General features: G+C 39.8%; 3 protein-coding genes across 6 annotated transcripts; 2 read left to right on the forward strand and 1 right to left on the reverse strand.

Annotated features, from left to right (window-relative positions):
• The first annotated feature begins 46,367 nt into the window (after positions 1 to 46,367).
• Positions 46,368 to 172,574, forward strand: GHR (growth hormone receptor). 3 transcript variants are annotated; one of them, XM_005151974.3, is made up of 10 exons: positions 46,368 to 46,502; positions 87,655 to 87,739; positions 100,965 to 101,044; positions 156,762 to 156,891; positions 159,184 to 159,344; positions 160,346 to 160,524; positions 164,251 to 164,422; positions 166,532 to 166,622; positions 169,468 to 169,537; positions 169,787 to 172,574. In XM_005151974.3, exons 3-10 carry the CDS (start codon positions 100,975 to 100,977, stop codon positions 170,741 to 170,743), a joined length of 1,830 nt encoding a protein of 609 aa, XP_005152031.1. In that variant the 5' UTR covers positions 46,368 to 46,502; positions 87,655 to 87,739; positions 100,965 to 100,974; the 3' UTR covers positions 170,744 to 172,574. The 3 variants fall into 3 exon arrangements, with proteins under 3 accessions (XP_005152031.1, XP_030907393.1, XP_030907392.1); XM_031051533.2 differs by lacking the exon at positions 46,368 to 46,502 and adding an exon at positions 47,140 to 47,158; XM_031051532.2 differs by lacking the exon at positions 46,368 to 46,502 and adding an exon at positions 47,251 to 47,268.
• A 12,773-nt stretch (positions 172,575 to 185,347) lies between these two features.
• On the forward strand, positions 185,348 to 195,493 carry CCDC152 (coiled-coil domain containing 152). Its single transcript, XM_005152102.2, is given in 9 exon segments — positions 185,348 to 185,434; positions 186,435 to 186,540; positions 190,308 to 190,376; positions 191,368 to 191,432; positions 192,917 to 193,019; positions 193,718 to 193,845; positions 194,764 to 194,847; positions 195,372 to 195,429; positions 195,432 to 195,493. Coding segments are annotated over 9 exon segments (762 nt in total).
• A 15,718-nt stretch (positions 195,494 to 211,211) lies between these two features.
• Positions 211,212 to 219,233, reverse strand: SELENOP (selenoprotein P). 2 transcript variants are annotated; one of them, XM_031051575.2, is made up of 5 exons: positions 219,079 to 219,233; positions 217,436 to 217,639; positions 215,606 to 215,818; positions 213,870 to 213,987; positions 211,212 to 212,990 (listed from the first exon to the last, which is right to left on the reverse strand). In XM_031051575.2, exons 2-5 carry the CDS (start codon positions 217,624 to 217,626, stop codon positions 212,346 to 212,348), a joined length of 1,167 nt encoding a protein of 388 aa, XP_030907435.2. In that variant the 5' UTR covers positions 217,627 to 217,639; positions 219,079 to 219,233; the 3' UTR covers positions 211,212 to 212,345. The 2 variants fall into 2 exon arrangements, with proteins under 2 accessions (XP_030907435.2, XP_005152030.3); XM_005151973.4 differs by having other exon boundaries at positions 212,364 to 212,990.
• Positions 219,234 to 232,399: the final 13,166 nt, after the last annotated feature.

Consider the following 232,399-nt stretch of genomic DNA (forward strand, 5'->3'; position numbering starts at 1 on the left):
CTTCATAATTTATTTCTGCCTTTCTTGGCATAGAAGATGGTCTATAGAAGATGAATTTTCTATAGAAAATGAAAATCAGTGTTATAGGGATGATTTCTGGGATTTTGTCAGGCTAGGGATGTTATTTCAACATTATACTAAATTAACACTTAAAGCAATAAAAGAATTTGGGGTTTCCTTTTTTTAATTCCTTCTTGCAACCTCCAAATTTTAGAGAACATTTGTGCAAAGACGTCCTTCCTTTCTTATTCTGCCTCCAACACCTTCAGTTTTCATATCCTCTTCAAAACTGTTTTATTTTCATAAAATTATTTTTGCCCTTCCCAGCTGTAACCCACTACTAATGATCAAACAAAAAATTTGAGATACTATGTTCAGACTTTTTTACCTTACTCTTCTCTTATCAATTAACTGTGGTTTATGTAAGGTCTGTAGTAAAAAGGGATCTAGTTATCATAGTGCAGAGCATAGTGGGTATCTGCTTGCAGAAGTATACTTCACATCTCAGCGTTTGGCTGTTAGTTTCTGTAAAGAACATGTAAAAACATTAAGATGCTTAGAAAATGCATCCAAAAGAGCCGGCGCACCAGAGTACTTACCAGATGAAGTCTAAAAGAGGGTTCATTAAGTTTTATACTTTCAGGAGGTAGAACACAAGTGTTTGGGTCTATCCAGGAATACAAAGGACTAAAACCAAACTTCTGCCTTCTGAATGTTGGTCCAGTTTTTGAGCCAAGCAAAAAGGGCATGCAACTGTTTCTTTAGGCCCTTTTTGTGTGAAACCTAATCTGGCAGGCACACATTATTGAGCCTTGGAAAAAGCAAGGACCAAAAACCTATCTCACAAGAGTCATATCTAGGAAAAATTCCAGAGAATGTTTTAAACCAATGAACAGAAAATGAGGCACTTCCAGGACTGTTCTGAATAAAACTGTAGGAAGCTTAAAGTTAAGCAGAGACATTGGCTAAGGTGAAAACTGTCTTCTGATTGTGCTGCCTCCTGAGTTTGTATTGTGTAGAGATTACAAGGATTATCATTTCAATGGCCTCCAAACAGGAAAAAAGTAAATACTAGGAGATAAATTGTTTAGTTCCTGCCTCCTCAGGATTTATTATTGTAGTGTCCTTGCAAAATGCAAGATGGTACTCATTTATGCTCAATGACAGATGTCTAATATCAGGACCAATAGAATAAAACTTAAACTGTTTATATAAATCAGATTTTTTTTTTTGAGTTATGTAAACCTTGCTGAAATCACTGCAGTGGTCTCATAACACTGGTTCCACTTTCTTTGGGAAAACCAAGCACCTTGTTGATACTTCTCTCTACATTGCGCTTTTATTTAAACCAGATTCATATTATTTACTTAACAGCTGACTTTTTTCAGCCACTTTTCATGATTGTATTTTTTGTTGAGAAATACTTAGTGTTTAAAGGTAAATATTTCTAATTTCTGATCTGTGGAGATGTTTCTTCATGTTTAGATTCTGGTGCTTAATCACTTGTTTAGATCTGAGAAATCTGAGACTAGTTGAATAAAAACTACTGTTGTGGGGGTAAGGGATTTGTGTGCGTTTGTTTCTTCTGTTTATTTGTTAGTTTCTTACAAACTCAGGAAGCGCTAAGAATGTAATTCCATACATAAACATTCAGTAGTCTCAAAACATAAAATCATAGAATCATAGAATAGTTAGGATTGGAAAGGACCTTAAGATCATCTAGTTCCAAATCCCCTGACATGGGCAGGGACACCTCACACTAAACCATATCACCCAAGGCTTCATCCAGCCTGGTCTTGAACAATGCCAGGGATGGAGCATTCACAACCTCCCTGGGCAACCCATTCCAGTGCCTCACCACCCTCACAGTAAAGAATTTCTTCCTTAGATCCAGTCTAAACCTCTGCTGTTTAAGTTTCAACCCGTTACCCCTTGTCCTATCACTACAGTCCCTAATGAAGAGTCCCTCACCAGCATCCCTGTAGGCCCCCTTCAGATACTGGAAGGCTGCTATGAGGTCTCCATGCAGCCTTCTCTTCTCCAGGCTGAACAGCCCCAACTTTCTCAGCCTCTCTTCATATGGGAGGTGCTCCAGGTCTACTGATCATCCTCGTGGCCTCCTCTGGACTTGTTCTAACAGTTCCATGTCCTTTTTATGTTGAGGACACCAGAACTGCACACAAAAATCCCAAAACAATACTGAACCCTACGTGTAATTAAACCAAGTTTCTGAAGTACTAAGCGTCAGCACATGCTCATGAGAAATCCAGAATGCATGGGAGTATCTAACCAATTCTGAGGCTTTCTTTCTTCTTGTAAACAAGTAGGAACACCTGGCATCATAACAGCTGCCTATATATGTTTCAAAGCTATAAAGAACAAGGCTAAAATCTATTTAACTTAATCACAGTTTTACCATTGACTTAAGGGGTTCCTGGATTTCATCACAAGGAAAGTTAACAATGAAATTCATATACTCGTTTTAACAAGAATAAATTAGGAAAGTGGGAAAGAAAAATGTGGACTATGAAGAAAGACATTCAGAACCTTTAAGGCCTGTTGTGCTAATGATTATTAAAACACACTGTGATATTCCTATTGCTGAGAGAGAAATGACCAGTAAATGTTCTTTGCAGGCAAGGAGGAAACCAAAGGATATTAGTAACGAGAAATGCAGTCAATGAGCTAATTCTTGCCAAATGAAGTGCTGTAGTGCAGCATTTCATTACAGTTACATAAGTTATAACCAGTCTTCCAGTCTACAAGGTATCTCTGGAAGATTATTCAGTGGTAATGTACAGACATACCCTATTATATTTCATTAGAGAAAAAAATGCAAGGCAGACATATAGAAGAGACTGAAATGAGATAGTACTTGATGAAGCAAATCATCAACGTTGTATTTTGGCCAAAACCACAATTCCTATTCTTCTTAGAAGGAAATGAACTTTCACAAGGAATACTGTTTAGTGCATATTAAAAGCAAATCTACTGAAATGTAGATTAAATAATTGAGTGGGATCAAATGTGGCCCCAATTCAGCACTTCTTAAGGCAGGTATGAATGGGATGAGAGTCTTCCTGTCCAGTCCCTGGAGCAATAGCATATCTGTTTTATGGTTGCTAATATGCAACACCTTACTCAGCTGGAGAGTGTTAAAATTCTTCCATAGTTCTGTTACCTCCATATTAACATGCATATTTCAAATCCTAGACACAACCTGCTAGTAGAACTTATCTTCTTGTCAGGTAAAATCCCAAGTCCCAGTAGTATGGGGCCTTAATAAACACATCAAATACAAGGCATTAATGGTTGTTTGAAAAAGGTAGTGCTCGTGTCAAAGGAAGAAGAAAAACAACACATACCTGTAAGAATGGCTTTATACTAAGCTTTAGAAGAAATTTTATAAAATGAATAATGACAGGAAAGTAATTATGAAGCAGGATAAAAAAACAACTGGAGTATATCAGTTTGGATTGTCTTAATATCTGTTTTCTCTGCCTTTCTAGGCAAAAATACAATAAACCTCAGAATGTGCTTACCTCCCCACTGGATAGTTGTCAATCAAAATACAAGCAATTCCTTGCCAAAAGGCACACGTGAACTTAAGGATGATATTGCAAAGCAGAAGGTGTATCTATTCTCATTAGTAAGTCAGACAGCTGAGGCAAATACAGGGTGTATTTCAGCCCATGAAAACACCTAAAAACACACAAAATTACTAAGACTGCCTAAAACCACCTTCTGCTGCCTTTCAGTACTCAGGCCAAAGAAACAGGAGACAGGAAACATGGTGGTATGCAGGGTTGTTTGCAATAGGAAGCAGAAGAAGGAAGAGAAACAAGATTTCAGAAGGGAGTGGAGTATATGACATCGTGGCAAATCTGGGACTGGAAATAGAGTGACATCATATGTTATTGTCTAAAAAGTGGGTGGATGTACCACATGGTGTTGTATGTGATCTCATCATCTGGTATTTGGGATTTATAATGGCTTACCATTTTGTTTCATTAGAGTGTTTTGGTTTTATTTGCTCAACGATTGCAAACACAGAGTTTACCTGCTCCTACTGTCACCTTCTGGGGAATTTCCCAGATGTCATGGTGGAGGACTTAATCTCCTTTATTTTTATTCTCTAATCTGCTGGGCATTTCCCTAGTCCACAGAAGATCATAGAATCATAGAACAGTTAGGATTGGAAAGGACCTTAAGATCATCAACTTCCAATCCCCCTGCCATAGGCAGGGAAACCTCACACTCTTTTTTGATCCTATCATTCAAAATATTTTTCTATTTTCAATAGCATTGTGTTAACTTCGTTCATGCTCCGTGTATTTTGGTATGTAATGTATAACATAGATTGAATCATAGAATCATAGATATTGAATCTTGATATGCTCATAAGCTCTCTCTGAGCATTTGGGGTTTGCTTTCAGGTTTTTGTTTATTTTGGGGTTTTTTTTTTAGTTATTTTGGTTGCCAGGTCTATGATATTGTATCAGAAATTCTATCCCAAAGTTTTATCTATATTCCTGTAAATGGACTGGTACAGAAACGATGGGCTAGTAGCTCAAAGATCATTAACACAAAGACATTTTCGATGATAGGTCCTTTTGCAAAACCTTCATTAATCTAACATTACTTGCCTAAACATTTCTCTGTTTTGTCTATATTAGGTGTAAAACCCACAGGGAAGGACTGCTTTCTCCACTTGTGTATTCCTGAGGTGCTGGCTGCAGTGAGACCCCAGTCTTGGCTATGGGGATCTGTTGTTATGTAAAAAACTAACATAATTGAGCAGTTATGTTTGTATAAATGTAGATACAATTTCCCTAGCAGAATCTGCATGCATTTGACATACATCCACTGTTGGATGAGTGGTTATTTTAGAAAAAAAATATTCTTAAGCCATAAAAAAACAACAGGAGACTAAAAATACATATTAAAAAAAAAGAAACAAACCATCCTTTCTTTTTCAGCTTTCAACTGGTCAATTTACCATAGATCTAAACAAATGAATAATGGAGTACCTTGAAAACCTTAGTTATGGGTTTAAGTGCTTCTGATTTTATTACCTACAGGTCAAAATGAGCTGTCTCATTAAGATGGAAAATAAAGAGACACTAAGACCATCTTCCTGCAATTTGGCATATGCTGGGAGAAAATCAAAGAAAATATTTAGTTTATTGTAGAGATGGCTGTGTAGGAGATGCAGATGCAGACCATCAATAATGTCAATATTATACCTTTTAACTGAAAGACTGTAGAACTGTTACAAACATGCAGTAAAAAGATATGGACTTCAGCCTGTAACTAAAATACTAAAGATACTGAACAGAGGCTGATAGCTTTCCTTCTATTCATAGCATAATTGCAGTTGTTTTCAAGCAAGCTATAACATGATAAAGAGTAAAATTCAATGTCAGTAATATAATTGGGTATCATATATCAGTGTTTCTTAGCAACAACCCATAATGTCCAGTGAAGGCCACGCTCAAATGAAGTAATAAATATCAGTGGAAAATGTTTTCAATGAATGGTTACGCTTCAGGTTTTTTCCCTCTTTGAAAAAAACCCTTGCTGATCTAGGCTGAAAACATGAATCACTAGATTGTTTTGCTTTGATCAATCTGTGTATAATTCAGCTGTGACAGTGTTCCATTCAGCCAGAACCAAAACTCACTTCAAAATAATTCCTTTACCTTTGTTGTAAAAGTAAATTTTTGTGCTGTCAGAAAGGCTGTCTTTCAGCCTCTAAGAGCTCTCCCTGTAACAGACTTGTGAAGGACCAGCAGTGTTGAACATGTGTACACATAAACTGTCACCTGAAGGAAGAAAAATGCTTTTTTTTCCAATGTTCAGGATATAGTTTAAGATATGTTAACAAGCCTTCTCTTCTGAAGTTAAAACCATTTCTGAAACCAGGTAAACTTTTAACATTTCAGCATCCAGACATGAATTACTGTAGTCAAATAATAAAAAACAGATTAAAGCCTAAGAATGAGGAATACGTGTTTACTAATACTATGACATTCTATGTTTATATTTTTAAAACCTTATGATTCTTCATTCATTACCCAAAAGTCAAAAACGAGTCTGACAGCAAGTCAGATCAGGATCAAAATCTCCTCTGCCAATCAGAGATGTGGTTTCATGGACATGTGCATTATGTGAATCTTTCACCCCTGGTCAGAACTCTTGAGAAAACCCATCTTCTGGGCTTTATGTCTGATGTACTCTGCTTTTGAGAGAGATTCCAAAGTGTTAAGGAGACACAGTCTTACTGCTTTCGAAATATCAACCTTTTGTGACAGGGGAACATGTAACATGATGTTAATGTTACAATCATTTAGTAAACGTTGGGGTTTTTTTGGAAGTGGACTTTGATCAAAGAATGAGCTTTCCCTTCTCAACATAAATGCTTTATATACATGTATACCATTCACTTTAGAAGTATTTTTCTAGTGTGTTAACAAGCATGTAAGGTCCAGCCAAAGAGCTTAGCCTCTGAAAGAGACTCATTTTGTGTTAAAGAGAAAAAACAGATGACAGCTGAAAATAAGAGTAGTGGGCAACTGACACACATTAGCCATGAAGCCGCTAGGTATCCCTGGAAGTGGAGATCTGTGTCCATTTTGGTCCAAACAAGCCATTCTCTACCTGACTCTCAGCATCTAGGGTTTCTCAAGGGTGTGGAAATGTTAAACTTGGCAGGGCAACATTTCTTTCTCAACAGACCACGGAAGGCTTTATCTGGAGTGGGAAAATAACCAAAACAAATAATTTTTCTCTACTGAGAGCCCTCCCCAAATAAAATTTTTGGACTGGGCCTCTGGGCCATTCTCTTTGCATTGACACTTCCACTCACAAGAGATAAAGCCCTGATGTAATCCAGAGAATATTCAAACACTGATTGCAAAGCTGACTGGATTTGTAAACCCTGGGAGAGAAATTACTTGTTTTTCAAAAGACAAAATAGGAGCAACCAAAGAAGAAAATAATTGCCTTGTGTCACACTATGCAGTCAATCCCCACTCCAAGGCCATGCGGGGAGGCATGTTGTTGACATAGGTGAATGGTGATAGTGCATATCTCCCTCATGCCCACTCCAGACAGACAGACACAGACCAGCTCTGGACAGGAACCCTTGAACTCCTATAAACATGCCACTGAGGCCAAGGCGATATACTTTATACCCTTCAAGATTTTTACTGTAGGTCCACCAGCACTCTAGCATTCCTGTACAGCTTCTGAATGAGAGCCAGCTTCCATCTGTCAGGCCTCAAGCAGGCACAGGACAGATACACAGCGCTGCAGTTGCTGCTGGAGGTATGCCATCGGACTTGCTCAGTACTGCATAGTTAAGGTAGGAGAATGGAGATTTCTATAGAGGCTCAGGCTACAAAACCTGAACCTAATGGTTGTCAGCACTGGAGGCTGCAGAGAAATCAGAAATTGGCATTTCTAAATCAGTGGACCCATCAGAAGTGCGTTCTATGCAGTTTAGCCAACTAAACCACTGCATTCAATCTGGTGTGCTGTTTGGGCTCAGGCTGACACACACGAGAGGCCTGGATCTGTCTCTCCCCTCTCCAATTCCCACATGCTCTTTTTCTTTTCTGCACTGCAGATGGTGAGAGGAGAAAGAGGTCAGAGGGGGAAATTTTTAGCAAATTTACAAACCACAAAGTATCTCCACAAATCAAAATATGCTTTCTGTTTTCAAAACAAGAGGGAAGATAGGAAGCTGAAAAAGCAGAACTTCACTTTTTTTTTCATTATAATTCTGCGGCATGCCTAGAAATCTGACATTTCATTTTTAGATTCTTCTTTTTTCCTTTTTGCCACTGGAGGTTTCCTTTTGGGAAAATAATTTTAGATTTATGTTCGCGCATAACAGCTTACTCTAGGATCATCAGCAAAATATGCAAATATAAATATGGTGTGGTACATGTGGTATTACTTTGAAAAGAAAACTAAATGAAATGTATACCACTTAAAATAGCATTAGCCTGTTGGGTAAACAGGCAACCTCTTAACTATCTCATAGTTGCATTCCACTTTACGAAGAGGCAATGGTGGTTAAATAGATGGTGTGACGATGTTGCATTTGAGGAGATAAATTTAACATTTTACCTGCTCATCATATTATGTTAAAATCATTTGCTCTAAAACAGTTCCTGGAGATCCTGTCAGTATTTGTTCCAAGACTTAACCAACTTGAACTATGCCAGTAACACACTGGGAATTTTGCTGCCTGTGCAAAGGTCCGTGGTGGGGCTATACAGGTGTGACATGCTTGACACAGAGTAAACCCAAATCTTTGAGGAATGATCAGTGTTGAAACATGAGGTGTGTCTGGGAATGCTATGAATTTATTGGCTCAATCAAACCTACTGCTCTGTGCGAAAACCCTGGCTGCACTACAGTATAGCCAGACATTTGTAAACACTGATAGAGTATTTACAGTTCATCTTAAGTATACAGAGATTGTAGTGTCTCTACACAGCAAAATAAGAGTTTCATGATGGTCTTGCGGTGGGTCAGTTCAGTCTATTGTTTCAAGTGTATTTTTTTAAGTCTTTTTAGACCTAAATCTCGCATTTTAATGTCTGGTTCATTCGACATTTTAAATATGACTTATTTAATCTGTTGGAGTGCCTTTCCATGTCAGAAAGAGATTTTGGAGAAGGAAGATTTTATTTGGATGAAACTGAAAAAGAGGATTTTCTGATTTCTTATACAAGAAACAAAAAAACTTTATTTTTATCAATATCAAATTAATCAAAATCTGTATTCACAAACTCCATTATTTATTTACTTTCCTGACTATTTTGCCCTTTTAATAAAATATTCTGTGGGTTTTTTTTCTTTTTAAAAAATTGTGGATCAGTTTGTTAACATATAATGTCATTTCAAATAAAAATTGAAAAGGCTGCTTTAGCAATGTTGAAATCAGATTATTTCATTTGCATCAATTTCAAAAGTTCCTCAGTTTTTCTTTTTCTAATAAAAATTTTTTATTGAATTAATCTTATTTTTATTAATAATTTGTTTTTTGTTTTAAATACTGTTAGTCATTTAAATGGTTTATCTATAATTTTAAACAATTGCCACTTTCTGTAGGAATTGGAAGTAGTTTTGGTGTAATGTCACTTAAGTCACATTTACCTCAGAGCCTGCTAATTTTTAGAAAAATTGAAAAGTCTGAAATGCTTGGGATTACTCATTTCTAAAGATTTACATTCTGTTTGAGCTCCTAATTTTAGCTGTATTTGTTGTTTCTCTGGTGATAAAACCAAATATCATAAACCCAAAAGTGAACTTTTCATGCACTTTATACACATTACATAAGTATACTAAAAACAATGTAGGATCATTGTCAGGCTTTTATAATTATTGAATCCTTTGAAAACTTTATAAACTCTAAACCAATTAATTTTGACTTCAGTGATAAATATTTTATTTATGCATAATCTTGTCTACAATGAGGATAAACTGGTGAAAAAAGTTATATAGATTCTGTAATCCCAACACTGCAATTTGTACAAAGTTCCTGAAAACCTTTAGTCTGCATTTTATTAGGCACCTTACCTTAAAATTTTGTCACAAACCTTAGCAATTGGAATATGCTTTCAGTGTGGCAGAATGTGAGAGATGCTCAGATGTGTGTCTATGAGCTATGAATCCTCACGTTACCACATAGTTTTCTCTAGCTGAGGTTTGGAAATGATTTTGAGAATTTGCCCAAAGCTTACTAACTACTTGAACAACAAGGTGGTTATATCAGATGATGATATTCAGGTTATTTAATGGAGCAATAATCAGATTATTGAGTGTCTAGAATATGAGCTCAGACATCTGTGTTTGATGTGCTTATTGCCTCATAAAACAGAAGTAGTAAGTAGGTTAATTTTTCCAGAACAATATTATTTACATTAAAATAATAATTCTCAGTTTAGCTAAACTAGAAGTGTAAATAATGCTATACTATTAGAAGACCACTTCCGGTTTTCAACAAGCTTATATGACATTTGTCACCAAGTGGTGACATTATTGTATTTCTGGTTAGAATTGCTAAAACATCAGATGTCCCTATTTGTGCTTCTTCAGTTGCTGTTAGCAAGTTAGGAAAACTGGTCTCCAGTAAAATAACAGTTCTGACTGCTCTATAGCACTTGGTTTCAGAAAGCTCAGATATGCCAAACTGTGAGGTCCATCCTTAGTGCCCACTGGCATCCAACATGAAGGAGAAGCATTGTGATAAGAACCTGGAGTAGAAGGTAGTCCCTTCCCTAAAATGCCTGTACTATAAGAAGAGGAAGGGAAGCACAGCAAGTCTGTGATTTATCTGAAGTAATTTAAGCAACTACTGGAAAAGTCAGGAGTTTCCCATTTGCCATAGTAACTCTTTTATTATTTTTAACTGAAAAATCATTGTTATTGCTATTTATAGTCATTATTCTGGAAGAGAAGTATCAGACAAGTGGAAAGGTTGTAGTGTTTAGCCTTAAGTGCTTTGTTCATCTCTTTAACCATATTTGACATGCTTAGTATTAAAATTGATATATAATTAAAGAATGAATATGTGCAGTGGAATGTGGACAGACAGAAAAGTTATCAGCAAATTTAGCAATGTACAAACTCTTGATTCTAGATTAAAACAGAACATTTTCTTCCATTTCAGAGGTGGAAGACAGCATAGAAATGTGATATATCACCTTTCAGTGGGGAAGAAACGGTGTTTTCATGTTACTGATTACTAAATCATTCTCATGCCAAAATCTGGGCTGTGACATTTCAGTATCTGATGCCATTCACATCTCTCTGTGTACATGTGCAATGCCAGAACAAAAGCATGCTCTCAATTTTTTCTGCTCTCTATAGCTGTTAGTGTCTGTGCAGTTATCTCTTCTGCTAACATTAACTAGCCTTTTAGTTCATTGCTAAGAACAAAGAACTGAGAAAAAAAGACTGATGAGGTGGACCACAAAGATCTGTAAGGCTCTGACTCTAATTGTAAGGAATTAAGAGATAAGAAACAATCCAGAAGCAATATAACAGGAGAATTAGAGAAAAGAGAGATAAATAGATGTTCATGTCACTTCTGGACAAAAACATTTCTGACTGCTTGCAGTGTTCAAGAAAATACTGTAACTGCAGCAGGATATTTTGAAGATTTAGTACTACTCACGTATAATGGAAAGGTTTTTATCACAAATTTCATGGCTTCCTCAATCTGCAGCTGCAGTATTATTGGTTACATTTTCATAGAAATAACACCTATCAGTCAACGTGGTTTTAATGTATTATGATTTCTGAATTTTAGAGGAATTTATAATCTTCTAAATTTGTCTGAATATTCAGAAAATAGTGTTATACCAGCCAAAGCCTAATCTTTGAAATAACAGAATTGGTAGGAGTATATTTATTTACCTATGTAATTAATTGATTTTCAGTGTTTATGCTGCTGTTGAGCAGCATGTATGCTACACCAGCAAATCAGCAACTGTGACCTAAAGACATGTTTTTAACCACCTACTAATGAAAGGATTCAGGGAAATAGTGAACAGAATCTTGATGATATTTTCCTATGTGATTCATTCAAATAAAAGTGTATATAAATTTATGATGCCTCTGAGTTTGCAGGTATTTGAGTCTTCTGAGGGACAGATTGTGATTTCATTCCTTAAGAAAACATAGTTTAGCGTAAAAAGTATCTGAAAGAAAGATCATATTCACAAGTGCTAAAATTTGTCTGGCAATTCTGGGAAGACCTGAAACTTTGCTCAATTTTTGCATCTAATCTCAGAGTACTGAAAACTATCACTTTGAAATGCTTGAGAATATTTATTGTTTTTTTTTTTTCAGAAATCTGCATGGATATGTGTTGGGTTTTTTTGTTTGGTTTTTTTTTGGGGGGGGGGGGTTTACCCTGAAATTTTAATTTTTTTATTTTAAATTTAGCATGCATGCATGGCCAATGGTTTATTAACAAACTGCTACAGCCAGAACCAGAGAGTGTAATGCCAAGTATCTCCCAAAACTTGTTTCCCAAAGATGCCACAGAGAAAGCACAGTTCAGAAGGAGGTATGTGAGGACCGTACAACCCCCAGGGTGACAGCTGAGCCATCCGGACACGTAGGGACCACCCTGGGAACATGGTCCTTCTCAGCACTCTCCACTCAGAGCACTCAGCACTCTCCAAAACAGGTCTTGCATGGCGCTGTCCATGCTATAGCTGAGGCAAGTGTCACCTGAGGCAGCTCCTTTTCAGCACCAGTTCTCAGCAGGTTTCCATCTATGGAACACAATAGTGCAAACTCGCTGTCCCTGGCTCATAGGGCTGATGAGACAAATCATGGCTGCAAACAGAATAGTCCCTGTTTCCTGCACTCCACCTGTGGACTTAACCTGTTCCTATGCAGTAACACCAGCTCAGGTTCAAAATTTCAAGGAACCTGGCAGCTTATGGGCTTCATGGAGTTTCTTCACGGAAGCCTTCCTTCCTACATCTTTCAGGAAACACAGCAGAATAGCCATGTTAGTCCAAAATGAGGTCCTCTTTACCTACCCTGGTTCTGGTGTCTTATGTGTATATAAGCCAAATATAATGGCTCCCCCTTGTAAGCCTGCCTGGACATGGCAACCAACAACTGAGGACCTTGCTACTGTTATTTACAAAACCACGACGTGAGATGCATTTTTAGGGGTCAAAAAGCTCACTAGATGTGACTTAGATATGACTTGAACCTTGCAGTCATATTTTTTTCTGAGTAATTGTCCTTTGTTTATGATTGTCTATATAACATTCCTCATTACATTTAAATGTAGTTGATAGGCTACAAGAAGTATACATTTAAAAATCACTGCATTACTACCACCAAAGCAACTTTGTCCAGTGTAATGGACATGCAAAACTAAAATAACTGATTCTCTGGTATCCTTCTGTGTGCATCCCATTGGGAGCAATTGCATTTCCGTTTTTTGTTGACTTGTATGAGTTACAAGGCAAGCACATCCAAGGTCCTGGGCTCTATCAATTAATTTAATTACTAGCCTAGCATTTTTTATTGTCCTAAGGTATTTTTCTACTGTTCTGTTATTCCTCAAGCCAGGCACTTTCTCATTTTGAGCTTTTACAGTAATAAATTGATTACAGTTTTTATGGCATTCTCTGTTGCTTGGAGACAAGTGTCTATAAAACACACCTAGAGGCATTTTCTTCAGTTATGCCTCCCTCGCCTGGCTCCTCTCTTACTCCTGTTCAGAAGCAGTCTGTATGACCAATGAATTTAGGGTGCTGCTTGGTCATGGTTTTGACCACCCTTAGGGCTTGCTTCAGCTTTCCTCTGATCCCACAGGGAGACACAGTAAGATGCTTGAGTTTTCCCTATGATGCTTTCCAAAGCTTATAGAATCATGCAGGATCAACTGTAGGAGCTGCAGTGTTTCACATCCATCTTACTAGGTAAATTCACTACATTTGAAAACCATTCTCCAGTCACAAATGGGTTAAGGTGTTTGCTATTTGGGGGCTTCAGCTTGTTTAGGTATGTGATTGAGCAAAGTCAGAGCTAGATGAAGCAGTAACATGAATTATTATGCTGAGAAAGGTTTAGGATTATGCCGGAGTTCAGAGAAGAAAATTCAGACTAACGCTGTGGTTCACAAGGGTAGTCCACTGGCTTTCTCCCCATGGTTGCATAGCAGTATCATGTGTTCTGGGACAAATACTCTTTTGGATTTTATATACAAAATGTGATTTTTTTTAAGGACAATTCTTTAAATGTAAATTAAAAAAAAAAAAAACAACACAGAGGAGAGTCTATCCCGTATTTCCAGACTTTCTACATGCTTGTAAAATGTAATACATGTACGTGCTACAATTTTACACATTAAATGGATGTCTGCAATATAGTTTATCAGAAACATAAATTAATGTTTTTTGTGATTATTTTTTGTAATGCAAAAGTCTCTCCAGCTGCAATTAAAGCTTTCACTCTGAACAATGGGTTAATACATTTGTATCTGTGCACCATTTTGACATCAGTTTAGCTGTTACCTGTCCTCATAATAGGCAAGATTTTTCATCCTCCTGACCTTCCCTTTTTCCAAAGACTATGAATACACAAAACTTAACCACGTTATCTCAGATAATTGGAGTAATTGGCTCCAGCGTGGCTGCATAGTTGAGAAGGGATATACAAGAAAAAAAAGATAAGAGAATCCAGCCTGCTCTTCCCTTTATGTAAACCATAGCACAAAATGACATGAATAATTCAAGCAGTATCCACAGTAAAAGAAAATTGTGTCCCTTGAAATAAGTTTAAAAATTTCTTTTGACTTTACTCCTACTATACACAGATGCGATCATCTATAAAGAAACACAAACAAATGTGTCCTGGGTTCAGCAGTAGCAGTCATTTTTTCTCCTTCTTCGTAGCTGGTGCAGTGCTATGTTTTGACTTTCGAGCTGAGAATGGTTGCTGATAGCATGTATGTTTTGAGTTACTGCTCAGATGTTTTGGTTTGTCCAAGGACTGAGCCTCATGCTCTGCCAGGGAAAGAGGGGAGGCCGGGAGGAAGGTAGAGACAGAACACCTGACCCAGGCTAGCCAAAGAGGTATTCCATACCACAGCACGTCATGCCCAGGATGTAACCAGGAGTTACCAGGAAGAGCTGGAGCTCTGGGGGGATGGAGGAGGTATCGGTTGGTGCTCGGTCAGGCAGGGTGGGTTGAGTTATGGGTTGGTGGCTGGTGAGGTGTTGTATTCTCTTCACTTGTTATTTGCTTTACCATTATTATTAGTAGTAGTAGTAGTAGCAGTAGTGATTTGTGTTATACCTTAGTTACTAAAGCCCCGTGGAGGCTACATTCTTTGGATTCTCCTTCCTAACTCTCCAGGAGTCAGGGGAACAAGCAGGGGAGTGAGTGAACGAGCTGTGTGGCTTTGAGTTTAAACCACGACAAAATGTTAATGTTTCAAATTTTTTGTAAGATAAAGTATGCAATCTGAAGCTCTTTATGTTTTGGGAGAGCTCAAGATAGCTTCAAAACGTGTCCAGGCAGTACATTAAGTACTTTAAAAACATATTTTTATGATGTACAGTGTGGATTTTTTAGCATCTATGAAGGACCTTAAGAGTAATTTTTAAAATAGCACAAAAATAGAGAATTGCATTTCGTTCTGCAGTTTCATAGTCAATTATTTTCTTTAAAAAAGTTAAGAAAATAAGTTAGTGCTTATATAACAGCACTGACTACATGATTGATAAGGTGCTTGTTTGGAGTCTGTGAAAGGCTTTAAGATCCCCTTAGCAAAGAAATTAAATCAACCCCATTCTACGTACATGGCCACAAGCATAGCCACTCTGCCTTCAAAAGAGAGGTCCATATGCCATAGCAAAGGGCAGCTAATAAAGGAGCACAAATGTGTTTCATCAGTCCATTAGCTACGTAAGTGTTTCACAACAGTGATGGACTGTTCTGATAAACTCTTCATGAAGCTTCTGCCTCCCTGGAGATTTGTACTCTTTCACCTGCAGCTGGAATTGATATGCAAGTTAAAGCCCCAGGTTTTCTTCTGCCTTACTTCTTGTATTTATTTCTAGTGAATACTATTACAGTGCTAACAACAGCTTGACTTTCAAATTTTCTCAGCTGAGATTTTAGAGAACATAAAATTTCCAGCCAGAACAAAAACAAGATCTTGTGCTTAATCTCACTCGCAGTAGTAACTGTCTTATGGGCAGCTCTCCTGTTGATCCTTCCATGAGTCAGACACTTATATGCATTGCACAGCAGTGATGATATCACACACGACAGTGAGTGAAACAGATATATCTGCAAAAGTGGCTACACCACACATCACAAACAAATTCTGACTTTCAATATTATATGCTCTGTGCCCACAGAATCTTTTGTGTGCAAAAATAAATTAAAATAAAATAATTTTTCTGGTCTTTGTAATATTTCTTATGTCTGAAACACATCAGCTGCTCACTGCACAAAGCTATGCTATGCACAGTGTAGGTTATGCAAAGAAGATATTGATAGCATGTATCATCCTTTTCTCCAGGGCTTATTTTACTCTTTGTGGTCGTTCAAGCTGCTAGACAAAAAGACTCTTCTGCAATATTGTTTTTATCAAGATGATAGAACGGAGAGATGCAAAGCTGTGCATTGTAATACATTCATAAGGTCCTAGTGATGCCATTGCTTAGCAATACACCAAACCTTCTGCCCTGCTATCAGCTTGAAAATTTCTTTCTTCCAATAACATGTAAAAATATTTGTCTGAATTCAAATATATTTTCATGTAGCAGGAGTAAAGGCAAAGGATCGGCAAGTGTGAGCTTGAAGAGCAGACCATGGCAATCAATTCTGTTGATTGCAAGAACCCTTCAGGATCTCTCTTTTAATTAACACTGCAGTTGTTCTACTGCCTTGAGGATTGTTATGGCAATATTTGTGGCTGTAATTGAGTAGAAAGCATTTGTAGTGGAGAAACACATACATGCCACAGCTGGTCTTGCACTACTTCTATTACATGATAATAAGTACCACTCAAGCATTTTCAAACTCTTAAAAGGAAAATATGCTCAAATGTCAAAATCCCAGTCATCTGGAGGGTGCACTTCTGTGCCACCGATATGCCAGCATATCTTCTCTGAAGTTGTCTCAGAATGCTTTTTAGCAAAAATGCAAGTCCTTTCTGTTATGCATGCTAGCAGAAAAAGAAAAAAAAAAGGACCAATGACAATTATTATCACACTTCGTAGTCAGTAATATTGCTTTGATAAATATGTCACTAGTATAGTTGGCATACATAGGCTGACATTTCTTCTAAACCTTGGATAATTGGTAAAAAGTTTTTAAATTCAGCATTTGAAGCTCACGTACTTGTTTTATTATTATTGTTTATTTAGCTCTATCTTGAAGTTCCCTCTTCTTGTTTTGCCAGGTGTTAATATTTTGCATGGTTACAGTCATGTAGTTACTGTATATAAAGATATGAACTCATTGTGATATTTCAAGGCCAGAATTCACCCTCATCATAAAGATTGCTAAGTTTAGACAAGATTTGTGTTTTAGGTGTAAATGGGAAGTAATTGTTCAGATTAACAGAATTATTGTTATATACATATAGAATTATACAATAGTCAGGGTTGGAAAGGAACTTAAGATCATCCAGTTCCAACCCCCCTGAAATGGGCAGGGACATCTCACACTAAACCATGTCACCCAAAGCTCTGTCCAACCTGGCCTTGAACTCTGCCAGGGATGGAGCATTCACTATCTCCCTGGGCAACCCATTCCAGTGCCTCACCACCCTCACAGTAAAGAATTTCTTCCTTATATCCAGTCTAAACTTCCCGTTTTAAGTTTTAACCCATTCCTTTTATCCTATCACTAAAGGCCCTGATGAACAGTCCCTCCCCAGCATCCCTATAGCCGCCTTCAGATACTGGAAGGCTGCTATAGAATCATAGAATAGTTAGGATTGGAAAGGACCTCAAAATCATCTAGGTCCAATCCCCCTGCCATGGTCAGGGACACCTCACACTAAACCATATCACCCAAGGCTTCATCCAACCTGGTCTTGAACACTGCCAGGGATGGAGCATTCACTAACTCCCTGGGCAACCCATTCCAGTACCTCACCACCCTCTCAGTAAAGAATTTCTTCCTTATATCCAATCTAAACCTCTGCTGTTTAAGTTTCAACCCATTACCCCTTGTCCTATCACTACAGTCCCTAATGAATAGTCCCTCCCCAGCATCCCTGAAGTCTCCACGCAGCCTTCTCTTCTCCAGGCTGAACAGCCCCAACTTTCTCAGCCTGTCTTCATACAGGAGGTGCTCCAGTTCCCTGATCATCCTCGTGGCCCTCCTCTGGACTTGTTCCAACAGTTCCATGTCCTTTTTATGTTGAGGACACCAGAACTGCACACAATACTCCAAGTGAGGTCTCCTGAGAGCAGAGTAGAGGGGCAGGATCACCTCCTTTGACCTGCTGGTCACGCTTCTTTTGATGCAGCCCACAATATGGCTGGCTTTCTGGGCTGTGAGTGCACACTGCCACACACACATATATATAAGAACTATCCATTTGAATAGATTGCTTTTTGAAAGCCTTGTCACATGAATTCTGTATGAGAATATTAGTGAATTATGCAGATGAATTTCAAAGAGAAAGTTAGAGAGCAAGAAAGGTCCTGGATGAGCAGCCTCTCAGTCTGACAATGCTCAAACAATTCTAGATCAAATAGCTGCAAGTAGGCATGCCCACCCTGTGAATATGTGTATAGACAATGTTTTCCAAAGAACCTTCACTGGTAAATTGACTTCCTTCTTTACATTTTCACTCAGTTGTATGTAGAGTAAAACCTTCTTTTTTTCCCCCACCCCAGTAAAATGCACTCTTACTGAAGCAGGAGAGTTCTGTAGACAAGGTGAACTGATTTTAGTATAACAACTTTTTATGTCTAAATGGCCTAGAAATAGTCTGATGGACTTGGTCTGTGTAGTCTTTGGTCTCTCTAGCACTGCTAGTTTTCTCTTGCTAGCTGCATTTAATCTGTGCATCTTTCAGATCCCACAAGATGAGCTTTTGGTTTTGTCACAATTCCTTTTTTATCACTTACAACTGTATGGATATTTTTTCTGTCTTTAAATGAAGGTCCTTTTAATGTTCACAAATAATCACTGCTGCAAACAGAACAGTAGCGTCAATTGAACATAACTGTTCAATTCAGTGCTGTAAAGTGTGTATTCCAGGAGGTAAACCTTATTAAGGAAACATGAACATGCTAATTAATATTTTACTTTCAGTCATAACTCTAAATAATATTATTGCCTTTCTATAAAAAATAAAATGACAGATAAAATTAATGTATGAATAGTGCATATTATATATATTACATGTCATATTAAATTACATAGCAATATAATTAGCAGTCAATTTATATGGCTGTATTAGTTAACAGGATTGGGTTAGGCAGTGTTATATGTGCAGCATTTTTGATAAGACATTGTCCATACAGGTCTGTCTCTCTTACTTCTTTATAATACTGATTATTTTCTCTGCATTTTTTAATCTGAATGGTAAAAGTCAAGAACAGTAAAAATGACAAAAATAAACCTGCCTCTTCAACCTCCATGTTACATAGTTTTTGTAATATAGTGATACAGAGCGCTTTGTGGCAGAGCACAAGCACCATTGTTGTTGAACTGAACAAGTCATTTAAATGCTCAGGTTAAGCCACTTGAGCCTTCTCCTTGGTACCCCAGACTTGATGGAAAATGTAAAGTAGATGAGATAATGTTAGAATATCTATTTTCATTCCCCTCATTAATCATGGGATTTTGTCTTGCTTATTGCATGCAACCTGAACCTTGTATCCACAATGAAGTAAGTTCTTTTATCTTAGGTTCCTCTCTGACGTTTGTTAGCATAGGATCAGAGTAGCCTACAAACACTCGGGAGCTGGTCATCTCAGTTTCCTGATATGGTATTTTGTAAATTTCATAAATATTTATGTCAGTATTTACAGAAGCAGCCTCTAAACTGAGTGCTTCATTACTTGCGTACTTCACTGGAGAGGTCGTTCTATAGCTAGCTACCAGCACTCATGGCATTTGCTGGCTTCAGCTGTACTGACTTGTCAGCATCTATGAAAGCAGACTCTGACTGTCTCAGTCTGAGGACCTAGAAAACAGGGAATATGTCATTAGTGGTCCAGTGTGGTTGTTTTCTTAGTATGAAATGAAAATCCACAAAGCTGCAGTCTGGACTCAACTTGCACCACAGTCTGCACTAATCCTCACTTTACTAACTTTATAGCTATCTGTTTAAATTCTTATTGTTAACCTCATCCTTTGAAATTATGCACATGGTTCTTTCTTTTATATATACATGAGCTTCACAGTGAAAATAGTAGTGCTATTCCTTCCAAGGGACAGAGTGTGCTCGTCAAGTTGAATTCTTTTACATATGTGTCCCAGTAAATGTCAGTATGTCAGTCTTCTCACATGGAAAACTCCAGAGAGATGCTATGATTAACATAGATTTATTTATCATGTGAAAAGAAATCAAGAAACAAATTTTAATAAAGATTTTTCCTGCACTAAACCAATGTGACAAGCCAGAACATTTGCATTTTTCTGTTAGAGGAATCATTTCATTTCATCTAGGCTGTGGTAGATGAAAATGCACTTGATTATAAAATATTATAAATGCTTGACTATAAATGAAACTTTTCTCATGGGACAGGACTGACAGGTAAGGAACTTTGTTTCACACCATTTTTCTTTTTAAGATTAATTAAATGATCCTTTTGATTTTTTATTTTGATAGTGATGGCACTTTAATCATTTTAGGTTTTTCTCCTGGTGTTCATTTTTGGTTTTACTTGACGTTTTGGTTTTTTTCTTAATACTCTGTCTACCCTCATAAGGTTGTTTTTTTGTTAACCTGAAAACTCCTAGAATCTGTGTTTCTGACAAGTCAACTACCAGTTTTCCGAATTGTTTTTTTTACATTACATGTAGACTTATTATTTATTTATTTACATTATTTACATTACATGTAGACATAGAATCATAGAATCAGAGAATGGTTTTGATTGGAAAGGACCTTAAGATCACCCAGTTCCAACGCCCCCTGCCATGTGCAGGGACAGCTCACACTAGACCATGTTGCCCAAGGCTCTGTCCAAATTGGCCTTGAACAATGCCAGGGATGGAGCATTCACAACCTCCCTGGGAAACCCATTCCAGTGCCTCACCATGCTTACAGTAAAATATTTATTCCTTATATCTAACCTGAATTTCCATTGTTTAAGTTTTAGCCCATTACCCCTTGCCCTATCACTACAGTCCTTAGTGAAAAGTCCTTCTCCAGCATCCTTGTGGGCCCCTTTCAGATACTGGGAGCCTGCTCTGAGGTCTCCACGCAGCCTTCTCTTCTCCAGGCTCAACAGCCCCAACTTTCTCAGCCTGTCTTCATACAGGAGGTGCTCCAGTCCCCTGATCAAACTCGTGGCTCTCCTCTGGACTTGTTCCAACAGTTCCATGTCCTTTTTTATGCTGAGGACACCAGAACTGCACACAATACTCCAAGGGAGGTCTCATGAGAGCAGAGTAGAGGGACAGGATCACCTCCTTCAACCTGCTGGTCACGCTTCTTTTGATGCAGCCCAGGATACGGTCGGCTTTCTGGGCTGCGAGCGCACACTGAAGCCGGCTCATGTTCAGTTTCTCATCAACCAACACCCTCAAGGCCTTCTCTGCAGGGCTGCTCTGAATCTCTTCTCTGCCCAACCTGTAGCTGTGCATGGTATTGCCTTGACTGAGGTGCAGGACCTTGCACTTTCCTATGTTGATCTTCATGAGGTTGGCATTGGCCCACCTCTCAAGTGTGTCAAGGTCCCTCTGGGTGACATAAGAAAGACTTTTCAGGTATGGCATGAATCAATGAAGGACAGAATCATTGAATACCAGGTTGGAAGAGACCTCATGGATCATCATCATCCTTGGCAAAATATGATCCAGACTAGATGTTCCAGCACCCTGTCCAGCTGTACCTTAATACTATCCAGCACTGGGGAATCCACTGCTTCCCTAGGGAGATTATTCCAATGACTGATTGTTACCAGTGAGAAAAATTTTCTTCTTGTGTCCAGTCAGAATTTCCCCAGAAGTAAATTGGGCCCATTGCTCCCTTGTGTTTTCCAGGTGACTCTTTGTTAAAAGGAAGTCTCCCTCTTCTTTGTAGCCACCCTTTAAATACTGCAACATGGTGATAAGGTCTCTCCTGAGCCTTTTTTCCTCAGTGCTGAACAAGCCCAGCTCCCTCAGTCTGGATACTGTCAGGGCCCATTGACGTGTAAGGGGTCAGGTTCCTGTAACAGTTCATATACCAGCTCTTTTTTCAGTGACAGTGGGTCTGTGTCTGCATAAACCTGGATTTTTGCTCCCAAGGCCTGGGGCCCAACAGTGTTGGTAAAAGCAGAGGTGAAGAAAGTATTGAGAACCTCTGCATTTTCAGTGTTGTTAGTGACTAATTTGACTCTTGCTTAAAAGAGGGCAAATATTTCCCTTCTGTTTCTGCTGTGGAACTCTTTCTTGTATATTTTGACATCTCTTGCCAATTTCAATTTGAGCTGATTTGTTTTTCTAACTGCATCTCTGCACACCCTGGCAATGTCTTGTAGTTCTCAACGGTTATTCATCCATTTTTTCCATCTCCAGTAAGCTTCTCTTTTGATTTTCGGCAGACACAGAATGCAGCACCTGGACCCACACTAGGTTTTGCATTTGCAATGTGTTGTGCTATGCCAGAGGCAACAAGCCTACCCAGAGCACCGGGGATAATACAGAAGTGCATTGTATTTGCTCTGTGCAAGACAGATGAGGTCAAGGTGAATTGTTTTTAAACCAGAGCTAAAAAAGCCTATTTGTTTCCTGGTGGAGGCACTGGGGGTGCTTTACACTACATTCTGTCTTACTAGCTGTCTGTCTTTCAGGCAGATCACTCCAGCATTCCTTTTTCTTTGGTCTGTAGATTCCTTTATAGAAGGTGAAGCTGCATAATCTGAATTTAGGCATCTAATTTAGGTGTTAAGAATCACTGTCAAGGATGTCTACATTCCTCTGCAGGCTGTTGCAGAGAATTTAGGCTCTTGGATGTAGATGTTGCATTCCAAGCAGACAAGGTAGTTGAAAGTAGCTAAAAGTAGATAGTATATGCATCTAGCAGAATGGGGTTCAAATCATACTGTGCCCTTGTATTCTATTACCCAGAAAAATTACTTCAGAAATAATTACCCAAAAGTTATTGTTAGAGAAAAAATTTAATGTAGAAACAAAATTTCAGCCCAGCCTACTGTTCTCCCTGGTAGACCTGGTCTTCAGTTCAAAGTAAATAGAAGCAGAAATCCTTTATAGCTACAAAAGTACTCAATGTGGGCAGGCAGCTGTCTGAGAGAAGACTTCTCTCAGTATCTGTTAATAAAAAGAGGAAGTAAACAGCTGCACCAGACATCAGTTATGTGCCAGATGTGCAATAACTTAGTATACTTTTATTAGAGAAAAAGTAAATTATGAAGTTGAAGTAATTGTAGGACTGCAAGTCATGTCTGGAAACTTACAGAAACTTAATATTTGACAAATATTCCCATAGGGAAATACCCTCACTGCAGCTGCAGCCAGTAATGTTAGGGTGAAAGAACTTGAGACAAGAAAATTATGGTCAATACTGTCCGTTTTTGAAGAGTAAGTTTGTATTCTCTATAAGAGTGAAGCACTGAAGGAGTCTCCTTGAGGGTCTAGAAGATCAACAGCAGCTGGGAAGTGCTGTGGTAATGATGACAGATGTCTGTTGTGAGAGAACAACATCCATGGTATAGCTGAAAGCAGCAGTACAAGTAAGAAAACCTGACTTCTACACAGCAATACATTCTCTGCAGTGCCACATACTTCAGATACTGATTATTTCATATACTTCTTAGATGGGATAAGGAGGTTAGCCTTCTTCAGACTTCCGCCCTGGACCTGTGAGAAGATTAGTAATCTTGCCTGCTGCTTTTTACCATGTAAACATTTTCTTTTTTCGTCTTACTGGTTTATTGGTTTACCGTGTTTCTTTATCCTCTTACTAAAGTTATGTTTGTTTGAATAACTTTGACCAGTGGACTCATCACTGGTCTGTGCCTTATTTGCCAGGTTAACAAGAGAGTCTTACAGCAGTTTCCTAAGTTTTCAGAAGGCACTGGTAGAGCTTGTACTGGCTTCCTGTGAGCGTTAATGAACACAGCCAGTTTATGATTGCTCTGCCTAGGCAGCCATAAACTTCCAAGTCATCTTTATCTTCTATGACAAGACTCAGAGTTGAGTCCAACATCTTCTGTGCCGAATTATTTCTTTGTATTTTCAGAAACTCTTATTGAATAGGACATACACAGAAAGTTCCTCTCTTTGCCTTTCTTCTTAGAGGAGATCTGTGCAGTGCAGAATGTAGTATTAGTCTGAGCTGTATTTTGACATTGTAGTACTTTCCCCTGCATTTGTAACTGCTCTCCTGGCTGTACAGTTTGGTGGTTGGATCCAACTCCACTGAAATCAGCAAAAAGGTTTTACAGCTGGTGGCAGTTTGATCTTGTCTTGCAGCCTTGAAACCAGTCAGGCAATATACATGAAAAAAACAATGGTGTTTTGAAGTAACTCCAAAATACTGAATTCATCTGAGAGGGAGGCAAATCTCTGACAAAAAGGTTAAGTAATCCCTTTGCAATACTCCTTCATGGCTTTTTATGGATGTTTTGTATCACCCCTATACAAGTTTTCCAGGCTCACCTAATCATTATTTACATAAATTGATCCTCCAGGCAGAGTACTATGGATGTGCTTAACAGAAAATGGGCCATGCTTGTATATCCAACCAGACAGCTACAGTAACATGGGGAAAATGAAATTCTGAAATAAAGCAAAGAAACGGTAATAATGAGCAGTAATAATGTTGGTCAAGATTGAAAGTGATTAAAATAAACAGCATATTTAGTGAAGACTTTTGGGAGAGTGTGTGCAAAGATACCAAAAGACAGCATCAGGAATTACTGTTCACCTCTTCGTTTGTGATTAAATCCTTGCTAATAACACCCTTGCTACAAGGTGTAGCTTATCCCTCTCCCCCCAGCAGTGTTGACAGAGGCTGTGGAAATTCTCCTTTTTCTCAAGATAAAATCTGCTTTAACTCAAAATTGTGCAAGGCAGTTTTTGACTTACATCATACTAATCTGGTGGTAATGAGTAGGTTTGTCTGTCCATGTTCTTGTAGCTTCTGACTGTCCTTGGAAGCATTGGTATAAGGGGAGGTAAGTCATTGGAAGTAGGCATCTGTAAGTGCCCTTTGAATCTCATGTGCTTTCTCATTACACTTTTTGCATTGCTTTTTTAGACTCAGAAGCTGGTAAAGTCTAGATTTGCAAGTGAGATTAAGAAAAAAGGCTTACTGCCTGTTGTCTCTAAAGCAGAAGTTTCTGTTCTTGCAATGCTGTGTTTTTCCTGTGGGGCAGATGTATTCTAAATCTGAACCTAGAAGCACCAGCAACCCAGATCCTCAGAAGATGACAGGAGCTGTAGATGTAGGGATTTTAAGGAATGATGAGGCTTGCTATCTCATTGGAAGTAGTGGGAATCAAACCAAAGGAAAATGAGAAGTCAGGAAGTTACAGTGTTCAAATGAGAAGACACGTGGATGGATAAGAACACCAAGACAAGGAACGAATAGTGCCAACTGGTAAAATAAGTTGTAGGTTACCTAAAGCATGTGCATTTTGAATAAGAAACAGTGGAAGGGTGTATAGATTAAGGCTAGGATAAAATGGTGAAACAATGGCACAGGAATTAGGGTTTTCTCTTACCACAGTTTTTAATGTCAATGAGTATTAACACGAAAATTTTTTATTTTCCTCTCATTAGCAAGATAACCAGGCAGACGTGCCCACTACCCTTCGCTAAAAAACCTGGATCCCTTGAAATTTGTATTCACAGAATTATTTTCAAATAGATTCTCGCTAGCAACTCATGGCAAGCAGACTGCTTAACAGGCTAATTTTTCCCACCATTTAAAGGTCATTTATCAGAAAGTTCTGAGATTATTGCCATATTAATCCAGTAGCTGATTTCTGAAAATTAATTATGCTGACTTGCAAGACTAGGCTCTCAGAACTATAGAAGCTTCAATTCACAGCATCAGTCTTTTTTTCCCGGCATTTTCAATACATGTAACAGCTGAGTCTGACTTGGATGAACTTTTAACTTCTCCAGAGTGTGGTTTGGGTTTTAGGGTTGGGTTGGTTTGGGTGTTGGGTTTTTTTTTTTGTTTTGTTTGGGGTTGGTTTTTTTTTTTTCTGTCAAAGGCGCTGAGATCAAAGTTTTACAATAACATAAACAATCTCTGTAATGTTTTTAACTGATTTTAAAGACTGTGTATGTATGTGCCATCAAATAAAACGTCCAAATGTCAAACATTGCAAGAGTTAGTCAAGTGCTTCCTCTTGCATACAGTGTTCTGTCTCTTCCAGCTGGCAACTTACAGGTTTACTTACTGAATTTATTTAATTAAAGGTAGTTTTATTTTGTGTTCTGAACTCTACTTTTCATTTGAGCAGCAGTATTCAGCATGGGTACCTCTAAAAAGAATTGTTACTGTACTGCTGTACTTTTGACTGATGGTATTTGCAATAGGAAATGCTTAGAATCTCTGATGGCTGCCCAAAAGAATAGTTTGCCCCAATTTGATCTTATGATCAGAAATAGACCAGTTCTGCTATCTTCTTTTTAGTCTGGGAAGATTATTAAGGTTCAGTCATGAGACCGACACTATTGATACCTTGGAAATTACTACAGTGATAGTTTTCAACAATAGTGTGGCAGCATGATGTCGGTGTCCCTGCCTGCCCAATTCCCTGAATCACTAACTATTTCCTCTGTGGTTTTCAGTGAGAAAGAAATTCAGGAGAGGATCTAACTCATGTTTACATATTCTAGTTTCTGCAGTTGTCAAGGGTTTCTCTACAGGCAGTGGGGATAGATAAACATGTCCAGAGGGTGAAACTTTTCAAGACTCACTCTCTGGAAGCCTCAATTCCCGTTTACAAGCAGGGATAAAACAGTTTTCTGCATCAGAAATGTATTCTGGGGATAAATGCATTGAAGAATGTAAGGCATTTGCACTTTGACACTACAGCTGTGTCAGTGCTGGAGACAGACCACATTGCTTCGCAATAAGAATGGTCAGAAAACGGAGTGTGTCAGAGTAACTGTGTAATAGGAAATGGAGTTTGGCTTGGTCTGTGCTTCTGAAATTCCCTTAGGCTTTTGTAATGACTGAAGATACAGAGGCTGTGAGGACAGTAATTATTTCCTTCAAATACAGAAGAACTGAGAGCATGATTTTTTGCTCAGAGCTGAGCTGAGCTCTGAAAGGGAAATGAATTCAAGCAGAACACTAAAATGGAAAATGAATGGTTGTGCCAACTGATCATAGGCACTAATGAGGGTTTACAGCAATAAGTAAGCTGAGTAGAAAGCACTATTGTAGAGCAAAAAAACAACTCTTCACTACAAAGACAAGTGCATCCCAGTGTAATGGCCTGAATCTCAGATGAATCTAGTGGGAATGTAATCTTTGAAGATTGTCTAAGAGATAAATACTCAAGAGTTCACAGGCTGACTTAATCAAAGTAAGTTGCCCATTAACACCTCCTTCCTATCCCAACAGCTTTGTACCTTACAGCAGTTCTCCTCCCTGGACACAGAAATGAAGGCTTTTTTCCATAATTTTGTTAGTCATGAGTGATTTTATACCAAATCTACTGTACGAAAGTAATTTATTTCTCACTACTATTTCGTAGGATTTTTTTGGTGTGTTGTGGATGGGGCTTTCTGTTTGTTTTTTTCTTCAAGCTGAGAACAGGACATATGTTATGGACTCTTGTATTCATTTCCATTGCCCATTCTGGTTCACTTTCTGAACCTTGATCCAGGACTTCTCTTCACCAAGGAGGTATGCTCAGACTAGCAGCATCCTACAGTAGTGAAATTACATACTTCTAGAACTCAGATGTTGATGAAGCATCACTCATCAAGGTGAAATGCTGTCAGTGGCAACCTGGGGCATGAGAGTTATAGGACACACCTCCCAGGTTACCTAACCCCTGGGAAAGGAGGAAAGGTGAACTGGATTACCCACGCTGATCGAGTCAAATCCAAAGGTGATGTCTGTTAAACAGCTCCTACGTTTCTGAAGCCTGTTTTGCCAGGAGAAATCACTGTATTCACCATTGCCCCACAGTAACTGACAGATGCTGCAGAACCACTGTGTAGAGTAGCTTCTAGTAGGGAAAAACAGGGAGATAATGAACAACTGGACAGTTGGAGGGATGAGGCTCCTCATTTAAATGACCTTGAGGTGTGCCAGTCACAAGGCAAAGTCTGGAAAAGACACATTCATGTTACTCTCAGTCTCTGCCCAGACCATAATCAGAGGTCATGCCACAAGCCCTGCTGACCTGGGAGCTCTGCTGGCATTTATCACACCAGCAAATAGTACACTTGCCAGCCCAACAAATTAAGTAGCTCTAAGGTGAAGTTGCAGCATACGAGGCTCATTAGTTTATTGGGAAATAAGCAGAATGTTATGGAATAGCACAGATTATCAGAAAAGTAACCCCTACTCTGCTCTCATGAGACCTCACTTTGAATATTGTGTGCAGTTCTGGTGTCCTCAACATAAAAACGACATGGGGCTGCGGGAACAAGTCCAGAGGAGGGCTATGAGGATGATCAGGAAACTGGAGCACCTCCCGTATGAAGACAGGCTGAGAAAGTTGGGGCTGTTTAGCCTGGAGAAGAGAAGGCTGCATGGAGACCTCATAGCAGCCTTCTGGTATCTGAAAGGGGGCTATAAGGATGCTGGTGAGGGACTATTCATTAGGGATTGTAGTGATAGGACAAGGGGCAACAGATTCAAACTTAAACAGGGGAAGTTTAGACTGGATATAAGGAGGAAGTTCTTTACTGTGAGGGTGGTGAGGCACTGGAATGGGTTGCCCAGGGAAGTTGTGAATGCTCCATCCCTGGTGGTGAGCAACCAGGCCAGGTTGGACAGAGCTTTGGGTGATATGGTTTAGCGGAAGGTGTCCCTGCCCATGTCAGGGGATTTGGAACTAGATGATCTTAAGGTCCTTTCCAACCCTAACTATTCTATGATTCTAAGATTCTATGAAAGTAAACACAGGATCAATGTCCCCTTTGTCCCTGCAGGCAGGATTTATCAGTTTATGACATAACCATAGCAAGTTGCTGCTTCCTACACTTACAGGTGCATAACTGCTCTAGACACCTTGTTTAATCAGTTCCGAGCCCCTGATTTCCTTGAGACATAGCTGCAGGTCCAATTTTTGATGCTTATGAAACAGAGTAAGGAAAAGAATGAGTACTGTGATAGTTACAGCAGGACTTAATTTCTGTTCTTCCAAGCTGCATTTCATATTCAGTACAAGTTTCTTAGATTGTACCTTTGAAGAATGCAGCCTCCTTCCCAATGATTAAGGTTTGGTTTAAAAAAGGTAATGAAAACTGTACATTAGTAGATGGAACTCAGATATTCTGCACTCTCAGCTGCCTACAGATGGCCAGGCCACTGCTAAATAAATAGCTAGCATGTAGGAATAAGGGAAACATTTCTCTTAATAGCCTAAAGCATTAAAAAATATGTTGTTAGGCTAGATTATGGGAACTTAGAGGACTTCATTTTTTTAATTATAAGGAAATAGAAGAGACAATTTTGATATGAGTAAAAGAATAAAACAGAAACACTGTGAAATGGAGTTGAAAAGCAGTAAGTGATACATCAGTATAGCAAAGGAAACTTCCAAGCCTAGTGTCCAGAAGGACTTCCATTATATCTGAAGATGCCTAAGTATTCTGGGGGAGAGGAGAAGAAGCGGTAACTATGAACTGAGCTGTCATCATTCAGAGGCAAAGGGAACAAAAACCTGCTCTAAAGAAGATAAATGAGACCTGAATATTAAGAATGCGAAGAAAGATAATGATCACACCAAATTTGTACTTCAGAGTATAATGATACAACACTGATAGGATAAAGGATGAGTGACACAAGTCTGAATGCTGCAAAGAGTCTAGGAAATACAGAGAAGTGATCATCCTTACTGAGAGGCAAATTGACCCTCTTCTCTTTGAGCAACATGAAGATGATCCAGGTTATTATAGTAGGAGAAAGGACTAAGACATTCAGTGCGTCTACTCCACTGCTATCAGTAAGAATCAAGTAATTCTCATCTGTTGTAATCAAATGTAATTAGGTGAAAAATGAGCAAATGAGTATATGTCAGGCTTAGCCTGCCAGCATTGGATTTTGATTTAGACTTGCTTCTGTAGTTTTATTAGCTTCACATGCCTTGAAAGAGGACATTTCAGTCTGTGACCCAGGGCTCTTTGCAGTTGTTTTTCATTCTGTTTTTGCAAAAACACAAGGTCTATGAATGAAACAGGTAGAAAAAACAAGCAGCAGAACTGTAACTAATAGAACTGATTCGCTCCTTCTGTTATTAATGAAAGCACAGTTTAACATCAATATGAGGTTTTTGTTTAGTTCAATGACAAATGTTCCCATTAGACTCAACTTCAACTCTTGCAACAATAATCATAGTTTTCATTTTGTTGGGAAAAAAAATAAAAAAAAGAGTGACAATTACAAAACAATGGGGACAGACGGGATTAGACTCTGCTATATACAATATTGTGTATATTTGTAAACTTAGCTCCTGTGTTTCAATAATTCATTACCAAGTCAGTCTGACTTGGAGACTTGATAGATACTATGTGAATGAGACTCAAAAAAAAGTTTTTGTTTCTTTTCCCTCTAGTCTCTATTGCTCTTTGATTTCAGAGCCTGCCCTATTTCTTTGCACTGTTTTGCTTATCAGACACAGTCCATTCTTGGAGTTGGTGCTCTTAGACCAGACCCAGCAGGTTGTGGAAAGAAAGTTCAAATGTTGGCAAGCAAGGACTCCTGTAATCATTTATCTCATTAAGTAAATGTCTCCGTGCTCAGTGATCTCACCTGCTTGAATTCAGGTGCTGTCTTTCTTGCTACAGCTGCTGTGTATAGCAAAGCTCTCATGAGGATGTGAACGGCCAGGCCCTGTGGTGTGGCCCTTATTTCAGCCTGGCAGATAAAAACCAGCAAATATTTTAAACGGCAGTGCTCAGAGCAATCTCTCCTAATGTTAAGAATTCATGGGGTTTATTTTAACTATGTAAATGAACAAGTCAATTCAAAATAACATTAAACATTGTTTCTGTCAAGTATCTTCACTGTCTCCTTTCCTCTAACATACTTATTCAAATTGATCTTTCAAGCATGTATCAGCAAAATACTTGCAAGAAAATAAATATATCTTGAGAGTGGGGAAACAAAGATAGTTCCCCCACCATGCAATAGGGAAGGAGTTAACTGACTTCTGATAACAGAAAAGCCTAGGAGTCCAAGGTACTGCAATCACAGGTGCAGATGCAAATAATCAGATCAGCAACCAAATAAGAGACTCTTTCTCCAGCAAATCTTTGAAATTTGTAGTTCAATTACAAGAGCAGGCTGGGATTGATTATAAGGAACCTCAGCCTTTTTGAAAATATTAAGCAGAATTGAATCAGAGCTGTGCAGCTGAAAACAGGGAAGAAGAAAGGTGGGATCTGAGAAGGCTGGCAAAGGTTTGGAAAGAATATTGATATACATAAAGGTTAACATTTCCTTTTACATGTAGCAGACTCCCAAAAGAGAGGCTTGATGTAGGATGCAGCAGCTGAAAGGGGCAATTGAGACAATGAGGACAACTGTTCTAGTACTTTTAATTCCATATTTAAAGTATTATTTCAGAAAAGTGTATTTCTGAACCGTGATCTCTAAAATCTATGTCTGAGTCCAGGACAGGAGGGTTGTGGTTGGAGATTACCATTTCGGAGGAAAACTCAGAAGTTCACAAAAAGCACCATTTAAAAGCTGAGTGCATTGGCTCAAAGCAAGCTTTCACCTGGGTTATGTAGGCAGAAAACTGGTAGATGTTTGGGTAGAGTATAATAAGACCTCCCTTGTTTTTACACTACTGAGTTTTAAATTATGGAAATTAATTAGAGACAGCCCAAGGAAACAGATGACCATGGCTACAGCTGTCCTATTAAATGAAGAGAACCAGTCACAGATGGGCAAAGGCCACACTACATAGCTTTTGGTCATGGATTTCCCCTGGGCCCCCATCCAGCTCTTGTATAGCATAAGGGTTATTTCTGTGTGGTGGCTAAAACTGTGTGAAGCCTCTTCTTTCAGTCTGCCAGATCACTGTCTTCATAGCATGAAACTGAGGGCATGAACTGCACACCCCTGACATGTACTACACCACGTACCTGGGGACTCAGGCACTGCTGGGACAGCACTGGAAGACTGTGTAAGGGTTAAGGGGGTTTACGCATCTCCATTCTGCCTACTAAAAGCAGTCCCCAGCCAGTATTATCCCTCTGACATTATTTAGGACTTGTTGACTCAGGTCAAAACTACGGCAAAGAGTGTGTTAAGTGATGGGGATGATTTAGAGCCCAGTGAACAAGCTTATTGCCTGGTCTGTTTTATTTAGCATTATGCTGAAAGTATTTTCATTAAAACAGAGCAAATGGGATTTAGATCAAAATGAAAAAGGGATTGCAGAACTGATGTCTGGATGCAGCCAGTGATGCTTAGGGAAGCAGAGTACATAGATGCACATACTCCTGTTAGGATTTCCAAAGGCACTGCATGTCCTGCTCCTCCTGTGGTATGGCTTCACTTCTTCCACAATAGCAACGGTCTCCAGCAACCACCAGCTCCACGCAGCACTGTAGTGATTGTGGGTTGCTCAAAAGGAGAGACTATGGGCGGAAAGATGTATCAGACAAGGGAATATGTATAGAGATAGGCAGTATTGACAAAACACAAAGAAGATCATTTACTGAACAGTGTATTTCACACACTGAAATATGTGATCTGTGCAGGCTCTGAGGAGCCTCAGAAGAACCCAAGGCATGCTTGCACTGCTGGGAGCCTCCCAGAAAACAGGCACTTAGCTCCACTATATTCAGCAGATGGACCACACAAAGGCAAATGCTTTGTGACTGGGATTTCAGATATTGTGACTCCAAGGCAGCCAGATCCACTATATGGGAGCCAAGCACCTGTATTTCTCCCCTCCAGTCAAAGCTGCAGGCTTCGGACCTTGGGTAGCAAAACATGGTGATCTCCATGTGGGCAGTTTTTTAATTTCATTTTCAGAAATTCAGTTCACTGGAAATATCAAAATATCCAGGGTTTGGTCCAAATCAAAACAAAGCAAACAGAAAGGAGTAGAAAATAAAAGTATTTCCATTGAACTGGAAATTCTCCTATTTGGTCAGGTCAGCAGCAGCATTATTAGGAAGTGAAGTACAAAGAAAAATGAGGAAAATATCCATTCATAAAAGAAACAATTATTGTGTCAGCATCCTCCCTGAGAGAGGACTAACGCAGCATGATAAAAGCAAAGTCGAAAACAAGAGGCAATAAAGTAACTATCAATATAACTAGTGAAAGCACTGGGGAGGAAGTGAGTAATTTCAGGTAAAAGACAATTCTGGCACACAAAAGAAACAGATTTTTGCAGGCTATGAATATATTTAAGTGTAAAATGAGATGAATAATAGCCATTACAGAGGCTGAGTTCCAATGACACAAACTCAATGCTGTGTTGCTTAAGATGGGGTTTGAGAGAGCTTGAGATGTTTACATGACACAACAGCTGAAAACAGTGAACTACATGGCTGCATATGAATGGCAGAAGATGTGTTGAAGAACATAATCCTTCCCTCTCTGCCCACAGCAGTGGGAGTCAATGGGATTTACCTGTATCTCATGACACCTGTCTCTCAGGATATATGTAGACACCTGATCCTATGGGTTGGGGATGTCTGTGTTTCACTTTTCAACACTTATGCAAAACTTTACACCCATTTCTGGTTTTGTTCTCTCAATAAATTCCATTAAAAACAGAAGACAGGAGGTGGGTGGGTGTGTTTATAGGAGTAAGACAGCCCCAACATATGACAGTATTTTGTTGGAACCTCTGAAACATGTACATACCAAAGAGTAAAACTACTGTTGTAATTCTTGTTCTGCCTGTCTTAGCCTACCCTACCTAGCTGTAAGTTTCTCTGAATTTTCCTGCTACAGATAAATGTAAGGGGCTTGGAAGTCCCAGTCCTTTAGGCAGCTATGAAAGCTCAACACTGAGCTTTCACTTCTTCTGCAGGGCATCAGAAACAGTATCTGTGCTCCATAAGTAACAGAATCTATACTTTCTTACGTGATATGCTTCCAGGATTACAAACTTCCCTTACAGTTCCCTGACCTTGAGAAAATCAATGGCTTGATTCATTATGTAAATTAAAGCTCAGGACCTAACAGGAATATTCCAGTGGCTCCCTGTGCACAGGTTTTGACAGGCATGGATTGATGTGGGAGTGAGGGCACAGGCAAACAGATCTTAAACCCTGTGTCCTTGTGTGCAATCAAGCCATGGCCGTGGCTGCTGGCCCTCTCATCAGTCAGGGCCATGACTGCCCCAGGGCTAATAGCTGAAAACTACTACTTCAAACGTATAAAAGGTTGAATTTATGAAAATGGGAAACAGCAATTCTGTGACAGTTTCTTCCTGGAGGAAGTGCATGTAAACACATTGTGTAATGCATATAGCCCATGTGAAGTCATGAGCACAATCACTAGGGTGAAAGTCAATACCCTTCTTGCTAAATAGCATGTATGCAAGTAGCACAAGTCTCAATGTTGCAGGGCCCTCCTCTTGACTGTGCCAAATATTTTATGGGATTATTTCTGCACAAGCTATTTCTAGATGTGGCCTGTGTCAGAGGTTTCGGCTGGCTGGCTATCTAAGCATCTGTTTACAAGCATCAGGACAGATGGAATGTTATCAAGTACAGTCAAAGGGAACTGAAAAGGACACATCTGCTGGTGCTCCACTTTGGGACTACAAGTGTTGTGATTAAAAATAAAATAAAATTTACAAACCACACATTGGGTAAATGTCACTGCCATTGTTTGAAGCCATTTAAACATTGCATTTGCAAATGACTTCAGCGCTGATATCTAAACTGCACTGGGCTCAAGTCAACAATGATAAATAAAAGCACAATTCAACTCAGAATTTGATAAAACACCTCTTACTCTGTTTGGCTCTTTGATCTTTCTGTTCTTTCTTCTCACCAGGTCAGCAATATAAAAATCCCTAAGAAAAAAGCCTTCAAAGAAAAAGTACAGGGAAGAGGTTACATGCTTAGCCTTAGTTTTATACACAATGTGTCACTCTGTATGTCATTCTGTATGTATCCCTGTGTACCACTCCCTATGTGAGAACTTCAAGTGCATAAAGCAAATTCGAACAAATTTAATTTTAATAAATTATGTGGGCAGGATCATGACAAGCCGAGTGAAAAACATGAGGAAATACTGCAAATTAACAAAAGAAGTGAGGATATCTAAAACATAACCACAACATGAACTTCTTGGCAAAGCACAGACTTACGAGTAAGATAACTCGCATAATAGGATTATCTAACAGTAAGGATACAGCTTTGCACTAGTCCTGAATTACAGACAGGGGAAGAAGCTGGAATCATTGAAAGCCATGAGTGCTGATGAAGTAAGAGGACATAACTGCTACTGTTGTTAGACCAAACCACTCAGATAATATCTGCTACGGAAGCCTTTTTATGAAAAACATGACAAATCATTCAATTCACAGGACCAGAGACTCATGAGAGAGTTTAACTCTCCAAAGAATGGGTAGAAAATGAAAACATCAGGACAGAGATTGATTAGCAAGCTCTAAATTGAAAAGCACTGGTCATCATTTCTGGTGCAGTGGAAAAAAACAGAGAGAGTGAAGTGCAGTTGTTTGAAAATACGATGATGAAAGGCAACTTGGAGATAGTGACTATGAAATTACAGGGTTCACAATCCTAAGAAATAAAATAAGGGAAAAGAAGAAAATCATGGACTTGAAGCAGGAACTTCCACCAACTCAAGTCAACAAGAAAGTCAAAGGAAATTTTAATTCAGTTATTGTGGCAGTAAACAAAAGCTATCCCTATCAGAAGGGGAAAGTACTGAGGGATGGTTTAGGTAAGCTAGAAGCTTTAGCTGATCTCAAGCTCAAAAAGTTCCATCTGGAAATTGGAAATCAGATCAAATTCTAAAACAGATAAAATAACAGCATATCTGTATAAATCCCAATCAGAAAACTAAGGCACAAAATCAGCATACAGCCAGGAAACACTTTGAAAGGTAATACGCATTAATAATAAGGAAAATTATTGTTTTTCTTGTCTATCTGGGGGAGTGGAGAGAAGGTGATGACAAAACTGATGATCCCAAGAAGGTCAGAGTATTCCAAAACATTGCATGTCAGCTGTAGGCACATGACTAGCGTAATTAACATTCATGACAAACAGTTGAGAACTCAATCTACAACTGGGAAGAAAAAGGATGGGAGAGCATTAAAAAATGTCCTCAAGTCAGTCAGACCAGATAGACCATAGTCTGGGATATTCTAAAAATTAGGTGAATTAGTCAAGTTACCCATTACTTGAAGATGGCTAAGATACATAAGACAGGAAAAGGGTAAAATTAACAGATGCCTTTTAGAAAAAGAAGGAAGACAGAGGAAGAAGAGCCTAGAAATAATAAACTTCAAGTCATCAAAAAAAAGTAAATCTACAATCAAACTATTTGTAAATGTCTGAAACAGAGCAGAAAAAGTAACAGCATAAAAAAGACCTAATTTGCTGATGCATATCTTTTAAAACCCATTTTTTATGAGTTTACATTTAAACCAAATACTTTGATACTGTCATATCACAAAATTAGGGGTTTTACAGGGACCTGTCTTTGCTATGACTTTATTCAACATTTTATTAACAATTGGGATAACAGTCTTTATACACTTGCAAATGAAAAAAAGTTGGAAAGTAGTGCAAGTATAAATGTGTTGGAAGACGTGATTCAAATTCAGAATTATCTTGACTAACTGGAGTAGTGGAATGAAAAGTGGATGCAATGCATCAGGGATCATGTTCTGCATTTAGGTGGGAATAATCAATTTTTTTAAAAATACAGGCCAGGGAATGACTTTTTAAGAATTAGTTTTCCAGAGAAGTACCTGGAGATAACAGGTCACAAATTGAAGATGTATAAAAATTAACAATCTATTGCAAATGCAATACACAAAAAAAAAAAAAAGAAGTAGTCTTCAGGTCCTGCTTTTAGTGAAGTCACTTATTTTCCTGGAACACAGCTTTATATTGAGGCTGCCCCCCACTACATGATACAGCTCTGGACTTCTATAAGAACACTGGTGTTCACAGACTCCTGTTCTTTGGCCTCTTCAAGGCACATGGTATGCATCACATGGCTTCCATCCAAGGTAAAACATTGTTATGCAGCTCCATTAATCAGAAAGGCTGGACACTCCCTGAACTGGATAACTCCTGAGGTAATTTCTCTGTCAGCTGACTTTTGCCTTCACTGCCTTTCAGTAGTGTTGTGAACACTGAGAATCATCAAATTACAAAAATACAGGATGAAAACAGTTTGAAGTAACTGTGTGCAATTTCACCCAGGCACTGAGGGCCAGAGGACATTCGATCGTGTGGATGGGCAGCCAAACTGTGTTCTGTGAATGGAATGGAAAGGGAACCCCATGGAGAAGGACTTGTCATGTAAGAACAAAAAGGTCCAGAGATCTGATTTTGACTGCAAGGTAGTTATGTCTTAATTAAGATTTCTGAAGGGAGATCTATCAGTGTAATCCCATCAGCAAAAAGGGCTCTATAATAAGAAAATCAGGGAACTACAGACAAGTGTGTCTGAGTTTTACTCCTGACTAGGTGAATGATACAGAACAGGACTGGACAACATGTGAGTGAACATGGTCTTTTTGAAGAGTCAAAGTGCTATCTCATATCACCTTATGAATTTCCATGTCTATAACAATAATCTGCCTTGAAAGACTCTGTAAGTATTTGAATGATACTCTAACAAAATAGTATTAGAACAATATTTCCCTTTGGTGATGGAAATGGAAAGCTGATGTAAAAAACAAAGCTCTCCAGAAAAAGGTTAATGTTACCGTCAACAGAAAGTGTATCAGTTCTGTATAGAAGACAGCACCACACTTTCTGTCAGCCTGTCTCAAATCCCTTGCTGTCACATATGCTTAAGACCTGCCAATTATAGACTTCAGGCTGAATCATAAATTAAAGGATGCTGCTGCTGCTGGAACTAGCAGACTTATGGAAACAACAAATAAAGTTACTCTGTGGTTTTGTTTATATTCTTCAAGGAGGCCAGGAAATTTAAATCTTATACTTTGTACACTGTGACCTTGGTCAAATTCTTGTCTGTTGTATTCTGCATGGTAACACCACTGTTTTAGATTAAAGTGAATTTGAGTACCCAAATAATCAGTGACTTTGAGTACCCAATAATCAAACATAGTCTCCTCTCTAGATTCTGTGATCTCTTTTCTACCTAAATCTGACAGACAAAAGAACCTGGGGTGGTGAAGGGGAATATGTAGTGAAAGTTGCGGAAAAATGCTCATAAAAAGTAGGTAGACAATGAGTGCGCCCTCTGAGCAATAAATGTAAAATACTTCTGAAAGTACACCAGTTAGGTCTCTAATATGTTGGAATTCAGGAACCTAAACACAGAAAAAGCAAGCCAAGAAAGCATTGTTTACTGTGTTTAAACCTCTGAGACATTTTAGACACTAGCATTTTAGACAGAAGCTCACTGGACAACTAAATTTGTAATATTGACAGAAGGAAATGGAGAACAGTGTGGACACATAGGTGCAAGAGGTGGTCTCAGGCTCTGGGTTCCAGTTTTGCAGTATGTGCCTGGTCAGTGCTCAATAGGAACTGAAAAGACTAAGGAAGGTGTTCAGTTAGGATGTACAGGGCAATACTCACACATTATTTGTCTTAAAATTGATTTACGTTTTTCAGTCTTCATTTGCAGTAGTTCTTCTAAAGGTAATATAATCCCCATTTTCAAGAAGGGGAAAATGGATGACCCAGGGAATTACAGACCAGTCAGTCTCACCTCTGTGCCTCGCAAAACCTTGGAGCAGATTCTCCTGGAAGGCATGCTGGGGCACATGAAAAACAACAAGGTGCTTGGTGACAGCCAGCATGGCTTCACTAAGGGGAAATCCTGCCTGGCCAATTTGGTAGCCTTCTGTGATGGGGCTACAGAACTGATGGACAGGAGTAGTGCAGTTGACATCATCTGTCTGGACTTGCATTGGACACTGTCCCACACATCCTTGTCTCTAAATTGGAGTGTCATCAATTTGATAGGTGGACCACTCGGTGGATAAAGAACTGGCTGGATGGCTGCACACAAAGAGTTGTGGTCAATGGTTCAATGTTGGGCTAGAGACGAGTAATGAGTGGTGTCCCTCAGGGATCGGTGTTGGGACTGGTCTTGTTCAACATATTTGTTGGTGACATGGACAGTGGGATTGAGTGCACCCTCAGCAAGTTTGTTGATGACACCAAGCTCTGTGGTTCGGTTGATACGCTGGAGGGAAGGAATGCCATCCAGAGGGACCTTGACACTCTTGTAAGGTGGGCTGATGCCAACCGTATGAAGTTTAACCATGCCAAGTGCAAGGTCTTACACGTGGGTGGGAGCAATCCCAGGCACAGCTACAGGTTGGGCACAGAAGAGATTCAGAGCAGCCCTGTAGAGAAGGACTTGGTCGTGTTGGTCAATGACAAAGTGAACATGAGCCGGTTTTCTGCACTTGCAGCCCAGAAAGAAAACCGTATCCTGGGCTGCATCAAAAGGAGCGTGAAGAGCAGGTCAAAGGAGGTGATCCTGCCCCTCTACTCTGCTCCCAGGAGACCTCCCTTGGAATATTGTGTGCAGTTCTGGTATCCTCAACATAAAAAGGACACGGAACTGTTGGAACAAGTCCAGAGGAGGGCCACGAGGATGATCAGGAAACTGGAACACCTCCCATATGAAGACAGGCTGAGAAAGTTGGGGCTGTTCAGCCTGGAGAAGAGAAGGCTGCGTGAAGACCACAGAGCAGCCTTCCAGTATCTGAAGGGGGCCTATAGGGATGCTGGGGAGGGACTATTCATTAGGGACTGTAGTGATAGGACAAGGGGTAATGGGTTGAAACTTAAACAGCAGAGGTTTAGATTGGATATAAGGAAGAAATTCTTTACTGTTAGGGTGGTGAGGTCCTGGAATGGGTTTCCCAGTGAGGTAGTGAATGCTCCATCCCTGGCAGTTTTCAAGGCCAGGCTGGACACAGCCTTGGATGACATGGTTTAGTGTCCCTGCCCATGGCAGGGCGGTTGGAACTAGATGATCTTAAGTTCCTTTCCAACCCTAACTATTCTATGATTCTGGCTAATGTATCATCTACAATGCAAGACAGCCTGTGTAGTGCTGGAAGGAAGACAGGATACCAGCTTTGAAATTCCTTACCTTAAAAAACGGAGCACTGCATACACTGGCTGAAGGAAAACATTCACTTCTACTGTCCTCCATGTCCCTTCTTTAGAAACAAAGCAAGCAAAATACCTCCATTGTCACTTTTCCCAGAGAACCATAAACTCGGTCTATTCATTACACAATCAGACTGGTCTTCATTTTATATAAGCTGTAGATAATAACACGATGGATGCCTTAGAAATAACAGAGAGTAAGAGATTGCAGGCTGTGGCAGGGTGCTCCTTCATTTTCCTCTCTCGCTTTGCCTGTGCCTTCTTATTCTGCATGCATGTTCATATAGATTCCTTGGAGATTAGTTCCTTAAAGAAAATTCTCTGTTTTAACAGATATTTGTTGGTTAGGTAATTATTCTGCTTTCATATAAAGTATTCAGGCGTGCTTTGCTCTGTTGCTTTAAAGGAAGTAACCCAGACAACCCACAACCTAAAATTTTCCACATGTTCAGAGGCTGAGAGCAGAGCTGCTATTAAATATTGTTTTTATTTTTGCATACAGCAAGCTCTGTGCATTCCCAGCTCTTGGCACAAGTCTGATCATGGTTGCAATATGCATTTTATTAGTGTGGTTTCTCTTCATGGCAAGCAATCGTGTGCCGTAGCAAAATAACCCAAATGATACTTTTCTCCTGCAATTCAATTTATGACGGAAATTTAGATTAGAGGAGTGCTCCTCTTCTCTCAGCTATTCTTATTGCTTAGATTTATAAAGAACATTAAGAAGGTGAAGTGAAGAAAGAGGAAGCATTAACCTACCTACTGCTCAGAATTTTGACTTGCTTCTATCCTATGAACAGAAATTTTGATGGAAAACACAGTATATGCTTAAAAGATTGATCTACTCCCTACAAAGGTTACCAATTTTCACACAGGACCAGAGGACTTCTTTTTTCCCCTAAGCTTTCTGAAGCTATGACATAAAGGGGAAACACACATCCACCTGAATCATTCTCTATCTTATTTCTAAAAGATCAACATGTTCCTTTTACATCCCCCATTTTTTCATCACCATCTAAATATGATCAGTGGCGATTAATTAATAAAAGACACCATATTACTAAAAAAATATGGATTTATAGTCCCTGTGCCTGGAGGCCAGTAACAAGTAGAGTACCAAGTACCAAAGGATCAATACTTGGACCTATCTTGTTTAACACCTGTATGAATTACTGGAGGAAGTAATGTGCATTCTCATCGAACCAAACTGGAGGAACTAGTCGATATGCTCAAGGGCAGGGCTGTCTTCCAGTGGGACCTACAGAGGCTGGATGAATGGGCTGATGAGAACCACACGAAATCCTGCCAGGACAAATGCAAAATCCTGCCCTGGCAAGAAAGAAGCCCATGCAGTAATACAAGCTGAGGACTGACCGTGTAGGTAGCAGTCCTATTGAAAAAGACCTTGTGGACTTGGTAGACAGCAAACTGCCAGGTTCCTCAGCAGCAGTGAAGGCTAACAGCATTATGGGCTGTGTGAATAGGGATGAAGAGAAGTGGCTATCCCCCTCCGCTTGGCAGTCATGAGATGGTATCTTGCACACTGCATCATTTTCCCCTCCCTCTACAAAAAAAGATGTTGCCAAACTGGAGTTAGCCCAGTGGAGGGCCACCAGGATGCTCAGGAACTGGAGCATAAGCCCTGCAAAGAGAAGCTGAGGGAGAGGGCTGTTTCAGCCTGGAGAAGGGAAGGCTCTCAGAGCACTTCAGAGCAGTTTTCTCCTTGCTACAGGTAGGTCATTGAGAGGACAGAGCCAGGCTCTCCACAGCAATGCAATGGTGACAGGAGGAGAGTCAATGAGCATAAGCTGAACTGAGACGGTCAGACTGGAGAAGAAGGGAAACTTTTATCCCCACGAGGACAGTGCAGCAGTGGAGCAGGTTTCCCTAAATATTGTGCAGTCTCCACCCTGGAAGTTTTTTAAACCCAGCTGGGTTAAACCCTGAGCTATAACGTCTGACCTCTTAACTGACCCTGCATTGAGCAGAAGGTTGGAATAGGGAGATCCCTTCCAAGCTGAGTTTTCTTGTGATCTTATGATTGATAAAAAAAAAAAAAAAATTGAAGACAATAAACAAGAACATAGATTAAAGCTGCAGGTAAGAATGCGGAATATGAATAATGTCTTGATTTAATCTCAGTCTCCTGCAGTTTTTTCACGCACTTTTGAAAAATAAGAACTGCTTCTGCAATTTCATATAAGGTAGTTCCTTATATCAAGGTAGTTCCTCACGTTCATACTCACTTAAACCACAAATTATGGTTTACGGAATTTTGAACTGCTCGGACTAGACTCAGAATATCAGGCCTCATATAAAAGCTCAGCAGGTAAAGCAGTATCAATTAAGAGTGCATGTTGCAATACTGTAGTGGCAGAATGCCCAGCAACAAAAAAGTCATTGTATTTCCTTCCAGTATAAACTCTTACTAGCGGAAGACTTCCTTTTTTCTGTAGCATAGACCCTGCACATGGACCTCATTAAACTGATTCAGAAATGTCTATATTAACATAGCTTTTGCTGACTATAGGAAATTATTGCCTGCTAAATCAAGCAGAGTTCAACTGCTGTAACTCCACCTATGGCAGGTTTTACCATAGCTACCTTTCTGCTGTACAAGCACAGACATAAGCCAGTGCTTACACTAGGCATTCACAGTTAGTCTTGCAGAAATTACTGCCAACCATAACATACTGTGCACTAGCTGTAGTCATTTTAAAGTGAAGGAACCTCTTCAAGATGAACTAGTATGAACTAGTATAACATACTGTGTACTAGCTGTAGTTACTTTAAAGAGAAGGAACCTCTTCAAGATGAAGAACTGGTATGAACTGAGCTGCTGGAATCCTATTCGGCATCCTGTTGATAAACACTGCCTTATGCAATAACATAAACAGAGAGCAATGCTAAATCCAGCTATCATTTCAGCTTCTGAACATGGTTCCAGAGCATCATGATCAGAAAGGAGAGCACTTTCCATACACTCTTTGGAATGGGCTTAAGTGGCAACTGTGTGTACAGAGAAAAGAGTGTTTACATTAGCTAGTGTTGGTATTACTGGATATCATGTAATAAGAAATGTTTCATGCCAGAACAATGAATTTGAGTAACTTTACCAAGTGTATTCAAGCCAGACTTGCTTTTTCAGGCTTTTTAAGGGGATTGGAGGGAATCTGGAAACTGTATAATATAGCCTAAATGAAAAAGTACATAAGCATAGGTGAAATAATAGTTTGATAAGTAGAAATTTCCTAACAGATGTACAAAGAATATAATGGATTTCTATATTGTTGCTAAGCTAAATTTAAGATTCATGCTCCATCAGATACCAAACTCATATATTCTGAAGCTAATTTCTGTTAATGATTAAAATATTACCACAGACCAGCAGCACAGAAGATTATAATGTCCTCCAAAATCCTTCAAAGAAACCGAGTATATTAGTTATTGAGACAGACTACTTCTTTTTTAATACGAGAGAAACCCAGATGTCACTGACCATTTATTTTGCTATTTACTTGCATTGGAGCAATGACGAAATTTTTTTTCCTACAGATGCTTAACACATGTGCTTTTGCAGCTCCGTGACTAGCTGTGGACAGTGTGGAAACTTAAATAATTAGAGGTGAAGTCCTAATTATTAAAATATTACATAAATAAAACAATCTAAATTCTCTTGTTTTACAGCTTGAGAGAATTGATTTCACAAACTTTCACCCCCTTCTACCTGTGTACTGATGACTTTCACTCCCCCAAATGCCCTCCTGCTATGCTAAGCCAGGATCCCATCACAGCACCTATCTACACTCTTACCTGTCTCACTTCTTCCCAGTCCCATCCACATCCCTACCAGCTTTCTGACTGAAGATTACTTTAGCTGCTTTTGCCTACATCTGGTCTTGTTGGCAGTGAACTGTTTCACATTAATGCCCATGGAAGTAAACCACTTGCCATGAGAATGTTACCTAGCATACAGAAATCCAGAGATGTAGAAATCCAGAATATATAATAAGTCTACTGATTTTTATATTATCTACGCTTAATTGCACATATAATGAGGGACTAGTAAAGTATTTTTTCTGGTTTATCTATGTGGTATTTCATACATTCAACTCTCACTGCTAGTGAGCCAATACAAAACTGTAATAATCTCAGAACTAATTATATTACAGGAGTGTTGTATTAAAACATGTCTGGAGCTGGAATACAAGTCTCTATCTCCTCACACAATGCTCCAACCACAAAACTACAGAGTCAGGATTAGGTTTGTGGTTACAATTTCCAACCCAATGAGTTACTAATCATGCTTTGTCACAGTTTAAGTAGCAGGAGGTAAGAATGAAAGGCCTGAGGAAGAACCACTTATTTGACAGCACAGGCATCTCTCACAAGATGTGGATGTGAATACCCTAGCTAGTGGTAAGAACCGAAACTTAATGTCTTTGCACGTCGATTACTGGAAAGGCTATGGTATTGGCACTGTATAAAGAGGGTAGAGCTCTGTTTCGTAATTTTTTACATAAGAAAAAGGCAAGAGATGGCTCTGGTGTAGGAATAAGAAAGATGTATTTGTGCCCTAGTTTAAAACCTCAGTGACTTCTGGCAGAGAGGTATTGACATGTGATGTTTAAATTCCATTAAGTCAATTGAAAATTGATGAGGTCACATCTCACGGTCCATTTCGTCCCAGCTACATGTTTCTACCACCCTCTGCACCCCCCAGTCCGTATGGTACTCGTGGGAGAGGCAGAGTGTCCGCCTGGCTGAGGACTGACACCTTGCTGTTTGCAGGACAGTCGAGGCACACCATCTGCCCCAGGCTATGCAGCGCCCAGCCACACCCCTCCTTGTGCAAGAACAACGGAAGGGCAGCACCCACCTCAGCAGTAAAAGCTGTTAGGGCTTAAACATCCCTGTAGCTCGGAACCCAGTAACTTCCATGCAGTGAGTGGCACCAACAGTCCTGTTCGTTGAGCCACAACAGGCAACTTGGGTGAGCTACAATTCTCTTCTGCTCCAGGTTAATTTCAGAGGGGGGGTTGCATCATAGCTTACCAGATGATTGTGAAATTTGCAACTTGTGTGGCTCTTATTCACCTCTGTTGTTGAGCCAGCATGAAGTGAGGGGTGAGATGGCTGCTGCAAAGGCCTTAAAGATTTGTATGTTACTGCTGGAGTCACCTTTGTATATGCGCGTCCACCTCTGCTATTTCATCAGCCTAAATGATACCTAAATAAACTGGTGGCACTATCTTCATTTGGACTCTTTTCTTTCCTAAGGTGTTTCTCAAGTGGTATCTTTATTATTGTAGAAGCCCAAGCAGCCGTTCTCCCTTTTGCCTAGGCTCATGCATGCGCTTACGCTGCTACGCCGCACACCTACTCAAGGAAGCCACTCGCTTTCAGCTGCTCAAAGCCGCTTCGTCTCAACCCAGCACTCGCGCGGGTGACCCCCTTCTCCTCAAAACCGGATTCACCGCTTTCCCCAAACCAAACTCAGGGTTAACCCTGCCCTCACAGCACACGCCGAGGCCGGGAGCTGGGCTCTACCCTCCCCTTACCCCCTGCGATCTCCTCAGGGACGCTTGCGGCGGCCGGTCCGCCAGACCGGAGTGACTGCGCGGCGGAGCCGTCGCCCGCTGACAGCTCTGCCCAGCACGGAGGAGCCCTGCAGTAGCCGCCACCACCCCCTAGACGGAGCCCCGCCGCTCAGAGAAAGCGCCCCGGGGCAGGGGGCCCGGCGCCCCGCCCCGGCAGACGCTTTACCCTGGAGCGGCGCCTGCCCCAACCCCCTCCCTCCCCTCAGCGGCAGCGGCGGAGAGCCAGAGCCGGCGGTGATTGGGGCGCGGCGGCCATGGGGGAGGGTGGAAGGGGGGGAAGAAGGAGGAGAAAGGAGAGAAGGAGGAGGAGGAGGGGGCAGACACTGAACTTCCCGCGGCCCGGCACGGGTGCTGGCGGTCTAAGGCAGCGCTGCCGCGGCTGCAGGGGGAGCGGAGTAGGGCGGGCTGTGCCCCCGACCTCCTCCGCCTCAACTCGGCCTCCCGTCCCGCCTCTCGCCCCGCCCCACAGGAGGGGTGCGGGCTCAGCCCGGCGCCCGGCCGCCCTCGCTCGGTGTTGTCGGTCGTTGCTGCCTCAGAAGTTGGGGTCGGCTGCGGGCGGACGCAGTGCGATGCCTGGCGGTGCCGCCGCTGAGGCGGCCGCTCGCTGAAGCGCTCTCATGGTGCCGGCGCCCGCCGCCGGGGGCCGCGCCCGCCGCCGGCCGCAGCGCCGCCGAAACTTGGGCGAAGTTTCCGAGCGAGTCGGTGAGTACCGGGTGGCGGCCCCGCGCCCTGTCCCGCCGCCCCATCCAGCGCCGGGAGGCCGTGAGGAGGCTTCCTCGCGGCGTCCGACTGCGGTCGGGCTCCGCCTGCCCCTCCCTGGCTCTCGCCCGGGGTTTGTGAGCAGCCCTAGCGGCCACGGAGCCAGAGGGAGCGCACGGCGTGTCCCGCTGGCGGGGCAGGCGGAGCCGGTGCTGGCCCCGCGCCGTGGCAAGCGGGAGTAAGCTCCGGCACGGCTGGTCCCGCGGCTGGGGATGAAAGTTGTGCGACCCGGTGTGCAGCGCGGGATGAAGGGGGAGGGAAGCGCGGCCTTGGAGGTCTGGGGAACGATGTTCTTCAGGGAAACCTGTCCTGTACCCGCTTGGACTGGGAAAAAGCAGAGCTTTTTTTTTTTTTTTTAAAAAGGTGAGCTGCCAGCCCCTCGGTCTTACCTATGCCACAGACCTGATCGGAGTTTCCCGTCTGTGTGGTTTATTCCAGTTTATACAAACTCTCCCTCAGCCTCCCCCCCCCCCTTCTTTTTAAACTTTTCATGTCATCACTAATTGATCGCGTTTCTTAGCGTGTGGTCTTCCCTGCGTGCTGCACGGGGAAAAACGGAGAGAATACTTTTAAAGACAAATACTGCAGATACTCTGAGCGTAAGTACGGAGAACAGCGGGTGTTACTGCACAGCAGTGACTGGTGTTTTCTCACAGCAACGTCTTCAGTGATGTCAGTTACAAACTCACGGGCTATTTCTCGAGATCGAGTAAGTGGATGTGCATTAGTTATCTTTTCAGTAGTGTGTATCTCTTTCAGAATCTCCTGTGTTATTAATTTAATGTATTCAGTCACAGCTCTACATTCCTTTTTGTGTGGCAACTACAAAAGATCCACACCTGGTCATACTTATGTTCATGGTTAAATCGGAAATAAGAATGAAGCAATTAAAACTGGAGCTGCCCGCTTGAGTTGGATCCTGTTCTATAAATGCTTTAAAGAAGTGTTTGCTGGTGGAGAAACTGAAGTTAGTTACCAGGTAAAGAGCAGCTTAACTTAAATCCGAAAGACTCTTAGCTGTAGCATACACTTGATTGCTCACAGCAACGATGAAAATGTAATTAGGATTAAAATCAATATAAGAAGATTTGTTAAGACTCATTTGAATACTGGTATTTGTTTAAAAGATGTTATTTTAAATATTGAGATTAGAGTAGATAGTTGAGATTTTTTTTGTGGCTGTGAGTGGTAGATACAAGTATTACTGAAAGTTATTCAGACAGCTTGGAATGTTTAAATAGGAATGTAGTGTCTTTCATCTCCACCACATCTCAGTCTCGCATTACTAGAATTGCTGCTTACTGTGTTAATTCGGGATGTTAGTGTGTTTTAATAATTATGAAAGACTGACAAAGCAGAGAGCTTGCAATGCATTTGAGGGGTAATTTCTAAAATTGCAGGAAATGGTAGTGGTACTTTAATTAAATATATGAAAATAACTGTTTAAACTTACTCAAATGTATAGTGAAGTCATGGATACCCCCCCCCCCTCCCCCCCCAGATATCTTGGAGTAAAATACTCCAAGTATGGTCAAGCATTGTTTCCATTACCATTGTCTCCCTGTGTTGATATATCTGCACAGCACAGGGCAGCACCATGCAAATACGTAACACGGGGGGTCTATAGGGATGTTATTTTCTGTAGCACCATGAAGCACACAGCAGCCCTTCTGGACTTGTGTGCCTGTGCCATGCCAGGTGTGCTGGGGAGATGTACAGATCTCGATTCTGCACAGTTTTTACAGTAGCACATGCTGCTTCAGTCAGTATGTGATCTGTTGTGCTCATTTCCAGTAAGGAAACCTCAAATTAATCTTTGATGCCATTTCCCTATTTCTGTGATGGTAACTTTCTTTTCCATGATCTCAAGATGGATGAAGTATGATAAATATATACCAATAAATGTATATATGTACCAAGATATATATATATATACATATATATATATATATATATATAGGTCCTTTAGGGTTTAACTTTCACTCATAGTGTCTCTTTCCCTTGACCATATGCACATTTCTGTTAATATGTATATAAACTCGAGGTAGCCCTTGCTCCTATTAAATGAAACTTCCTTTTGCTGCAGAAATTGTTTGGTTTGGTTTTTTTTTAATCAAAGCTAGTGTTTATCTTGCACTACTAATGGAAGCATCGAGCTGAATAAATATAACATCATGTGTCTTATTTGAAATACCAGATTTCCATCAGCAAAATAGAAGCTGTGAATATCTGTCATTGAGAAAGCAAAGTAGGCAGAGATGCTTTGATTTTTTTTTTATTATTTTTTCCCTGATTTTAAAAAACAACAACAAAAAATTATTAGGCATGCCAGGACTTGCATTGAGCCCAGGTGAAGCTCTTGCAATCTTAAGGTAGGTGCCAAAACATTTTTTTAGAGCTCTGCAAATAAATAAAAATGGTAGAAATACCAAGAAGAGGAGATAAAGTTGGTGGGGAAAGGAAGGGCAAGAATACTATCAGAGCAGTAATGAGTCTGCTTAGCCCACATGGGTGTCCCAAAATGATGGGTTAGCTTGAGGATTAGGTTCCTTTTAACTAAAAAAATTTTTTTTTTTTTTTTTTTTTTACCAAATGTTTATCAGATGGCAGGCCCAGCAGAGCTGGAATGGTAATTGTGGGAGGAGGGCAGTGTGAGGAAAGCAGGCAGAGAGGTGACAGGGCTGCCACTACAGTTGTGGCGAAGGAGAAAGGTTGACGCAATGAGATACTAGCTTGGCAGGAACAGATTTGTGTCAGGACTTGAAGAAACACTTTGTGCTCAAATTGTTTATCACAAGAGAAATTTGTCTTTATTATATATGAATCCCAGTTTAAATTTGTTGTATGAGGTGTTTGTTTACACATAATATAAATTTGTGAGCATCATTTTACCAAAGAGCTGGTTCTTAATATACGAGAAACAGTTTTATTCCCAGTTAATTGTAAAGGCTGTTTCCTGACAGAGATGGATGTTGTCCATATCACATTTACTGCAGATTATGAAATTAAAATTACTTTAAGCATGATATCTTACTGTTAGAAAACAGGTATTCAACTGAAACTCATCACCAGAAACTTCTTTAATTATAAGTTAATATAAACTTCAGAAACACTTAACAGTAGCAGGGTGGTTTGTGATAGGATGGGACTTAACTAAACAAGGTAATGTTCCTTATGGTTACCTGAGAATTTCAGAGGCACGCTGTTGTGAGCGTATAGAGAACAATTAAAATTATTTTACTGAAGGAATAATAACTGGAAAACACCATTATCTAGCTTTCTGCTTCAAGTCACTGATGCATGAGATACTTCTGTTAAATGTGTGGATGCATGTGCACAAAGAGTAACTTTTCAGGAGTAAGGCTATCCCACTTCATTTGTTACCCACTCAATAGCTGAAGGATTATAGTAGTAATCAAGCATTTGTGAACTTTAAAAATTCATTTGTCATGCTGTTCATACTTGTATGTAACTCTCTTGACTTTCCAAAAAACCTCTGACCATGATGCTGACATCTCTACTTTCTAAATTATGCTCTGTTTTCTAACTGAGTAGTTAAAAGACACCTATTTGTAGCATAATCTATTGTCCTGCTACATGTCCAAACTAGTGGTTACATTTTGTGGAAGGGATCCACTGCATGGGATGATGATCACGCAGGGAAAGGTCACATGGGGCTGCTGGAGAAGTGGTGAAGACCCATGAACTTTGGGGAATGCTTATGGGAGGATACAGAGCTCTGGTAAATTTAGCAGAAAATGTAAACTCTACATCAAGAGAGTAAACACAGCACCCATTCTCCTGATGTGAAGGGAGTTATGCTTTCCTATTTCTCCTTCTCTGTAGCCATTTAGAGGCACAGCATTAGGGTATCTCAGTGTAAAGGCTGTTAAGCCTGTGCATCAAGCACAGGTGACTACCAAAGTGGGTGTGTAATGTGGGAAACTGAACTCAGAATGAGCAAAGAGGTGATATTTCACCAGCTTTACACGTATTAAGGCAGAAGGTTTCTGTCTCTGATTGCTTAATAAGCTTACTGCTCATAATCCTAGAACAAAGATGGTGTATGAAGACATAAATGTGAATAATCGGTTGCATTTGGATACCATTTAAACACTGGGCAATAATAAGGATGGAGATAACTAACATATAGAACTTCAAAAGCTACCATAATACTGTCATAAATCCATTACAATCTTCAGACTCCGTAAGTAGTCAGTCCAAACATAAAGTAATATTTCAGATGTGCTATAGAGTAATTTTGTGCAATACAGATTTGTCAGCAGTTGACACACACCACCTCTGAGGGGTAGCTGGAAGAGTTCGGTTATTAGTAACAACCATCATGTTGCATCATTCAAGCACTTAAATTGAGTTTGAAGTTTGACTGCCTCAGGGGAAAATGAGATTGGGAAAACTTGACCCTCAGTAAGAGAATAATCAGATCCTGACATTACCAGGAGATGTTCCAGCACTGTGCTCAGTGGCTGTTAATTTGCACCCCAGGCTGTCATGGTGTTCTGGTGCTGGGCAGCACCATACAGTTGCTCAGTACTCTAGCTTTTGCCATGGTGCTGGTTCAGGTCTGGCCAACCTAGAACTTGGGGAGCAGTATTTTTAGCTGTTCTTCTCCAGTTAGAGACATCCAGTGGCTGTTTCTAACCTAGAAAATCTACTGCACCTGTAGAATCATAGAATCACAGAATAGTTAGAGTTGGAAAGGACCTTAAGATCATCTAGTCGCAACCCCCCTGCCATGGGCAGGGACACCTCACACTAAACCATATAACCCAAGGCTTCATCCAACCTGGTCTTGAACAATGCCAGGGATGGAGCATTCACTACCTCCCTGGGCAACCCATTCCAGTACCTCACCACCCTCACAGTAAATAATTTCTTCCTTATATCCAGTCTAAACCTCTGCTGTTTAAGTTTCAACCCATTACCCCTTGTCCTATCACTACAGTCCCTAATGAATAGTCTCTCTCCAGCATCCCTGCAGGCCCCCTTCAAATACTGGAAGGCTGCATGGAGACCTCATAGCAGCCTTCTCTTCTCCAGGCTGAACAGCCCCAACTTTCTCAGCCTGTCTTCATACGGGAGGTGCTTCAGGCCCGTGATCATCCTCATGACGCTCCTCTGGACTTGTTCTAACAGTTCCATGTCCTTTTTATGTCAAGGACACCAGAACTGCACACAATACTCCAAGGGAGGTCTCAGAAGAGCAGGTAAGGGGGCAGGATCACCTCCTTTGACCTGCTGGTCACACTCCTTTTGATGCAGCCCAGGATACGGTTGGCTTTCTGGGCTGCGAGCGCACACTGAAGCCAGCTCATGTTCATTTTCTCATTGACCAACACCCCCAAGTCCTTCTCTGCAGGACTACCATGAATTTCCTTTTTGCCCAACCTGTAGCTGTGCCTGGGATTGCTCCGACTCAGGTGTAGGACCTTGTACTTGTCATGGCTAAACTTCATGAGGTTGGCATCAGCCCACCTCACAAGCGTGTCAAGATCCCTCTGGATGGCATTCCTTCCCTCTAGTGTATCAACAGAACCACACAGCTTGGTGTCATCGGCAAACTTGCTGAAAGCGTACTCAATCCCATTGTCCATGTCAGCAACAAAGGTACTAAACAAGACTGGTCCCAGCACTGATCCCTGAGGGACATCACTAGTTACTGATCTCCATCCGGACATTGAACCGTTGACCACAACTCTTTGTGTGCAGCCATCCAGCCAGTTCTTTATCCACTGAGTGATCCACTTATCAAATTGATGACACGCCAATTTAGAGACAAGTATGTCATGTGGGACAGTGTTGAATGCTTTTCACAATTCCAAGTAGATGACATCAGGTGCTGCACCCCTGTCCATCACTTTTGTAGCCCCATCATAGAAGGCCACCAAATTGGTCAGGCAGGATTTCCCCCTAGTGAAGCATGCTGACTGTCACCAAGCACCTTGTTGTTTTTCATGTGCCTTAGCATGAATCTGCTCCCAGATTTTGCCAGGCCCAGAGGTGAGGCTGACTGGTCTGTAATTCCCTGGGTCATCCATTTTCCCCTTCTTGAAAATGGGGGCTATATTAACCCTTTTCCAGTTGTTTGGAACTTAACCTGTATTCCATGATTTTTCAAATATGATGGCCAGGTGCTTTGCAACTTCATTTGCCAGCTCCTTCAGGACCCGCGGATGGATTTCAAAAGAAGTCATTCAGAACCTCAGCCTTCTCCAAGTCCTGTGTAGCCAGTTCTCCCGAAAGCTTCTGGAGGGGGCCTACATTGTCCTTAGTCTGTTTTTTAGTCGCTACATACCTATAAAATCCCTTCCTGTTATCTTTAACATCCCTTGCCAAGTTTAGCTCCAATTGGGCCTTAGCTTTTCTAACTTGGTCCCTAACTACCCAGACAACATCCCTGTATTCATCCCAGGCCACCTGTCCTTGCTTCCACCTTTTATAAGCCTCTTTTTTCCTGTGAATTTTTCTCAGCAGCTCCTTATCCATCCAAGGAGGTCTCCTGGCCCTCCTGCTGCACTTCCTTCTAGTTGGGATGCAACATTCCTGAGATTGTAGCAGGTGATCCTTGAATATTAACCAAGAGTCTTGGGCCCCCCTGCCCTCTAGGGCTATATCCCATGGAACCTTGCTAAGCAGGTTCCTGAAGAGGCCAAAGTCTGCTCTCGAAGTCCAGGGCAGTGAGCTTTACTGCACGCTCTTATTGTCTTGAGGACCTCAAATTTGACCATCTCGTGATCACTGCATCCAAGACTTCCCTGGAGAGTCACATTTCCAATGAGCCCTTCCCTGTTGGTGAGCACGAGGTCAAGCAGGGCACCTCTCCTCGTCAGCTCCCCTATTGCTTGCAGAAGGAAGTTGTCTTCCACACAATCGAGAAACCTCCTGGATTGCTTGTGCCCGGGCCGTACTGTCCCACCAACAGATGTCAGGGTGGTTGAAGTCCCCCATGAGAACAAGGGCCTGTGAGTGTGAGGCTTTTCCCATTTGTCTGTAGAGTTCTTCATCCACAGGTTCCTCTTGATCAGGCGGTCTGTAACATATCACCACAGTAAACGTCTCCCATCACTGATTTCCCCTTAACCCTGACCCACAAACTTTCTGTTAACTGATCACCTGTCCCCAGACAGAGTTCCATACTCTCCAGCCTATCCCTAACATAAAGGGCAACTCCCCCTCCCCTCCTACCGAGCCTGTCTTTTCTAAAAAGCCTGTAACCTTCAATTCCAACACTCCTGGCTTTGTTTAAATCCCAGTGGCCTGGCCCCATATTCCAGGAAATGTTTAGGATGCACCGATAGCACCCTGGAGTTAGAAACTGTCCTGATACTAGTTCTGTGAACTGAAGTCCGTGTGCCCGACTAGTATGCAACAGTTTTCGGTTTAATTTGTACATCATTCATCTCTACAGTGTTTACTGATATAGCCAAATAATTCCTTTTTGTTCCTGTTGGAATTTGAGGATTTGGTAAGGATAGTTTGACCATGAAAGAGAGGCTGCAGGCCAGGAGAAACAGACTGAAAGAACCAATAATTTTTATTTCATCTGTCTCGGTTAAATGAGCATGTTTGTCAGTTTTTGCTTCACTTCACGAATGGCATGCGTTTATTCCCAGCTGCTCTCAAATGTTCAGCTAGCAGCCTGGTTTCTGCTGTAATTCATGTTTCTTCTTTTTTTGCCTGCCTTTTTCACACACATGTAGGAATTTATGGCAGTGTTAACTTGAGAATGAGTTGGTGGAAAGGGCTCTCCTTTATTGCATGACTGCAAATACTGTTTAAATTTGGTACTGAATGCTTATTAAATTGTATTTATCCAAGAACTATGTTGTGGACCTACTTTATAATTGTTTTAAGCAATGCCTTGCATACCGTTTTCATCCAAAAAAAAAAAGCTTAAACTAGTGTTTCGACTTAATGAGATTCCTAGTGGCTTTATGTGATGCTGTGAAAAGTAAATGAAAAGAAAGCAAGATTTCTTCTAGATGGTGGTTCTTGTCCCTTGCTTTGTTTGCATGAGTTGAAGACTTACTGCGATTACATTTGGGACCAAGCTCTTCTGTTCTGCCTAGAGTAAGGAAGGTCTGGGATGAGGATCGAGAGGAGAAAGGCAATCAGAAGCAATGAGCTGCTGTACCTCTGGCTTAGGTTACTTCTTGTGTCTTGAGCCCAGTAAGGTCTGTCTGGGGGATACTATAGAACTTGCAAAGAAACCCCCAAGAAATCATTGCTTTTGTAATGACTGCGACTGAATTTAGGCAGAGAGCAGCTCTAAGTCAGATGTTAAATAAACAGGGCAGAATAGAGCATGGTCAGGACTCCAGGAACCCATCTTTACTTCACAGCATGCACAGATCAAGACCAGTAAGCTGTGCTGGGGCTTTGGTCTACCAGGTTGAGCCCTGGCTTTTGTGGGGCACACATGAGGGGCCATGCTTGCTGCAGTGTGTTGAGCTTCCAGAAGGAATGATTTGCAACATGCAGAGGGAAATCCTGTCCATTTTTCTTGAATCTATTTGCAGGTTTTGGCTCATCCACACATGTAACTGAAACACATACAACTAAAACTTTCCAGACTTGTGCTTATTCCAAGCAGTGCCAGCCTGCTGGTCCAGTAAACATGGATGAGCTGTGTCTTACTCCTGGCCACAACTTCACTGCAATAGGATCTGAGAGAGTGTGCAAGGCGGTGCTTTATGCTTGTTAGCTGTGATTTTTGACCTTTGGAGAGCAGCAGTGAGTTCACTCTTGCTGGTGGTGGTAACAAACACTGCGCAGGAGAGATCTTTGTTACATGATACAGTCACTGCTGGCCGCCTGTATGCCAGCCAATCTTGCTGGTGCAGGACAGTGTGTACGGCATTGAGAGCCTGCAGCCTGGGATGAAGAAATGGCCCCTGCACCTCCCTGGGAGGAAGACTATTTTTGTGGAACCATGTGATGAGCTCTGGTATCTTTCTGCACTAAGGTGTATTTTATTAAGGGTGGCCATATCAGTTCAGAAACCATTTCAGAAAAAGCAGCCACTGTTGTAAAGCAGAACGTCATTACTACTGGTTCTTATTTTTTTGCTTGAAAAGCTAATTTCATTGAATAATAGGTATCTTTGAGAGAATTAATTTTTTTGATTGTACTGAGTCCAGACACTTTTTTTTCAGTGCATGTAATTTATCCACCATAAGTCACACAGAGGTGATTTAACTACGGTGGATACTGCCTGTTCATTCTTCAGGCTTTGGCTGACCACAGGGATGCTGGCGGTGATGACAGGAAGGATAGTATTCACTGGTTAAAGTGATACTAGGGGCCTGCCTAACTGACACTCAGAAGCAAGGAGGAAAGCAAGAATACTTGCATGAAGATCCTTTACACATCATTGATATTTCAGGCTTAAGGCGTATAACTGTGTAGAACCTGTATCTGACGTACAAGGTAACTTAGCAATATATTTTGCCCTTGGATGTTTGATACTGCTTGTGGCATAGGTGAATGCACTTAATGCTGTGATGAGAAAGTCCATGCTGTTTAATGCTGTACCCATGCATTTGTTGCAGCCTGTTCTGTTGCTTTTTTCCAATTACAAAAAAGTTAATGCTTTCTTGAAGTAATCAGAAGTAATTGTGAAAATAATTTCAGGTCTCTTTGCCTCTCCCAGTCTACTACTGAAGGCAGAGGGCTCTCTCTGTAAGAGCCCAAGGGCGCTTAATGGATCCAGTGATAAGTCCCATATGTCAAAAATAAAGAACATAAGATTTAGGAGGATGGATGACTCCTGATTAGTGGTTCACACTGACACTGAAGAAAATGGAAATCTTCATACAGAGCTTCCATTTCTGTCAACATACTCCTGCTTTGTATGCTGAGGTATGATTTCAGATGTAATTCATTTTTAAAGGAATTTTGGTCTTATCATTTGAATGTTATTTCAAGCCTAAGAAACCTGAGAGCCCAGTTAACCACGAGATCTCAGAGTAGAAGAGGAAAGTTTTCCACAATGGGTGAACATGTTCTACAGGTGTTTCAATTTGCTAAATCATGCAAGAAATGAAAAGGGGTTTTTTTATGATACAAGGGATCAGGAGCCAACGACTGCATACAGATTGTGGATAATTTATGGAACAAACAGAATATGTGTATGTAGAAAGACGAGGACATGAAGCCTGAAGAACTTTGGGAAGACTGGAGTTACAGACTCCAAACTGTTTGATTCCACTGTCTTCAAAAAACTGAACATAATGTGACCAGTAATCAAAAGGACGTGCTTAAGACCAAGTGTAATGATTTGTTTAAGGATATTTGAGATGACTGGACTAAAACACAGTAAGAAAACCAAAACCCTCAAGATGATTAAAAAATTAAAATAAAACTTGAATTGCACCCAGCAGTACATTCTCATACTGCCTTTTTTTTATAATAGACTTTTAATTAATACTACTGTAAAAATTATGACACTTCATGGGTAAAGCTGTGTTAGGAGTAGAAATGATTTTGGTAGCATAGATATACATTTTGTCAGAGGCTTTCATTGCTGTGCTTTCCAAATGGCATACTGGTTGCAGTGTTTTGTAGGGAGCCTGTCAGTTCAGCAGCTCAGAAAATACAGGGAACAGAAAAATTGTATTTTTTTCATCAAAAACTGAGTCTCTCATCTGCTAATTTTGTATGTGAGCAGTTAGTAGACATACTGTTTGTATTGCAACATTTTCATTTATTGAAGAAGTGTGTGGGGGGGAAAGGGTAAGATGTCAATAAAATGACTGGCACCATTTCTTGTTAGAAAATGAAACATAATGGGTATCTCTCACTAGTTATCTGGAGTTTTTAAACCAATTTTTAGAAGGTTCTTGCCAAGGAGTGACAGTAGGCTGTGGCTTGGTGATCCTGTTCATGTGAAGCAGAAGCTTACACTTAAAGGCAAAAGAGCAATAATTTCTCCTACTGTCTACATGTCAGTCACCTGCACTGACCAGATATCTTGGAAAGTGAGTACAAGAAGTACATTCATTCCTATTCACATTGAGCAGTGATACACCAGCAGCGACCTCAGCTGTGGCTTCTGGATCAGCAGGTCACACAGCTGTCTGTTCTTAGGGCTTTTTGTTTGCTCCATCAGGGGTGGCCAGACTCCTCTGCCCAAGGAGCCGTGTGCCAAAACCTTTGCTCAGCTGAGACCAAGAGCTAAATAGTCTTAGTCAATGGATTTCTTTAAGTTTGAACCCTTGCACACTTTCTAGTGTGGTACAAACTATTTTAGAAATTCCTTACATTTACAGTATATATAAACATACTTCATGATGTTATTTTTCATAGGCTGTCTGGCAGCCTGTGTCTCTGTAACCTACTACAGTGACATTCATTACAGTTACTGACTCTTATTCTGTGTAAAAGTTACCATGACCTGGCCTGCCAGAGAGGGTGCAGAATCAAAGATGGAGAGGGGAGGGAGGAATGCTTTTAATCTCTGCTCTGTCAGTGTCAATACTGGCCATGAGGGAGAAGTAGTTAGATTACTTGCAGAGGCTTGGATAGGAGGCTTCCTTATTTTCTTCTGGCTGTTCTTAAGCAGTCATATTAAATAAATGGCAAAGGCAAATAACAGAATGCTGTTCCACAGCTTACTGGGTGTATAGTCAAATTGCAGACATCTCTAACAGAACAGTCCCTAAAGAAGGAAAATGTATCAACTTGTGTGTTTTTTTATTTTATAGAATCTACATTGAGCCTTGTGTTATTGTTGTAATTAATACACCTAGTAAAGCTGTTTCCTGCACTTCGTTTTGGCTCTTCTGAATGGAAGTTGGCTTTCAGTTTTGGGTAGGATTTTCTCAATTGTGTGGCTTAGAGGAAGCATGGAAGCACTGAAATGGGATGTAATCCTAGTAGATTGTTATTCTCAGGATGGTCTGATTGCTTCCTACCTTAACAATACAGATAGGTGCTCTTCAAGAGTGATATTAAAGTTCCCTGTCAGAAGCAGCACACTTATTCACAAGCTGTGGCTTGTGGAGTACATTCAGACAACACAGGTCAAAGCCAGCTCAAGAAAAGTGCTGAGCTGTGCTTGGCTGGAGAATTTGGCAAAGGGGCTTCAATCATTCAGCAGCCTGGGATCATGCCTGCCTGTGTGCTGTCCCCCATTCCTCCCCAGTCCCTCTCCCTGAGATGCTGCTGAGCAGAAATTGAAGTCTTTGTGAGTTCAAGCTAATGTATGTGAACTCAGCAATTGGTTTCCTTTGATACCAGTGCAGGAGAAGCAGCAGATGATAAAGCCCATGTGTTAAGCGTGCATAAAAGAATAGAGCTGCAGAAGCTGGGGAAGTACAGCGCTGGTAGAGGTGGAGACTTGTTAATAGAGAATAGAACAAGCAACTGTATTCATTATGGCAGTTACTGGACAGTAATAAGTCATCTTCTGGGGAAGGATGAATGTTAATCTGTGTTTTGTTTGCTTGGTGCAGTTCATAGCTCAGGTGGCTGGTGATCATTTGTAGGTGCCAAAATAACACAAACAATATCAGAGGAATTCAGACATTTGAAAAGCAACAACAGAAAAGCACTGAAAGTATGCTGAACAGGCTAGCATTGATTATTTTGCATAAGCTTTCTGGGATGCATTAAGGGGCTGAGACATGGAAGTAGACAGCAGCTCTAACACAGTAGATGAAAGATGGAAGGTATGTACTTCTAAGTGGACACCATGGACCGTTTTGGATATTCTGCATTCTAAATAGTTGCTTATTGTCAGCTCTGCCTCTGGCCCTGACTTTTGACCCCTATTGCTTTTACCATTCATTCCTTTGTCTTAGAGCACTTCAGTTATAAGAAAAAGGACTAATGCCATTTATTATGTTGTTTTGTCATTCAAAACAGTAAAAACAGACAGAGCCACTCATATTCCCTCATTGTCTGCTTTGCAGACCCTTGTGAGTGGGTAGTGAGGGATGATGCTTTCAAAACCATCCTGGCAACTCCTTTTGAGGAGTGATGCAGTACCTTACTGGGCTGTAAGTAGGAAGCTTTCTGCAGATGGATTTACAAACTTTGGATGTATTTTATTTAGCATTAGTATTTCTGGCCACTGTTTGGCTTAGAAATGTAGCCATGGACATTAAATGAAGGCCGCTTTTCTTCCTCTTATTGCCAGTAAGTCACCATGTAGAATACAGTAATTTAATTGCAGTGAATTGAAGCAAATGTTGAAACTGTAAAGAAGTGCCACCATAGACTATTAAAATTAATTACCATGGGTTTAAGAAGACACACAAAAAATAGTGTTTCATCTTCAGCTGTTAATACAGTGGTGCATTGAGAAGTTGTGAAGGAAATTCAAAACAATCTATCCAAGTTTTACCAAGATTACACAGTGGAATCACATGTTGCTGGATGCTGAATGAGAACATCAGTCACCACCGGGGGGATTAGTTTTCTGAAATTATTCAAAGTGAAGTATCAGTTCAATTGTTGTAGGGGGATATTAATACTCTGTGGACTACCCTGCAGTTTGAATGACAAGTAAGTAGGTAAGTATGCTGTTTTGGAGGAAAGTGTTTCTCACCTATCCTGTTAACGCTGGGAATGCATACAGCATTGTTTATTTGGGAATTTAATGTAGCTGTGGAAAAGGGATTGTATCATAGAATGTAGGATCGGAGTGAAAGAATTGGGCTGCATTTCCCAAGCAGTAGCTCCTGGAAGCGATATGCAGCTTGTGGCTAGGAACAGGGCCATATTCCTGGCTGTGACAGCAAGGGAGGCTCTGCAGTGAGCTCAGAAACCTCAACCAGACATGAGCCTTCAGAGCCTGTGCTCATGGCACTGGTTTCCAAACCCTAGCAGAACCACTACAGCTGTTCTGTTTGGCATTTTTTGGTTTTGTGGGTTTTTTTTCTTTTGGAGAGGAGGTGTTTTTTTGTTTTTGTTTTTTTTTTTTCTCTGTTAGAACAGGGGAATACTTGGTTGAGTGTTTGGGTGTCGTTTTGAGCATTTTTATGTAGTCTAGAAATTAGTAATAAGCTAGGTGCTGTTTGTATTTCACGGGTGATGTATCCAATCCAAGAGTCCAGGGAACCTACAAACAGACTATGCCTTTTCTTCAAGCCATTCTCTTTGGCAGTGGCTTGAGCTGAAAGGTTTACATGAATTAATGATTCATAGCTGAATATGAAGTCAGGCCATTAAAGTTATCTGCAGATCAGATCCCCTTGTGCAGTTCATTAAATAAAAAGTGAAAATCCAGCACTATACTGACTAAATACATGCAATTGCTTTAATGGTAGGTGCTGCTGGGAGGAATCTAGCATCCTTTCTGGAGTCTGGTTTGCTGATGTATTGTATGACCCAGCTGACAGCAAGCCTGTCTTGTGAGGCACAGAACAGTAATACGCTGCACAGCTACTTTGCTAAGTAACTGAAATACAGTGCCAGCATTATTTAGGACAGATACATATTTGATAACCTGTTGCTACCAAATTGCATGATGGAAAGAACAACTTTTTTCCATCCTGAAACTTTCCTTTACTGTTCCATCAGAAACCTGAGCCTGAGAAACTCTACTTTGGGTAAGATTTAAGGGTGAGTTTCTAGTCCAGGTGTTAATAGGCATATTCTGATGCTCGCTAGCAAATCTGTTTATTCTGAAGTTTGCTATTCTGTACTAGAAACCTTGGCATTTACTCTATGTTCAGTAGAGTCAGATTGTGGTTGCCAAATTTATTTAAAAGTTATATTCATAAATCCAGAAAAACTTAACCAAGCACCTCTTAGATAATTTTAATTTCTAAAACTAGTCTCTGCCACATGATGAGCTATCTGCAGAAAACGAGGACTGTGCCAATCTCAGGATGGCTAAAAGCTTACTTTTTAGCAAAAAAAACAAAAGGAATCTGACAGGTCTCAAGTACAAACCAGTCTCTTTGTGGAGACTTGCCCACAGGCCCTCTGATGTGCTGGGTCTTGCCCTGCAAAGTTAATGTAGACACCTGGAGTGGTTAGTCTGATCATCTTTCCTGTTTAATTTTTCTGTTGTCTGAACTCTGCCTGAAAAGTAGATTGGCACATCTTCTCTTATTTTTCAAATTAGTCATGCCAGCTATGCATAAAAGAACTGGAGCAAAAGCGTTCCATATCATTGTTGTATTTTCCAGATTAAAAACTGAATCCTTGCAGCTCACAAGTCGTTATATGCTTGTTATTTCTAATTACTTTTTGGCATGTTCCTGGGTGTTTTATAGACAGGAAAATATATTTGATGATTTTTCTTTAAACATGCAGCTCAAATGCTTCCATAATTAGGCTAACAAAAAAAAATTCTGTGAGGTGGAAAACTGTTGGGAGGAATACATGTGCAGATGTATTAACTTGTTCCTCTCTGAAGGAGTAACTTGCGTTGTCCCTTATTATCAGCAAGCGTTTTGTCCTGAAGGAATAAGACTGTTAAATTTCATAGCTGGAAATTAGTCATTAAGCATATTTGGTTATTTCCAGAGCATGTAAAGTAAGTGTGTGATTTTCCCTTGCAAGTATTCTGTATGCTGCATTTTTCCAAAGGAAACTGGTGTTTGCATACCAGATTTTATACATACAAATTCATTAATGTACACAGAAGCAGATTTGCAGTTCCTATCCTTGAGATAAGCTACTGGTGAGCTACAATAACTCTCCTGAAGCTGCTGGTAAATAGAAACTGCATCAGTGAAAAAACTGCGAGTTTCCCAGCTGGCATTCCCTTTGTTTCTTGGGATTTTATTCTCTGTTGACTGTCAGTTGACTATTCCTGAAAATGTGCTGGAGTATCAGAAACCTGTTGTCTCCCAAAATAGCTGTGGTTCCTGACTCTGAAAGTAAATCTTCAGGCTCACCACAGTTAGGAGTGGTACAGCTTTGTGGAGCACATCTCAGTACACATGCATCTTAGGATAGATGAAATACATTAGAGGGCTGTGGCTGGAAATTGAAGGCAAGTCTTTTTTACATAAGGTTGGTTTATTGGGACACCTCTTGTTTCTCTGCCATGGGGGCTGTAGCATACACTGTGGTTTAGGGTGCCTGAGCTGCCTCCCTGGCTGGGAGCAGGTTTTTTGCTGGACTGATGCAACTTGTCTCACAGCTACTGGGGTAGCCAGAGTATTTGGGAGCCTGTGGCATCAAGAAGGGTTAGAGTGCTCCTTTTGGCAGCAGTTCACAGCCAGATCGGTTTTGGCTAGGCATGAAGCTACCTATTGACAGCCCCAGGTACCACATGCTGCCAGCCTTGCTGCAGGGCTGGGGCTGGAGGAAACCATTTTGGGCAGCTGGAGCCCAAAAGCAGCCATTAGGATCTGCTGTGTCACCTGCAAGGTGGCCCAGGTTCATTGTGTAGCTCAAAGGTTTGGTGTCATGGAAAAGAATCTGAGAGCTCTACAGCTGAGGCATTGCAATCGAAGACAAATCTTGTTGCAGGATTTAGTTGTAGCAGTAGATGGGAAATACGACCAAATGGTGACTGGTCTGTCCGCGTGATACCTCGTAAGTTTGTTAAAGTTGCTGAAGAATATTCACATGGTGTAATATTACATATCTGCACTAGATACCTGAATTAGTTACCTTCTGTAGAGATACTACTGATTATGATAAGCATAAGGCCTTAATTCAGCCACCTCAGTTTAGTGCCTGCTCTTCAGTACTGTATGTAGAATCTCCCTGGTATGTGCCATGCTGTGATAAAGGGGAGCAGACTTATGCCTCAGGGGACAGTAATTTATTACTAATACAGTGCCTTATCCATAGTTTGCGATTCAGTCAGCTATGCTAAATAAACATGAAGATACCTGCCCTGGAGAACTGTCGGCAGCATTCAGGAATGGCAGGATAATTTATAGCGCTGAACAAAACAAATACAGTCACATGGGGCTGCACTGTGTGCTGTTTACTTGTGCTTGTAATGCGTTTTTTGTTGGCTGTATGCCTGCTGAAATCTGACACTCTCCAGTATTAGTTACCTCTTTTTGCCCAGCTAAAATAGCTGTAGGAAAGTATTTTTATGAAATCCGAGTGTTTAAGGGAATTTTGAACACAGCCTGATGAGGTATGACAGTGAAGGAATCCTTGAATATTCAATTTAGAGTGAAGATAATTAGTCTCTTCTGTGAAGTATATAGGGTTTTCATTACAAGCTTGCCTCTGACTGAGTAAAGCAAAGTGGTATTTTCTGGAGGAAAAAAAAAAAAAGTGTTCAAAAAGCCAAGCCAGTTAAATCTTTGGGTTGAATTAGACTAATAGTTCCATCTCTTAGAAGCAGTTGGGACTACATAACTTACAAATGCTGGGCTGGTTAAATACAATTAAAAATGAATTTTTCAATCTCAAGCATAATTTCAGGGAACTGAAAACTGCTAAACAGAAGTAATTTCAAACAAATTCAGATAATAAATTTTAATATTCTCAAGTATATTCAAATTAATCAAAATACATTTTATTTTGTATTGCATAAAACAATATGAATTGACTAGAAATAAAAAAGAATCAGTCTCCTGTAGGATTATACAGCAGTATGAATAGAGCCAACTAGAGACTTTTTTTTTTATCACACAGAAAGGATCTGCTACTGAATTGGTTTTTGCTGTTAGGCTAACTGCTGTCAGTTTTCTTTTATAGCTAAGCTATTGTTCGTATGATGTTTATGAGGATATTAAAATACCTTGAAACGGATAGAATTTTACTAAATTATTATTTACTGATGTCAGATATTAACTGTAGAAGATAACAGTCTTGGTTAAGGATTACGCAAGGCTGGATACTGTTGATACCATGTTAGGCACTGAGTAGGGACACATCTCTCCTTGAAAGAGTGCGCAGCATGGTAGGGAAGCTATCACATCTCATGTAGGTGGGAGAGCAGAGCCCCAGAGCAAGCTGTGCCAGGTGAGCTCCACAGGGCCTGTGGAGGCTCTGCAGCTCTCCTGGGCGTTTTGCTTTGCTTAATTTCCTAGCTGGAAAGTTAATTAACAAGCCTTCACTGCAGTCAGCGCTCATGGCAGCATCACAGCCATAGCGAATCAGCTGCTGCTTCCTCTGCAACAGCCTCTCCAGGCTGCAAGGCTTTGGGCTTGTCTCCCTTCTCCTGCTCCCCAGAATGTCTCTCATCTCTTCTGTAAGCCACTCTAAACCTTTTTCTGCTGGTTAGGTTTTCCAAACATCATATGTTCACTGCCGCCTTCTGCGCACTGTTTGTTTGGCAACAGCGCTGGAAAAGAGAAGCAGCGCAAAGGGAAAGTGGTGTATATAGTCCTGGGAGTGGAGCAACTAATCACCTCTCTTGCGTGTGCTGCTTCCATTAATCACTATGGCATTCCTGGTGCCTGTGAGACAATGGGAATTTACCGTTGACTCACATTCAGTTTGTGGTTCACCACAAACACTTTTTTTTTTCTTTTTTCTTTTTTCTTTTTTCTTTTTTCTTTTTTCTTTTTTCTTTTTTCTTTTTTCTTTTTTCTTTTTTCTTTTTTCTTTTTTCTTTTTTCTTTTTTCTTTTTTCTTTTTTTTTCTTGGTCTTTTTGGTTTTGACTTTTTATTTTTTTCAAAACTGCTGTCTAGCCTATCAGTCCTTACTTATATTGTTCAGTGATAAAACATGACACTGACATTTAATCTTGTAATAAAGCAATGACAAAACTGTCTTGAATCATCAGAAATCCCTTTACGTAACCAGTTTTTTATTTGGGTTTTGCTTTTCGGGTGGGGGTTGTAATGTTTTTTTGTTTAAACACTGCCTAGATTAAACGTGACTTCGAAGAAGCTTCAGGCTGAAAAATGCTTCAGAAATACACAAAATCCATTTCCAGGTTAGGGGTGGGCATAACAGGTTTTGATTTTGCATAGGACCTGGGCAGGTCCTCTGGCTGCATTAGTATGGCATTAGTGTCCTGCTGCTGGCAGTGTCCTTTGTGAGAGCAAACGCTCAAAGTCCTGTTTGGTTTGTGGTCAGTAAAGATCCTGGCGCTGCTTTTTTCCATGGGTTAAGGGGTTAACTGTAGTGGCCAAACTAAGCTTCTGACAGTATAGTTTCCCCTTTGGCCCTAACTGCTACTTACAAAACTTTGCAAATACAGCTCCTAAGCTGAAAGGCTGGTTTTCTTCAGCTAAAGGGTGAGCCCTTCTAAGGGCTTCTACTCTCCCTGAGGTTTATTGCAAAATGAGAATGTTCCCTTTGTCTCTGGCATCAAATCAGGTTTGTAAATTTGTTAACCAAAGAAATACTGAGTTCATATTCCAAAATACTTGGAATCTGGTTGTTGACTTTTGGGTACACAAGGCCATTGCTCTCAGTGTAGTTTTGCCCTTAAGCTTCCAGATGATCCCTGTACACATTTTCTTGTTTATTCCCTTGTTCTGTCAGAGGGCTTGTTCTCAGAAAATCGAACATGAGCACAGTTTCCAAATTGTGCTCAGGGTGATCACTTTCTTTTGCTGTAAGAGCGGTTGATGGGACGGATTGTGGATGTTTTTACACGTTACTGATTTTTTAGCACTGCAGATGGGAATATTTGAATTACGAGAGACGATGAATGGATGGGGTGCACACCTAGAAAGGGAGATTGGCAGGTAGGATGCGAGTGTGGGGTTTAGCTGGGAGTTGCTGCCTGTTGGGAAAATGGGAAGGGGTGGTAGCTGGGAGGGACTGTGACAGACAGTACTCACCAGCAGTGATTTTCTGACCTTCACCCACTGTCCTTGGCACAGCTTGCTGCCCCTCTGTTCTCCAGCCCATATCCTTCCCTTGGACATCACAGCTTCTTTCTTCTTGTAAAGTTGACCTTGGTGCCAAAAGGTGAGCTCCCATTGAACAGCCTGCTTCTCTGTCTTGGCTGGGCTCCCACTCTGGGTGCTGGTTTATCTTTTAATTGTTATCGTCTTGGTTTGGAGGGGGGGATGGAAGGGACAGAAGTCAGTACCAAATTGTAAGGGCTGGTTTACGAGATTTTGAAGGTGAAGTGTTCAGTATTAAGGAATAATGCTTTTTGTTTGTACAGCGTTAATCAATTTTCATTCCATTTTCACAGTGTCAGCTCAGATACAATTACTGCACCATGGGCTGCTTAGATGAGTTCTGTATATTCAAGTGAATTTTTAACCTGCTAAATGAATCACATGGAGAAAATTAATGCTATTTATATTTAATTAAAAACTTACAAACCAAGCAGTAGCGTGTACACAAAGGCAGTGTTACCCTTTATGCTTAAGCTAATCAATGGAAGCCTTATGTTTTTTTGAGAGGTAAAGAATATGAGCTGCTGCTACAGACAATTCGCTGTAATAAAAGGTTGTTTTTTTAAAAAACGATGCTGTCCACTGGAATATTGTGAAATCCAGAAATGTTTAAAAAGTGCCTGAGCAGGAGTATAGCCTCTTTTTCTGTTTGGTCATGCTAATTTCTCAATAATGCCATCTTCAGAGGGTTGGGGGGGAGGGGGGCTGAAAAGAGTTGAGTGCATATCCCGAGGTTCATTCTGTCTGGTTTACTCCCTGTATAACTCTAGTCTGTGTAGGCATCTTGATAGAGATGCAGTCTTACACTTAGTGCTATAAAATGTCTGAAAACATTTCATTTTGAAGGAGGTGCAGTATACTTTCCTCTTGCTTTTAATGAAAGTTTATAGCCTGCCTTGTTGCCTACAGAATTTCTCAAATGTAACTCCTGAAGGCTGAGGCCCCAGAAGAAATAAGAAAGATCATTTTTAAGTGCAGTTTTAAGCCAAACTCATGAATGTTGAATGCCTGTGGTAAGCTTGGAGAGTCAAATAACTTAACACAGTCCTATTCGCTGCCTTTGGTGTATGAGTGCTTCAGCTACTTGAAGAGAGTGGAACAGCATCTTTTTCTACATATGCTTTTTCAGCTTGTGACCAAACTTACAGATATACATGTTGTGTATTCGTTGCTGTCTCTATATGGACACTGCTTAGGTTCCAGTCATGCAGTGAGATTTCTAAGCATAAGCTGCTGCTAAAATCACTGATCACTGATGCAGGATTAGATGGCATGCATGTCTCTGAACAGGGCTTGTTTCATGGAAATATTGGACAGGCTGTTTCAAGTGCAGGGAAGGGACAGGAAGTTCTTAGCAGTTAAACTACTGTGTAGGGCTGACTCATACTTGTTTATATATTTTTTAAAAAAGTTTTCTTGTTAAAATAAGCAGCAGTTAAAATAAATAGCAGTTAAATTATTTCAGGATAAAGAGTGTGCTCTTGATCAATAGGACATTACCCAAACATTACCAAAACACAGGAATTTCAGAACATTTCAGAATAAAGCTGCTTTTAAAAGTGAAGAAATCACCTTGCCCTCTGTTCTTTCTACTGTTTCTTTAAGCAACAGTTAAACCCTCTTGACTTTAAATGCCATTTGCCATTGAGAGAAATGTGAACACCACACTGGTAAACAGTTTTGCCCATTGCAGTTTATAGGCACCTTCAGGGTGGTGATAAATGGCTTCTGTTAAAGAGAGAGACAGTTATGTTTAGTTGATTGTAGTGGAGTGGTTATGCCTTTTCAACTGTGCTACCTAAAATGTTTTCCTCCTTGGATACTGTTACATTCATTTACATGTTCTTCCATGTCTTAGTGTAAATACTAACAGCATTCTAGAACATCCTCCGCTCACAGGGAATGGTACCAGTTATCTCCTTGTTATCTGTGGCTCATAATATTGTATCCAAACCCAAATCCTTCGTGTCCTGATAGCCCAGAATAGAGGTTTGGGTTCTTACTGTGCAGACTGTTAGCTGTAGCTAGTAGGCCCCCTTAGTGGGTTTGAGTTGAATGCAGCTACAGTGGTGCGGCCATATTTCTGTGTTTGTGTAACTGGCATGCTTTGTTATCATCAGGACAACCTTTTGGAAAGTATGGCTGACTTAATAAGTGTATTTCTGATGTTTGTGTCTTTTGAGGGCTTTGGAGAAGGGAGGAGAAGGAGTTACTGAGAAAGAGAAAAATGACTCAGAAATATTTGTCCTCTTTTCTTCCCTGTGTTTGGCTCTTTCCATCGTAAACTTTGGAGTGATTGATGCCTGTCTGAATAGGATTGAGGATGTGAGGTAACTCTCAGAAAGTGAAATATTTTGCAGTTTTTAACCTCCTTACTTAACTACATTTAAGCATGCTAAAGGCTGTCAGAGTTTATTAACCATAAAAGATGTTTGTCTAGTTCACACTGACTGGATTTATGATATCCTGCCTTTTTCTTCCAAGGAGAAAAAGAAACAACAATGTTTATTCTCATTTCTGAAATTGCTAACATGATTGTGTATATCCCACACTAGGTACTGAAGATGAGCTCCTCCAGACTATTAAAGTTGCTCTCCATTAAGAAATGTGTGCACTGCACTTAATGAAGCAGCACTTAGCTTTGCTAACATTGCTCTGAAGCAGTACGGAGGCTCTTTTAACACATGAGTGGATTCCCAGAACTCTTGCTTTGTAAACAAGGTCTGTTCCCAGCAAGTCCTAATTGATAATGACTGTTAATGTAATACCTGCTGGCTTTGCCTAGCCTTTACTAAAAGAGTTCTTTGAAACTTATTTATTGATTGAGGCAATCAATTTAGTTAAAAAAAAAAACCCTCAAAATAACAAAAACAAACAAAAAACCTCCCAGACAACCAAACAAAAAGCCTCCACAACATTAATTTGGCCTCAATTTTCTAATTTTTCTTTATTTGGTTGAATGAGTGAGATTAAAGTCTCAGAACCCTTGTCTGCCTTTTTATTTGTAAAGCAGTTGGTGGTTTTAGTTTTACTTCTAATGATGGCTCCAGGAATTACTATTATATGGATATTAAATAATGTTATTTTCTGTCCAGGTTGAGCAAAGGCTGTCCAGAAACAGATGAACAGAATTTGCTGAACTCTTTGTATCATCAGTTCTATATAAACTAATTATTGTTTATCTATTTGTCCAGAAGATGAGCTTTAGTTGCAAGGCTGAAATGGCATTCCCCTCTTGTTCTCAGTCGTTAGTACTCTGTATTTGCACAGTGCTGTATTGAACCCTTGTCTCATCATACTGACCTTAGCCAGGTCTGCTGCTGTCTACAGAAAGGATGGGAGCTGTGCTTTGATCCTTCTTACCTCTACTATTCTCTTAGAAACCTGAGGTTTGATTTGATTGCCATTATCAGAGAAAGGATGATGTTAAACATAGATCATCCAGTGGTGACATTCACCTAATGTTTTTCTGTCACCCTGTCTTCCTTTGCATACACGTCAGTAGTTGGATTTCTAGTGATTAATTACTTAACCATTGGAAAGTAATCAGGTTTTGAAGAGATACCTCTTTTTATTCTCCTTTTGTGTATTTTTACTTAAAAGTGATGCAGTTACAATTTTGCAGAACTTGTACTAGACACGGTACACACGCTCAGCAAAAGATAACACTTAACTACAGATGAGTTGGAAAATAGTAGTCTCTAAAAGGATGTGTGAGAAAAAAGTTGATTCTTAGTATAGGTTTTAATAATATATAATTATTATTCTCTCTTAATTGCTGTATGTTGTTTGCTATGCATTTTAGTGTCTCTTTTAGTTTGTATGGTGCAGTTTTATCTAGCACTACACCAATAAGCCATACAATTTAGCAGAATATTTTGGTTGGATTAATTTAAACTTAAGTAACAGTTTTTAGTGAATTAGATTGCGATTTTATGTGTTTTCTTACAAAGGGGTCATTTGTGCTACCTTGGAAGCTTGTTTGTGCCCTTACTCACTTCGTGTATCCCAGCTGTATTTGGCAAGACAGTTGTACTCTGAATGTTTTGTTACAAGTTTATCAGCTAGTTGGGATAATCTGTCAGTCCTGTATCTGAAGTGGACACAAGATTAGTGTAGTTCAAAATTTATAGCTCAGCATGTACTTTGCAAGTGACTAATCCAACCAACAGAGAATTGCTGCAGTTGTGAATGTTCTAAGGGACAGATAGTGCAATAAGATAATTAAGCCTGCAGCTGGTCCATTAAAATTAAACATTGGTATAGCATAGAGTCTTTTACTGTGTATGTAGTTATAAAGCCAGGAGAACAAATTACACAATGCACTTTTATTTTACCTTTGCTCTGTAAAAAAGAATAACCATTATTAAGCATTTCTTTCCCAGCTGTTGTTACAGACTGCCATATTAATCTGTAATGTATTTGGTGGGAAATGTGCTTAATAAAATATACCCTCATTTACAGAAAAGTGCTTAAAATATAATAGAAAATTATAAACATTTTGTAGTTCTTTTGAACATCCAATAGTGTCATAAACAGTTTTGAACTTAGGGCTTTTATAGACTGTTAAAAAAAACTGTAATATTTTGCAGTCTCAAAATTTTCCATTCTGCATATTCTGTTGTCTGTTATTCCCACCGTGCCCCCTTGTGGACCTCCATGGTTTTAGTCACACAATCACAGAATCACAGAATCCCAAGGATTGGCAGGGACCTCCAAAGATCATCTAGTCCAACCGCCTTGCAAGAGCAGGGTAACCTAGAGTGCATCACACAGGAACTTGTCCAGGCGGGCTTTGAATATCTCCAATGTAGGAGACTCCACAACCCCCCTGGGCAACCTGTTCCAGTGCTCTGTCACTCTCACAGTAAAGAAGTTCTTCCTGATGTTAACGTGGAACCTCCTATGCTCCAGTTTACACCCATTGCCTCTTGTCCTGTCACTGAACATCACTGAAAAAAACCTAGCTCCATCAACCTGACACCCACCCTTTACATATTTGTAAACATTGATGAGGTCACCCCTCAGTCTCCTCCAAGCTAAAGAGACCCAGCTCCCTCAGCCTCTCCTGTTCCACTCCCTTAATCATCTTTGTGGCTCTGCACTGGACTCTTTAGTCTTTGTTAATAGTTGCTGTTTGTTAACAAGACTGCATCTCTGCTGAAAATGGCTTGACAGCTGGTGTGATTGACAGCATTCAAAACTAGTAGAGAAATCTGAATTTTTCACATGATGTTAAATTATATTTGTTTCTTCCAACACTGCAGTTCCCCTTCATGTCACTAGGATCCCCTCTTGCCAGCACCATGGGGTTCTGCTGATGTTACACAGTGCCAAGCAGTACCTTTTAGTTGTACATCCTGCCATGCCAGGAGTATTTTTCAACAAGTGGTTTTGCTGAACACTTTTGCTCTTGATTTTCATCCTTTTGTGACTTCTGCATGAAAGCTTCCCTGGATGTTGTATTTTGGGAAGCCACAGGGTTATTGGGAGTGAGAGCCAGGAGAGAGAAGGCAGGGCTGAAACATTCCTGCTGTCATACCACAGTCACTTAAAAATGGCATTGCCACATCCCTCTGAGATTGGTGGAAGTGGCTGCCTGGGAGTGAAGGGTTGGTACCTTAAGGATGCCTGGGACTGTTCCCAGAACTGGGAACCAGCTAGTGCAGAATGGCCCACCTCTTTCCTATCAAGTTGTTTTGCTCTGAAGTCATGCTTAAGAATGGTTTCTAAGGGCTGGTACTTGATGCAAGCTGAGGGTTCTGCCAGACATCATAGTAACATTTTACCTCTAGAGATAACTGAAGTTAATGGGAAATGGATAAATGCACTTGCAGTGTGCCTGGGAGCATTCTTCTGCAGTGTTTAGGCCCAGCCCAAATGGGGAGATGGGGAGATACTAATCCTTTTCTCCTCTTCACCTTTCCATATGGAGGTCAGCATGGCTTCAGCAAGCTCATGATTAAGACATGGATAGACCTCTGACATTTTGAGTGAAAAGCTCCAGTCATCATGCACATCAGTAGTGAGCCATATTGATGGATGAGGGGATGTTGACATGGATACTAAGGCCAAACTGTCCAAGAATTTTGAGCAGGAGGAAGGGCTTGACTTCAAGGAGATATCATAGAATCATAGAGTAGTTAGGGTTGGAAAGGATCTTAAGATCATCTAGTTCCAACCCCACTGCCATGAGCAGGGACACCTCACACTAAACCATGTCACCCAAGACTCTGTCCAGCCTGGCCTTGAACTCTTGCCAGGGATGGAGCCTTCACAACTTCCTTGGGCAACCCATTCCAGTGTCTCACCACCCTTACAGTAAAATATTTATTCCTTATATCCAGTCTAAACTTCCCCTGTTTAAGTTTGAACCCTTTAACCCCTTGTCCTGCCACTACAGTCCCTAATGAATAGTCTTTTGCCAGCATCACTATAGGCCCCCTTCAGATACTGGAAGGCTGCTATGAGGTCTCCATGCAGCCTTCTCTTCTACAGGCTCAACAGCCCCAACTTTCTGAGCCCGTCTTCATATAGGAGGTGCTCCAGTTTCCTGATCATCCTCGTGGCCCTCCTCTGGACTTGTTCCTACAGTTCCATGTCCTTTTTATGTTGAGGACACCAGAACTGCACACAGTACTCCAAGTGAGGTCTCACGAGAGCAGAGTAGAAGGGCAGGATCACTTCCTTCGACCTGCTGGTCACTCTCTTACAGGTCTGTAAGTCGTTATACAACAATTTTATAATCACAGAAAACTGCTGTTTTTAATGACTTTCTAATAGAGACACTACCCAAGGATTTTCTTTTGTCTTTCTTGTTCTTACTATGTTGTATAATTGGTTTCTAGTAGTATCAAGCCACTAGGAAATTACTCTCAGCAACATAATTACTCTTTAGATGTTTTAATTCAGTCTTAGGAAGGTCTGCTTTCTCAGAGCCTCATATTTAACAGTGAGACGCTTGGAATCATGTATGTGCCTTGCTGAAATTTTGGCTGCTGATGCAGTGATGTGTTTGCATTGGACTACCTAGGGCTTGCATCACTTCAGCTTTTGATTACCAGCACTGTCACTGGGTAGTATTTACATCTAGATGTATATTTACATCTATCTATATGTACAGTTATAGATCATAATTGGATTCAAAAGCTTATAAATGCATAGGAGCTTTCTCAGAAGATTCACAACAGTCCAACTTCTATTAAAAATAAAATAGCATCCAAGGTAAAAATCTCCATGCTTGGCTTTAATTGTCAAGGACTTCAGTACCTGAGCTTTTGGGTTTATAATTGCTTTTATGCATTATGTATCAGTTACTACTGCTACTATTATGACTACTAGTATATGCATATGTAGAATTTATATAGAGGGGAAACCACAAAGCAAAACAACAAATTTTGACATATATTAAACTTAATGGGATGCTATTTAGAATATCATGGCTACATTAAGTGTGAGCTGTATTCAGCAGCATGAGTTTGCAGTAGGAAAATACCTGAAATCAGTCAAGTTTTTGGAGTAAACCTGTCAAAACTCCTCAGGAAATTGTGCAGAAACGTCACTGAGTTATACTGTCTGTAGGCTACTTCTGTGGAAGCTGATACACCCTTCATGCCTTCTCTGGCACCTGATGCAAATACTATCTCCCCATACTGTGGACCAGCATGCATCCCTAACACAGTCTAGAGAGAGGAGAGATCACTGTGCTGTGGTGCAGGTGGTGTAACTGTGGAATTTTTCTTCTAAGCAGCTTGGAGGATGGAACAATAATAAAGAAATTGTGGAATTCTTGTTGGACCTATTTGGTTATCACAACCCCAGTTTCTACAGATGGTGATAGATCTCTGCCTTTTCTGTAGATGGTGGTATATCTCTTCAGTAAGCAAATTCATGTTGCACAGTAGGTAAATATAAGGCCTGAAAGCTTTGAGTGTATTCATGCTGAAGACCCACACTTAAAGAAAAATTCTCTGTTTGAATGGGAAGAGTTTTCTTGTCTTTATTTAGTCCTGTTGAATGGCAAATTAATTTGCTGTTTCCTGTAAGTAGTGTTTTGCTTCTAAAGCTGGCAACTAGCAAGTAATTTGCTTTCAAAGTAGGATGGTTTAAATGGAAAGGACTAGCTAAATAAAAGAAACTGATTAATGTGGTGTAGAAAATACCAGGACTTTTTGATGGAAGTGAATATACCTGAAAGTAAATGTAGGTGATATTAAACCAAAGGATAATAATTTGCATCTCTGCGAAATTCTTTGCATATGCTTTAAAAATACCTGAAATGGATGATCTCAGCAAAGAGACCAAGGATTTTTCAGGATTTGGACTAGAAATAATCCAAGGATTGCAAGTTTTGCTCTGGAAAACCACTGATAGTTCTGTGGACATGAAGCCTTTGTCTCCAGAAACCTAAAAATGTTTATTTGTCAGGTTCTTAAGTGGTATCTAAGTTGTACGATGTGCACAATTTTGAGACATTCTTCTCTTTAATACTATATACTTCTATTTTTAGCTAAACACTGTATGAGAAGGTTGTGGATGCCTAATGTTCTCAGTCAGAATAAAATAGCTACACAACAGATACGTAAGAAAAGACAAGACCAACCAAGTACACACACTTTATGGCCTGATCCTGTTAATCTTAAACTAATGGAAATTCAGACATATGCTTTATCTTAACCCACTACTGCTGGTAGCTTAAGCATTCCACATTTTTCACAACTGGAAAAAACAAATGCCACTTTCTAAATAAGGGGACAGTAGTTAATTTTTTTCAGCAGTGGGGTAATAGATTATTTCAACTTTACTCAGAGTTCAGTACAGTCATATGATTGCTTAAATATCTATTAATGCAGAAATGTAATGCATTGTTTCTGCTCATGCATATTACCCATTTGTTTGTTATGCATAATTTTCTGTCTGTGCCTTTGCTGACAGGTCGTAGAAGATGGTATGCCTGTGTAGAAGAGTTTGGATTAATAGTGACATGTAACTAGGGATATTTTTTATGGGCATGCAGGTTGTTGGCTTTTTTGGGGGGTTTGGTGGTGGGATTTTTTGAGTCTGGAATTATGACAATACAATTTGACCCCCTTCAAAGCAAGGCCTAGAGTAACATACCTGGGAGACTTAGTGCTGTGCTTTTGATGTGTTTTTTTTATGGCGGTATTGTGTTAAGCACAACACATTCAGCATCAGGGCTAGCAAGCCTTGGCACTCCGGACAGACAGGACAGACCACGCACAGGAGAAGAGTGATGTGCAAATGAAGGCACCAGTGAATGTCTCAGTGTCACACAAGAGGTCATCACAGATTCAATTCATAGATGAGCCTATGTCCACTTGGGTGAATAGGCAGTGTGTTGCACTGCCACAGGCAAAGGAATATTTGGGTTTGAAAATGTATTTCTGATAGTTGCTCATAACTGTAACAGACATTGTCAATAACCATGCTAAATTGTTAGTCAGTATTGTTGTTTGGGTTTTGCATTTTTTAGTGTAGAACCATTTTATTCTGTAGTTTAGCAGACTATTTTAAATAGATATATTATTACAGGCCAGTTCTGTTGCTTAAGTTAGAACTTGTGCTTCCATGTTGTAGCAGAACTTTATAAGCAATTAAGCTAGTTTGTACAGTGTTTCTTCTGTTTGTGTTTCTTCCCTGAAGCAGAATTGCAAAGTTCGGCTTTAAGAGACAAACCTTCATCATTGGATCTTTTTCTGAATGGTGGATGTATTGTTCTTCTTTTCCCATATTGACTTGGTTTATTTAAAGCTGACATTCATATAAACTGCTCAAGTACTTATATAGGTAAGCTTTAGAGAAAATAAAGAGCTCTTCACTTGAAGACTGTTAATAGTCAGCTGGGTATCTATGATACTGCATTTCTCCATTGTAATTTCAGCTGAGTAGGGATCTGGTCATAACACAGATGCCTTCTAAGGTAAGCCCAGCCTGTTTGAGGCTTTTTTGAGTTAAAGCCAAATTCAGTATCTGATGCTTTGAAAGATAGCAGTACTCTTTAGATGAGCACTGTGCTTGTGATAGTAGTGGTTTCAAGTGGTTATTTGATTTTTATAGTAAAGCAGACCTGCAGAACCACCAGCTCATCGTTTATTTAATTAAAGGCAGATGTTTAAGAAACACAGTTACATCCGCATTCAGGTGGTAGCTAATGATGATACTGTTTGCAAAATCTTCAGTTTATTAGAAGACAGTTACAAGACATGTTCCTGCAACTGCATTTGCAAAAGAATTGGTGGTCTGTTTTAGGTAGATGTAACTTGGGCAAGCCACAAGGATAGCTGGATGAAATCCAAGCCCAGAGTAAACAAGGAGCAAATATACCCCTGAGGAGTTGGTGTTTCTTCAGGGTCAGAACCACAGTAAAACAAACCTGATTGTGAAGGCAGGATTTGAGCAGTAAGGGAGGGTCTACATGCAACGTTCATCTGACATTTCACCCACAGCACTGCAGGACAGCATGTAAACATGATTGGTGTCTTCCATTGTCATTATGCCATTTTAGGGTTCCTCTTGCTTAGATAGGAAAGGATTTCCTCAGCCACCAGCTTTCTTCACTGAAATTCTTAAATCTGTCATTCGTTAAACCTAAATTCCTTAGTAGAAGTCCTAAGTGGCACTTTGGTGGACCCTGCTTTTTTTCTTTGTAGTTATTTTACAGAGTAAATACTTCTAGGCTGCCCACTTGGTGTGATTCATAATTTTTTTTCCTCAAGATGATGAATAAAGAAACCTTTCTTGTCTATTCCTCTCGCTTCACTAGAGTGAAGTGATATTTATTATAACATTCTGTGTTCTTCAGAGCTCCATGTCAGTCATGTAGAATTAACTTATTAATTTTCCTGACAAATCTCGCCACTAAAGTGAATGTGAGAAGTGTAAAGAAAAGAATGATCTTTTAGAGTTCTGTCTGATTCATTACTCATGCTTACAAAGGGATCTTGCCTTAATTCATGATCCAAACTTGGGAAAGAAGCAGGTATATGACTGCTGTTAGCTTTGGCAGTAGGCATCTTTGTAGGTTAGAGGCTTAATTAAAGTTTTAAGAGCCCAAGGGATTACTTAAACATCCATGCAATTATCTTAGTGTTCAGGAGTTTTATATGTTCATTTTAAAAGCCTTTCTTCCTTAATTTCTCTTCTGGGACTGAAAAGAACAGATTGCCATACCAAAATTGTTTTTTTTTTGCATTAAATATGTATTACAATAAAGGACTTCTCACTGTGGCTCAGAATAGGAATTATATTCAGAATATTGTTGCTATTCTTATCCCCTGCTGAATTTCACCATCTGGTAATATTGCTGTTTAGGAAGTGATAACATATGCATGTAACAAGTTAACTGTAAAAGCCCAAAATGGGCAATTTGATTTTGCTACTAAAATAATAGTAGTCAAGCCCTCTGGTCTGCGATTGCCAGCTTTAAATTATCATGGTTGTTATAAATCATGCAAGGGGATTATGGGAAATAGAGCTTTCAGCTTTTCATTACAAATACCCCATTTTCTGTCCAGTGATCTAAGGGGGAATGACAAACAGCCAGCTATCTAATAGACTTAGAGCCCATTACCCTCAGCACTCCTGGGGATAGGAATGGGGAGAAAGAACATGCCTGAATTTTGCAGTATCTTAGGGATCATAGTGCTTCTTACTACACAGATTAATAGCTAAGAACTGAGTCCACCTCTCCACGTAACTGCTGTGTAAGGGGGCGCTGTCAGTTTCCCATGTTAGGAACAGTGCATATGTTACACGTGCATAATTGGCTAGGTAGCACTGAAAACAAAAAGAGCTTTTATATGTGTTCATCTTCCCTGTGCGAGAGATGTTTCTCCTTTTTACTTTTAAAAGTAGAATCAAACTCGAGCATTCCTCAACTAATGTATTCTCTGCCCCTTTGTAAATACATGTATGTACTGTCAACGGTGGGCCCATCAGGACTCTGGAGCTACCTATATGAACCCTTTGTATAATCATGGGGGAGATTGTCACAGTCTAAAGACTTCAAGCAGTGTGTAGAGGGAAATAAATATTAATTTTAAAATGAAGTTGTAATAATTTCAATTTTCAAACCTTTCATTTTACATCTTTAGATATTACCAGTGTTGTTAGCTGTAGGACTAAGGCACAGGCTTTTCCCTGGAGACCCTGTTACAATTGTAGATACTGTACACTTGCTGTCCACTGACTCTGGGGGGGTCAGGCTGCTTCTTGGGGGTTGTTTCTTCCCAGGGTGTTTAACAGAGTGACACCAGAAGATAGTTAGTTCTTGGTTAATGAGCTCTGAGCTAAGAAAAAGGAAGAATTTAGTTGGTAGGTGACTAAATCGTTGGCTCAACATCTAGCCCTGCTACATCTTTTTTCCTCTCTAAAAATGATGGGAGTTTATATGAGTAATGTTAAAATCACTATTCCTGTGGCTGAAGTTATTTGAGTTAGTTGTAAGACATTTCTAACACTTAACTCTGCCCTGATCCTTCCTGTGGCCTGTACTACTTGAGCACATCTGATTGCCATGTGTGCATATGAGGGTCAGGATTTCTGAAATGCCTGTGCCTACATCTGTCACAAGTATGTCAAATGTTCTCAGGTTCCTACTCTTGTTTCTGCCTACCACACTTATCTTGACTCTACTTTCTGCTTGTACTCACTCTTGTTGGGAGAAAAGTCACTGTGGCAAGAAGCACTCTCAGCTTCTCACACTGCTATTGCAACCTGAGCAGCTGGAGGCAGTTTATTTCTTTTTTTAGACCTCTGAGTAATCAGCTACCAAAGTAAGGTGTATTTCATAAAAGGGTCAAATCACTGATCGCTCAAAAGTTACAAGTCATAAATCACCAAAATGTACAGATATTTAAGATGTGGTCCGAGAACTTAGGGCTGCTTTAGAAGGAAACAAAGTGCTGTGGAGATGTGTAAGTCTTAGGGTATTTTTTGCCAGATCTGTGACCAAATGCTGATATGATACTTTTTCCTTTTATTGTTGTGAGTTTTCAGTCTGACAGTGATCTGTTATATGATTTGTGCTGCCATGGCAGTCTAACTGCTGTCCACTGTTCTGATTCATTATTTTTGGCAAGGCAAGGTAGCATGCACCAGACTTACGGAGAACAAGTTGAACTGAAATTTGTTTGAAATAGGATCTTTTTTTAAAGTAATGTTTCTTTTCAGTATAACTTTTTATTGTTGTTTATCTGTATAGATCACTTGTTTTCATTCTGAGTTTGGCATTTTATTTTTAAGACTTACATTCAGGTTTGATTTCTAGAAAATTTACTTTATTTTTCTTTATGCCTAATACAGAACTTCTTACAGAATTAACTGCTTGTCAGTAATCTTTTCAGAGACTCACAGAAAAACAAAATGAAACCCTTGATTTTTCTGTCTAGATTCTTGTACACTGACAAGATAAATTAGAGCTTCATTAAATTAATGATTTAATAATTTAAAAGGAGTATTCAGATGAAAGGCTCAGAAAAATGGATGAAGTATAAATGAACTCTGCATTAAACTTACCATTAAGCAGAAGAACAATGAATCATAAATTGCATCTGTATAAAGGCACATGCTTTCTGTGGGGAGACAGTAATTGTTATGCCCAGAAGCATTCTCTGTAACCTCCCACTCAGTTACTGTCAGCATCAATTAGTCCATTATGATAAAAACTTCTGAAATGATCTGAGGTTAAAGAGTTAAATTTACAAACACTTGGATAAACATATCTTAGAAATGCAAGAAAACTGAAAATCATGCCCTTTACCATCAAGATATAAGTGTTCCATAAGGAAGTTATTGGAGATTATCTGATTTGGCATACAGTGGTATCGTCAGAGATCTCTTGTGATATCTGCATACTGAAGTGGAAAGAGGAAGAAGTACTTTCCATTTCTTTTAACTGAAAATGTTGAGTGAATTTATCTGGTTCTCTGTTGCAATTACTCAGTACATTTCGTTATATGGTACTTTTCTGCCGTGTACTGTATAACCAAACATGAGAGAATTGCTAAGAAATACGTAAGTTTATATATGTAAACACAAAAGTACATTTATATTCCTAATATAGTCTTACACTGGCTGCAGGCTGGAAGCTGTTTGAATCCTGCCATCAGTGGTCATCCTGCCAGCGCCTGAAAATAGTCTTCTTTGGATTCCTGAGTCTGATTTAAGATTGTTGATTTAATATTTTTAGAAGAGAAAACAAGCCTAAATCATTCAAGACATAATTGGCTGAAAATATGAATTGCACAAGATGCATGTTCTCACTTGGCATCTCAGGAGAAACACACTCTGGAGGAATTCTCCACGCCGCTCCTGTGTTAATTTTGACCACCCTATGCCCCCCAAAAAATTCCTGTCAAAGATACTTTCTGTTGCCTAGTTAGCCACATATAAAGAAATCTTACATTTTGGTACTGATGCTCTTATACTGTAGTTGGACTCCATTTTGTATCAGATGGGCAGTGCATTGTCTTCTGACTTTCCTGAGGTGTATCAAAAGGACTAAGGAGGCTGTGTGGATGCAAAATATACAGGAAAATCAGAGACAGGACTTAAAATAAATGACAACCATGATGAGAAGTCACAGCATGAAACAGTTATGTGATACAAACATGTCATATGCGTATATCCTGCTTTTAAAATAGGACCAAAGAAAAATACAGAAGTGACTATATAGCCACATACATTAACAAATTCGTCACATGGGAAATATCTTCTGGGTTTCTGTTCCATGGGTTTTGTAGGCCAGTAATGGTACAGGTAGTGTTCATTTGAGATGAGGAGCTGGATTTCAGATCTCCCAAGGTGAAGTATTTGACTGCAATAAAATGCTGATTGCTTTCAGCTGGGAACTTAAGAAGTTTTTAGTTTCTCCTTTTCTTGTAGAGTCACTCTTTAGATTCAGATTTTAAAAGCCAGGAACATTTGAAAGCATGAAGAAAAGGGAGTCTGAAATCAGCACTAAATGTTTCTTAATTTGTAGAGTTTGGAAAATCACTATTTGAAGTCATAGTGTATATGTGGCTTCTGCAGCTTTGTTAAACAGAGTGCTCTCTAACATTAAGGCTCTTTGTTATTCAAAATTGTGGGGGGGAGCCAGACGAGAAATAGATTAAAGTATGAAAATACACAAAGTACATGTGTGTCTTGCTAACAGTTCATCACAGAAAACTAACAGAGGGTAATAGAAAAGCCATAACTAGCATGTAAATCTTAGTGACTCTTTTTGCCTTATATGAGACTGCATTAGTGATTGTTGGTGAACAAAAATAAGATCAATATTCGATTTTAATAAAATGTTTATCTTTAACATGATTATGACGTTCACTTACATTCCAGTAGTATTTGAATCCGCAAGTACTTCAGCATAATGCAGAAGCAGCTGATGAGGCTTGGATGCCTGACTCAAGAGCGTATGTCTGGGGATCTAGAATTCCTGAAGGGGCAGTGTTTAGCCCTTCAGCCCTACATGAGTGCATGTCTTCCACCTGCAGTTTTCTCTCCTGGCTGAGTTGAGCATCTTCCTTCTTAACAAACTGCAGTAAATCCCTTTGTTTAACACTTAACCTATTCACATGCAGTCTTTGTTGATGGCACCACTAAGCAGACTCAGAAGTCTGTGTTCTGGATATTATTCTGTATAGCCAAGTACATCCAGATTCCCTCTTTCTGCAAAAGGGCTAAGGAAGTGCAATTCAGGACTTCAAAGCTTAGAGCCATCTGACTTCAAAAGCAGGGAGAGAGGAGATCAGTCTATTTTGCTAAATAGTTTTGGGTGCTCCTCAAGAGTTGTATTTTCTTCTTGTGCTGGAGAAATATGACCCTTGCTAAACAGAAAGTGAACATAAACAATGATAAATGTTAGCTTTTTGGTGAAACAAAATGACAGTGTTCAGTGAGTAATCAGGAAGGCAGGAAATGGAGTAAATGTTTTGGAATTTAACAACAAACTGGGCTTTTTACATTTGCTGTTGAGTGACGAGAAGGTTGAAGAAGGTGGCCACCGTCTTAGTTCGTAGGTAATGCTTTGTTTGAATGCAAGCCATTTGTGGAACTTGTAAAGCCAGTTCTTTAAAAATGAAGTTCTTTAATTTTGCTTAGGATAGCAGCTGCAACACTTAATGGCCAAATTAAACTCAAAAGTACAAGTTATGGAGATTAGGTAAATTTGCAGCTATCCCCTAAATCTCCCTCCTTTGTTCTCAAAAACACTGTCTTAAGGTTACACCATTTCCAAAAGTGGGGAAGAAATGAGGAATAGAGATTTTAACTTTGCTGAAGTTACACACTGAGGCACCAGTCCATCTAAAATAAAATCATTGTGAATTTTAAGCCCTGTACTTCAAAGCAATAAACTGATCCCTCATGGTGTTGATTAGTCATAAGCTTTTTTGATCCCCTACATTTTGTTTGTATGTTTAACAGTTTGCCAAATCATCTCATATATTGTGTTTTTTCTCAGAACAGTGAGTTTTGGCAGCATGCAATTAATAGGTGATTTTCTTAGTATTTTCCTAATATTCTGTATTTCCTTTTGGAAAAATGTTTTCCTCTACCTTTTTACACCCTTAGTTCCTTGAGCTACAGTTAGTTAGTTAGTTAGTTAGTTAGTTAGTTTAACAGCTTTGTTTTTTCCAGATCCTTTTATATTTTATTTGCATATTTAGAAATGTTTAATCAAAAAGGAGTGGGAGATAGTGAGAGGAAAGGTATTCATATTATTCAAAAGCCAGGTTTTCCACTTTTGCAGAAGATCATCTGGAGCTGGCTGATTGTGAGTCAACAATGCCATCCTCTTGTGAAAAGACAGATATGGTAGGATGTATAAACCTGAAAGAGAACTATGTGGGATAGTCCTTTCATATTAGCTTTAATAAAACCTCAAATAGACTGCTGTTTCATACTTGGGGCTAACCAGGCGTCCAGAGGACAGCTATGAGAATGATCAGCAGTCCAGAAAACTTCGAGTTTGCACTTTATTTCAGCCTGTAAAAGGTTTGTTTTATTATTTTTATTCCTGTTCTGGATTTCTCTGTATCTCTTCTGCTTCATTAAAGAGCTTCTTCCATGTAGGGGTTATTATCAGTTTCAACTGAGTGAACCATTGCATATTTTTCTCAAATCAAAAAGATGTGGCAAGTGGGAGACTTCAAATAACATTTGTAGGTCCTTTCACTTCTGAGTTTTTTTAGTCTCTGAAGTGTGGACATGAGAACTGGCTACAGTAACCCAGTAATATATTCCCAGTTTATACTTGGTATTTCCCTGTTAATTTATCAAGAAAATTTCTCTTTTAAGTTACTGTTATGTCAGCAACAGTTTCAGCTAGTAGAGTTTTGGATTTCCAGCTGCCCAGATCTCAAAATACTTTATATATAAACATTGACTAAACTGTTCCTCATAACATTCCTCTACCTCATCTAGATAGTTGTAGCTGGGAATACGACATACTTCACTCATGGAAGACAGCCTATATTTCCGATACCACAAGAGCTACCTTATATGTGACGTGAAATTGCTGCCTGCTCATAAAGCTTGAACTTTTTGTCTGTTTATATCCTTCACAATGCTGATGATTCCTTTTAAAACCCAGAGAGGTGTATTAATGCCTGTGTTTAGCTTTGCACGGCAGTGCAGGCCTCCTGATCTATCCTGTCCAGAGATAAACTTGTAAGCCTAATGCAGTGGAAAATATAAATCCACCTTTCATCCCCACTACAAGTACCAAAACAAATGATCTGTTGTTAGCTTAGTGCTACAAAGAAAATGTTCTGGTTATTGTTATGTCAAAGAGGCAAAGAATGCCAAATCTATAAGGAAGAAATGTGGTTCAGTGAAGTATTTCAAAAGTGAAGGGCAAGATTTATTGTTACACTCCTGTGTATATGAAGAGATTGAGAGGGGGGGAAGAAGAGGCTCTGATTTGGAATTAGAATGTGACCTCTTGTCTAGAGTATGAACAAGAGCAACTGGTCAGGCAAGTGGGAGGATTAAAGGAGGAAAGCAGGTTAAAAGCCTTAGCTATCTGAATAGAGGAAAAAAGTGAAAGTTGATGGAAGGTTGTTTAACTGAAATGAAGTAAAATACAAGAGAAATACAATAAAGAGTAAACTAGGATTTCCTAGGCCAAATCGTACAAGATCAAACAACCTGGAAATAGTTTATCACAAATTCCAGTGGTCCTCTTATGCTAGTAGCCCACCTTGATGGAGGGGGTACTTCTAGGCAATCTGTAAGGACTTGTAAGTCCAGGTCATGTTTCTGCTGGAAATAATTAATCCTTCCTCAATGGCCCATGCAATCATAGGGTGTCCATTTTTTTAACATCTTCAAAGCATGCCATTTATAGCGTCTTCTTTTTTTGCCTGCTGCCAGTAGCTTTTCTGTTCTGTACCTAAACATACAGACTCGTGGAATCACAGGATCACTGGAGTTAAAAGGGATCGCTTGACATCATCTAGCCAAACCCTCTTGCTCAGAATGGGGTTTCATTAAAGCAGTTGTCCTGGGCCATGTCCAGCTGGGTGTTGAGTATCTCCAGATGCCATAACCTCTCTAAGCAGCCTGTTCACTGTTTCATTATCTCTTCAGTGAGGGTCTTTAATGAAGATATTAAACAGCATTTACCCTTGGGCTGCTTCACTAGTGACTAGCTCTCAGCTGTACTTTGTGCACTAATTGAAACAATGAGCCAGGCATTTCAGCTGGTTTTCAGTCCACTGTCTGCTTACTTGGTTTGTACTTCATCAATTTGCCAATGAAGTTTTACACAGTATCAAAAGCTTTTCTGATACCTTTTCAGCACTGGGCCTTACTTAGATGCTCTAGTGAAGATCAAAAGATCTTTTCTCATATTTGGGAACCTCTCATCTTCTCCAGTTTATTACTCTCTACCAAGTTAGCACAGGATGTATTGAGAAGATATAATGGGCATAGATCCCTATCAAGGGAATGATGGGTCTAAGTCGCTTTGTTTGTGAAACAAGCTAGTCCTGGATGGGCCCTGTCTTAACTCGGTGCTGCAATCCTTTTGCTTGAGTTTGGATTAGAATAATCAAATGTGTTTCGGAGAAAATGTTTCTGAAGAAACTCACCTTTATAGTTTATTCACATGAATCTGTATTCTCCTTTTGCTGAAGTTGCAGTTTTTCCAAGAATCATTTAAAAGGTGGCTGCTTGCCATTTAAACATCGAGCTTCCTACCTTGTGTGCCTCTTTTTCACACATAATGAAGTGTCAGAGCCAAGTGCAAATATAACTAACTCTCTTCATGCTTTTGTGGCTTGTTCTAAACTGGAGTATTGCAGATAAACAGTGTCACTGCATGCAGTTTGTGCTATCACCACTTGCTACCAAGAATGGAACAAAATATTCTGAATACAGTCACGTAATCAGAAGTTATGACGTACCCTTTTTGTTGCCCACAGAGTAGCTAAGAGATCTTTTATTCTGTTAAGCAGGTTTTCAGAGTATTTTGGAGAGACTACTGGAATAGTTTTCTCTGTTGCATTGTAGTAAGATTGTGACTCTCTCAGATGATCATTTCCACTTGCTAATATACTACTGAGTGTTTTGAAACAGGAATTTGTAAGTACTCCTTGGTAGCAAACTTGAGTCAGCAGCTGCCTTAAACTTCACAGCTTTGTTTCAGTCTAAGCTGTCCCTTTGTTTTTGGGGAAGAGATTTGTGGCTCCCTGGTCAATTATTCTTGCTGAAATTAAGAGTTCTTTTGAAAATCACCAATTAAGTCAACGTAAGACTCCTTGTAGAATATAGGTAAATGGGGCACACAGTCTGTTAGATTCTCACACTGAAGTCAACATGCTCTTTCTGAAAAGTGGGATATTAGAACTTGGCTGTCCATATTATGAGGTAGACTAGATAAAAATTTACTGTGTTTGGACCTGTCTAATCCTAATTTCATGATGTGAACCAGGGGAGAACCCTGCTTACAGTTTTCACTTCAGCTAGCCACACATAGAGTGATTTATTTTATGATATTGCATATTATTATTGTTTTTTTTTCATGGGAAAATGCCTTCTATTATTTTCAACTGCCTGTTTTCTATTTTTTTAATGTTTATTTTCTCTGTGTTCAGCTCAAGGATTTTCTCTTTTGGTAGTTGTAGAGGGTGTTCTGTTATTTTTTAAATTAAATGCAGAGGTGACAGCCTTTTACACATTGCACTGAAGAAGGGTTCCTGGGAAGTATGAAATTTTCACTCACAGTCACATTTTGTTTTCAATTCTTTGTTGTTTTAGGATCTAGCCAAACATTAACATGAAACACATAAAGGGAAGAAAAAACCTCTGGTAAAAATCAAGATTTGTGCTGCTGCTTCTTAAGCTAGTGCTCATACTTTCATCAAGGAAAACTCCCTTTAAATATTAGCTCCTCCTTGTTAAGGCCTGGGCACTATGGCCCTAGGCATTCAGTCTGAATATATGAAGCATTTCTTTAGATGTTACTTGTGGGGTTTTTGCAGACTGTTTTCTTTTCCTGGTTGTTTAAAGAGCCACGTACTGTGAAATCCAGTCATTTTTTCATTGTCCCACCCACTAGGAACTAAATCATTATGAGTTATTCAATTAATGTGGGCACCATGTCTGACTTTTCAAAATGCTTTAAAAAGCTGACTTCCATCCTTGAGAAGTGACCTTCCATGTTGAATTAATGTTATTTTTATTTAAATACAAAAGTACCACTAATTCAAAACTGTTTTAGATACTGCTGCTGTGCCAAATATCATGGGGAGTGATAATGTGCCTAGGAATTCTGAACATAACAAATGAATTCTTTTTTTTTAACAGCTTGCCATCTTCCTGGGACTTACACACTGTCCTTTTAGAGAAAAAGGAAACGCTGCTATCTTCAAATCACCAGTTTATAAGTTACTACACTGTAATTTATTAGTAGTGAGATACTACTCAGATACACCCTCTTCTTGGTGACTCAGAGTTTGCTTCCAGTTCAGCTCATTTCCACTGTGGATGTGCCTTGAAAATGAGTCTTGATCAGTCACCCCGACTTCTCTTTGCCATTTAAATCTGCCTTTGCGCATTTCAGTGTCAAGGTTAACATGGGATCCCACAGTTTGGCAAGCGCCTGGTGGCATGAGGTGTTTCAGGCAGCCACTGCCCTTTGAGTGAGAAGCCCAGGTGCTCCTACAGGCTGCCCAGCTGGTGGCCTTTCCCGAGGTGCCCTTTCCTGGGGGACAGCAGAGCCAGGATGCCTGATTGGATTTTGTTATGTTGCCTTCCTGCTGCCTGTGACCTTTGCCGATCTCTTTTATCTGTTTTCCCTGACTTTCTATAGGTGCCGGCATGGCTGGAGAAGGTCGCAATTCGCAGTTGAGCTGAGGGAGGCGTGAAGCGGCACACATCCCCTGCTGACATTTGAGGTAGTGTGATAACCTTTATCTTACCTGCAAGTGACTGTAGGGTGAAAGTCAGCTAAGTAGAGTGATCAATAATGTCCTATGGTGCTCTGCAGATAATCCTCACAGGTCTGTGATCCATTAAAGTGGTAACAATAATATGCAGTATACAGAATTCTGACTGGGACCCAGTAGTTGTATTTTAGTACTCCAAACAACAATGATATTTGAATTAAGGCAGTCACATTCAATCCCAATATAAATTGATGACTTCAAGCCCATTTCTACCAATCTGTGGTAGCATTTGAGACAAAGGGCTTGGCAACTCTTAGAAGTGCTTCAAAGCCATTTTTTCTTGTCAGTGAAAAATTATGCTGTATTTTAATGAGCTATTTGACGTATTATTTGCCTGACTGTCAAAATACACAAGTGGAGAAAAAAAATAATTTGTTTTTGCAGGGAGTGAGAATGTTAAAATGCATATGAGAGCATTGTCAATAACAAATCCTGGCTTAAATGACACTTAAATGATACCTAGTTTAAATGTATGTAATGTTTGAATGTAATTTGTATCTGGAATGTATTACTAAAAGCTTAATCAGATTACAGTAGGGTAAAATTCAATCAAACATCACACAGAAATACACTGTGGTGTAAGGGATTCAGACCTATGCTCATTCATGCCAGGGAATTGGAAAGCTGTTACCTGGTGTTAAATGGCTGCATGAGACTTTAAAGCTGCTATCTGTGTACTGTAGCACTTTTATGAGACTTAGCTGGCTGTTCCTGTCTAAGTGTACACAAATGTAATGCCATTAAATAGAAGTGAAATTGTAGAGATGTTTTGCTTTAGTTGCGATAACAAAAGGTAAATCTTGCTCCTCACGTTTTTAATGTTTTTGAAACCAGATGGTGAAATTCTAAGTGCATTCATTGCACCATGGATCTGTGCTTGGGACATTTGTCTAATGATATAGTAATTTCACTAAGAAAATAAGAAGGTAAGAATAGTGAAAAATTACTTGTAAAAATGCTTGTAAAGTAAGATAAGCATAACTTAAGAGTCATTATGGACTTCCTCAATCAAAGCTGCCTTTGTTGTGGTTACCATGCTTTCTCATGCAGAGTTAAGCACACCAGAAAAAACTAATGACTTCTCTAATTTTATAGCTGAAGCATGGCAACACAACCATACAGAAAGCAGCTTCTGTGGCCTGTTTTCCTGGCTTTCCATGCCCAGCAGGTCAGTCAATCCTTAGCTAAGCTGTCCCTGATTCCTCTGCAAGCAGCAGTGCAAGAAGCATGCCCAACTTGGACATGGGGTCTGGCCTTGCTTCTGAGCTCCACCATGGGCTCACTCAGGGGTTCTGCCACCCTCTGTAACCTCCCTGTATTTCAGCTTCCTATCAGTGAATGAAGGCTAAGAATTCTAAACTACCAGAAAGGACCAAAGCATCCCAATCCTTAGGAAATGCTGTTACTTACGCAGCATCTGTTCTATTTGATGTGATACTGCCACTGTGTTACCTGGGGAGAGCTCAAAACTTTTGCATTCAAGTGTGACCCTTTTTTTATTCTTTGTAGTATGTGGGTCCATTTGCCTGTTATCAAGTCTGCTGATGATAATCGTTATCAGCAGTCAGACTTACAATTAATAACTATTATTGAGAAAAACTTGTATGCAATAAATGAACTAAAAATCAGGACAGATTTATGTATCAGAGCAATTCAAAACTCAAACCTCTGTCTGCTGTGATACTACATAGTCTTAATAATGTTGGGAAAATTACAGTCTATGCAGAAGTGATTTATCTAATGTTGCCATACACTTTGTAGTAGAACATCAGAGCAATCAGTCCCATCAATGCTTCTTGTGAACATTTTTGCTTATGCAGGATTCAAGTATGGTTGGTGTTATTTATATTTTAGGAGCAGATGATACCATCATTAGTGACTTCTTAGAGGAAAAAAAAAGAAAAAATATTTTTTTATGTGCTAAGGTTTTCTAAAACCAGAACCCTTTATCTCTCAAAAATTAAAGTTCCCTGTGATCAGGGAATCATAAAATTCTATTGTACTAATAGTATTCATCAGAATATAATATTAAAGTTATTCAGTGTAAGAGCCATAAACAGGAGCCATCATACTCTGTCACTTCTACGTCAACACTTTCCACACATTCTCATGCATGTGAGACTAAAAAGACTGCAGTTTAGTCTACAGGGCCCAGTGTTGAGTGAGATGGTTACTGATGCACTGATAAACTGGAGAGAGCCAGTTGCTAAGACTTTTGCTGACAGGCCCCTGTGCAAACAGCCTCGCTCCCTACTTCAGTGTAAAACTGAGGGAAGACTGCTGGTCAGGCTTCCGAGGAATTGGGTATCATGCTTAGATTAGCAGAGCCTTCAGCAGGGTATTACAAAACTCTCTGTGGCTAGTCCTCCCCTTTAGTCTGCTTGTCTTTATTGTGCTGCATGTCTAATGTAAGTCCTGAGATCTAGCTTGGTGTGGGATTTATTTTTGAGGATAGCCCTCACAAAATGGGTTTGAGTATAAGAAATACTTGTGGTAGTGATGTGAATTTTATCTGTAAACATCTATTTTGCCACAGTCCTGTGGAAAAAAAAAACAAACCAACAAAAACAAACAAACCCCCCCCCCCACCAAAACAGCAATGGAGAAATGTGAATGCAGTAGTCTGTTTTAATAAAAGACAGTTGAGTCTGCTCCAAAATTGCACTTTTTAATCAGATAGTTGTAACGTGGTGAAGTTCCTATAGAGGATGGAGTCTTAGCATCAGTGGTGGTAGACATGCTTTCATCCAGCCAGCCTTGACTGCGCAGCTCTGTCATTTGTAGCACTTACTGCAGTGTATCCCACTTTGAGCTGATCCATTCAGCATTTATTTATTTTATCTATGATGTCTAAAGGCAAAGTTACAATGTAGAACTGTGATTGTTTTAGTCTCTGTGACATTTTAGGATTGGTGAATGTGGAGGGAGAGGCTTACATCCAAACTGTTAGGTTTTGAGTTCTTCTTTTTTTAATCCATTGTAGCCTTATTTAGAGATGCTAAGATGGCTTGCAATAAATCCACTCTGTAATGTTCTGTGGTAGGTAAGACATTGGAAAGGGTTGCAGTCCATGCCTTACTCTGCCGCTTGGCTGTGGTGTAGATGCAGGCAAGCTACTCCTCTTTCTAGTGTTTCCATCTTCCCATCTGCAAAATGGATGATGCCACTGACCCCACTGCACATTGTTTGAAGGTTTGCTGATGGAAAATATTTTCTGACAGCATTAAAAAACCTCTTTAAAAATAGTTTTGGCACATTACCTTTAAAATTAATATGGCTGTTTCTATTGCTTGTTTTGCAGACACTTCTTAATTTCTTGATGGATGGGGTTCCCTTAGAGCAGATGTTGGGCACTGAGACTAAGCTTTTTCAGGTTTCAGTCTGAATTTCTAATTGCAGTTTGGCGTCTTCCTTATCCCAGAAGATAGCTTTCCTTGCAGTGCTATGCCAGCTGCAGGCATCCACTTGCAAGGTTATACTGGGCAATTTTCGTCTTCACTAACTTAGTAACTGCTCAATGGGTCACTAAATCTACCAATTACCAGGCATGACTGGTCAGTTCATTCCCCTTAAAAGTCAGGCTGGCTTGATTGCCCACTGTGATCTTGCCATACTTACTCCTCATCAGATCTTGTCTTCTACCTTGCACTCACCTGCCTCATGGGGTGAAACCATGGTAAGTAATAGTAAGCTAAATGCCAGTTAAGTTACACCTTCAACTTTCAGCAAAAAAAAATGCATGTGTTTATGTTCTGTGTGTGCAAGCTCATGTACACAAACCAAACCCCACTGCTGTTTCTTCCTTGTGAAGAATTGCTTCAGGACCTGTGATAAATGGTGGAAGTAATGCCATGGTATGATTTAAAATGTGATCTGGGGGAAAAGTTGCTTGAAAGCATTAAAAAATAAAGCAGCATAACCAGTATATTCATTACGTTGACTTTGAATAAATTCAGTTAGTGGAATGAGCTGATTTATCTCCCTGTACCTTGAAAAGTCTCCAATTAAAACAACAACAGCATCTTTCCTATAGCTCTTGACTTAAAGGTGTCAACAGCTGTATCATAAAAATGTGTATCAGAAGTGATTGGTTCAGTATAAAGGTTCTAGAGATCCTGTTTGGAAGATATGTAAAAATGCTGATGTGTTTTTAAGTCACACTTTAAGTGTGGACATTGTCTACTTTTGTATGTGAAGTGCTTCATCAAAACATACTTTAAGCTTAAAAGTTGTTAGTTTCAATTTCCATATCTTACCAAGTGGAGAGAGAAGTTAACTGCCTTCGTAAGATTTTATGAAAGTTTTGAACAGAGATCAGCTTTTCTTCACAAATTGTTCCTTACCTCATGAAAACTTGTTTTGGTAATGCTGCATTTAAAAATACTGAATAATCTGCTACTGGTCTCATTTAGTATCTCTTTCAAATTAGCACTGATTTACATTAATAAAGATCTACCTTAAAATCTTTGTCTATGGCTATATAAAGTGGTTTGCAGTTGCTGAATGCAATACATTACTTTTTGGTAGGTGTCCACAGGTTTTATATTCAGATTTGTACAGACTTAAAGCATCAAATCAGCAGAGAAACAACACCAGGTATGATCGTACAGAGGGCATAGAAAAAGCAATTGCAATCTCATGTTTTTCATTAACAGAGACCTTAAAAAGAGATACTCACTTGCAATTATTCTGAAAAAAAGGTTTTACTGAGTAGACATGCTACTCTGCATTGGTTGGAATGAGATTTAAAATTAGCATCAATCTGTAGATTACAGATGCAAATTAAATCAATATAGTTCATATTTTAAACTGATGTGAGCTTCAGGACATGCAAAATTGCACCAATATAAAATGTCCTGCTTACTCTTATACCTTCTGTCTAGCTGATTGATCTTTGTATGCTGACCAAGGGATAGTAAATATGGGAGTACTTTGAGTCATGAGTGGCTGTCCAGAAATGCTGCACAAGTCCTTTGTCATTTACCAGCTTTCACTTAATCCGTTATTTAAGTTATTGACTTCATACGTGCATGCAGGCTTTGTTATGTAGTCTTTAGTCTGATAAGGAACGCATGAATAATTTAGCGTGCAGTTAAGCCATGTAATTAATTTGGCTCATGGTAGTGTACCATTAAGTGCTTCCATTACTCTAAGGTAAATACTAGAGTCTTGAACTTAAATTTACAGCTTCTTGAAAAAGTTTTTCCTTGAATAAATATTTTTTTTGTATATAAAATATGCTTAAAATTAAAACGCTGTTTCCCTCTGATTTCCTGAAATTGCTCTTTGAGATCTGAAAAGCAGGTTTGGCTTTAAGGTGAAGAAACTGAGGTTGCTTTGTTCACAACACTGGTCTATAACCAAATGCTGTTTCAAAATGACAAAGCTCCTGCTGAGCTCCTGTAAAACAGGGTTTGGTTGTAGCCCAGCATTTTGAACAAGTTAACAATTTCAGGGAATCACAGGGTGCAGGTGTTTCATGTTACATAAAAGCTCCAAGAAATCAGATGCAGATTTATGGTGTGTGCAGAAATGTAACTGACTATATTTGCCCAAGTTGCTAGGTAGTATGCTTTTTCAATTTGAGTGATGCACAGGTACTAGCACACAGGAGAAGGCTTGCAAAGAAAATGCCAGTTGGAACAATGGCAATCCAGCAGCACATATTAGAAGGCTATGTAATACTAAGCATGTGAAAAATCGTGTTTGTTTTCCATTGTGTTCTAGTATTACTCCCAGTAATGTCACATAGGTGGCTTTCCACTACAATTTCTGTGCTTCATCATTTCTTCATAGTTTCTGCAAGGTGCTAAGGACCCTGCTAGGGAAATTACTTTGCCATGTTCTCATGTCAGATATTTAACCTTGCCTGCTTAAAATTGAATGTCTTTAACTGCTTTGCTGGCTTGATACCACACTGCTGAGTCCTGATAGGATTTAAACTTTAATGCTAGAGAGACACTGAAGAGTTTTTTTGGTTTTGATCTTTTTGGATTGTGAGGCTTGTGGTTTTGTTGGTGGTGGTGCTGGTTTTGTTGGGGTTTTTTTGGGGGTTGATGGGTTTGTTTTTTTACACTGGCACAGAAATGTTTTACAGCACTGAAAATATGTAATCATAAAGTGTGAATAAATGTGTCAGTAAATTTTTTTTCTTTGAGTAAGAACACGTTTTTAGTACAGATTACGATGGGGTAGGTTTTGTTGTTTGGTTTCCTTTTTTGTCATGATACTTAACATTAAGTTAATGTATTATACTTCTTCAGACAAATTGGAGTATACTTTTTGCTTCTATAGAGAAATTCTCTTACTTTCCTTTGCAATTGATTGTAAAAATAACAAAGAGCTATTTTATCTCTTTTTGATGACTTAGCTAAGTATTAATAATAATAAAAAAAAGTGGTATAGGAAGAATTACTGCTAAAGTTGAGAGAAGTGTTTATAGCCTGAAAAAAACTACCACTCTCATAAACAGGCCTGCATCCTCTTTCTTAATCATACAAGTACATGTAAAGCTGTCAGCTCAGCAGTTCACATCTGCATAATAGCAGCTGAATGTTGCAGTTTCAGATGCATGTATTTTACTGCTTCAATGTGTTTTAGGGGCTGAAAGGCAAACAAGTCTCTTCCAATTTAAAAATTATGCAAAAGACAAAAACTTAAGATGGTAACTTCCATTCTCTTTTAGCAGTTTTCTTCTCATGGATATAATCTACTAGTCTTACAGCTAAAGTCCTCCCTCTGTTTACCTAGTCCCTTATGTTACTGCTGTCAAAGCATAGCAGATTTTATTGTAAGTAAAGAATTGATATGCCATATGGCACAACCATCCTTGGACTTTATAGCCCAGTTCTGGAGTATGACTTTGTATTTGGTTTAACGTAGAACAGCTTTTTTTAAGACCCCAGAGCAGTATCCAAACTCAGGATTCATTGTTGGGCTCCTTAACTACATCCAAGAACCGATAACTATTTTGCCTGTTACTGGCTTAAGTGCAGTTTAAAACAGAGTCCTTCGCTGACACATCTGTCTGCGGGGAAAAAGAAATCAGCTCTGGTAAAAACACTGAGTGTGTCTGTTACAATGGGGATACAAATAAATTTTAGTGTTAAAATGAAGCTTTCATATAGTCTCTATTCCAAAATTAACAGGTTGTTCAGGTAAAAAGCAACGGAGTTTTCTAAATCCAAAGTGAGCAATTATTTTATTAAATTCAATTTTCAATTTTAACAGTTGAAACTTGTAATTATTTAGCTTAAATAGAGCTTTAATTAATAACATAAAGTTGCCTTTTCCATAGTTTTAGTTAGTCAGAATGATGTACCTTTTAATAAACTTGAAATTTGTGTCAAACCATGCATAATAAATGCAGCTTTATGCCAGCATACTTCATTCTGTTCCAGAGATGCTGTCTTTTGTTGTTAAGCATTAGTTGGTTGCTTGGGTTTTTGTTTTTTGTTTTTTTCTGTTTTTCATTAAATGTGCCCTTTATAAGATCTGGTTTTTTGTTGGTTTTTTTTTGTTTGTTTTTTTTTTAATTTACCACACATCATTTCTTCTTCTGTGGTATTATTCTTGTTCTTTTCATATCCCAACTAACCTCACGCACTAGGTGAATGGTGTGTTATTCATGCCAACTGAGACAATTTGTTACTTCTCTTTTTTAACAAGGCTGAGTGTGTAGCACTGACAAGAGTTCTATAAAAACAGGCGTTCATCCAACTGCCACTGATGACTCAATCAAGCTGTAATATCAGCAAGCAGGGGAAGAAGTCTTTAGGTCTGTGGTGGTTTTAGATTGTGTTGATTGGAAGGGTTGTAACTCACTTCGTCTGCAGAATGACTATGTGCTGTTGGCATTTAGGGGGGTGAGGGTAAGCAGGCAAAATTACTTCAGCTATGCATGATTAGTCAAACCTGTGTGCATGTTTTTATGCAAGCACAGAAGATTTTCTCTTAGTGTCACTAATCATGCTGTGAAATAGCTGATAAGGAATATCCATGCTGAAAAATAAAGGCCTTTCACCCAGAAAAGTTCGGACATGGTATGTATGTATCTGTGTCTGTAATTTGTAGATATATAAACAAGATTCGGGACAGATCTGGAGAGCCTGCAGTTAAATTCCCTTCTCAGAACTTATGCTTACTTGCTAGTGAATGTGTGTATTGGTATGTATTTACCTGCATTGCAGTCTCCTGTGTTCTTGTCTGTGATCTGATGGAATGATGAAATGTATCAATGTACAGAAAAGCTCCTCAGATTAATTTTGTAGTTTGGTTTGCAGGAGGGAGGCCACTTTTGGTTCTGGACTAGCTGCATTTGTTCTGCTTTGGCAAGCAGTGCTAAACTGGGGGTGGTTACAGGGGAAAAAGTCTCTTGTATTTGGAGTACAGTGAGTTAATAAAGATGGCAAAAGCAGAAGTCCCTTCACAGACTCAGTTTAACAAGGTGTAATGTCCTTGTCCTTTCTTCAGGTCCTTTCAGGTTAAGGAGCTGTTTAAATGTCAAGATGGCACTTCAAACAACAGTTTTGTTTATAAGCAAAACTTCTGATGGTTTACTTTGAGTGTTAACATTGTTACCTGACCAGAGTAGATGCAAACTGTTCAGTATGTTGTGACTAAACTATTTCTTTTCTCAGGGATTTTCTTAACCCGGTTTCCCCTATTTATGCTGACTATGTTCATGTTCCACTGGAGAGATGTCGTGTTTAAAATCACTTGTGATTGGCCTTACTCCAGCATCACTATAGAAAAGGGCCAAGAATTTTTTTTATCCTTTTTATAACTCCTGGCTCCCTTTCTGTTCTGAAGCAATTAGCCTGAGCTGACCCCTAGCCAAATGTTCCTGTGGTCAAGTTTCAGCTGGCTTGAGGACAGTCAGCTGCTGTATTTTTTATTTTTTTTCCTGGTTTTAGCTCTCTTCATTCTGACAAACTGCTGGAGTTGGTAAGATACAGAGCATTATTCCTTAGAATAGTGTATTTCAGACACTGAATTTTTTTCCTATTAAATAACAGTGACTTCATTGGTGGCATGTGTCTTTCATTTGCGTACAGGAATAATGTTGGAAGGTAAATATGACTAGATTGTAAAAGGTCAGTTTTGTCCTAGAGCCGATAGAAAAGCTATTCCTTGCTAAATTAACAGTGCAGCTTCTGAACAATACTGTTCTTGTTGGCAGCAAGCTTGCAAGTGCCCTAGAGGAACAGCATTTGTGAGAACTGTGCAAGGCAGTAGTTGGCTGGTGGTGAGGCATATGGCACTTCAGAGAGCTCTTCTTTCAGAAGTTTTATTCCATACCACCAGAAGTTGCACATGCTAGGGCAGCTCCTGCTTTGTGCTAGGTTTTCTTCCATGATGGAGCTGTGGCTGTGTAGCTCTCCCTTAGCCTCTTATACCTCTGGATGCATAAGTTGTACCTGCAGCCCAGCAATGTGTTTGATGCAAAGCAGTCACAAAGTCCCTGGTGCTTCACAGCCCCTATAGAGTGAAAAAGATCTTGCCTATGAGCACTGCCCTAGGGCTTGTGGGTTTGAGCGCAAGGAGACTAGCACAACTTGCTCTTTCCAGAGGCTGTTGTACAAAGGGTTGTGTCCCATCCATATTTTGAAAGGAGAGCAGTTACCATTTTTGAGCTCATTCCTGTCCCTATTGGCAGGTTCAAAGTACACTGGTTGGATTTTTCTCACACATGCAACTTGTCTGGATGGATAACTCAGTGGAGGATGCCATGTGGATTTAGGGTGAGCAAAGACACTGTTTCTTTGCCTTGCTAAGGTAGTGCATTTGTGAGAATCCGCAGAAGTATAATTTGTTTCTATACCACATTTTACTAGTAAAAATGCCAGGAATTAAGCAACAATTTCTATCATCTTTGAGGTCTAGGAACACAAACTAATCCCATGCCGTGTTTCAGAGACCTAGGTGTTTTAACTGAAGTCTGGCTCAGCGAAACTTGTGCAATAATTACAGAATCCCTCTTAAACAAGTAGCAGCAGCAGCTGGCGGGGTGCTGTGTCTTCCCCTCCAACCTGGCTGCTCACTCTCATGCCTGTGCTACTCCTGATGTGCATCTTTGTTGACTCCCGATAAAGCTGGTCAGCAAACAGATTTGTTACAATAAATGTTTATGGATTAATTTCAGCTGGACCAATTTCGTGACAGTTCAGTGCATTCAGGCATGTAAACAAGTCTGCTAGCGCAACGGGAAGAGCAGTACTGGAATGAGATTGTTTTTATCTGCAGCAGCAAGACCTTTTTGGAGTTCAAACATGATTTTTGACCGCTGGGATGTATTTCCAGGCTCTTGGGTTGGTGTTCCAGCTGTCAAACTACTCTTCCTGGGAGGAAGCCAAGATAGTTGTTAGTCGCAGTGCTGTGCTGTGACAGCTGCACATGTGGGCTTATCCTGGTCCCACCACAGAATTGCTTGATGCTGTTATGAAAAAGGAGACAGTGTTCACAGATGTGCTTTGAATGATCGACTCTGTTGATGACATTTTTTTCTCACAGGAGAACTCCTGTGAAGGTTTGGTCTTTTCTTGTGACTGTTGTTAGGCAGGAAGAAGTAGGAAAGCTTGGAGAAGAGCAGTAGGAAGATCAGCAGAGGCTGCTGAACTTGGAGAACAAGGATATGTGAACATGGACCAGCAGGGGATGCTTGGGTATTGATACAGGGAGGGAGTGGGAGGGCTGTAGAGTGACCTTGTGCTTAGGCCTTTGAAAGAATAAACAAAACTGTAAGGAAAAGGTAGAAGGGCTGAAGGAGAGGGAGAGACTGTGTGATGGGTTAGAAATCATGTAGGAGGGGGGAACTGGCAAATACAGGTGAGCATTTCAGTGATTTATTAAGAAGAGACAATAAGAATCTTTTACACAGGAGTACAGATGGACCAGGAGAAGGATTGAGCTAGCTGAAAGTGTAGCTGATCTCAGGTGAACCTCATTCTGTGCGGGTGTAGCTGCTCTCGGAGAGCATTGTTGGCCTGTGATTGCTTTATTAGCTTTATTAATTCTTCCCAGCAGGTGCAGCCTTCACTGCTCCTGGTTGTGTTCCTCAGGCTGCCTCTCTCTCACACTGCCCCAGATCCTCCCTAACATGGTTCCAGCCACACCGTATCCCTCCCTTCCTCCCCATCCACTTGAGATTGTCACCTCTAGAGAGACCCATGCACTACTTGGCCAGGGAAGAGCCCTGACCAAAGTCTGTCAGGTCCCCAGAGCTCCCTCAGCTCTTCTGTCTGTGCAGTGGCCCTGTGCCTGCTCACACTGGGTGCAGGGTCCAGTGGAAACGTCCCCTGGCTTCCCTTTGCAGGTCTCAGTTAGACTCTGCCAGTCGTGAGCAGGTTCAGTAAATGCCTCTTGTGCTGGGCCTGAAACTCAAGAATTGTTGAACAGTTCCAGTAATGAGGATGTGAGAAATACCTTCTGATTTTCCAGCTTTGTACTAAACAGCATGAATGAGAAATCTGGTAACAGCTTTGTTTTTTTTTCGGTACTGTGATTCAATCTGTTTTCTTGGGGTAAGAAAACGAAGGAGGGAATTATCTTTTAAATGCAGTGTTAACACAGTTTTACATACTTAGTGTGCATGTGTTTTACAGTTTCTGACTAAATTCAAACTTTGTTGATTCTATGAGGAGACTGACTAGGTTTTGATACGCATTTTTGACAGCACCAGTTGTTAATCAGTAGCATCCACTTAGAGATTGTTACTCATCTGTGGGCTTGGTTGGTTGAACACTTGTGATTTAGTCACCTGTTAGATGGAAAAAGAAAATGTCAACTGAAAACACTCCAGTGTAGAAACAAGGTTTATCATACCAGGGTATCGTCAAATGTGAAAGTGGAGCTATCAGACTCACTCTCTGCTGCCTCACTGAGCAGGGGTGTCTGTACCTTGGCAGTTGTGTGCCACAGGACAAGAAACTGCTGCCTGATCTGCTTCAGCATTTGTGTTCATTTTGGTGTTGTAGCTTTGTTTTTTGAAAGTCTCCAGTAGTCTCTGTGCTCCACTGGCATGGCTGTGAAGTGGTCTATGTCATGTATGTTTTCCCCTACTACATAATGTGATTTGGTGAGCTTTTGGGGGCATGGGAAGATTTTGTGCAGAAGGCTGTACTGTCCACAAGTCTCGTGTATCAGATGCTGGTGGTGATGGTAGGAGCAAAGTAGTGATGGGGTTGTAGACTATGGGTGTGTTATCCAGGTAAATTAGAGAGGAGTGTGGGGAGCCTCTAAAGGCCTGTTGGGTTATGTTTGGGTTGTAAAAGTCTGTATGGATGTGCTCACGTCCATCAGAAGGTGCCATCCCAGAAGTATCGCAGGTAGAAGCTTCCAGTGTGAGACAGCCTCCATGACAGCCCCCAAAGAGCACCAGGGCCAGTGTTCCAGGTTCTGCAGGGTGCCACTAGGGAACAGACCAGAGAATTAGCCTGGGTAGCTCTCATTCTTGCAGTACCATAGCTTCTGCAGCCCTCCCCACTCCTGGCATGCTGCCTGCCATGGCCAGTGACTGTAGGTACTAAGTCAGTGTTTTGCTGTTAGCACTCACTTGGCTTTCTGGTGTGGCAACTGGCTTACTAAATTACCATCACTCCTCTCAGCTTTACTGTATGTAGTTAGTTCTAGATACAGGAAGAATTATACATAGCATAAAAGATGAATACAGCTTCAGAAGAACATGTGCTAGAAACACAGTCATCATATCATAGAACCATAAAATGGCATGGGTTGGAACGAACCTTTAAAGGTTATCTAGTCCAGCCTTCCTGCAATGAGCGGGGATATCTCTAAAGGAGATACTGTCCTTTTCCTACTTTGACATTTACCCTTAGTCATTGGAATCCATCCCACAATGACTGCTGGGGGAGAGTGTGGCTACTGCTTGGAAGCAGGCTAGAGATCAACAGTACTTGGGTTTTTTTCTCCCTGTATATTAAACGAACTAGAAACTCATAAAGCTTGTTCTTTTATAAAAATAGTATTTACTCTCTGTCCTAGACTGCAAGATGACTTACAACTTTATAGGGCAGTAAACTGTAAACTAAATACCCCTCTAGTTTAAATCCAATCAGAAATTCAATAAAACTAGATCATATTTTAAATGTCATGTCATATTACTTAGTAAGAGAGTTTCTTTATATACTAATATTACTATCTTCTTTTATTACAGAATTAGAGGTATGGATCTTCGGCATCTGCTGTTTGCTTTGGCACTGGTCTGTGCAAATGACTTAGTTTCTGCAAGTGATGGTAAGTTCTATCATACTTTTTGTGCCTTTGTGTGCCTACATATATATATTTTTTATATAAAAGTACTTTTATACTGTGTGTGTCAGGACTATGCAGGTTCCTTGATTTCAGCAACTTGGGTACATAATGTTGAAATGTGAAAAATACATCAGTTATCTTGGAAAAATAGTGGCTGCGATTGAAATATGTTACAGAATGAAGCTGAATTTCATAGACAGCGTTAGATGTGTAATGTGTGAACAGGCTGGATTAACATGGTGTTAGACACCTGGGTTTTCTTTTATCAGATACTGAAGTAATGAAAGAGCTGTGCAGGGTTATTTTTTTTTTAATTGAAACTAAAAGTCTTTTTAGTACATTCATATGTTAAATATAGAATCATTTGGGTGCACAGAGGAAGCATTTTAAGTCTGTACACTTTGGGTCTGAGGCCAATATGAACAAGTTTCATAAGAAATACACTTAGAAATTCTTGAGGAGAGGTTATAAAAGGGATTTGAAAAGAACATGTAGCCTCAGCTGGGGACAGCTGGCTGTGGGTAGAGAGCAGAAGCCTTTTTAGCAAGAAGCTTTGAAGGCACATCCTGTTGTGTCCATGGTTCAATAGATCTGCTCAGGGTTCACATCCACTGAACATTTCTCTGGTTTTCCACAGTTGTTCTTCGATCTTTATCCACCTCAGTTCTTCCATCTTCTGAATTAAATGCCAGGCTAGAAAGTACTTGGTTCAGCTGAGCTTTCTCATGTTTTTTTCTTGTAAACAGCAATGACTTAAAACCATTTTGGTATCATCCTGAGTCTGGTGGGTCCTGTGGGATTGGTCTTTTACTCATTTAACAAAAAATACCTGTTAACTCCTGTGGGAATTTTAGGTTGTGTTAAACTGATCTGCTTATGCTGGTTATGATCTGCTCCTATAAGCAAATGCAACTTAAGTCGGTCTGCTGTGCCTTGTTCTGGCCTATGGAGAGCAGTAACAGTTTCCCATAGTTACTAATTTTATGCAAGCATGTCACTGCTTCTCCAATAGCTATGGAGCAGAAAAAGTAGCTCCTTAAGCCCTTCCTCACTTCCTAACCAAAATCAGTGTGAGCAGAGAAAGGCGGTTTGACATGTAATTCTGGGAGAAACTGGGCTGGAAACAGCTTCCACAACAAACTGTAAGTCAGTGAGGATTTCTGACATCTCTCAGTGTTTGTTGGTGTTTTTTTTTTTTCTTTAGGTCCATACTTTACATGCAACTGAATGAAAATTAAATACCCGTAGAGTTGCAAACCATGTTTCATTAGCATTTTTAGTGATAGTTATAGAATATGTTACTAAACCAAACAGCTATGGCATAGTGGCCTGTAGGCGTAACTGTACTAGAGTTTAAAGGTATAATTGCCCTCCTTTGCACTGATACAGTCCTATATTTTCTTGGAGTTGTGTTTTTGAAACTTCTGTATGCTGATATTTGGAGAAGCAGTGGAGAGATAGAAGGGGTATTACCTCATTGTTAATGGAGATATTAAGCTGAAATAAGATATAATTAGAACTAAAATGATCAGTTTTCAGACAATTCTTCCATAAAGGTAATTTTGTTTATTAGAAAAGGGACTCGGATAGAAAACAGAAGTTTCTGTTATTTACTTCTATGTTATGTGGCTCAGATACCTGTCTTCTATGTTACCAGGAAGAGATTCTCCTATTAGGGTTAGGGTTGAAGTCTTTTTCCTTAACATTTACCAAATTTGATTTTAGTTTTTAATGTATCCATCCATTGAAGGCAGTGAATGAATCAGGTTTTCACTTTTGTTCCCAACTTCCATTTCTTACTTGCAGCAGGACTTCATTCTGGGAAATACGAAGAGTCTAAGGAAGTGTGGGGCAGTGTTTATTTTCATATTGTAATCAGGATGAAACAATATGGGGCCTTCAATGTGTTTTGAATCCTTCTGTGCCTTCTGATTAGGTTAAAGGAAGAAGGATTTTCAGATAGTAATTTGCAGAATAAAGCTTTTTCTCCCTTTGTGTAACCAATCTCTTTAGTTAGACCTATCAACTGAAATAAAATTTGCTAATTCCTCCTTGGTTCTGCTCAAATGTGGAAAGTCAGTATTTCACAGTGAAATATGATACATGTACCAGCTTCTATTCATTGCCTCATACAGAATGGTCAGTAGAACAAAAACGCATGTGTTCTGACTTGTTCCTTACCCCACAGCATCTGCATTTTACAGTACATTCATTCAAAAGACAAAAATAATCCCTGCCCAGACACAGTCTGCTGGACCAGTTGATTTCTCTCTCGAGGTTTAAGAGCACATGAGGATTTTCTGATCATTGGCAGATGAGGTGTGGTTCAGATGGCTTGCTTTCAGTAAAAATCTGTGTTATGAATAAAACTTAACCACAATGTCGCCTTTGCGTGACGTTGTCTGTACTGATGAAACCGTAATTTCCATGAGCTTACCTTCAGGATCAAAAATTGATGAATATTTCAGTTGTGTTCCTGTGATTAAATCTAAGACACAATCCTAACTATATCATGTCCTGTTTTGTTGCATTGTTAAAGAACTGTGTTGAAGGGAACTGAGGTTTGTTGTCCCAAGAATAAATTTCTAACCACTAAACTGCTTGTAATACTAGAACACATTTATTCGGAGTAGCAGAAATGCTCCACTGAAAAGTCAGACAAAAAAAGTGTAAGTTGAACAGAAATATTTGAGAGAACATCCATTTGCCATTCTTGCATGATTTAGTACAGTGTATTATATGAGATCTGTTTATTAGATGTTTTGTTATTTTTATCCTCTGTGTGAATGTGCTTGTACCTGCAAAAGTTCTTAAGAGCATCCAGCCTCACTCAGGTGATGTATTCTGACAATCTTACAGAGCTCTGCTCAGCTTAGTCTTGTGGAGGCCTTCCCATAAAACTTAATTAGATGTGCTCCATACCTTCATGATATCTGATACATTGCCTGGGGGACCGATCTACAGTCTCATGCTTCCCTAAAAAATCCACTTCAGTAGTTGCATTCCTTCTGGCACCACATGAAAAATTAAGATGTACTTGCTAATCTTCCACCAAAGCATGTTACTGAGACAGTGTACCACTGACTTGTACATGAAGGCTTTTATGTCTTGAAAGTAAGTAAAGCTTATGTGCAGCCTTATGAGAGCCTGTGCTTTAAGCTGGCTGGCTACTGTGGAGCTGGATCCAGCCTTGGCATACAGTGAAATCCCATACGTGTTTCCTCCTGGCAGGAGAGAGTGTGTGAGGCTAGCAGTTGGCCAGGCAACGGCACAGTGTTTGAGACCAGATACTGCAGATTTAGTCACCTGTTTGCTGTCCTCAGGCTTGTGCCAAGTTCTGCTGGAGGCTTTCCATAGATTTAGCTCGTTTTCATGCTCTCCTTTTGCAAAGAGCTTGACTTGACAGCTTCTTAAACTGAGGCTGGGGCTAGCATGAGCTGACAAGGGTACCCCCCCATCTCTGAGATGGTGATCCTAAATGTATCTGGTGCATGTCTGCTTCAGGTCCTCTGTAATTCAGAGCTGACCAAGTCTGGGACTGGCAGCATCCTATCAGGGCACGCTGACCCACACACTGTCCATGTCCTCAAGGTGCATGCTGCACAATGATTAAGAGAAGAACAGAGATAGTGGTAGAAATTAAGCGTAAAGGCCACAATAGCAAGAAGGTAATTTATAATAGGTTTCTATTACTATAGGTAAATGGAATGTGTGCTCTAAGGGTTCAAAAACCGTAAGGCCATGTTCACAGCTAATGAAAACATTTTTGTTAAGTCAACAAAATTTATTCTAGAGAGTTTAGGTTGCTTTGAAGATGCAGAATAGTGTGATTGTAAAATTTCATTTCATTTAATTAATTAGGTACATGAACAAGAAAGACTACTGCTTAAAGAGAGATTACTTACATCTATGCAATATTAATTGTTCAAAGAAAAAAAAAGCTTATATTCATGTACGCATGCACAATTTGTATTTGAGCTATTTATATTAGTTTAACTGTGGTGTTTCAAGTACATACCCAGTATACACCTAAGTATTTTGGTTTACTGTACCTGCTGACCTCAGACGTATTTGAGGGGAATTGCTTCAGACACAGATTGCAAAATGTTTAGGGAACAATTTTTGTCTGCTTGTTCCTTCTCTACAATTTATGAGTGTAGGTCACATAAGGACATAGAGGAATAATCTGGGAATTCGTCCCAGTTAATAAAACAATACATAAGCTCACACAGTTCTAAAACTAATTTTTTCCCAGTGAAAAGTGGGAAATGTCTTTTATCATTTTTTTTATCCTAGATCAAAGTTATTTCAGACTGTTACAGCTATGCTAATGCAGCCTCTGAAGCAGGTTTAGAGAGACATTCGTATTTAATATAACACAATAAAAATATTTGAGTGAACTGGTTTTGTACTATGATAATTTTAAGAGCTACAAGCCTGAATTTATTTTTTCACTTTATCTGATTATAGAAATGTATTTATTTTTCCATCACTTTTTTTTTTTATTTATTGTATGAAAATCAATTTTTGTTATGCTGGAATGTTCTATTTTCTTCCTTGTACATAAGAAGTAGGATTAATAATTTTCCCTTCTGAGACATATCAAACTATAATTTTTACTTCCATAAAAATGTCCTCGTGGCCCTCCTCTGGACTTGTTCCCGCAGCCCCATGTCATTATTATGTTGAGGACACCAGAACTGCACACAATACTCAAAGTGAGGTCTCGTGAGAGCAGAGTAGGGGTTACTTTTCTGATAATCTGTGCTATTCCATAACATTCTGCTTATTTCCCAATAAACTAATGAGCCTCATATGTTGCAACTTCACCTTAGAGCTACTTAGTTTGTAGGGCTGGCAAGTGTACTATTTGCTGGTGTGATAAATGCCGGCAGAGCTCCCAGGTCAGCAGGGCTTGTGGCATGACCTCTGATTATGGTCTGGGCAGAGACTGAGTAACATAAATGCGTCTTTGCCAGACTTTGCCTTGTGACTGGCACACCTCAAGATCATTTAAAAGAGGAGCCTCATCCCTCCAACTGTCCAGTTGTTCATTATCTCCCTGTTTTTCCCTACTAGAAGCTACTCTACACAGTGGTTCTGCAGCATCTCTGTCAGTTACTGTGGGGCAATGGTGAATACAGTGATTTCTCCTGGCAAAACAGGCTTCAGAAACGTAGGAGCTGTTTAACAGACATCACCTTTGGATTTGACTCAATCAGCATGGGTAACCCAGTTCACCTTTCCTCCTTTCCCAGGGGTTAGGTAACCTGGGAGGTGTGTCCTATAACTCTCATGCCCCAAGTCGCCACTGACAGCATTTCACCTTGATGAGTGATGCTTCATCAACATCTGAGCTCTAGAAGTATGTGATTTCACTATTGTAGGATGCTGCTAGTCTGAGCATACATGCTCCTTGGTGAAGAGAAGTCCTGGATCAAGATCATCACCCTCACAGTAAAGAACTTCTTCCTTATATCCAATCTAAACTTCCCCTGTTTAAGTTTTAACCCATTACCCCTTGTTCTATCACTACAGTCCCTAATGAAGAGTCCATCCGCAGCATCTTTATAGGCCTCAACTGTTCAGGAACAAGCTGTAGGCCTTCAGCTACAGCCAAGGTGAGGGGGCTTCTCACTGGAGTTACAGGATAGCAGTGGGATGAAGTGTCAGATGGGAGTTGTGTAAAGGCATAGATTTGTCTTTTGTGATACGTGGAGAAATTCTTAGTCTTAGCAGGTATGTTCCTTTGAATTGCAGCATATTAATCTGCTGACAAAGGGAAATTTTTCTATCTCTTCATGGAGTCAGGAGGTACCAGGGCCTTTGTGGCTTGGCTTGAAATATTCATAAGAAAGATCAATAGCTGTGTGGAGTCTGAGCTGACAAAATGTTGTATGATTAAGAAAAACTCAAGTTCTATAGATTGGAGTCAGTGTAATGACAAACTATTTCTCACACATGAAGAGCATTCTTTTATTTTTTTATTATTTTTGATGATCAGAAAGACTAGATATATCTGCATATGGAACAATTCTAATCTTGTTAGGAAGGGACAAAAGATAATGAAAAAGAGCAGAATATTTCTTAGCTTAAGCTGCGAATTCTTGCATCTTCTCAAATAGCAGCCATTTTTTTTATTGTGGTCATTTACTCATCTTCTAACTGGTGTGTCTTTGCTACAGCCTTTCTCTGTGTTACATATTTTCTCAAGCATAGGCAACAATCTAAGTATGAAACACAAGCCAAAGCAGACTTGGCAGTAAAACCTGAAAAGCTCAAAACTGTGATCCAGCGTAGTGCATCCTGGTTTATGTGGACAGGGATGGAACTGTCGAGAATGTAAATTTAAAACTTGTACCTGTAGACAAAGCCTTCAGAATAGTTGCCTTATTTCCAGAGGTTTCAAGCATTTCTGAGCAAGAAATACGTTCCATAATGTAGAAGAAATTGCTGTAGTCATTCCAGGAGGCAGGATCAGAAAGTTTGGCAGAGGGAGGTGTAAGTTATATCACTCTGCTCTGGCTAAGCCATTTCGGCTGGAGGTAAGATTCATTTTGGCAGAGAGTAGAGTAGTATTTCCATCATCACTTTCCACTGTGATTAGGCATGGCTTTGATGGCTAGCAGAAAAATCCAAGGGAAAGCTTTAAATCTGTGCACTTCTGACTTATTTTCACCACTCTTGCTTTCTAGCCAATTGTATATATTTCAAATAAGCCATTTGTCTGGCCTCTGTGATAGTATATGTACTCTCATATTGGTAAGAAAGGATTTCACTTTTTGTCTCTGTTGGGAGTATACATACATTAACAGGAAGGGATTTGGGATTTCTAAGAGTGGAAAGCGCATACTTCAAATTAATTACAGACAGGCCTATATTTTGTAAGAAAACACAGAAAAAAACAAAGCACTGAAATTTTCAGGTATAGTAATTTTAAATTATGCCCCAAAAATCTGTACTTAGGCTTGTAACTGAGTGGATCCAGTGTTTCAGATGCTAGCCTATATTGCCAGAGACTGATGTCTTTTTGTCAATTCCTCCAAATTATGTCTGTGACTCCAACATTTACTGAAGTTTCAAGCCTCTGGATATCTTCACCCACAAGCCTGCCAAAAGCATTTCATGAACAATCAACTTTAGTCAGACACCTTGCAAAATAACATACTTGCCTTAGTTATCCAATTCACTTGCCTCTGTTATCTTTAACATTCCTGCAATTGTGTTTATTTCCTTCATTGCTCTATAATTGCCATTATTATTTTCTTCTCTTTTGAACACAAACTTGCCAATTTGTTGTCTTTTGATTGCTAGGTTTTGAGGCCATCTGCCACACCTTTGTGGTTAGTGCCAGATGAAGTAAAGTCATTATTCTGCCTCTCAGCTGCAGTATTTGTAATCCCAGTGTACATCTTCACTCTCCCAGGCAAACCCATAGAATGCAGCCAAGCCATCAACATGTATACTGTTCCTCCTGTGAAACAGAACTATTCCTCCTTTACCAGTGATGAGCTGTACCAAAAACTGCTGGCTGGCAGTTGCCACTTGTGTCTTGATTTTTGAGAAGAAGCAGTGAGGCTGGTTTGAAATATGAACTTCTGCCCGTTGCCTAAGAAGCTAACAAGTGGGGAAAATCATAGTTTCAGTTTTTACTTTAACTTGTTTTAATTTTTAAAATGTGGTTGTATATTTAACTGATGGACAGGGGTAGAGCAGTTGATGTCATCTACTTGGATTTGTGCAGTGTTCATCACTGTCCCACAAAACATCTTGTCTCTAAATTGGAGAGACCCACTCAGTGGGTAAAGAACTGGCTGGATGGCCACACACAAAGAGTTGTGATCAATGGTTCAATGATTGGCTGGAGACCAGTAACGAGTGGTGTCCCTCAGGGATCGGTGTTGGGACTGGTCTTGTTCAACATCTTTGTTGGTGACATGGACAGTGGGATTGGGTGTGCCCTCAACAAGTTTGCTGATGACACCAAGCTGTGTGGTTCTGTTGATATGCTGGGGGGAAGGAATGCCATCCAGAGGGATCTTGACACACATGAAGTTTAACCATGACAAGTGCCAGGTCCTACACCTGGGTCAGAGCAATCCCAGGCACAGCTACAGGTTGGGCAGAGAAGTATTCAGAGCAGCCCTGAGGAGAAGGACTCGAGGGTGTTGGTTGATGAGAAACTTAATATTAGCCAGCTTCAGTGTGTACTCGCAGCCCACAAAGCCAACTGTATCTTGGGCTGCATCAAAAGGAGAGTGACCAGCAGGTCGAAGGAGGTGATCCTGCCACCTTACTCTGCTCTCGTGAGACCTCACTTGGAGTATTGTGTGCAGTTCTGGTGTCCTCAACATAAAAAGGACATGGAAGTGTTAGAACCAGTCCAGAGGAGGCCACGAGGATGATCAGGGGACTGGAGCACCTCCTGTATGAAGAGAGGCTGAGAAAGTTGGAGCTGTTCAGCCTGGAGAAGAGAAGGCTGCATGAAGACCTCATATCAGCCTTCCAGTATCTGAAGGGGGCCTGTAAGGATGTTGGGGAGGGGCTCTTCATTAGAGACTGTAGTGACAGGACAAGGGTAATGGGTTAAAACTTAAACAGGAGAAGTTTAGATTGGATATAAGGAATCAATTCTTTACTGTGAGGCTGATGAGGCACTGGAATGGTTTGCCCAAGGAAGTTGTGAATGTTCCATCACTGGCAGTGTTCAAGGCCAGGTTGGACAGAGCCTTTAGTGTGAGATGTCCCTGCCCAAGGCAGGGGGTTGTAACTATATGATCTTCAGATCCTTTCCAAGCCTGACTATTCTATGATTCTATTTCATGTGAATTATTCAAACACTTTGTACTGCACTAACCAAATGAACTTGGTCAATAAAGAGACTGTTCAGAAGGAGAAGGAAAAGTAGCTCAAGCAAACACTAATCCATATTATAAAAGCATATCGCATAGGTTACAATGAATCCATGCAACAAAACACACCAAGCAAATTGCTTTCAGTACCACCCATCTGTGCCAGGAAAAAAAATCCTTGTTACTGCACGTTCATGGCATACAGTGAAGTGACCATGGGAAGGAGGAACATTTTTTCATTCATTTAAACAATGATGCAGTTATTGTGCAGTAACTTGCAGTTTTTTAGAGACTTTTATAACCAAGAGGCTGCCTGCAGCATTGCACCTTTTCTTTCCATGTTGTGCTCTTCAAAAGTGGCAGTGTGACTGGGAATTGGAGAGCCATCATTGAGCAGACCTGGTTCCCACCAGTATAAATGAGGGAGTATTGTGTGCATCTCAGCAATATTTTGGCATACCTGGGTTCTCTTAAGGTATTCCAAGGGATCAGACGTCAAAGACATTTTAGCGTAGGAGTTCACAAGATGCCATCCTTGAAACACACAGAGTGTCCCTGAAAGCTTTGTGCTGGTCACCACCCCCAACAGAAACAGGTTTCTGAGGTTGCAGCAGCACTTCCAGCACGGTTGGATACTTCACGAAGTGCACCTTCCATTTGGAAGATGCCTGGGTCCAGCCTCGCAGAACATTTTGTCAGCCGGGCTCCTTGGAGTCCCGCAGTTGCTTGTTTCCAACCTCATCTACTACCCCAGTTTTCACTGTTGCACTCCAGCAGAGTATCGGTACCCAGGTGTTTATCTGCTTCTAGGGGTAGCAGAAATGAGAACGGTAACGAGATAGTGCTGGGAACTTGGCTGTTGTGTTTCTCTCCACAGTGGCAAGGTTCCCTGTGGGGAATAAACGTACTTGACCTAGGCTGTTTTCTTTTTCTGCTGTTGGAGAAGTTCTCAAATAAGCTATGATGCTGCAGGTGGGAAGCAGAGCTTCAGACTACCCATAAGGACTCTCCAGACTCTCTACTTTGTTTTCTGCAAATTAGAGCTTCTCTGCTTTGCAGAGAACATTCCCACCTATTGCAGAAGCATGCTGTAAAATTAAATAGTAACAGCAATGGTTAGTTTTCCGCAGAACTTCTAGAAAACACTCATCCTATTACGGATTTTGAATTCTTCTTGCATAATGTAGTGAAGACTCTTTCTCAGAATTATTTTATTATAGATAGTTAAAAACCTTCTACAAAGTAGGAAATTCCATGCTAAAGGGTATAGAATAGCCATAAAGTAGGGTGATTGGTCTGTTATCTAAAGAGCCATGCATTATGTCAATTTAGTCCCATATTTCATTCTCATTAAGTTGTTCAAGGAGATTTTCCTGGGATTTTCAAAGAAAGCAACAGGAAACTATTAAATATTGTGTAGCTGGGAATTCATATTGTATCAGCCTTGCATCAAAGAAGTGAGATGCCGCAAACTTCGTACCAACTTTAAAAAAGGACTCAAGGAAATCACACATCACAAAATTTGTACTCTGGGCAAGGCAAGTTGGAAGAAACTTGACAAAAGCTTATATTGGTAAATTAATTGGCAAATATTATATATTTGGGAGTCTGTGTAAGTTATGGTTCTTTCAAGACACTTAGTGTCTGTCACTTGTAGCTACTGACTCAAAAAGACATTTCAGCATTCACACAGAAAGTGGTGGTTCGATCAATATGGACGTTCAGAGAGCCTTTGATACAATACCATAGTAAAGGTTCCTTAAAAAAAATCCAGGGGATAAAATGGAAGGATTTCCATGGATTAAAAATTAATCAAAAGGGGAAACAAAGGACCAAATTATGAGCTCCCACTGCAGGAACACTGAAGCATGTTGCCCTTCTGTAGATCGTACAAGCAGAAACTAAATCAACAGAATCTCTGCTGCCCTGATCATCCTCATGGCCCTCCTCTGGACTTCTTCCAACAGTTCCATGTCCTTTTTATGTTGAGGACACCAGAACTGCACACAATACTCCAAGTGGGATCTCGTGAGAGCAGAGGAGAGGGGCAGGATCACTTCCTTTGACCTGCTGGTCACACTCCTTTTGATGCAGCCTAGGACCTGGTTGGTTTCTGGGCTGCGAGCACACATTGAAGCCAGTTCGTGTTAAGTTTCTCATCTACCAACACCCCCAAGTCCTCCTCTGCAGAGCTGCTCTTTATTTCTTCTCCACCCAGCTTCTAGCTGTGCCTGGGATTGCCCCATACAGGAACATGTTGAACAGAATCAGTCCCAACACCAGTCCCTGAGGGACATCATTTATTATTGGTCTCCAGTTGGACATAGGGACATTGACCACAACTCTGCATGCGGCCATCAAGATAGTTCTTCATGCACCAAGTAGTACATCCATCAAATTGATGTCTCTCCGATTTAGAGACAAGGATGTTGTGCAGGACAGTGTCAAAACGCTTTGTACAAGTCAAGGTAGACAACATTGACTGCTCTGCCCCTGTCCACCAGTTCTGTAGCCCCATCATAAAAGGCCACCAGATGGATCAGGCATGATCTGCCCTCAGTGAAGCCACGTAGGCTTGTCAGCAACCACTTCGTTGTTTTTCGTGTGCCCTAGCATGGTTTCCTGGAGAATGTGCTCCATGGTCCTGCCAGGCATAGAGATGATATTGACTGGTCTATAGTTTCCCGGGTCTTCCGTTTTCCCCTTCTTGAAAGTGGTTGATGATGGGGTGTAAAGCTATCATAGTTATGTACTGATATTTAGGGTTCATCCCAGTGAGGTGTTTGGAAGTATAACTCACTGCTCTGATTATTCTCCAGCACTTACTCGAGTCCATTTATTTCACAAGGGAAAGATGAGTGGTTTGTTAGAAAGGAGGTATAAAATACATGGTGAACAATGTGGAAAAAGAATTTATCTTCTAGTGAGATATTTCATTTACCAGTGTGTTCTTCAGTGGATTTATAGGGGATATTTCATCTTGCTGACTAGGTGAGTTAGCTTTGAATGCAACTGCCTTAACTATTTTAGTTAGAAATTTCCTTCTTATCCAGGGATGCCTCCACTTGGCTCCAGACCTCAGCTCTTCATGCTGTGAAGATCTATCAAGCCATTTCACAAGAAAAACACTTGCATCTAGAGCATTTTCACAAAAAAATGTAATGGATGTGAGATCAATAACCTATTATCTTTCCTTTCTGACTCTGTAGCATTTGCACTATAGGAAGCTGTGGAAGTTAATCAAAAATACCCAAGGTATTTATATCTTACTCTTGGCACATGCCTTTCAACACACCTAGGGCCCCTGAGAATTAAATTAAAGTTCTGGCTGGACTATGCCATTCTTTACAGAGGTAGAAGGCAAGACTTGGCTCTTGAAATTATGCACTTGGGAGCCCTTCATGATATCCAGCTGCCACAGCTGAGCCTGTTTAACTTACCATTCCTGACCAATCCAGTTAAGTAGTTACATCCTTGTCCACAAAACTCCTTACAATAATATTGCAAAACCCTTCTGACCAGCACTTCATGTTAAGAGAGGTAGCAATGACAAAGCCAGCAAAAGTTAATGTGATTGCCCAAAATATCCAGCTGCTATTATATACTTTTCCAAGGCCAGGAACACTGCTCATTGAAGCAGGTTTTTCTCTGGGTTGCACTTTCTTTCCTCCCAAATCAAGAAACTTTTTTTTTTTTTTTACCAGGAGGAACATGCGTTACAGAATTTGTACATTTGCATGTGGTGTGATCTTGTGAATGTTTTGTTGAGATAAGTGAGTGACAGCTTCCAGTCGTTGTTCTGCAGGAGGTGATGGCTTCTTTGCAAAAGTGCAGACCATCTCAATATTACCAAAATAATCATATTGTCCTTGCAGATCTCCCATCCTGGCATGTTATCTTATCCCCTCAGTACAGCAGGTTTGATATTCTGCCATGCCAGTTTATCTCACCAATAAACTTAAGTGGCAGTTCTGGTCGCAGGAAAGACTGTGCAAGGATTACATCTATCGGAGTTAGTGCTTGGTCTATGTTGTCCAACCTTATAACAGAAGGCTTGATTGCAAATTTTTGTTAAATGCTGTTTTTCAGTTAAGATCTTCTTACCACTGGAATTCAGCACGATTTTTTTTCTTCCAATTTGTTAAGTCAAAAGTGCAACTTTTCTTAAGAGAATGAGGTTGTTTTCTTGCTTAGAGAAGTGTCAACAGTTAAAGTCTTGCTATTTAGTTTCATTATATCCCCTTGAAATCCCTTAAGAAAACCCTTAAGAAACATGACCTATGACCATACCAGTGATTCATGGCTTTTACATCTCAGCAACATGAAAAGATGTGTGAAATACAATTAAGATCTACAGTAATCCCAAAATACCAGTATACACGCAGTGGCTTTCTAGAAACAGCATAATTTTTTCACAAAGTCATAGCTATCCCTAAAATAGAATATTAGACTTAGTATGTGACTCAACCCTCTTTAAGGACAGAAGTGTCCGATAAAAATCAGTAAAAATAATGTATGTCTTACATCGATAGGATTCCTGGATTTCATGAGAAATGGTCTCTGTATGTTGTTCTACTTGTCTGTGGCAATCCCATCACGCATTCAGTTGCTGTTTATGAAAAACTTCTGTAGTGTTCTTCCAAATCACTTTTAGAAAAGCTCTGAATCCATCATATATCTGCTATACTGGGGGTAAAGTAGAGGTAAGGTGCCCTGACTTCTTGTACCAGCGGGAAAGTCCCATAGCATTTCCCTGTTGTCAGCATAATACACTGTAGCTTTTAAATGCAGCACATTAGAAAGATACCTTCCTTTAAACCAGGGCAAGGCTTAGGTCATAGATAAGGAATAAAAATTGTTTCATATTTGGGATTACTACAGAATGGATGTGTCCCTGAAAGGAACAGAGCTGTCATATTCAAATCCTTGCAGCACAACATATGGGATGTGTCAGGAGAGCTGCTGTATGGAATGCTTTGGTTATGCTCAGTTCCCAAGTGCTTATTTTGGTGCTAAAACGTGAGATTTGTTCTACTGATTAAGCCTATTTTGTTTGGGATTCTTTTTATTTCCCACACAAGTGGTGTGAAATTGGCATTTTCATTCTTTTTGTTTCCTAGAGGAAGCATGCTCCAGTTACCGGAGTTGTCACTAGCACTCATACCCATCGCGGGTCTCAGCAGAAAGGCAAAGGGGTGGCAATACGCAGAGCTCTTGAATTGAGGCTGAGGCATGTTGACAGGAATGGGTGAGCTTCCAAAGCCACTTACTTGTCCTAAAGTAGGAAAAATCCCTGTGACTCCAGGCAGGGTAATAGTTCTGTAATAACGGCATTGGACTGAAACAAGCTTTTAGCGTCTGGCTGTGCCACAGAAATTCCTCTGTGTCCTTGGAAAATTGATTAATGTTTGTGTCCCTAGCTGTAAAGTGAGAAGGAACTTTAAGGATAAACTCCTTAATCAATTTGAGTTTATCAGATATTATGGTGATGAAATTGCCGAGGTTGTGCAGTATCCTCTGTCAACAGATTACGTTTGTTGTGCAGAGCAAAATGATAGAAAAATATCTCCTCTTCCAGCACTCACAAAGCTGCCACAATGCCTCCAGGGCAATGGAAGGTGTCAGTGTGGCTCTCATAAGGCAGGGGACACCACCAGCAAGCAGAGAAAACATTGACATTTGATCAGCACATATTTCTCTGTATAATTTTGCATACTTGCAGAAACTGTGAGTTTCTTCCAACAGGCAAGAACTTGTGCTAAAGTGGGCCCATACTGATTGTTGCCATGGGAAACTCTGAAACAGCCACCCACACACTTTATATCTGAATGGAGCTTGTGTTCAGACATAGTCTTCAATCTGTGTGTCAACAAATGCACATAGTATATGTGTGTGTGTCTTCGTTTCTTCCCTGGTTGTAGCATGGTTAAGTTACAAAATGTTGCTTTTGATGTTGAAGATTTTGCTAGTGTCAGCAACACCTGGAACACTGTGAAGCTGCCGAAGTGGCTTAGATGCCCTTAGTACCGTTTTGTATTGCTTCCATTTATTGACGTGCTCTTAGCATATGGAAAGGCACAACCAGTTCTAAGAATTTAGTTTTTCTTTCTTCAGCTGTGTCCTGTGTGGTTGTCCATGTGACCCTGAAGCCCTTCTCCGCACAGAATAACATGATACAAAAAATTGGAAAGATGGAGCTTTTCAAAGGACAGAGTATTTTATTATGAATTATGAGTCTGTTTTCTCCTTGTCTTGTACTCAGAAAGGCTGTATTGTCTTCTGTGGTGTTTTCTAAAATACTTCTGTCATGAGACATCCACCTGATTTAGAAAATCTCAGCTCCGGTTGCTAACGCTTGGAGAAGGCATGAGTGGCCCAGTTGCCCACAGCAGCAGGTAGTGACTGAGACATCTCTGCTGGGACAGGAGAAAGGGTGTCTACAGGTCTGTGGTTTCTGCTAACTACGAGTTAGTGGAAGTGGTGCTTGTGGAAGCTGCTTGTACAAGAAGATGGTGCCTGTATCAATTCTAAATATCCTTTCTGACATGTTAAATTCTACTTATTTTTAAGCTGCTTGGTTTCTGAATGTTTTTAGATATGCTGTTGAAGCCAAGCTGCTTGCTAATAAGCTGCATTAGAAAATCACTAGGGTCAAGAAATACAATTGTTTCACTATTATGTGTCAGCAGAGCAAGGACTTCTCTAAGTGTAGCTGCACCCTGAGTTTAGCTGCACCACCATCCTGTCAAGATCTGTGTGAAGCACATTAAGACGTATTGATGCAGTGTTGTGGAGAAGACTGCATTGTCACTGGCTGAGCTGCACATTTGTTTTGGACTGTGGATTTGGCACCATTTATTGAGACAAAAGAAACACCAGCACTAGAGTACAATGCTTGGCTTCCTCCCTGCCTTCAAAACAGTCTAACCTGCCAGTTCCTTCTGCGTACCCAAATACTGACTGGATTAATATAAATGTCATCATTTAGGACAGCAAGCAAGCACTGGTTCCTTCCTGACATTTCTGTGGTGTGTGGGAGCACCTTTAGCACCAGCAGGTCCTTTGCTAAATAGAGGATGAGCTGCAGTTGTCACACAAGCATAGACATTAGTGATCCCATAACTGTGCGGCTTTATGGCTTTTATTAGGTTGTTCAACTCCTTTCGTCCCTTCTTTATTTTGAGGGGGTATTTTTACTATGAAAGGATGGAGACTGTACACATTATTAATCTGATTTGATTATGATGGAGGTACTACCGTAGCCTTTGATTTTTAAAAATGAGAAGATGACTACAGATGACTAGATGCTTAGTGTGATTTTGAGAAGTGATAGATATTTAACTGTCATCTAATGGTTTGTGTGCTTATATTTCAAAAAATCATAGAAAAGCATGGATTGGAAGGGACCTTCAAAGGTCATCCAGTCCAACCCCCCTGCAGTGAGCAAGGACATCTTCACCTAGATCAGGTTGCCCAGAACTATATCCAGCCTGGCCTTGCATGTCTCCAGGGATGGCGGCACATCCACCACCTCTCTGGGCAGCATGTTTCAGTGTTCTACCACCCTCATAAAGAATTCTTTCCTCACATCCAGCCTGAATGTCTCCTCTTTTAGTTCAAAATAAGCATCCTGCATCCTGTCTCAATAGCCCCTGCTGTCTCTCCCCATCTCTCTTAAAGGCCTCTTTTAAGAACTGAAAGTTCACACTAAAGTCTCCCCAGAGTCTTATCTTCTACAGGCTGAATGAGGAGATCTTACATTAGATAAAAATTCTTTACATATCATTGTGAAAGTAACATCTAACAGTATTGAAAGTGAATGTAAGAAATTAAACATTTCCTTATGAAACTGCCTGTTGCATATTACCTCACTTTCTGAGTAGTTTACTAATGAAGAAAAGATATTACTAAATTCATGCGAATATAAAACATTTTATTAAAGTTCTACACTTTTTAAATCGTCTTAAAGAATTTTAAGAATTTGTTAAACTGAATTGCATAAATGCAGGCAGAAGAAAGTTCAAGTTACAAAAGATTTTAATAATCCTGGAAAGTATCTTTCTCAGTGAAAAATCAATATTGTAGTTTTCGAAGGAGAATAATTTTAGTGGTCTTTTCCACTTTCAAGGTAACTGTAGTAGTAATAGTGTAACTGTTATCTACGTTTTGATGAGTTACCTTAATATTTCGTATGTGCTATGTGGCCCACTTGAAACACTTTCCTTTTTACAGATCTCTGAGTAGATCAATCTCTGCTTTCAGTTCCTTGAAATTACATAAGAATATCCACATATCTGTCATCTTACAGTTGTGATTGTAGAACTGTGGGCAAAATGGATTTTCTGATTGACACCATTTTATTCTCACTTTGTAAAATACCTTCATGAAGAAGACAGATTCTTAGGAGCATGGTTTACTTTAAGCATTAAATTTAATACATAAGAACATATTCTAGATGTCATATTTAATCCTTATGCAAACTTACCTTTTGAAACATGAAGAAGACTTTGTAATCACAGAATTAGGGCTGGAAAGGATCTGAAGCTCATATAGTTACAACCCCCTGTGATGGGCAGGGACATCACACTCTAAACCGTGTCTAAACCAAGGCTGCATCCAACCTGGCCTGGAACACCGCCAGTGATGGAACATTCACGACCTCCCTGGGCAACCCATTCCAGTACCTCACCACCCTCACAGTAAAGAATTTCCTCCTTATATGTAAACTTCCCCTGTTTAAGTTTGAACCGGTTTCCCCCTTGTCCTGTCACTACAGTCCTTAATGCAGAGTCCCTCCCCAGCATCCCTATAGGCCCCCTTCAGATACGGGAAGACTGTTATGAGGTCTCCACGCAGCCTTCTCTTCTCCAGGCTGAACAGCCCCAACTTTCTCAGCATGTCTTCACATGGGAGGTGCTCCAGTCCCCTGGTCATCCTCGTGGCCCTCCTCTGTTCCAACAGTTCCATGTCCTTTTTATATTGAGGACACCAGAACTGCACACAATACTCTAAGTGAGGTCTTCTGAGAGCAGAGTAGAGGGGCAGGATCACCTCCTTTGACCTGCTGGTCATGCTCCTGTAGATGCAGCCCAGGATACACTTGGCTTTGTGGGTTTGCAAGCACACACTGAAGCCGGCTCATGTTCATTTTTTTCATTGACCAGCACCCCCAAGTCCTTCTCTGCAGGGCTGCTCTGAATCTCTTCTCTGCCCACCCTGTAGCTGTGGAAACCAGTCCTTTTTGATAACTGAGAAAATTTGACTTAGTTGTGTTTTCAACAAGAAAAATTCTGCAGATTTACAGGTTTGGAAAACAGTTTGAAATTTTTGTTGAATCATGTTCTGTTTGGTTTAGGGTTTGTTTCCTTTTCATCCTTTACTGTGAACTTTAATCATGTTCAGTTTAGCCCAAAGGTTTCTTTGTTCTAGCTTTTTAAGCTGCCTAACCTGTGTAAATACATTAGGGCAGTTCTAAACCATTAAAAACAAGAGGAGATGGATGTGTACAAAGTTCAAATGTGTTCTGCTGGCTTTTATCATCAGTGTGAATCATGTGGCAATTTAGATGCTTAAAATAGTTTGTTGTTCATAAAACACAGTAAAATACAGCAGGTGAAATCTCTGTAAAAGAGACAAATATATATTGGAAAAGTATATATATATATACATGGTATTGTGGGAGGTTTTATACTGGAAGGGAGTAGGGTTTTTTCCATTTGTGTGTTTTTATTTATATTTAAAATTGCTTTTGGTATACTTGATATGGTGTGTGTTGTAAGCTGTAAAAACTGAAATCTCTCTTTTGTCATCAAAAATGAAATAGTATGGGACGTTCTAATTCTTCCATCACAGTGTTAAGTCACAACTATTTCATGAAACAGGGTTCAGTATTCCTGCTGAATTGGTTTCTCAACTCTCTCTGTTATTTCCCAGTACCTGCAGCTTAATTTCACATTGCATGCAGAATTGGTGAACAAAAATGGTTAGAAAAATCACATTTCTTGGGCCAGACACACAGCCTCCTCTCTGGATGCAGCCTGACAGCCCGTCCTTAAAAACAGCAGTCAAAACCAGTAAAGCCTTGTGGGAGAGTATGAGTTCAGGCAAGTAGATAGATTTTAGTTGATTGACTGTGATTGACTGGAATGTTTTTTCATCTTGAATTATCATTATGATGCAGACATAAAACAATAGGTACTTAAGAAACAAGCATAGTAAGATGGAATCCATCCAAATCCATGTAAGGAAAAGTTTATCCCTAGACAGAGTAGGCAGTACTTGCATGGACAAGCAGGCTAGGAGACAGCTGGAGGCATCTGTGCTGGGATCTGTTCTTTTCTACATACTCAGAAACAACTCTGCAAAGGAGCTGAATGCTGAGGTTTGGAAAATAAGAAGTTTGCTGATGCTCCACTAAACCATGAAGGACTAGCTGAAGAGCTGCAGAAAAGCCTGACAAGGCAAGTGCCTGGGTAGTAAATCAGTAAATGATATTTCGTATCAATAGAATAGTAAAATAAGAGAAGGCTCAGGGGAGACCTTACAGCAGCCTTCCTACTCTTCGGTTCGTACAGGAAATCTGGAGAGGGACTTCTTACAAGAACATGTAGTGACGAGACAAGGGGTAATGGCTTTAAACTGAAAGAGAATAGATTTAGATTAGATACTAGGAAATTAATTCTTCACTATGAGGGTGGTGAGGAACTGTAACAGGTTGTCCAGAGATGTTGTGGCTGCCCAACCCTGGCAGTGTTCAGGCCAGGCTGGATGGGGCTTTAAGCAACCTGCTTTAGTGGAAGGTGTCCCTGCCCATGGCAGGGGGTTTGGAACTAGATGGTCCTTAAGGTTCCTTCCAACCTCAACCATTCTGTGATTCTGTGAAATGTAGAACAATGCTTGTAATCAAAATACAACCTTAACATGCCATGTAAATCTGCAGGCTCTGAAAGTTATGTGTCAGAGCTGGGATTTTGCCATTGTGGCACCCTATCCCCTGAGGTCAGCTCACTGCTTGTTGCAGCTCCGCTCGTCCCCACCCCAAAAACATGTAGCAGAGCTGGAAAAAATGCAGAGGTCACCAAGGATGATCAAAGCTGTGGAACAGGTTCTGTGGAGGTCTCCCTCTGTGTGTCCTTCCTTAATCTGTTACTCCTCAAATGCTGCTATAATTGATGTTCTGATATGAAGAACCAACAGCCTCAACAGCAAAGGTGTCTCCGACATACACTCTGCTGGGATGCTGCATGCAGATACTACCTGATGGCAGCACGCAGGCTGCATCAAGCCATACACTGGAGGGAAGAAGCCCACTGGTGTAGTTAATTTTACACTGTGTTCCAGTGTGTGAGGAATAGTGAAAGTAATTCTGGTTGGATCTAATCAGGTTATACTAACTATTGCATCAGATATGTTACTCCATGTTTTTGGAGTAACACATTTAAAAATTGTTTCAATTGAGATAAAGACTTCACAGCCAGTTTTTAAAAGAAAGCAATAAGCGCATAAGGGTCTCAGAAGTCTTTCTTTTCCGTGGATCTTTCCTTTGTCTGGCAACTGTGTGCTAGAGTTTAAAGACATTATGCCTAAATGAAGGTTCAGTTGTTGAGCAGGGGTAATAGAAAAACAGTGCAGAATAAGGGCAGCTCCTGTGTTGGTATGTCTTCCTGCTTTCTGGTATTCGTGCTATTTCCACAGAAAATACTGGAAGTAGTTGGGTCTGTAGTCAGCATGAGGGAGTCCTTGGCTCCTTTACCATTCCAGTTAGAGTGAAAAAAAAAAAAAAAAAAAGAGGGACAAGGGGAAAAACAGCACAAGAAAAGCTTCAGAATATTTCAGAACAAGAACGGGCAGCCCTCAGTCACTCTTCTGGTAGATCCTTCTGCAGCCAAATTTTTCCAGCTGAGGAGGCTTTGTCCCTCCTCAGGAATTGCAGACACGTCCAAGAACACACGCTCTTGGCAGTGAGCTTGTGCCATCTGATGTAGCTGGAGAACTGGAAATAATTTAAGGGAAAAACTTCAGACGTTAAAGATGTCAGGCATGCCTATCCAATGTTATCAGATTTTAGTATATTTTGTGTGTTTAAGGGAATTGGAGGCTGAGAGTGGGGTTTTGTTTTGGGTGGTTTTTTTTCTTTCCTCTCAGAAATAAGCAGCTGAACAGTTTGCCCACAAATATAATACAGGGCTTAGGGAATCGTATCAAACCTGATGTCACTTGTGAAATCAGATTCTCTCTCTGCCTTTTTGAATAATGTAGAAAAAAAAACCAGTTATTGAAATAAATGCTCAGTCTTTGCTTTGTACTTCTTTGTAAGTGCAATTAGCTTATTTTCCAGTTTCTTCATTTGTGTTAAAAGGAGAGTTGTACAGCTAACCATAATGTTGGATAAATCATTATCAGTAAAGCTTTAGCACATCTGGCACAGGGAGAAAAAATGTAATTGTGAGGTTTGAATCGCCACATTATTTTAATAGGGAGAGCTGCTTTCAAATAATTGTTTGCAGTGCCCATTAATTTAAAGCAATCTCACCAGCTGCCACTCTCGGGGGATTATGACCTCGTCACCCATACAAGGCAAGTGCAGTGTATTTGAAAACAAAAAATCCCTAGCCTATACTAGTGTTAAAATTTGATTTAAAATAAGTGAAATCATTTAGCAGCAGCAGCGGTACTACTATAGCATGTTATGGTAAATGATCTTTAGAAAGCTCTTGATGTCTTCATATGCACTGCAGATTTGGAAACAGAACCATATATATAAGTTAAAATATCCATGGGTATGCGGCTTGTGTTTTGAGAATATCAAAATACTTAATGGAGCTTTAAGATAGAATCACAACATGTTTCACAGTATTATTTTCATTTAACTGCTGAGGGGAACAGAAATACAGAGAAACAGTAATTTTCCATAAACCATAAGGAGAATGTGGTTGAGAAAAAATATAAAATCCTATAGTGAGAAAGCTCTCTCATTCGGTTTTGCATTTTCTATTATATTAGCACTAAAGGTGATGTTTTTTATAGTATGCATTACCCTAATAGATTGTAATCCAGTAATAGTGTGAACAACCTTACTTGACTTTTCAGTTATTGAAAGGGAAGATCAATAGAACCTTGTGTATACAAGTCAAATCTGGTGTTTTGGGAAGGGGCGGAACAAAATTTCTCATGTGTTTCTTTTTATTTTATGTTTTACTTAACTACACATACTATTCCTCTCACTGAAAGCATGAGATAGAGAGATTTTCTGTGCAGTGCTGGTCACTCTTCAGATTTTATTAGCTCTTAGTCCACTGAGATCAGAAATTCCTGGCAAGTAGTACCTGACAATTTCATTTAATTACCATATATAATTTATGAGAGTACTTCAGCATTTCTGAGAGAGATGTGTTTATGAAATTATGTGAAGGATGTCTGAAACCTGAAAAAAAAAAAAGAAAAAAAAAACATGCAAAGTGTGCAAAAAAACGAGTATGATACAGATCATGCTATATATATTCAATATTGGCTTGGGAAGGTCCTTAGCAGCCTGATCTAACTTCAGAGTTGGCTTTGAAGGTGCACTAGATAGCCACCAAAGAGACTTAACATTTTAATTATTCTGTACTTGTGTGATCCCAGATGGGCTGAGATGGAGTGCTCAGAGGTGACCTCTGTTGAGTACCGATACCCAGCCATTCCATAATCAGAAAGCAAGCCCATTGTATAAGGTGGTGTTGTATGTAGGTATGCCCAGGTTGCGATACTCTTTTATTAATTAGACAAATACATCATCTTATATATATTGCATTGAAATCTAGGAACAGCATATCTGTGTTCTGAGAGAACAACATTCAGAGTTTACTGAGTTTCAATTACATTAGCATGTAAATACTTGTTAGGAGCAAGACTTGACCAGTGCTCTGCACTGCAGTTTACAGTCCTAACAAGGTAATTTATTAATCTCAGACAGAACATTTACATTTCAAAGGACTAAGTATGGACTGTCAGGCCCTAATTTCACTCAACAGGGAGCTGAGAACCATCTGCACCCAGCAACACTCAAAAATTAAGGGTTCTTCTTGGGTTTATTTTCCTGTGTGGGAGGAAATTGCAAGGATTGTTCAGTGACTCAGAGAAGCTAATGCTAGAAAATGGTAAGCTATGCTGAAGGACATCTATTCTGCCAGATCCATGGTTCTGAGTGCTCGCTGAGCAAAACATGGAAATACAAACAGATAAAAGACTGGAAGGCCAGAGGAGTTTAAAAAGGTGAACTGAGTATGGAGGAATATGAGTATGTAAATGTAGTATGAGGAATATGAGGAATACATGAAGAAGGGTGATACTGGGGTTTCCTGCATATGAATTGAAAAATGGATTCAGCAAAAACTGTTTTAGGCTTTTTTTTTCTAATGAAAAAGAAATCTGTAGCAACTGCATCTTTTTAACTTAGATCACGATAACAAGGTAAGCAATATTTTCAGTTGATGAACATCCAAATATATGAACTCCATGAATACCACAGTCAGCATAGGTACCCATTTCTATGCTTCTGAAATTTGGGTTACAAGACTTGAAATGCATTGATGCTTTGAGTTACATTGGCTCCAGAAACAAGCAAACAAATTCTGTTCAGGTTTAGGAAACAGTAAGTTTCTTCACCATGCTGAGTGATTTGATCTTTCTGCCTGCAGTCACAAGCTGGATAGTCTTGCTTACAGTTTGGAAAATGATTAAGCATCTTTATTAAGATGATTCTCTAAAAAGTAGACATTCGACTCTAAGAACAAATCATGGCTTAAGTCCATCAGGCTCATGATTCTTTAATGTGATATTAATGAGCAGACACAACTAGAATCTACATGCAGCATTGTCAGGGAAATTGGAGATGTTTGTTTCTATGTCAGACTAGTGAACCTTAAACCTCTGCCTGTCGTAACTAACTGATAATTTATTACATTTGTCCTGAACATGACAAGATGTTCCATTTGTCAACAGGACTTAGTTCTCCTAATGATGGCCTTTCCTTCTGTGATTCTTAATGAGCTGGCACCACTTTATTGCTGACAGAGGCAAAAGCATTTAAAATAATGTTCTCCAGATTTGTTTTCTTTTGCAAGGAATAGCAAGATGTTCCAGAGACACGTAAGTTTTACTGTTGGAAACACTCCTCACGGGTTTAGAGATGTGCAGCTATCATTTTCCCAGTCTTGCTGCCAGATGTCTAAGGAGACTGTTTCTAAATGTTATAATGGTGAAAAACCTGCAGTGAATCACCAGAGTTTCGTAAACGGTTACACAAATACCCGTTTTCTAACTCTGTTGTTAACTGTGTAAAACTCGAATAAGACAAAAAGTAGACTAGTGTATGGAAGATGAGGAAAAAACAAGCATCATTTGGCCACTAGATGGAAACAGTAGCAGCAAGTGTGTATATGTGTGTTAACTATATGGGTTTGCATTTCACCTGGATATTTTAATATCTTCACATGAATATAGAGAGAGCAAGTAAAGTCATTTTTAGTATTGCTGTTCCAGTAAAGAATAAACTGGACAGCAAAGTATAGCTGGAGTAGGTTAAAAATGTGTAAGATTGAGAGCCAAAGTAGGAAGGGTAAGAATACTGATCTGAGAAAAATCAAACTCAGGGAAGCTCTACAAGAATGTTGTATACCATGAGAGCTACATGATGCTGGCTCGTCAAGAGGGGCAGCGTCTGTAAGATTGCTTTCTCCTTTTTTTTCTTTTCTTTAGAGTTTTACCAATTTTGTGTTCCTTTGCAGCAGCAGGGAAGAAATCATCTTGGTCTTCGAATGTTTCAGGAGTGACTTTATGTGAGGAAACCTTGCCCTTTGAAAAAAGCCCTACTAGTTCTCACTGTGTCTCCAAATATTACTGTTTCCATTAAAAGTTGAATTTTTGAAACCCTGTATTATTAAATTGTGGAACCACAGCCTGCTTAGTTTACAGTTAAGCAGCTGCTCTGCATGGTCCCTATTGAGTCACGGAATTATTTGGTCACAGAATAACTTAGGTCAAAGAAAACTCTCCAGGTCTCTAATTCAACTGACTGCTGAAAGCATGGTTGATTTTTAAGTTAGACCAGGTTGCTCAGGTTTTGTCAAGTTTTGAATGTCTCCAGCAATGGAAACTCCACAAACTCTCTGGCAAGCCTGTTGCTGTCCTTGACCACTGCAGGCTAAAAATCAGTCTTATGTCTACCAGAACTTTACTTAGCACAATTTCTATCACTTCCACCAGCTCTGAAGTTGCTGTAGAACTTCACATTTCCTATGAGCTCTTCCGCAATTGCAGGCCTTGCAAAGTGTTTCCATCAGTTGGCCTTGTCCAGTGTATGCAGTAATAAGGTGTCACGATGGGAGTCAGTTTGTCGGGATTTTGAAAGCAGTGTTCCTTCTTCAACATTTCTGGGAAATTTGAGACATCTGTAGCTAGAAATGCTTTAAAAGGTAGATTGACAGCAACACAAGAATGATTGGCATGCTTCAACCCTGTTTCAGTTCATCTTAAAAGTAAATGACCATAAAATGCTATGTGAACTGCAACTGTTTCTCTCCACTGATCCTAAGGCTGCTGACTTTGCTGTGTACATCATGGGTGTCTAAAACTGAATTAAATGAATCTCACCTTTGCTAACTTCAATAGATGACCACATCTTTCTGCTGCTTGTGGACATTGAGATCCGTTCTGCAAGTCAGGATTCAAACTTCATGAATATCATAAATGCTGTATTTTGAAGTACAGAGGAATGTCGTGCATTAACAGCATCATATTTACTAATTTAACATTCAAGTTAATTTAGCATTCAGTAGAATGTACTCTGATGTAGCACGACACTTTTATTGGCACTTAATATCCTGTTCATTTCCTCCAAAATATTTGCTAAGCATTTTACATTAATGTGGGCTCACATTTGCTGGTGTGTTGGTAACTTCGTGTCCTGGTTGTGTTCCACAGTGACACTCTACAATTTTTGGCTGGATTAGGCAGAATGAATTTGTTGTTCAGTCTGTGCAAGCCTAGACAGAGTTTTAACAACTGTTGACAGAAAAGGTCCATCATGGACAGGTATGTGGAAAAATGCCAGTGTGACTGGGAGTTCAAAGGAAAGCAAAAAAATTCACTTTCCAGCATCTTGGGAAAGAACCTGAATCTGTTTGCACAGATACTCTGGCCTTCTGGAAAAGGTTCATGTGTGCTTTTTATTGTTTCAGTGTGTATATAAATTAATAGAGATGGAATGAAAATTTGTTTCTAACTTGCAAGCTTCCTTTTCCTGCTGAAGAGCCCCATTCTCAAACCAGCTAAATATCTATCCCTAATCAGTAGCAGATGCAGCAGTACGTGCACAAGTGTGTGTCAAGAGGACATTTGGAAATCATAGCAGAAGGTACCATGCCAGATAGGAAAGGAGTATGTGAAGCTGAAACAGGCATTTGTTAGGAGAGCTTAACAGTTGTTTTGTGAAGATAGGCAGGAAAGGGGGAGAGCGGTTATGGGCTTTTATGTAACCTAGGCACATAACCCATACTTCTCTTCAGCAGAAGTCTTAATCTGTTATTTAGATAAGTCAGAAATGCATAGAAGAGACAACTCCACGATTCATCTCAAAAATATGTTTTAAACATTTACAGATTATCCTCCTGTCCCCAAATCCAGAAGCCTTACAGAAGTGTATTGTTCACATTTCAGTTTCCTTTCTTGCTATCACAATGTGGTGTAAAAGGCAGACCAACTGCAAAGATATTAAATGTCTGTCTTGTTATGACCGTACCAACACAGACACATAAACTTCCTGCTACAAAGAACAGAGAGGCAGACAGAATTAAAAGAGTTCTGTGTCACCTCTTTTAGCAGTGCTGCTACTATACTGTTATTTTTGTTACTTCTAATGCTGTTAGAAGTGATTTTCATTATTTCTAATGCTGTTAAAAAATAAATTAATACAGTATATGTTTAACTGAAATTGTTATTGAGCCCTTAAATGTACCTGCTCCAGTCTCAGCATACATAGCCCTTCAATTTTAAATACATCATAATGCGAATTCTTGTCAGTGGGTTTTTGGGGTTTTGCTTGGGTTTTTTTTTTGTTGGGTTTGTTTTTTTTGGTGTTTTTTTTTTATTTTAGGGTAGTACCACCAATAAATATTTGGAGTTACATTGCAAGGATTCCATCAGTCTCACTCAACACCATGACTACAGTCCCTTTACATACCAGATAGACTGTGATTTACAAATACTGATGTTTTCAGTGTATTTTTTACCACCCTTTGTAGCCTTACCCAAAATAGCTTAATTTCATTATCTGAAAAAGAGATTAAAAACGTATTTTTAAACACAGTTGGAAAAAGTAGGATCAATCCTATGAGTCATGAATGATAATTAGAGTGCAGAGCATTTGATGGGCACATTACCCACACAGCATAACCAAGAGTGTCACCTGTGGTGTCATATAGGTAAGTAGCATCAAACAGTATTGATGTCCGCTTCCCTTTCTGAAGTGCTCTGTGGAGGAAGATGCTTGCAGGAAACCTGGTCTTGCATTTCCCCAAACGCTCTAACACAGTTTTGGTGTTAAGAATACAGAATCATAGAATCATAGAATACTTAGAGTTACAAAAGACCTTAAGTTCCAAAACCCCCTGCCATGGGCAGGGACACCTCACACTAAACCATGTCACCCAAGGCTCTGTCCAACCTGGCCTTGAACACTGCCAAGGATGGAGCATTCACAACTTCCTTGGGTACTGAAAACAGTTTGCTCTGTGTGTGTGTTTTGCTGCATGGAAGAATTCATTGTAACCTATGCAGTAGGCTTTTATAATATGGATTAGTGTTTGCTTGAGCTATTTTTCCTTCTCCTGCTGAACTGTCTCTTTATTAACCAAGTTCACTTGGCTAGTGCAGTACAAACTGATAAATTCACATGAAATAGAGTCATAGAATCCTAGAGTAGTTAGGGTTAGAAAGGACATTAAGATCATCTAGTTCCAACCCCCCTGCCATGGGCAGGAACACCTCACACTAAACCATGGGCACACAAGGCTCTGTCCAACCTCACCGTGAACACCACCAGGAATGGAGCATTCACAATGCAACCCATTCCAGTACCTCACCACCCTCACAGTAAAGAACTTCCTCCTTATATGTAAACTTCCCCTGTTTATGTTTGAACCGGTTTCCCCTTGTCCTGTCACTGCAGTCCTTAATGCAGAGTCCCTCCCCAGCATCCCTATAGGCCCCCTTCAGATACGGGAAGACTGTTATGAGGTCTCCATGCAGCCTTCTCTTCTCCAGGCTGAACAGCCCCAACTTTCTCAGCGTGTCTTCATACGGGAGGTGCTCCAGTCCCCTGGTCATCCTCGTGGCCCTCCTCTGTTTCCAACAGTTCCATGTCCTTTTTATGTTGAGGACACCAGAACTGCACACCATACTCTAAGTGAGGTCTTCTGAGAGCAGAGTAGAGGGGCAGGATCACCTCCTTTGACCTGCTGGTCATGCTCCTGTAGATGCAGCCCAGGATACACTTGGCTTTCTGGGCTGTAAGCGCACACTGAAAACCGGCTTATGTTCATTTTTTCATTGACCAGCACCCCCAAGTCCTTCTCTGCAGGGCTGCTCTGAATCTCTTCTCTGCCCAACCTGTAGCTGTGCCTGAGATTGCTCTGACGCAGGTGTAGGACCTTGCACTTGGCATGGTTAAACTTCATGAGGTTGGCATCAGCCCACCTCACAAGCGTGTCAAGGTCCCTCTGGATGGCATTCTTTCCCTCCAGTGTATCAACCGAACCACACAGCTTGGTGTCATCAGCAAACTTGCTGAGGGCACACTCAATCCCACTGTCCATGTCACCCACAAAGGTGTTGAACAAGACTTGGTCCCAACACCAACCCCTGAGGGACACCACTCATTACTGGTCTGCAGCTGGACATTGAGCCATTGACCACAACTCTTTGAGTGCGACCATCCAGCCAGTTCTTTATCCACCAAGTGGTCCACCTGTCAAATTGATGCCTCTCTGATTTAGAGACAAGGATGTTGTGCGGAACATGGCTCAATGCTTTGCACAAGTCCAGGTAGATGACATCAGCTGGTCTACCCCGGTCCATCAGTTCTGTAGCCCCGTCAATGGAAGGCCACCAAATTGGTCAGGCAGGATTTCCCCTTAGTGAAGCCATGCTGGCTGTCACCAAGCACCTTGTTGTTTTTCATGTGCCCTAGCATGCTTTTCCAGGAGAATCTGCTCCCAGATTTTGCAAGAAACAGAGGTGAGACTGATTGGTCTGTAATTCCCCGGGTCATCCATTTTCCCCTTCGTGAAAATGGGGATTATATTTCCCTTTTTCCAGTTGTCCGGAACTTCACCTGACTGCCATGATTTTTTCAAATATGATGGCCAGCTCCTTCAGGACTCGCAGATGGATTTCATCAGGTCCCATGGACTTGTGTACGTTCAGGTTCTTAAGATGGTCTCGAAGCAGATCCTCTAGTACAGTGGGCCCAAGGTCTAGGTTTTCACCATGCCTGCATCTGCCTTCCAAGACTTGGATGGTGCGGCCAGAGCCTTTGCCAGTGAAGACCGAGGCAAAGAAGTCATTCAGAACCTCAGCCTTCTCCAAATCCCGGGTAGCCAGGCCTTCTGATAGTGTTCGAAGAGGGCCCACGTTGTCCCTACTCTTATCTTTTATTCGCAATGTACCTATAGATTCCCTTCCTGTTATGTTTCACATCCCTATCCAAGTTGGATTCTAACTGGGCCTTAGCTTTCCTAACCTGGTCCCTTGCTTCACAAACAACATCCCGTATTCTTCCCAGGCCACCTGTCCTTGCTTCAACTTTTTATAAGCCTCTTTTTTTCCTCAAATTTTCCTCAGCAGCTTCTTATCCATCCAAGGAGGTCTCCTGGCCCTCCTGCTGCACTTCCTTGTAGCTGGGATACAACACTCCTGAGCTTGTAGCAGGTGATCCCTGAATATCAACCAACAGTCCTTGGGCCCCCTTGCCCTCTAGGCCTATATTGCATAGAACCTTGCTAAGCAGGTTCCTGAAGAGGCCGAAGTCTGCTCTCATGAAGTCCAGGACAGTGAGCTTGCTGCACGCTCTTCTCACTGTCCTGAGGATCTTAAACTCAGATATGAGAGGGATGTTGTTGGCCCTGCTACTTGCAGTGGCAAGTATTGTCAGAAATACATACTTTTTATTCTTCTTGGGGAATATCATAACTGCTGCTACATGGTCCCTGCTTTCCCCATCCTTTCTATGCATAATGAAAATAGAGACAGGCTTCGTGATGGCAAGAAAAAACTCAACTGTGACCTGGCCAATCCATAAAACCGTATGTGAGGGCTACAGGATAATGCCATAGGATAAGCTAACTTCCCTCCCTGTACCAGAGGAGTTCCCATCAGTTGCAGTTTCCCAAGGTTGGGGTTGAATAATAACAGAAAGGAATTGAAACTGAAAATGTGTAACCTGTACTTACACCCAATGCACTGTCAGTTACTTGCTTCGTAAAGTTCCCAAACTCCTCAGTGTATTTTCTACTGAATATTTATATTGTGACAAAAGCTTTATTTTTTAACCTTTTTGTAGAAGATACCTGCAGAAACTGCTCTGTGCTCTGCTCTAATTACTACCCAGATCTACTACTTTGCTAGCAACCATTTTCTTTAATGAATCATGAAGGATCCATAATATGTATTCTTAATACTCATAATAATATTCATAATAATATTCATAATAATCATAATACTGCTAAGTCAGTGCGTTCTTGTGGGACTGTGCCATTTGGAGAGCTTTATAAATACTTACAAATATTGCTGACAAGCTGGAGGCAGTCCAGCGGAAGGCAGGAGCACACAATACACAAGGGGAAACTGGGCTTATTTTGCATCACCTACAGGGCTTTTGGACAAGCTTGTTTCTTTTGAGATGTACACCACAAAAAGTAGCGAGTCTCAGACTGAAACAGAGGATGAACCATTTGAACATAAGGAAAAGAATTCTCCCCCCTGCAAGTGAAGCAGGTTTTGCTTGAGACCGTAGGATTTCCATCTTCTGGCAAGGCACTCAGCAGCTTGATCTAATTTTGAAGATGGCCTTGTTTTGACTGTGGGGTTGGAATAGATGACACACAGAGGTCCCTTCTAACCTAAATTATTCTGCCATTCTCATAAATAAATGCATCATACTGTCCTGGGTTCAGCAGTAGCAGTCGTTTTTTTCTCAGTGTTAGTAGCTGGTGCCGTGCTGTGGTTTTGACTTTCAGCCTGGGAACAGCGCTGATAACACCAATGATTTTAGTTGCTGCTAAGTCATGTTTAGTCTGACCAAGGACTTTCCGAGTCTCATGCTCTGCCAGGGAGGAGGGGAAGTCAGAAGAAACCGAGACAGGACACCTGACCGAAAGTAGCCAAAGAGGTATTCCATACCACAGCATGTCATGCCCGCTGTATAAACTGGGGGCAGTTACCCAGAAGGGTTAGATCACTGCCTGAGTCGGGCTGGGTATTGGTCAGCGGGTGCTGAGCAGTTGTATTCTCTTCCCTTGTTATTTCCCTTATCATTATTATTATTATTATTATTGGTGGTAGCAGTAGTGGTTTGTGTTATACCTTAGTTACTGGACTGTTCTTATCTCAACCCATGGGAGTTACATTCTTTAAATTCTCCTCCCTGTCCCTCTGTGAGTGGCTGGAGGAAGGTGCGGGGGTGGGGGGCAGTAAGCAACCAGCTGCGTGGTTCTGAGTTGCCATCTGGGCTTAAACCACAACACGTACATAAGCACATCTTTGTGTGCATATCTGTGCTTCCAAGCTCACTGATGATAGAATGACTGCAGGCAGTGTTGCTAACGCTTTGTGTGATTATGATTACCTAAGTTATCCTACTGAAATGTTCCCTCCTGCCTGTAGCTCACTAGGGAATTTTTTTTACTGTGTTTGTGAAAATATGTTCAGATTTTGGTACTCCCACAGGAATTCTGAGGTTTGTGTGTGTGTGCTCAGTAGAAACTTGCTTGCATTTAGTAACTGGAATCTCCAAAGATCCTGACATCACAGTTTGCTTAGGCTGTCCTAGCAATCAGTGCTGATGAGCCTGCGTGTGCCACAGATGGAGGGTGTCTGAGCACACACTGTCCCAGGGCTGCGGAAATGAAGCAGAGTTTCTCTCAGTGGCCACAGCCACAGCTGCTGCAGGCTGGGTTGTGGCCAAGCCCTTGAAGCAAGAGCACTAAGTCCATCTCTTGTGTGCATTCAGTGATCCCCTTGTTGATGCCAAGGCAGCGGTGGAGGAAGGAATAGGTTCAAATTTAGTGGGGACAAGAACCAAAGTGGAGGAAAGGGATACTGTCAAGGGTTATGTTTATGCAGCTGTTTACACATGAGCTGAAGGAGTCCCAGTGGTCCTGTAGATGCCTGTCTGCATTATTTACCTGCCTGCATGCCTCTTGCATGAACTTCCTGGAGTGAATTTCTACATACTGCAGGGGAAGCTTCCTGAAAGTATTGAAATTTTGTTTGGATAACCTTTAGAGTAAGCTTACCTGTCGTGCAGTTGGATCCAGCTCTCTGTACAGGCTCTACCTGAGTTATCTGTTGCTGGCTTGTTGGCATCATGCAGATATTCCCTAAAGGTGATCTAGGATTATGAAACTTACAGGCAGATGAGATTAGAAGCAGACAGGGACTGAGTTTTTAGTATTAACGAGAGACATGAAGTACTCCATCCAGGGGCAGTGCAGGACAGCAAATGTGAAGGATATGCACCCAAGGAGCTAGGTTGGACTGGTTTACATAGGGTGGGAAAGAAGGCGCCTGTAAAGCATCTTGCTGTGTGCTAGAGAACCACTGTGCGAATGGAAAAAGTGGGGCTGAGCACAAGTTCTTGAAGACTGGGTCCTGTGGTAAGGACAAGTCAGAAGCAAATGAGATGTTTGTGATACTGAGACACAAGGGATCACACCGGCAAAGTGTTGTGGTTTAAGTCCAGCCAGTAACTCAGAACCACACAGCCACTCTCTCACTCCCCCCCACCCCCCACCTTCTACCCCCCCATCCCTCCATGATGGAGAGGAGAATCGAAAGAATGTAACTCCCACGGGTTGAGGTAAGAACAGTCCAGGAGCTAAGGTGTAACACAAACCACTACTGTTGCCACCAATAGTAATAATGATAAGGGAAATAACAAGGGAAGAGAATACAGCTGCTCAGCACCCGCTGACCGATACCGAACCTGACTCAAGCAGTGATCTAAACCCTTCCAGGTAACTGCCCCCAGTTTATACAGTGGGCATGACATGCTGTGGTATGGAATACCTCTTTGGCTACTTTCGGTCAGGTGTCTTGTCTCGGTTTCTTCCGACTTCCCTTCCTCCCTGGCAGAGCATGAGACTCGGAAGGTCTTTGGTCAGAGTAAACATGACTTAGCAGCAACTAAAAACATTGGTGTTATCAGCGCTGTTCCCAGGCTGAAAGTCAAAACCACAGCACGGCACCAGCTGTTAACACTGAGAAAAATGACTGCTACTGCTGAAGCCAGGACACAAAGAAATGCACAGAAATGTTCTGTATAAGCCCTACAGCCTACTTTCTCCCACAGCCTGAATTAGAACTGGATTTCTGTGTCTTATCAGTCTGCTGCTTCATACCAAAGAGGTGCAAATTTCACTGGCAAAGCACATGTGCAAGCCAGCTATGGAGCGCCAGCAATTAGTCCTTTCACATCTGGGCAGTGTTACTGCAGTTGACATTCAGGAAGACTGGCTCATATTTACTGCGTATTTTCTTCCTCTGTGCGTACATCTCTTTTCCACTGTGCACTAGAGCTGCAGGAAAAAAAAAAAAAACATAAATCTGCTGGTGACTGAGATTCATGTGGGCACAGCGCTAGACGTGCACCAGTTTGGTCTCATTAGAAGTAACAGATTAGCATTTTAAGGCATTAAAAAGGGAACATTTTATTACAGTTATTTTTTCAGTTTAATCTGAACAGGCCTGTACTACATTTTGCAGAGGGTGCCATGAGGGAATTGTCTAGGTACACCCTGTTCAGCATGAGTAAGCATGGTAAAGCCAGTCCCACCCTCTGTTCATTTCATCATAAATTAGTCTCTTTATTAGTGTGAGTGATAGGACTTAAATTGCTCAGAAGTCACTGGGATCCTGGCATTTTTAATTTATAAGCCAGCTTTCTAAAAAGCTGCTGAAATGTTAATGGCTATTCAGTGTATCATTGATATGAACTTAAAAGATGGGTTACACAGAAGAAGTTTGCCATTGTCTGTGTCAAGAAGAGGTTTCTCACCAGAATGATTGTGTCAAAAACTAGATCCATTTGTAAATTCTGCAACAAATGGCTAAATGCTCCAACAGCTGCATTGTACAAGGCTTTTAGAAAGGATGACAAAGATTCTGTGTCAGCAGCTTGGAGAGAGCTTTGCAGGATTTTAGGGACTTGGTGCCTTTTCACTTACAATATTTGTGATATTCATTTGATGTTTTTAGTGTTGCGCTCTTTAAGCAGGCTTCAGTAAGTGTTCATGGTCACGTACCAGAGCTGTAGTTCTCGTGGGCCTTTCTGGACTTCAGAATGCACAATAAAGTTCACACAAATGTTCACCAAAATTCTGACTTTTTAGGAACTGAGTTTTGTTGTCTAGATAGTAAGGCTCAATGGTTTCTGTGGAGAAGGCAATACAGTTGTCAAATTGTACTGTTTTTTATACAACTGTACAATTGCACCCTAATTGTACTACATCAAGATGCTAAGGTAGATCCCATCAAAAATCTTTGGGTTTGGTTGGGTGTTTTTGTTTCCCCTGGACTGAGCTGAACTAGCCTATTTCCAGCCTCCCTCTTCACGAAGTTTGCTGGGAACTTCTGGCCCTGAACAGAAAACAGATCTGCACCCTGGGAGGGTCCCAGGGTCTATACCTTGGCAGCAGCCTGCTCTCCTGGGCATTCAGCAGTAGTACATCACACACTGCCAGGGGTGAAAATCAACTCAGAATCACAGTCAGGAAGTGTGGGATGTCAAAAAGAAAAGAAAATAAATGTAAAGGGAAAACATTGGGAAAAGAGACAGGGAATTCACTGGTGGAAGCAAAGAACTCAGGGAGGGAAAGAGGGAACAAGAGAAGACAAAAAGGAGGAAATGTAAAGTGCAGAATGATTTCTGCCACTAGGTCAAGTGATTAAATCTGAGATCTTCACTGCTCTGGAACAGCTTGAAAGGGAATTTGTTCTCTGATCTTCCCACCATGTGAATGTTTGTTACTCTTTTTTTGCAAACTGGACTTAAAAATTGCCAATGTTGCCTTTCATTTGACTCTGGCGCTCCTAGGAGGCTGGCACCAGTTTCAACTTAAATGCATAAAAGTTAATTGAGTACTTAGATTAGGTTATTCCACTAATCACATTTCCTTACTAGTGTGTGCTTGGCCCTACTGCACTATCACACATCACTCACAAACAATGCCATATATTTGATTCTTCAGAGATTGAAAAGAAGAGGTATTTCTGGCTCTTTTCACTATTTTATAGACTTACAAGCCACAATGGCCCCTTCCCTGTGTTAAGCTCTCCTGTTTATCTCTCAGACTGATAGTGGTGTATCATGACTGACTGGATCCCCAAAGCTATGCATCCTTTGCCTTACCTTCACATGTAGTGTTGAAGTCACAGAGAGAGTTAATGCTGCATGAACTGCTCCACAAGATTTACAGGGAGGCTGGGGAGGAAAGACCATAACCTGCAATAAATCTTTTTCTGACTTTTCTCTGGTGCAGTCTCAGCAGCAGAATCAGTGCATGGCAAAGTTCAGGAAATAGTTACTTCGGTTCTTCAAGTCGCTTTTGCTTTTCACAGTTCTGCATAGGCAGCAAGCTAAAAATCACCATGAATGTTGTATGAATTCTGGTAAGATGACAAATTAGCTTTGTTTTTTTTTCACAGCATCAGGAATACCAGCCTTGTTAATGCTAAATGACTAGATGTTGAAGGGCTTTATTAAGCTGCCTCTCTGTACAGTTTGGTATGTCATCGCTTTTGGCATTCTTCCTTCTTTTATAAAAAAGACCAAAGAAATTACTTTTGCCGATGGGATGAACACGCGGATGTGGCTTAGAATGCCCCATGCTTGCCTACACTGCCCGAGCAATGTTTATATTGTAACTTGGAAGCAAGCCTGAGACAGGGTATAGTTGAAGAGGACAGGACTCCACATCTTTTAAACACTTAACTTCACACTATCATTGCCATACTGCTGTTTGTCAGCTCTCTATATATACATTATACATAACGCAGGTTTCCTAGCAGCAGTAAAATTGCATAGCAGGTTTTGGCAGGGAAGTATGGACGGATCTGAGCTTGCCCAGTAATTTCTGAATAAAAGTAGAAAAGAAAGTTTATATCATGTTGGTGCTACATAACAAATGTTACCGAGTTTGTTACTTACTGATGAGGGATGACAAAACTAGGCTGACTGATGAATGTGTAATTCATTTTGTACCAGAAAAAATATTTTAAACCACTATATACTCATATCTGTCTTCCTGGCAGGCTTCTCTTGTCAAAAGCATTGTAAAACAGTAATAGCTGTGCCAAGTAAAACCTAAAATTCTTTCAGCCTTGTAACCTATCTCCTGTTTCTTCAGTGGTTGCTTACCAAATGCACACTGAAGAGCAGAAGAATAGGTCAGGCACTGAATATTCTGCCTTCCTCCAGTGTTGTGTGTTCAGGTAGGGAAGGCTGGAACCAGAGATGGTGCCTTGATATTTATCACCCACCACCTGTGAGGGTTTTTTCCTGTGAAGTTGACAATTGTCCTCTTGAACATGCAGATGTATAACATTTTAGTATCCCAAATGCCATGTCATAAGGACTTCCACATCTCAACTACAAGTTGAGTGGAGAAATGTGTCCTTTTTTCCTTTGAATCTGCTACTTACAAATTGCATTAGCATCTGCTTTTTTTTTATTTATTTCAAGAAACAGTGAATAGGCAGTCCCGGGTCATCTCTTCTGTTCCTTCTAAAACTAGAAAGATCTCCCCACTAAGCTATCTCTTTTCCAGGCTGGAAAGTCCTAGCTTATTTAATCATAAAAAGTCTCTTCCTTAGCTTTTTTGAACACCTTGTCTGAAAACAGTTCAGGATAGGAAATAATTTTCATTTCCAGCAGTGCTGAAAGAAGTAAAAAGAGATATGTATATGTGACCATGCATGGGTACATACACTCCTGCTCTCTGCACCATGGTGGTTTCATACTCACAGGTTAATACCATTGTAGGACTGACACAGCACAAGTGGGTGAGGGCAGACCAGAGCACAGAGAGCCCAATTGTGCAAATCCACTACAAATACAATGGCAGCTGTCTGAACGTTTACAGGCTTTCTTCAGTGATAATGGGTAATGGCTCTTTGACTTATCTTCTGCAAGGCAACATTAGAGACATTCCTTTGTAGTGCTGCCTCCCTAAATGCTTAAGCAACTGATACTTTAATCTGCTCATCAGTTAACAAGTTTTGAAAAGGTCTTGGCACTTTTATGAGAAAAAGGATCTTGATTCGAGCTCAAAATATTTGCTGAGTGATTTCTAAAAGAAGAAAACTTGTAAAAACATATTTCATTTATAGCTTGGTGAAACTTACTAGGTATGTTTGGGGCCAGGTGTAGATTAATCTGTCAGCATTTTGCCACTGTTGTAGGAATTTCTGACATGTGCCACCATGTTCTGTGCCCTCAGGGCTCAAAAGGGATCATTCCTGGGCTTGGTTTCCCAGCTCAGATAACAACACAAACATCTCACCAAGAGACTGAGACCTATACTGACCTACAATAGCATTATATAAGCAGTCACTTTAATAAAAGTAATAGGTATGTCTGCACCTTTTGTTATAAAAACTATGCCCCGTGCAAGGGGAAAGTGCAAATCTAGGCACGCTGTGAAGCTCTCACTGTGGTGAATAATGGAGTTGGGTTTCCACCAGATGATGGTGTGTTCCAAATTGAAAAGCTATTTTCAAAATTAAGAACACCTAAGTACTTCCCATGAGCAAACCACTTTCTCTGATCTGTTTACGATTTCCATAAAAAACAGATGCCTGATACTGAAATTGTCATCTCAAATGAATAAATTATACCAAAACATCAAGCAGCTGAATACAAGATTCTGTAGTGGGATGTGTAAGGAAGACTTAGCAGATGGCGTTGTTCTGTCACTCATACATATTTTAATATGTTTCTGGCCTCTCATATCTCTGTCATGTGGACACTATGTCTACCATGCTAACTATTCCCATCTTCCTGTTACTACTCTAACTACTCTTCCCATCTTACCATTTTTCTCTGTTCTGCTAAGATAAAAGTCCAAAAACGATGGAATTTGAGGAGTTTTTCACAATTATAGCTACAGTCTCTTGACTACCATAATTCTTCTTTCTTCTCCTTTGAAGTATTATGATTTAATTTGGATGCTTACCTCAAACTTAGTCATCTAGAAATAAACCTGTTTTTAATACATCAGTATTTCACATGTATTTGCCATGTTCTTTGTCTTTGTTGGAGCAATTTATACTTTGTTATGTATCTTTTAATGATAATTTGGACATTTCCGTTTATTCGTCCTTGTGTAGCTAAAAAGTATAGCTAAAGAGTAAGAAAAACTGTAAGAGTGAAAATAAAACCCTTCAGTTTTTCATATTTCACACAAAGCAAAGCTGGGTAGTAAGCTTGTATAAAACTTGATGCTGTTGTTATCTCCTAAACTGACTTGCTTATTCCTCTTTAATGCACATGTCTCTCAAATCTGTTGGAGTCAGAATTGCTGGAGCTGGTTATACTGTCAACACAGACCTGTTATCCAAAATTTCAGGTTCATTTGATCATTATAAATTGCAGTCCATAAGTCCATGTGTGGAAAGTGCAAATCATGCAAGCTAATTTCTTTTATCTCTTTTTGCTCATTCCTGCTGCTGGAGTCACACCATTAGTCAGGACAAGGGACCACATGGATTTCTGCTTGAGCCTCTTACTCCATACCATGTGCCTCCACATCATTTTTAAGCTGGCACTCAGCTTAAGGCACCTCATAAGGAGCAAGGGTGGTTGTTGGCTTTTACCCCAGAATGAGCGAGTGAAAGAACTGGGCTCATCTGTTACCTGGCTGCTCATTACCAAACCTTCGCTGGTGCCTTACACACATGCTGGCACAAGCCTTTTTGCAGTCACATGGGAGGTTGGTTTGAGGAACCGATTTGGCTGAAAAATATTCTTTTTTTCCCCCTTAGTGTTAGCTGTCACCTGCTTCCCTTCCCTGGTCTAGCATACCACCTGGTCAGACAAGCTCTTGCAGCAAGAGAGAGTGAGTGGCCCTGGAGCCTCCTTATTCCAGCCCTCTTTCCACAGCCAGCCATGCCTACAGCAGGAGTTGACTGAAGTCAAGGAGGAGAGATCAATGTCTGCCTGTGCAGATCAGAGCACCTCAGCTCCTGCCTTAGGGGCATGAATTACAGTCTTTGAAGTTAGAAGGCAGGAATCCATGTCTTCGCACCCAAGCTTAGAAGGAAAGGTGGTAGATCCCACCCTGACAAGGAAGGCTGTGGGAGAACATTCATGGCATGTGTCCACAACACCCTGGGAGGCATTCAGTTGAGGGAGTTTTCACAACACTGTGCTGGGATTGTTAAAGAAACACATGTCAGGCTTGTTTGTAGAGATCAGACTCAACAGATTGGAGCATGGAAAGATCCCCTGTGCTCCTTTGCTTTGATAGTAGCAGGAAACCCACAAAGAGATTACCTAGCCTGTAGCTGTTGTATATACTATTCCTCCTGCCTTAGTGGAAATACATTATTTTAGGTCATGATTTAATTTACTGTTTAGGTTTCTTGTCTTCGTATGTTCAAGAAAATATATGGCAGCATTGGATCCCAATCAAGGGACCAAACTGAGCTAGGGCTGCATAAATGAGGTTCTTGGGAGTTTGACAAAATGATAAAACTGCATCAGACAGTTGTGTCAAATGCATCACTGGTCCTGTAAGCACGAAGAAGAGCTTTGTGTGCTGTGGGTCATAATTGCACCATTAATTTTAAGTTTACCACTGCCTGGGAGCAGCAGCATGTACTCAGAAATCCCTTGCAGAGCCAATCCTGGCCACCCATGCTGCAGCACAGAGAACACTGCTCCTGATCACTGTCATCAGGATCACAACTCTTTGCAGCTCAGTTGTCCTCTCTTCTCACAACTGTTGTCATTTCTTTTCCACTGTAACATCTGGAGACTTTCAGCAGAAGAAAGCATATGAAGACTGAGCTGTGTGATTGCCTGGACACTGCCACATAAGATCCATGGTTTTGCTTTTTCTAAGAGCAGCTGTAGAAAGAAAGATTTTCATGTTTCTTAAATTGTCAACAGTTTTTTTGTATAAGTAAAATAGTATTCTTTGTATTTTTATTGTCTTGAGCTTGACTCTGCTGTGCTAGGTCTACACACAGTTGGTAATCATACATCCTAATACTGTATTCTGTGCAGATATAGCAGAAGTGGTTTGCATTTTATTTCAGGAGTAACTATCAGAATGTGATGGCTTATGTCATTCACTGTGATGTTGTCTTGGTCACTGAGATAAACAGGCTGACAGAAACATTAACGTTTCGCATAAACTCCAAACTGCATATTTCGGTGCTCATTTGAGCCTTAAACAGCCCCTGTGCAATTTGCATATTCCCTCACAACATTGGTCTTTATATGTAGCATGGTGCTGAGTGTTTCAGAGTAGGTAGGAGCAATCAGTATGGCCTCCCTTGGCATTATTATTTTTTCCAAAACATAAATGCATTCCTGGTTCTAGCATTACTTTTAGCCCAGCTATAAAAGGAGGGTGATGGAAGTCACAGGAGGGGCCTTGCTCAGGGACTTCCAACTCAGCTTTTGCAGGCCGTGGGGCAAACCCTCTTACACTTACGTCGCTAAAAGCAGCAGGATTGCAAGCTGAAGAAGAATTTGCCTCTAGAGAGAAAGCATCCAAGTTTGAAGTGCTGAGCTCAGCTTTCCTGACATTAGTCCAGCACTGTGAGCGGCATTTAACACTAGTGAACATCTGCCGAAGAAGATCTTTTAGTGGAAATATTGTTTTTCTTTTGGTAAAGTCTCTACTGCAGTGTTTCAGGAGACAAAGCTATGTTTTTCACAGTCTGCAGGGTTCAGTATTAATGGTTGATATAGACCTGTCTGACTGTTCGGAATCATTCTAGCCTCACAATCAATGATGGAGAGCAAACATTACGGGCTTTTATTGACAAGTTCACTTTTCAGACATGCCAGTAAGTACAAATGAGTCTGAAATGTTGCAACCTATACAGACTGTTTGTTCACTTATACCATCTACTTTGTGTTCTAAGCTTTTTGAGGTCTAATCTTCTGCTGTAGATAATCTGTTTGTGTTGTGCTTCTTGAATGTCAGCCTTCCACAGAAATACTTCTTTCTGTTTTCATTGAAAAATAGTTCTGTAGTTACCTAGCATAGAAAGGATTGAATTTTCTGAAGGAACCAGCATTTGTTTCAGATGAGGATTTTTTTGTCTGTCAGTGGTAGCTTGTGCGTGAGCTTAGGCTGATTCTTAAGGCAAATACCAGTTTGTGTAGTTTTTACTTTTTGACTTTTTTGGAAAAAAAAACAGAATAGGCATTACCTGTGGCTGTAATACAGAAGAAATTGGTATCACTGTCAAGTTCAGTTGAATAGCCATATGTGCATATTTGTGCATGGGCTTTCTGTCCACAGGCAGGTGCAGGTCACTGAAATCTTACCTTCTTCTTATGTAAAATTGTTTAGCCAATCTCCTTTTATAGCTTCTGGCTCTCTGATGCTTACTCAAGCACTCAGCCAAGTGTTTGGTTTCACCAAGTAAGGCAGCAGGAAGAGCTGGCCTCTCTTGTGCCATCAAGTTTGTAAGAGCCTCTCTTGCTGTCCACAGCTGTAAATGGCTTAAAATCTCCTACCCTTGAAATCAGCTTGGCACCAGGCAGCCATTCCACACTGGCTGAGAAGCATCACCTTGCCCTGCTCCGCTGCTGTGTGTGGTGAGAGACAGCAGAATTGCTGCAGAGAGCTGCAGCTTGGTGCCTGGGGCAGGTGGCATTCACACAAACGACAGGGACAGGGGACAGGGAGACTGCACAGGCAAGTAAACATCCTTCTAGTGCAGGGATGGGGAGCAATGACCCCCCCCATCAGGCAAAAGCAAACATCTTATTGCAAACGCAGCTCTTTGGGATACAAAGAATCTCAAAATTTACCTTCACTTTTAGCAGTTGCTTCCTATAGCATACATTTAAAAAGAAGCAGCTTCCAAGTATAGGTGTCAGAATTTATAGTTCATGGTTGCTATTTTTTTGTCTTGCTTCTAAGTGCCTTTTTTTTTAACTCTGCCTTTTTCCACCTATTTATTCTGGGCTGCTTGTAGCTCAATGTAACCTCTGAAGTAACTGAAAATACAGAGTTATTTAAAGGTTAGATGAGGGGTTCAGCACTATAATTCTCAAGGTGGAAGTTCTGCAACTGTCTCTGACAAATTCTGTTGAAACATGGCCCATAATGTATAATTCATCTCACCTTTCCAAACTTGTGCTGGCTCTGCAGAGCCATCAGGGTTTAGCATTTGCTTAAATAAACTGAGAGGGTATGATTTAGTGTATAATTAAGAATTGTAGCTAAGTAAAAGAGTGACATTTCACAAGGTCACTCTTTTAACAAAAGCAGATGTCTGTATAGTGTAAGAATGGCAATTAATGAAGACTTGAACCCAGTTAAAATTGCAGTCACGAAACATAGTATAGTTAGACGTCATAAATGTTAGTTTTCCCCTCTTCGTTTACTGCTTTGTCCTTAAAATCTGATCAATGAACCTATGCTTATTGTAGATTTTTAAAACTCTACCCTTTAAAATTTTGGAAAATACGCTATAAAAATCTTCCTGTTGAAAAAGAAGATAACATCCTCCTTTATTGAGGTCCATTGCATTTGGACCTACCAGGACTAATGTGAAAGATCTGTGCCTTTGTGGCATCATGATGACATCTGTGAGACTTCCTTAAAAATACATTCCAGGGCAATTTTTTAGAGAAATTTAAAGATCCTGAGCAAAATTGGTAAATCACATGGGATATTAAATCGGGCTGCCAAAATTAAATGTAGTAGAGTAGCCTTCTACCCAAAAATAAACTATCTCAGTTTTGTCTCTGTTTACACAAGTGTAAAACACTCATGTAAATCCATTTTACCTGCTGATGTTGGTTCATACAATTATAAATCCAGCACCAATTACAGAGGAATCCTCCACCAAAGTGGAACGGTTTCCTAAAGTAAAACCTCACATGAATTATCCTTATAGCTACTTTCATTTATTGTTTTAAAGACTAAGCCTCTTGCACTCATCAGATGTTTCTCCTCACCTGTAGAGGGGGTGAATCAATCACTTACTCCCATGTGCTTCAGTGTGCAAAAAATGTAGTTTTGGTCATTTTGTATAACTACAGCTTGCAATTGTTGCTGAGGAAATAGTGTGATTATAACTTTATTCTTGAGACCTATCTGAATAGTAAAGTCTTTCTCTGTGCAGGGAATGCAGATGGAATTACACTTGCTGAGGCCGTAGTCAAGATACCGAAATCTGGCTAAATGCCAGATTTAGGGGATTATGGGCTGATGTAAGCTCAATTTTCTCTTACTAAGGCATTGGAGCAAAATCAACAGATAGACTGCCAGCTTAAATGATTCATTTGTTGACACTTACAGAATAGCAGAGGGATACCAGAAGAAAAATTAAGAGAACAAGGAAAGGTGGGCCAGAAGTGAAGTGGCACAGTCACAGTACTTGCCCTCAGGCTTTGCAAAGCTACAGGGTCTCCAGAGCCGAAAAGGTGTAGCTCACAGTAGTAATACCTCATGCCAATCTATAGCACATATATCAGTGATTAACATATGGACTTAGAAACCTGAACGTAAATGGAGCTTCCTAACTGATTGGCAATGCAATTCTAACACACCAAAGCAACTTGTTGGTGCCAGGATTTTCTGAGTAATCATTTTGGCTTTGGCTACGGTTCTTTCTTCCCACTTTCTAAGCTCAGTTTGGATTCATGTAATGAACCTCTCTTTTTCCCCCTTTTTCCCACTGCAAAAAAAAAAAACAGAGAAATGCCTGTCACCATATTTTAGGGAGATTATGTGTGATTATTTGAATGACAGCTTGAATGAGGACATGTACAAAGCTCTTAGTGTATTGTGTATTGAATGTCCAGAACCTGTTGACTTCAGTGTGTACTGGAAAGTTCCTAGAGGATGACTATTCTATGATTCAATGATTCTGTGATTCAATGATAAGCAAGTGCTATTATAGGTGGTATGTAAGATGAGTTTTTGACTCACCTATGTTTCTTTGATTGCTTGAAACAATCATTAGTTGTACCCTTATTGACAGTGTCTATATAGTCTTTTGCTAATTTAAATAAACTGTGAAAATTGTGTTGCTTCTGCATGAATGTCGCTCAGGTGAATGAACATAATATCCTTTAAGTCTGTGCTTTTGTCAGAAGTGAAGTCTTCTTGGGCATGTAATTCTAGAAACCTAGGTTGGTCATTAGTTAACTTGAATGTTTGCTCTTTATTTTGTCCAGTAAGGAAATGGCTGTTTATTCAAATGAAAATCAGGTCTTTTCTCTACACTCCTCCTACAGTTATTTGAAAAGACTAGTTTATGAAAAGACACTGGAAGAAAATGAGAAACAAATCAAATGAGAAATGCCCATTTTTTAATAGTAATAAAACTTCAAATCTGTCCCTGGAGCCTCAGTTTAAAACACGGAGAAGAAAAGCCCACACCACCTCTGCCAGCGACTCTTCCCTGGCTAATCTCTGAAGCCCAGGACTGACAACCCCTGGGTTCTCACCAACAGGGAGTGGGTGTTAGAGAAAGTCAGGCTCAGCTGAGGATACATACAACTTAAATCACTTTTGGCAGTGTGTCAGAAAAAAAAATGATATTTCCTTTGTACATCACTGTGCTTTTGAATACAATTGTTTTGTCCACATCGCCTCTGCAATAGCGAAATGAGTCTGGAGGCTTACTTCTGCGCACTCAGCACTGAACAGAGGATCAGAAGATTCTTTAGACTTATAGTCGGATCATAGAAATAAAAGCTGAAGGAAAATATGTATTATTCTGTTACGCTCAACTCCCTTCTGAGTCATGAATCCTCCCAATTTGCATTTTCTCTGGTGCTGTGTTCATCCTAGAACTGAATCGCCAATACTTCAGGGGAGGAGGGATGAGTGTTGTTTTTCCACTGCTAGCTTAATTCCATCAGTCTAATATCATTGGCATGGTTTCTCTCTCATTTGGTATTTACATCATCCTGGATTTCAGAGTAAGTTAAAATGTATCCAGCTCAGCAACTTTGCCATTTTGGGAAGAAGGTCAAATACTCCCTGTTTGTAACTTTAAATGTGTCAAATACATTACCTTTCATGTGCATGAATCCAGCTGGGATCCAAAGTCATGGCCAAGAACTGATTGGTACTCTGGTTGGTTGGTGGGTTTTACCTAGTTTGTAAATTAGCAAGATTTTTACATGATATACCACAATTCTGGCTTAATTTCTAATATTTAAGAGTAGAGATTGTGCTTTATAAATAAAATTAAAAGGACAGTCTGGTCCCCTCCAACCCAAACCATTTTATGATTCTGTACGTCTGTTTAAACGGGACAGAACTGTTGCGACAATCATTTTCTTTTTGAAACCCAACTAGGCAGGATGCTCTTACAAGAACACTGCAAAATGCAAAGAAGAAAAATAAAGTGGAGAACAGTGCTTTTGCTCTTCTCTAGAGTGTTTCTAAAATTTCACTGGACGACTGGAAAAAAGGGAAAAACAGCCCCCATTTTCACAAAGGGGAAAATAGATGACCCAGGGAATTACAGACCAGTCAGCCTCACCTCTGTTTCTTGCAAAATCTTGGAGCAGACTCTCCTGGAAGGCATGCTAGGGCACATGAAAAACAACAAGGTGCTTGGTGACAGCCAGCATGGCTTCACTAGGGGGAAATCCTGCCTGACCAATTTGGTGGCCTTCTATGATGGGGCTATAGAACTGATGGACAGGGGTAGAGCAGTTGATGTCATCTACCGGGACTTGTGCAAAGCTCACGAAGATACTGGGAGGGATTCTCCATTAGGAACTGTAGTGATAGGCCAAGGGGTACCGAGTTCAAACTTAAACAGGGAAAGTTTAAACTGGATATAAGGAAGAAGTTCTTTACTGTAGGCGCAGTGAGGCACTGGAATGCATTGCCCAGGGAAGGTATGAATGCTCCATGCCTGGTGGTGTTCAAGGCCAGAGTGGACAGTGCCTTCCTTGCGTTATATGGTTTAGTGTGAGGTGTCCCTGCCCATGGCAAGGGGGCTGGAACTAGATGATCTTAAGGTCCTTTCCAACCCTAACTGTTCTATGATTCTATGATTCCTGGAAGCTGGTAATTTATAGTTTATGATTTATTGCAATAATAAAGCTATGAATTACTGAAAGAGTAAATATCCTGGCTACAGTAATAAAACAGACACTCTAAAAAGCACAGGAGAAATACTGCATGCCAGAATCCTCTAAAATATTAAAATCAATTCAGTTTTCTTTGGGATCCAAGAAAAGTTATTAAGGTCCAGACATGCAAAACCAGTGAAAATACCATATAAGCCCCATATACTTCATAGTCTCTGCAAAGATTAAATTGGATGGTTCTTATCATGAAGAATTCTAAAGATTCAGCATGACTTTCGGTCTTCAGGTATTGAAAGCTGGATAATTTTCAGTTGTCACTGATCAGAGTATGGGAAGGAACTCCTCTGATTGCTTTGGGGGTTCAGCTTTCATTCAGTGCACATACCCTTGTTGTAGCAGGACTTCTCAGAGGAATCTCTGAATGACAGGTCAGTGATGTCCATTGGAGTTTCACTCCACGTTTGGAAGGTAGCAAATGATCCTCCTGATAACAGCTCCTGCATGTTTTTTGCCTCCTTAGTTTCCATATTGACTGTATATATGTGGTAACTGTAACAGGGAACTTAACCTCTAGACTGAAGGACAAGATAGCTGCTGACTTTTGGGAGAATCCTTCAGAGTCATCAGATAGTTGTTCTGTGGATAAAACTGCCATTTTTTCTTTCATTTATTTCACTTGACTAAAAAGCACACAAAATTGTACTACTTCAAATTCAAATGGAGATTGATAATTTGTACGCCATGACAGTCTCTGTAGAGTATTGGGTACGATTCTTCTGTTGTGTGTTATTGCACATAATTCAGCAGCCATTGTTTTGAAGACTGGTTAAAATCTGCAAAAGCCAGAAGTAGCTTGAAATTTCAGCAATGGGAAGTACAAAAATCTACAGCTTTATACCACTCTTCCAAAAGCAGCATGAATTAAAAGACCAAATGTCAAGAATGAGACCAGGCTGAGGGCCAGTATCTTTGTGAGTTACTTAATTCAAATGTAACAAGGGGGGGATAAATAACCAGAAACATCAGTATTGTTTCAGTCATAAAATACAGAGTTTGATATGTGGTGTCACTGTAATTGACAATACACAGCTCCTTCTGTCTAATGAAACCTGGCAAGTTCATGGCCCTGTTTTTGTGGAGCACTGATTACAGGGCACCTAGATATTGAAAACTTGTTAGGTTGTGAAGAAAACCTCAGTGTTTCTGTGACACAGCCATTATTCTAAAGGTGTCCTTAAACAGCAGTGCACTGCGTCATTGCTTGCGTGTTTCTTTTCACGTTGTTACAGCCACCTGCTTTCTCCTCATCTCTTACCTCAGAATCTCTTTTTGATGATCCCAGATACATGCAGTTTATTCTCTGTGCTATCAGAATATGTATGTGCCAGGCCAAGAAAGTGTCATCTTCACTATTCAAGCTGACACTGTGATTGCAAGCTTGCGTCACCTTACACGTTTTAATTGCAGTTTGTCAGTATTAAATTTCTTCTGCTTTTTACCTTAAGTCTTTTGCTACCCTTTTCTGTCTCCCTCTCACACACACTGACGTGTGCTCTCACAATTTTCTTTCCAAACAGAGTCTTCTTTTCTCATCCTTTTTCTTTCTGTGCCTTTGTTCTGCTTTACCTTGTGCTCTCTGCTGTTGCTCCCTTTGTCCACTCCCACCACAGATGTTAGTTGTGCTGTAACTTTTCCTTTGTAAAAACACCTTCCGTGCAGCTGTGCCATTGGCAGCCCCAGACCCACCTGCACAGGCTTGGAGCTGTCTTGTCCGAGGTCAGACTGGAGCATGGCTGTCCTGTGCAAGCATTTGTACCAGTGCTGTTGAAGTACTCTGCGCAGTTCTTGTTGATAGCACATGGAGTAATGTTAAAACAAGGGAGCTGAGTTGTCTGATTTAGCCAGGACCATCAAGAACTGCCCTTGCATGAATTTTTCATGAAGCTGGTGGTAAAGCTGTAGCTCTTAACCTGTTTTCATACCTAACAGTCTTCCCTCACCCCACAAGTCTGGGGTGGTGAGTGTCAGCTTGGAGACCAATTTGGAGATGCTGCATTATACTTAGGCTTGTCTTTCTGGAAGAAGGCAATCCTGGTTCCAAGTACCCATACCTGCCAGCTTTAGAGGGCCTGTGTCTCAGCTAGGACATCCCCTCACCACTGGGTGGAGGCTTCATTGTGAGCAATGGGTTTGCTTTCAGGCAGCTCTTATCTTTGAACTGGGCTTCAGACTGGGAATGCTAGTACATGTGCAGAAGAAAGAAGGTTGCTGGAAATTTTTGTCAGTACTGTCATAACTGTTTCACATTTTACATATTGCTAATTCCCCTCTTTATGTTTCCATTTCCATCTTTTTCTATTATGCTGTAGCAATGATGAGTTCTGTATGCTTTGAGAGTGCATATACACTGTTGCATACGGGTCATTTTGCCATTGATATGCACATTGGAACTTGTTATTCTTCTGTAAGTTTTAAGTTTGTGCTAGGTTTGATAGGTATCCTACATAAAATCATAGAATAGTTAGAGTTGGAAAGGACCTTAAGATCATCTAGTTCCAACCCCCCTGCCATGGGCAGGGACACCTCACACTAAACCATAGCACCTAAGGCTTTGTCCAGCTAAGGCTTGAACACCGTCAGTGATGGAGCATTCACAACATCCCTTGGCAACCCATTCCAGTACCTCACCACCCTCACAGTAAAGAATTTCTTCCTTATATCCAGTCTAAAACTCCCCTGTTTAAGTTTTAACCCATTACCCCTTGTCCTATCACTACAGTCCCTAATGCAGAGTCCCTCCCCAGCATCCCTATAGGCCCCCTTCAGACACTGGAAGGCTGCTATGAGGTCTCCATGCAGCCTTCTCTTCTCCAAGCTGAACAGCCCCAACTTTCTCAGCCTGTCTTCATACGGGAGGTGCTCCAGTCCCCTGATCATCCTCGTGGCCCTCCTCTGGACTTGTTCACAGAATCCCAAGGGTTGGAAGGGACCTCAAAAGATCATCTAGTCCAACCCCACTGCAAGAGCAGAGTAACCTAGAGTACATCACACAGGAACTTGTCCAGGCGGGCCTTGAATATCTCCAACGTAGGAGACTCCACAACCCCCCTGGGCAACCTGTTCCAACAGTTCCATGTCCTTTTTATGTTGAGGACACCAGAACTGCACACAATACTCCAAGGGAGGTCTCACAAGAGCAGAGTAGAGGGGCAGGATCACCTCTTTTAACCTGCTGGTCATGTTCCTTTTGATGCAGCCCAGGATAGGGTTGGTTTCTGGGTTGCAAGCACACACTGAAACCGGCTTATGTTCATTTTCTCATCGACCAACACCCCAAAGTCCTTCTCCACAGGTCTGCTCTGAATCTCTTCTCTGCCCAACCTGTAGCTGTGCCTGGGATTGCTCCCACCCAGGTGTAGGACCTTGCGTTTCGCATGTTTAAACTTCATGAGGTTGGCATCAGCCCACCTCACAAGCATGTCAAGGTCCCTCTGGATGGCATTCCTTCCCTCCAGTGTATCAACCGAACCACACAGCTTGGTGTCATCAGCAAACTTGCTGAGGGCACACTCAATCCCATTGTCCATGTCACCGACAAAGTTGTTGAACAAGACCAGTCCCAACACCAATCCCTGAGGGACACCACTCGTTACTGGTCTCCAGCAGGACATTGAGCCATTGACCACAACTCTTTGCGTGCAGCCATCCAGCCAGTTCTTTATCCACCAAGTGGTCCACCTGTCAAATTGATGCCTCTCCGATTTAGAGACAAGGATGTCATGTGGGACAGTGTCGAATGCTTTGCACAAGTCCAAGTAGGTGACATCAACTTCTCTACCCCTGTCCATCAGTTCTATAGCCCCATCATAGAAGGCCACCAAATTGGTCAGGCAGGATTTCCCCTTAGTGAAGCCATGCTGGCTGTCACCAGGCACCTTGTTGTTTTTCATGTGCCTTAGCATGCCTTCCAGGAGAGTCTGCTCCAAGATTTTGCAAGAAACAGAGGTGAGTCTGACTGGTCTGTAATTCCCCAGGTCATCCATTTTCCCCTTCTTGAAAATGGGTGTTATTTTTCCTTTTTTGCAGTCATCAGGAACTTCACCTGACTGCCATGATTTGTCAAATATGATGGCCAGTGGCTTTGCAACTTCATTCACCAGCTGCTTCAGGACCCCGCGGATGGATTTCATCAGATCCCATGCACTTGTGTACATTCAGGTTCTTAAGATGGTCTCAAAGCAGATCCTCTAGTACAGTGGGCCCAAGGTCTGCATTCTCACCGTCCCTGTGTCTGCCTTCCAAGACGTGGGTGGTGTGGTCAGAGCCTTTGCCAGTGAAGACCGAGGCAAAGAAGTCATTCAGAACCTCAGCCTTACCCAAATCCAGGGTAGCCAGTTCTCCTGATAGCTTCTGGAGGGCCCTACATTGTCCCTAGTCTGTTTTTTAGCTGCTACATACGTATAGAATCCCTTACATTATAACTGATAATTCTACAAAAAACCGTCTACGATTACCACAACCAGAAGTACTGCCTTTTGTTCAGGAAAAAAAATATCCTCTTTTTTATTTTTCTGTTTAGTTAGCTTGATTGTTTTGGGATCATTCATATACTCATTCTTGTCTCAACTAAGTGCCATAGTAATAAGAGACATTTCTGTACAACTTGCATACTTCTCCACCATTGCTCCAGCAGAAGTACTAGAGCCTTGGTGACAGTAGGACTTTCCCCAAGATAATGATAACCTATTTTGTTACACCCTGGTTATAAACCTCAGTTCCTTACTCTTCCACTCTCAAGGCTAGCTTCCTCTGAAGTTAAATTTTACTAGAGGGACTTCAAGAAAAAAAGACTAAGGGGACTTAATCTCTACAGGAATTAGCATTTTGACACATCTAGATTATAGGGGTTTTTTTGTTTTAAAGTCCCTCTCAGTAAGTTCCAGTAAGCTACAGTTAAATACTGTGTTACTTAAAAAAAAAAAAGATAAAGAATATATAGCTTTGAAACTGTGCTAAATGGAAAACTGCAGTCTGGTGACCCACAAACAAATGTAAGCAGAAGAGATGGCACATCTGCATTGCTGATTCTTTCCATAAACCGCACTATTGTCTTAGCTACTGTTCTGGCAAAGTTTCTTCTGGCTGAGCTGGTGTTCAGACCATGGCTAATCTGTGGTCATAACATAATGAGAGCAGAATGTGAAGAGATTTTACTCTCTTGCAGCACAGTTGTGGCAGCTGAACATTTCCTTTCAGGCAAACTGAGGCACATGACTAGGAACCTTTCTACCTGTCCTGGTTTCAGCTGAGATAGAGTTGATTTTCTTCCTAGTAGCTGGGTACAGCACAGTGCTGTGTTTTGCATTTATTATGAAAATAATGTTGAATACAGCCAGGAGGGAGCACAGCCAGGACAGCTGACACAAACTAGTCAAAGAGATAGCACAGCATGTCAAGTCCAGTATATGAACTGGGGGGGAGCTGGCCAGGAGCCACTGATGACTGCTTGGGTAAGAGCTGGTCATCAGTCAGTGGATGGTGAACAATGTATTGTGAGTCACCTGTTTTTTCTTAGGGTTTATTCCTCTCACTCTTTTTCATTATTATTGTTATTATGTCTTAATTTATTTTATTATTAAGCTGTTCTTTTCTCAACCCACGAGTTTTACCTTTTTCCAGTTCTCCCCATCCCACCATGGTCAGGGAGGGACTGAGCGTGCAGCTGCATGGTGCTTAGTTGCCAGCTGGGCTTAAACCACAACTGTACCAGTCCTTCATTGTAGTCACAGTGGAAACCACAGGTTTTCCCATGTGTTCTACTATTGAATCTGCATATTCTGCAAAGCTATTATCTTGATTAAAGTGAGTGGTCTTATTCATGACAATTTGACCGGAACATATTGGATCAGGTAAGAAAAGAGCAATTGTGTATCCATGTTTTGTTTTGCTTTTCTAGCCTGTCTAAAATCTCAGTTTGACAGCCCTTACTTTCCATAGCCTGCTGCCTTTATGCCTAAATAGATTCAGCTGTGTGCTATTGTGTTCATTTATCACATTCTGGCACAGTTTGCTCAGGAAATGGAGCTCACACAGGGTCCTGTACAATGTTGGTAATTTACTTGCATGAGAAAAAAGGAATTCAGGAGTTCTATCCCAAAAGTGCCAAGTGTTATATAAGTCAATATGACAAAAGTTTTCTCCAGTCAGTCACAACAGCCTGATGTTTTGGAGGCTAGGAACTTGTCATAGATACTGGAAACAAGCCATCAGAAGATGATTTTTCTTACAAGTGCAACTGGTCATAAATATATATGAATGCATATAAAAAATAGTAGACCAAGAGTACCTGAATCCCAAGCAAACTGCTTCCTGCTCAAAAACTCTTGCGCCTATTGAAGGAATACTTGTGAGACAAAGAAAAGTCCTGTCATGAGGAAGCGGAAAATAGAGTTGGACCTCAAGGATACATTCCTCTGACTTTAAAGTGTAAGAGCACAAGTCTTGATCTGTATTCTGTGTGCATTGATAACCCTCCCCATTGTAAATGATGCCAATTCTGGCTGTGTTATATTTTCCTAGAAGAGTTTATACATCTTGCAGTCCTTAATTTGAGTATGAAGCTGATGAATTCAGCAGAATTCATTATTAAGACATTGTGGAGCTTAGGTCTAAGATCCTGCTGAACCTCTCCAAATGTAGGAGAAGTTTTATTCTATTCAGTTCATTTCATCATGTAAAAAAGTGACAATGTGACATTATTGATCCCTGGAGATGAGAACATGGTCTTCATGGGCCTTAGATACTTTATATTCTAGCTATTATATGGTGCAGGCATCAACAGAAATACTCTAATTTAGGAGGGTTTTTCCAGTGTATCATTTTCTCAAATACTTAACCTGTTTCAGTAAAAATAGCTATATTTGGTTTTGATGCATGTAGCTGAGGATAGAAACGGGAAAACCTGTAACATGTACTTCCTTGCACACTATCTATTTAGAGAAAAAGGGAGAGACTCCTGTTTTGTTGATTATAGGTATTATGCAGTTGAGGCAATTTTACTTATGTTTTCAAAGTAAAGGCGCAAAATTGAGTTTATTTTCCTTTGTTTTGTTTTTAAAGAAAGTTTAAGTTGAAAGCTGAACATATTTTAAAGTTACAATACTGTTCTTGAATCTTTTATTCTATTTTGGATGTATGTCATGACAGTTTGTAATTTCATGGTCATGTCCTGGTTTTAACAAAGATATCTACCACATGAAAATTGTTTAATAAATTATGTAAAAATGTGTAAAAGCTCAAATCCAGGTCAGTCAAAAGCATTTGGGATTTAGGCCAAAGCTGTTAAGTGCTGAATTACATATAAAAAAAAATCATGCGTAATTGTAAATATTGTCACAATATTTTCTGAAAAAGAATTGTAATATTTTTTATTTTGATGCAACACTTGTTTTCAAAATTTGTTTCAATTCCAAAAGTTTCTTTAAAGTTCAGTGAAGTGGCACATGCTGACTAAGAAAGACTAAAAAATGACTGTTGAAATCTGTCCAAGCAAATATCAGTTATTTTAGGTTGGCAAGAAGAATTCTTAAGGCTTTGGGGGTGGAGGTGAGGGGTATAAGCCGCCACCCAACTCATGAAATGAGTTAACATGTGTATGTTTAGGCCTTGTGAAATGTCCAGGGTGTGAAATGAGGCAATAATATGGGATGAGCAAAACAGAAATTCATAATATTCATATATTTTTTGGATGCTTGGCAGCACATAATATAAAGCACATCATTTGAATCGCTTAGCTCAAGAAATCCAGATTGCTTTGGTGTGGAGTGACTGTGTCTGTCTGAGCTGTAAATAAAAGAGTAGACATGCAGGAAGGCTACAAAATCCTTATGTGTAGGAGGAAGCCTCTGGTGTGGATATCTTCACCTTAATACTTTTTCCAACTCTGAGTGTAAATATTTTGAACCAAACATTGTCAAAATATAACCAAATAGAGCCACAGAATGGTTTTAAACGACAGGGTTCACACTTCTATGCATGTGATCTCTATCTTATCTATCATCTATCTCTATGCACGTGATCTCTATCTCATCTTCTACGCACATGATGCCAAATAGTATCAGTTGCTTCATGGCCCTCCCTCACTGCAGTTCTGACAGACAGAAATTGTGAATATAGAAGTGACATGTTCAGAACAGGCACATGCTTAGAGCTTCCCTTGTCACTCTCAAAGCAAGGTTGTATCTACACAATGTTATATACACAAATCTAAACTCAGTTCAATGTAGCTACTCTAATGAGTAGACACATTGCAAAACTGCTCAGCTGTGTAAATACTAAGCTGTGCTTAGTCCTAAAACCAAACTCTGCAGTACTATGGTTAAATCAAGTGCAGGGCTAATTCAGGTTTATCTGTACTGAACTAACCAGACACAGCATCACCAGGTGGTCAACAGAGGTGATTCTCCCACTGTGTTCAACATTGTTTCAGCCTCACCTGGAGCACTGTGGACAGTGCTGGGCCCCACCATTTAAGGAGAATATGAAGGTCCTTGAATGTATCTAGAGGAGACAGCAGAGCTGGTGACAGGGTTGGAAGAAAGGTCCTGTAAGGAGTGGCTGGTGGCTTTGGGCTTGCCTAGTTTGGAAAGAAGGCTGAGGGGTGACCTCCTTGATCTCTTACAGCTTTCTCAGGAGGCAAAGTGGAGAGGGAGGTGCTGAGCCCTGCTCCCTGGCATCTAGTGACAGGACACATGGGAATGGTTCAAAGCTATACTAGAGGAGGTTCAGACTGGACATCAGGAAGCATTTCTATACCAGGAGGATGATCAAACTTCCTAGGGAGGTAGCTGATGCCCCAAGCCTGTCAGTGTTAAGAAGCCTATGAAAAATGCCCCTAACAAAGGCTTTAACCAGAAGCTGTCAGGCAGCTGGACTAGATGATCATTGCCGTTCCCTTTCATTTGAAATAGTCTATGCTGTTCATCCAGCTACAGTGATGGGATTGGCAGATCCCCATGCTGTGTGTCAGGCTGTGATACTAACACTTCTACACTGCACAATAAAGAGCTTGCCCCATCTTTCAAATATGGCTTCCTACAGGTACCGTCATATACATATATGAACGTAAGAAGAATTTAAGTCCTGACTTACATATAAAATTTGGGGAAAAAATGTTAATTATTCATAAAAAATGCTGAGTCTAATTTTAACAGCATGTTAGTCAGGCTTACAGTTTTGTTTAATGTGTGTGCTTCTGTCCCCTGCCGTTTTTTCCTTACAGACCTTTCACGGTGGCCACAAATCAGCAAGTGCAGATCACCTGAACTGGAGACATTTTCATGTTATTGGACCGATGGCAGCTTTTATAACCTCACTGCTCCAGGAACAATACAACTGTTGTACATGAAAAGGTAATGATATGGAAAAAAACAAAAGAAAAAGAGAGAGGTCATGCATTTTGCTTTGCCTATTAGCTCACTGCCATTAATTTTTTGCTATGGCATGAGTCATATTTTTCTAAGGGCATTAAGTTGTGTTTTAAGTGCATATTTTTCAATGTCAAAATTTGTTGTTAAGTATTAAATTATTTGTGGCAACAAGCACTACTTGGAAGATAATTAAGAATATGATCATACTACACTTAGGTCCAGGTTGCAGAATCCAAAACTGAACACTGTATGCCTTGGGAAATGAGATTTTAATAGGGAGCTTCAGTTTATTCCTTATCAACCTAATGTAGAACTGTTAAATTTGTTGTATCTGTGCACAGATACAGAGTTTTGATAACAAGCCCATTCCAAATTTTTATTTAAGCTTTTTTAAAGCTCCTATTGATCAGTGTCTATGTGTGTAGGTCCAGGTGAAAAGGGTGCTTTGAATCTGGGGATTGTCTTCCATTGAGCTCTGTTCATCCCTGATTCACATTCTATTTAACTTCTTGCAATTTTCAGGTTGTTACAATGATTAAACTGAAAGAGGACATTGACATTACCAATAACTATTTAGGAAAATACCAATAGCTATTTAGGAAAACAGGACTTTTGTTTACAGGAATTGTGGAGACAGTGTTCCCACAGGAGAATGAATATTTGGTACATGAGCTCTGAATAACTGAAAGATACAGTAAGGCCGTGAGAGGCCCGAGGAAGCTTAAGCAAGCAAGATAAGAAGAAGCTGGAATTCACTGAGTTTGGAGAACTGTGGACTGTTGGCAAGCTTTGGAGGTCAAGTTCTCACACCTGTGCTTAACCAATTATATGTTAGTCACTAAGGGTCTTCAAGACAAGTACCCAATCATGATATGCCAAATTGCTGTAGGTGTGTGTAAGCAATAGTAGATAAGGAGTTAATGCTTTGCAATAAATGGCTTTTTGTCTGATCATATTGATCTCTGACTTGAGCCCATTCCGCGGCAAGGAATAGCAGGATGTAAGGTATTGTTCCCTCTAATGGCCAGAGTTTCAGGCTGTTTTATCTACAGACACATACTACTGGTGATGTTTTGAAGTTTGCCTGGCAGACTTAAGCCTAAAGGCAAGGATGGCCTTAATTTTCTGGGATCTCTCAGAGATAATAAGGATCCAAGTTAGAACCACCATTTAAGTGTAAATGTTCAGCTGACTGTTGTTCAGACTTTAAAAATTAACTAAACTCCATGATAAAGCAGTACCACATACACTGAGCAGATCACATATTTCATCTTTGTACTAGAAATTAGGGTAGTTCAATGAAAGATACAAATAGAGGATCCACATTAAAAGTATTTACATTTCAATGTGCAAGCAACATTTAAGGCTCAGGATTGAAGTCTTGTCACCTAACCCAGTCTCCTACTCAACACAAGCCATAGTATCTAACCACTTACACCCTTACCAAGTCTTGACTCTGCAGAGCATTCCCTTTAGAAAAGTGTCTGGTCTCATCAACTAAGCACAGGATTGGTGCTTACTGGCAGAAATGCTTCTTACTCAATTTATATAGCATCTGCCTTTTTACTCCCTAAGCACCCACTCCACTACTGAAGGCTGCACTTGGCATAATTGGTTTAGCTTAATCCTCCTCCTGTACAGCTTCAATTGCTCTTGATAAGAAAAGGCATTTATAGTACATTTTAACAAACTAAGACTGAATTTTTACAAGGTTTCTGTTCAATCTGTATTTTGGCTGAGAGATAGTATCAAGGTAAAGAACAGCAATAGCAGATCTGTTTGCTACTAGATTTGTTTTCTAAAGTGATTTTAGAAATACTGAATAAATATCTGTCACTCTTCCATTTATTTCTAACAGTTTGGTCATTCCCATTTTGCTTTATCTGAAGACATTTTTGGTTTTGAACCTGCTGAGTAGTTTCAGCTTGGCTGCATTAAAATGACCCTACGCAAGTAGCACTTTTTCTCAGTCTGAGAGTTCATGCCACTGTTTATACCTTTGGTATCTGCAAGATACGTTTTCTGAATGTTTTTTGGAAGCAGCATCCAAAGCAGAGAAGTGCCACTTACAGCACATGAGAACCTAAACACATTTATGCAAGTTGCTTACATAGTGGTTTGGTTTCATTGTAAACCATAATCAATATTGACATGTTTTTCTCACTTCCATGGAAATTATGAGTTACCAATGTGTCTTGTGACATCTATAATTTGTACTTTGTAAGATCTATAAGTCCCACTCTCACGTATATTACATTTTTGTTGTCATTCTAGGAATGATGAAGACTGGAAAGAATGCCCTGATTATATCACTGCAGGAGAAAATAGCTGTTATTTCAACACATCATACACCTCTATTTGGATACCGTATTGTGTTAAGCTTGCCAATAAAGATGAAGTATTTGATGAAAAATGTTTCAGCGTTGATGAAATAGGTATAATTCCATTATGTATTTTACCTCTATATTTTTATATTGCAATAGGTGCTGTAAAGCTTTTATATTATTTCATTTAAATTTTCCACTGCAGAAAGCTTAGTTTCTAAAAAAATATATATAGGAAGGGATTTGTGTTTGTAACAAATGTAAGGTGATCCACACCAGAAAATACTGCCCAAATCAGAAGACAGCTAAAAGGATAAAAGTAAATATATGATTTCTCTTTATGAACACCAGTGATCTCTCAAATGTGTGCATATGAGCTTGCCTTTGTTGTCTCTCTGAGCCATTCTAAAGGATGCTACATGCCCTTCTTCAGTTTGAGCAAGGGTAGCATGAAAATCTTGATTCTGCAAAGTTCTGGAACTAAACAGTTTTTTGTTCCTGAATCACCACTAATCTACAGAATCAGGATGTTTAGCATGTATAAGCTAGAATAAGCAATGTGAATTGTAACTCGCTGGCACTTTACAAATGTTACTGCTTTTTCAGAGAAGTGGTGTACATATTTGTAATTGATTTATTCCTGCACATGACTAGAATACCCACTGCTCTCTTCAATTGAGCAAATTTAGATTAATTTTCCAGATACAAATGTTTCCGTGTACATTTATATTAGTTACTAAATATTTATCTTACTGTGTTACTCCAATTACTGTTTTTATTTCTAGTGAGAACCCTAAGTTTAAATTTTGATGAAGAATTGTTTATGCCTTAGTGTTTTATAAGCTGCTATTAGGAAATGTGGCCTAACATTCTTAGTCTTCTTTATTAGTCACTCAAGTGAGATTTATGCAGAACGACTCTACCGCCAGTGGCAGGGTGCCTTCTTGTTATCAAACCTGTAGTGACTCATTGACTCATAGCTTTAGGTTTTAATCAGCAAATACATGCTTAGTATGCTTTTTTAGTCTTTGAATCATTTAACAGTTTATAGTGAAAATTATAATTTCACATTGAAAACTGGCTGGTTTATTCCAAATACTCTGTTTGAACAGTACTACCTGATCCCCCTGTTCACCTTAACTGGACTCTGCTAAATACTAGTCAAACTGGGATCCATGGGGATATCCAGGTAAGATGGGATCCACCGCCAACTGCAGATGTTCAGAAAGGATGGATTACTCTGGAGTATGAATTGCAGTACAAAGAAGTTAATGAGACAAAATGGAAGGAGGTATGAAACAAATATTTATTATGCAGTAGTCATAGTACAGTGAAGGTTCGTTCTGTCTCTAACACTTCTGTACTACTATGAAAAGTCAAAGGCTTTGTAATTGCTAATTAGATGATAACCTTAAGTCTTACACAATAGACCCATGTTCCTCTGAAGTTTTCTAGCAAAAATTATAACTTCATGTCTCAAGATAGTTGGCATATAGGATAGTAACAACAATCCCTGAAATCCCTGTGTTGGATTAGAAGGTATAGTAGCAATAGTCAGGTATCTATGATTTTTTTTGATAAATTGTTTTTTCTGAATCTCAGTTGTTTGAAACTGTGCTTGGTAATTTTAGTAGTTGGAACAGGAATATTTTGCTTGGAAAATGTCACCGTATCAGTCCAGATTCTTTGGGATACCTGTAAAGTTCTAGTATTTATAATAATCATTTAGGTAGATTTAAAAAAAAATCGTGGGGTTATAATTTAAAATTTAATACAATAATCAAATAAAAATAAAGCAACATGGATAAGATATACAGATTTCATACCAGATAGCAATGGGAAATTTCTGATTATATGGATAGTCCATGAAAATATAAAATGTATATACCCCAAATCTTTTCAGTTTTCTCTTTGAAAATATCTTAGTTTTTTTATACAGCTAGTTTTTCTATATGGGGAAGAAATTGCACTCAGCAATTTTCAGGCCAAGTGCCAGAGTGTCATGGCATATTTACATATGGATAATTCTTCCTGAATACCAGTTCAAGGCAGTAAGAACATAATTTTAGAACAGAACCCTTCCTTTGCTTTTTTAGCAATACGAGCTAACTGACAGAAGGAAGGCAGATAATACTGTTATGAATTTGTCATAATCTACAAAAGGTAAACTTACCAGTTGAAACATAAACTGGTTTGCTTGCATTCATCTCTGAAAGGCCTTGGACCTCTCCTTATTTCTGATCCATCCCGATGTTAGCACTTTCTGTGATAACTATTCCTTCTTAGCAAGTCTACAGCCAAATCACCTATAATGTCTGTAACTTTTTCCTAATGCTTGCCTGAATTTCTCTATATACTAGTTTAAGCTTCACTTACTCTATCGTCTCTGTATTTTAAAACCCTATAAAATGAGTTAAGTTTAGGCAGTAAATCAGTACTCCTTAAGAACTTGAAAATCTGCAGAATATTTATAGGATTTACAAAAGCAAGTGGCAATATGGAATACCTCTTAAAAATGTAATTTTTTACTTTTTTATAAGACTTTAGGTATCAGTTGCATAAATACCCTAATAAAGCTTTGTTCTTGCTCCCACACCATCAATAATTCCAGCATGCCTTGAGAATAGCTGTTCTCAGGAGAGCAAAGGTTTGAAGTTAAGTGTTTTTCTTTCAGAAAGAAGATAATGTTTCAGAAAACAGATAATGAATTGCTTAGTACTGTACTTGCCTCAAGAAGAATAGTACTGTAGATAGTGTTATACTGCAGCCGTATATATTGTATGTTATTGTGCCTTCAGTTTAAAAGCGTAAACGTGGCATAATTCCCTTGGACACTATCAGAGCACAGAAGAAATTTCTGAACAAAAGCTTGGCATGGCATAAGACAATAGCAGAACTCATTTAACTCTGCATTTTTTTCCTACAAGTATCTTCTGTAATGAGCATTGAAACAGCAAAGAGATGTCCAGTTATACTCTTATTACTATTTTTTTTACAGAAATTATAATCTTTGACTGCTTAAAGACACCATAATGCTTTGTACATATAACTGATAAAAAAAAATACATAGTACTTAAAATTGTACTAAGCCTCATCATTACTGAGAGTTGATTGCAGTTATTTTAGATGTTTTGGAATGTCTCTGATTTTTCATTTATATCATTCATTTCTTTCAATACACTTTCCAACTGAAAGTAACTTATGAATTGAAAGTAAAGTATTATAATAGTAAGTTATAGTGAGTGTTAAGAAGATCTGCCTACCCAGGGTACCTCTGAACCTTTCTGTGGTAGTGGCCATCTACCAGTTTTCCACATTTTTCTGTTAAAACTGGTAAAAGCTATTGCCTTTGGCTGCTGTGTTGCCTGTCATGCCTGGGTCAGCCTCTGCCTCTCATGCTCCCATACCAGTGGGCATTGTCAGCATCCCAGGGGCTCCAGTTGACTAGTGACAGTTGTTCTGCAGTCTGCCTTAATGCGCTCTTGCAGGACTAGTCTCACACAGGCAGTGCAGGAACACAGCTCAGTGTGGCAGCACATATGTCACACACATTTCTTGAGTATGGCGATCACAAGCTATGTACACTGACTGAACAGCCTGCATTAAGTCCAGCAACCTAGCAGTCTAGTTCCAAGCTCCCCTTCACATAGTTTAAATGAGTTTGCTGTTTGCTGTTGTGCATTTTTATTGGTTATCAGTTATCTTTTAGCATGTCTTCCTCATACGGCTTTTAGTTGATTTAATCCATATGACAGATGCCATTAATCTATTCAGTTCATGGGGAACCTTTCCCAGTCTGTGCAACTTGTTCCATCCAGGTGTCTTAACGTGAAGTTTAGCAAGTTCATTGATGGTCTAAGGGACATCCTGCCCATTAATCAATCATCTGTTCTTTAGCAACACTTGCAATTTCAGATACGCAGCTACAATAGTTTTACCTCTTATTCTTCAGGGCTGTAAAGTAGCTTGCTTACTGCTTTTTCAAAGTGCTGCCATTATTTGGGTTACATAAAATTTTGTATTGTCCAGCATCCCTAAAAACCCCCACTAATTGTATCAGGAAAAAAAAAAAGGAGAAAAGAAACAAAATAAACACAAAAAACCTACCTGTAAAACTTTAGGTTTTGTACAATTTCTTTGTGGCTTCATAGCACAAAATATGAAACATTTTTAATTCTTAGCCTATGACAGGTTTTTGCCAGTGTCATCCTTGATTAAAAAGTAGAATATAACATCTGCAACAAGCATTTCTATATTGAGCACATCTTTATTTTTACATACATTTGCTTGGGTCTTGGAGCTAAAATACATGTTATCAGAGGAGTTATAGGATAAGAGAGGTTTCACAAAATAAGACCTCTAGTGTAACTTCCTGTATAGTTTGATATGTGGCAGTGTCTAAGTATGTTGCAGTTAATATAAAAGTCTTAAAACTGACAGTTGGATGCCAGAAACTCACAGAGCTTCCATTATCATATTTTATTTATATTTTACGTTTCTGGGAGCTATGCAGTGCTCCTAAATGAACACATTTTTGTAAGATGCAGTACATCTGATTAGAAGGGCTTTTCAATCATTCTTCTCTTAAAAATTAGTTCAGTAGTTGAGACTGCACTAGTTTTAAGACTCCAGTGTTATTTTAACAATGATCTTGGCATTGTGAAGTCAGTAGCATTGTATTACAACAGTAAAAGGGATTTACAACTTGATAAGTGGGAGAGGTTCACACCAACTACTTAGGGCAAGTAACTAAGCAGGGGCTGCTGTCTTTCTTCAGTATTTACAGAGAGCTTGGATTTTCCGCTCATGGTCCCCTTAATCAAAGCAAAATCTGATGGCTAGTAAGTCAAAAGTAAAGGGTGTGAATGTTCTCTGAACTCTTCTTGTAATATACGTACAGTTCAAAGTAGCAAAAACACCTTCAAATGTTTATTTATGAGGTAAAGAAGCAGTGAAGAATTGCCCAGTACAACTCAAACAAATAAAACTTCTCTAATATAAAACTCTTTTTTTACAGTTAGAACCCAGGCTCTCAACAATGGTTCCACTGTACTCTTTGAAGATTGGAAGAGATTATGAGATACGAGTCCGATCAAGGCAGCGTACCTCCGAAAAATTTGGGGAGTTCAGTGAAATCCTTTTTGTATCTTTTTCTCAAACAGGCCTTGAACTTGTTCAGTGTGCTGAAGGTAAATAAGTGAAGTGCTGCAAACTGTTCTTATAATGGTACTGTCCTTTTGTCTTTCTGCTGGTGGTGCTTTTCTTTTTACTGTTGATGTCGTATGCTTGAATAGGTTGATAATTCAGCCTATTACATGAAAATCATTTGGTGAGATTGAGAATGTCCAAATTCAGAAGTAAATTCAGCAAGACTGTTTCACAGCTCATCAGAGAGCAAAAATAAAGATGGCTTAAAATGGCTTAAGTATCAGAAATAATAACTGCTGTTGCACATCTTATAGATCCTAAAATGCCACTGAATCTCATACTTCATTTAAAATAAGTACTGATAGTGAAGAGAACAGTCACTTCTAATAAAGTGCTATACTGTTGACTAAGTATGTTACCAGAATGTTGTGCTTTTCTGATCTGACCAATGCTATCAAAAACAGTGTTTTTCTGATTCTTGTTTCTGCCTTGTACTTGTTTTTAAAGTGCTCTTCAACACAGAAGAAGCAGCCATTGAGCGCCACATTTTTTTTCTTTTATGAGTGAGACAGTGCCTTTTCCTAAAGCATTCTCAGGTCTGAGTAACTAAATTAATTCATTAAAATATGAACTCTTCAGCAAATTATTTTAACAAGCTGCTTCATTTCATTTTCCAGGGTATTAGTCAAGGTATTAAATAAAACCACTCGTAAGCCTTATCTTTACAAGTCTCTTTGGATTCCCCTTTTTTAAACTCTTCTTATTACTAGTTATCATTCCTAATTTATATGAACAGCTAATGTTCTCAACATGTGGCATTATTTTATTAACCCCAGCTGCATTAAGTTGTCACAGTTTTCATATGAACAAAATTAAAATACTGTGAAAATCTACGACCATCATACAGGCACAGTTTTCTTCAGTTTCTACAACCCAGATTCTGCAAGTTGATGCATATCCATCCATCTCACACAGCAGCAGTGATGTAATTTGTTTGAGAATTTATTCTTGCTTGGTTTGTATATCACCTCTAGGGACACATAATTAAAGTTTTAAATTTTCTGTGTATTAAAAATTTAAAGTAGTTAAATGCAATGTTCTAACCTTTAGAAGCAGCTGGCCGTTCACAGGTCTCACATGGCAAGGTGTTAATGGTTCTCCATTAAAATAGGGGCCTGTCTAACACAGACATATGCAGATAGGATTTTATTTATGCCTGAAAACATATGCAGTCAAAATCTAAGCTGGGAGCACAGGTGTAAAACTGGTACCTAAATTTTATTTAAGTTTTTTTCCAAAAAACTTACATATTTTGATGTTCATGTATACAATTCTAAAGCTTTTGGCCAGTATTCTTTGGACCCAAAATCAAGTGAAATGTTAATGGAAAATTTAAAATGGGAAATAAATGAGAAGAATCTAAGACTACAGCCAGAATAAATTTCTCTATACATTGTATTCTACAGTCTCAGCTTAATCTCAAAATTGACAGTTTTTAAAACATAAAATACTTAATTTATCAGCATTGTTCTTCATACCTACCAAACTGGATTTCTCAAGGACTTAAATTCTTTGTAATGACCTGCAAGGTAAATAAAAAGGAGAAATCTGTATTTTTTTTACTTGGTAGTTCATAACATAGTTCATGTTCAGCCTTTATAAGGAGGAGTAGTATGCTTTTTGACATAACCGTATTTTAGACATTTTAGTTTCTGTGAGAAAATAGTAGTTTGCCTATGATTTAGTACGCTATTAATAATGTTTTCTCAGCTTGGGTGAACAAGCACTAACATGGTCTGCAGCATTATATGCCAACAGGATTACAGGATTGCATGTTCCAAGCAGGCAAAGTGTTCTTGATGGCTTGTTTTGCTACATATATTGTTTGTACTAAGATCTTGTTTGTATTTAAAAACTCATTCTGGTTTTGCAAGGAGTTTGAGTGGACTCTCAAGTGCAGTATGGAAACTGTTAAGATCAAAAGGCTATTTTTATCTCTTCTTGAACCAGAATTTTCAGTTGAGTAACCAAAAGTTCTCCTGTCAGTTTTTACCACTCTGGAATCCTCAAGGGGTGAAAGAGGAGGTTGAGATTAAAGGTGCAACAGAGATGCAAATTCCCACTAACATGATTTTGTTCTGTTGTTTCAGAAATTGAGTTTCCATGGTTCTTAGTTGTTATCTTTGGAACATGTGGGCTGGCCATAACAGTGATCTTGATCCTGCTGTCTAAACAACCAAGGTAGAGAGGTTTTATTTGTCAGAATTTATGTACTTGTAGCCTGAAAAATAGGGGGCTTCAGTTGTTTCAAATCTGGGGGACTAGAAGCTATTTTGAGCATTGTAGTCCACTTCCCTAAATTACATGGATGCTGATATATATACATTCTGGGCCTTCAGTGGTGGGTATCTGATTACATTGACATCTCCTTTCTGGGTTACAGAACATTTTCTTCTACAGCATTTATGTAGTTTATTTACTTAGGCTTTGAAGAGGATTGTTTTTTTAGCTCATTCAAGTTTTGTAAATACTGGTTTTACCCACATACTGTTCAAAAGTTTCACACAAACTTATGTCTATATATTTCTTTTTATTCCTAGACTATTCTACTAATCTCTATTTCTTCATTGAGCATAGGAGAAGAGCTTGAGGCATAGGGGAATATCTGGTCTCTGTGGATAGCCTGCAGCTTCTACAAAATCGAAGGAATAAAATAAAGTACAGGATTGTGTTGTTTATGAAAATTACTAAATTGTATCATTTATAAAAATGAAACAATGTCACATATATAAAAATGACAATATGGTCTCAAAGTGAATTCATCCCATAATAAGTGTGTTCAAGGATAGGTTTTGGCTGAATAACTCAGCTTGGATGTCATCCCAGGACTGTCCCAGACTATGGAGCAACACCATGGTCAAGTCCCAGTGCGTACATGCTTGTTGTCAGTGGTCTTATATATACACTTCAAAAATTAACACTAAGGTGGTCTGCAGCATAAGGACAAGTCATTGAAGAGAAAACAATATGGTACAATTGGAGCAGCTCTAAAAAGATAATTCAGGCAAGCAGCACTATGCTTCGGCAGAGCTTCATTTCAGGAAGCCACTCCCTGCAAAGGCATCCCAGTCCCAGAGTTAAAGAACAAGGCTTCTGATACAATGCATGACAAAAGCTTGATGTGTCAGAATAGAGTAAGAACAACCGGCACATGGGACCAGAGCTCACTAAGGTCAGCCGACTGAGCTTACAATATGTCAGAGATCATGACGGCTGAAGCATGTCTGTGATCAGAGTTTATTAATATATTCCATGGTAATCACGTCTGCTGGGGAAGGCTTTCATCCCCTGAGGGTGCTTCATCTCAAAAGTTTTTCTGGACCTGTGGGCCTGCACCCTTTCCTTCAAACTGGTGCACATTGTGATAGGAGTGGCAATGCCTTCTGCAGATGAGTGGGCTGTGTGGGTTTCCCATCATGCAAAATATTCAGGTTCAGTTTGCTCCTGTACCTCAAAATATAATATCTTCCTTGATTCTAATCTCACAAGATCTGAACCAAGCGCTGTAGAACAGGTGCCATAGAGTTAGGTTAGGTAATCCTCTTATAGATTTGAGATGCAGGCTTGAATTATGCAAAGCTAAGAAGGGAGCAGAGTGTATTTCTCCCTCCTGACTGATTTCTCCAGGTAGCAACTGATAAAATCCTGTGTCTGTTTCATTAGCAATGCCCAGTTCTGTCAGAATAGCTGGTTTGTGGATTCAACTGTAAGTGCAAGTCTTCAACTGGTACCCTGAGAGTCCAGCCAGTGCACAGCTAGCACAGTGCCTCCAGGAATTATGTGGAAAATTACCGGATTTCTGGCATTGAGGCTTGCTGGGCAGACCTTCAAGGCTCTGCCCAAAACAGAAACAGCTGGGGAATGTTAACCTGCTATAGTCATGCAGAACCTGTCCAAATTCCTCTCTAGCACTCTTTTAAGACTTCTCTGATCCTTTCTGGACCTTGCCAAGGTCACTAACAATGCAGCAAAACTAATACTTGGATTTGGATCTACCATTCCCACAGCTTACTTCCTAGTATAAGCTAGTAACCCACTATAAAGAGAATGTTGAATTTTCCTTTTAGGAAACTACTGTTTATTCAGCTTGCAAAAGAAGCAGAGAAGTAAAATGGAGGAGACAGGCATGACCTGCTAGTGTTGGATTATTATTTAATGGAAAATCATCCTTCCATTTGGGTTTTTTGTTTTTTCCCTCAGAGAATTAGAAATTCACTTCATGAAGAGTTAGGACAGTATGTATTTTCACAGCACGCAAATGCATAAGCAAGTTACTAGTCCTTGCTCCCCAAAGATAAAAAATATCATTCTTATATATTACTTGTTATGCTAATAATTCAGAAAACATTTCTGTATTTGTCAGAATTTATGTACTTGTGGCCTGAAAAATAGGGGGCTTCAGTTGTTTCAAATCTGGGGGACTAGAAGCTATTTTGAGCATTGTAGTCCACTCCCCTAAATTACATGGATGCTGATATATATACATTCTGGGCCTTCAGTGGTGGGTATCTGATTACATTGACATCTCCTTTCTGGGTTACAGAACATTTTCTTCTACAGCATTTATGTAGTTAATTTACTTTCTGCCAACTCTCTTTTTCTGACCCCTTGTTTAAATTTATTTGGTTTATGCAGGACAGTATACTGTATCCCTGAAAAAATAATTGGCAAAGTCAGTCTGCACAGTGCATTATCAGGTTCCCTTCAAAATTACGTGGAAAACGGAAACTATTGACAGAGCTCTTGGAGTTTGCTGTCTTCCTATGAAGTATTAAAATATCAAAGACTGACTACAAAATGGATTCCCCACATAAATGTATGTTTTCAACAACAAGGAAGGTTGCAGAAAACATGGTTTCTTATTTGCCATGAGATAAAACAATCATTCTTTCCTTAGGACTATTTGAAATTGAATCTGCAAGTCAGTTTTGAAGAAATTCAGTACAAATGCAATGTAAAGCTCTCGTTCTCTAACTTTCTCAAAAAGGACCTCTGTCAATTAAAGCTGTCATTTATTTTTTTCCAGGTTAAAAATGCTTATTTTTCCTCCTGTGCCAGTTCCAAAGATTAAAGGGATTGACCCAGACCTCTTGAAGGTAATATTGCACTCTGAAATCTACAATGGAGATCACTGTAGTAGTAGCAGGTGACAATTGTTACCTCAGGCAAGAACAGTTTTGTAGGAAAAAGTTATGAACATGGGGGGAGTTGCCACAGAACTTGTTTTCATTAAATAATAAAAATAAACCTTGCAGTGATTGCATCATCTGCAGTTACCTTCATCATAAAAAGCATAAGCATTTTTACTATTTCCTGTATAACACTTATTTTTTCTTGCTTTATAGAAAGGAAAGCTAGATGAAGTGAACTCCATCCTAGCCAGCCATGACAACTACAAGACACAGCTTTACAATGACGACTTGTGGGTTGAGTTTATTGAGTTGGACATAGAAGATCCTGATGAAAAGAACAGAGCCTCAGATACCGACAGGCTCCTGAGTGAAGATCATCTGAAATCACACAGTTGCTTGGGAGCAAAGGATGATGATTCCGGACGGGCCAGTTGTTGTGAACCAGATATTCCAGAGACAGACTTAAGCGCAAGCGACACATGTGATGGCATCTCTGATACTGATCAGTTCAAAAAGGTAACTGAAAAAGAAGATGATCTGTTGTGCCTTGATAGAAAAGATGAGTCATTTGCAAGCCTTGCCGACACAGAAACTGAGCATCTGCATGTGAGTGCCCAGTCCGAAAATAGCCAGCCATGGTCCCCTTTTGCAGACAGCATTGATTCAGCTAGTCCATCTGTCCATACCCAGCTAAGTAACCAGAATTCACTGACAAGTACTGACTTTTACGCGCAAGTGAGTGATATTACTCCAGCAGGCAGAGTTGTACTTTCACCAGGCCAGAAATACAAGATGGGGAGAGCACAGTGTGAAGGCTGCACAGAACAAAACTTCACCATGGACAACACCTACTTCTGTGAGGCAGATGTGAAAAAATGTATTGCTGCGACTTCCCAGGAAGAGGATGAGCCACGTGTTCAGGAGCAAAGCTATAATGAGGATGCTTACTTCACCACAGAGAGCCTTACCACTACTGGTGTCAATCTTGGAGCTTCAGCAGCAGAAAACCCAAGTTCAGAGTTGCCTGTCCCAGACTATACATCTATTCATATTGTTCACTCTCCACAAGGCCTTGTGCTCAACGCAACCGCACTGCCTGTGCCAGAAAAGGAATTCAACATGTCTTGTGGCTATGTGAGCACAGACCAGCTGAACAAAATCATGCCATAACTCTTCTTCAGCTAGATGTGTGCAGTATTTCACGGCAGAGAGTCAGCTTGGGCTTCTGTGCTGAAACCAAATTGAAGTCTAAAAGTTTCTCGTGGTTCTTATAATTTTACCTGAAATGTTGCAACATAGTCATCAAAATATTCCTATTGTGCTCTGTAAATATCATCTGTGAATTTGTCTTGAGACTGTTTTACTAGCAGTGACTGTCTTGTTCTTGTGGGTGTTGATTTATGTGATACTAAACATTGAAATCACTATGTTCGATGTACAGTAAATCATGCATTTTGATAAAGCTAAAATTCAGGTGGTTTAAAGTCTAAGAACTTAGTAAAAAACCATGCTGTTGGCAGAGATCTTTATATCAGTAATTGGGAACTGAACATACAGGTGAAGAACACAAAAGTAGCTTGAATAAATAACACACCTATTTTGATTTATATAAATTAATAAAATATATTTTAATATTTTAGTCATAAAACAAATGCAATTACACTACACACTAATCCAGTTATGATAGCCATCTAAGGAATGCAGTTGCTGCAATCTTACAGAGTTTTCTGTTTTATAAAAGTTTTCTTTGCAGCAAAAAAAAAGATTTTTACAGAGCCATTTTATACCTCCAAAGAAATCTGTAGAGAAATTTTGAAATATTGTAGAAATAAAGTAACTGATTCTATTACTTTCTTATGATAAGTAAAATGGAATTACACATTCAATTTAAAGTTTTGTAGAAAACTTTAAAATACACAAAACGTGGGCAGATTATTCTGTTCTTCATCAGATTCTGATTAATGCAACTAATATACCTTTTTATAAGCAAAATCTTGCTGACCACAGCATTAAACAGTGTGCAACTATATTTTCACTGAAAATTTTTGAGAATACATGAATAAGCTCCAGTAATTTAGCAGCATAACCTCTTCACATTTGAGCAACTTGTGAACCCCTACTACAGCCAAAGGTATTGCTACCCTTACTAGTTTGTGCCAGATAAAAGACTTGATTAAAAAAAATAAAACAAGGACTTCAGGATTTAGCCAGCAGTTCATTTTTAAAGATACAGCAGGATTAAAATACTTCAGTGGAACAAGGGGATTGAATACAGTATTGTTCAAAAATGTTTGTTTTTGCAGCCTAACTGCATCTCCTCTGACAGCGTTAGGCAGACTGGCAGAAGGACAGGAGAGAAAACTGAAACTCAGTGGGAAAACTCCCTTTGTTCTTGTGTTTATAAAGAACTTAATGGAGCTTTGCAATGAGCTATTACTGCTTCAGAAGTTGCCTTCCTATGCCGTGTCTTCATCATAGCAGGGTTATTTTTAGACAGTAAATAAGGATGTTCATTTCCTTTCCCTAACCCTAACAGAAGTGTTTTGAAGTGCAGCATATGCAGGTCTTGCTCATGTCTCCCACTGAACTCACTCATGCTCTCTTTGTGACCAACCGCTACAGGACTGGGCCCAACCATTGGGTGGGGTTTTTAAGTTTAGCACGAACTTTATGGTAAATGTGCATTAGTCTGCTAATTTGCTGCTATATTTTTCTAACAGCTACATTATTTAGTTTCATATAAAATTTCATAGATGATAGACACTAATGCAAGTAATGCCTATGTGTGTGTTTGGAAGAAGTTTCTTACTCTGTTTCTATTGCCAAAAATAGTTAAATACCTCAGTCAAACTCAGAATGTCATTTTGGTACTTTACTGGTCACACAAGCCATTATACGCCGGTCAGAAGATGTATCTTTTGGTTTCTATTTAACTTCCCTTATGTCAATGTTTTGTTTGTTTTTCTCAAAGTTTAATAAATGTATTGTCTTTGATCTGTCCTGACACAGTGTGTTTTATTGCACATAAATTGTTTCTTTTTTATGGAAAATAGATATTTTACTAGGAGACATCAAGTATTTCTCATTGAATAAAGTAAAATGCAGCTGTTCTGGGAATAGAAGCAATGCCTATGAGATCAGCGTTTTCACTGATTGATATGTATACTGTTAAAAATAGAAACATGACCTAAATTTGTAGATAGAGACAGGACATGGTGTACACAGAATGGCCAAGGCATGTGTTACTAACTTAGCAGACAAGTTTACCTTCAGCTAGAACAGCCTGAGGTTGCAAATAAATAAGCCACATTAGTTCAAGATCTACACACACGGTTCAATCCACAAATCAGATACTCTCACAAAACTTCGCAATTTCTTGCATTGAGCATGTGCATCTTGCTCCCATTCAGACACCAAATACATGTGTTAATTAAGGCATCTTGATGGAAATTTCACCTTAACTGTTGGACAGGATAAGGCAGAGAGGGGTACTGGTGTTCTTTTATGGTTTATACTGTCTGTAGAAACAACTCTGTAGAACTCAGTGTAAATGAGCAATTACTGTGAATACATATGCTTGCTTATACCTGCCGCTTGCAGAATTAAGCTTCTTAAGCTTATGCCTTTAATAAGGCTCTGAAAATACCTGAGCTCGAGTGGGAGTTGGGATTATTCAGAGCAGGACTTAAAGAAATGGCAGGAACACCAGCACTATGTGGGGAACTCCTGCTCCCATTAGTCTCGCCTCTGCCAGTTCCAGTGCTCTCTGGCAGTGCCCTTCCATGAGCTGATCCAACTTCCTAAAGCCTGCAAAAGCTGTGACAGTATCAGAAGTTACATGGTGTTGAATAATGAGTTAAACTGATGGAACAAAGTGTCCAATGAGCATAAGGAAGAAAGGCAGGACCACATTGCCAGGAGCAAAAGAAGGGTGAGCCAGACTGATCGTGCCAAGAGTTACCTTCTTGGTGAAAAGAGCTCCCTCATGCAGCTCACACATGCAGACAAAAACCAGGAAGAATATGCAGCTCAAGGTAGGTGTGTGTTTTCAGGGACATAGTGTAATTACCTCTTTTTATGGTAACTATCACCTAGCTCAGCTTAAAGGGACTGTGTAAAGCCAGCTTGAGCTCCCTCCCACCTTCAGCAGCAGTGCAGCTCAATAATCTCATGCCTGATGAGTGCAGTCTCTGTACAGTTCATATGTTGGTGCTTAGAAGAGAAATCCAAGTGTCAACCTCCAGTTGTCTGTGAACTTTAAATTTTATGCCGGCAAGCTACTGTTTTCCTACAGAACACAGCAACTTATTATTTCAATATATGATGCTCTCACCAGACACAGAAAAGCTTGAATTAATATGGTTCCAAAACAACATATTTATTTACTTTCACCTTTTCTTTGAACTGGGCGAATAGATAGCTGCTCTACCCATTCCAGTAAATTTTTTACCTTCTCTCTTATTCACACTTTTAAATAATGCTACATATTGTCCCACTACCACACATATGAGTCAATGTAAAAGTGACAGAATGCATTATTTTAGAAATGCCTACTAAAACAGTACTTTCAAAGTAGAATCAATTATTAGAATATTACAAGGTGAAAAGAAACAGACATCACAGAAGGACGTTGAGTTTGTTGGGGTTTTTTAGTTAGCAACTAACCGAATTGAAGCTTTTCACACGTAAACCGGACACGCTTCTTCCCATTCTTGGAATGATGTTTTATTCATATATCACCTGGCAGAGGCTAGATGCCAAGCATACGCATATTCTGCCTATAGAGATGTAGGTATATCTCCATATACAGGAGATATATACATATATGTATATGTATGCAGATCTGTATTTGGAAACCATGTTGGTTATCAAAAGCAAGGAGGACTCAAGTTGCTCTACTGGTTGCCTTTTTGTGTCATCAAGAAGGATGCCCAATTTAGAAGAGCCTCTTCTGGCTTTGAGCTTCTTTTTTCCATCAAAGAAAATGTGCATTTTCAAGGCTTCAAGTTACTGTTAAAAGAGAATGAAATAGCAACATCTAGACCAGTTTCCATTAAGATAAACAATTCTGTCAAACATAGTGACTTGTACTTCACTCTTTACTACTTTGAGTTGAAATATTTTTCCTGACTGATGACATAGGAGTGAGATCAACAGATTATGAGAGCTGTTCACTCTTTCTGCCTCAAAATTAGCATTATCAAAGTTATATTTTGTATGTCAAAATAGCAGGAGTATTAAAGAAGTGATGAGTGTTCTACCGTTTTAGAAATGCTTCACGTTAATGATGGCAATCTGTGTTGGGAACACTATTGCAATTCACCGTGTATGCACCAGTACAGTTGTAAGAACTCGAAAAAATGCTCTGCTTCAAAGAGAAACTTAAAACCCTTTGACATGCAGCCACAGGCAAACATTTTTCCTGCACTGACATGTGCTGTCTCAGGGGTTCATTAGCAGATACACTACAAAAAGGAGTGTCTGATCTGAGAGGAAATGGACGAAAACATTTAGAGCATGTTCCTGTATTTATTAAAGAAGCAATGCAAACTTAGGGGCAAGCAAAGAGGTAAACACTACAGAAAATTATTTTTTCATGACCTATTTTTCAGTTCTAATTCAGAATATCCTCGTTCAGCAGAACAGTGTTATTGGCAAGAATTTAACTAGCTTTTATAGCAGGTTGACTTTGAGGAAGTATCAGTGGATGTATTTCTCTCTTGGAATTGCTTCTGTTTAAATGTAACTTTACAGTACAAATTCTTCTTTCTGACTAATCACTATTAATTTCACACAGCTGGTGCTTTAACTGCCATAGAAAACATGCCCTCATGCCACACAGAACAAAGATGCAGCCCAAATCCCTTTCCATGATCTGCATATTACTTAAACACACTGGCATAATTCTCTTGAGCAAGCATTTCCCCACCTTCTCTAATCAGGGCTTCTAGAGAGAGCAGGTGACATTCAGAAACAGATGGAAAAGAAGAGAAACAGCAACGGTGGTTACAGAGCCAGGTGCAGCAGAGTAGCTGCCAGGACTCAGCTGTAGGTGGAGCTGTGGGAGTGCTGTGGATGACAAATGCGATCAGTAGCTATAGTGAAAAGCATGTAGCTGTTAAAATCGATGTATCTAGTAAACTGACACAACTCTCTGCCAGATTTAATCTTTTTTACTACAGGCTTTGGCATTTCTTTTGTGTAACATGAACTTTCTTATCCTAAGATATGAAATTTAGATGACTAATGATACGTTATCTTCCTGAAATTAGTCAAGAGAAAGCAGAGGATCCTTACACATTGTGCTACACATCGTTTTGAGAGAACCTAGCTGAACATCCCTCCTCCAAACTGGAAGGAATAAAAGTCTACAGAAGGTTTAGTGGGAGTAAAAGCAAAGCTGAAGAGCTGACAACTTTCTGTAGCTTCCCTTCACAGATGCTGTAAATGACGCTTCCACTACTGTCCTTGCTCTGCTTTCAAGCTCATGCTGAAGGAAATAAAATTTGTACCATAAGAGACACCTGAGGCCTAGGCATGCCAGGAAACTGATTCCTCACACCTTTTCTTCAGTAGTAAAATTAATTAATAGAACATATATTTTCCTTTTTTTATTTTTTTTTACTTGCATCTGAAATCTTAGGACATTATACCACAAAGACATAAAAGTATGGAACCATGCAGTGTCAGGTACGTTTCTCATACTAAGAAAGAAATTAAATTTTCTGATCTGTTTCACAGCAGCTGTCTGTGTAGTATGTACAACGCTACAGTCTTGAATTACAAACAAAGGAAATGCCAATCTTCCCCTTCTGAATGGAAAACTTCAGGAACTAATCCTCTGAGCCAACTGAATGTACTTCACTTAAACGAGTAAGCACAAGTTTGGAAAGTTACCAAAGACAACATGATTCCTAAAAAAACTGTGCTACCAAATGAGTGGGTCCAACCCTTCTTTGACAGTTCTCTGCCATATGCTTGTTACCCAGAGATGTTGCAATCATTATGAGCACCCTGACCTTCATCTGTAGCCTAGCTGTCTACGGTTCTTTAGGCTAAGTTTTTAACTATATGCTCGAATTCTTGCTTTGTCATGGAATATTTCTGGATGGAATCAGAAAAATTTGCAAGTGCCTTGAAATGCCATGAAAACTTTTAAGTGAAATATTCTGAGCCAGACTAACAATGAAAGAATGTCAAACTCTGGGCAAGGACCACTGTTGACTGAAATTACATTTGTAAACCAAGAGTATTTAAAAATGCAAGATTTTACTCAAGTGTGGTTCAAACAATTTGTACCATAGTCAGGCTACAAGAACAGACTAGCTAAAGAATGACCTATATGATAGTGTTCATAAACCATGTAGACAAGACCCTTAGTAACATGGGTTAGTGGTGGCCTTGGCTGTGCTGGGGAATGATTTGATTTAGAATCACAGAATCATAGAGTAGTTAGGATTGGAAAGGACCTTAAGATCATCTAGTTCCAACCTCCCTGCCATGGGCAGGGACACCTTCCGCTAAACCATGTCACCCAAAGCTCTGTCCAACCTGGCCTGGTTGCTCACCACCAGGGATGGAGCATTCACAACTTCCCTGGGCAACCCATTCCAGTGCCTCACCACCCTCACAGTAAAGAACTTCTTCCTTATATCCAGTCTAAACTTCCCCTGTTTAAGTTTTAACCCGTTACCCCTTGTCCTATCACTACAGTTCCTAATGAATAGTCCCTCTCCAGCATACTTACAAGAACCCTTCAGACACTGGAAGGCTGCTATGATGTCTCCATGCAGCCTTCTCTTCTCCAGGCTGAAGAGACACAAACTTTCTCAGCCTATCCTCATATGGAAGGTGCTCCAGTCCCCGATCATCCTCGTGGTCTTCCTCTGGACTTGTTTCAGCAGTTCCATGTCCTTTTTAGGTTGAGGACACCAGAACTGCACACAATACTCTAAGTGAGGTCTCATGAGAGCAGAGTAGAGAGGCAGGATCACCTCCCTGATGACTTGATGATCTTAAAGGTTCTTTCCAACTTGCTTGATTCTATTTCATGAAAAGCTGTAAGGATACAAGGTCTTTTGCTTTGATGGTGTAATGGCACTTTCTTCAGAATGTGATTAGGTTTAATGATCTGGTTTCTACCAGTCAGCAATCAATCAATCATAACAACCTTCTGAGTTCACTTCACTGAGGAATGTATTAAACGACTGTTTGGATGTAAAATGCATGCTTTAACCTGGCACTGACAGTTGAGCACTGCCACAACAAATACAACAAACCAGAAGCACATGTGTATTACAAGTTGGCATCCTGCTTCCTTAGTGTAGCAAATGATGATTTAGACACAAGAATTCCTTTCTCACAAGACTACCCCTAGCTGTTTAACTTCCATAGAAGAAATTAATGGAGAGAAAAGTAAAAAACAAAAACAAAAAATCCAAATGAAGTAAACAAAATACTGTCCAAATGGACTCCTTAATATAGGATTAATTAGATCAAATTTGCTAATGTTTGGAAAATGTAGTGCCTAACACAGCAGTATGTTCTTGTGGTGTACTAGATGTATTTAAGAAAACATGCTCCTTGCCAGTCTGACACATATACACATATTTGTGTGGTTCAAACACTCACTACCATTGTGATATTTTTTTTAGGACTACAAGAAAATTAGGTCAGAATTTCAGCATTATTTTAAAAGTACAAGAGATCCAGAATTACAAATAAATTATAAAATTATAACTAGAATAATTGTGCTTAAGAATGAAATTACAATAGTTTGACCTATCAGTATGTCAACAGAAAAATCTGATGCAAATGGGAAAGCAAAGGAATTCTGGCTAGGTCACTTAGGAAGCCAGTGGAAGCAATACTACTACTTTTCTTGACTTTTTCTTTCCCTATTATTATTCATCCCTAAGGTTTATCAGTCATCTTGTCTTGTCCTATTTAAACTGTATAGGAAATCTATCTGTTAAATGCTTCCAAGCAAAAAAATTTTTTATAGGCTCACACCATGGCTGTAAGGACTGAGCTTTGTCACAGCTGGAATGCTGACATGGCTGCAGCATAATTAGGGTAAATATTAATAGTAAATATTTATATGTAAATAGTAATAGTAAATATTAATTTGTAAAGTGAAAATCTTCTGAGGAGAAAAATGTTCTAGAGAATTCAAGTTTTACAGAAGCAAACTATCAAAACCAACAATCTATTTTTGCATAATTACATTCTTTCTGAAACTAACTCCATGTAAATTATATTAATACACTCTAATGAAGAGCACAGGGCATAAATATACTGTGCAGATAGAAATTTTCTTACCTATGGCATAGGCTAAATTTCTGTATTAATGTAATTAAATTTTTTAGTCTATGATTTCTGTTTAGGCATAGATACCTATGTATATCCTTGAGAAAATTTAAACAACCTCAACACAAATGATCCTCTGTCTCAAAGGGCAAGGAAGCTGTGCTACAAATTAATGTTTTCATAGAATCACAGATTGGTTGGAAAGCACCTTAAAGATCATTTAGTTACAACCCCCCTGCCAGGGGCACCTTCCACTACACCATGTAGCTCAAAGCCCTTTCCAGCCTGGCCTCGAACAGTTCCAAAGTCAGGCCTTTGGAAGTCCAGGGCACTGAACTTGCTGTGTGCCTTCTTCACTGCCCCAAAGATCTTGAACTCCACCATTTCATGGTAACTGCAGCCAAGGCTGCCCTTGAGCTTCACCTTTCCCTCCTTGTTGGTGAGAACAAGCTCCAGCATAGCACCTCTCCTCATCAGCTCCTCTATTCCTGGGAGAAGGAATTTATCATCAACACATCCCAGGAACCTCCTGTATTGCTTATGCTCTGCTGTGCTGTGCATCTGACAGGTATCAAGTTGACTGAAGTCCCTCATGAGGATCAGGGTCTGTGAAAATGAGGCTGCTCCCATCTGTCTATAAAGGGCCTCATCTGCTTGGTCTTCCTAGTTGGGCGGCCTGTAGCACACCCTGATTATAATGTCACCTGTCCCTGCCCTTCCTATAATCCAGACCCACAAAATCCTGGTCAGCTCCTCAACCATTCCCAGACAGAGCCCTACACACTCCAGCTGGTCATTGACACAAAAAGTGACATCCCCTCCTCATCTCCTGTGCCTGTCCTTCCTGAAGAGCCTGTATCTTTCCATTCCAACATTCTAGCATAACACAGGAGTCACCCAATCATGTCTCCATGCCAGCAAGACCATAGCCCTGCAGGTGTACACACATTTCTAACTCCTCTTGCTTATTCCCCATGCTACATGTGTTTGCATAGAGGCATTTAAACTGCCCCCCCCCCCCGTAAAGCAAATTTACTGGCTGGAGTGGCTGGATTTCCTTTGTGCCACTCTTTACTCCTTGTGCTATTTTTACTCTTGCTTGAGTGATGGTTGAGATTTTTAACACAAAAATATTGTTCTGACAAGCTAAATGACTGCAAAGATCTCTTAGGCTGTAATGACATACGAGGGCCTTTTCTCCTCTTGGAAATGGTACATACTAGTATGTCTATGCAACAAAGCACTGGAACATGATGTCTACCTTCAATACCATATGGCTAAATATTTTCTTAATATTTATGCTGCAGACAAACACAGGCTACTCCAGACAAAGACATGTAGGCATCATAAAACAGTGAACTGTTTTTCCACCTGTAGTAATTGATAAACTTATTTCAGAAGGCAAACCAAAGACATTTAAAACTGATCATGTCATACAGCTAACACAGAAGATCATGTCATTTTTATAACAGACCCTGATCACTCCTGGAGATTACAAAATCCAGGTTTTTACATAGTCACAGAATGATACACATTTAGAAGATTTCATTTACAATTTACCTAGTTTTTACCTGCCCCCCCTTTTTTTTTTTGCTTCATCCTGCATCACAGAACACTCCTGTTGAGATTACAAGAATATGCAATTCATATAAGCAGCATCAGAAATTTACTGCCTACCAGTGTTCTGTTACAAATAATTAAACCTGTATTTTGATACATATCATAAATACTAATGCTAAGACATTATTTTTTCAGTTACTGAAGCTATCAAGAAAAGATTAGGTCATTCTTTGCCAAGCAAAAAGACACAAAAACATAAGAAAAAATAATTTGTGGAAGAACATTTCAGTTTTGTTTCTGAACAAAATAACACCTCAAGCACATGCTGAAAGTAAGTAGCCTTTTATGCTGTTTGATGACTCCAGTTATGAGGATAAGGTCACATACCTAGTTTTTTTTTTCTTTCCTAAAACCTTCAACTCCAAAGAAACAAACATGCATCAATGATGGTAACATGCAATCAACTGTTTTTTCTGAGGTCACTTTAATGGCTTCAGTTATTATTTTAATAGATTTATTTGTCTACACAGCTATGTATCTCTATATATTTAAATATCTATACTTAAATGTGTTCCAGTATATTAACCTGCTTACAAAAGATGAATTGCTACGTATTTGTGTATATTTCTTTTCATTGTTTGGACAAATACAGAACATTTAGGACAATGAAACAGAAATGGGTGCTTCTGTACCAAATACCCTTCCTGACAGACAACTTTCATCTCCTAAACCAGAAGAATAAATCTTTTTAGCAAGAGGAATACAACATAGCAAACAGCATTCTGGTGCCCAAGATGCACAATACTACAATTTATCCCAGTTTTGCCAAGCTACTCTGCAGCCTGATACTATAGGGTTTTAAACATGCTGATGACTGCTCTAGCAGTCTAGAGCAGATTAAAACCTACAGTCTTGCTTCCATGTGCTCTTCAGAATAAGAGAAAACAATAATTTTGTAAACTGAGTTGGATCTTGGAAAACCTTAACTCTGTAAATGCAGCTGTCACATTCTCCTGGCATGGCTGGGGTTGTAAGGAAGGGTATTAAAGACCATCAAAATGTAATAATAACATAAAGATCAGTAAAAAATTGCTCAAGCCTGTGCCTAACCACAATATTTTAAAGGTACACAGATGATGCTGTTTGTGAGAAATTGAATAGGAAACATGGCTAGGACTGCCATCTCATAGGTCTTTGGCACATAATCCTCACAAAGCTGCTCTGTCTTACTGCCTTCAGAAAATGAAACATTTAGAAAGGAAAGCAATAAAGGGAAGAAACCCACAGCTCTGTACAACTTCAGTACTTCAGATCTGGAGGCCTCCTGGGTTAATGGTTGACTTGATGATCTTAAAGGTCTTTTTCAACCTAACTGAATCTATGATTCTGTCTTGGAAACTTTTCTCAGAAGCCTTTTGTGGTAATTTCCCTCAGGAAAAGGAGTGATAGACCAGGGAGTATCACAGCTTGGTTGCCATAGTTACATGCACATTATAAATACTGAAAAACCTGAGCTAAAAGGAATCGATTGATTGATTTATCTACCACTCACAGAAGTGCTCCCATCCAGTGCCTATTTGCTGCTGCTCAAAGGTACATTCACTCTCACACGAAGTTCCCCCTGAGCTGAGGTTAATGTCGATGTGAGGAACCATTTGATAAAACAATTCACGTACTACACAGAGGAGTGAAAACAGAGCCTCAACAGGTGCTCTGCTGGGGTACTTGAGGTCTGTGTGGGTATTTTGGTGAGGCAGGGAGCAGCTCCACTGCCCTTGGGGCTGTGTCAGGACAGCCTCGGGGCGCACTCCCCTAACCCACCTGTCACTCCGGTCCGAGGACCCCCCACCCGCTCTGCCCCGCCTCTCCTCAGCGCAGCCCTGAGACACTGCCGCCTCGACAGCCTCGAACAACGGCCCACGGCGGAAGCGCTGTCGAGCCCACCAGGGGACTGGCGGGGAGGCGGAGAGGGAACGACCCCTCTCTCCCCCTTTGCGGTCGGTGGTGGTACGCTCCTTTGAGCAGATTTCCTGCCTCCCGGTGGGTGTGTTGAGGTAGTGAGATGTTGCGTTTGTTGGTTATGCCATCGGACGGGGGAGAAACAGGCTGTATTTTGGCCACACGGTGCTTTTGAGGCTGTGAAAAGGTGTTACTTCTACCTAGGGCGCTGTCTGTAGGCTCATTTCAGAAGTGGGAGAGGGGAAGGAAGTCACCAGGGATTCGTGGGCGGTGGAGTTTGCAATGGTGCCGCTGATGGCTCTGCTCTGTTGGGGCTATCTGTGAAACCGCATGAGGGGATGGGTGGGGCCCACATTAGGTGCCACTTGGGTGGCAATAACGTCAATGTGTAAACGATGGTTTAAGTGTGCCCAGGGTCTTCGAAGAATAGTTAAAACTAGGTTATAATCAACGCAGATAACTGTCTTAAGGAAGGGTAGAGTCCAGAGACTATTGGAGTGCCTGTTATTGAATAATTAAGGTATTTGATTGAGATATGCAGTTAAAAATTAGTTGACGTTCTTTTTATAAATACAGGTTTCACTGTTACATGAATTAAAAATGAAACCTTAAGTTTCAAAATCAGATAACCAGCTACAGTACTTAAGAGAGGTTTCTTGGAGAGCATGGACAGCAAGTGGCTAAAGAAAGATTAAGTACAGTTGTCCATTTTATGACAGACAAAAGTACCTTTTAAATCCTTGCTTTCCCCCTAGAGAAATAAATGTCATAGTTCAAAGCAGGGGTGGGAGGCTTAGCAAAAATTTTGGAAAATATATGCAATAATTATGTACACAAAAATAAAAGTTATTAATTTTCCTGCTGGAAGAAAGCCAACATTAATAGGACAACAGATTGGGCTCTCCATCAGGAACAGTAGTGATAAGACAAAGGGTAATGGGGTCAAACTTAAACAGGGAAGATATAGGTTAGATATAAGGAAGAAGCTCTTTACTGTGAGGGTGGTGGAGCACTGGAATAGGTTGTTCAGAGAAGCTGTGGATGCTCCATCCCTGAAAGCATTGAAGGCCAGGTTGGATGGGGCTTGGGGCAACCTGGTCTGGTGGAAGGTGCCACTGTCAGTGGCAGGGGGGTTGGAACTAGATAACCTTAAGGTCTTTCCCAATTCAAACCATTATATGATTCAGTTATATAGTATTACAGTTCAACAGGAGTTTTCAACAACTGGCACTGTTGCCTAAAATTCTATCTCCTGAGAAAATAAATGATGTCATGGAACTAGGAAATATATAAACAAAACAGCATGCAACATGGTTGCTTCCATCCTCTGTCAAAATTTAGAGGGTAAAGGAGCATGACAAAAAGAAATGGTGATTGACAGATCACATACTGACCATGAAAATAACTGGAAAGGTTAGGGCTTGGCATTTATAGTGTGAAGAATAGATTAGATAATTTATCAACTCATAGAATATTAAGATATGTAATTGATTTGCAGAATTGAATGTACTAAATATTTTAAAATACACTTTAACAAGTCATTAATATAGTAATAACAGAAGTCAGTAAGATTGCTAACTTTGTAAAAATGTCCCTAATTTAGCTTAGAAATGTGAGTTCTTGAATGTTATAGACATTCTTAAAAATTACTGATTAAAACAAAGATAGCCTTATCTAATGAATTAGTTTTAAGCACTCTGGGGAAACAGTAGATACAAGAGAAAAAACAGTATTAAACACACAGAACTGACTATCTTCATATTACTGCTTTGGTGAAAAAGTTATGTACACATGAAGACTTATAAATATTGAATGACTAAGAAAATTATTCAGTTACGTAATTTTGGTTCCTGCTTAGTACACGTTAATTTACAGATCTATTTCCTCCTAACTTTACTGTAAGTATGCCTGGAAACCCATTCAGTTTCTGAGTAGTGCATGCTTTCTGAATTCTGCTCCATCTCTCTCATTGCAATTTTTTCTTACTTATAAAAGGGGAGTTCATACATAAACACATAGAAGTGATGATTTTATCTGGAATATGTTGTTTGCCTGGCATTGGGTTTTTTGCTTCATGGAGCCTGATGCTCAGAGATAGTTTCGCTATTCTTAGGATTCATATTGTGTCTTTCTGATCCATCTTACAAATATATGTTGAGGATTCGGTAAGTAGAATGTCTGCTAAAAATAGGGATTTATCTGGAATATATGGGTGCTTTTCAAACATTTTGTCTATTTACTCATATGGTAAGGTTTTTGTGCTGCAGTGTCTCATCACTGGTATTAATGCAAACTGTTTCTAAGAAAATGTGTAACTAACTTGAAACCTGAGTAGTTCACTATTAAAGAATCTACACACATAAAAGATCCTGCATTAATGTGTGCCTGGTGAAATCTTATTTGCTTAAGCAACATTTTTGAAGTTAATCAAACCTAACAAAATTTCATCTGTTGTCTACAAATTATGTACAGTAGAGAACAAGTAATTGTTTCTATTGATTTAAATAAAGTGAGGGCAGGAAGACAAATCTGTTTTAATAGGGTAGCTAAAGAGAAATTAGTCACATGTGCACACCACTGATATATTTGTGTAAAATTGCATCCAGTATGGAAGTGAATTCAGGTTTACTTTTTAATTGCAGAAAAAAAATCCCAGTTCATCTGTATCATCTTACAGTTTGGTATATGTTCCTTGCACTTTTTAATATTCATTATGTTTTCTAGAAATGCAAGATCTTAGGTTCAAGTTTAGCTACACATGCAAAAATCGTATTTTTTTAAAAATTACTCTTTAGAAGTTTTAAATTTGAAAGTTTTAAATGAAAAGAAAATGCTATTCTGATCACATTTGTGCACATGAAATCTTTTCACATCATGTGAATAAGAAATGTGTGAATTCATAGGTCTTTTTTTCACATATGCAGTGATCACTGGTCCAGGAAAAAAATGAGTCACAGACCTGAAGAACCTATGAAGAGAATCAGTGTGGTCAACCTTGATAAACTTTTAGATAACATCTCAGAGATAGAAAAGGTAAGTGTAGAAGGCAGAAAATGTTGAAACTGCTAACTATAAATATTCTGTGACACTTCAATAAGCTTTTTGAGTGAAACTACTTCTAAATGGTATCAGCTTATTCTTTTACTATAATGTCTTGTAATACTGCCTTCAGAGTGTTTATATTGACTGTCTTTCAGTTATGAATGACTTCTGTGGAGTCAGAGAAGCCTTTGTTTCTGTGCTAGAATTTTAATGTGCAGAGGCCAATTTAGGCTTCTCATGAAAAGCGTGAAAGTGTACCCTTGTCTCAGTAGCTGCTATTGGAGATAACAGTATTGTTACTGGGGATAACAGTATTGTTATGGAGGTAACAGATAACAGCTGGACTACTCTGTCAGAAATTATTCCTTATTATTGAAAAATGTCACTGCCATAGCAGGGACATCTGGTTTTTTATTCTTCACTCATTGAGCTATCTTTATTTTATATACATGTCAGTTCTGAAAAGATTGATCCACTGAGGAAGATCAGTATTGTATTTCATGTTAGACACACGCTGGCCAGCTCTCTGGTGATTTCCTGATCAGTAAGTCCGTGCTAGAGATAATATAAAAGGGGCATCTGAAATAAATTTTGTATTTCTCATGGAAAAAATATACCAGTTCCTGTTCACACCCATTACTTACGTTGATGCTCAGTTAAAGCACTGACAGCCTCATATGCAAAGCAGTAAAAAGAACCTTGCCAAGGACTGATCCAGACTGTGGACTACCAAATTGAGAATAACTCCATTTGTAACTAGTGATATGAGTTGGCATTCTTAGTTCTAAAGAGTAAACTCCTAATAACACAGGTTCTCAGGTTGAACATCATTCTTCTCTATAACAGAATTTCCAGAATGGCCAATGAAATGGGTTTGTGACTGCAGTGTTGCAAAACTATTAAATTTTATATTAATGTAAAGCTCACGATTTAAACTTTAAAGATATTGTGTCATTTGTATAATTAGTATATTTTTCATCTAATTTTCTAGAAAATAACAGAAGTTAATGATGTAAATAACCTACTGGGTTTTAAGCTGGAAAAATGTAACAGATTGTTAACATTAAGCCAGTCAAAGGAAGAATCAGTAAGAGAAGGTAAATTATTTTTTAAAAATCTGTATGGTTTTTGCATCTATTCAGGAAATTTTATTATTTTCAGCCATATAAAACACGAAAATAAAATAGCAAGGATCTAAGATACTGTGTGAAAACCAGTAATACTTAATCCTGATTCATATAATAGAATCCATGTCGTTTGTATAAATCAGATAACTTTAACCCACAAACATGCCTTGAGAACTTCATTAAAGTTACTAGTTTCCACCTGATGTTAATATCCATCCACTTAAAGAGATTTTTGAGTGCATGCAGTACCTATGCAATAAAAACTTTCCTTCTGTATCTTTTTCATCTTTTTTCTTTTGACTTTTTGCCTTTCCCATTCATGCAGGCCCCTTGAGCTTCTAGTGAACTTCCACAGTTTACAAAGGCAGTATGTTTAAGCAAACTATCATTGGCAGTTTTACTTCAAATGCTAGCCTGTGAGTTGGATTAATCTACAAGCAGCTCAGATGTCTGTGTAGAACAATAGGGCCAACATTTGGGAAAAATAAGGGCAGGACTGATGCTATCGTGCCTCCAGCTGATCTGTTCTAATGGTATCAAGATGACAAATGTTATGTTTCACTTGGTCACCAGAAATGTTTTGCCCAGTGAGAAATGAGCCAGGTGCATTCTTGGATGCATAATTTGCTTCCCGCTGAAATGTCAAAGATTGCCTGTAATTGGAGATGGCATGTCAGGCTGGTGGGGCTATTGCTCTGAGGTAACACAAAGAATTATGTTTCTTAGTAGCTTGTGAGATTTGGTTTGCTTAGGGACAATCCAATAGTCCAGATTGCCTGGGAGTGTATTTTCCTTGTACCATGTTGACTGGTATATTGAAGTTTTAGTATTCCTGTCTGAATTCCATTCACATAAATTGGTTATGTAAGGACGCTGGGTGTTGGTGGAATCTCAGTGTCTTCTGCCTATACAAATGTTTAATCTCTAGAGGACTAAAAAACTGGCCCAAGTGATTACACTTTTTATCTGTGTGAGATTTAATCTCTGAAGAGGTCAGATTAAACAATGTGACAGTGCATTTTGTGTTTTTAATGTCACTGTCAAGATTTTGTCTCATTTCCAGTTATGAAGTGTAAGGAATTGTATATAGTCATGTAAGGCTGATTTCAGTTATCACTGTTGTAAGTTTATTCCACAGGCTGCACTTGTGTTACGGTCAGCTTTAATACAATCAGCTGGGGCTCTGTCTTGCTTTGTATACCAGATGTCATTATGGTGCTAAATAGTAATGAGTGGCACTTGTAACAGTGTATATTAATATTAAGAGAATTCAGACTGCTCATAATGAAATAATCATTTAGCATTTACTATTTCATAGGTGGAAATTATAAGCCTATACATCATAATAAAAAATATGTATCATTCTGCCAAATGAAGGAGTATTTTTATTATTGTTATTATAGAAGTATATTTTTTCGGATGAGTATTTGAAAAGAGAAATAGTATCTAGTACTTAGCATACATTTGTGGTTGCTTATTCTTCTCTATAGAGTTGCCAGAAGATGTGTCTTTTTGTAGAACTTTGCTAAGTATTATGGAACAGAATAACACAGAATAAAACTTATAAGTTTAAGAATAAAACTTAGTTTCGTGCTGGAGTGAGGTTGCTAGTTGGTTTCACTTAGAGATGTGATGGGACTTACATAATTTAGCATAATAATAAATTAATTGGAAAAGCTATTGCGTAAGTAAGTGAAGTTTGCTCATGATGCCAATCAATTCTGTTACACCAAGAATCCGGTACACAATAACAAGTGATAAAAAGGGATAGGAAAACCAGTAACAGTGCATATGGGAGGTATTTTGTGCAGAGTGGTAGGCCCTAGTTGGCTCCTTTTCAGGGAAGACATATTGGTGTGTTTCTGGGTGGTTCTCTGAAAATGTAAGTGATCAAAGAAGCAAAAACAGTGATAGGAAAGCTTATGGGAGAGGCAGAGAAATGCATATCATGTCCTTGTAAAGTCTGTAATTTTCATGTAACGTTCTGAGCTGGATGTTTCAAAATGGACATGCCAGAACAAGAAAAGATGACAGAGAAGGTGGCAAGGTTTGCTATTGTCAGGGAGGAGCAGGGGATGGGCAATCAGGAGCCAGTCATGTAACAAGGCCCACAGAAGCAGGCACTTCAACAACTAAGATTCACTCCCACCGTACCAGTACAGGCCTGGCCCAAGTGAAAGCTGTCAGGATCAGCCAAAAGTCCATCTTACCAAACAAGTATGTAGTGATGGAACAGGTCCAACGTCAAGGCAGGAGGCTGAGGCAGGATCAGCTTCAGAAATAGTTACAGGGGTCATACACCGTCTGTAATGAGGCAAATTTCAAATCAAGCCAGGAAGTCACTCCATAGGTCATGAGGAGGCTCTAGATGTACATAGTATGTAGATACCTGCAAAACAGCTGTGCCATAAATCAAGGTAGGCCAAAGGCAAAAGCCTGAGCTTAAAGGCAGCTCACAGAGGAAGGAGGGACAAACCCTTTCTGAGTCTTCTGACAGCTTTCTTCAAAAAGCTTTTTTGCAAGGTCACCAGAGATACCTCAGTTGGCCTTGAGCCGAGCCAAACACCCAGGAGGTGCGGGAGGGAGAATGTGCTTCGGGTACTCACAGGTTTGGTCACAATTTTGGAACGTTTCTGTGGCTGTTCGTGCTCCCTCCAGTGGCTTCTTGGAAGCGTGGACAGGGAGAGTGCAGCTGACTAGCATAGTGTGCTGCATGAAAAGCGGAGTCGATGCAAGAGCAGACTAAGGGTCAAAAGACTGAGTGTAAAACTGAATCTCTGAGCTAGGATCTCAGGTCGTCTTCCTGACTCCATTATTTGTAATCTAATCTTTAAGTATATGATCTACAGTTTGGTCTCATGAGACAAGTAGCTGTTATTTAGCATTGTCTATCCGTTGCAGAAACCAGAAGTCCCTTAAACTCTGGAAACAGAGAGAAAGGTTTTAAGAGTAAAGCAAGAATAAGTAAGCAACCTCAAGTTTAGTGTCCCCAGTCTTCCCAGTCTTTGAATGTTTTGCTACTTTACTGATAAGTTTACAGGGAACAAACATAAGGGATAAAAACAGTATTTAATGGAAACCAAATGTTGTATTACAGGCAGTCAGGGTGGTTTTCAAGTACTAAAAATGCAATTACAAAATAAAATAATTAAATACTCAAGTATTTAAACTGATAAGTGGCATGTATGTGCACACAGACATAATTATTTTGTTTGAAATGAGATAACGGGGTTATAGTAGCATGTTCTGAATCTCTCCAAGTTTATGTTGACCCAGAAGATGAAGTTAGTATGCTCTAAAAAGGGAGTGAGAGACTGCAATAAGTGGATAGTGCTGGTCTTGTGAAAAAGAATCCTGGCAAAAAAATGCTATCAGGAAAGTAAGCCTCAGTTTCATTAATTACATCAAATTGCTGGAATGCTGATATGGAAGACTTCCATTATTGCCCAGAAAACAGTAACATCTCTGTTTTCTGGCTAGGAGCAGAAATGTAATAGCTTTATGAAACTGTTCATATTGCTTGACAAAATTGTTTTTAATCTCTCATATACTGAAAGCTAAAATTAAGCAGTAACCGTGTAATAATAATCTTAGTTATTTCTGTAGTCAGTAAGAAGACCTAGACTAATGTTTAAGCAAGACAATTATAAAATGTTTGAGAAAAGTTTATAAACAAAATATAAAACTAAAATTTTGAAGTGATTATGTAAACATACTGGATTTTTAATTTCTTTTAGAATGTGCTACTCTACAGAATGTGGTGAAGGGTTTAACACAAACCATTGAAAAACAGTGTAATGTGAAAGGTAAAAGCAAAAATGTTCCTACGTATATACAGTAGCGTAATTTTGAATGAGCAGGCATTTAATTTTTTGTCACTATATTTACTGTTCTTTTTCAGGGAGAGAAACTCACAGCCAGCCAAGCAGAAAGGGGGGAAAATTACCTAAAATTAGTCTTGTGCAGACTTTGGTGGTCTGTGGTGCTTAATGAATGTCTGTTGCTATTATCTTACTTAGAATCCATGTGTAAGAGAAGTTCTGCCTCAGTGAGGGTTTTTTTTAATCAATAGTTGGACTTGAAATTTACTTCAGCATAGTACTGGCACTTTTACAGAAAGCGAGATGTTATCGTTCAGCTATTGGACTGTAGTGTACTGAAATGGTTATGCATAGTTTTTATCACTTGGTTAAAACAAAAGGTCATCTTAATCCTCAGTAGAATGTTATTAACATGTAGCTGTTATTTCTACCATGTAGTTAATTTTATACCTATTGTGTTTTCAAGGCATATAGGCATAAATATTAGTAATACTCAAAAAATGTGAAGTATATGGTTGTTTTTAATACTCAGAGAGACATTTAATAATACTGAAAAAAGAATAATACGCTTTTTCTAAATTCTAGTAAATTAGATTTTCTAAAATCTAGTAATTTTAGTTTTGGAGAAGTTGCATCTTCCACTTCAAACCTGTTGTAGTCATGGTAATAATCTTTTATTTTCTGAGCCAAAAAAAATTTGCATCTAGATTTTCTGGAATGTAGCAGTTATCAGAAAACTAAGGACAGTTCAATGTAGTAACACCCTGTAGGTATTATGATTAAACTATTAATTTTCTCTTAAAGAAGAAAATGGAGGCTATGTAGTTCTGTAAATGATGATTAGCATGTCTACACAAAAGGTTTCTTAAAGGTTAGGAAAGTCAAAAAAAAAAATTGATTCCTTATTCTGGTTTCCTACTAACAATACTGTCAGAATGTACTTCTTAGTGTATCATATAATTTTTTATTTACACAGATGAGAATGATAGACTAAAGGGTACCATTCACATCTTGGAAGAGAAATTGAAGACTTGTGAACAAGTACGTTGCAAGTACCTTTACACAGAGGCATGTTTGTATATGTCTGTGTTAGCAGTTCATATACCTTTATATTCTTGGATTTGCTACTGATACCATTATTGTTGCACTTTTTCTAACATTTATGTAAAAAGAGTTGTTCTCATGAAATGTCAATATGAGAATGTGTTAGAGGTACTAAGAGGTCAGAACTCCTACGAGCTGAAAATTTTGGCTCAATCTAAATTGCACTTTTTTTTTCCTCTATTTAGCTTCAGATTAAACTAAATTCATTCAAAAATCTAATCCCTTGAGCAAGACTACATTTTTATGTGGAACTAAGGTTTTGATATTCACAATGCCTGCTTTACTGCTGGACAATCAAGAACTGTCTGAATTTTGACTATAGTTTCTTTTGGAGTAAATGCTACAAAGATAATGGGCCTGTACTTTTTATCTGTATGTCATAATAAATTCCATTTGCCATCTCTGTACTTTTTATCTATGCCATTCATTTTTGGTAAGGAGGTTATCACCAGCAGTGCTAATTACTATTTGTGTTAGTTCTCTGTGCTAAGATTGAAGATCCATTACCGCTATAGGATTAGGAATCCCACTGCTGATTTTCTTTGCCTGTGTTTGTGCTAACCATGAGTCAAAATTAAATTTTTATACCAATAGAGGTGTCATCTTGACAGCTTGAGAATAAAATAAGTAACACCTTCTGACAGATGTGAGAAAACTATGATTCTGTGCATTATACAGATGTATGGCATGTGAAACTTCCAGCTGTTTTCCTGAAGGCACTTATTTGACTATGTCCACATATACTATTACCACTGAACTGCCTTTCTGAGTGTTTCTGAGTATTGCTCTGGTGAGTGGCTACCTAGCTTGTCAGAAGGCTCTGACAAGTGTTTTGGAGTAAGTACTTCTATACTGGCAGCTGCTGCCACTTCCTTGATAATTCTGGTATAGTAATTGGAACAGACCTAACAATAGGCATGCTCAAACTCTTCTACTTGAGTATCAGCGCCACAAGCATCACTGCTGCTGATATCGTTGAGTTTTGGACTGCTGCCAGTATGAAGTTGTGAAATCCTTGGGATAAGCAATACCGAGAAAATTCATACTTTAAATACAATTTTTGTTGTACAATCTTAGAGTCAAATACCCACAAATATAAAACTGTATTACTTGCCTAACTGCAGCACTGTATCAGATCCTTGGGGAATGTTACTTCTTCATTTACCTGTTTTCCTAATGAGTACAATTTCTGATTTTATATTAACTGATAGCTGCAGTGCAAAGAAGTGGGCTGTATTTTTTGTCTGTGGACCTCAGCCAGATTGCATAAGAAGTAATTGGGCATTCTGAATTTACTAGATGGAGGATAAAGCACATACTGAATTACAGAGTATTGTATATTTCACATGAATGCTGTGCTTCACAGAAGACTGAGAGCACAGAAAAACTCAATATTTTTATGAAGCCTTTTATGTTCACAGGAATATAAAGGTCAGATTGAGAAACTTATGAAGGAAATTAAAACCAAAGAGGAAGACCATAAATCAGAAATAATGAAGCTGAATTGTGATATGATGAAAACAAGTAAGTTCTCTGTGGACTGAATGCTATGGCATTAGGTAAAATATGTTGTAACCTGTAGGAGCTACAACTTCATCTATAAAAAATACAAGTTTTGCTTCATTGTGGAAATATGAAAGCTAAAGATGTATAGTGTTTAACTGAATTTTATTTTAGCTCAAGAGCAGACAGTGGCAACGAAGTGTTAGTACAGCAACACAGGAAGAGCAGAAATTCCCAAAGAGGTAGAACAGACAATGGGAATTTGGACCTAAAACCCTAAAGGAATTAAAGTTTGGTTTAATTTGAACTATTGCTTTGAACTATCAACTAGACTGCTGTTAGAGTGTTCCAGCTATGCTCAGGGAATTACGAGCATATGAGCAAGTGAGCCATGCTCATTTTCACAAATAAATAAGACTGCAACAAGAAAAAAAAATAATCTCAGTATTTATTTTTCCCATTACTGACATAGCCTTGAAAAGGCTCATCCATATAGCTGAAAAAAGCCAAACTCATTGTAAAATACGATGCTTCTTCAAAGAGACTTCATGTTACTGAGATAGGATAGGGGGGTTTCTTATGTTCTTGCTTGAATTAAATTGTTCTCCTGTAAAATGTTGATCTGCTATTCATTAAGTTTTGAATATTTGAGAAATTACGTAATTTTTCCATCTAAATGTCTTCTGTAATCATCGTATTTGATATTACTCTGTTACTAGTTGAAGCAAAAGAAAGGGAATATAAAGAAGAGAGGGAGAAAAAAGACCTGGAAACACAAGAGATAACTAGACAGCTGAGAATTGAAAACGAAGAGAAGCAGAAAGAAATCATTAAACTGCAGATAGAGGTACACATTACAAAGCTGAGTTAAGATCAGCTGGGCTTTGGGTAAACCTAGAAGAGACTGTTTTTTGGAAAACAGTAATTAGTACTTAACAAAGTAATATCATGGTATCTGGGAAATTTCAAAAAAGATTGTGTTTACAAAGCTCAGTGGCATGTGCTCCCTTCTATAATCTGAGTAGCTGAGTATGTGAGTTGCCTCTGCTCAGGAATCGAGTTCTGCCTGCTATAGGGGAAGAATGAAGTTTGCTGTGTTCTTGTGTTAGATCATTTTGACAATTTTGCTAGCTTTAGAGCTATACAAAAAATGTTTTGCTTGTTTTTATTCTTTTTAACTTTTTGGATGCTAGAAAGATATCTTTTTATATAAACTGCCAGGAGCTTAACAACTTCTAATCCTGTGGTGATTTGAGTCGCAGAATTCAACACATATTTCATGGCTCAGATTTTAAGTCACTGTCATTACAGAAACAATGAAGGAAGTACTTCAAACATTTTGCATATCAAAAAAGGAATAAGGTGTTAAAGTGTTTGGGCTGAGCTTTCTTTAGGACATGAGGGAAAGGTAATGGTTCCAGAGGTTTTTAGTATCCTCTGTATTTTCTCCTGCAGACATGCATCGTAGAGACTTCAAATATTTTAGTAATCATCTCCCTTATCTAAATGTATTTAGTTTGCATTGTAACTGTACTATTTACTTTTTACAATATTTTGAGGTATTTCTTAAAGAAGTATAACTTGTAATTACATTCTTCTTTAAAATAAACTGAATTAGCTTCATTTTCCTTGTTTTAAATAGTAGATAAGCTTTCATATACAAAATCCAATTTTTTTTAAAGTGAAAATTATATTTTTATTATGTAACATACTTTTTTTTTCCTGTTTGTATTTAACGTTCTGCTTTTTCTTGATTTTTTTTCAGTTCAATGCTAAACTAGCAACAGTTCAGGGTAGAAAAAGATCATTTTGGGAATCTTCTGCATTTCCACAAAGTGTCTATAGAAGAGTACGTGTTTTTAAATATCTATATTCTGCAAATACTACACACTGTTAGAGCCTGTTTGAAATAGAAGCTCCCTGTGGTTTTACTGTGTTTCTTCTGCAACAGAACTTTGAGGATTGGGGATCTGGGGGAGGGTGCAGTTTCATGTCTATCTTCCTGTCTACATTCCCTCCCACCTCTAGACAACTGATTTTATATCTCTCTGCACTGATGTTGATAAAGCTCAACAGCAAAAGCCCATATGTGAAGTGGGTTTAGTACAGAATTGATAACCTGGAAACCTAAGATAGGAGTAATACAAATTACTGTGCTTCAAATTATATATGTGCATTATTGGTTTTGTAGGCTTGGGACATTGGAATGTCACAAAAAATAGGATTTTGTGGAAGTCAGCTTTGTGATTTTGTGACACAAAATAGTTAGAAAAATATTCTTACTAGAATATTTCTCATTAGTAACAGCATATTGTGTTGGTACATAATTCTATGTGATGTTTAGCAATGAAGCCTTTGCTTGCATTTTTACAGAAGCTACAGAATTTCCAGGAGGAGAAAAACCAAGAAATTGAACGTCTCCGAAACACCATAAAGAATTGGAGAAACGCCTTCTTAAAGAGCAAGAGCAGCACTTCAGACAGAGGCCATTCTGAGTAAATGACATGATGTATTTCATTACTACAGATAATGAGAAGTAAGCTCAGTGTATTTCAAAATGTTTGCATAAATAAAAACAAAATAGGAAGAAATGCTGAGTATTATTTTTATTGAAGACTCTTGTCAAATATTCCAAAGCCATGCATTCTGTGTACATTCAGGGCTACTTTCTTGCTCATCAGCATTCACAATAAGAAGATTCAGGTTTCACAGGAGTAATAATTTCCCTATTAAACCATCATTAATTATCGTGTACACTTTCAGAGCACTTTTGCTTTCTTGACTAATCTCTTCTTCATCCAGGAATCCTTCAAACAACTTTAGTTTTACTTCAACTCAGTTAATCAAAGGTTAGGAATGCTAAGCTACAGACAGAGAAGTTATACAAGGTTAAGTGGTATATTATCTTACCAATCAATACAGATTTATGAAATTCAGCATTGTTATAAATGAAGATAAACATTAAGCCAGGATGAAATTTGTCCTGGCTCTCCTCTTTTTGATACTGTACTTGATTCTGCATGAAGAGTTCTTAACACTGTTTTTCACTTTAGGCATGATCTCAGCAAGTTGGTTGAATTTCTAAGTTGTTATAGTAAGCACTAATGGATCCTGATACTGTATCTAAGCCACAAAAGTTAAGCATATAAATCTGTTAATTTAAAATAATGCAATTAGTGCATGTATCTTACGTTTGTGATAAACAGTTGTTCTGTCTAAAGAGCAACCTTTTCTCATACATAATCTGTATCCCCAGGTTAGAACAAAATGAAAAAATTTGGAATATATTGTTTTCTTAATAAAAAAAATATTACAATGCCTTTTTTTGTTATCTCCGATACTTGACTGCAGATTGTCAGATCAGGAGCCCTTAGGTCATAGTTTACGCTCCCATCCTCACAAATGCAAGCAGGATGTTAGAAGAGAAGCAAGAAAGACAAATTCACCATTACCCCTTGTCCTATCACTACAGTCCCTAATGAGGAGTCCCTCCCCAACATCCTTATAGGTGCCCTTCAGATACTGGAAGGCTGCTATGAGGTCTCCATGCAGCCTTCTCTTCTCCAGACTCAACAGCCCCAACTTTCCCAGCCTGTCTTCATATGGGAGGTGCTCCAGTCCCCTGATCATCCTCATGGTCCCTCCTCTGTACTTGTTCCAACAGTTCTGTGTCCTTTTTATGCTGAGGACACCAGAACTGCACACAATACTCCAAGTGAGGTCTCACGAGAGCAGAGTAGTAAGGGCAGGATCACCTCCCTCGACCTGCTGGTCACTCTCCTTTTGATGTAGCCCAGGGTACGATTTTCTTTCTGGGCTGCGAGCGCACACTGAAGCTGGTTACATGTTAAGTTTTCTCATCAACCAACACCTTCGAGTCCTTCTCTGTGGGGCTGCTCTGAATCTCTTCTCTGCCTAATCTGTAGCTGTGCCTGGGATTGCTCTGACCCAGGTGTAGGGACTTTGCACTTATCATGGTTAAACTTCATGAGGTTGGCATCAGCCCACCTCACAAGCGTGTCAGGTCCCTCTGGATGGCATTCCTTCCCCCCAGCGTATCAACAGAACCACACAGCTTGGTGTCATCGGCAAACTCCTGAGGGTGCACTCAATCCCACTGTCCGTGTCACCAACAAAGATGCTGAACAAGACCGGTCCCAACACCGATCCCTGAGGGACACCACTCGTTACTGGTCTCCAGCCAATCATTGAACCATTGATCACAACTCTTTGCGTGCAGACATCCAGCAGTTCTTTATCCACACGAGTGGTCCACCTATCAGATTGATGTCTTTCCAATTTAGAGACAAGGATGTCGTGTGGGACAGTGTCGAACGCTTTGCACAAGTCCAGGTAGATGACATCAACTGCTCCACCCCTGTCCATCACTTTTTGTAGCCCCATCATAGAAGGCGACCAAATTGGTCAGGCAGGATTTCCCCCTAGTGAAGCCATGCTGGCTGTTGCCACAGCATCTTGTTGTTTTTCATGTGCCTTAGCATGCCTTCCAGGAGAATCTGCTCCAAGATTTTGCAAGAAACAGAGGTGAGACTGACTGGTCTGTAATTCCCTGGGTCATCCGTTTTCCCCTTCTTGAAAATGGGGGTTATATTTCCTTTTCCAGTGTACGGAACTTCATCTGACTGCCATTTTTCAAATATGATGGCCAGTGGCTTAGCAACTTCATTTGCCAGCTCCTTCAGGACCCACAGATGGATTTCATCAGGTCCCATGCACTTGTGTACATTCAGGTTTTTAAGATGGTCTCGAAGGCAGATCCTCTCGTACAGTGGGCCCAAGGTCTTCATTCTCACCGTCCCTGCATCTACCTTCCAAGACGTGGGTGCTGTGTTCAGAGCATTTACCAGTGAAGGGCAAGGCAAAGAAGTCATTAAGAGCCTGTCATGTTTTAAGCCCAGCTGGCAACCCAGAATCACGCAGCTGCTCGCACACTCCCCCTCCTTCCTCCACCCCTGCTCCAGGAGGGATGGGGAGGAAAATCGAAAGAGTGTAACTGCCAGGGTTTGAGATAAGAATAGTCCAGGAGCTAAGGTGTAACACAAACCAATACTGCTGCCACCAATAATAATAATGATATGGGAAATAACAAGGGAGGAGAATACAACCCACTCACCTCCTGCTGACTGATACCCAGCCCAAACCCAAGCAGTGATCTAGCCCTTCGGGGTAACGGCCCCCCCAGTTTATATAGTGGGCATGATGTGCTGTGGTATGGCATACGTCTTTGGCTACTTTGGGTCAGATATCTTGTCTTTGCTTCCTCCCGGCTTCCCCTCCTCCCTGGCAGGGCATGAGACTCAGAAAGTCCTTGGTCAGACTAACCATTACTGAGCAGCAACAAATTAAAAACATTAGTGTTATCAGCATTGTTCCCAGGCTGGAAAGTCAAACACAGCACTGCACCAGATACTAACACTGAGAAAAATGACTGCTACTGCTGAAACCCAGGACAGTATCCACCCTTTGTTCCATACCATTCACATCATGCTCAGATCCCACATTTTCAATACACCCATTAACTCTTATATATATACATATATATATATACATCCACGGAGAGAGAGAGATTATACTTTAGTGCATGGCCCCAATCCCTATAAAGCTGCTGAGTCCATTCAGTCCATGATGTCAGGCTCCATCTCTTGTAACAGTCTTTCAGAGCAGAAGAATCTATGTGCGTGTTGGATCGTTGCCTGCTGATGCTGATTGTTCCTTTACCATAGAAACTCACCTGGTTTCATCAAAGTTCATGCTTTGTTGGGATGATGAACAAAGGGTAGACAGGGCCAGTCGCTGGTGACCTGAAGACATCTAGTTGGTGGGCTATGAAAGTGCTACATAGCAGGCAACAGCATACAATTGAGTTCATTGGCTGTTTTCCCCTAAAATCAGATCCCTTTGAAGTAGACATTGGAATTCCCCCATCTTTCTGCATTACCCACCATGTATATGCAGGTCCCTGAGCAAAAAGCAATCCCACGAGTGGGTTTGCCTTTACCTGAAGCAGGAATAACCCAGACTGTCTCCCCAGCAAATTCTTTATGTGCACCACAGAACTTTATCCCCTTCTACAGTATGTAAAAGTTCTGACTGGGCTGGGCCAGTCCTGTTGGCAGAACCCCCCTAGTGTTGACCAACCAAGGTGGCTTTTTGGTAAATGTGTATCCCAGCGTTTGAAAGTTCCCCCACCCATTGCTCTCTGTAGTTTTTAACAGCCCATTGTACTGTTCAATTTTCCCAGAGGCTGGTGCATGGTAGGGGATATAATATACCCACTCAATGCCATGCTCTTTGGCCCAAGTGTCTATAAGGTTGTTCCATAAATGAGTCCCATTTTCTGACTCAGTTCTCTCTGAGATGCCGTGTTGCCACAAAATCTGTTTCTCAAGTCCCAGGATAGTGTTCTGGGCAGTGTTATGGGGCACAGCATATGTTTCCAGAATCTGGTAGTTGCTTCCACCATGGTAAGCACATGGCGCTTGCCTTGGTGGGTTAGTTGGAGTCTGATACAGTCAATCTGCCAGGTTCCCCCATATTTGTACTTCAGCCATCGTCCTCCATACCAAACAGGCTTTAACCACTTGGCTTGTTTAAATGAAGCACATTTCACAGTTGTGAATAACCTGGGCAATAGTGTACATTGTTAAGTCCACCCCTCAACCACGAGCCCATCTGTATGTTGCATCTCTGGCCTAATAGCCTGAAGTGTCATGGGCCCACCAGGCCAAAATAATTCACCCTTATGATGCAAATCTAAGTCCACCTGAGCCACTTCAATCTTGGCAGCTTTATCCAACTTGTTGGTTGTTCTGGTGCTCCTCAGTGGCCCGACTCTTGGGTACATGAGCATCTACATGGCATACCTTTACCACCAGGTTCTGCACCCAGGCAGTGATACCTTGCCACAGTGCAGCAGCCCAGATGGGTTTACCTCTGCATTGCCAGTTGCTCTGCTTCCATTGCCCACAACCACCCCCACAGGGCATTTGCACCATCCAGGAGTCAGTATAGCCACTTTTTCTCCTTCAGCAGTGTCCAAGGCCAGGTTGGATGGCTTTCACCTCAGCCAACTGACTCAATTCACCCTCTCCTTCAGCAGTTTCTGCAACTTGTCATTGAAGACTCCATACAGCTGCCTTCCATCTCCGGTGCTTCCTAGAATACAGCAGGACCCATCAGTAAACACGGCATATTGGTTTTCTCTTTCTGACACTTTATTATATGGTGGGGCCTCTCCAGCATGCATCACCTCCTCCTCTGGTGACATTCCAAAATCTTTGCCCTCTGGCCAGGCCATGATGACTTCTATAATGCCTGGATGACTGGGACTTCCTGTTCAAGCTCATTGTGTAATTAGTGCAGACCATTTACTCCATGTAGTATTGGTTGCATGATGTGTAGTGGAGACCCTGCTTTGAACATCCAGCCCAGCATGGCAACCAAGGTGCCAGGAGAAGCTGTGCTTCGGTGCCAGGCACTTTCAAAGCAGCTCAAAGCCGTTCATAGGCTGCCAGTATCTCTTTCTCAGCTGGGGTGTAGCTGGCCTCAGGTGCTTTGTATCCCCAACTCCAAAAGCTGAGGGGTCAACCTTGAGTCTCCTGTGGAGTTTTCTGCCAGAGGCTCCAGGTAGGACCATTCTCCCCAGCTGCTGTGTACAGTACGTTTTTTACATCTGGGCCGGTCCAGACTGTCCAAGGGCTACTGCATGAACTGTCTCATGTTTAATTTGCTCAAAGGCTTGTTGTTGCTCAGGGCCCCATTGAAATCATTCATCTTCCTGGTCACATGATAGAGAGGGCTTACAATCAAACTGTAATTTTGGGATATGCATTCCCCAGAACCCTACTGCATCCAAGAAAGCTTGTGTTTCTTTCTTATTAGCTGGTGGAGACATTGCTGTTATCTTGTTGATCACATATGTGGGGATCTGTCTACATCCATCTTCCATTTATTCTGCAAAATTGAATCTCCTGTGCAGGTCCCTTGATCTTACTCTGTCTTATGGCAAAAACCAGACTTTCAGCAGGATTTGGATTATTTCCCTCCCTTTCTCAAAGACTTCTTCTGCTGTATCACCCCACACAATAATGTCATCAATGTATTGCAGGTGTTCTGGAGCTTGCCCCCCTGTTCCAGTTTAGTCTGGATCAGTCCATGGCAGATGGTAGAGCTCTTTCCACCCCTGGGGGAGTCAGTTCTAAGTGTACCTGGACACCCCTCCAAGTAAAAGCGAACTGTGTCCTGCACTCTGCTGCCAAAGGAATTGAGAAAAAATGCATTGGCAATATCAGTCATGGCATACCACTTGGCTGCCTTTGACTCCAGCTCATACTAAAGTTCTAGCATGTCCAGTAAGGCTAGCACTCAATGGTAGTGTGACTTCGTTCAGCCACACGATAGTCTACGTTAGTCTCCATTCTCCTTTAGACTTTTGCACTGGCCATATGCAGCTATTAAAGGGTGAGTGGGTCCTGCTGATCACTCCAGTCTAGGATCAGGCCTATGGATGGGAATCAGGGAGTCTCGATTGGTGCGATATTGCCGCCGGTGCACTGTTGTGGTCACAATTGGCACTTGTAGTTCTTTGGCCTCAGCAACCCCCACAACAGAAGGATCCTCTGAGAGACAGGCACGGTGGACACCTGCTCAATTTCCTCTGTCTCCAAAGCAGCAATATCAAAAGCCCATCAGTACCCCTGAAGTACCCTCTCCTGAGGTAGTCTATGCCGAGGATGCATGGAGCCTCTGGACCATTCCACACATGGGTGCATTTGCCACTTCTCCCAGTCAGGCTGATTTCAGCCTCCAGTACAGTCACTCTTGGGATCCTCCTGTCGCTCCAGAAATATCGATGGGTTCCACCCCTTGACAGCTTGATGACATCAGTGTACACTGTGCACTGGTATCTACTATAGCCTTATACTTCTGTGGGACTGATGTGCCAGGCCATCTGTATCCCTACAGTCCAGTAAATACGATTGTCCCCCTACCTCCACCTGGCTTGAGGCAGGGCCCCTCTAATAGTCATCACAACGTTGGACACTTAAGTCGTGTTGAAAGGGGTTTATTCTTCATTATCACAGGAGCTGGAGTAAAATCAGCTCTTCTACTCCATCTGGAACCTGCTCACCAGAGACTTGAAGCTGCGTGCTTTCATGGGATGTTCCGCCTTGATCTTTGTTCTTCTCTTCAATTCATGCACCCCATTCCTCCAAAGACTGAGTGTAAGTTTTTCCATCCACTTCGTCATGTTTTCTCTATGATCCTGCAGGTAAAACCCTAGGGTGGCCCATGGCGTATACCTTCTATATCTTCTCTCTTGAACAATAGGAGGCCTTTTTTGTTAATAGCTGAGATGTGCGTTGGTACAACATGAGGAGGCTGGATAGCTCGTCTCTCAATTGTGATAGATCAGTTGACAGATAGATCGTCTCTCAATTGTGATGAGGTTTCTGGGACAGTTTTTTCCACAGCTGAAATGATGGAGGGGGTGAGATTGTCTTCAAACTCTCAGAGTTTATGAATCATTTCATCCACTGTTAGTGGTACTATGTCATTCCAGGTTACTGTTGCCAATGAATGGGCATATGATGACAGTGCATTCCATGTAAATTTCCACCACATGGGTCGTGTACACTCGACTTCATCTGGATCTGGTGGGTACATCCCAGTTATTTGGCTTGATGTCATAGATCACCTCTACAATGGCTGATCCCCTCAGAGACTGGATGGCTTTCTCTAGAGTAGTCCACTTGGCCAAATGACTCATAAGATCATCCTTGTATGGAAACCTTTCTTTCACAGCTGCCAAGAGCCACCTCCAAAGGCTGAGGGACTGTTTCTCTCTTGCAATTGCTCTGTCAATTCCTTCCTTCCCTAGCAAGTGATTCCAGCTGCTTGGCTTACCTTCCTTTTAGTTCATGACTGTAGGCCCCATTGTCCCAGCATTGGAGCACCAGGTGATGATGTGCTCCCCTGGTTGACAGGTAAAATCTTTTCGCATATTCCACAGCACTGTTGAGGTCTGAGGTCGAGAAATCACCTTTTCTTCTTCTTCTTCATCATGTGATGATGACTCTTGATTGGATGTTGCCCCAGATAGTAAGTGCATTGCCATTGCTTCTTAATCTTGTTCCTTCATCTTTCTTGTCTTTTTTTTTTTTGCTTTTCCCCTTGCTTACAGAAGCAACTCATATTTATAGGAATTGGTCCTCTGGTTTAGCTGCAGTATCTGTTGGGGTTTGGGTAGCTGCTGTACTTGTCACTGGGGCTGGTGTAGCTGCTGCACTTGGAGTTGGAATAGCTGGGCTGTCTGTTGCAGTCGAAGTTTCAGTAGCTGCTGTACTTGTCGCTACGGCTCATGTAGCTGCTGTGCTTGGAGCTGGAGTAGCTGTGTTATCTGTTGCTTTGTCATCAGATCCAGGGACATTTTTTACATGTCAGTTCTGAAAAGATTGATCCACTGAGGAAGATCAGTATTGTATTTCATGTTAGACACACGCTGGCCAGCTCTCTGGTGATTTCCTGATCAGTAAGTCCGTGATAGAGATAATATTAAAAGGGGCATCTGAAATAAATTTTGTATTTCTCATGGAAAATAATATACCAGTTCCTGTTCACACCCATTACTTACGTTGATGCTCAGTTAAAGCACTGACAGCCTCATATGCAAAGCAGTAAAAAGAACCTTGCCAAGGACTGATTCCAGACTGTGGACTACACAAATTGAGAATAACTCCATTTGTAACTAGTGATATGAGTTGGCATTCTTAGTTCTAAGAGTAAACTCCTAATAACACAGGTTCTCAGGTTGAGCATCATTCTTCTCTATAACAGAATTTCCAAGAATGGCCAATGAAATGGGTTTGTGACTGCAGTGTTCCAAAATTGTAGGTAAGCCAATGAAAAAACCCTCAGCTTGAAAAGTAGGTCCCAGAGGAAGGAGGGACAGCCCCTTCTGAGTCTTCTGACAGCTTTCTTCAAAAAGCTTTTGCAAGGTCACCAAAGATACTCTTTCTAAGTTGGCCTGTGAGTCCCAGCCCAACACCCAGGATGTGGTGGGAGGGAGAATGCGTTTGGGTGCCCACAGGTTTGGTCACACTTTTGGAACATCATTGAAGAAAGACTTAAATTGACTGGGTCCTTTTAAATCTGAAGAGAGTAAAGCTGGTATGACTTTACAGCTGTAAAATTATGAACATAAAGCAATAGGAAATGGATACTCACTGTTTAATAAGAGAACCTTGTTCATTGATTTAAAGCAAACAAAAGGAGGAACTTTTCCATATATTGCAAATAAATTTGTTAAGTCAGTTCCACAGAAGCTTGTGGATAACAGAAGAATAGAATAGTCCTGAATGATTTTATGGCAATACCTCTCATTCAGGTCTCCCTTATTTTTTGTGAAACTGTCAGAACAGATTAAGGGTAATGTTTACCCAGCTTTTTCCTTCTTTTCTGAAGTATTCTTCCACTGGGTATTGTGAAGTGGGATAATGAACTGGGTTGAACTTCGGTTTGATTCATTAGAGGCATTTGTTTCTCTATTAAGCACAAAAAGACAATGCAGGACAGTCATTCAGAAACAGACCAAGAGTCTTCATCGTTGACAAAAACAGAGAGGAGGGGGATTATACAGTAGAGATTTTTACAAAGGGGAAAGGAAAAGGTGGACAAGAAATCTCTTTTCAACAGAAACTCTATGGATAAAAGATAGCAGAAAAGTGAAAACAACAACTCAGGAAATCAGAGAAGCTGTGATGAGTGAAACAAGGGTTGTGCAGTAGGATGAACTGAGAATGCTGTAAGGTCAGGAGAGAGATTGCAGCATTGTAAACAGTAGTGCCTCACTTTGTTGAGGTAAGAGTGAAATGATTTGAGGAGTTAGTTATGTAGATACAAACTGAAGAAAATGACCTCTGGATCTGTCTTGAAAACACATGATTGGAAAAAAAAAAAAGTGAATAGCCGAAGTCCAAAAGAGAAGAAGCAGAGCAATCGGCATGGAAAATTAGTTCAAGTTTTAGCAGCGGGGATAGGCAAGAAAAAACAAGTCTCAGTAATACTGAAGCCATAGTGGTTGTACAAATTAGTACGGATGTAGACAGGAGGCAAAATTAATGGAACGCAAGGATTCTGGTCAATGAGGGAAAGAGATAGCAGAGCTGTTAGCAGCAGTAACAAAACAAAGTGAAAAGCAGGAACTTTAAATAGATGGAACATCCAGGAGGTAACCCCTTTTACCTCAGAAGGTAAAAGGTAAGTAAGAGGTGCCAAAGGGACAGAATGCATTTAGAAATTAGTTATTGAGGCCTGTTCTATTAGGTTAATGTCCTTACCAATAAGGCAGACACTTCAAGTATCATGTCATGAAGTGTTTACAAGTTTGTATGCTTTAATTGCATTCATTTTTTGGTTGCATTCATGAACGGTGTTCAGAAAGCAGATATTCACAAAACATTTTGGGCAGGAAATTGCAATAATCTGCAGCAGATGCTGTCAGAGGAAACTTCAGGTAAACAATTCCCATTTTACGGGACATCAGCAGTGACCGTAAAGTCAGAAGTATTTCACAAGGACATTATGGTTGGTGTAGTGATTATAAACTTATAGTACGTATTTATAAAACATTTTAGATTTGTGGGAATGTTTTCATTTTGAAATGGATAGAAATGGGCTTTGCACCTTCATCAAAATCACCTGCAACATTGACCCTTCACAAGGGATAATGGTATTCTGTGTATTCAGAATCAGACCACTGCAATTCCTTGTAAAACCTTTTTGAAAGCCAAAGCACTGTGGGATTAAAACACACTCACTAGTATTGATGCAGTTATGAAAGGATCCTCTGCAGAACTGGAGAAGCTATAAGGGGCCACACGGAGCACTGGTACTTCCATCCTTACTCTGGCAACAGCTATCATCCCAGACTCCAGTTGTGCGAATATGCAGGATAGGTAAACCACTCCTTTTTTGGAATATAAGGTTAACCAGCAAACCACAAAGCAATTCACAGAACAGCTAAGGCAAAACACATGAGAGACCACACAGTGATGAGTGGTTCACATACGATTCCAGATAAACATGCTACTTACAGCAGAGGAGCAGAGTGAAAGGGCATTATGGCAGGAAAAGCTGTTTCATTCTGTCCTGAGGGGTTTGTGACTGTTAGTGTTGGTTGGGTGGAATTTTATGCTGCCTAAGAACTCTTTGTTAGTATGAGAAACAGAAATAGCACCCCGGAAAGTCTCCAACAAGTTTCCAACAAGTATAAGTGAGAACCTGAGGACCCCGGTGATATCCTTGATTGCAGGAAGTGTCTCTCTGAAACTGTTTAAGGTAAAAGGAGACTCAGAATCCTGAAGGAGATGCAAAGGAAGAAAGAAAACTTCTAAATCTCAAGGGAGGGGGGAGAGTGAAACACTTGAACCAAAGATAAGATGAGAAAAGATGAGCAACTGGGCAAATGTGTACATGTTCTGAATGGTCATAAATGAGCTTTTCTGAGAGATTGATCAGACTCCAGTGACCACTGTCTCAAAGATTGGCTGAAGCTGAGATAAGATTCTCCCTTCCTTTACCTTAAGGATTGGTGTGAGGAACTGAAATGAGACTCCACCAAGCATTGTCTCAGAGATGGGTGAAAGGAGTTAAGACTCCAATCTATTGGCTGGGAGAAGGGTGGGAGGAGTTAAGACTCTCCATTGCCTCAAGGATTGGTGTGAGAAATTGAAATGGGACTCCACCACCCATTGCCGCAGGGATGAACGGGAAAGAGCTGGTAAGACTCTTCATTCCCTTACCTTGAGGACTGGTGTGAGGAATTGCTGTGCATTATCCCAAGAATTGCTGCAGGACATGTGTGTGGTGCAGACGTTGCAGTTGAAGAGCTGGCTGCAAGACCTGAGAAACGTCCACAAGGAACGTGTAATACGTGACATGAAGAGCAGAGGTACTTCCCCCCAACTCTTTACAAAAGGGGAAAAGGACATCACCAAAAGACACATCACCAGGGAGCCATTGCCATGAGGATGACACCAGAAGGACACCTCAATGAGGATGCTCTCTGCGGATGACTACTACAGACCCTGAGGAACACCCTTGGTGAGACATCACCAGGAGAGCACCTCCATGAGACACACTCCACGGGGGTACCATCAAGGGGACTCCAGAAGGATGCCTCCACGAGGACAAGCCACCACCGACAGACTTTTGGGGGACACTGCTCAAATACTACGAGACTGAGGAACTCCCACCGCCAACGACAACACTTACAACAGATCCCCAAGACACTGCTGGATCCACAGTGGTGACTATCTTCCTCTCTCTTTCTGCACCCCAAATTCTTACTTCATTTTCTGCCTCTTTTCCGATCTGGCCTGTCTCTCCCCCTTTATTACAGTAATTTCCCTCTTTCTTACAATGACTGTCTTTTTGAAATGTGCAATAAAGAGTCCGATTACAGTACTCGACCTTGTTTGCATCTTAATTTCACTGTTGGGATCACAAACTGAAACAGGGTTCAGCACTGGGATTTTTCTCCAGTCGGACCCTGACAGCTTTATTTTGCCTTGATATGTTCTTTGCTAAAGAAAGGTGATATTCCGAGCTGCGGTTTTTCTTTAGAAGTGAACCGTTGCAGAAGGGCTTACAACAGACACAATCCTGGAATTCTTGTTTTTCTGCCCCTACATCTTTTCCCTGGTGACTGAATGGACTCTTGTGGTTCAGCCTACAATTCAGAACTAAAATCTACTGTAGTTGCACAAAGAAACCAATCACATTATTGCCTGTGAATACTTAAGGTGGCTCTACTTAGCATCATATTAGGACTGCGTATTTCTTGACTTTGGTGTCAATGGGCATCCTAACTGCCGCTTACGCCTTCGATCAGGATTTTTCCACAAATGCTTTTCGAGTCAGTGCAGGAACTGAGGACAGGCAACGTTTCTGTGCTGTTCGTGCTCCCTCTACTGGCTTCTTGGAAGCGTGGACAGGGAGAGTGCAGCTGACTAGCATAGTGTGCTGCATGAAAAGCGGAGTCGATGCAAGAGCAGACTAAGGGTCAAAAGACTGAGTGTAAAAACTGAATCTCTGAGCTAGGATCTCAGGTCGTCTTCCTGACTCCATTATTTGTAATCTAATCTTTAAGTATATGATCTACAGTTTGGTCTCATGAGACAAGTAGCTGTTATTTAGCATTGTCTATCTGTTGCAGAAACCAGAAGTCCCTTAAACTCTGGAAAACAGAGAGAAAGGTTTTAAGAGTAAAGCAAGAATAAGTAAGCAACCTCGAGTTTAGTGTCCCCAGTCTTCCCAGTCTTTGAATGTTTTGCTACTTTACTGATAAGTTTACAGGGAACAAACATAAGGGCTAAAAACAGTATTTAATGGAAACCAAATGTTGTATTACAGGCAGTCAGGGTGGTTTTCAAGTACTAAAAATGCAATTACAAAATAAAATAATTAAATACTCAAGTATTTAAAACTGATAAGTGGCATGTATGTGCACACAGACATAATTATTTTGTTTGAAATGAGATAACGGGGTTATAGTAGCATGTTCTGAATCTCTCCAAGTTTATGTTGACCCAGAAGATGAAGTTAGTATGCTCTAAAAAGGGAGTGAGAGACTGCAATAAGTGGATAGTGCTGGTCTTGTGAAAAAGAATCCTGGCAAAAAATGCTATCAGGAAAGTAAGCCCTCAGTTTCATTAATTACATCAAATTGCTGGAATGCTGATATGGAAGACTTCCATTATTGCCCAGAAAACAGTAACATCTCTGTTTTCTGGCTAGGAGCAGAAATGTAATAGCTTTATGAAACTGTTCATATTGCTTGACAAAATTGTTTTTAATCTCTCATATACTGAAAGCTAAAATTAAGCAGTAACCGTGTAATAATAATCTTAGTTATTTCTGTAGTCAGTAAGAAGACCTAGACTAATGTTTAAGCAAGACAATTATAAAATGTTTGAGAAAAGTTTATAAACAAAATATAAAACTAAAATTTTGAAGTGATTATGTAAACATACTGGATTTTTAATTTCTTTTAGAATGTGCTACTCTACAGAATGTGGTGAAGGGTTTAACACAAACCATTGAAAAACAGTGTAATGTGAAAGGTAAAAGCAAAAATGTTCCTACGTATATACAGTAGCATAATTTTGAATGAGCAGGCATTTAATTTTTTGTCACTATATTTACTGTTCTTTTTCAGGGAGAGAAACTCACAGCCAGCCAAGCAGAAAGGGGGGAAAATTACCTAAAATTAGTCTTGTGCAGACTTTGGTGGTCTGTGGTGCTTAATGAATGTCTGTTGCTATTATCTTACTTAGAATCCACATGTAAAAGAAGTTCTGCCCTCAGTGAGGGTTTTTTTTTAATCAATAGTTGGACTTGAAATTTACTTCAGCATAGTACTGGCACTTTTACAGAAAGCGAGATGTTATCGTTCAGCTATTGGACTGTAGTGTATTGAAATGGTTATGCATAGTTTTTATCACTTGGTTAAAACAAAAGGTCGTCTTAATCCTCAGTAGAATGTTATTAACATGTAGCTGTTATTTCTACCATGTAGTTAATTTTATACCTATTGTGTTTTCAAGGCATATAGGCATAAATATTAGTAATACTCAAAAAAATGTGAAGTATATGGTTGTTTTTAATACTCAGAGAGACATTTAATAATACTGAAAAAAGAATAATACGCTTTTTCTAAATTCTAGTAAATTAGATTTTCTAAAATCTAGTAATTTTAGTTTTGGAGAAGTTGCATCTTCCAGTTCAAACCTGTTGTAGTCATGGTAATAATCTTTTATTTTCTGAGCCAAAAAAAATTTGCATCTAGATTTTCTGGAATGTAGCAGTTATCAGAAAACTAAGGACAGTTCAATATAGTAACACCATGTAGGTATTATGATTAAACTATTAATTTTCTCTTAAAGAAGAAAATGGAGGCTATGTAGTTCTGTAAGTGATGATTCTCATGTCTACACAAAAGGTTTCTTAAAGGTTAGGAAAGTCAAAAAAAAAATTGATTTCCTTATTCTGGTTTCCTACTAACAATACTGTCAGAATGTGCTTCTTAGTGTATCATATAATTTTTTATTTACACAGATGAGAATGATAGACTAAAGGGTACCATTCACATCTTGGAAGAGAAATTGAAGACTTGTGAACAGGTACGTCACAAGTGATCGTTCTTTACGCAGAGGCCTGTTTGTTTACATCGGTGTTAGCAGTTCATATACCTTTATATTCTGGGGGTTTCTTATCCTGTATTTAGCTTCAGATTAAACTAAATTCATTCAAAAATCGAATCCCTTGAGCAAGACTATATTTCTATGTGAAACTAAGGTTCAGGGTAGAAAAAGATCATTTTGGGAATCTTCCGCATTTCCTCAAAGTATCTATAGAAGTGTACGTGTTTTTAAATATCTATATTCTGCAAATACTACACACTGTTAGAGCCTGTTTGAAATAGAAGCTCCCTGTGGCTTTACTGTGTTTCTTCTGCAAAAAAACTTTGGGGATTGGGGATCTGGGGGAGGGTGCAGTTTCATGTCCATCTTCCTGTCTACGTTCCCTCCCACCTCTAGACAACTGATTTTATGTCTCTCTGCACTGATGTTGATGAAGCTCAACAGCAAAAGCCCATATGTGAAGTGGGTTTAGTACAGAATTGATAACCTGGAAACCTAAGATAGGAGTAATAAAAATTACTGTGCTTCAAATTATATATGTGCATTATTGGTTTTGTAGGCTTGGGACATTGGAATGTCACAAAAAATAGGATTTTGGGGAAGTCAGCTTTGTGGTTTTGCCAACACAAAATAGTTAGAAAAAATATTCTTACTAGAATATTTCTCATTAGTAACAGCATATTGTGTTGGTACATAATTCTGTGTGATGTTTAGCAATGAAGCCTTTGCTTGCATTTTTACAGAAGCTACAGAATTTCCAGGAGGAGAAAAAACCAAGAAATTGAACGTCTCCGAAACACCGTAAAAGAATTGGAGAAAACGCCTTCTTAAAGAGCAAGAGCAGCACTTCAGACAGAGGCCATTCTGAGTAAATGACATGATGTATTTCATTACTACAGATAATGAGAAGTATCTGTAGTATTGTATTGTATTGTATCTGTAGTGTATTTCAAAATGTTTGCATAAAATAAAAACAAAATAGGAAGAAATGCTGAGTATTATTTTTATTGGAAAGACTCTTGTCAAATATTCCAAAGCCATGCATTCTGTGTACATTCAGGGCTACTTTCTTGCTCATCAGCATTCACAATAAGAAGATTCAGGTTTCACAGGAGTAATAATTTCCCTATTAAACCATCATTAATTATCGTGTACACTTTCAGAGCACTTTTGCTTTCTTGACTAATCTCTTCTTCATCCAGGAATCCTTCAAACAACTTTAGTTTTACTTCAACTCAGTTAATCAAAGGTTAGGAATGCTGAAGCTACAGACAGAGAAGTTATACAAGGTTAAGTGGTATATTATCTTACCAATCAATACAGATTTATGAAATTCAGCATTGTTATAAATGAAGATAAACATTAAGCCAGGATGAAATTTGTCCTGGCTCTCCTCTTTTGATACTGTACTTGATTCTGCATGAAGAGTTCTTAACACTGTTTTTCACTTTAGGCATGATCTCAGCAAGCTGGTTGAATTTCTAAGTTGTTATAGTAAGCATTAATGGATCCTGATACTGTATCTAAGCCACAAAAGTTAAGCATATAAATCTGTTACTTTGAAATAACACAATTAGTGCATGTATCTTATGTCTGATATAAACAGTTGTTTTTGGCATGTTGCTAAAGAGCAACCTTTTCTCATACCTAATGTGTATCCCCAGGTTAGAAGAAAAAAAAAAGATTTGGAATATATTCCGTTTTCTTAATAAAAAATGATTAAATTGTCTTTTTGGTTATCTTCTATTCTTGATTGCAAAACATCAGATCAGGAGCCCCTAGGTCATAGTTTACGCTCCCATCCTCACAAATGCAAGCAGGATGTTAGAAAAGAAACAAGAAAGACAAATTAATCAAGACACCTTTCCACCACAACTGAAAAACAAACAACATGCCAATTAAGTTCCTTGAAATTATGAAGCTTTTCACTGATGAGATTTGACAGGTATTGTGTAATTCTACGAGCACTGCTCCAAATGTCTATCTCTTTATAATATTTTAATTCTACACACCTCTCTCTAGTATAATTTTTTAACTGGGGGCAATAAAAATATGTAACACGTTAATTTTTTCTACTCTATGAATTTAGGTATTAGGATTCCCTTGCATTTTTTTAAGGTGTTTAGTTTGTTTTTCAGGTTCAGTTTCTCTCCTTTTCCTCTCACTTTCAGGTGTCACTGGTTTCACTTGCTCCTGCTGCTGGCAACTGTCAGGCAGCAGTGAGCAGACGTCACTGTCAAGATTCAGTGATGTCTTCTGCTGACAGCTGGCCATGTCACCTGCAGGAATTTGGAAGTGCTCCACGACACTGTCAAGTGACAGAATTCCCTAGCACTTCAAACAAAAGGTGTCGACAATGACAGCATCAGCTCCTAGAAGTAGAGCCTGATGCTGTCTGCCAATTTCAACTTAACTGGTTTTTACAGGTGGTTTTCCCCTTTTTTCATAGCTTTTTATCTTGTGCAGTTTCTACACTTTCTCCTGGAGGAGCAATGTCTACCTGCTCTTGACTGCCTGTCTCATTGTGTCTGTTATGGCCAAAAACTCTATGACGGCGACCACCATGACGATGACGTCTTTGAGCTTCAGAAGGAGCTTCGTGGTTCTCATTTTTTGAGTGACGACTGCCTTCATGATGGTGGTGGTCTCTGTTTCTGTGCAGGTTGTGGTGATGAAAATGCTGACCACTTGGTCTGGGTTCTATCTCTGCTAGCTTTTCATCTGCTTTCTTTGTGGTGTTTTCACATACAACATCAGTACCAGCTTCCTGTAAAACAGGAGTTTGCATTAAATACAAAGCATTATATTTAATGAAACTAGTTGTAAAATATTAATTAGCTTAACATTTTTGCTGAAGAGAAAGCCCAATTTTACATTATTTGTGCTACTTTGCCAAAAAAAATGAATGTATCAAAAAGAACCTTGTTTTACAACACCACTAATGACAAGACAGGGCTCTCAGTGCAAACTTACAGGAATTTGAATTCAAGTAATTGCTAATAAAAAGCAACCTTTTTGTAAGATCCCACATCTAGCCTGTCTTAGAAAACTCCATGATGGGATCAAAAATTGTTCATATCATTGAACTTTCATGACTACGTATGAGCATTTCTTGATAATCCTTAAAGCAGTTCTGATCTTCTACTATATGTAAAACAATGCTATCCTTTTATAATGGTAACCTTCTATAATTTGTCACCTTGTATTATCACTTTTTTAAAGTAACTGTTATGTAAAGGAATGTTAACTATTATATACTTCAGTTTAAATGTAAACTAAAAAGAACAATAACTCAAACCAGCTTGGATTTGATTCCGTATTTTTAAAGACCTACCTGCCCCCAAAAACTAGAGGAACAATTGCCTATTAGCTGTATGTAGGAGACAGATTATCCTCCAAGACTGCATTTAGACTTCTGAAAATTATTTATATTTCTATCAAGGTCAAGAACTCAGATAATCAGTGTATTAGGAATTAAATCTAATTCACTTTGAAAAATATTTAAAAGCTCTATGTAAAGACACATGAATTGTGTAAATTCTAAATCAGGTCTTATTTTGATTAATCACCCTGAAATATATATTTTTTAACTACCAGTCAAATCCAGTTTCCTTACTAGTACATACAGAATGAAATGAGAGAATACCGTGTAAGTGCAGTTTCCACACTTCTTTTCACAGTATGCAATTTTAATTGATTCTTCTACATAGTCAAAAGACAGGAAGGAGTAAGGCAGACCGAGATGATACACCAGACGGCCACATCTAAGGAGAGAAAGAACTTTATGATTATATATAAATAAACATAAATATCTCATTGTACTTTATTTTATTCACTTCAATCAACACATACTGTACAACCCCATGGTGAGTGTTTCTGGCAAATGAATTTACAAGCAGAAACAGTATGTGCTTGAAGAACATTTGCCCACTCAACTGCATTGGTCAGCAGTGTGTAGCATGATTTCTGGCTGATGTAATAACTCTACTGGATTCACAAGCCTCTAGTTTAGTAGCATTTAGACTAGCAAGAGGACACATTACAGACCAGTCCTGCTAATGAGAAGGGCTATCTGAATGTTGGTACAAATCGCCATATGTTGTTGCATCCTTACAGACAATGCTCTATGCAACATAACATGTATTTTGATTGGAATGTTCATTATGGATCATCTGCATTACTGATTTAGTGTGCATTAAGGGAACTTTTATGGTGCCTACTTGCTCCAGATCTGTACTTGAGCTACACAACTGGTACTGTGAAAGGCAAAACTTGTGTTCAAGGGCACCTGGTGAAGTACCCCACCTGCAGTGTCAACACACAGTCCTCAAACCTTCTCTCCCTACACATGTGCAGTGCATTACTAGAACCAGCAACAGGCAAAAACTGCATTGCCAGTAAAGGCACAATAAGATCATGTACTCCTAGAACCATAATGGACCATGGCCATACCAGTTCATAGTGCAGGGGTACCCTATGCGTCAACAGCACAGAACTGCTCAACCTTTCAAACGCTATGAGCCAAACATCAGCTTTGGAGTCCCTCCACAGACTCCATACTGCTGCCTTCTATTTGTCATACAAAAGGAACCTCCCATACTTAGGCATACTTGCTGCTGTAGCACACAATCACTTTCTAAAGTTCATTGCAGTGCTAGTTTCATCCCACAGAATTAAGCTAATTTGTTCCATTCCATTGTATTACTCAAAAGCACTTAAGTAACTTTCTAATTCTGTATTAGACTTAATTGTGCTTCAGTATGAGCAGAGAATGTTCATTATGGTAATGTAATAGTAATTAGGATGAAAGTGTTAGAAGTGCAGGACTTGTCAAATAATTTCCAACACAACAAGGCTGAAAAATCAGGATTTCAATTAAAGAACTATTACTGGTTCTGATAAAAGGTACATGTTCCTATGATCAAAAAGAGACTTTCTTCTGAAGTCTTAAGTTTCATCTAAAGTCTAATTTTTCCATATGACTACAAGACATTTTCAAAAACTTTGGTCAGAATGGTTTCATGAGAACTCAGATAGCTCTCCTCATCTGATTCTGCTTTCACATGCACAGATGTAATGAAGTTGGCTGAAAACAAAAACCAGTGTAAGTCCAGAATCATGTTGTCAATTTCTACACTCAGTTATGTTCATCTAAATCCATGTTAATTATAAAGAAAAAAACATTTATCCCAAGCTTACTTAAACAGATTTGCCTTTATAGCCACCTTTCTGCAAGCACTTTTCTTATTGCAACTTAGAAATGGATTATTGTCTTTTTTTTGTGTGGTGTAATTTGCACATCAGTGAAATAATCCACAGATTTACAAAGCATTACCCTATAAATATATGCAAATATTTCCCTGAGTTCCCTTCTAAACAGACCTGTCATAAATGAGAAAGTCATCTTTGTTTCCATTTAATTTAGTCCAAACATCATCTTGCTGCTCATCTTGCTGGTAGACAGTAATGTATTCTGAAACGCTTTCTTGCAGTAGGTGAAATTTCCTCTGGGAATAGGACCCCTGATGATTGACAATGATATACGAGATGTTGAGCAGTCCTTCATTCTCTAATTTCACTCGCAGGTCTTCCAATCTAGTGGAGAGTGTAAAGAAGCAAGACCATAAATCATTAGAAAATCATAGGATTTACCACATTCAGTGGAAGTTTGCATGCTTCATCTTGCTTCTATTACACTGAATGTTATTTTCTCCTAGTTTAAATGACAAAAATCTAACACTACAAAAACATTCTTACCATTTGCCATAACTACCAACTATGCTGTCACCAAACAAGGCTCTACAATAGCTAACATGCCCTGGGTCCAGTCCTTGGAAGCAGAATGCAGTACTAAGTAAAGCAGACATCTGTTTTCAGACTGAATTCAGTGTTAGTTTTATTTCATTTTTTTTTCACAGTCTCCATGGTCTAACACAGTTAGTTTATCTTAATGTCTTTATTTGAATGCTGAGGTTTCGGTCACATAGTTGGTCAAAGAATGCACACTGTAAATATAGCAGGTAGGTGAATAATAAAGAAAGCAAACCTCCAGTAAAAGCCCAATAGCTCTCTCACTCATCTTGGCATAGCTATTTTCTATAATAGCCAGGAAAAAAAGGATATTACAGGAACAGGGTCAAAAGGAAAACTGTAGAATATGTGCACAACCTGGCCGGCAGCTGCTAGTCTTTCCCTTTGGCATCCAGCCATAAAAGTTGTCTTTAGTCTACAGTACAGAAAGCTGCTTTCTAGCTTTACAATGCGTTGGGGGTTTTATTGTTTTGGTTTGGGTTTTTGTTGTTTTTTTTTTTGTTGTTTCTTTTTTTTCCGTTTCAGGAAGTAATCTAGAGTTTGAAAGAGTCTTTAAAACATTCGATAAATATACAGAATCAAACCTAACTACCTTGAAAGCCAACCACAAAGCCCACTTCTGACTTTGATAGAGCCAGAGATTTACCACCATTTTTTTGCATCTAGTTCTTCAAAAACTAGTAAAGATCATTAAATGAATCAAAGATAAGGACTGTATGCAATTCCTGTTTGGGTCAGCTCAGAATTATTTTCTTGCTGCTGTTACTCTCAAGTAAGCTAATTATTTGCACAGAAGTAGCTTCTACAAAACAGAGCCCGAGTCTTGTATGAAAATGTAACACTGATGGTTCCCCCAAATGCTTCATCTCAGCCATGACCGTATCTTTTTTAATAACTAGGACCTCTGAAGAGGGGAAAGCACATAAAAAACACATGGGTTTATGTGCCTTCTCACCTACAGATCTCTCATGAGAGTGATCATGGATCTCTGTTTCAGATGTTCTAGCCATGTCAAGGAATTACAATGTTTGTTGCCCTCAGCATCTTGGCTACATTAATCATCTGTGGGTGACTGAAGTGAAGTCTTGAGAAACTGTTTCTTTTGGTTTTCATTAAAGTAAAGTTGATCATACTTCTGTGAAAGACAATCTGGAGAGACTATCTGTCAGTCAGGACTAAGTCAAGAGATCAGGAATCTGAGCCACTGGCACAGAACATTACTGCTGAGAGTTAACCTGGTCACTGGGGTCCTACATGCCGGCTAGGATGCCAGTATTTGAGGAACCTAGAGTTCATGGAGTGCACACGTATGTAGTTGGACACATGTGTTATCCTCAGATGGCATTAAAACATTGACCAGTTCATGTTTTAACAAAACCCAGGAAAAATATTTACACTTACCTTGAAGCCTGCAGCACGCACAAATATCAGCTAGCTTGGAGGAGAGCCACCACTGTCACCGACCCCCTAGAATTCAGCATTGGATTTTCCTCCCCAATATGCCATTCTGGGGGCTCCTTGCAGTACTGGCTCTCTGTCCCTCCCCCTGGGAGGAGACAGAGAGCCAGAACTAGCCCCAGCCCTGCCCACATGGCTGGGCTTTGTCTGAAAAGAGAAAATAAACAAAATGAGAAAAAGTTCAGGCTCTTTCAGGAACAAAACACAGTGGAATGTTGGCTCCATCCAGTTAAGAAAAGTAAAATAAACTAAATGCAGCTTCTCTGTTTCCTGCTTGATGTATCTTCTTTCTCTGTTTGCAATGGAATTCCCCGATAATAATTAGGTAGTATTTTTTATCATTGTTGTATATAAACAGCTGAAAAGTAAGTGTTCAGAATGACTGGACTTTCTTTTAATGCTACTATTCAGACTATGCTTTTTTCCTCTTTGCAACTTTTCTCTTGACTGCTTTTAACATTTCCGTTATTGGAAAGTGGTCCCACTACTTGTGTTTCAAAATCAGTTTTGCTAAGCCCGTTTATGCTACTAAGAATCTAGACTAGTTCACTCCAGATTCCAGAGTAGTTCCAATGACTTAGAAGTACTTGCATCAACAGGCTAATGTGGTGCACAGCACCACAGAACCTGGCAGAAGTTTATAATGAAAAAAAAAAGCTTAAAGATTTTTACAATTCAATCTGTGGCATTCGGGTGCCACCGAGAAAAGTCTTGGAAGGACTCAGGCACTAGAAACAGTTCTGCAAAAACAGGGAGTGAAAACAGAGTTTCAGGATTCCTCAGACCTCACAGAATCTCCTACCCACACTCAGCGGGGATTTACAAAATGTTTATGAAAATCAAAGCATATGAGAAACCCTGTAATTACCTTTTCCTTTTATTCCATTAACTAGTAATTTTGGCTTAATATGTTCATTAAAAAATCATTATTGAGAAATATATAAAACATAAAACTGCTCCCCAGTGTGTCCTAGCTTGTGAAGCTGATAATTTCACCACTTGCATCAAAGTCTCACAGTAAACACAGAATGTTTTGGAAATACTGATTTCTGATAAAAAAACACTTGTGCTTACATCAATCTTGTTATGTTCTAAAAAAAAAAAAATCAAACATTTTAATAATTTTTTTTTAAACAAGAGCCAGCTTCTGCAGAGCCAACATAATTTGTGACATCTGTCTGTCCCTAAGCTTTCTTTCCTGCAGTTGTACCAAAAGCAGTTTAGGTACAGGACTTTGAAAATTAAACTGTGGTCCAACAGGTATCAACGCAGGCAGTTTTTCACTCTTTCCACACATCTGGAAATCTGCCCACCTTTACACCTATCATAAACACACGAAACTCCTGTGACACCTTGAGATCCTTCTATGTCCTTATGGTCTTCCGCAGCACTAGCATAGGCCACCCAGCAACAGCTGTCTCACCCCCTGAGTGAGATTCTGAATTATACTTCCCTTCCCGTTTCAACTCTCTAGCTGGTTTCCAATGGGAATTTCAACAGTCAGCCCTTTCAGCCAAAGAAACAAGCAGACACGCTGCCAAACCTTAAGTCATGGAGTTACTTCACAGCAAAACCAGCACACTTACCCGCTCCTCCTCCCCCTCCTTGGCAGCTCTGCTTAGCAGAAGAAAACTGTGTGGAGAGAAGGGCTGTGGTATTTATACTGCTCTTGTTTATCTCACTTTGCAGATACGGTTCAAAGTTCAGGGAGCTCATTCTGCATGACCTTGCAAGCAAAGCAAACGCCTTTAGCAAAAGTAGCCAAAATACTTCCCTATTAACTAATTCCACATGGAGACTGTTCCTGTTGCAGAACGACAAGGTATTTTTAATACAAGGACTTTGAATATCAGCACATGTATTTTGTTGGTCTCCCCAGCCACCAGGAGTTAGTGGTACAGTCAGAGGAGGGGCGTGGGGCAAGGACTCATTATTTCCCTAACACAGTGGTAACCACAGTGAGGGGGGAAGGGACTTCTCTATTTATAAAGATGCTGAGCTAGAAGTTTTTTCCCTCATGTTCTTTATCTAGTATTTACCTTAGAGAATGGCATGCCCTGTCTGACGGCATGTGCAGTACAGAGCTCCTTTTGCCCAGCTGCTCTTGGTTACATCACTCAGCCTTAAAACTGGTTTCTATAGGACCTGACAGTTTTAACAACTCTGGTTGAAGCTTGGAGGCTGGATCTTCAGCCATTGAAATCAGTGTAGCTACATGAAAGCCATGAAGCTCTACCAACTGGCAACAGCTACTTAACTCTGTATTACTCTGTCATGATTCCTTAATACCCCCATCACTGAGGTCTGTGCAGACATTCAGGTTAAACTGTTTCCTTATTCTCCTTCCTCAGTGAGAGAATTGTTTATGCACGGAGTGTTTTATTTTGGCAGCACCTTGCTTGAGCTAATTTCCTTTAATGTACATGTTATGTGTGTTTATAGAAAAATAAATGTTTAAAAACCCAGTGTGATCAGAGTTTAAGGTGGTGAGATTTATATTGCTTAGTTCTATGGCCTGAGACTGTTTCCTGCATAGCTGAGTTTTATGCTTCTGGTTGGGTGTGCGAAATGGAACTGCCACTTTGGGGTTTTTCCTGTAGAAGTCCTGTGCTCAAGTCAGTGGAAGGAAAGAAGAAAGAACTGAAGTTTTATTCAGTAGTCTCAGAGGACATGTTACAGAAAACAACACATCAGAATGGGACTGAATTTTTTTAAAGGGTAGAATGTGTTCACATTCCTCATATTGTTAGGGAAACACATCCTTATATTCTTTGCCAGGTTGGGAACAACCCCTCGTAACTGTGATGTATAACTAGACTATTTGCTAGGCCTCCTGCCTCAAGATATAGTGTTGATTTGCAGTGCCAATAAAGCTCTGCAAGTCTGGCTGGAAGTAAGTATTTGGTATACATCGTATCTGTCAATTCCTAAATAAGCACTGACAAAGCCAAAAAGAAATGAAGCAGGTACAGATCCATTAATAGTGTGAGGAATATAGTGCAGCTCAGTAGTGATCAACATATTGTCTCTTGCCAATTGCTGCAACACAGATGGAGGTACTACCAAATGCAGAGCAATAGCACATTCCCATTTCTTTTTCAGCATTGTAGAGAGGGGTGTGCACAAGACTTGATAAGTGCTGAGCCTACCAGCTATATCTAATAGCAATAAGGCTGCCGAGATTAGCAGCTCACAAGCACTGAAGAATGAAGAGTCCAGAGGGAGTAAACTGAGCAGAAAAAGCTAACTTTAAAAACAGCTACCTTGCTATGGAAAGCAAATTGAGGATGGAAATGTACAGTGGTCACTACTGAGAAGCTGGTATTTCCTCCCATGTAGTATGCAGAGATACCTGCAGACCCTTGTGTCCTTATGGAGAGATGAGAAGCAGCTGTTGTTAGCAGTTATCACTGGGCTGATAGATAATATTTATTGTATTATTTATTATTACCTTATCTTTACTATAACTTATATAGTATTAAGCAGAGCTTAACTACATCCATTGTGTCATAAGCCATAAGCATCTTGCTTTATAACATTCACCTTACCTTAGATCACTGTTCTGCTTCAAGATTCATTGAGGGAAAAAAGTTTCTTTGTCTTAAAGCAAATATTAGGGATTTTTATAATGTTGGCTGTGGGTGTAGATAGATCTAATTCAGCAGTTTTTGGAAATCCATAAACTCTAAATAGGTTTAAACTTAGGTCTGATGCATTACCCATTCTGAGTGGAAAAAATACACTTGTTTTACAAACAGTAGAATAAAGATGTTAACAATTGTTAAATTATTACAGACTACTTTTAAAATTGTCTGACCATTACAGTTCTTATATTAACACCTCTTAGATTTGTAGGCCTTTGTAGCCCTTTGTCCATAGCTTCTAAATGAATAGTTGTCTTAACTCTTAATTTTGCTTTCCACTGCAAGTATATTCTGTGTTGTTGAGTATGTTCCAATCTCACTGAAGGATGTAGTTATGAGCTCTAATATGGACAAGTCTCCGATTTTAAACAATAATATTTATAATTATCATCTTGTTTTACTCACTTTCTTATCTGGGAGTAGTAATGATCCTGGTGGAAATAACAGCCCCTTTCCCTTCCTGCTGAACATGAATTATTCCCTTTTTTGACACGATTCAAACTGTTCAGAGCATCACAGCACAGAAATATCAGTGACCGTGGAAATTAACTGATGTTCATAATTTGTGTTATCTAGATTGGTAATGTATACGTTTCTTTAAAAAAAAAATCAAATGGATACAGAATTATGAGGCTGTCAGTAATTGTATGCTGGTAATGTCTTCTGAAGCGATTTGCAACATTTGCAAATAATGAGAGGACAGAGATCCAGCTTGAATTTTATCGTAAGACCTTAGAACTTCAGCATCTGTTTTGCTCTTGTGACTGAAGGATGTCACAAACAGGGAATTCTAAGTCCAGTGGCAGATCTTAAGTCTCTACTGATTCTCCTCATGTCTTCTCATTTTATAACTGTCACTGAGTCAACTCAGTAGAGTTACTCATTCTTTATTGTGGAACAAGAGCAGGCTGTGGAGGTTTACTTTAATGGCTACATAAGCAAGTTTCCACTTGTTTATGAGGCCTTAAGCTCTTGATAAATGCTGTAAATAAAAGTGTAATTTAAGTGAAGACCAAGAAGATACATTAAAGTAAATACAGCAAAATAATCCGAACCAAAAGTTCATTAGTTAAAGTAACTCCAGAAGGAAGGGTCATGGTGCAATATTGGTCTCGTGCTCCCGTCATGTGAGATCTAGGATAGCGTCAGATAAATAAATGCATACTTCTCTAAATTCAAAGGAAGCAACAAAAGCTGACATCCTCTGATACAAACCTGGAGATTGTTTCGGTGAATGAAAGAATAGCTGATACATCCAATTGGCTTCTTAAAAACAATGTGAGACTTAACGGAGTTCTGTTCTGTTAGATAAACATTTTGTTTTTTCTGTTTGGAAATTCCATCATAATAATGAAGTATCTTCTCTCTTTAAAGCAATCTGAAGCACACTGTAATTAGCAAGGGAAATATGGGGGTTTTATCAGACATGTCTTAAGCCATAAACACTAGACAGATTACAAATGCAAACTGACCCTAGTTGCTGAACACCTATGTGTATTCTGAGTTCCTTATTGGCTCTGTTTGTTCCTTGCATTTATCCTGCAATCGCTCTATCTGCCTGTAAGTTCTCCATGTCACCTCAGTGGTCCTAAAACCAATGGTCCTCTTATCATTTGAAGGAAGGACAAATCAGCTGATGATACCCAACAGATGGTTAAGAAGATCATAGCTGTACAATAGTTTCTGTATTTTTGTATTTTTCAGTGTACTCAGTTACTACTTGGCAGTCCTGTGACCTACAGAAGAAAACTGAAAATTCCCTCATTTTGGTGTGATTCTGCTTAGGCTCCTAGTGTTGGGATAGTAAAACAGGAACAAACAAATGTAACCATGCAATGCCTAAAGCAGGGTATCTGTACAGGTCTCCTGTATGCATCCCATACCCCATACAATGATCAGTGATCCCTCCTACAAGAATAATATAGTTGCACCAGGAATCCAGCAGGCAGCTTTAGGCTTTCCAACATGGTGCCTTGAGTCAATGCATAACTAAAGTGATTAAGGATCTGGACCAATGAATACAAGGTAAGTTAAACAAAACCTTGGGTTTTTTTCTGTATTCTCTTCACATTAACAGAGCAAGTCTTTAAGAGAGTGTAACTATTACCATAACTTCAGCAATGCATACAATTCCCATTAAAGTCTTTATACCAAATAACTCCTTTACAAAATGGGAATGAAAATGATTCATCAGCAAAATCCACAGCAGTTCATTCCAGGTGACTAGAAATGCTTCTCACCAGAAATACCTGTACAAGCAAGTTCTTGTTAATGATTGGTAACAGGTCATGCAAGCATAGTTCACCGCATTGAACCCTACCCATGGAATGGAAGTCAGAACATCACAGTACATGGGATTCAGTGACAATATACAGTGAACCTTACAGGAAGTTCAAGTCTGTTCTTTGATATGGTTTAGTGTGAGGTGTCCCTGTCCATGGCAGGGGGGTTGGAACTAGATGATCTTAAGGTCCTTTCCAACCCTAACTATTCTATGATTCTATGATTCTGTTTGTAAAATACAAGAAAACTGAAGTGAAAAGTGGGTCCAGCTAATGAATAAGAGGGTTTTGTATTAAAAAGTTCTCTTTCAAGAACTGTTGAATTGTAATTAAAAAGTGGATTACATACTTTTGGTTAAATTTATTTTTGTGGCTCTACATTGCTTTGTTTTCCTGAGAGTACAGCAGTGGCTGCAAACATCATGGTCTGCAAGAAATGCTAAGAGAGCTTAAGGACAGATTCAGATAGCCAAGTGCATGGTGGAGATTGTTTTACATTAAATTGGGTCTGACAAAATAAATAATTATGGCTTCAAATACATGATATTCGGGGTTACCTGTTGAGACTTTTCAGATAGCATAGTCCTGGAATGCTGAACTGTGGAAAAAGTCTTGTGTGTCCTTCTTGGGACAAGAGTAGGTGAGTGTGCCACCATGTACAATGAAGGTACATCTGGCTAAATCAACAACTTCCTACTGTTCTGTACATCCTAGAATTTCAAAAGCAGCTACCACTTCAGCATCAAAGCATTCTAAGTAGTAAATTGTGAACCCCTGAAACAATTTGCAGATTAAGTAAAAAAGTAGATAAGTCTAAAGGGCAGTTTTTACTCAAAATATACTTTGCTGCTGCAGCACAAAGGAAGCTGAGGCTGACAGCCATCTACTCCCACCATGAGTAAAAACCACTCTCACAAAAAGGGGCCTCCTAGCGCAGTAATAAACTCCAAACACAAGACCTCATATGGTCTCTGTAGATAAAGAAATATTGTAAGCCAATACTGGCCTTCTGAAGACTGGTAGAAGAACTGAACTGTTTGTGTTATACATAAAAGCAGAGGGAGAGCTGTGCTTATACATATGCTTGCAACAATCAAAGCCTGAACAGACTGGTTGTCTCCTTCTGGTCTTTTAATGCTGGTAGAAATCTGGAAGAGGCAGATCTTTATCTGATTTCTATCAGGAAACATCATTTGATATGTGAGGAGGACCTCATACTGCCTATCTCACAATAACACCTTTCCTGTTGTTTCTCAGTTCCATTATTTAAAAGTCAGCAATAGTGACTAGTATTCAGCCCTGCCTAGATTTTATTTTGTTAACAAAGCTATACTGGCTTACAAGCTGTACCTTCAGCAGACAGTACTTCATTAAACATTCAGCAGCCACAGTCCAGTTACTGCTATATAGCTATTTGGTATCTGCAACCCACACTCAGACTGTAATGGCTATGCCTATAGCCAGCTGGATAACTGCACACATCCTGGAATAAAATCATAGAATAGTTAGGGTTGGAAAGGACCTCAAGATCATATAGTTCCAACCCCCCTGCCATGGGCAGGGACACCTCACACTAAATCGTGTCACCCAAGGCTTCATCCAACCTGGCCTTGAACACTGCCAGGGATGGAGCATTCACAACCTCCCTGGGCAACCCATTCCAGTGCCTCACCACCCTCACAGTAAAGAATTTCTTCCTTATATCTAGTCTAAACCTCTGCTGTTTAAGATTCAACCCCTTACCCTTTGTCCTATCACTACAGTCCCTAATGAAGAGTCCATCCCCAGCATCCCTATAGGCCCCCTTCAGATACTGGAAGCCTTCTCCTCTCCAGGCTGAACAGCCCCATCTTTCCCAGCCTGTCTTCCTACGGGAGGTGCTCCAGTCCCCTGATCATCCTCGTGGCCCTCCTCTGGAAGTGCTACATTCTCACTGATTCAATAGATTGGAATAGTTTTAATACTAGATATAATGTACCAGTAATAACTTCATATTAACTGGTCAAAAAGCTAAAGTCACCAGCTTCGTATTTCCAAGTATTTCCTATTCTCCTGCAGAGTTCACATTTCTGTTGAAAATTAGTCATTAACACACATTTCTTTTTGTGTGTTTTGAATGGCATACGTATAACAGAAGTCCCTAATCTTCAGACATTACAGTCCTACATTTTACTTTCTGCAGGTGCTGCTCCTGAAGGTAACAATGAAGAAAAAGTAAAATCTTGAATATAGGTATTATTACTGTATTACGCTGACAGTGGACCAGCAAGGCTGGAGACCGTTATATCTGAGCTGCCTTTACACTGTCAATCTTCCTATTTTTCCTACAGCTTTGGTCTCCTAGGGTTTGGCTGGTTGAGGGAAAAGTCAAAATCATAGCAGAACTGTAACAGCATTCCATAATGAAGGGTGCAGAATGCAACACAAAGGAAATAACTCAGCGTTTGAAAGAAAGATAAGTGAGAGCAGAGAACATACGATGACATTTTGCCTGAGGACACCTTTAGAAGTCACCTGCACAAGCCACTGCACTAATCCACATCACTGCAAAGACATGAAAAAATCTGCCCTGCAAAATTCAGGCAGCCACAACTGGCTGCTGCTGTGAGATTCCCTTAATTCGTATGTTCACATGTGCTTGGATGGACCTCCTGGCTTGTCTGAGAATTCACACTGAACTGGCTTCATATCATGTTCTCTAATTACAGGCAGTAACAGCAACACCCACATTTGAGTCTCCTTAGCCCCTTCCAATAGCGCTGGTTCAACTTGTGGAACTAGAAAAGTGAGTCCTGGTCCTGACAAGAAATAGTCATTATGTTGTGCCTCGACATCTCTCCAGTCAACAAAAAACTTTCATGGCTGCTCATTTGTAAGGACTTTTGTAGAACTACAGGAGAGATGAGTACCAGGTTGGCATTTTACTTTGGTTAAGTCCTCATCTCTAACTGACCTCTATTTCACTTTTTTAATGGTTGTCTCTTGGCAGAAGACATGTTCAAAACATTACTCATTCATGCCTTATATTATTTACTAGCTATTATTTACACATCAGGAAATAAAAGTCTTTAAGAGCTGGATGTAAGGAGTTGGTGGTATCCCCAGTAGAACCCAGAGTCAGTGTCTCATGTTGGAAGAGTTGAGCAGCTTCCACAACTGTCTTTGACTTTCAGCATTTCATGTAGGCCTCTAAACTGCAACTTTTTCTTGTCTGAAAAAAAAAAGGAAAATAAACAAAGAAAAAACAAAGCAGAGATTTGTGCTGACTCTGCATCACAACCATTGCCAGATTTCCTGTAAAGCCTCGGGAAGAGGAAACAAAATATGAATGTGAAGTGAAAAAACTTGTAGCACTTCAAAAACCATGGCAATAAAGCTTCAGAACATTGTCTCCAACAGAGCTAGCAGGCATCCAGGAGAGACAGATCAGAAAGCTAAATGCATAAGTGATCCCATGACTGTAATAACAGTGATAATTAAAAATAAATGCTTTTTCAATTATATTCCCCTTTTTGCAGAGATTTAATGATGTATTGCTTGTAAAGGTTTTAAGTTAATGATAAATTGTTTTTTGACTCTCTAACATGTTCCCAAGGTAAGTTACAAAATGCATAATTAAAGGACCACCTGGGATTTCAAACATCTAGTTGTCCTGAAGCCAAATGCAGGACTTCATTCTCCATGGTTCAGGCAAAACCCTGTGCAGTCAGCAGCTCATGCACTGTTTGAGGCTTATGGTGTGGATCGTGCATGAGGCTGCTCTTAAGAACTTAAACGACAGAACAGACAGAGGCTCAATGCTCCTACAGGACCACATGTGCTTTGATAGCTGCTCCATCTGTGCACCTGCAAAGGCAGTACTGGAGTTGTTGTTATAATCTGCACAGTTGCAGTCAATGTGCCACATAGCACACATGGTCTTGCACAGATGGAAGACACACTTAATGGATGCAAGGCTGTGCCAGAAAGAAAATACTTCTTGAAGGAAAAAGTCTTCCCCTAGATACTGTGAAGAATCATTTTCAGGTTGCCTGACTTCCCAACTTTTTGTTGCTCTTGACATTATCTTAATTGCGTGTGGGACATTTCTATGATTGTCCCCAGCTTCTGAAGTAAACTTTCATCTACAGTGAAAATTTTATGCACCTATCAGTCAGACATAATTTCTTCCAGCAATAATATGGTCCATAGGTCTGTGGTTTTCTAGGAAGATTATGTGGCCTGAAAGAAGGAGTAATCTCAGATTATCTGCTTGTGTTTCTGGAAGTGTAATACATAGAACTGCTGCACTGATAGTGGGCTACGTCAAAGCCTTTTTTTTTCCAGTTTAGCTTTAATCCTTTTCAGACCTTCTAGATTTCCATGAATTATTAAAAAGAGATACAAAGAACATCATATTTCATGTCTTGATGTGCTATGTTCACTGCTGCTTATCAAAAAAAACCCACAAAACCACTTTTTCAAATCAGGTTACAGAAGATTTCCTTGTGAAAATCTGGGTTACATGTGAAGAGGTAGTATCTACATATGTGAAATCTTTATAAACAGTGTGTGTGTGTTATTTCTATTTATGATGCAGAATGCATACACATACAAAAATGCCACGGTATGTATGTATTTTAACAAGTAGCACAGGTTACTTTCTAACAAAGGATTTCCTTAAGAAGTTTCCCAAATACTGACCTAGCCAAGGCCTGCTGAATATTTTCTGGGAGCTGGACTAGATGACCTTTAAATGACCCTTCCAACCCAACCTATTCTGTAATTCTATGATTCTATATTCTGGGAATAGGAGGAAGAGATATCAAAGTACTTCACCCTACTGTTATTTAAGCAGAATGCCACCATGCAATTCTTTTAGGTATGCTTCTCATAATTCTGCAGAATCCAAATCACTATGGTTTTAAGACCGATGGACACTTAGCTCCTTAGACTTGCTTCTTTTTCAGATATTTAAAATAATATATCAGAAAATATATGGATAAAACCACCAGAATTCAACCACCTTCTCCTGCAGCATTCACCAGACACTGATCTTCCTAACTTCACTGGTCAGCTGATCTTTGTGGGGTCACAAACACAAAACTTGCACAAAGGCAATCAGATTTGGCGTGGAGTTTACAGGGCAGCAGATAACACTGGGTAGATACAAACACAGACCCTGTTCAGCATGTTACAGTTCTCAATTGTGTTTTTACACAACTGAGTTACAAGAAATGTTTTGGCTTCCATTAAATCCTTCTATCTTCCCTTCCTTCTTATAATAGTATAGAGGACGATTACCAGAATAGCTCTCTGTCAGAGGCACAACCCATGGTTATTTTCCTTCAAACCTTTATAAACAGTCACTGGTATTGTTCCACTAGGCATACCTATCAAAGGGGCTTTTCAGAAATATGTTTCTCTTGTGTAATAGCACACATCTGACTTGCTCTGGGCATAACAGTAAAGGCTTTTCACACACAGAACCAGTCATTGTACAATTGAGACATGTCGAGTTGTCTGACATAGATAAATTTCTTGCAAATGATTAATATCACTACAGGAATGTGCAGCTGATTTCATAAGACTTATTTTAATACTACCACAAAGGGCCATATCATAGCTAACTAGATTCTGCACTTCCCTGGGTGAATCATTTGGCCTTTACGTGGGGAAACATGGTGGGAGACCTGGGTGTGTAACACATGCACTCAGCAGCTTCCAAACCTATCTGGTGAACCAGACAGAACTCTCCAGAAAGCTGGGTGTAGGTCACAGCCTGCTAGCTGCTTGCCCTAGATAAGCTAACATTCCTTTTTGGCCTTCAGTCATAACCTGGATCAACCGCTTCTGCAAAATAACTATTTAATTGATCCTACACATAAGCACGCTTTCTGAGTACTTGGTTTCACATCTGCAGCTTATTAGTTCTTAATTTCTTCAGACAAGAAGGGTTTTCTTTATTGAAGATGAAAAATATATAATTCACGCTTTCCTACAATGAATTTAGTGCTCGGTTTTGTCTGTTTACTACAGCTCTCCCCGGGAGAGGGAACCAATACTTAGTCTGGCTGGATGCTCTCTGCCTTCTTCAGCACTGTCGTGAGAAGCCCAGAGATGGAAGAGAACATCTGTTCTTACTATTATTTCCAAACCAGCTGAAACGTTGTGTCCAGAGGCATATCAGGTTATCTTAATGAAGACAGATTTCTCCAGAGTGTCACTAAGGTGTTTCTGGAAAAGAAAAAACAACACTGGGTGCTTTTAACCATACAAATGGCTAACACGGGTTAGACTCGAGACAAAGATAAAGATCATTTGTATGTTTACTTAACATTTGTTTCTCCTCGTGTAAATAATATGCACTATAAACCAGATTACTTTGAGACTTACAACTAAACTGTACTGTTTTGCAACATAACTCTCAGAAATCCTAAAGGTAGTATACTGGGAAACCCACACCCAAGAGAGGAAAAGGAGAACATGAAAAGAACCAGCTCAGTCTAATTTTATATTTAAAAAGCTATTAGGACAAAAACCTCCCATCTGACCTGACAGTAAAATGAGATGTATGAAGCCATAGGAAAAAAAAGTAAATACAGAAACACTACGGAAAATGCCATTTGGGGGGTAAAGGAGAGGTGAGGGGAACCAAACAGGGAAAAAACACATAAATTAATGAAATATAAGCAAACCACCAACCTTGTCTGGGTAGGCAGGAGGTGCAGAGTGGAAACTTAGTTTTTGTGTTGTACTTCAGCTGTACAACTTCTCTGCTGTCCTATAGCTGTAACTTTATCAATATTTCAATCTTATTACGAGCTACTGGAGATACAGTTCTTTGACTAAAAAAAGTTTAAAAGTTAGATCTGGGTTTAAACGCTTTCAAGTGAACCTTTATATTTTTTAAATGCAGGAGTCATTAAGATTCCTAATGTACTGCTAAGTACCAGAAAACAAGAATAGCTGGCAGACAACTCCTAGATTGCAAACAATTGTCTGAGCAGACCTGTTAACAAGAACAATAGTGTTACATTAGCAAGGCCATAAAGCAATAAAAGAAAGGAAATAAAATAAAGGAAATAAAATAAAGCATTAAAATAAAGGAAATAAAAGGGACATAAATTTAACTTCAAACTTCTTTATATTGCTTTAAAAACCATCATCATTGATAAATTTTTCTCGTACTACTGCATTATAAAACACTGCAATCTTAGAAGTTTATGTATTAAAGAGTGTATGAAAATTAATTTAAATTGATTCGGAGAAAACTCCAGGAACAAACTCACCAACAGAGTTTCAAGGTGACAAGCAGGTATTCTTTATTGCGGCGCCGGGAGACACGGGGGATAGCTCCTCCTAACGTGTGTCCCCGTATTGCTCTACAGGCCATCCTTCTATGGTCACCGAGCATATTACATCATTTTCCAGAAAGTTTCCCGCATTCATACAAAAATGTGATGGTGGTCTTTAAGGGTCGTTTACTTTCCCCAGCTTAATTAACATTACAGACATAGCAATCATCCTGTCCTTCTACTTATCAGCTAGTTTAAGTGCTCCCATCCTGGCCATCAGCTAGTCCCAGATATTCCCCGCCCCAGGTCCTGTTCTTCCATTCTGCTTTTCTCACACTTTTTGTACTAAGGTTCTGAGGACCTGAAACTATGTCAACTACCTTTAGACACTACGGCTATTTTCCATTACAAAGCCATCAAACTTATCATTACTTAGAACTGATTACATTTTGTGCTTTTGTGCCTCCTTGTATCAAAATTGAATGTCTATTATCTATGTTTTGTTTGATGTTGTAGGATTTCTGTGCTGAAGAGCTGCCTTAACTTCATAGGCATTTACATTCTTAGTGGAGGATAAACATGGCAACAGAAATCATGTAGATCTGGCACAGGAACAAGCGAGTTCACAAACAGGCTAATTCACAGGAATTAGGTGGGCAAGCTTGTAAGACATGTATCCATGGCATGCAGCAGCTCTTCTGTGGACATGACTGACACAGAAGCTGTTGAATTGATGACCATTGTGTCTGTTTTGACAAGTTCTATTATTATGCTAGTTTATTGGGACAAATACATTTTAAACTGGTGACAACACATGAAGCACTTGCAGCTCAGGAAGCCAAGCGCTGCTGGGCTGTATCAAAACCAGCATGACCAGCAGGTAGAGGGGAGGTGATTCTCTCCCTCTACTCTGCTCTTGTGAGATCCCACCTGCAACACTGCATTCAGGTCTGGGGCAACACCACAAAGAGGGAGCTGGAGTGAATCCAGAGGAGGCCACAGAAATGCCGTAAGGGCTGGAGCAGCTCTGCTCTGTTAACAGGCTGAGAGAACTGGGCTGTTCAGCCTGGAGAAGAGAAGGCTCCTTGAAGACCTTAGAGCAGTTCCAGTGCCTAAAGGGGCCAACAAGAAATCTGGAGAGGGGGTTTTGACATGACAAGGCAGAATGGCTTTAAACTGAAAGAGATTTAGATTGGACATTAGAAAGTTCTTCCTTGTGAGGGTGGTGAGGCCCTGGCACAGGCTGCCCAGAGAAGCTGTGGCTGCCCCATCCCTGGCAGTGTTCAAAGCCAGGCTGGACGGGGCTTAGAGCAACCTGGTCTAGAGGAAGGTGTCCCTGCCCATGGCAGGGGGCTGGAACCAGATGAGGTCCTTGACAATCCAAACCATTCTATGATTCTATGGCAAGTATCCCAGCAGCTCTGCAGGAGCCATTAGGGGCAAGCCGGCTGTTCTCTTCATCATCTGTGGGCTCTTGGAGTTAGTAAGACAGAGCTTCATGAAAAGGAGCAGCACAGAAAGGACCAGCAGCCTTGCTGGGCAGTACTTCAGTGCAGCTTTTGACGCCACTTCATATAACCATGGAAGAAGGGTATCTTGAATTGGAAGGGATCAGTGAGGATCAACAAACCCAGCGGCTTGCTTCTCACAAAACTGCGGGTACTCAAGTACCTCTCAAACTATAAAAGGAAAACAATACTGTGT

This window comes from Melopsittacus undulatus, chromosome Z, assembly GCF_012275295.1.
Source record: "Melopsittacus undulatus isolate bMelUnd1 chromosome Z, bMelUnd1.mat.Z, whole genome shotgun sequence".
Lineage (NCBI taxonomy): Eukaryota > Metazoa > Chordata > Aves > Psittaciformes > Psittaculidae > Melopsittacus > Melopsittacus undulatus.

Coding starts and splice junctions, on each gene's coding strand:
- GHR (XM_005151974.3), top strand. CDS start 100,975: ATGGATCTTCGGCATCTGCTGTTTGCTTTGGCACTGGTCTGTGCAAAT. Junction 159,345..160,345: donor TTTCAGCGTTGATGAAATAG/GTATAATTCCAT, acceptor CTGTTTGAACAG/TACTACCTGATCCCCCTGTT. Junction 160,525..164,250: donor ATGAGACAAAATGGAAGGAG/GTATGAAACAAA, acceptor CTTTTTTTACAG/TTAGAACCCAGGCTCTCAAC.